This window comes from Heteronotia binoei, chromosome 21, assembly GCF_032191835.1.
Source record: "Heteronotia binoei isolate CCM8104 ecotype False Entrance Well chromosome 21, APGP_CSIRO_Hbin_v1, whole genome shotgun sequence".
Taxonomy (NCBI): domain Eukaryota; kingdom Metazoa; phylum Chordata; class Lepidosauria; order Squamata; family Gekkonidae; genus Heteronotia; species Heteronotia binoei.
The window spans coordinates 38148011-38436368 of NC_083243.1; the positions used below are offsets into that span (position 1 = coordinate 38148011).

General features: G+C 43.3%; 2 protein-coding genes across 4 annotated transcripts in view; both read right to left on the reverse strand.

The window, feature by feature from the left end:
- Positions 1–11801: 11801 nt before the first annotated feature.
- RIN3 (Ras and Rab interactor 3) lies at positions 11802–132614 on the reverse strand. The gene is made up of 10 exons (XM_060262391.1): positions 132224–132614; positions 88644–88821; positions 85945–86059; positions 63284–63356; positions 55801–55892; positions 45292–46716; positions 34408–34716; positions 25363–25494; positions 17402–17565; positions 11802–12449 (listed from the first exon to the last, which is right to left on the reverse strand). The coding sequence occupies exons 1-10, from the start codon at positions 132256–132258 to the stop codon at positions 12141–12143; spliced, it is 2832 nt and encodes a 943-aa protein (XP_060118374.1). The 5' UTR covers positions 132259–132614; the 3' UTR covers positions 11802–12140.
- Positions 132615–148590: 15976 nt separating this feature from the next.
- The window catches only part of SLC24A4 (solute carrier family 24 member 4), a 175935-nt gene continuing 36167 nt past the window's right edge, over positions 148591–288358 (reverse strand). For 2 of the 3 annotated variants that reach the window (XM_060262702.1, XM_060262701.1), the window contains exons 3-17: positions 195041–195117; positions 183442–183516; positions 182501–182585; positions 181205–181308; positions 177921–177995; positions 175373–175398; positions 173347–173400; positions 169475–169560; positions 162207–162376; positions 158926–159064; positions 157422–157588; positions 154666–154780; positions 153060–153172; positions 152435–152500; positions 148591–149622 (exon numbers count right to left, since the gene is read on the reverse strand). In XM_060262702.1, the coding sequence (XP_060118685.1) occupies positions 149470–149622; positions 152435–152500; positions 153060–153172; positions 154666–154780; positions 157422–157588; positions 158926–159064; positions 162207–162376; positions 169475–169560; positions 173347–173400; positions 175373–175398; positions 177921–177995; positions 181205–181308; positions 182501–182585; positions 183442–183516; positions 195041–195117 (1505 nt within the window). In that variant the 3' untranslated portion in view covers positions 148591–149469. Of the gene's footprint in view, positions 149623–152434; positions 152501–153059; positions 153173–154665; positions 154781–157421; positions 157589–158925; positions 159065–162206; positions 162377–169417; positions 169561–173346; positions 173401–175372; positions 175399–177920; positions 177996–181204; positions 181309–182500; positions 182586–183441; positions 183517–195040; positions 195118–288358 lie in introns of all 3 variants that reach the window. The other variant, XM_060262700.1, reaches the window with a different exon arrangement.

Below are 288358 nucleotides of genomic sequence, written 5' to 3' on the forward strand. Positions count from 1 at the left end.
AATAGGCCTTGATATAGCCAAATTCATGTCCCCAAGTGATGATATCAGGTGACCCATGACATCGCTGTAAGATGACTTATGACACCACTACATGTGATCCCTGACATCACCAAAGGGATGGCTCCCAGGATGTTTGGAAAAGGGATTAGTGGGCACTGATGGGTTTATCTATTGTAAACCTTACCTAAACAAAGAAACATGATGGGATAATATGGGGCCAAATTGCTCTCTATTGTGACACCGGAGCTAACACAATGGGGAAGATCTCTGTAGCTGGAGCTAGTCTGTGCACAACAATTCTTCTGGCTGGAGTTGTATTGTGTAAGCAACTGCCTTGGCTGTCTGGCAGGAGAAGTCCTTTGACCAGATGTGAAGATGCGACAGCAAGCCTTTTGTTGATGGTTGATCTTCCATTTGCATCTCCATGGCACGTCCAGGAGACATGATGCTCTCTCTTTGCCTTTGAAGAGGACTCAGAGTTGCTATTTCAGGACACTGCAAAACATGGCTTCTGGGGAGCTTGCTCTTCAGTGCTGTTCTTTGAAAGGAATGCATTAGCGGTGTGCGATGCTAGGCAGCTCTTAATAGAAGCACGATTCAGGGTCCTTATTGCAAGTGGAGTACAACCAGTTCATTCCTTGATGGGGGGGGGGGGAAACATGGAAATCTTTATGACCTGGCTGGAGAGCTTGCTGCTTAGGGTCACACTGGGTGGAGTATCCATATTGGGGTCAGTTTACAAGTCCCAATACCTTGTGCTTAACACTTGGATGGTGGTTGAGGCAGTGTTGTTGGTGCTCCACAAATAGAAATCCATAACATGAGCAATGTTCCCTCTAAGCTGCAGAGTCTTGTGAGCAAAAATTCTACTTTGTGAGCTACTGGCATTAAAGTTGTGAGCTACTGCATAAATTAGTGTGCTCTGGGGTCATCCTTCCTGAGCTAAGACAAAAATGTGTGAGCTGGAGGCTAAAAATCTGTGAGCTAGCTCACTCTAACTCAGCTTAAAGGGAACACTGAACATGAACTCTAATAACTAAGAGTCCCATATGCCTGGCATTGGGCCAGGGTTTATACAGTCCATAATGGTGGTAGAGGGGGTCCAGGGCTAACAGAGTGCTTTCTCCCTTGCCTTTAAGTATGCTGCTAGATCTCGTTCGCGAAGTCAAGCCAAGAGAGAGAGAGAGAGAGATCTGAGTGGGCTTTCAGGGTAAATTGGAGCATTTGGATGGATTTAAAAAGGGATTTTATATATGGCGGCCCCATAGAGCTCTCAAGGCTAGAGACATTCAGAGGTGCTTTGCCATTGACTGCAGTCTTCCATCCAACTACTGACCTGGGCTGACCTTCTTGGCTTCCAAGATCTGATAAGATCAGGCTCGCCTGGGCTATCCAGGTCAGGGCAAAAAGGACCAGACAGATTCAATTGAGAATAGATCCACTGATGTCTACTAGACTGAGATGATTAAAAAGGAACCTTCACATCCAAAGGAAGTAAACATCTGCATACCAGTTCTAGGAACCACCATTCAAGTGAGGCCTTGCTTGTTTGGCCCTCCAGGGCAGCTGGTTGGCAGTTGTGTGAAATAGGATGCTGGATCAGACGAACTACCAGTCTAGGGTTGCCCGGGCAGCTGGTAGGAGATGGGCAGTGGGTTTATCAGGAGCAGGGAGTCTCACCTGATATTTCAGTGATGCCCCTGACGTGACCTCAATGTGGCCCAAAGTAATGTAGACACGCTGGAGATGCCAGGGTGATGCCCTGGTTTTGGGGCAAAACCTCTATAATAGAATTAGCTTCTACCATAAAGTTTTGCCCCAAAAACAGAGCATCACCCTGACATCCCCAAGTCACTTCCAGGTCACACTGAAGTCACATCAGAGACATTGCTGAAGCATCAAGTGAGACTCCTTTTTTTTTTTGGTAGTAACCCCCCTCCAGCTGATCAGTGGCAGAGAGGTGGGGCCTGGCAACAGGGGACCCCCCCCAAGGGGTCTGGCATCCCTACACCAGTCTGATCCAGCAGAAGCACCTCTTATTCTTCCTCCTCTGCCTTTAACAACAGCCTGGCGCACACAAATATTTAACCTTAGGCCACACAAACTTCCATCACTTAATTTCTGTCTGCCATTAAAAGGTCCAAGAACAGAACCAGTAAAAGACAGGAGATGCTGCTTCATTTCTACATACCAGCTTGATGTTAAAGGCCCCAGAGCAGGGCCAGTTAAAGAAGAAGTTGTCAACTTTGCTGGAAAGGGACATTGACTAAGAAGGATTTGTGTTGATGTTCAAGGTCTGACTCATTCTCATGTTGGGACTGAGACAGGATTTCCCTCAAAGCCACATTGGCTAATAGATCATTCCCTTTTCCCCCTCCCTCCACACTGAGTTTTGCATTTTGCAAGAGAGGTCGTTTTTGTGCCAGCAGAAGAGATTTGCAAGAAAACAGATGTTTGACTGGATTGCACAAGGTGCCTAGTTCACAGGGCAAAGTTCCCAGAAGGCTATGTTAGCATCTGCTGACCAGTCATCATGTGATTGTATTGAATCAACAGGCTAGCAAGGGCTGGCATGTGATTGCAATTGGTCATCCCCAGGAAAGCGCCTGCTTAAGTGAAAAAAATACAGGCAGGTCTTTGGGAAATGGAAAGGGAAACTGCTGAGCCTCCAGCATTTCATGGGTAGTCATAGGAACACTCTTGGATGCTCCCAATTTGGGCCACAGTTTCCCACTGTAGATTGGCTGTTCTGTATGGCAGTCAATTTTCCTTTGCAATACCCAGTTGTACACTGATTTAAAAGCAAAGAGGTTGTCCTTGAGGCAGAAAGTCTCTAATACCTTATCAGGATTTTCAGTCCTTTGAGAGATCCAGAATTGTACAGTGAACATAAGAACATAAGAGAAGCCATGTTGGATCAGGCCAACGGCCCATCCAGTCCAACACTCTGTGTCACACAGTGGCAAAAAAAATTATATATACACACACACTGTGGCTAATAGCCACTGATGGACCTGTGCTCCATATTTTTATCTAAACCCCTCTTGAAGGTGGCTATACTTGTGGCCGCCACCACCTCCTGTGGCAGTGAATTCCACATGTTAATCACCCTTTGGGTGAAGAAGTACTTCCTTTTATCCGTTTTAACCTGTCTGCTCAGCAATTTCATCGAATGCCCACGAGTTCTTGTATTGTGAGAAAGGGAGAAAAGTACTTCTTTCTCTACTTTCTCCATCCCATGCATTATCTTGTAAACCTCTATCATGTCACCCCGCAGTCGATGTTTCTCCAAGCTAAAGAGTCCCAACCGTTTCAACCTTTCTTCATAGGGAAAGTGCTCCAGCCCTTTAATCATTCTAGTTGCCCTTCTCTGGACTTTCTCCAATGCTAGTCCAGATAAGGGCAACTAGAATTTATATATATACACACACTGTGGCTAATAGCCACTGATGGACCTGTGCTCCATATTTTTATCTAAACCCCTCTTGAAGGTGGCTATAATACAGACAAGGAGTGGGGAGACATGGGTTCAAACTTCTCACTTTGCTATCTAGGGTTGCCAGCTTCCCGGTGTTTATACCACAGAAGAAGGGGTTTCAGCGTGAAGACAAGCAGCCAGAATACCTCTGAAAAACAATACGAACCCACTGATTCTGCTCTAAGCTGTGAACCTTGTGTCTGTGTAAGAAGTTATTGAAATCAGGTTCCATTTTAACAGCCTGATAACTAGAGAAGACCAGTATTGAAACATCTTGAAATCTAGAGGGGACATCTTATGAAGGCTGTAAGGATTTCCTGGTCCTTTCATTGGAAAGAATTTCACATGTTTTGGATTGCATTATGATATTTTTTTTTATTGGAAGGATTTCTGAAGACTATTCATCCCTGTATTGGAAATTTTGAAAATGAACTGTTGTTTGTAATGATTTGTGCTTTTTCTGAAGGGAAGAAATTATAAATTGATGTTGATTTTGTATACACTGGTTTAAAATCGTATATATACAAAAATCATACATAAGGATTTAAGAGAACGCAGCCTTGCTTTACACCTGTGCCTATTGGGAAGGGCTCCGAGAGGTCGTTGCAGTGTCTGACTTGGCCTCGCTGGTCTTCGTGTAGCTGGATGATCATGCTGAGGAACCTTGGGGGACATCCTAAACGTTCCAAGATTTGCCACAGGCCTTTCCTGCTAACGGTATCGAAAGCTTTGGTAAGGTCGACAAAAGTCACATACAGAGCCTTGTTCTGTTCCCTGCATTTCTCTTGGAGCTGCCTGAGAACAAATACCATGTCGGTGGTGCTCCTGTTAGCTCTGAAGCCGCACTGGCTCTCTGGGAGGAGTTCTTCTGCAATGGTGGGCACCAGTCTGTTCAGGAGTATTCTGGCAAGGATTTTGCCTGCGATGGAGAGCAGGGTTATCCCCCGGTAGTTGGAGCAGTCTGACTTTTCCCCTTTGTTCTTGTATAGGGTGATGATGATTGCATCGCGAAAGTCCTGTGGTAATTTGCCTTGTTCCCAGCAGGTGACAAGTACTTTGTGAAGTGAGCTATGTAGTACTGTGCCCCCATGCTTCCAGATCTCTGGTGGAATTCCATCAACTCCCGCTGTCTTGCCACTTTTCAGTTGCTTGATGGCTTTAACAGTCTCTTCTAGGGTGGGGATCTCATCCAACTCTGTTTTCACCAGTTGAAGTGGGGTGAGGTGGATTGCTGAATCTTGAACTACGCGGTTGGCACTGAAGAGAACCTGAAAATACTCCGACCACCGGTTCAGTATGGATGCCTTGTCTGTGAGGAGCACTTGGCCGTCTGCACTATGCAAGGGACTCCACCAGCCTGCACCCCAGGAAGATTATCACCCTCCCTGCATCACTGTGGGTGAATCAGTTCTGAAGACAGTCCAGCAGTTCAGCTACCTGGGGTGCATCATCTCCTCAGATGCCAAGATCGACAAGGAGATTGACAACAGGCTGGCAAAGGCAAACCGTGCATTTGGCCAACTGCACAAAAGAGTGTGGAGCAACAAGCATCTGAAAAAAGGCACAAAAATCAATGTTTACAAAGCGGTTGTGATGACAACCCTCATCTACGGCTCCGAATCGTGGGTTTTATACCGTCATCACCTGCGACTCCTTGAGCGCTTTCATCAGCGCTGCCTTCGCACCATCCTCAACATCCACTGGAGTGACTTTGTGACCAACACTGAAGTCCTCAAGAGGGCGGAGGTTACCAGCATCGAGGCACTGCTGTTGAAGACGCAGCTGCGCTGGGCAGGGCATATTTTTAGGATGGAAAACCACTGCCTTCCCAAGATTGCCCTGTATGGCGAACTCTCCACCGGCCATCGAAATAGAGGGGCACCAAAGAAGAGGTACAAGGACTCCTTGAAGAAATCCCTTAGCACCTGTCACATCAACCATCACCAGTGGTCTGACCTAGCCTCAGATCGCAAAGCATGGAGGCACACCATCCACCAGGCTGTCTCTTCCTTTGAGAACGCACGCATAGCTGGTCTTGAGGACAAAAGGAGATTGAGGAAGAATCGCACTGCTACAGGACCAACCCTAAATCAGACTTTTCCCTGCAGCCGCTGTGGCCGGACCTGCCTGTCCCACATTGGTCTTGTCAGCCACCAGCGAGCCTGCAGCAAACGTGGACTATTGCACCCTTCTTAAATCTTCGTTCGCGAAGCCAAGCCGAGAGACATAAGGATTTAAGAGTACTTATTGTTTTTCAGTAGTATTCTACCTGCTAACCTGCAAGTGATACTGTGATACAATAACAAAATAAGTAACACCAATTTGTATCAAATATATACATTTAAATAAGGTGAAATCAACACCCAATTAATACATAAATTCAACAATGGGTAAGCATATCTAGTAACACCTTAACCTATGCATCTAAGCACACAGAACAACTCGCAAGAATATTACTTCCAAATAAAGTGCAAAGTGCAAAAGAGTGCTTGTATCCAGAGAGGTTTTTGTCTCAAAATTCATTCCATTGATGTTAAATCTGATGACTCCACCAAAACCACCTCTGACTGAGCCCGATGCCGGCTGGTTGCTTGCCGCGCCATTTCAAGTCTCTTTGTCAAAGAGGGGGTGTCTGAAGTTCTTCCAAACCTTTTTACATCATGTAAGTATACAGCAACTCATACAAGCTCAAATAGAAGCCTTCACGGGGCGTATTCTCCCTTTTTGTTTCATCAACCTCCAGGTGGCTGGGGAACTCTTGGGATTACAACTGATCTCCAGGTGACAGTGAACAGTTCTCCTGGAGAATATGGCCACTTTGGAAGGTGGACTCTGTCGCATTATACCCCATTGAAGTCCCTCCCTTCCTCAAACCCTGCCCTCCTCAGCCTCCACCCCAAAATCTCCAGGTATTTTGGAACCCAGAGCTGGCAGCCCTCCTTACTGAGCAAGCCTGGACTAGCCACTGTCTTTTTCTCTCAGCTTAACCTGCCAGGCAGGGTTGTTGAAAAGGTAAAGGTAGCCCCCTGTGCAAGCACCAGTCGTTTCCAATGGAAGGCTGAGTCAACCTTGAGCCGGTTACCTGAACCCAGCTTCTGCCGGGTTGTTAGGACAGGACAAAACAGGATTCCCACTTATGCATGTGCACCACTGTGCACTCGTTGGAGAAAGGATGAGGAGCGGATCAATGAAATAAGCTGCAACCTATGAAGCAATAGGTTGTATACTACAACACCATGTGGTTTATGCATGCAGATTTAAGTGCATTTAAGAAACAAGATGCATGTGCTCCATTCTTAGAGGTTGAATTTCCAGGGACTCCGTGAAGCAGCTGAAAGATTGCGATTTGCATCTCTGTCAAATGACATGTTTTTGAAAAAAGATCCAAACTGCTCCAAAGGTCAAAAAGGGACAGTCACTGAGCAGGAACAGAGCTGTCCTTGAATAGAGTGACTTGAAGAATAATGACTGTGATTGGTATATGCACACGCCTTAGGAGACAATTCCTCTGGAATGCAACACATTCCTCAAAGGGAAATTGCTCCACAATTGCAGGGAGCATTTTCTTGTGGAAATAAAGGTTGAGAGAGAATGCAGGGCCATTCTACAGGCTTCATATGTAACAGTGAGAGGGTCAGGGCAGGAGGATATTTTGCATACTGGAGGTCCCAGGTTCAGTCCCTGGCATCTCCAGTTAGCAGGATCCAATTGTAGTGATAAGAAAGTCCTCCACCTTGGAGAGAGAGTGCCAGTCATCTTGGACTACACTGACCTTCATGGTCGAGTCAGTATAATGTAGTTTCATGTGTTCAAATGTCTGCTGTGTTTGTTTAGCCATCCTTTATTGCATTTTAGTACATTTGGATGCAACTGTAAGGTGGAGATAGATTTAGAAACCTTGTTGAATGAGGATGGGGTGAAGTGGAATATTCCCAGATGGTCAAAGCAGCAGTCCAGTGGATTGGAGTCAGTTTCCCAATGATGGTGGTGGTGGAGGGGTAAATAGTGTGCTAAATAACACAGCAGAGGGCAGAGTGGGGAAATCTCCTATCCCTCATCTATAATGAGATGCAAAGTAGATTACCCAATTTTCTCTTCCATTCTGCAGTGACAAAATAACATCTCCCATATTATGCTGCATGCATTTGAGCAAGGCCTTCCGCAGGTGCCAATCTGCAAATGGGCAAAAATCTCCTCTGTTGTGGCCCCCGCCTTGTGGGATGGCCTGACTGAAGGCTCCCAGTCTCCTGGCTTTCCACAAACTCTGCAGATTTCAATTGTTCAAGAAGTTTTTTCTACACAGGCAATAGGGTACCACTGTTACAAAAGATTCCACAAAGTTACTTAGATAAATTACTGGGGACCAGTTTTTCCTCTAAGTTGAGTTACTGTGAGTTAGCTCATAGTTTTTTAGCCTCTGGTTCACACATTTTTGCCTTAGCTCAGGAAGAATGGCCTCAGAGCAAACTAATTCATGCAGTAGCTCACAACTTTAATGCAAGCAGCTCACTAAATAGAATTTTTGCTCACAAGACTCCACAGCTTCGAGGAAGTATTGACAGTGGTCTGTGTTTGCTATGCGTTGGCATCTACTGTGTAATTTTGCATCATTTAAGCAGTGGCTATTAGAGGGTTTTTTTACAGTCAAGAGTTGTTCAACACTGGAATCAGCTACCGAGAGAGGTCCTGAGCTCCCCCTCACTGGCATTCTTTAAGCAGTGGCTGAACAAACACTTGTCAGGGATGCTCTGTTGCAGCTCTCAAACATCTGACTTTTTTCTTTGTGGCTCTTACGTTAAGCAAGTTTGGCCACCTCTGCTCTAGGCTGATCCTGCACTGAGCAAGGGGTTGGACTAGATGTATGGCCCCTTCCAACTCTGTGATTCTGTGATCTCTGGTTAAACCTATAACCCCAATCTTATCTCATTGTTTATCAAATCATGCTGACTGCACGAACTTGCTCTGTGAAATCCGCCTTGTGTCCCACTGAGAAGGGCAGACTATAAATAATGCAAACAAATAAAGCAAACATATATCTGACAAAGGCAGCACTGATTCTTGAAAGCTTATACCTCGGAAATCTGAAAAGCTTGAATCTAGCTCTATTGTAGACCAATATGGCCACCCTCTGAAACATCCTCAGTCAACTTGTTTTTAGTGAGAAACGGATTGCTTTTATGGAACACTAAAGACAAGTACATGAAATTTTAACACCAATGTTGAAAACCAAAGCAGATTCACTGGAATGAACGTAAACCTGAGCAACCACGTGGCTTCCTGTTATAACAGTAAAAATAACACAGAATCATGAGAAAGTGTCTCTATACAATAAACGTTGTTGTTGTTACAACAGACACAGCGTGAAGGATCATTTCCAAAGGCTGGCACAAAAAGAAAGGCTATAGTTCAAAGGTCACCCTGTGACCCTGAGTTCTTTTATTTAAGCTACAGGTCTCCACAGAAGCTGTGGCACTGAGTATGCGTTCATTTGCGCTTTCTTCATGAACAATACATATCCAAATACATAATACAGCACATTGAAATAAATACATTTAAAGAGCTGCTTTTGCAACACAGATCTGATAAAATTGGAGATGGAAATAACATTTTTAAAGCTTCCAATGGGGGAAAAATACATTACTGGGGAAATGTTTATCATCTCCAGTGAAAGAAAAACTTTTACTTAAGACGTCATCAAAGTGGTACAGATTAGGTACCATTATTCTAAACCATGGGCAGAATTCAAGCTCTCTAAAAATCTGCATACCTTGACTAAGGTAGAATATCCACCAGATCGGTTATGGCCATGTGTTTTGGGGTAGACAACCAAGCTAGACGGAATGGCCACCATGTTTTGATGGGTAGATTTAACTTCTTCAGGTATTTATACCCTGCTTTCCTCTCTGGTGGGAGACCCAAAATTTCTTTCTTCTCCATTTCATCCTCAACCTCCATTCCATCCTTACATTCCATCCATCACTCAATGCACAGCAGCCAAGGTCAGAGTGCCTGCTCCGGCTGCAACGCCACTGAGGATGTTCTCTGCAGCCAAGAACGAAACGTCTGGAAGAAAAACTTTCTCCAGTAGAACACGGCACTTGAGCCCGAAAGATTCTACAAACCTAATTTTTTGTCTTCCTTTACTTTCCCCCTCCTCCCTCCTTACAGTAGAATGGGGTGCCCCGTGTTGTTGAACCCATGAGTGCTTTCAGAATTTTAAGGACAGACAGTGGTTGTGCCAAAACAAAATGGCTGCCATGGTGGGATGGGACTAATCTAAGGGGGTCAACAGAGTACTGACAACTGGTGGGAGTTGTGGGGGATGAGGAGATGCAAACTAGGCACCACAATAACATGACTTTTCAGCACAAAACTGAAAGTGACATCACAGGGTTGTCACGACACATAATCCTCCTCCCATTTCCCTGCTGCTCCTCTGCAGAGCAGCAGGAGACACCTGGGCTCTAGGGCCTAGACTAATCACAAAAAGGCTGCCACAGGGGCTGGGTCCAATTACATTCCACAGAATATGAGGAGGTTCCAAGCCAATTGTCCTCCTGTGATGGAGGCAGCTGTTTTCAACCGGACACAAAGCTGGTGCCTTCTGAAGCCCCTCCTGCTGCACCGAATTGCAGCAAAGCCAGGATTGGATCTTTCCTTTGGGGAAGAAGCATGGGGGCACCAGGAAACAAACTGGTGGGTTCTCATGGGCACCATGCTGGAGAATCACTGCAGTAGAAGACCACTGCAAAACAACCTTCTTCCATTAAACGGACAAGTATTACTCTTGCGAAGAAGAAGAAACAGGAGGCAATGTTTGCCCTTAGAATTAAAACATTTTATGGCACATAATATGACCTGGCTCTGAGACATGGCTTGAAGAATTCACAATCTGTTGCTGAGGTCACAGCAAAGTGCAGAAAAATGAAGCGGCATGTTGCCTTCAACCAGATCATGGGTAGGCAACTTGTTGGGGCTCAAATGCTGAACCAAAAAAGTACAACGGCTATCATGAAAAAATGGGGAGGGGGGAGAGAGAGAATACGAGGGTTGTTGTTGCCCAGACATCAGTGGTGCTTGCTTTCAGGAAGAGATACTGGACATGCCTGTTTCCTTTGCAGCCTGGTGGTTCTGCAAGTGTCTCGAGAGCTTACCTCAGTCCCTGCGTACTGTGCAAAATGGCCTGGCGTGTTTCTGTTTGGCTCAAGCACCGCATCTTGTCCACCCAAGAAGCAAAGGAGACACAGAACAAGTGTTGTGTATCCCTTTCTATAGATTTCTGCTGCATCTAATGATATAACAATGTAAGACAACGACCCCCCCGTGGTTTGTTCTGCCACTTCTGGCTAACAATGAGAGAAAGGGCTGGGGCAATGCAGAGAACAACAATGTCATGTCACACCCTGAGTTGAATTCAACTTTGCAAAGGTAACCAGGAAAGAAGCATGAAGCAGCATCAGAAGTCTGGCTGGGAATTTTCTCTTCTGTAGTATCCGGGCTCAACCTTACTGCTAAGACAAGGGCAATATGGACTGCCCCAGATGCCCAATTTTCATGCATAGTGAAAACCAGGCAGAACATTGCTCTTGATTCCATTATATTTTTACCACCACAAAGAGTGCTGTTTGGATCGTTTGTCTCCAAACAGTGAGATCCTATGTAGAGTTAGTCCAGTGCAAGTCCTCTGAAAATGCTGGACTTAAGATTGCATAGAAAAGCACTGCAAATTTCTTGGGCCACTTCTGAGGAAACTGTGGATTTATTGTTCTGTGGTTTGAGATGCTGCTGCCTTGCTTATAACCCCTGAACACCCCCTTACTTCATCCCAGCATAAACTGGAACAATACTGAACTATCAGCATAACATCACAACCAATGTTCCCTCTAAGCTGCGGAGTCTTGTGAGCAAAAATTCTACTTTGTGAGCTACTGGCATTAAAGTTCTGAGTGAGCAATTTGGCGACTGCATAAATTAGTTTGCTCTGGGGCCATTGTTCCTGAGCAAAGACAAAAATGTGTGAGCCGGAGGCTAAAAAAATGTGAGCTATCTCACACAAGCTCATCTTAAGAGGGAACACTGATCACAACTACAGAATTGAGTCGGGCTGGACACTATTAGGTTATGAGGCTCTAGCGGTGCCATTTTAAGCACCCACACCCTTCTAAACTCGATGGACTTAGAAGGCTGTAACCCTGCTTAGGGGGTACAAAGTGCCCTCTAGTTGTGGCCCACTGAGTTTTCAAGGCAAGACAGAGGTGGTGTGCCATTGACCGCCTCTGCATAGCAACCCTGGACTTTCTTGGGGGTCTCCAGGCCAAGTACTAATCAGGGTCAACCCTGCTTCGCTTCCAAGATCTGATGAGATCAGGCTATCCTGGCCCATCCAGGTCAGGGCAACTCTGACTAGAACTGCACTGTAAATGATTCAAGTTTTCCCCCAAGAGTAACAGTTGCTTGGAATATTCCATTTCCCGCAGCAAAAGAATTCTGCCAACAGAAAATGTTCTTGCAGAAGATGGCTTACGCTGTCCCTTCTCAATGCATGGATCAGAAGCTGTGTTTTGACACGCTTCGGAAACCTGGAGAGAGCAGAATGTTCTGTAAGAAAAAAACGTCACCAACATCTTTCAAGCAGGACTGCTATAGCCACACAGTTTTCCTGTTATAAATCGTCCGGTTCCTTGATAACGGGAATGGGTGTCTCTTGGCTGCTTATCTGCTTATAAATAAAGTGGAAAGTTGCCTTGGGGTCTTTGTTCAGGAGATGAGATTTGATACGGTGAGGGAGGGCGTCTTCGGCAAGCCATAGGCTCTTATCGTCCACCTGGACAAACAAGCCATAGTCCTGAGGCTCTAGGACCTCATACTTCACAGCACATTGTTCAGTCAGCTGCTGAGTCGTTGCATCAGTTCGATAGGCCAGCGTTCGTGTCATGGCGTCTGCTTCCAAAAAGGAGATTGTGATGAAGTCCTGGAAACCAGGCAAGCAAAGAGTATCAGTGGGAATGCTAGAAGACTGCTCTTTCCTTCTTCCTCTGCAGTACTTTTAGCCCACCAGCTATGGACTCAAGACAGGTTACAATGGTTATAGTAAAATAATATCCATAGAGTCTTTGCCACACAGATGACACAGTAAAAGACACAGTCAACAGAAGTCCATCAGTGGCTATTAGCCACAAGGTATAGATGGAACTCTCTGTCTGGGGCAAGTGATGCTCTTTATTCTTGGTGCTTGGGGGGCAGCAGTGGGAGGGCTTCTAGTGTCCTAGCCCCACTGGTGGACCTCCTGATGGCACCTGGGGGTTTTTTTGGCTACTAAGTGACAGTGTGTTGGACTGGATGGGTCACTGGCCTGATCCAACATGGTTTCTCCTATGTTCTCTTATGTTCAGACCATAAGGATTGGAAGGCCTAGCCTGAATTCAGCCAAAAAAGATATTTTGGAAAAAATAAAAACAAGTCTAATGTTCACCTTAAAAGACCAACCAGATTTTATCCCTCCATAAACTTTTGTAAGCGAGACTCACAAAAATCTTTATGCTGGAATAAAACCCGTTTAGTTCTTAAACTGGCCACAAAACTCCTCTTTATTTTTATTGCAACAGACGCAGCCCACCCCACCTTGGAGAGTTTATGGAATTTCAGAAATGTGTGTGTCTTCAATATCACAATCGGCACATCATTCTATGATGTGAGAGCTGCAACTAAAAATTGGCTATGGTTGTTCTTTCCTATTTACTTATTTACTTCATTTATAGTCTGCCTATCTAGCTGAAACTCAACAGAATAAATTCAAGGTATAAAAATGAATGCAAGGTACACAGTTGCCACACGGGTACATACCAGGATATAACATTGTACTATCGGTGTATTTCACTATTCTTTTAAGGAACTGAGCTGGAATCCTATGAATAAGTTCCACGCTCTCTATATTCTACCACAGAGCATTGTTCTCTTCTACTAAAACTTGCTTGTGAAAGGGCCCCCTGAAAACCACTGATTCTGTGCAAATGGAAATTTTAGAAGACGAGAAGAAGAAGACCGCAGATTTATATCCCACCCTTCTCTCTGAATCAGAGTGGCTTACAATCTCCTTTATCTCCTTCCCCCACAACAGACACCCTGTGAGGTGGGTGGGGCTGAGAGAGCTCTCCCAGAAGCTGCCCTTTCAACGACAACTCCTATGAGAGTTATGGCTGACCCACGTTACTCCAGCAGTTTCATGTGGAGGAGTGGGGAATCAAACCCGGTTCTCCCAGATAAGAGTCCATGTAGTTAACCACTACACCAAACTGGCTCAAATTGGGGAACTCATTCATAGGAGCCAAGACCGTTGTTGTTCCTTTTTCCTCCCTCTGTTGCTATTTGTTTATATTTATTTTCAACTTGCATCTCTTTCCAATTGGGACCCAAAGTGGCTTATAACATCTTCGTCTCCTCTAGCCTCACAAAAACAATCCTGTAAATGGCCCAAGGTCACTCATGAAGCTTCCACAGCAAGCATGGATTCAAATCTGGGTCTCCCAGCTACTAGTCTAACTATTCCACCATCACATGTTTTCTCTCCTCCCCTGCTCTTTTAGACAGGGGCCTATTCTCTTGCTTATGCTACCTTATAAAGTAACACATGCTGATGGTGTTATGCATAATAAAGCACTTCAAGTGTTGCATGTACAGTAGCTAAGCAATCCTGGCAACTACCTTGCTACCCTTCATTCCTCATCTGAAGAAGTGTGCATGCACACAAAAGCTTACATTCTGAATAAAAGTTTGTTGTTCTTAAAGGTACTACTGGACTCTTGCTCCTTGCTAATTGCAACAGCACTATTGCCTACTGCAAGGGGAGCAGGGTGGGGTAAGGCTGAGAGAGATAGTAGCCTCTTCAGTGCAACTGGGTGAGTTTGTACTTGAGGTCACAATTCCACTGGGGACTTGCCTCTCACAAGGCATCACATTTATCTGCTTTGGCCACAGGTATTCTGTATGAACACAAGGGAACCTCATCTGACCCTTGGTCTCTGTGGCACAGACCCACATGCTATACATACAGTCTAAAGAAGAGAAGCCACTCTCGTTTGTTCTGGGGAACACGTGCCTTACAGACACGGACCTGTTAATTCCTGTAACTTGCAAAGCCACCCTCGTGATCAGTTTATTTGCACTTATGTAAACGAAGAGGGGGAAGGGGGAAGAGACTGGAATGGCAGCTAATGCTAGGTACAACCAGGCAATGAATTGGGAGAGCATCTGCATCTTCTCTGTCACTGCTTCTTTGTTTACAAAGTCCAAAGACCTCCCCCCTTAAAGAAGAGTGCCCTACTGAACTTCCTAAGGTTATTTGCCTTGGTTGAAAACACCCTTCTTTTAGAATGGAAGGGAAGCAGTCTTTGCTGCCATCTTGTGGCTGAATATAAGCATGGTTTTAATTTAGTTTTCAGCACCAAGCTGACACAATCAGTTGTGGGAGGGGGATTTAACTAAGAATACCCCCTTGCTAGCTGAACGCATAGCACCTAACTTTACCCCATCCTTACTAGGAATACAAGCAGTGGGGAGGGGAGAATGGGACCACTTTTGACTGGAAAATAGCATTGCCTTCGATCCACTTCACGTCTGATCCATATCACTTAACATGTAACCCCTCCCATGGCTTCCTCCATGCTGCAAGTTTTAGAGTAAAAATGCAGGGATAGGGAAAGCTGAATCTGGTGAACCTGGCCTGTTGGGCAACTGCTAGCTACAAGGAGGGGAGAGAAGGAAGCACAGTAAAGCCAGATATTGGAAGCCAAGCAGGGCCAGTATTCAAATGGGAGACCATCGAGGAAGACTCTGAAGAGGACAACAATGGCAAACCACCTCTCCTTTTCAGTTTGGTGTAGTGGTTAAGTGCACGGACTCTTATATGGGAGAACCAGGTTCGATTCCCCACTCCTCCACTTGCAGCTGCTGGAATGGCCTCAGGTCTCGTAGGAGTTGTCCTTGAAAGGGCAGTTGCTGTAAGAGCTCTCTCAGCCCCACCTACCTGACAGGTTGCCTGTTGGGGGGGGGGCGGAAAAGGTAAAGGAGATTGTGACCACTCTGAGATTCAGAGGATAGGGCGGGATATAAATCCAATATCATCATCATCTTCTTCTAGTCTGTAGCTGAGATTGCTGTAAATTGGCTGCTGCTAGATGGAACTTATGTACATAAATACAGAGTGTGTGTCTCTATCCAAGTAACATCCCCAAGGTTTATGCTACAGGATGAAGCCCCTGCAGAGATCTGAAGCTGGGTCTCCCAGGCCTTAGTCTGGCACTCTAACCTTTACACTACATGGGCTCTCTGGTTCCAAAAGCAAGAAGTGGATGGTGGCTGCTGCTTGTCTTCACCACCTGAGCCACTGACAAAGTTTGCTAAGAGCAGCAGCAGCCTCTGATGCCCAACTGCCTACAGCCAGGCTGAGCAAACAAGTGGCGCTGGCATCAATAGTTAGGTGCAGCAGTCGCTACCCTTTAACTCGGCTGTCTTCTCTTTCTCTCCTCCGTATCTGCACCTAGGGCTCTTATCTCATAGCATTTGCAGCTCAGGCAGGTAAGCCAGGGAATGGTCACTGGCCAGTCCCATTGCCACCACTAGATAGAGGAAGAGAGATTAAATGGCAGAGACTTCTCTTCTGAAGTCAGCCATGGGCCTCTCTGCAGCCCTGCAGCTACTAATGATGCTTTGGAACAGGAATAGGGAGCAGGGGAGTACCACAGTTTCAAGATTGTCTGGATGAATTCCAGGAACCAATGTCAGCCAGGAGACGGTCCCAAGAGGGGAGGGATCCAATTTAGAAATTTATAAGCCTAGGATGTGACTAGGGCTCCCAGGTGCTCCCTGGACGTTGGAGGGGGATGGAGGGGAAGGGTTGCCAAATCCAGGTTGGGAAACTCCTATAAATTTAGGGATGGAGCTTGGGAAGGACAGGGACCTGAGAGGGGTACAATGCCATAGAGTCCACCATCCAAAGCATCCGTTTTTTTCCAAGGGAACTGATCTCTGTAGTCTGGAGATGAGGATTCTGTAATTCTGAGGATTCCTGGGTCCCACATCATCCCTAGATGTGACACCTCCAGAATAAGGTGGTGAGAGGTGGAGAGTTCAGATTTGTCTGTGGTTTGGAAACTCTGAAGAGGAAACAGGTAAGGCTGTGAGATCCCAGAGTAAACCTGTAATGTCAGGGGGTTGGGAGTAAAGGCAGTAGAAGGAATCTGTTTATTTTGCTTGTACTTAAGAGACCACAACTCATACTGAACACACACACACTAAAAAATAAGTGTGCCTGAGGCAGGGGGCGGGGTGGGAGAATAACACCAGGGGGGGGGGGAGGGTTGGAGACTTGTCTGTGCAACCGGTAGTGCAATCCTAATAAGCAGAGTTAAATCCTTCTAAGTCCACTGAAGTCAATGGGCTTAGGTCGGTGTTAACCCTGCTTAAGGCTGCACTGTATGACTGCCAGCACCAGCTGACCTGGAGGATAGATCCTTCCCTTGCAGAGATCTTGTTCACAGAGAGCACTAGCAGGCCTGGCTGGATAGCCCAGGCCAGTGCTGGATTAAACCCTGTGGAGGCCCCTAGGCATTCGAAACCTTGGGGGTCCCCTAATTATAGAGTCTGAGTGCCTGCCCCACCGCCCATGGCCCCCACTGCAGCCTGCAGGCACCTTCTTAAAAGCCCCTTTTACTAAGCTGTGGGGGAGAGGCAGAGAGAGGCAAAATTGGCGACAATGCCAGCAGCAGCTGCACCAGGCAAGTAGGGCAAAGAGCAGCTCAGCTGCTGGCTACTTGTGCAAGCTGGGAGGGCCTAATTGTTAATCCGGCTCTGGCCCAGGCCGCAGTCCCTATTTTATGGCACATCCCACTAAGAACAAGAGAAGCCAGAGTGACTGCAACGTCTCACCTGCACAGACGACCGGGAGGCCCGGGCCTTGTTCAGTGTTCTCCGCCTCTCCCAGCGGTGAATGGAGTCTTGAACTTCGGTGCTCAGCTGCCGGGTGACTGTGATCTTATCATAACTTTTGATCAGCTCCACTGCCCCATAAGTAGTGATTAAATAATAAGAACCTGTGGGAAAATTAAGAAACATCCATTAACTGTCCTTGGGTCTACATGCCCTTCATGCAGTGCTCTGATGAGGATGCCAATTGTAACATAGATACACCACAGAAAAAAGGCCTAATACACTGCATAAGCTACTTAGGGATCATTTGGACCCAGTTTCCATGATGGATATGACAAGATCCTGGGATCTGTGAAGGCCACTGCTTGCACCCTAGATTCTTTCCTATCCTGGATGTGAAAACCCTATAACAGAAGAAAAGAAGAAGATATTGGATTTATACCCTGCCCTTCACTCAGAGTGGCTTACAATCTCCTTTCCTTTCCCTTCCCCTCCCCACAACAGATTCCCTGAGAGGAAGGTGGGCTGAGAGAGCTCTTTTGAGAACTGTTCTTGAGAGAACAGCTCTGAGGAAGCTTGTGACTGATCCAAGGTTACACCAGCAGCTGCATGTGGAGGAGTGGGAAATCAAACTTTGTTCTCCCAGATTAGAGTTCATGCTCTTAACCACTGCACCAAACTGGCTCTCTGATGTGTAAGGACCACATCAACAAACCCTTGGTACCTGTTTCAGTCACTAACTCAGGGCAACATCTCTTGGCCACTCAAAGAGGTGGTTAGCCATCCATTATTTTAAGAAACATTCTCTAAAAGAAAAATGATGTGGTCAATTATCACTTGGTTTCTAATCTATACTTTCTGCCCTTCTCTCAGAGAGAGCAGTAGTGTACCAACGCCACCTCTTCTTGGATAACTCATTTGCTCTCTAGACTCTTTTAAGTCTGGCTATGAGACAGAGATGGCTCTGGTAGCTTTAGCTGATGACCTCTGAGTGTAGACCAGGGGTGGCCAAACTGTGGCTCAGGAGCTACATGTGGCTCTTTCACACATATTGCGTAGCTTGGAGAATGCATTGAAAGTTAAAGTTGCTTTCTTTCCTCCTCCCTCTCCTCCCATCTATTTTCCTTCCTTCCTTCTTTCCCTTCCTTCCCTTTCCTTCCTTCCTAATATCTGACATTCATGTCTTGCAGCTCTTGAACATCTGATATTTATTCTATGTGGCTCTTACATTAAGCAAGTTTGACCACTCCCAGTGTAGACAAAGGCCAAGCCTCTCTGTGGATCTAACTGGGTTTATCAGTAGCAGAACCACATCATGCCATCTTGCTGAGGCAGATGTAGGAATCAGGGGATGTGTGTTCAAGTCATTCCTCATGGATCGGATTCAAAGAGTTGCTATTGGAAACCAGTTGTCATTGGTGTGGAAACAACCTTGTGGTATCTTTTTGAAACTTGGGTTTTGTTTTTTTGTTGTTTTTTTTTTAAAAAGAGGCACCAGATGCTATGCTGAAGTTTTGGCACCTCCACCAACAAAAACAGTCCCCTAGAGCCCCCCGATACCCATGGATTGATTCTCCATTATGCCCTGTGGAAACTGGTCTCCATAGGGAATAATGGAGTTCTCAGCGGACATCCCCCCCACCATTTTCTTATGAACCTGAAGTGGGGGGAAAGCCTGTAAAATAGTGGATCCCCTGCCCCCAACTGGGGATTATTTTATAATATATTTCTTATTAGCAAAACCCCATCTCTATACAATATTGCTTGTCTAACATGTAGAAGAAGATATTGGATTTCTATCCCGCCCTCCACTCCGAAGAGTCTCAGAGCGGCTCACAATCTCCTTTACCTTCCTCCCCCACAACAGACACCCTGTGAGGTGGGTGGGGCTGGTGAGAGCTCTCACAGCAGCTGCCCTTTCAAGGACAACCTCTGCCAGAGCTATGGCTGACCCAAGGCCATTCCAGCAGGTGCAAGTGGAGGAGTGGGGAATCAAACCAGGTTCTCCCAGATAAGAGTCCACATACTTAACCACTACACCAAACTGGCTCTCCCAGTTTGTAGGCTTTCAAACACTTCAGTTTGGTGTAGTGGTTAAGTGTGCGGACTCCTATCTGGGAGAACCAGGTTTGATTCCCCACTCCTCCACTTACAGCTGCTGGAATGGCCTTGGTTAGCCATAACTATCAGAGATCTTGTCCTTGAAAGGGCAGCTGTTGTGAGAGCCCTCTCAGCTCCTCCAACCTCACAGGGTGTCTGTTGTGGGGGGAGAAGATATAGGAGATTGTAAGCCTCTCTGAGTCCGCTCTGAGTCTCTGATTCAGGGAGAAGGGCGGGGTATAAAGCTGCAATTCTTCTTCTTCTCCTTTTTCTTCTTCTCCTCCTCCCCCTCCCCTCTTCCCCTTCTTCAGCTCTGCCTGCCCCAGGATCCACCCCACAAATCTACAAGAATTTTCAGCCCCAGATTTGGCAGCGCTAAACCAGCACCGCAAACAGGAATAAAACTATAAGAATGGGATGGGCAGCAAAAGCACAAAAAGAAAAGTTTAATGCTGAGATAATGTCAGCTTCTGCAGACAGACATTATAAGGATTGTTTTGAAAAGCGAAAATCTAAGCATTGCAGTTAAGGAGAAAGGCTCATAGGTGGCGCCTATGTATCTTGTAACAATATCAGTGCTGCAGTGATGGAAGAGAGGTTGTTTCTGCACCAGCTTCTTGGTCTGGAATAGTTATTACAAAAAATAACCTTATCAACCTGTTATTTTTTATAAAGAAGGAGACTCGACTTATGGCAATTTTTTCCCCATTTAAAATAATTTTGCAGTTGTCTACATAGGGGCTAAAAACCTTTCCCACCCAGGCTACTTAAGAATCCTGTCCCTTTAAATCAACCTTGCCTCCACTTGTTTTAAAGTAGATTCCACTTGGTACCTAATTAATGACTTCTTGTTAAGTCATGGTTCCAGGTAGACCAGAGAAAGGATCCAACGCTGTTTACTTTTTTCCTCTGTGGAGGCTTTATAATGACTCTTTTTCTCCTTCGTAACAAAACATGAATTTTCTTTAAAAAAAAATTTATCTTAGCTGCACAGTTACAAAAGTAGATGTGAGAAAATTAATGAGCAGACTTTGCATCCAGGGAGAAAAAGAAGAAGAGAAAAAGAGATTGGATTTATACCTTGCCCTTCACTTAGAGTCTCAGAGCGGTTTACAATCTCCTTTCCCTTCCTCACAACAGGCACCCTGTGAGGTAGGTGGGACTGAGAGAGCTCTTTCCTAAACTGCTCTTGAGAGAACAGCTGTAAGGAAACTGTGACTGACCCAAGGTCACCCAGCAGCTGCATGTGGAGGAGTGGGGAATCAAATCCAGTTCTCCCAGATTGGAGGCCACAAACTTAACCACTACACCAAACTGGCTCCCTTTAAAAAAAGAAAATATCCTTTAAACAACAAACCACAAAGCCCTCAACTGTAAATGGCAAAAGTGAGGCAGAAAGAACCACTTTGAAACCCCACTACATTCCAAAGTATATGCTTAATCCTTCCACTGAAGTAAAACATAACTAATTTTGCCTACATTGGGAGCCCCCAGCTTTTTCTTTAATGAGAGTTACTTATGAGTAATAATGTAGGCGTAAGATTGTGTCCAAATTTACTCAATCTCTTACTTTCTACTGAACCTTTCTCCCCAAAGGGGATCCAGTGGCTTACACCATCTATTTCCCTCCATTTTACCTAAACAACATTTCTCTGAGGTAAGTTGGGATGACAAAGAATGACTGGCCCAAGGTCACCCAGCAAGCTTCCATGCCAGAGTGAGGGATTGAACCTCCCTATTCTGAAACTCCAACCACTACACCATCCACAAAAAGGCTGAACTGGGAGGACAGGATGCCTTCTGCCACAGAACACACAAAGGCACACACTCCCATGTTTCACTCACACGAAAAGATCCACTCCTGCCCTGACCTGGATAGCCCAGGCAAACCCAATCTTGTCAGATCTCCGAAGCTATGCAGGGTCAACTCTGGGTAGTACTTGGATGGGGAGACTGCCTTGAAATACCAAGTCAGAGGACAGAGGCAGGCTGTATTCAGCCACCTCTCTGAATATCCTCCAGGCCCCCAGTAGGGGTCTGTTACCAGAGATCGCCATGACTTCCAAGGGAAGGAAGGAAGGAAGGAAGGAAGGAAGGAAGGAAGGAAGGAAGGAAGGAAGGAAGGAAGGAAGGAAGGAAGGAAGGAAGGAAGGAAGGAAGGAAGGAAGGAAGGAAGGAGATCCACTCCCTTTTCCACCACCAGGGCTTTTTTTTTTGTAGAAAAAGCCCAGCAGGGACTCATTTGCATATTAGGCCACATCTTCTGATGTCACCATCATTTCATACAGCATGGATTCATTTACATATTAGGCCACACCCCCTGATGCTAAGCCATCCAGAACAGCATTCCTGTGTGTTCCTGTTAAAAAAAAGCCCTGTCCACCACTGATGTGAAATTAATTCCTTTGGCTCACTGTGCTCAACAATTCTCCTATGCTTGTGTGTGAAGAGAAGTTCTGCTGACTCCCAGTGTCTCCCGCAATACAAACTCCCTGTCCCCTCAGATTTTGCTTACTCATTAAGAACATAAGAGAAGCCATGCTGGATCAAGCCAATAGCCCATCCAGTGCAACACTCTGTGTCATGCAGTGGCCGAAACCCAGGTGCCATCAGGAGGTCCACCAGCGGGGCCAGGACACCAAAAGTCCTCACACTGTTGCCCCTCCCAAGCATATCACTTCCCCAGACATAGTCTGTACATTGTGGAAAATAGCCATTCATGGACTTCTATTCTGTATGTTTATTCAATCCCCTCTTAAAGCTGTCTATGCTTGTAGCCACCACCACTTCCTGCAGCAGTGAATTCTACACGTTAATTACTCTTTGGGTGAAGAAGCACTTACTTTTCTCTGTTCTAAGCCTACTTCTAATTAATTTAATTGAGTGCCCATGAGTTCTTGTATTGTGAGAAAGGGAGAAAAGTACTTCTTTCTCTATCTCATAGACAGTTTTGTAGACCTCTATCATGTAACCCCTCAATCATCATTTTTCTAAGCTAAAAAGCTCTAACTTCTTTAATCTTTCTTCATAGGGAAGAGGTTCTGTTCCCTTAACCACTTTAGTTGCCCTTTCCTGCACCTTTTCCAATGCTATAATATCTATTTTGAGGTACAGTGACCAGAACTGTACATAGTATTCCAAATGAGGTTGTACCATATACAGGGGTATTATGATACCGGCTGATTTGTTTTCTATCCACTTCCTAATAATCCCCAGCATAGTATTTGCCTTTTTAAACTGGCGTTACATGCTGAGTTGACAACTTCAATGAGTTACCTACTATGACTACAAGATTTCTCTCCAGCTAAGTTACTGCCAGTTCAGACCTCATCAATATATATTTATAGATAGGATTTTTGGATCCAATGTGCAATACTTTGTATTTGTCCACACTGAACCTCATTTGCCATGTAGCAGTGCATCAGCTTCGACAGATCCCTCTGGAATGCCTCACAGCCCTCCCTGGTTCTTACTGCCCTGAACAACTCAGTGAAAAAGGAAATGGGGTATCACACCCATAAAGCAATAACAAATTAAGAAGAAACTGCGATATAAACACAATAAAGGTCATGCAAAATACGTGTCTGTATTCCTTATTTTAAAAGTTACCACTCAATCACAACATCCAATATTTAATCATTATATTTTAAATGCAGCAGTCTCTCATTCAATAAATCCAGTACAAAAACACAGCCTGATGGTGTACTTCTGCAAGTGTTCTCAAAGCCTACGTTGCAACAATTCACAAGCGTCATCTGCAAACTTAGCCATTTCACTGTGTACCGCCAACTCCAAATCATTAATGAACAAGAGTGGTAAAGCTGCAGTACTGCGGTCTGAGCTCTCTGCTCACAACCTGAGTTCGATTCTGGCAGAAGCTGGATTCAGGTAGCCGGCTCAAGGTTCCTTCCATCCTTCCGAGGTCGGTAAAATGAGTACCCAGCTTGTTGGGAGGAAAGGGTAGATGACTGGGGAAGGCAATGGCAAACCACGCCGTAAAAAAGTCTGCTGTGCAAACGTCGTGATGCAACATCACCCCAGAGTTGAAAACAACTGGAGCTTCCACAGGGTACCAGATCTAATACTGACCTCTGCGGTGCCCCACTGCTTACCATCTACCACTGTGAACACTGCCTGTTTATACTCACTGTCTGTTTCCTGTTAGTTGATCACATTTTAATCCACAAGAGGACTTGTGCTCTTATCCCATGATTACTGAGTTTACTTAGCCTTTGATGAGGAACTTTATCAAAAGCTTTCTGGAAGTCAAGGTAAATAACCTCTACTGTGTCACCCTTGTCCACAAGTTAGTGAGACAAGATCTTCCCTCACACAATCCACACCGATTCTTCCTCAATAGCTTTCATTCATCAACGTGACTACTAATTCTATCTTTAAGAACTGATCCCTCCAACTTATCCAGTATCAATGTTAGACTGACCAGCCTGTAATTTCCAAGATCTCTTCTGGAACCTTTTCAAAAGATGGGGGTTACTTAGCTACCTTCTAGTTCTCAGGAATGGAAACATGTTTTAGTGATAGACTGCATATTTTGTCAGAAGATCCACAAGTTCACTTTTGAGTTCTTGGATGAATGTTTTGGATCTTGAATGAATGCCCACTCGGCCTAGTGATTTGACATTTTTCAATTTGTCCATCAGTTGCAGAACCTCCAGCAACTCATAACGGTTAGCTAATAAATATGTTAAGCTGTCATTTGGACTGAGAGTGAGACATTCTGAAGAATGTTCTGCTTTCCAACACAGCAGCTGGGGGCATTAGGGAGAGCCACTTAATTTCTCTGCTCCTTATGGACAGGGATCTCTTCCTTTTCAAGTGCACATGACATTCTGTTCCCTTTAGGCCATCGCTAGGTATCTATTGCCTAGGCAGCCACAGTATCAGAGGGGCCAATTTGTTTGCACCAACTCCACAGTGGATTCCTACGACACGTGGCCCCAATGGCAAGACACAAAAGAAGCTGAATGCTTTATCAGCATAAGAGTTAACAGCACTGTTGGAATCCTTTCCTCTACAAAGATCTCTAAATGTCTTGAAGAACATACAGCAGAAAAAACAAACACCTAGACTGCAGGAGTGGCCAAACTTGCTTAACTTCAGATGTTTGAGAGCTGTGAGACATGAATGTCAGATTTTTGAGACCTGGAAAGAAGGAAGGAAGAAAGAAAGGAAGGAAAATCTTCTGCAAGCAAAGCAGAAGTTCTACCACTGAGCAGGAACAGACTGGTTATTCAAATTACAGGGAAATTTCCCAGTGGGCCACCGGTCTTGAGGGCCATTGGTGGCCAGGAGCAAGTATAACCAAGCTCTAGCAGCTCTGCCTGAGCGTTAGGGTCCACCTGGAGCAGATCTTTCTTTGGCAATGGTAACTGGTGTCAATCAAGCAACAATCTTGTCCTATACTGCTGCCAATGTTCAGGAAGGAACTGTGGGTAAGCACAGCCTTTTTTTGTAGAAAAAGCCCAGCAGGAACTCATTTGCATATTAGGCCACACCCCTGGCATCATCATTGTTTCACACAGGGCTTTTTTGTAGAAAAAGTCCAGAAGGAACTCATTTGCATTAGCAGGCCACACCCCCTGACACCAAGCCAGCCAGAACTGCATTCCTGCTCACAAAAAGCCCTGGGTAAGCAAATACCCACTGTTGGCACTGCTGAGCTGAGTGACCTTTGAAGCACCGACGTAGCTACCATTTGCGGGGGCGGGGGGAGACACTCGGCTTGCTTGAGGGCCACTTTCACTTCCCAGCCTGCTCCTGCCCCTGAGCCATGTCCCCACTCCAGCCCTAACCTCCAAAAAAGATTACAGCATCAGAGCAGAACTTGATATCTCTTGTACCTTCACCCAGCTGCAGAGCAGGATCCATGAGTTCCATCATATACTCCACATTCAGAAGCATCTCTGTCAAGTCACTGCGGGCCAGAACATACATGAGCACTGGAAGGAAGTCATCTGCCCCATACGGCTTCCCTGAAAACAAAAAGAGGCTTATTCAGGTACCAGCTGGCAAGCCAAGGGCTCCTCATCCAGACATGCAAACATCTATGTGTGGCAGAAGAAGGAAAAATACACACATTCAAGGGCCCCTGTGAGTGTGCAACCGACATACAGGCCCTTGTGTACTACCCCTAGCAGAGTAATTGTGAAGCAGCTGGTTTGCATAGCAGCCAAAACGCAGATTGAAAAATGGACCGATCAGGGAAATGTACAAATTAATGCAGCAGTAAAACAAGTTTCAAGATTCTTTGCTTGGATTTGCAATTGCATACAAAAACACCTTTTGGAAAACAATCTTACAGAACCAATTATTTGTAAATGAAGAAGAATGTTTGCAGCTGTGCATTCTCAGACAATGGTAATTAAGGATATTTTATGTAGGTACCATGAGAAAAAAAAAATATCCCGCATTTCCTGGAAAAAGAGACAGAATTACAAGATGTTATGTCCATATGGTGGAATTAAAGAAAACAGATATTTCATTTAATGATTCCAATACAGATCTCTCTCTCTCTCTCTGTATACATATACTGAATACCTATTTTGGATGAAATCTCTGACCATTATTTACAACGCAGCCATGTTTGTAATCATGTAGCTCAGACTTTTTAAAAACAAAAAAGAAAACGTATGTTATTTATTTCAGACACTCCTGAACTTTTCTGCCTGTACTTATATAATCCTTATTTATTGAACTTTTATAAGGTGCAACTGGATTTTTTTAATACTGTCTATTGAAATGTTTATTGTGTAATGTTTGTTTTATGGTTTTAAGCGGAACCAGGTTGTTAGAAGGGGATGGATGCACAGTGGACTTCCAACAATCACCATTGTAATGTCTTGTTCCAATATACTTTTGTCAGATCCTTCCTAGACTGTTTCCACACCAAGGCTTTTCTCTTTGATGTTATCACAGTTGAATGACTTTTGGGGAAGCGGGGGGGGGGGGGGGGTCATTCACCTGACATCATACTGCAATTGCGCATCAACGGCCCTTTCTCTGTCCTCATTACCCTGTTTTGCAAACCTCTCATTGGTATTGTTCTTACTGGTGCTGTGAATGTAAATGCATTTGCAGTGGCAGCAGAGAATCCACACAGAAGTTTCCCTCTCACTCTCCTTGCCTCAGCCCTCTGCCATATTTCATCAGAAGACTGTTTTGAGCCATCAAAAAAATAGTAATAGCTATTACTATAGCATTATAATGCTGTAAAATCCATTATAATGCTGAATAATCCATTATAATGCTGTATATTGCAACAATGTACTAGTTACCAGTTTTCATTGTTTTAAATATAACTCTCTAGCCCAGGGGTGTCAAACATGTGGCCCGAGGGCCAAATCAGGCCCCTGGAGGGCTTTTAACAGGTCCCTGAGCAACTGGCTGTCATTTGCTTCCTTCTGCATCTCAACTTGCTTTGCAAAGCTTACTCAATTGCACTGGAGCCAAAGAGCAAAACCTCAACTGTCTCAATTGGTAGAGGTTCCTCCCCCTCCTGGTCCCCTGGGGAGGGAGAGAAAGAGCCAGAGCTTCCTTTGCCCAGTTCCCTGGATCCCATGGGAGAAATACAAAGAAAGAACCTTTAAAACCAACAAGTGCTAATATTTTAAGCATGTTTTATTTTATGTGCTTTTAAAAAAAAAATCTTTAGTCGTGTTTGTCTGTGTTCTTTAAAAAGTTTATATCTCTTCTACCTAATCTAAAGTAGGTACACACGTGGCCCAGCCCAACATGGTCTTTATGTTATCTCTAAATTATAAATCTTATCACTATACTGAGTACAAGATTTATGCATAAACCACACTAAGAGCAAATCACCATAAACCGTGCCTCAAATTTATGCTTAGCAGAACAAAAAGATGCTCTTTGATGAACCTTAGAAGAGAACAGAAAGACAGCACCAGTCCTTTTCACTTCCTCGATTTTATCTGGAAACATTATTCTCAAGGAGAAGAGAACAGTTAGAGTTTCCTAATTGCTTCAATGGTCTTAGAAAGTATAACTCTGCTTAGAACTGTACTGCACATGTCCTAAAGTGGATCTGAAGCAGAAGGAAAAGAACTCCCTATGCTACATATAGTCACCAATTTAATGCCAGTATGGAGCTAAGGCTTCCAAGTTCCTGGCCATCACTTCTGGGAAAACCCAGAGAAGATGTCATGTCCCTCTACAAATCACCTGAAAAATAAGTTTCTGGCGATTTCTAGAGAGGCATGATGTCACTTCCATTTTTTCCCTCTGGAAGTGACATCACACCATTGCCAGCGTCTCTCCATGACTCTCCCCTGTGGTTTCCCACTGGTTGCTAGGCCAGAGACGGCAATCCTATATGGAATGAATGAGATTCACACTGGGAAATTAATATCAACACCTGCAGTCATCTACCCATTTAATTACACAAAGATTCCCCCTCCCCCAAAAAAGTTTGACATGAGGGCTGCCTTTGGAGACCTCCCAAAACTTCACGTTTTTGACAGGGACATGCCAAAGTATAAGTATAGTATATGTAAAGTTTCATCTATGAAAAGGGCACAACTGTTAAGATAGAGAAACGGAAAAGAAATGATGACTTAGGCTGATTCCCCATGGGGGAGAGGGGGTGTTCCCTGCCCCAGAAGCAGCAGCGAGGGGAGTGGGGATGGGCAGAGATGGTGTCTGCATACCTCATTCCAGTGTTATCTCTGCTGTTCCTACCCTCACTTGCCTCCCATTCTTCCACTGCATTGGGACAGAAACACCAATGTAGAGGAGAATCTGAGCTGATGATTTCACATACACAGTTGATTGAAAATATCAAATGACCAATTATGGGACCATAGGCATTTCAGCCACAAGGGCCTTCCTCAGTGGTCAATACTACTATTGTAAAGAAACACATATCCAGAAGTAAATATACATAAATTAAAGCCAGGTGTTGCTTTCTGGTACAAAATTTCCTAGGTCTCTGGATGTGTGTGTGTCATCAACTGAGAGTTGAAATAAAGTGGCCATGTATGTAAATGATTATAGTTTATGCCAAGCTCATCTTGATGTTCTAGATAGTCTGATCTTCAGACTGTTTTTAATTTTTTTAATCTTTGTCATTGTGTACCCCATAGGAAAAATATATATATATATATATATTGATAATATTTATTTTTAGGTTAGCTTGACCTTTTTAACATTGTCTGAATGCATAACTAAATACAGTCAGGAGGAGAGGGGCCATTGATCAGAGACAGAGCATCTGCTTGGAATGCAGAAGGTCTCAGGTTCAATCCCCAGCATCTCTAGTGGAAAGGATCAAGTGGGAAGTGATGTGAATAAACTCTGACTGAGATCCTGGAGAGCTGCTGCTGGTCTGATTCAACAAAACGCAGCTTCATGTGTTCAAATGCAGGATGGAAATGAAACACTGCTCCCGTTTATTAACAGGCCACAATCTGGGCCTTAGACTCCAAGAATGGGGCCCCTAAACGGCTTATAATCTTGGCAAGGCATCCCTTTCTTTTATTGATTTCAAGCATTTCCATGGTGCCTTTTCTGCCAAGTCAGGGCCCCCAAGGTAGGAAACAGACTAACCAGGTTTTATTCAAGGTATATGCTTTCATATGTAAGCACACTTCCTCAGATACAGTGCATGCACACAAAAGCTTATACCTTAAATAAAACTCAGTTGATCTTAAAGGTGCCACTGAATTTGAATTTTGACCAATTCCATATTAGCCTTTGTCCCAGTCTTGTTCTTGGCTCTTGAGTTTGTGCAGTGCAGGGGGCAAGCAGGAAACACACAGCCCCGCTCCAGAGATGCCAATGCAGAACCCAGGAAAAAGAGCTGCTGTGAGGAGGTCTGCACAGAAGGGAGGCAAGAACTAAATGCGGAATTGGTCTTTGTTCTACTGCTTCAGACCAACCTAGCTGCCCATCTGGATCTATTTTTCACCTGTGCAAACCTACAGTACCAGAAAATTAATTAATGGGTTCATTTCTGGTACATATTTTTAAAATATAATCAATTAAAAAACCCTACTGAATGTTTATCATGAATAATGAGTATTTTAAGTTCTTGCATATTATTTAGAGAGAGAGAAAAAATAATTTGATGCCTTCTTTGTTGGAACCTCTGTATTTATCCCCCAGTTCTCCCAAAACACCTCATTACCAGCTGTAAGCCCTTCAAGCAGCTGCTTCAATGACAATGAAAATGGTTTCACTTGTTGAAGGTGGAATTGCCTTATTCCAAATCCAGTTTGCCTCCTTTCTGTTTTTCAATGACATGAAACATTTGTTTCATAAATATCGATAAGAGGCTTAAAATAAGCCCTCTCCTCCGTTACAAACCCCAACGCGATTACATTCTAGGTAAACTATCTGCAGCATCGGCTACCGGTTGGACTACAGCACTTGAATGAAATTGGTATTTAATAATTGAATGCAGAATTTAAAGGTATTGGAGTCCTGCCCAGACGTCCATAAAGAAATGAAGGTTCTGCCCTTACACACGCAGGGAGATGCCACTCCTCTGGGTCTGAGGCACAACAGGGCAAATCATCGCTTGCCAATGAAGCAGCAAGGATCTTAAAATTCATTACTAGTCTCTCACAAAGCATTAGCACATAGCACTATCAAGGAAGAGTGCTATTTTCCACTCCTTTATTTTATCCTCACAACAACCCCATGAGCAGGTTAGGCTTCAAGAGAGTGACTGTCCCAAGACCACCCCCTTAAGTTTAATGGATGGATGGGAATTTGAATCCTGGATCTTTCAAGCACTTTTCTGCCACTCTAACCATGATACTATTTGCTTTAGAGAAATTCAGTATTTTGCTGTTTTTAGATCTAGCAGCAGCCAGAAAGAGTCAGAAGCACTGCTTGCTAGATGTAGTCTTCAGACATGAAACCGAGGCATTTTAGAGAGAATCAGTCTATCTTAATAAGTGATTCAGTACTTGTTCTCCCTTTAAGGTATACCTGTTTCGGAACCTGGTCTACTTATTCCCTTAGCTCAACAAATATCTTAACCTAATAAACAAGAAAATCTGTCTAATCAAATGAGCTCCAGAGACCAAATTCAGTAACACTGCCTTTGTCGTCTGGTTTCATTGTTTAAAAAATCAAGGATATCTCTTTGATCCCAAGGCCTCTGCCTATAATTGCACAAGGGCATTCTAAAATTCCCACTTAATTGACTGACACTTGTGATTTCTGGAGTATAGAAAGCTTGGACTGATATACTTTTGAAGTGCAATAAACCAGCATTTTAAATGTCTGTGCAGTAAGAAGGTGGCCACTCCTATATCCCTGACATGTAGCACCATCTGGGAGTCCTCTTCTCTTCTCTCTAGAGTTTATTTTGAATAACATTCCAAGAATAATTCAAATCAGCCAGAGTGTATTAGTGCTTATAGTGTCAGACTAGGATCTGGGAGGTGATGGAAGTCATAGCCAGCTTATGGAGAACCTGCAGGCTTTCAAAGCAAGAGCCCTCACCTGGAGTTTTGTGTTCAGTTTTGGGCACCACTTATATAGACTATAGACAAGCTGGAACAGGTTCAAAGGAGGGTGACAAAGTCAGTGAGGGGTCTGGAGACCAGGTCCTATGAGGAAAGGTAAAGAAGCTGGGCATGTTTACCTGGAGAGGCAGCAGCTGAGAGGTGATATGATCACCATCTTCAAGTACTTGAAGGGCTGTCATATGGAGATGGTGTGGAATTGCTTTCTGTTGCCCCAGAAAGTAGGACCAGAACCAATGGATTGAAATTAAATCAGACAAGTTTCCAGCTCAACATTAGGAAGAACTTCCTGACAGTAAGAGCGGTTCCTCAGTGGAACAGTCTTCCTCAGGAGGTGGTGGGCTCTCCTTCCTTGGAGGTTTTTAAACAGAAGCTAGATGGCCATCTGACAGCAATGCTGATCCTGTGAATTTAGGGGGAGGTGTTTGTGAATTTCCTGCAACATGCAGGGGGTTGGACTAGTGGGGTTGGACTTTTTGTCATGAGGGACCGGTTTGGTGGAAGACAATTTTTCCATGGACTGGGTGGGGGGGATGGTTTCAGGATGATACAATTGTTCACTTTATTTCTATTACATTGTAATATACAATGAAATAATTATACAACTCACAGCCCAGTTGCTAACAGGCCACGGACTGATACCGATCCATGCCCAGGGGTTGGGGACCCCTGGACTAGAGGACCCTGGAGGTCCCTTCCAACTCTATGATTTTATGAACAGAAGTGATTTGCCACTGTCTGCCTCTATGTGGAAACCTAGACTAATGCAGATCCTGCTTAGCATCTGAGATCTGATGAGCCTGAGCCATCAGGATATCTGGGAGACCCAGATTCATATTCCCTCTCTGCCTTGAAAGCTTGCTGAGTAACCTGTGCTTGTTATTCCCTCTCATTCTAACCTACTTAACAGGATTGTTGTTGAGGTTAATGTTGTAAGCCGCTTTGGGTTCCTGCTGGGGACAAAAGCAGAGTACAAATGTCTCAATAAATAAGTACAGATAAGGGATACTCCAACAGATGCAGGATCTGCTTTTATGAAACTCAACAGAGACCACAACACATTTGGACAAAATGTCTTCCTCAGGAACAGTAGTTCAGAACTCTTCTTCTGGTTGGTCCCAAAAGAGCTAGTATTACCCTTGTTCCTATTGTAGGTGCAACCTAAGGCTCCAGAACAGAGGGTGCAAAAGAATAAAGATATTGCAAGAAGTAAGCCAATGTTTGTAAATCTTTTTAGAGCAAGAACATAAGAGAAGCCATGTTGGATCAGGCCAATAGCCCATCCAGTCCAACGCTCAGTCACACAGTGGCCAATATATATATATATATATATATACACACACACACTGTGGCTAATAGCCACTGATGGACCTCTGCTCCATATTTTTATCTAACCCCCTCTTGAAGGTGGCTATGCTTGTAGCCGCCACCACCTCCTATGGCAGTGAATTCTACATGTTAATCACCCTTTGGGTGAAGAAGTACTTCCTTCTATCCATTTTAACCTGACTGCTCAGCAATTTTATTGAATGCCCACGAGTTCTTGTATTGTGAGAAAGGAAGAAAAGGACTTCTTTCTCTGCTTTCTCCATCCCATGCATAATCTTGTAAACCTCTATCATGTCACCCCGCAGTCGACGTTTCTCCAAGCTAAAGAGCCCCAAGCGTTTTAACCTTTCTTCATAGGGAAAGTGTTCCAAACCTTTCATCATTCTAGTTGCCCTTTTCTCCACTTTTTCCAATGCTATAATATCATTTTTGAGGTGCGGTGACCAGAATTGCACACAGTATACCAAATGAAACCACACCATCGATTTATACAGGGGCATTATGATACTGGCTGATTTGTTTTCAATTCCCTTCCTAATTATTCCCAGCATGGCGTTGGCCTTTTTTATTGCAATCGCACACTGTCTTGACATTTTCAGTGAGTTATCTACCACGACCCCAAGATCTCTCTCTTGGTCAGTCTCTGCCAGTTCACACCCCATCAACTTGTATTTGTAGCTGGGATTCTTGGCCCCAATGTGCATTACTTTGCACTTGGCCACACTGAACCTCATCTGCCACGTTGACGCCCACTCACCCAGCCTCAACAGATCCCTTTGGAGTGCCTCACAATCCTCTCTGGTTCTCACCACCCTGAACAATTTAGTGTCATCTGCAAACTTGGCCACTTCACTGCTTACTCCCAACTCCAAATCATTTATGAACAAGTTAAAGAGCATGGGACCCAGTACTGAACCCTGCGGTACCCCACTGCTTACCGTCCTCCACTGCGAAGACTGCCCATTTATACTCACTCTCTGCTTCCTATTAATTAGCCAGTTTTTGATCCACAAGAGGACCTGTCCTTTTACTCTATGACTCTCAAGCTTACTAAGGAGCCTTTGATGAGGAACTTTTATCAAAAGCTTTCTGGAAGTCAAGGTAAACAACACTTATTGGGACTCCTTTATCCACATGTTTGTTCACCCCCTCAAAGAAACGTAACAGGTTAGTGAGGCAAGATCTTCCCTTACAGAACCCATGCTGAGTCTTCCTCAATAACTTGTGTTCATCAATGTGCCTACTCATTCTGTCCTTGATAATGGTTTCTACCAACTTTCCCAGTATTGAAGTCGGACTGACTGGCCTGTAATTTCCTGGATCTCCTCTGGAACCCTTTTTAAAGATGGGGGTGACATCTGCTACCTTCCAGTCCTCAGGAACGGAGGCAGATATCAATGAAAGATTACATATTTTTGTCAGGAGATCCACAAGTTTGAGTTCTTTCAGAACTCTTGGATGTATGCCATCCGGACCTGGGGACTTATTGGATTTTAATTCATCTATCAGTTGTATGACCTCCTCTCTTTTCACCTCAATCTGACTCAGGTCTTTCAACACCCCTTCCAAAATAAGCGATTCTGGAGCGGGCAAACACTTCTCATCTTCCACAGTGAAGGAGGCAAAAAAAGGATTCAGCTTCTCAGCTATTTCCCTATCCTCCTTCAGTAATCCTTTTACCCCTTGGTCATCCAAGGGCCCCACTGCCTCACCGGCTGGTTTCCTGCTTCTAATATATTTGAAGAAATTTTTATTGTTGGTCTTTATGTTTTTTGCAAAACAGGAGTTCTAAAATATTGTACCAAGAAAGACTTGTATTTTTCTATGTGTACAACTGATTCAATGTGTGCCTGCAATCACTGGAATCTCTCCTTTTCTACTTCTGCCTCCATGAATAACCATCAGAAGGTCTAAAAGCAGTATCATGTTGGCTGAAACTGACTTGATGTGATGCATACTTTGGGTAATTCTCAGTGAATCACTACAGCAATAGCCAGTCAGATACTCAGAAATCCAAAAGGCTTTTAAAAACTCAACTACAGGTGCTGGATTGTCCCACAGTACCTGGATTTCCCTGGGCCATGGAATCATAGATGAGCTTGCAGGACTTCAAGAGGATGGAAATCTTTTTCTCTGGTGAGTAAGCCTTGTGCATGTTGGTGAATTTTTGCTGGATTTTCTCCAGCAACGTGGTTTCAGGCACACTAGTGGTGATTCCCAGGTCAGTAGTCGTCGTGTTCTGTATGATCTGCTGGTTCTCCTTCAGGAACTGAAAGGATCCATCTTTGTTGTGAATTTCCCTTAAGTAGGTATAGACGGCCTCTTTTAAAGGCTTCAAGACACACTTGTGCAAAGCTGATTCGACAATCACCTCTGGATGAGGGGAATGAGATATAAAAGGAATAAATGAGAAACAAGATGCAGGAAACGAGAAGAACTAGTTCAAATACTGATATTGCTTAAAATACCAATTCGTGTCTCTTGACTTACCTGTTCCTTTCCCTTTCAAAAGGTATGTAAATATTCCCAGACACTGGACCAATCATGTGAATGATTCCAGCTTGGTTCTTTCTCTCCCATCCTTCTCTGCGCCCAACGGCCTATTTATTAAAATTTCTCATGGGATTGATACAGACTGCATGATCAAATGGTCCTTTTTGCATTTAAGAGTGGTGTTCTCACTGGGAAGAGGCTTTGTCACAGCAACAGACAATGCTAGAGGGACTTGATTTTGATGAAGACAGATAAGAGTCAAATGAACAACTCAAGCGAAGTATCTAACAAAGGGCACTTTTGACTCTCAAAAGCTTATAACCTGTAAATCTAGAGTGCGACTGGACTTGAATCTGGCTAAACAACTCTTAAGGGTTGGATCCAGCAGAAAAGCTTGTGGAAGTGATTGGTGGAGTGGATCTTTCCCTGTCTTCCCATCTTGTTTGTCCCCAAACATATTTTCTGAGGTTTGGGAAGTGGATCAAGACTGGAAGAAAGTATTTTGTCAAAGTCCTGCACCTTCCAATTGTCGGCAATGTCCCCAGAGAGCTGCAAGCCTGATGGTGGTTGCAACATATCCATGCTGAACAAGCACTACTTACAGAGGCCACCTCATTTGCTCCAGGTGGGGCTTGCACAACTCCTAATTCTCAAAATAAGTTGGAGTCGAAGCCACCACCTGCCTCAATCTCTACTTCTGACACTATGTAATGTTTCTGGGTTCCAGTATAGAGGACAGAACAAGGAGAAGTTCAAACAGTTTTAATCTAAGGAGCAACCCCAGCACTTTCATGCAAGCACTCTCAACCAGCTGAACTGGCTACTTGCACACATGCCCTATGGGAAAGTCTTCAAATCAACACACCAGACTAATATAAGGGAATATCTTGAAATTATAAATTCTATCACAACAGCTACAGCCCCTACTCTAAAAATGTGGTGCATTTTGTTTATTGGGATCCCCTGATCCTCTTAGAGGATTTTCAGGCTGCTGGAAGAAGGTGAGAAACATTCTCACCAATGACCTTCCACAAGCTTCAACACAGGATGTTCATATTTCTCATCACCAAACAGGGTTGCCAGGTCTGACTCAGGAAATATCTGGTGACTTTGGGGATGGATCCAGGAGACTCTCAGGGTGGAGCAGGAGCAAGGTTGTAACTGGAATCCAAAGGGAGCTCTGGCTACCACATTTAAAGGGACCACACCTTTTAAATGCCTTCCCTTCACTGGAAATTATGGGGGATGGGTGCACCTTCTTTTGAAGTTCATAGACTTGGACCCCCTGGTCCAATCTTTTTGAAACCTGGGGGTTTTTTAAGGAGAGGAACTAGATGCTATGCTATAAATGTGGTGCCTCTGCGTCAAAAATCAGGCCCCACGGAGCCCCAGATACCCATGGATCGATTCTCCATTATACCCTATGAGGACCAGTCTCCATAGGATAAAATGGAGTGCCCAGCAGACATTCCTATCTGCTTTCTGATAACCCTGAAGTGGGGGGAGTGCCTCCAAACCAGGGGATCCCCTGCCCCCAAATGGAGATTTGCAACCCTATAAAATCAAACTTAGGATAGGATTTGAGTCCAGTGACACCTTTAAAGGACCAACAAAGTTTACTTCTGGATATAAGCTTTTGTGTGCAAATAAGACAAGATAGTAGCCTAAATGCATTGAATGTTTCTTTTATATGCCTGCATTTATTTTTTTTGAACAAACCCATTTCCTTATTTAAGAACATTCTTCTGGTTTATCCCTTGCATTGACTCTCATTAGCCTCAACATACTTGATTCTGTGCTACTTGGATAATATTTGTCAGGAAGTCTCACCTAGTAACTGAAGACAAATACAAGTTTAGTAGAGGCTGAGTGAATTAACAGAAAATGAGAACAATGACAGGAAAGAAGGCCAGCTAGGAGCAGTTTCCATAATTTAGGTGAGATATTTTCACAGTGTGGACAAATAGATAGCAGAAAAGAGAAATAAATTCTAGGATGTTAGGAAACAAAATGCAGCAGAGCCTGGCTTGGATGTAAAAGGGAATGTGAGGGTGAAGATAATCCTTAAAGATGGTATGTGTGGGAGAGAAAAGGGAAATAATTTAAATTCCCATGAAGTTGCCTTATATTGCTTCAGACTTGGGGTCGCCAAACTGTGATTCAGGAGTCACATGGGGTTCTTTCACACATACTGTGTGCAGCCCTGTAGCTAGGGACCACGGGGGGAGGGGGCCCTTTAAATCATGCAGGAGGCTGGTGACTGCTCCTACATGATTTGGACTCCACCAATCAGCTGATTTGTGGACCCTTTGAATGGCATGGGAGGGGCAGCGCCTGCTCCTGGGTGCTCCTCCCATGCGATTAAAATCATGCAGAAGGGAGAGGGGCCCAACAAAACTGTCAGGGGGTCAGGCCCTGTGGGCCCCTGGTTAGCTAAGGGCCTGACTGTATGGCTCTTGAAACCCCCACTTCCCAGTTGGCTGGCTTGGAGAAGGCATTTCTCTCTTTAAATCACTTCGCCAAGCCAACCAGCAGCTTGGAGAATGCATTCAAAGTTAAAGTTGCTTTCTCTTTCCACCTCTCCCTCCCTCCTACCATCTACCTACCTACCTTCCTCCCCTTCTTCTGATCTTGTGGCTCTGAAACATCTGCCGGTTATCTATGTGGCTCTTATCCTAAGCAAGTTTGGCCACCCCTGCCTCAGACCATTGGTCTTTCCAGTTCAGTATTTCCTACTCTCTCTCTGGCAGAGATTCTCCACCTCCAGGCGGAGGTGTTTCATATTACCTCTTACCTGACCCTTTAACTAGAATTTCCAGGGATTGAACCAAGGGCCTTCTGCATGCCAAGCAGATGCTCCATTATTGAGGCACTGACACATTATAGGCAATGTGGCTCTGGGTATAAAGATGAGCAGCTCCATCTCTGCCATGTTGGCTTTGAGAAGAACATCTAGGACAGGGGTATAGATCTCATTTGTTATGAGGGCCGGATCTGACATAAATGAGACCTTGTTGGGCTGGGCCACATTGGGCCGGGCCATGTGTGTACTTATTTAAGATTAGGTAGCAGAGATATAAACTTTATAAAGGACACAGACAAACACAATTAAAGATTTCTTTTTTTAAAAAAAATAACAACTTTAAAACACGCTGAAAACAGTAGCACTCATTGGTCTTAAAGGTGCTTTCTTTGTATTTCTCCCATGGGAACTGGACAAAGGAAGATCTGACTCTTTCCTTCCTTTCCCAGGAAAGGGAGGAGCCTCAGCAGGGGTGAAATTCTAGCAGGAACTCCTTTGCATATTAGGCCACACATCTCTGATGTAGCCAATCCTCCAAGAGTTTACAAGGCTTTTTGTAAGCTCTTGGAGGATTGGCTACATCAAGGGTGTGTGGCCTAATATGCAAAGGAGCTCCTTGTGAGAATTCCATCCCTGAGCCTCAGTCAACAGAAGGAAGAGAGGCTTGGCTCAGTAGTTCTGCTTTGCGATTGAGCTCTGCCTCCCTCCCCAAGGGAGGAGCCTCAGCTAATGGAGAAAATAGAGGTTTTGCTCTGTAGCTCCTGTGTGACTGAGCAAGCACTGAAAGCAAGCAGTTATCCTGAAGGAAGTAAAAGAGAGGGAGAAGGAAGGAGACGACAGCCAGTTGCTCGGGGGCCTGACAGCAGCCCTCCGAGGGCCTGATTCGCCCCCTGGGCCACATGTTTGACACCCCTGATCTAGGAGGAAATGCTGACAACACGACTGTGTAGGAAGACAACATGTCTGGGTGGAGATAAGGTGAAGCAATCCTTAACTTTCATTTTCCTCCTGTGACTGTTAGCTGCTTTGCATCTTACAGTTCTACTGAATGCAACCTTCTGCACTACTGGCAGATATTCTTGGACATATCGGTGGGGTAGGGTGGGATATAAATCGAATAAAATAAAATAAAAATAAATTGGACATTCAGTAGCACACAGCTCCTTATTCTGCAGTTCAAGCCCCCTCTGTTTCTTACTTACTGAGGCTATTGCTTAATGCTTGCTTAACTTCCAGCAAAAAAACACCCGTAAAACCTTCCGTCAGATTTGCAAAAGGTACAGTGGATTGCATCACGTCTGTCCTGTTGACAACTCTAAAGGGGCACCAACCCAAGCTTAATTCTGTGTTGCACTGTGACAAGGCTGGCTCCCAATACTATGTGGCAACAGAACTGCAGCATCTGCAATGAGCCTGTATCAAAGGATCTTTTCTGCAAGAGTAGTGGGACCAGCATATCTGCAGGACTGTCTCTCCCAATACGTCCTCAAAGGGCTCTACTCTTATCAGATCAACACCTGCTGGTGATCCTTGACCCAAAAGAAGTCCAGCTGGCCTCAACCACAGCCAGAGCTTTTCCAGCTCTGGTGCCAGCCTGGAAGCAAGATCTGGGCCTTGCAGGACTTAATACAATTCCACAGGGCCTGTAAAATTGAGATGTTCCACCAGGACTATGGCTGAGGCAGCAGTGAACCATCTAACACTGGCCTCGCCTGCCCTGTTGCATCTACTGAGGCTGACTGTCTTGTATATGTTATTCCATAGGGCTGGGCCTGCGGATCCTGTGAATTTAGGGGGAGGTATTTGTGAATTTCCTGCATTGTGCAGGGGGCTGATGACCCTGGAGGTCCCTTTTAACTCTATGATCCTATGACTCAACATTTGTGCTATAGATCGCCATCTATTGGTAGTATCAATCAAGTATCTGATGCTGTAGGTTTTAACTATTGTATAAATGTTTTTATGTTTACTCTTGCTAATTTAATTGTTTATGGCTGTGCAGGGAGAGCGGGCTTGAAACTGAATAAAGTAATAAATAATAAAAATAAATAATAATAAAAAGTGCTGGCTTGAGATCACTTGAAGACATTTTTGCCTCCCTCAGAAATCAATCTTTCCTTGCTGACTCTTGGGCAATTATGTTCTCTATGAGAACAATCAACTACCACACGCATATAGTCTGGCTACAGCACAGAAGGAAACAGTCTCTTTTGGCACTGTTTGGACACTTAACAACACATGAAGCTGCCTTATAGTAAGGCAGCTAATTCAACTCTCAAGGTCTGTATTGTCCGCAGTGGCTCCTCAGGGACTGAGGTCTTTCACATCACCTGAGCATTTTGACTGGAGATGCTGAGGACTGTACCCGAGAACTTATGTATGCAAAGCTGCTGCTCTCCCACTGAGCCATTGCCTCATTCCTCACTGCGAGTCTATCATTCAGTTATTATCCTCTCTGCGAGTCTATCATTCAGTTATTATTACAGTCTATTCAATAATCAGCAGGGTCAATGGAAGTGAGAATTTGCTGGAATTGTTATGAAGGTAAATAAGGAGTTGTTTTGCCAAAGCAATGCAATATGACCTAAAAGTCTATCCCTAGTACCTCCATGGATCTTCAGTTGAGACTTATTCAGCAAATACACATGGTTAGGATATACTGGATACCAAAGAGACTCTTCAGCAAAGGACTGAGTAAAGTGTCTAATTGCTGGCATTGGAATTCACAGGATGCATCCCTTAAACATATGTTTTGGGTGTGTCAAGGAAGAAGCTATTACTACTCATATTGATTTTGTATTGGGATGTTCATTGATTTTTGAGGATTCTTATGGACTGTCTCTTGGAGGCTAACTGATGATCAACAACAATGCCATTGCTACAGCTAAAAGACTCCTATTACAGCACTGGAATGATAAAAGCCCACTTCTGGTACAGTTGTAAGAGCCAGTTTGGTGCAGTGGTTAAGTGCACAGACTCTTATCTGAGAGAACCAAGTTTGATTCCCCACTCCTCCACTCATAGCTGCTGGAATGGCCTTGGGTCAGCCATAGCTCTTGCAAAGCTGTTTTTGAAAAGGCAGCTTCTGTGAGAGATCTCTCAGCCCCACCTACCTCACAGGGTGTCTGTTGTGCAGGAGGAAGGTAAGCCGCTCTGACACTCTGAGATTCAGAGTGAAGGGTGTGGTATAAATCCAATATCTCCACCATCACCACCATCATCATCATCACCATCACTGGATTGAGGACCTCAGAACTGCCAGCATTTGAATGCATGTCATATAGATGGCAATTGCATATGGACTTATTTTCAGATATTTGGAAACTTTATAGAAACTTATGAGAAGATTCGCCATCACTGTTGTTCTATTTTTGTCTTTCCTTTATGTATAACTTTTAAAAAATCTTATTAAGTGGCTGGACTTTAAGTTTGTTCTCCTCTTGATCTTTTTGTTTTTGTTTTTAAAGAAAGGGAGAGAAAAAGATAAAAAGCTCTAAACACAAACAGAGATCAACCAGCTTGTTTTAACAACCTTTGTCCTGTGCTTTTTACAGCCACATGTAGAAACTGTCATAATACATGGAAATTCTGTCATGGGAAACTTTCACCATCACTTTAGACTAATGCCTGGAGAAGCTCTGCCTTCCAGACTTCTGCATGTCATGTTGCAAAGGGCAGGGCCATTAATTAGAAGAAGATGACATTGGATTTATATCTCGCCCTATACTCTGAATCTCAGAGTGGTCACAATCTCCTTTACCTTCCCCCCTCCACAACAGACACCCTGTGAAGTAGGTGGAGTTGAGAGAGCTCTCCCAGAAGCTGCCCTTTCAAGGGCAACTCCTACGAGAGCTATGGCTGACCCAAGGCCATTCTAGCAGCTGCAAGTGGAGGAGTGGGGAATCAAACCCGGTTCTCCCAGGTAAGAGTCCATGCACTTAACCACTACACCAAACTGGTTAGCAATACAATTATGTTCTCCATGAGAACAATAAACTACCACTTTGCACCTGCGACACCATGTTTGGCCTCAATTTCTGGGATGTCAGGATGAAGGGCTGGGAAAGATCTCTGTTTCAGAGATCCTCCACCAGTTAGAGACTGTTAGGCTGACTCAGTGAAGACAATTTGTGCATTTCTCATGACACAAGATGTTGTGAGTGCTCTTCAGATGACCAGTTTCAGGTGAAAAGAAGCACCTAGAGGGGGAGCAGGATACAGAATATACACATTTCATAGAATCATAGAGTTGGAAGGGACCTCCAGGGTCATCTAGTCCAACCCCTGCACAATGCAGGAAACTCTCCCTAAATTCACAGGATCTTCATTGCTGTCAGATGGCCACCTAGCCTCTGTTTAAAAACCTCCAAGGAAGGAGAGCCCACCACCTCTTGAGGAAGCCTGTTCCACTGAGGAACCGCTCTAATGGTCAGGAAGTTCTTCCTAATGTTGAGCCGGAAACTCTTTTGATTTAATTTCAACCCATTGGTTCTGGTCCTACCTTCCAGGGCCACAGAAAACAATTCCACACCATCCTCTATATGACAGCCCTTAAAGTACTTGAAGATGGTGATCATATCACCTCTCAGCCGCCTCCTCTCCAGGCTAAACATGTCCAGCTTCTTCAACTTTTCCTCATAGGACTTGGTCTCCAGACACCTCACCATCTTCGTCGCCCTCCTCTGGACCCATTCTATCTTGTCTATATCCTTCTTAAAATGTGGTGCCCAAAACTGAACACAATACTCTAGGTGAGGTCTTACCAGAGCAGAGTAAAGCGATATCATCAGATTACATGATCTGGGCATTATACTTTAGTTGATACAGCCCAAAACTGCATTTGCCTTTTTAGCCACTGCATCACACTGTTGACTCATGTTCAGCATATGATCCACTAAGACCCCTAGATCCTTTTTGCACATACTGCTGCTAAGACAAGTCTCCCCCATCCTTTAACCATGCATTGGATTTTCCCTACCTAAATGCAGAATTTTACATTTATCCCTGTTAAAATTCATTTTATTGATTTTAGCCCAGTTTTCCAGCCTGTCAAGGTCATCCTGTATCCTGTTTCTGTCTTCTGTGTTTGCAATCCCTCCCAATTTCATATCATCTGCAAATTTAGTAAGCATTCCCTCTATTCCTTCATCCAAATCATTGATAAAGATGTTGAACAAAACAGGTCCCAGGACAGATCCTTGAGGCACTCCACTTGTCATTCCTCTCCAAGAAGATGAGGAACCAAAGGATTCTTTGGGTGCGATCTGTCAACCAGTTACAGATCTACCTAACGGTAACAGGATCCAAACCACATTTTATCAACTTGTCTACAAGGATACTATGTGGAACCTTATCAAAAGCCTTAATGAAATCAAGATAAATGATGTCTAGAGCATTCCCCTGATCCAACAAGGTGGTCACTTTCTCAAAAAAAGAGATCAGGTTAGTCTGACATGACTTGTTCTTGAGAAAGCCATGCTGGCTCTTAGCAATCACATCCATTCTTTCTAAATGTTCCTGGACCAACTGTTTGATGATTTGTTCTAAAACTTTTCCAGGTATAGACATCAAGCTGACGGGTCGGTAATTACCCAGATCGTCTTTTTTCCCCTTCTTGAAGATGGGGACAACATTCGCCTGCCTCCAATCTTCCGGCATCTCTCCTGTTCTCCAAGAATTCTCAAAAATAATAGCCAGAGGCTCAGAAATTACATCCGCAAGCTCTTTTAGAACCCTTGGATGCAATTCATCTGGCCCTGAGTTCCATTTAAAGAAACTAGGTGTTTATGTACTACATTTAGGCTCCATCTGTGGAATACTCAAAAGAGCAACATTCTCGATCCTGGGGGCACAGCCCAAATACAATACACTTATACTCATGCACCACTGATCCTACAGGGATGGGGCCAGTGCATTCATTTCCACGCCCCTTCGTACATATGTTCTTTCCTCCTAGAAGTGGGCTTCTCAGTACATGATCAGCAAGGATTTTGAACACAATGGGGAAGAAAAAGAATGACTCAGTTCTTCAGATAGGCAGGTTTCATTCCTGCTTCTTACCCAATTGAACATGCTTTCTGCACTTACACTATGATCATACCATCATGCAGTATCACAGTGAAACAAGAAGCGAAAGCCCTATGAGGAAGAGAACCGTAACTGAAAAATGGAGGTACCCTTGATTAGCATCTTAACCTGACCTCTCTCAGTGTTCTTCCTTGTATACAATCTGAGACCTCAAAATAATATTCAGTTGATTTCTAAACACTGAATTTGGTTAGCAGTGGGGGAAGTCTGGGGGTCATTTAGAATTCTTGTTTCTAAAGAAACTCACTTGGTGGCCTTAGACAGTTCATCTCTCATTCTGGCTCACTTTATAACACTGTGATATCAAAAATAAAATAACATCACATAGGCCAATCTGAACGCCTTGAGAAATACAAATGCATTTGGTCAGTTTTTATGAAAGAATGGTGCCAGATCAGCACACCCCTGACCTGTTTTCTCTACATCCAGACTCAATGACATTTTGTTTAAAAGCTGAAATTATCAGTTTCAAACTCAACAAAGGACTATGGCTCAGTGGTACAGCATTTGCTTTGCATGCAGAAGGTCCCAGGTTCAGTCCTTGGCAGCTCCAGTTAAAAGGATGGGATAGTAGGAGATGTGAAGGACCTCTACCTGAGACCCTGGAGTGCTGCTGCTAGTCTGAACAGACAATACTGACCTTGATGGACCAACGGTCTCACACATTTTAAGGCAGCTTCATGTGATGATGGCTTTCTGTAGGCAAGCAAGTACTCCTACTTTACAGGCATAAATTATCTAGTTTTAGCTGCTGGCACCAAGCAGGAGGAAGAAGAGGAAGAGGAGGAAGAGAAGAAGAAGAAGAAGAAGAAGAAGAAGAAGAAGAAGAAGAAGAAGAAGAAGAAGAAGCAGCAGCAGCAGCATTTGAATACCATGCTTCACACACATTATAGGTCATTATTATTACCATTCTGCAGATTGTGGGGTGCAGCCAAGACTGAGAGGAAATCTCTTCACTTTGTGCTTAAACAGATGAAACAAAGATCACACATCTCATTCTGTCCATAAAAAGCAATCTGCGGACTCATACTGCCTCAGTTTGCCTCTGGGCCACATAGAAAGAAATAGAATTTTTAACTCTTCAACCACCATTTGTTTTCGCTGTTCAGAACTGAGCTATCTGCTTTATTGTGAGCATTATAAAAGGGGGAAAGTGCACATTTTAAAAAGATACACCTTTTCTCCTTTAAAATGCTAAACACCGAGCAGCGAACCCAGTTTTAACTAGAGAAATCAACTGGAATTTAAATGGTTAAACCCTGTCTCCTTTCCCTATGTGGCCCTGAGGCAACCTGAAGCTGTACAGGTCAGCAATATGCTTTTTATGAACAAGACAACATGAACTTTATCTCTTTGAGCCCTAGGGCCACAGGATGGACTTGGGGCAGATGTTCAGTACAGTGACTTAGTCATTGTTCCATATCTTAACCACCAGCCTTCATCGTAACTTAGTTTTATGATTCCCCTAAGTATTTTATTAACTTGCTCCTTTCTCAAGTTTCCACCTGGTCTTGCCACTCTAAGAACTAATGGGGTCCAAGGAGGAGCAGAACAGAATCACTTACCCAACTGGTCATCGGTGTAAACCACTTGGTCCATCAGAGATTTCAGCTCTCTGCTTTGTATTAAGTAGCTTTTCAGCTGTGTCATCATTAAGCGGATCTCTTGCAGCATCTCTGTGCTGGAGCTTTGCCTTGCCATCATCTCCAAACTGTACACTTTGTAATCCTGCACCAAATTGCCAAAGTACGAGTCCTTGTCCTGGGCCAACTCCACAATCTTCTTCTGCAGCTTTCTGTCAGCAGACAGGAAAGCTGTGAAGACATTACTCAAGCTGACCATGGACAGGCGGTGCCTGGCTCGGCCTAGGAGCAAGGAGCGGGTCTTCTTCACAGAGGGACTGGTGACTTGCTCTGTCTCATCCTCTGTGCTGCTGGTGGAATAGGAGTCTTGCTCAGAGGCAGAAGTCTGAGCCGAAGTGTTGCTAACTGGGCAGTTTAGAGAGTCACGGGAGCCTTCCTGATCTGATAAACTGACATGCTTACAGTCAAGTCTCGATTTCCTTTTTGCATCCAAGCAAGATTTTTTAACTGGCTGCTTGTCTTCTTGTGGCATGGCTGCTTTTGTCTCATCAAGGCTCATTTGTTTGGAAAGGCAAGAACTGGCTGACGATACCTGTCTAGACAGCCTCTTCTTTCTTGGGGGAGGGATGGGTGGCCCCACTGGCTTCTCTGAAGGTTTCCTCAGCATCTCATCCTGTGTTGACTCAGTGTCCGTATCAGGTGTAGCCTCTTGACTCTGTGAGGGGTCTTTCTCTATAGTCTCCTGTGGAGCCTCAGTGCCCTGAATGTCATTAACATGTCCTTTAGTCCCATCACTCTGTTTTCCTGCTGGTTCCTTTCCTGGCATTGTGCATTTTCCAGATTTATCAACACAACTTTTCCCCAAAGGTCTTTCAGACGTGCACCTTCTTGGTGGAACGAATGGAGGGGAACCACTTGTCTTTGCAGGTAAATGGCTACTAGGAGAAAAGGGTCCTTCCCCATCGTTTTCTTTACTGACCTCTGTTTTCATGTCGTTTTCCTCCTGAAGCTGAAGGTGGTCCTCTTCAAAAGTTGCCTCAGGAGACTTCACGGGTTGCTTCAGAGCAGGTGGAGGAGGTGGAGGCGGAGGGCGACGGCTGGGAGTTCTTTTGATGGGTTGTGTCACAACGTCTGGAGCTGAAGGAAGAGTCTCCCTACAGCTCTTTTGATGAGGCACATTCAGGGGAAATGGATTGCTTCTCTCTTCTATAAAAATAGGATTCACAAACCACAGCCTGTCACTTCCGACTGACAGCTCAATTTCACATGAACAATTGTTCCTGCCACTTGCAAAACACTGAGTGGGTTTTTTATTTTTTGTTGCATGGGCCGTAGCAAAAGCAGAACCTTTCACGGGATTGGAAAGCCTTCGTCTTTGCTTCTGATTTAAAGTGGAATCCCAGAAACCTGTCCAAAATAATAACATAACTTCAGCTCAAAAACAAAAAAAAAAAGACAGCAGAGATTTAATCCCAGTTATTTTGGGAGGTTCAGAAATGCCAAAACCACCAATAGCCTCAACCATTTTATTTGGGCAGAACATTAAGATTATAAGTCTGTTGGCAAAAACAACAACACACATATATATTTAAGTGTCTTGAAGAAAGCTCTGGGGAAAACTGTATTGCAAGCTTCCACTACATGGAGGAAAAGCTGCATTTGCAGGTATCTGTTGGCTAGCAACACCAACTTTGCAACATCACCGACTCACCCTCTCCCAATCCGCAAAGTAATGTTCCTTCTTTAAGAACAAAACTTTCATGAGGGTTTTGTTTTCCTGCTTTTTTTCTTTTTGTAAAGTGAAGGAGAAACAAATGTCACACCTAAAATATTTTTTAAGGCAGACTACCTGCTTGAATCAGGGGCAAAACAGAACTGAATCAGTAGAAGAAACTTAAACACTGGTTCAATATGTGTGTAATGCAAGGTGAGAGGTCAGGATGACAGTGTGAATAAAGAAGAGCCAGGAGCCAGTGGAACTGCTGCTGGGGACTTCAGGACCTGGATAAATTTGCACAGAAGCATCGAAGGTATGAAATGACGATGCCGTGGTAGTAGGGTTGCCAATCCCCAGGTGGGGGCAGGGGATCCCCCGGTTTGGAGACCCTCCCCCCGCTTCAGGGTCATTAGAAAGTGGGGGGAGGGGAGGGAAATGTCTGCTGGGAACTCTATTATTCTCTATAGAGATTTATTCCCATAGAAAATAATGGAGAATTGATCTGCAGGTATTTAGGGCTCGGGGGGGGGCTGTTTTTTGAGGTAGAGGCACCAAATTTTCAGTACAGCATTGAGTGCCTCTTCCCAAAATATTCCGCAAGTTTCAAAACGATTGGACCAGAGGGTCCAATTCTATGAGCCCCAAAAGAAGGTGCCCCTATCCTTCATTATTTCCTATGGAAGGAAGGCACTGAAAAGGTGTGCTGTCCCTTTAAATGTGATGGCCAGAACTCCCTTTGGAGTTCAATTATGCTTGTCACAGCCTTGATCTTGGCTCCACCCCAATGTCTCCTGGCTCCACCCCCAAAGTCCCCAGATATTTCTTAAATTGGACTTGGCAACCCTGCGTGGTGGGTGGAGCCATGGGACTGCTGTGGTTTGTGCAAATGCAGCAGCTTGAAAAATGCACACTGTGAATGCTCAAACTGAACGTTTGGTTCTTGCAATCTATCTATGGAGCAGCCAACTCATAAAATCAATGCCTCTTCCTGATCCCAGTTGGGCCACATGGGGAATACCGGTTGTATGATCCTCCTCTACATTAACACCGAGCAGTGACCAGCCCACAGCAGTTTAGATAGCCCAGATTAATTTGCATTCATCATATACGTATTTAATACCAGCCAGTTCTATTAAAATACAACATAAAGTTGATCTATTGCCAATATAGTCTCCGTTTAATACAACTGGTAGCTGACTTTAGGTCACTGAAAAGCAGGTTCTTGATAGGAATCAAGGAATACTGAATTCAGGAATTTAGGGTTACAATCACTGGGTCCATATATTGACAAGGCTGCCTATGGGAAAACAGGTGTTGTTACAGATAAAAACGTAGATGCTTCACATTTTAAGACCTATGAAGAAAACCACAATGGAAACTGGAAAACTGGCTCATGATACCATGTCTATGATCTTTATTTCAAGTTTTATTTATATATCTGGAAGGCAATGGCAAACTACCCCATAAAAAGACTGCTGTGAAAATGTTGTGAAAACGTCACCCCAGAGTCAGAAATGACTGGAGCTTGCACAGGGGACTACCTTTACCTTTTTAATGTAACCTGGTCCTTACCTGAATGGCCCAGGCTAGCCCCAATCTCATCAGATCTCAGAAGCTAAACAGAGTAGATTATCTCAGCCTTTTAAGGAGTCAGCTATAATCCCAGGCAAGCATATTTGGCTGTGAGTCCTTCTTTTGTCCTCAGCAGGAAAAATGTGAGGAGCTCTTGTGGCATAATTTAGTGTTATCCCAGCATAAATCAATGCTGGAATAAAATTGTTAAGTCTTTAAGGTGCAACAAGACCCCTGGTTATTTGGGACTTTAGTTCAAGAAAGAATATAAGAATAAAGAATGATTTTTAAAAAACTGTGTTAGCCTTTTGGGTGCCACAAGACTTTCATCACTACCAATGGAGACCCTGATAGGGCTGTGATTCTGAAACATTACCTGAAGCACAGTACCTTTCTCAGGGTGCCCTGAGAAAGTTCAGACAGAACCAGGACTAGTCATTTTCCTCAGGGGGCAAGAAAGCCTGCTATCTCTTCTCCTGAATCCACCTTTCAGGAAGAGGGTGGGGCATCTTAATTTTTTTCTCTCCAGGGGTGAGACAGAAAGAAATGGCTAAAGTCTACCTCTGCATGGTCCATCCTTGCAAGTGATCATTCCCCCCTTCCTGATCAGGGAGTTACTGGCCACCCTATTTACCTACCATCTTGTGGTGGGCATTCACGGTTCCAAGACAAGGGAGGAATCAATGGTTGTGGCTTCCCCCCTTGGGGAGCGGAGAAGGCCTTGTCCCAGGAAGAGTAAAGCCAGGCTGGGTTGGGTGGCTTTAAGGCATTGCATACATCTCCAAAAGGCTTTCCTCCACCAATGCATTGCAATGTTGAGGATGGGGGAGATCCCCTAAATGCAGCACAGCCTGTGCAATTAGTAAACTTTTACTTATGGGTAGTTGAGATTCGCCCTGCTTCACTTCCAACTTCTTTGCATTTTTTGCTTCTTTAGATCCATGCTGCATTCAGCCATGGCCCTCAAACCTTCCCTTGTGCACATGCAATAGGGAAACAAAAGTCATGTGCTGCTGTTGGTGTGGGATTTCTGCAGGATTTGCTTGGGATAGCTTTTTCATACTCAGTGAGTGGTAGGAGAAGAAGCAGCTGTACTAAATGCAGAGTGAGCTGCAAGCTAAGCCCTTGTGGCCATGCTCTTTGGAGTCTAGGGAGAGTCTTCCCTCAGGGACGGTGGCAACACACACACCTAGGGCTGACCACCCCCTAGTGCCCCACCCTTAGTACATCACTGTGGGTAGCCTATATAGAGTAGGCTCCCTCAGTTACTCCTGTCTTTTTAGGGCTTTAAAAATCAAACTTGGAAATGAGTTACATAGGAAAAGGATTGGGTGGTACTCCATATATATTGGGTGGTACTCCAACAGAATTCTTTTTAAATAATGGAAACTTCCACTGTAAATTTAGTGTGGACAGAATTACAGACAGTAGATGTCATAATAAAAGATCCTTGGAGAGCTGTAAGCAGAAGATAAATTCTTTAATTTTACTTCCCTTGAAGTACTTGCATCTGGCATTATAGAGGCATGTGCTGAAGCCATTTTCTAGTCACCTTTAGACACAGATCTCTAAAAACATGACTGAAGCAGTCCTGAATCAGGAGGATATGGGCCAAAGTCAAAGGAAGTTGTTACATACCTAAAGAACTTCCTAACTGTAAGAAATAAGTTGCATAATAACAAGCTGGTGCTGAACCCTTTTCACATCAGCTTTAACACAGCTCGGTAATGGGGCTACACTGTGGGATTTCAGACTCCAGCACAACTGGAACACTCAATCATGCATTTCTGAAATTGGCTGTGACTGCCTGCAAAGAGAACTAGGATCTAGCTTACGATCTGACTGTTGAAAATGTTCCTGAAGAGTCGCCACAGCTGCACAGTGGTGCTGGAGAATTTAGAGGATACATCCAGAAGAACCTACATCCCAAGTTGCAGCACAGTATGTTTTATGTGCATCTGAATTTTTTTATAGGTAAAGGAATACGCTTGAGCTTAAAATAGATTTGTTATGTACCCTGTGAAACAGCATCACAAAATATGCCAATGAATTTGACTGAACTCAACCACTTTTCCTATTACATTTAAATTCCAATCAATGTGCTATCTGGAGCAAACAGCATACTTTCTGAGGAACAAAATATTGTGCTTTAAGTGCTTATTAAAAGAAACGCTCAAAAATGTCACCTGGAAGAAAAACACGGGAAATGAGCACAACAAACAGACTTTTGAGTTCACATGGAGGAGTGATTCCCTCATGTGTTCAATACTCCCTCTAAACTGTGGAGTCTTGTGAGCAAAAATTCTACTTTGTGATCTACTGGCATTAAAGTTGTGAGCTACAGCATAAATGAGTTTGTTCTGGGGCCATTTTTCCTGAGCTAAGACAAAAATCCGTGAGCTGTGTGGCCTAACATGCAAATAAGTTCCTGCTGTGCTTTTTCTACAAAAAAGCCCTGTGTGAAACATTGGTGACATCAGGGGGTGAGGCCTAATATGCCAATGAGTTCCTGCTGGGCTCTTTCTACAAAAAAAAAGACCTGGCCAGGCATAATGACTAAGGGAACTTTCACATCCAGAGGCAATACCAGTATTAGGAGGCAACCTCAAGTGGGGAGGTCTTGGCCTCTATGCTCTAATTTGCTGATCTTCCAGGGCAACTGGTTGGTCACTGTGTGAAACAAGATACTGGACTAGGTGGACCTCTGGTCTCATACAGCAGGGCACCTCAAGTATTTAGTTGTGGAGCAGCCAGCAAGAACACCTCTTTATGTGTCCTCAGTTTATAGAAATGGTACAAAAACAAGGATGTACTCCTATACCCTCCTCATCTTCCTGGTATTACCTTGGCATTCCCTTTCCAGGAACAGACACAAGCCAGCAGGAACTTTGAAAAACAGAAGCTGGTCAAGACAGACATCACAATATTTCCCTTCTTGACCCCCAGTCCTTGCTTGTGCACTTCTGACAGGGTGTCCAAACCTTTTAACTCTTCCTAACCCAGCTGGGAAAGCTTTACTTTAACCTATCAGTAAATTGGAAATTAGTTCCACATGTATCGCTTTGTACCTTTTCTCCAATCATTAAGGTGTGAGTCCCAAAACCTTTACAACCCAATGGAATACTGAAATAGCCATGTATCTTGCTTCTTCCTGGAAGGTGGGTCAATGCGCATCTCTATACTGCTTGCCTCTATAAAGGAAACTCATTTCTTCTCAGCCTGTAATCTGAGGTGTTTATGGCTTTGTTCTCCAGAAAAGAATGTTTTCTATGAAATTAGAGCCTCCTTCAGTGTTAATCATGGTATCCTGCATTCCTTTAACACAGTCTCCACATCAGAGTAGGAAACCACTATTAGTTAGTGCAATCATTCTGGAAACCATTATTTCCTTGATTTAAACATAATGGCAAACCATCGTTCCCACATTTCAGAGCAACAATTTCAAAATTATAGCAATTATGTCAAAATGCCATCGGGGACAAAGGGTGACGATTGGGGGTGAACTGTCCCGGAGGCACCTGCTTAATTGTGGAGTGCCACAGCGGGCGGTGCTCTCCCCGATGTTATTTAACATCTATATGCGCCTCCTTGCTCAGATTGTCCGGAGGTATGGGTTGGACTGTCACCAATATGCTGATGACACCCAACTCTATCTACTCATGGACAGCCAGCCTGACTGTGTCCCAGAAAATCTGGACCTGGTGTTGCAAGCTGTGGCAGAATGGCTTAGGCTGAGTAGGTTGAAGTTGAATCCAGCGAAGACAGAGGTCCTTTGCCTGAGTTGGGGCGGTCTGGGAGGGGAAATCCCCCTACCAGCATTTGACGGTGTGTCATTAAAAGTGGCACGCAAGGTCAAGAGCTTGGGGGTGCTACTGGAGCCCGCCTTGTCAATGGAGGCCCGGATAGCAGCCACTGCTAAATCCGCCTTTTTTCATCTTAGGCAGGCGAAGCAGTTGGTCCCCTTCCTGGATAGTGGCAACCTGGCAACAGTGATCCACACAACAGTCACCTCGAGGTTGAACTACTATAATGCCCTCTACATGGGGCTGCCCCTGTGCCGAACCCGGAAACTACAGCTAGTGCAGAATGCAGCGGCCAGGCTGTTATTGGGGCTCCCTAGGCGGGAGCACATACAGTTGGGGCTGCGGGAACTGCACTGGCTGCCAATAGTGTACTGGATTCGTTACAAGGTGCTGGTTATTACCTTTAAAGCCCCATATGGCCGAGGACCTGCCTACCTTAGGGACCGTCTCTCCCCATATATTCCCCAGAGGGTATTACGATCTGCCTCTCAAAACCTATTGGTAATCCCTGGGCCGAAGGAGGTCAAACTGAAAGTCACCAGAGAAAGGGCCTTCTCAATTACAGCTCCCCTCTGGTGGAACCAATTACCAGAAGAGGTGCGGGCCTTGTGGAACCTTGCCCAGTTCCACAGGGCCTGCAAGACTACCATCTTCCAGCTGGCTTTTACTTAATGTGGACTCTACTGTAGAAGAATATTGCCGCCATGGAAAAAAATATTGAAAGATGCGTAACATCAAGATTTTAGCATCAAAATGAAGCTGATGGTTTTAATGTTTATGGTTTTAAATGTATGATTTGTAATATATATGTATGATTTATGAGGTTGTTTTAACTGCTGATGTGTTTTATACTATGTTATGCTATGTGAGCTGCCCTGAGCCTGCCTCAACGGGGAGGGCAGGATACAAATTAAATATTATTATTATATTATTATTATTATTATTATTATTATTATTATTATTATTATTATTATTATTATTATTATATTATTATATTATTATTATTATTAAAATTCTCTGGGAGATCTAATAATAAACAGGGTACAATAGCTCCAATCAAAGCCTGGGCATAGCTTATCAAATGTAAATTCAACATTCCCAGACCCTTTACTTAAGCAGAGATCTAGAAAAGAGACATTACGGAAGTGTCATTCAGATATTTTAGAATCATGGATAATCAATGCAGGAAGTAGGAAGTAGAACCACACCTTCTGTCCTTACTTCCCAAACTCCATGCGGAAATCTTAGATGAGTATACAAATGTATTTTAAGACTGACTCTATACAAACGTACCCCAAGCTGTTAATTCCAGAATATTAGAAAAGGTGTGTTTTAAAAAAAAATTACACTTACACAACCAAAACAGACATAAGAAAACACAGCAAGTAATCATGCTAAAATAACTGCTCCATCCAATTTGTAATACCCTTCCAAGTCATGCCCACGAAAAATCCCTCTCTTTCTCTTTGAAATGTCAACGGTTTCACATTCAAATAAAACATTAACCTTATCCAGGAACACTCTACATGATGAAAGTTCTTTTTGTTCAGTATTCCAGCTAGTTCCAGTCTGGCAGCTGTAATAATATATATAGTGTTGGAGACCAAAATTTCTTGAGTAAAGGTTCAAGTGAGAAGATGGAAAAGAAAATAAATTGAAAAGACAATAATGCTAGGAAGATGAAACCATATACTGCTGAGCCTTTAATATCATGATTGCAACCATTCTCCAATAACTTCCATATTTTTAGGCAGCTCTACCACACATGAATATAGCCTGCATTTGATTCACCACAGTACCAGCAATTGCTTATAAATTCACACAAGCCCAGCCAAAGAAAACTGCCACTGATGTAGCATCTTAATTGTATTTTCTTTCAGATCAAGGCTTACTACTGAGAAAGATAAACTGATTGAAAGAAAGAATCTCAATATATTTAATTAATGTCCCTAAGCGACCCTGCATTTTCTAAGATAGGCTGGCCAGAACCCCACATATTAGTGCATAATAATTTATGAGAGTTAGAAAGTGAGTACTTGTTCTCAGAGGTAAGGAACGGTTTGAAAGGAATTCAATCCCTTCTGAGCTCCCATTTACATTGTCCAGTAGTAATTAAGCTTTTTTTTATCTGAAGCAACTGAAATATCAGAACACCTCAGTTACTACACACAGATACCTGTTCTACACTGTATTATTTCTCTGTTTTTAATCAAGCCATAGTATCAACTCACAACATCTGAAACGAGTCTTGGTACAAAACAGAACAGTCGAAAATACTAACAGTAAGATAGAAACAGGATTTTAGGACCCTGTATATATTCTTGGAAAATTTAGTTTCAAACAGGGGAATTCCTCTTCCTAAGGTCTGCATGATTTTGGAGGAAGTGGAAATTGACAATAAATAAGCATAGGTTATGAAATGTTTCCTTATAGAAAAGGAAACTTGAATGCACTGCCTGCCACCCCCAGCCTCCCATACCTTCTCTGTATTGATTAAATTCTGTCAAGGTTAGAAACAATTCAGCAGATTTTAGTCTTTAACTGACTTTTTTTTAAAGGAAGGCACTACACAAATGAGAAAGAATTTCCAAGTGCTCAAAGACTTTTGTGGATGTTACGTCAGCAATCAAGTATGGTAAAACAGTTTTATTAATCCCAAAATTACAGAGGAAGGGCTATGAAATCTTTGTACCTAAAGTAAAATCTGAATCAGAGACTTCTGGCTCACGCTATCTGTTCTTAGCCTGACAATAGCTCTTTTGTTTAAACAAACAGAAATAGATAAGGAAGACAAAAAGACCCAGCACACATCTTTACACATACACAAACATTACAAGTATTTATTTCTCTTGAAATATGCTTCATACTTGTGGAGAACACTGTAGCAGAATACAAGGAAAGGCCTAACTTGCAGACTGGGCTGTGCAAGTTCCTCCTGAATGTAAACTGAAGCAATCTTGGATTGGGAAAAAGCAGACTGCTATAGGCAGTGTTATGTATTATACACAGTTCATAGCAGCAATGAAGCAAGTGTTTTGCCCTACAGGATATTGACGCCTATGCTATGATTGGCTGCTCCTGCAAACTGGCCAATCGGGGCTCCGGGCATTTGAAGGTCATATGCAAATAACAGGATCCTGGAGTGTCCAGTGTTTGAGTTTCCTGCCGATTGAAGGAGCATGTAATGGGGTGGGATCTGTGTGTATATATTCCTTGGTGTTTGTTTGTTTTCCCAGTCCTAGTTTGAAACCAAATTGAATTGCATTTACCCACGGCTGAACTCACTATTTAACAGGCAGCCGGGAACATGTTTATGCTTTGAGGCAATATGTGTAAATTATAAACCTGCCGAGTAGTTATGTTCTGAGTCTGCGAGACAATCTTCTTAATATAACTTACCGGTCCCCAGACTGGAGATGGCTTCCAGGTCTGTCAAACTTCTGGCTTCCAATATTGCTCGAGGCAGTCTTAGCGTGAAGGGAAGCAAATCTCTGGCAGAAAAAACAACAACACAGCAGTGTGTGGTTTGGCAGAAAAGAATTGCACAGTTTGTCGTCCATAATTTTCTGGCTTGCTGACACAGAGCGCATCAAGGTATGGGCCAAACTACATATTACACTGGCGATACACAGAGTACTGAAAGTGCAAAAAACAAATGACAAAAGATCCAAACAATCAGGTCAGCATCAGCATGCTCTGTCACTGGCTTCAGCATGGTCTGTCACTGGCTTCTGAATGCTGCCATTTAAAAATGTCAAATCATGCCAGCATTGACAGATAATTGGAAAGACAGGGGTAGCCTTATAGTCACAATGATTTCAGTGAATGTGCCCTGATTAATTGATTTATTTATTGAATTATATCCTGCCCTCCCCACCAAGGTGGGCTTGGTGATCACCTTGAAAGATCACCTTCATTTGTGATTGAGTAAACAGAATATTATATTTGGAATAGAGGGAGACCTGAATTTGAATTCCTGCTCAGCGGTGGAGCAAGATGGGTGACCTCAGGCTCATCACATAGCTCATCACACTGACTCCACCTACCTCATAAGCAGGTATTGCTGAAAGCCAATTAAGTTTAACATTTTATGAATTTGAAGAAGCCTGCTTCAGCTTAGTAAACCTGATCAACAGTATTTAAAATGCCACAAGACACTGTGTTGTTTTGGCTATCTCACAAGGTTGCTAAATTAGGGTTGCCAATCCCCAATTGGGGGCGGGGGATCCCCTGGTTTGGAGGCCCTCTCCTGCTTCAGAGTTATCAGAAAGTGGTGGGGGGAGGGATATGTGTACTGGGCATTATACCCTATGGAGATGGATTCCCACAGGATATAATGGAGAATTGATCGGTGGGTATCTGGAGTTCTGAGAGGCTGGGGTTGTTTTTTTTTTAGGTAGAGGCACCAAATTTTCAGCATAGCATGCGGTGCCTCTCCCCAAAACACTCCCCAAGTTTCAAAACAATTGGACCAGGGGGTCCAATTCTATGAGCCTCAAAGGAAGGTGCTCCTATCCCTCATTATTTCCAAATGGAGGGAGGGGGTTTTAAAAGGCATGCAGTCCCTTTAAATATGATGGCCAGAACTCCCTCTGGAGTTCAATCATGTTTGTCACACCCTTGTTCCCAACTCCACTCCCCAAGTCCCTAGATATTTCTTCAGTCGGACCTGGCAACCTTATTTTAAAGATTAAATGAAAGAAAAACACATTCGTACGTACACACAGTGCACCATCTTGAACTCTTTAAAATAAGGCCAGAATATAAATAAAACAACTGTGAACTTCCTTGATTCTAGTTTTAATCTGAGCTAGATCTTATGAGTTCTCAGCAAATGTCTTCAGTATTACAGCCAATCTCTGGAACAGTAACTCTTCCGGAACAGCGGCAAACAGAAGGAAAGAAATGGGATCATGGGCGGCTTGATATGAGTATTCACATATCCTCAAGAGGTTGGGAGCATATGCTCTAAGCTAGACTATTTGCTGAAAGATAACACCACCAAAATGTTTTGAGGGCCAACACTGTACACTTGCTGTTTCTCCTTATCCCCTACAAAAAGCTTTTTAGCAGGCCAGCCAGGAACCAGCAGGTTTCAGTTAGCATTCCAGGTTCAGAGAAATTTGGCAGTAGCTTCCCTACACTGTAGGAAGTCATTCTTTCACATGACTAGCATGAGTGCTGAGGCAAACTGCCTGCCTTGGCAGATCTCAGAATGGCTAACAGATGAACTCACTGTGGCCTCCCCGCCCCCAACCTTAGCTAGTGCTTTGCTTTATGGAAGCCAAAAATGTTCACATAGTCTCTTCCTTAGCCAATGTTCTCCTTCAAATTCTCCTTCAAAGGCAGTTTTCGTTACCTCAGGCTCCCCAGAGCCAGTCAGAATGTTTGATTTCAGTAGACACATAATTATTCACAGGACTTCTTTTAAAACCTATTAAAGAACCCTTTTTTTGCTGTGTATGGAAATTAAATGTGCCAGATATCCATAAGTTCTATTTTTTTCCTGCTAAATATAGACCATCTATTACACAGAAGGAGAAACACACATGGAACCTCTTGTCATTTGGCCCTGAAATAAAAAGTATTGCTTTATATTCTGGAATAATGCACAATCTTTAAAATCTGACAACCATACTGGAAAACCTGTAATGAGAATTCATAAGTATGAGGACCAAGGAATGCCTGACTGCTGAGGCTGCAACTGTTGAAGAGTTTGGAAAGCACAGTCAGCGCAACATGTGGTGAATGGATTGCTGTCTACAGAGAACATATTTGATCACTCTTAACACAGTTGCACTGGCTGCCACTAGGTTTCTGCATGAAATTCAAGGTATTAGTTTTTACCTTTAAAGGCTTTACAGACCAGGATATCTGAAGGACTGCCAGCAACCAGGGATTCTTGCCTATCAGGCACGACTCTGCATCACAAGCCTTGTTCTGTTTGCTGCCACTACCAGAGACCATTACAGCCAGGGCCTTTTCAGTGGTGGCACTCCGGTTATGGAATGCCCTCCCATAGTCAGCTGTTCACCTGATGCTGGACTTTATGAACTTGGGGAGGGACAGTGGCTCAGTGGTAGAGCATCTGCTTGGTAAGCAGAAGGTCCCAGATTCAATCCCCAGCATCTCCAACTAAAAAGGGTCCAGGCAAACAGGCATCAAAAACCTCAGCTTGAGACCCTGGAGAGCCTCTGCCAGTCTGAGTAGACAATACTGACTTTGATGGACTGAGGGTCTGATTCAGTATAAGGCAGTTTCATAAGTTCATATGTTCAACTTCTAGCACTAAGTGAAGCTATATCTGTTCACCTGAGCTTTTTTTGTTAAACATTCTTGCTTTGTTGTTAGTTTGGGGTATATCACTCTGCAGTTTAATTTACTTAACATATTTACTATTCTACTTTTTTGTCAGGCCAAGAAAGGAGAAATCCTGTAAGGTCTCCCTTCTGGGATCAGTGCAGTTCAGGACCATGGTGGGCTTAAGACTTCCCCATACCATTTTCCCAACCTAAAATGAGCCCAGGGAACACCCAGCTTTGTAGGATCAGACCATGATTTACCTAAGTGCCGTTTGAGAACCAGTTTGGTGTAGTGGTTAAGTGTGCAGACTCTAATCTGGGAGGACCAAGTCTGAGTCCCCACTCTTCCACATGCAGCTGTTGGGTGACCTTGGGTCATCCACTGTTCCCTCAGAGCTGTTATCTCAAGAGCAGTTCTCAGAGCTCTCTCAGCCCCACCTACCTCACAGGATGTCTGTTGTGGGGAGAGGAAAGGAAGGAGATTGTAAGTGACTCTTGAGACTCCTTCAGGTACTGAAGGCAGGATATAAATTCAATCTCCTCCTCTTCTTCAAACCCTGGAAACTAGCAAGCACTTGGTAGCCCAGTACAACCTGGCCAGGGGTCTGCCAGTGCACATATCCTCTTAACGTAATATTACCAGGGTTCTACAAAGGTCATTTCTGACACAGAATGTAGCATTTTAATATTGACAAATCTGATTTCAAAGGAAAAAGACCTACACATTTCAAAAAGAAGTTACTTGTTCTTATGGTACTAAAGTATATGAATACCTGGAGACTCAGAAGTCTATTGTCGCTTTGAACAGTATTTCCAGAAGTCAAGGAGAGGTCTAGTCCCACAAATAGCTCCTTGGAATTATTAATAAAATATAGTAAATACTAGGGATGGGCACAGACTGGACAACAGACCTCATTTTCCCATGGCCCAGGAGGTTCATGGTCTGTGAGCTCGGCTCGTGCCATCCTGCCAATACAGACCTCCTACAACCCTCCCAGGAGGTTCGTAAGGTCCATGTTGGTGGGGTTTGCAAAAACCATTTGAAGGGAACGTGTTTAAGTGGGTGAAGTTGCTGCTCAGCCTTCACTTGTGCACCGTGCAACTGTGCAAAAGCCATTTAAAGGGTACTCATTCCTTTGAAATGGCTTTGTAAGCTGAGCAGCAACCTGGTTGGTTAAACATGGAGATTCATGGTCCGGGGGTCCATAAACCCCGTGGATCTTGAACCTCCATGAACTGCCATTTTTCTGAACCATGCCCATTGCTAATATATACATCAAGGAGGAGAATAAACTGAGTACAGGTTCAAATGGTGAAAGGAGGACACCTAAGAAAATTTTATAACTGCACAGATATTCTGGAGAAATTTTGAGGTCATCGGGCTGTAGTAGGAAGTGCACGTATATTAAAATCATTGCATTTTTCTTGGGTTTTTTGGATACCCCCCAGCCATACCAATGCCCAGTTGTTGCATTAACATTCTCTGGAACTTTTCAGGCAGGCATGTGCCCTGAACATCTATGCAAGGTGCATTTTCCTCCTCACCATAGTCATGTTCTGATGACAAAGGTCACCAGGAACTTCAAGATGAAGATGAAGGTCAAGAGACTTTGCAGGTTACAGGAGCACATGACAATATAGTATAAAGACATTTTTTCCTATGTGTCTTGAGGTATTTTTACTACTCATTCCAAATGTGACAGATTTCTCCTTAAAGCTACACTCAACTAATTGAGAAATATATGTTCTGTGCAGAATAATAGCTATGAACCATTGTGCTTTAAAGGGGGGGATGTGGAAGGGACCTTTAAAATGCAATCCTAAAAACTCTTTCCTGGGAGTAAGCCAGACTGAATAAACCAGAGTAGGATTCTGAGTAGATCTGTTTAGGATTATTCTCTTAAACATGCTTATGGGTGGTCCTGTTATTCCTCTCCTAATGTCTCCTATTCTTTATCTTCCAGTCCTATGAGAACATGTATTCAGTCCTCACATCCCTTCTAAAATCCCAGTCCTGTGCAAATGTGCTTTTTTGATTTAAATGTATTCTTATCTGGACCCAAAGAGCAAGATAGCTTAATTTTCATTTATTAGCCAAAAGCCATCACTTTCTTAGTTAATGATTCAGAATTACAAAAACTGGACAATAGCCAGGCACACAAGCAGTATTAAAAACAGAGATTAAGCCATCTATATTTTACAGAGCAAGTGTGTACGTTTAAAAATTTTAGTAGATAAATCTATCCTAAAAAGGCATTGTTATTCAGTCAGCCAACCTCAGTATACACACTAAAACAGGGCATTATTTCTGCTGGAGCCCACCGGAGTGGAGCTCCACTTGGGCTGGCCAGGGGTCCGGCTGGCCTGACCCACCATGTGGCTGCCACGTGCTCCCAGGCCAGGCACTGTGGCCTAATATGCAAATGAGCTCCTGCTGGGCTTTTTCTACAAAAAACCCACTGCTTTAAAGTATATCTAAACCATCAGTAAAATTATAGGTCCCTACAGGTTACATAAAACACACAAAATTCAAATATTATATATTGTTATGGGATACTACTTATCTAGGGTAGCCAGCCATATCTAACCAGATTTCCCTCCTATTAATAGCCATCCAGCTATATTTTTGCCACTTTAAAGGTAATTTCTCTGTTCCTATAGGCTAACATTATTAAAAGATAATCCCTTTTATCTTTGCCCGACAGGCTATCAGTTTTGCTTTTTTTTAATGGGATCAGACACACAATTTCCTTGGGGGCAAACAAGAGACTTATTTGGAGCAGAGTACACAAATAATGTTAAAATCTATTTCAATGAAGACGAGGAAGTGTCTATTTTGCTTCAAGAAGGACTGGTATTGCAATACTTTTCTTAGGAACTGCAATACTTTTCTTTAAAAATGTTTAGTTCTCAATAGTGAACATTGCTCCTAAAGGGTTTTTTGGCCAATTAACTATAGTACTGAGCAAGGCAGGCACTTCAGGGCTCATATCTTCTTTTCAGACTTTATAAAATGTCATTGTGGGAAGCAGGCCAGCGCTAGGAGTTCTGCCGCTCCCAGCAGACCCCTGCACTGTGCCCCCCCACCTCCCTTTCAGATTTTTTTTTGCGCACACAGCACAATGACATCACTAGTGACATCATCATGCAGGGTGGCGTGGGGGGACAGAGCAACGGGCAGTGTACAATGCTGCTGCTGCACCGCCGCTTTCCCCCTGCACTGACTGGCTGCTTTCAAGCTGAAAATAGCCACTGCACTCTTTGGAGGTTTTGTTGGAAGCCTCCAAATAGCACAGTGTTTTAGCAGTTCCTGGCCACTTTCAGGTTGAGCCGGGAAGCCTCCAATGAGCGCAGCAGCCAAGCGGTGCCTTCCAGCCAGGGAAGGGGCAAGGGGAGTAAGAGGGTGCCTGGTGGTGTCCCCAGCCAGGGTAGCGCCCTAGGCAGCCGCCTACTCTGCCTACTCCCACACGCCAGCCCTGGTAGAAAGGAAATTAAGATATACAATTCAGATTCTACCCAACTTTTGCAGCTGCAGAAGTGAAAGCAGTGGCTTGTGTTGCTGCTGCTACCTCAAACTTTTTGGCAAAAGAGAGAGATAAAGTTGTCCTCACTGTCAGGGAAAACCTCTGTACAAGATTTGTGCATCACCAAACCAAATTTCCCCAGCCTGAGAAGAAGCTGCCCGTCGGGTCTCTGTGTCCAGTCAAGTGGCATGCTCAGAGCAGTGACTCAAACAGAAATTAAGTCCTTCAGGAGCAGGTCACTTACACTCTTACACTCATACTCAGAAGAAGAAGAAGACTGCAGATTTATACCCTGCCCTTCTCTCTGAATCAGAGACTCCGAGCAGCTTACAATCTCCTATATCTTCTCCCCCCACAACAGACACCCTGTGAGGTAGGTGGGGCTGAGAGAGCTCTCTTAGCAACTGCCCTTTCAAGGACAACTCCTGAGATAGTTACGGCTAACCCAAGGCCATTCCAGCAGCTGTAAGTGGAGGAGTGGGGAATCAAACCCGGTTCTTCCAAATAAGAGTCCGCACACTTAACCACTACATCAAACTGGCTCTCTCTGTCTCCGATTTTAAATCAGAAAGAGTTCTCAAAAATATACCAGGAAGTACTAAAATGACCATTCAGAATTCACTGGGAATGTAATATTCCAGATTAGGTTACTGAACCAGAATACAGAGGATACACTGGTATTGGAAAGCACTCATGCAAATAACTGCAATTATGTAAGTGTGCAGAATGGTTCCCTTCTACAACCTGTTTCTGCTTAATGTATAATGAGGAATGCCTCTGGACAAAAGTACCTAGAATGACTTCCAAGTGAAAGCCGGCTATAAAGAAACCTTGGGATCCATTTTAGTGAACCACATCAAAAAAATGCATAGACCACTAATGTCCTCAGTAAATTATGAGTTAGGAAGCATTAGCATCACTTTATAACTAACCATGTTAATGGAGTCAGTTTATAATTCTCCCATCTAAGAATCATATACCCTGGATCAATGCCTTTTCTTACCCTACACATGTATTTAAATCACCACCAGTACTGAAAACATGAGTTCAACTTACCTACTGACACAGTAGAATGCAACCAGTTTGAAGATGTCTCCAAACACAAGAAGAGATCCTTCCAGGTAGAGTACTGATAAGAAACAAGGAAAGTATTCAGCAACTGCAGTCATGAGAGTCATGTTGGCTCTTGTTCATTTTAGTATGCTCACTTTTGGAGGGAAATTGCTAAACAATAAGTTTTTTCCCTTGGTCATGTCAAAAATAAGAAACAATAAATACATAATTCTTGATAGGCTCCAAAAGCTGTTTTTTTTTCTATATTTCCAAGATGCCAGGAAATTAAAAACAAGAAGACATTTATTAATTAAAAAGAACATTAGAGCCTAATCATTTGCTTTTTCTGTTTTCTATGGCTCAAGGAAGAATCCTTAGTAATCAAAGAAAGCCTAAAGTGCATTTTACAACACCCACACACCCAGATCACAGCCCAATATATTAAAAAGTGTACAGTGTTGTGACCTGGAAGGAACACTGTGACCCCCCCCCCCCCATGGAATTCAACCTCTTTGCCTTGGTCTCTGGACACAGCCTCAATTCATCACTCTACTTATGCCTCTATATACCTGACTCTAAATGACTATAGCTATCTATTGAGGTTGCCACCTCTGGCTTGGGAAATTCCTAGAGATGTGAGTGCACTGCTGAAGGAAAGGAGGGACCTCAGCTGCATATAATGCCACAGAGTTCATCCTCCAAAGCAGCATTTTCTCCAGCATAACTGATTTATGTAGTCTGAAGAGCAGTTATAATTCTAGGAGAACTCTAGGCCCCACCCTGAGGTTGGTAACTCTAATTTCCCTATAAAACGGGAGGAGTATTTGAAGGTAAGTGCAGAAGGTGCTTCTTGAGGGAGAGCATAAGAAAATACAGATTATACGGAACTGCCCCATTATGTGGATCAGTCTTCCATGGCTCTCTGGGCACATGTGAAGATTCTGATAGATTCTGATCCGTAAGATGCTTGGTGTCTCAATTCCTATCTTTAAACTCTCCTGGCTGTAGGATGCAGATTCAGATTTGCATTAGAGCATGGACAGAGTGCCAAATAGAATTGCACTACGTCAGATCACAGAACTCATTTGCTCTAACCTACCTTGCACTACCATTGAACCATCTGAGCTGTTACCTTCAAAGTATTATATTTGCAGGGCTTGCTTTAAAAGTACATAGTGCTTTATCTCTCTCTATCCCAGGCCTGAAGTGGTCTGGAACAATGGACAATAGGCCTCTATTAAAGTCCTTGCTAAGCATAATATATATATGAAAGGAAACACATTTCCCTAGCAAGAGAACGTTATCAGAGGTCTCTTAGCACCCTTTGATAAGGGAAGCATTCTTCCCTGCCTCAAGGAAGGACCTCCTAGTCTGAAAGGGGCCATCTCACCCATGCAGTAGAGATTGTACTTACTGACACATCCTCTGGAAGGAAACCAGAAACCGGGATGCCAGGAAGACAGGAGATTGGGAGTAGAGAACTCCCTAAGGAATTACCTCACCCCGGTAGAGACGGGTTTCTTTAAGCCAATGAGACACCACAAAAGGCTAAGAGCAAGGATTCGTAACCAATCAACGAGATCTGCTTTGTTATCAGAAATTGTATAAATATGCTATGTTTGTAAAGATGGGTTTGAGGGAAACGCAGGAAGAATCGTGGTATAGCGAGATGCAGATTTTTCTCCTGCCACTAGTGGTAATAAAGGAATCTCTGGATCAACTCACTTGGAACTCTGGCTGTTGAGTCTCTTAATTTGGGCTGGAAGGACTCAACTGTCGGCACAGATGGTGTGTGCAACATGACTGCATCCTGGATCCAGGAGTCTGGGCTTGAAGCAAAGAGAGAGAGAGCATCCATCTCAGCCTGGGTTGAGATGGGCTTCATTCCTCCAGGCAACATCTCCTACCCACAGTTATTTTCTTTCACATATTCACACACAGTACATTGCATATCATCCTATCCAGCTGTTTGTTCAAAACAACACTGTGAATCAGTATGAATATATACAAAAGTTGACTTTTGCACTTTATACGCAGATGACCACCCTATACACTGGTTTTGTCCTGTTACATAAAACCAGGGCTTTTTGGGTAGAAAAAGCTGGCAAGGGAGCTGAACAAGGCTGGGTGGGCAGAGTGGCCAGCCATGTACTCGGCATGCTCCAGCAGGGCTGGGCGGGTAGCACTGCACTGCCCCCACCTCCACCCATGTTGTCACGAGTCACTTGGGGGCACCCAATTTGGTGCCTCCAAGGGCTGCCACCCTCGGTGACAGCCTAAGGTCACCTAGCGGGTGCGCCAACCCTGCCTAGACCACTCAAGGCCTTAAAAGTCAGTACCAAAACCTTGATCCTGACCTGTACTCCCCTGGAAGCTAGTGCAGCTGGTGCAACACAAGCTGAATGTGTGCTGTGCATGGCATTCCCATCAGGACCCATGCCACCACATCAGTATCAAGGATGGATCAGTATCAAGGGCAGACTGGCATAAATCAAGTTACAGTGATCCAATCTAGAGGTGGCCAATGTATGGATTACGGTGGACCATTGCATGGCCATTGGCCTGATCCAACATGGCTTCTCTTATGTTCTTATGGACTTCCCTGTTATGAGAAACAACTGCCTCAGTTTCAAGCATGACTGCTAGAAGCAAGAGCAAAACAAATTGGAATAGGGTGGCACCTGACTACAGCCATTGCGTTTGAGCAAAAAGTAGAAGACTCCTTGGGAAAGAAATGCAATTAAAAAGTCAAACCAACTATCAGGAAAAAGTACTCTGCATTCTCATTCTCTCTCTCTCTTTAAAAGGAGCTCAGTAGAAGAAGCCAAACTAAACACACTGTATTATTCACAACTGATGATGCCAATTTATCTTTCCCCTTTGGAAGTGGATATTTTTATACTTGAGTTTAGAAAGAAAAATGAATCTATTTAAGTCTCTCTTAAAGAAGTATTAATAAGCTAAACTACCTGGACTTCTTTCTCCTACAATTTCCCCTTATATTCATCCATTTAAGTTCTCACTAGGGTTTGATGCATTATTTCAATTCCCCCCTCTCTCTTGTTTATGTTAATTTATTCAAATTTTAAATGTCACTTTTTCATGAGCACAGTGGGAGCTTCAAAAGAAAAAAGCACCCAGAGTGATCTAAAAGCAGCTACATTGATATCCCTGCGCTAAGTGCATTTTTCTCACATTAGGCTAGAGGTATGTTTTACATTTCCAAGGCCGCTAATGTTCCAACAAGATGTATACTGACTAGAATGTAAATTTAATTTAAAGAAGTTCACCCTGAAACAGTCAATGCATGTCTAGTGTCCCCATGCTGTAGCTACCCTCTTGTAGCAAAGGGGTGCAGGGCAAGTGGCCGACTAAATTCCAGACTAGCCACATATGAGGCCTAGAATGTGATGATATTACCTTTGACAGTTGTTCAAGATTGAACCCAGCTACTCTCATGCCTATAGGACCAGAGGCCAAAAATCATGAATGCCTCCAGTTCATTGATAAAGTCACCCATGTTAGACCTCACCGATGTCCCTCTTCAGTCTTGCTATTTCCCTGATATTAACTGAACCATCTCACCAATCTCAGTGCAGTTATGGGGCTCAGTCTTCCATTTTCTGATGCCCCTTTAGATCCCACCTTTCCTTTTGGTTCAAGGCAACTTAAAATAATAGTTTATTTATTGATTTGCTTTTTACCTAACTCCTTTCCCCACCAAGCAGGGCTCAGATAAAACCAAAGATAAAATAGCAAGCCCCAAACTTCTCCCCACACACCCTTATAAGAGCCAGTTTGGTGTAGTGGTTATGTGTGCGAACTCTTATCTGGGAGAACCTGGTTTGATTCCCCACTCCTCCACTTGCACCTGCTGGAATGGCCTTGGGTCAGCCATAGCTCTGGCAGAGGTTGTCCTTGAAAGGGCAGCTGCTGTGAGAGTCCTCTCAGCCCCACCCACCTCACAGGGTGTCTGTTGTGGGGGAGGGAGATAAAGGAGATTGTGAGCCGCTCTGAGACTCTTGAGTGGAGGGCGGAATATAAATCCAATGTCGTCGTCTTCTTCTCAGCAAAAAGAGGAACAGTCTGACTTTCAAACCTTGAATCCTCATCACCACACAGGGATTCCCAGCAATTTATAGGGTTTAAGAACACCACATATCTTCTCATAAAGACATTAATTCTGCAAAACTCCCACAAAGAGATGTTTAAAAGGTGGTTTGTTTACAGAAAATGGGAAATTGTGGCTACGTGCTACAGGCAGACTTTTTCAGGAAGTAAAACCTTAGGTTAAGGATTCCTCTTTAATGAAGAAATTCTTTGTTCAAGGAATCACAAATTAAATTTAATAATTAATTTCAAAAAAATGTCCTGGCCTTATCCAAAGCTCAAGGTGGTGTATAATAGGAATATTAAAATAGAATGAAACGGTTCAGTAAGATAAAGAAAAGTTCTCCAATTCTCCCCAGAGTGACCCATATTAATCAGAAAAGGTCCTGTTGATCATGAAGAACAAGGACTTAAAACCAGCACTTTGAATTGATCCCAGATGCAAATTTGGTAGGCAGTGAAATTGTTTCAGACTATACGTTTTTATGCCATTAAAGGTTCTTGAACTTGAACCTGACTATACGTTAAAGGAAAAGTAGGTTAATTTCCACTTATGCCCACAAGAAAAGGAGGGGCCTCCTTTAAATTTGTATAGAAGTTACAATTATATACAGCAGTAAAAAACTATTTTTGTGCATACACTTTTTAAGGGGATTAATTCCCCTTACATTTATGGTAAACTGCTGCAGTTAGGAATACAATGAGGGTCTTACATTGGATCATGTTATTCTAATTCAATCTTCATGAACTGGAATAGAACAACTGGCATGTAAAGTAGAGCTTTATTCAGAACAAACATTAGAACAAAGAAAGGAGAGCAACACCTACCTAAATCCTTCATAGAAGCTTGCCACATCCAGCCTGTCTACAGCTATAAGTGAAACCTAGAATGAGACTATGGCTACCAGGACATTCCCACCCTTAGTCTCAGGCTTCAGGAAGTGCAGTCATGGTGATATCACTTCCAGCTGCATAATTGGAAGTGACATCATGTTTTGCCATGATGTTCTAGCAAACCCCCACAACTCTAGGGTAAAATCTTGGTTTCCACCACTGTGTGACAGAGTGTTGGTTATCATGATGAGTGATGTTGTAGTACATAAGAACATAAGAGAAGCCATGTTGGATCAGGCCAATGGCCCATCCAGTCCAACACTCTGTGTCACACAGTGGCCAACAAATTTATATATATAAATTTTATATATATACACATATATATATACACACTGTGGCTAATAGCCACTGATGGACCTCTGCTCCATATTTTTATCTAACCCCCTCTTGAAGCTGGCTATGCTTGTAGCTGCTACCACCTCCTGTGGCAGTGAATTCCACATGTTAATCACCCTTTGGGTGAAGAAGTACCTCCTTTTATCTGTTCTAACCCGACTGCTCAGCAATTTCATCGAATGCCCACGAGTTCTTGTATTGTGAGAAAGAGAGAAAAGGACTTCTTTCTCTACCTTCTCCATCCAATGCATAATCTTGTAAAGCTCTATCATGTCACCACGCAGTCGACGTTTCTCCAAGCTAAAGAGCCCCAAGCGTTTTAACCTTTCTTCATAGGGAAAATGTTCCAAACCTTTAATCGTTCTAGTTGCCCTTTTCTGCACTTTTTCCAATGCTATAATATCCTTTTTGAGGTGCGGTGACCAGAATTGCACACAGTATTTTATTTTATTTTTATTTTTTTTATTTTATTTTATTAATTTCATTTATATCCCGCCCTCCCCCACCTTGGCAGGCTCAGGGCGGCTAACAGCAATCCATAAAAACACACCATAATAAATAAAACATTAGAATTACAATATAGAACAATAAAACATTAAAACATTAAATTAACAACCAGTCTAGTAGATACAATTATACTGCGGTATAGATCTTTGGACCGCATTGGCGGATCTTTAATTACCATTTTTCTTAGCAGTCCGAATATGCTGATTTAAAAAGGATGGTCTTGCAGGCCCTGCGGAACTGTTCAAGGCTCCGCAGGGCCCGCACCTCCTCCGGGGAGTCGGTTCCATAGGGTAGGGGCCGCGATCGAAAAGGCCCGTATTCTGGTGCTCTGATATTTAACTTCCTTCGGCCCAGGGATAGTCATTAGGTTTTTCCCCGTTGACCTCAGTGCTCTCTGGGGTTCATATGGGGAAAGACGGTCCCTCAGGTAGGCAGGTCCTCGGCCATATAAGGCTTTAAAGGTAACGACCAACACTTTGTACTGGACCCGGTATATAATCGGCAGCCAGTGCAGTTCACGTAGTCCCGGCCATATATGCTCCCGTTTCGGGAGTCCCAACAACAGCCTGGCCGCCGCGTTCTGCACTAGCTGCAACTTCCGGGTCCGGCACAGAGGTAGCCCCAAGTAGAGGGCGTTACAGTAGTCTAGTCTTGAGGTGACCGTTGCGTGGATCACTGTTGCGAGGTCCCGGCGCTCAAGGAAAGGGGCCAACTGCCTTGCCCGCCTCAGATGGAAGAATGCTGACTTGGCAGTGGCTGCTATCTGGGCCTCCATCGATAATGAAGGCTCCAGTAAAACACCCAGACTCTTTACCTGGCGTGCTGCTTTCAATGGCGCACCATCGAAGGCCGGGAGAGCTATTTCCCTTCCCAGAGCGCCGCGACCCACGCATAGGACCTCTGTCTTCGCTGGGTTCAACTTCAGCCCACTCAGCCTGAGCCATGTCGCAACAGCCTGTAATGCCCGGTCGAGATTCCCTGGAGCGGGGTCGGGCCAGCCATCCATTAGTAGATAGAGCTGGGTGTCATCTGCATATTGATGACAACCCAGCCCAAACCGCCGGGCAATCTGGGCAAGGGGGCGCATATAGATGTTAAACAGCATCGGGGAGAGAACTGCTCCCTGGGGCACCCCACAATCCAGTGTGCGCCTCCGGGACCGCTCGCTCCCGATAGCCACCCTCTGTCCCCGACCTAGGAGAAAGGAGGAAAGCCATTGCAAGGCCAACCCCTCGACCCCAATGTCGGCGAGGCGGCACGTCAGTAGCCGATGGTCGACTGTATCAAATGCAGCCGACAGATCTAACAGCATCAGTACCGCAACGCCGCCCCGATCCAGTTGCCGTTGGAGGTCATCCACTAAGGTGACCAGCACCGTCTCCGTCCCATGGCCCGGCCGGAAACCAGACTGACATGGGTCTAAGACAGAAGCGTCATCCAGAAACCCCTGTAGCTGCAACGCCACGGCCCTCTCAATAATTTTACCTAAGAACGGTAAGTTGGACACCGGCCGGTAGTTCGCCAATTCGGCCGGGTCTGCTGTAGCTTTTTTCAGGAGAGGGCGGACCAAAGCCTCTTTCAGAGGTGTTGGAAAATGCCCCTCTAAAAGGGATCTATTTATGATGTCCCGTAAAGGGCATCTAAGCTCCCCTTGGCAAGATTTAATCAGCCAGGAGGGGCAAGGGTCCAGATCACATGTTGTCGGGCGAGCAGCAGAGAGGATTCTGTCGACTTCCTCCAGGCTGAGTGGGTCGAAGTGGTCCAGCACTAAACCTGAAGACAGGCACGGAGCCTCAATTTCACTCACTGTATCTAATGTGGTAGGCAGGTCTTGGCGGAGCAGCGAGATTTTATCTGCAAAATATTTCGCAAATGCCTCACAGCCTATTCCTAATTCTCTAACATTTGGTTTGCCTTGTGGCAACGTTGTAAGATCCCCAATTATTCTAAATAATTGTGCTGGGCGCGAATTTGCAGATGCAATCTTGGTTGCAAAGTAATCTTTCTTTGCAGCCTTGACTGCCACCTCATAAGACTTCATAAACGTTCTATAGGATGTTCTCGTTGCTTCGTCCCGAGTATGCCTCCACTGCCTCTCTAGTCGTCTGAGCCCTTGTTTCAGCTGGCGTAACTCCAAGGTATACCATGGAGCCAGCTTCGTGCGAGGGCGCAGAGGGCGCCGGGGTGCAATTTCGTCGATAGCCCTGGACAGCTGGCCCTGCCAGATTTCCACCAGGTCATCGAGGGAATTGCCAGTGGGCCAGGGATCCCTTAGGGCCGTTTGGAACCGTTCCGGGTCCATCAAGCCCCGAGGGCGAGCCAAAATAGGCTCTCCGCCCATACAGGGTTGGGGCGGCATCCCCACACGGGCCTTAAGGGCTAGGTGATCCGACCATGGTACCGCTTCTACGGCGATATCGTTCACCAAAATCCCGGCTGCAAAGATCAGGTCTAATGTATGCCCGGCCTGATGCGTGGGAGTCGTGACAAATTGAGAGAGTCCCAGTGTCGCCATGGACGACACTAGGTCCATCGCCTGAGTGGAGGCCGTGTCGTCGGCATGGACGTTGAAGTCACCCAGGACCATAAGCCTCGGGTACTCCAACGCCCAGCCCGCCACTGCCTCCAATAGTGATGGTAAGGCGTTAGCTGGTGCGTTGGGCGGACGGTACACCAGCCAAACCGCCAACCCCTCTCCAACATCCCATGCCAGACCGGTGCATTCAATCCCATCAATCTTTGGATCCGGGAGAGCCCGAAAGGAGTAATCCTCCCGTATGAGTAGTGCTACCCCTCCCCCCCGCCCGCTCATCCGTGATTGGTGAAAGACCGAGTATCCCGGGGGGGACATCTGGGAGAGAGCTACTGTCTCCCCGTCCCTCACCCAGGTCTCGGTCACGCAAGCCAGGTCCATGTTCTGCCGTAGCAGAAACTCCCTAAGGGTTGCGGTCTTATTATTTATGGACCTGGCATTACATAACACCAATGACAGAGGCGAGCATTTCCTCTTGGTCCCACTACCTGCTACCATTGGGATGGGAAGTAGACTGGAAGGTGGCCGAGCACCATTTCGTCTCTGTCTCCTTCCCTTATATTTTTGTCTATTCCCACCGTCATATCTTCCCCTCCCCAGGAGCACTGGGATCCCCTGGCCAAACATCTGCACCAAACCAAGATGAACCCAAGATAAACCCACCGGTGTCACTCCCCCGATTTGTTTGCACCTGCCGTTTCAATTTACCCTCCTCACCACAACCCCTCCGGTTCCCGGCTAATAGACCCACTACTTATGTCTTAAATTAATTAATTTAGTTAGCCCTCCCAATCCATCTTACAACCAATTAGTTTAAATTCATATAAATTCATTAGTTCCTAAACTTATTAATAAATAATCCCTCCCACCCCCCATCCTAATTAATAAGTTAAGAAAAAAAAAATTTTTTTTTAATATATATATATATATATCTAAATATTAAGTCAGTCGCTAATTGATTGGTAAAATAATCAATAATTAATTAACAATAATAAAATTGGTTCTATTAGTGAGATAGCCGTCATTCATCCGTGGGGTGTGAGTCCAGATAGTCTGTTGGGTAGGATGACAAATTGCACACTGCCCATAGATGTTCTTCATTAATAACATTTACAGTTTCAGTCCCAGTGGTGGTCTTGGTGATGTTAAAGTGCAGGTGCTGGTAATGGCAAGATGTTAAGTTAGTCCCAATGATGTTAAAGTGCAGATGCAGATGGTACCAACTTCGGGTTTGATTCAGCCGCTCGGGCATCTAAGCCTGGTGATCTGAAGAGAGGGGTGGGGGGGCAAAGTCCGTCTTGCGATCTCTTGATTAGTCCGGCCAGGGAGCACAGCTTCTATCTGTGTCGCCTCTGATCTTCTTTGACTCAGCACGCAACTTGGGCTCCCCTGAGCCCCGTATAGGGCTTCTCTAATTGGGGATACCCAGGCTATTGAGCCAAGTGTGTTATTTGGCGCTTGCAGACAGAAGGATGGATGGATGGGTGGTTGAGCGTAGGATGACAAAAAAGGAGGGGGGAGCAGGAGGCGGTGCCTAAAGGTGCCCGCCAAACCTTCGTCCTGGGGTTCACTCGCCGCTCGTTTCTCCTCGGCCCCTCTACTCCCCAGGGGCTTGTCACTACTCCCAGCCCTTCCAACTGACGCCCGCAACTCATCCACGGCGCCCTCGGCTGGCTCCCGCTCCGCGCCTGTTCATTCACGGCGCCCTCGACCAGCTCCCACTCCGGACTCACCGGCCGTCTTCTCGGGCTGCGTTTCACGACGGGCCGCGGCCGCGCCTTGCCTCCGTTGGTGCACCAGGCCAGGCAAGTCTCCGGCTGCTGCCTCCGCGTTTGCCGGTGAGGTTTCCTCGTTTCTCACTCCGTTGATGTTTCTATTGCTGTTTCTTCGATTGCTGCTATTGTCAGGTCAATTGTCAGTTGTTGTTATTTTAGTCTTATTGTGTTGTTATTGACTGCCCGGCGGGAGCTCCAGCGTCTTAAGCTTCAACCGCCGCCGCCGCCATTTTATTCCAAATGAGACCGCACCATCGATTTATACAGGGGCATTATGATACTGGCTGATTTGTTTTCAATTCTCTTCCTAATAATTCCCAGCATGGCGTTGGCCTTTTTATTGCAATCGCACACTGTCTTGACATTTTCAGTGAGTTAGCTACCACGACCACCAAATCTCTCTCTTGGTCAGTCTCTGCCAGTTCACACCCCATCAACTTGTATTTGTAGCTGGGATTCTTGGCCCCAATGTGCATTACTTTGCACTTGGCCACATTGAACCGCATCTGCCACGTTGACGCCCACTCACCCAGCCTCAACAGATCCCTTTGGAGTGCCTCACAATCCTCTCTGGTTCTCACCTCCCTGAACAATTTAGTGTCATCTGCAAACTTGGCCACTTCACTGCTTACTCTCAACTCCAAATGACTTATGAACAAGTCAAAGAGCATGGGACCCAGTACTGAGCCTTGCGGCACTCCACTGCGTACCGTCCTCCACTGCGAAGACTGCCCATTTATACTCACTCTCTGCTTCCTATTAATTAGCCAGTTTTTGATCCACAAGAGGACCTGTCCTTTTACTCCATGACTCGCGAGCTTACTAAGGAGCCTTTAATAAGGAACTATCAAAAGGTTTCTGGAAGTCAAGGTAAACAATATCTATCAGGTCTCCTTTGTCCACATGTTTGTTCACCCCTTCAAAGAAATGTAACAGGTTAGTGAGGCAAAATCTTCCCTTACAGAACCCATGCTGAGTCTTCTTCAATAGCTTGTGTTCATCAATGTGCCTACTCATTCTGTCCTTGATAATGGTTTCTACCAACTTTCCCGGTATTGAAGTCGGACTGACTGGCCTGTAGTTTCCCGGATCTCCTCTGGTACCCTTTAAAGATGGGGGTGACATTTGCTACCTTCCAGTCCTCAGGAACGGAGGCAGATTTCAATGAAAGATTACATATTTTTGTCAGAAGATCCACAAGTTCAACTTTGAGTCCTTTCAGAACTCTTGGATGTATGCCATCTGGACCTGGTGACTTATTAGTTTTTAATTCGTCTATCAGTTGTAGGACCTCCTCTCTTGTCACCTCAATCTGACTCAGGTCTTTCAATACCCCTTCCAATCTAAGTGGTTCTGGAGCAGGCAAACACTTCTCATCTTCCACAGTGAGGATGGAGGCAAAAAATGCATTCAGCTTCTCAGACATTTCCCTATCCTCCTTTAGTAATCCTTTGACCCCTTGGTTAAAAGTGTTGCAGAATGTTAGCAACCCCCCCCCCCCCCGCCCAGTACTACTCTAGATTCTGGTATTCTGTAATGCAAATAAAGCATGGAATATTACAATGACATACAGGTCTAACCAGTAAACAGCCCAACCATCAAGTTAAAGATTCCAAGGTATTCCAGAATGTCCCCACACAAAGCTCATTACAGAAGTCTACATTACAGAAGTTACAAAAGTACAGGGAGCAGGGGATCCCCTGGTTTGAAGGCCCTTTTCCACTTCTGGGTTATCAGAAAATGGGGGGTGGGGCACTCCATTATACCCTATGGAGACTGGTCCCCATAGGATATAATGGAGAATTGTTCTATGGGTATCTGGGGCTTGGAGTGGTTGCTTTTTGAGGGAGAGGCTCCAAATTTTCAGGATGGCATCTGTTTCCTCTCCTAAAAAACCCCCCAAGTTTCAAAAAAGATTAGACCAGGGGGTCCAATTCTATGAGCCCCAATCGAAGATGTCCCCATCCTCCATTTCCAATGAAGGTAAAGCATTTAAAAGGAGTGCAGTCCCTTTAAATGTGATGGCAAGAACTCCTTTCAGAGTTCAGTCATGCTTGTCACAAGCTTGCTCCTGGCTCTACCCCCAAAGTCCCTAGATACTTCCTGAGTGTGACCTGGCAACCCTAGATATGCATGATTAACAGTGCAATCCTAGGCAAAATTACTCCAGTTGATGCTTATTTGTTTCAATGTTCTTAGATGGAAGCTTACAGTAGACTGTACTAAGAGCCCTGTAAGCTTTTGGAGGATTGGCTACATCAGGGGTGTGTAGCCTAATATGCAAAGGAGTTCCTGCTACAAAAAAAACCCACCAAAACCCTGACTGCGACAGACTATAGCAGGAACATGCCAGCTAGTGTGTAGAATGCTGTATATGCATATTCGGTCATGCCAATTTTACCCCCTCCCCTTAAGATATTTTCATGAGTTAAAGGGGTTTGCCTCTTCAATAGAGAGAGGCAGGTGCATGGGGGAACTGTGCTGGCAGAGGCTAACAAAGTGTATCAAGAGTCCCCACAAAGAAGCAGCCACGTCTTGAGTTTCAGGATGGGGCTGCTGCCTGGGACCTTCACACCACTTTCCTTTTGCTATTCCACAGAGCTGCTGGTCAGAAGAAGGATCAATCAGACAGCTACACACACCCTAAGTTTCAAGGGATTGGCTGCCCTCTGGGTCTGCTTGCTGGCCAGCTCCAGCAGCTGAGTCCAGGAAGACCCACTGCTCACGCCTGTGTTGATCAGCAAAGAAGTGCTCCTTTAAGCTGTTTCCAGGAAGCCTGAAAATATGACCTATGGGTGAAGAGTAGGATTACCAGGTGTCTACTAATGGCAGGGAAACTTCCAGTAATTCTTTCTGCTGCCTGCCAACAATCATCTGATCAATGGACAGAAGCAGGTCAGCAAAATGGATAAGCATCATTTTTTGTTGCCATGGACTGTGTGACTGAACAACAATAATCAATGTCACTTCTGGCACAACCTGGAAACAGCAGCATTGCACTGGGGTGACACTCTAGCACTCACTGGGAAACTATGGAAATCATAGCATTTGGGAACAAGTGCTAGAGCACTGCCTGTTAAATGCTGGCAATTCCAAGTCAAGTTGAAAGTGATGTCATCACCCAGTGCCAAAGATGGCTCCCCCCACCCAGTAAGTACCTGCCTCCTCATCTCCTGCCAGTTGCTGGGCTGTGCTTGGCAATCCTAGAGAAGAGGGAGGGTCAAAGAAAGATATCATCTTTTTATCTGTCTCTACCCACCTTTCATGAAAATTTTCTCCAGAAATATGTTTCTATGTCATTACTAACCTATGCTCAGTTGCAGAAAGCTCAGGGCAAAACAATCTTGGGGGACTTCATCATATAGCACTCCACCCCACAAATGTCAGTGAATAACGTATTTCACTACATGAATTGCAATGCATCTCCAGTTACAACGATAAGGTGATGGGAAAGACCTCCACTAGGGACAAAGATACTCCCCAGGATTACTCGAATGTAATAAATGTGTTAGTGGTTAAGTGCGTGGACTCTTATCTGGGAGAACCGGGTTTGATTCCCCACTCCTCCACTTGCAGCTGCTGGAATGGCCTTGGGTCAGCCACAGCTTTCACAGAGCTGTCCTTCTGGGAGAGCTCTCTCAGCCCCATTCACCTCACAGGGCGTCTGTTGTGGGGGAGGAAGGTAAAGGAGATTGTAAGCTGCTCGGAGACTCTGACATTCAGAGTGAAGGGCAGGGTATAAATCCAATGTCGTCATCATCATCATCAACAATTATCAATGAATACTAATTAACTCAATAAGCAATAGATTTCCTATTTAACTTTGTGACCCACTGTTCTGAAGGTCAAAGGTAGGTTATTGTTATCACCTTGTAAGCATTGCCAACAAACTAGAGAAAAAAATGTCTTCCCTCTTTGATTTAGGCTTAATGTGTAGAAATGTACAGTTCAAGATTTTCATGGTACAGAGGTAAACAAATTCACTTGGTAAATAATATCCAATCAAGCCTTTATTAAAGGGGCAGGCCATTTTCCCCCACCCCCCTTCAGATTGTTGGCAACCCTACGGCCTTGTTTGTCTCTCACTTTAGGCAGTATGAACCAATAGGTCAAGCACACAGCCTTCTGGGCTCTTCCCTCTTCCCTCCTCCTTATCTAACTTTCCCCTAGGGAGCTGAGAGATGTACACAAGGCTTTCCCACCAATTCTACTCTTACAAGTAACTCTGGACTGAGGAAAAATGATACTCTTGAGCAGGGCTTTTTTGTAGGAAACCCCACCCAGCAGGAACTCATTTCCATATTAGGCCACACCCCCTGATGTCAAGCCAGCCAGAACTGCATTCCTGTGTGAAAAAACTGCATTCCTGCTCAAAAAGAGTCCTGCTGTTGAGTCACCTAATGAGCTTTATCAGGGAGCAGGGTGTTGAACACACGTACCCCTTGTCAAAATTAAACATGCTATGCACTTCCACTTCTGCGGTTTACTTTCTTGCTTCTCACAGCACAAAAGAATGCTTTCTCTTGAAATATAATTCAGTGTCAAATGCAAATGTGTATCCCTGCTAATGTCAGTTGCTTCTTCTTGTTTCTCTCAATAAGTAGTTCTAGTCCTCCTGTTTACTTTTGTCAGAGAAAACAAAGGTCTGCCAAAATATACTAAAGAAGGAAATCTTTGGCATAATGAAATCCTTTGTCCTCCACATTTAATCCATATATACAACAATCTTAGCTAAGTAAACCTATGCTTAAAAAAAAATTACTTCAACTACAAAAAAAAAAATCAGTTCAGCTGGTCTGGCAGACAGCAGGGTTTTTTTTAGCTCCTGAAGAAAAGAGATTTCAAAAAATAAACCTGTATAGATCACTAACTAGCTGATTCAACAAGGTAGGTGGGCAACTTACCCTAATTGAGGATGGGAACCAAAACACGACCCTTAGCTTGCTCTGGTGTGCTGCGGTCAGAGTTACTAAATATGGAGAGCCGAGAAAGCTATCTCTCTGGCACATTACTTGGAGCTAAAAATAAAATGAGTCACCATGATTGGAATGCAACATCTCCCAGGCTCCCAAACTCATTCTGCATGTCCACAGTGCCATTTCGTATGCATTGAATGGGATCAAATGTTGAAACCTATTACTCTCCTTGTGTCACTTTTATACATTGCTTAGCTCCTTCCTGTCACTGGCAGAAGGTGACATTTCTGTGTCTTCATCTACATTTGGAATCCATTAAACTGTAAAGAAGAAACTGATGAGAAGGTCATCCAGGACAACCTACTGCCCTGAGATAGCTTTCCCTTATGTAAGCCAGCATAACAGCTTTGAGCCATGTGTCATTTCCCATCCTGGGCTGCTTCCATACCAGGGTGCTTTTCCTTGCTGGTCACATTGTTGATGTGACCCTGAGCATCTCTTGCAGTGAGGATGCTCGACACAAAGCCATGGTTTCCCTTTTAGACCTGATGCATTGAAGCCACCCCCCCCACACACACACACTGTGTTCTCACATTAGCATGGGGATTCTCCCTACATCCTGTTTTTTTAATTTTCAGGAACATGGATAACCTGCAGAGGAGATTTAAAAGCTTTTTTAAAAAATCCACATCTTTGCAGAGGCATCTTCCCCTCTCCAATCTAAACTTCCCCCTTTTGTCTAAACTTCACAAGCATTTAACACTGCATAGGAATAACACAATAGCTAATAAAAATTCTTAAAACCCTACACGTACTCACAGAGAAACCTCTGATGATCCCCTCCCTGTCCTTAAAAGGCAGGCTGAGCTGTGGGTGGTTTTAAAAAAAAAGAAGAAAAAACAGCCTCCACAAGCTGATAGCCACTTTGGTGTAGTGATTAAGTGCATGGACTCTTATCTGGGAGAACCGCGTTTGATTCCCCACTTCTCTGCTTGCAGCTGATGGAATAGCCTTGGGTCAGTCATAGCTTTCTTAGGAGGTCCTTGAAAAGGCAGCTGCTGTAAGAGCTCTCTCAGTCCCTACCTCACAGCGTGTCTGTTGTGAGAGGGGGGGAAGGTAAAGGAGATTGTGACTGCTCTGAGACTCTGAGATTCAGAGTATGGGGGTGAGATATAAATCCAATATCTTCTCCTCCTCCTTCTCGAGTAAAGGAGGATAGAAATGACATAATACCTTTTAACAACTTTTGAAGAAACTTCTCTCATATTTTACACAGTCCCCTCCCCAGTTATCCTCTTCTCCTTCACCAAAATCCTGCAATTATGCCATTTCCCCTTCAAGCACAAGGAACTGCTCCTGTGACAGCATCCTGCCCAGGAAACACCCTTTGTTACCGGTATAAAATAAAGCAGATTTTTTTTGTGTGGAAGGCATTGTTAATAGCCTGTGCATAAATATAGCATGACATCATGGGGAAACATAAAAAAAAAAAGCACACATCAGTTGAGAGGGTGAAGTGTGAGAAATCTTCGGTGTGAAAGATGCCCTGGTTAGAAAGACAAGCTATAAATAGTCTAGCTTATTCAGCCCCTCTGGACATGTGCTTCTGCCCTTGTAATTAGTCACTCCCAGGTTCCCATTTCTTATAAGTCCCTCAGATATTATCCAAATTTTGCAAACTAGTGTCTGAGACAGCCAGAGCTATTTTTGTAGCAGGAACTCCTTTGCATATTAGATCACACACCCTGATGTAGCCAATCCTCCAAGAGCTTACAGGGCTCTTCTTACAGGGCCTATTGTAAGCTCTTGGAGTATTGGCTACATCAGGGCAGTGTGGCCTAATATGCAAAGGAGTTCCTGCTACAAAAAAGCCTTGGATATGGCTATGAAGTTCTTCTTGATTACTTGTTTTGTGACCTCCTGGAGTTTGCTTGTCAAGCAGTTTCTGCCACATCTCACCTGGTTCTGATGTTACAGTGCTCCTACCAAAAACGTCCTAATAATAATTCTGGCTCCATATATCCAAATACCGTGGATTGGCTCCAGTCAGTCAAGGATCACATGACTCCAAAATAAAAATGTTAAAAACTCCTGAAACTTTGAAGCCACAAAAAATGGGAGGTGAAGGAGGATTAAATAATTGCAGAACTTACTTTCATCCCAAGTCTAAACTTATTTTATTGCTTCAACAACGTAAAATGCATGATTCAGAACTAAGCAGATAATATTATGTGATACTGCATATTTACAAACTTTAGAAAGCTATCTATATAGCAGGAGTTTGAAGAGGCACCATAGAAATATCCTTAGTAAATTAATTATTTAAATTAAAAGTATAAATTTCTTAGCTTTCTACAAGAAACTGTGAGTATACCTAGTACTAAAAAAATTTAATACTGAAAACTGCTGCCCTCCATTCTATCTTAGTATGTGGATCTTATTTTTTGCTACCTGAAAGGTAGAGAAGCTGAAAACAAAGGGGGGGGGTGTGTGACAAAGAAAATAAAGTATTATTTGGACAGAAATAGTTTCATATTCACAACAGCACTAGCAACAGATTTGAATAGCAAGTTAAACTTCATAAGATTGAAAATAGTGAATGTTCCAATAGTATATTACCATAATACATATTAATTAATTAGTATATTAATTGTGGACAAAATTAGTCACATTTAAACAATGAGCATATATTTGAAAGCCATCTGACAGAACTGCAGTTCTAAGCTCTGCTCATGACCTGAGTTCCATCCCCAGTGGAAGCTGGGTTTTCAGGTAGCCAGCTTGAGGTTGACTCAGCCTTCCATCCTTCCGTGGTCGGTAAAATGAGTATCCAGCTTGCTGGGGGGAAAGTGTTGATGACTGGGGAAGGCAATGGCAAACCACCCCGTAAAAAGTCTGCTGTGAAAACGTTATGAAAGCAACATCACCCCAGAGTCGGAAACAACTGGTGCTTGCACAGGGGATCTTTCCTTTTTTTCTATGTATGTCTACAGTATGCACAGGGTATGCTGGGATCGATACAACTATCCTCCAAGTAGCTTTCTGCCAATCTAAGAAGCCTTCCTTCAACTTAAGTGGCTCCTCTGTTGAAGGAAAAGCCCCATTTATGCAAGCAGAAGGCTGTTTAGATGGGAGGAAGGCTTCAGACTTGGCCCAAAATGAAAGGGGAGAAATAAAACAGCTGAACAAATAAATATATAAACTTTGCTCAGTGGAGTGGGCAGGATAGGAATATGTTCTACCTCATCACTATCACGTGCTATAGATTGTCTTATGTACAAATTTTAACAATATTAATTCTGAATGATTAACAAGAGAGTCTTAAGCAGAATCACAGCTTCATAAGAAGAAGATGATATTGGATTTATATCCTGCCCTATACTCTGAATCTCAGATTCTCAGAACGGTCACAATCTCCTTTACCTCCCCCCCCCCCCAACAGACACCTTGTGAGGTAGGTGGGACTGAGAGAGCTTTCCCAGAAGCTGTCCTTTCAAGGACAACTCCTATGAGAACTATAGCTGACCCAAGGCCATTACAGCAGCTGAAAGAGGAGTGGGGAATCAAACCCAATTCTCCCAGATAAGAGTCCACGCACTTAACCACTACACCAAACTGCCCCACGAACTTCAACAGATTTAGAAGACAATACTGAATTAGAAGGGCCAGTGGTCTGGCTTGGTACCAGATGGTTCCATATAACTGACTGAGGTAATCCCATCTCAGAAGCTAGGATGGCCTGCAGGAGTTAGAATCATAGGAGTTGGAGGGTCCCCTGAGGGTCATCAAGTTCAACCCCTTGCACCTTCAAGGAAGGAGAGTCCACCACCTCCCAAGGAAGCCTGTTCCACTGAGGAACTGTTCCAACTGTCTGGAAGTTCTTCCTAATGTTGAGCCAGAAACTCTTCTGATTTAATCTTAACCCATTGGTTCTAGTCCTACCTTCTGGGGCAATAGAAAACAATTCTGCACCATCCCCAATATGACAGCCCTTCAAGTACTTGAAGATGCTTGTTGTGGTTTCCTGCCCTGATGCTTCCTACAGTTCCTTGTCCACCCACCTTCCCTGCCTACATGAGCAGTGGAGCTCCAGAGCAAAAGACACAAGTGGATGCACCCTCTTGTGCTGACTATATCTCCACATGAGATCTAGCAGTTTTTGACCAGCCACTAGAAGGGAGACTACCTGAGAAACCCCCTGAATATTGTACCAAACTCCTCAGAAGAAGGATGGAATACAAATGAAACGTAGTCCCAGTCAGGAGGGGGCAATTCTATTACAAGTGCCCCATTGCAATTAGTCTGAGCAACATTTCATTAAACTGTTATTCAGAGAATGACTTTAAAGTGCGTGTACGCGGTTATCTGTGAGCTGAACGATGCAGTTGAGAGTAATGCTGAATAAATCTAGAGTTTCCAAGCCTGTAATGAAGAAAGCTGAAGATAAATGGTCTGTTCCCTCGAAAGAATAAAGCTGCCTATTGTCAACCTCTGCCTAGTTATCCCCCTTCAATTTCCTCATTAGCTTCCTTATGAATAATACATAGATGCTACTACAGATAGTTTCATAACTCCTCAATTGTTCATGCTAATTTAACAATCTCTGAATCACAATATGCCAGGGAGCCCATGAATATTCCTAAGCACTTACACCCTTCTGCGCTCTAGCAGTCTGCAGTGCCAGATTATTATTATTTTTTTTAAATGCAACATTTTTTTTAACCTTTCCAAAAGCAGCAGTGAGTGAAACACAACTGCTCGCAAGGACAGTTATCAGAAAATGATATCGAGCACTTCAGGGTGCATGACAGCAAAATGTAACCATCATTTTGTTTTATTTTATCTGGGGCGGGGGGCTTGTGAAGTTCTGATTATTAACCGCTGCGAAAAAGTGTGTGTAATATATCTGTGTGTGTGTGTGACTTCTCTTTAGAATAACCCATTACCCCTGCTAATGGAGTTGCTGCAGAGAATATAAGAGAAATATTATCTGCAAGAGGTCTTTTGTGCAGCAGGCTGCACAGAGAATTGTGCAGTTAATGCTGGTGGTGCTCTTGGTATCCATTAGCATTCAAATTCACTTCATCTTCTTACCAGCAGGAATTGTGTGAAGATCGGCATGAAGCAACGTCTTACAGAACAAACAGCTACATGGAAAGTTGCCAGACATGTAATTAAGGAGGGCCACATCCCATTTCAAAAAATGCAGTGGGGAAAATGGCTTCTACCAAAATAAGCACGTCAATCAAGGGACTGTAGGGTACAAAGTCCCCGCTTCAAATCCTGGCTCTTCTGCAAGCTTTTAAAAACATTTTTGGACCTGAGCCGGATACAGTCAGGAAGTTATCATATGGGATTCACTACCACCAGATCTGCAGGTGGTTGCAGCTTTTGAAAGAGGATCAGAGAGCCTCATGGAGATGTCATTGTTAACTACAACAGGAAAACAATCTTTAGTCTAGGTAGTAAGAGAGTATATCTCTGAATATATGATGCTGGCAACTTCTTTATGAGGTTTCCATTCTTCCAAGATGTTCATATGTGGCCCTTCTCCTTTATTTTATAGTAAGCTAGGCTGGCAGAAAAAGATTGGCCACCAGCAGGCTCCATGTATGTAGAAGTTATGTTGCATGGAATGAGTAGACCAGATTTGGACTGGAGATTGTGTGGGAAGGGAGAGGACATTTAATCCTTCAGCTCCTGCAAATTGGTGTGGAGTTGATGCTCTTGTATTAGCATTTGATTTTTAACCTCTCCCCCATCCCCCCCACCCCCAAGTGGGACAAAGGAACCCAGTTTCAGTTTGCAAGGACTGAAATACTAAACCTCCTCCCTACATAGCCTCAATCTGCATCTTGGCTTCAGATACACAGTGAACTTTCACTAATGGAAGAGGGACAATTATTGCAAATTCCCCTCCTCTCTGTGCAGACCTCTAATTTGCTCTTCATGCTGTTCTTTGTGTGTGTGTGTGGGGGGGTGCAATTTCCCTGTCACTGAGTAGTATCACTGAGGGGAAGCTTTTTGAGCTGCAGAAGTTAGGGGGAGCCATGGAAGCCCAGTTCCAACTTATGGAAATGCCTTCTATTAGCAAAAATTTACTACAGGGTGGACTTTATGTTTCACAGACAGATAAGTATCCAGGATCTTCATGGTTCATGTTTGTGTCCTTAGAGCAGGACTGGAACCTGGATCTTTCCAGCTGTAGCCTAACACTCTAACCACCGCACACATGTATGGACCACTTACAAATGCCAAGAGATGTCTATTTGACTGATACTGGAAATCAAATACAGGACTAGATGGGCTGTATTCTTAAAATGCCAGTGTTCATTTGGGTCTGTATTCCGAGTTCAAGGAGCTCAGCCAACCCAAGCTCCAAAGTTACTCTTCTGCGCACTCCTCTGCAAAGAAAAGGCAGCCTCGGAATGACTATTATATGGACATTGAGTAGAGTCTTGATGGGGCCTTGTTGCCATGATCTGTCACCCTAATTTGTTTAGGTACTATTTCTTTCTTATTATTTGCCATACACTTCTCCGTAGGCAAAGGGATCATCCAAAGGACACTGAGGCAACAGGTGAGGTGGTAAACAAGGAAATTCAATCAAGATGGGTAGCCATGTTAGTCTGGCTGTAGCAGCAGAAAAGAGTCCAGTAGCACCTTAAAGACTAACAAAATTTGTGATAGGGTATAAGCTTTTAGAAGTCACTGCTCACTTCTTCAGAACAACTAGAATATGTGAGTCCATCTGTTCTATATATTGGAAAGCAGAGTGATTTCAGATGCCAAACGACATTGGCAAGCAAATGACAATAGCAGGTGTGATTGGAGTAGGTGCAATAAGCAGAGAGGTAGTAGGTGTAAAGAAATCAGCACTGGTAATAAAACCTAGGTCTCGATTCGGTCCAGGTGGATGCACTGAGTTTCACTATCAGCTGCAGTTCAGCAGTCTCTTTTTCTAATCTCCCTTAGATTTCTGAAAGCTGATTTCTCCATTGTACTTTATACAATGTACCTTACATACAATGAAGATTTGAACAGCCAATGTGGCATAGTGGTTACAACTTTGACCTATGACTGTGAAGACATGTGTTCAAATCCCTACAAAGATCACTGGGTAACCTCAGGCAGTTACATCACAGGGTAGTTATGAAGATAAAATGGAGGAGATAAGTATTCTAATCTTCTTCCCAGGAGCTCAGGGCTTTTCCACTTGTATTGCATCCCTCCCCTTTTTTGCATGTGTTTTGTTCCCTTTAGTGGTCACTTCAATGTGTCATCACTGTATCTCTGATACTGTGCTTGTAAAAAAGCCAGAGATATAGCTATGATATACTGAGGTGACCACTAGAGTGAGAAAAACTTTAGCAGAAAAGGGAAAAAATCCTAGTACAGGTACACAAACAACCAAAATAAGACATGCAGAAAACCCCTGAGTTCCTGGGAAGAATCTTAGAATGATAATAAATAAATCCCTGCTGGCATTCAAACTATTGGTGCTGGAAAGTAGAAGATACTGCTGCAGATATTTCTTTGAAAAAGAAAACAGTCTGATTCAGTTACACATTTATCAACTGGGGAACAACTTACACGATTTTTCTTCTTTAATCTTGTACTCCACCACTTCAGAAGCCTCTGCCTGGGCTGGGAAATGAACCGAGAGAAAGAGGTTTTTCAGGGTCTCATCTTTCCTAACAATGAATATCTAAACAGAGAAAAAAGGATGTGTGAAATGATATGGTAATTATTTAAAAAGGGCCACTTATAATATGTTGAACAATAACTGTAAGAACTGAGTCAAAATTTATATATGTAATTACACTTTTATCAAAAATACTGCATCAGAAAATTTTTGTTCGTCTTATAAACTTCAACAATTTGGGGGCAAGCAGGGCAAAACTGATATATTTTCCCACACACCCAGAGTCCCTCCTAGAACTGCTTTTTGTCCCTCAGTTTTAACCATACAAGTTGCCTTATGCTGCTTGCATGTTTTCCCCAACAGGTCAAATAACAGCTCCCGGAGGGGCCATTTGAGGTCCAGAAAATAGCAGGAGGAAGAAAGTTAAAAACCTCCTCTACGCCATGTGTTTGATTTGAATCCCACCCCCCAGCTGCCATTTAACAATAAAAGGAGTATCAAAATAGCAAAATTTCTTGATAACAGGAAGTGAAATACCATGTCTGGTAGCTGATTCATATGAGGGGTCTGAGAGAGAAACCTGAGATAGTTTCACATGTTTGTGGTTTAGTGTGGGTTAAATTGGCTCAGGCATGCCAGATAAGCTGGAACAGGTCCAGAGGAGGGCAACGAAGATTGTGAGGGGTCTGGAGACCAAGCCTATGAAGAAAGGTTGAAGGAGCTGGGCATGTTTAGCCTGGAGAGGAGGCGGCTGAGAGGTGATATGATCACCATCTTCAAGTACTTGAAGGGCTGTCATATAGATGATGGTGTGGAATTGTTTTCTGTGGCCCCAGAAGGTAGGACCAGAACCAATGGGTTGAAATTAAAAGAGTTTCCGGCTCAGCATTAGGATGAACTTCCTGACCATTACAGCGGTTCCTCAGTGGAACAGGCTCCCTCAGGAGGTGGTGGGTTCTCCTTCCTTAGAGGTTTTTAAACAGAGTCTAGGTGGCCATCTGACAGCAATGAAGATCCTGTGAATTTAGGGGGTGGTATTTGTGAGTTTCTTGCATTGTGCAGGGGGTTGGACTAGATGACCCTGGAGGTTCCTTCCAACTCTATGATTCTATGATAATAAGGACATAATAATTTAAGAAGAGTCCTGCTAGATGGATCTGAGGGCCCAAGTGTCTCTGAGAAGCCAAGAAACAGGACATGAAAAAAATAGCCTTGTCCATTCTGTCTCATATTATGAGGCGCGCTGCCTTTGAGCTTAGCCCTCTCAAGTCTAACAGGCACTGATGCGTCTATTCTTCACAAATTTCTCTATCCCCTCCTTTAAAGATATCTAAGGGGCAAAATAGATGTGGCACTGGAAATCCATGTTAAGGTCCCCAGATGTGAAAATGGACTGCCAAAAGTAGCTGTGTGGTCTTCAAAGCTAGATCAGGGCTGCAGCACTGGAGAGGGAGGGGGGTTAACTCCTCCACATACCATTTCCCTGTTTGGAAATGCTTCCCCTGACTTCTCGAAGTGTTGGGAGGGGGGAAAGTTCATAGACCTGTCCTTTTTTTCTATCTGCAGCTTAATGCACTTGGGGAGGGATTTCCAAAGGGGCTAATGACATGAGGGGGATGGTCACCATGGCTACTCAGTTTCATATGAGGATCTGAAAATGGATTCCCAGCAACATGTCCATTTTGAATATAAGCTAGAGGCCATCAACATGTCCTATGGCAAGGAATTCTGTAAGTTAACTCTCCAGTGTGTGAAATAATGCTTCCTTTTCTCTGTTCTGAACCTACCAGTGATTACGTATTTTCATTGCATTACCCTCAGTTTCTAGAATTGTGAGAGATGGAGAAAAATCTCTCTTTGCTACCTCCATTCCATTTATAATTTTATGTTATTTCCTGACTCAACTAGTCCTTCTCCAAATAAAAGTCTCTCCCCCACCATTCTCATAGGAAAATTGCCCCACTGCCTTGATTGTAGAAATTACAGTTGACTATCACAACATTCTACCCATTAGTATATGTATCTTGAACCCTAGAAGTTGCCTTATACTGTGTCAGACCACTATTCTATCCATGTCAGTATTGGGTAATCTAACTGGCAGCAGTTCTCCTGGGTTTCAGGCAGAGGTCTTTCACAACCCCTACTACCTGATAAACCGGAGATTTTTAAACCACTGTTGCATTCTGATATGGCAGAACAATTGCTGGGGAATGTGAGGGAAAGAAATCAAAGTTGAATTTATCTTGTCATCCATCTGTTTTTGAAGCCCTCCTCACACTGAAACATGAATGTACCTTATACTGAATCAGACCATTGTGACTGGCAATGGCTCCCCAGGGTCTTAAGCAGAGACTTCCACATTACCTCCTACTACTTGATCCCTTTAATGGGAGATGCCAGGGACTGATTCTTTATCTTTAAATTATCTTTCCCTCCTTCTATAGCTATGCTAACACTCTCATAAAAGCTTAAGGAAGTGACAGTAATAGGAGGCGGGAGGAAAACAAAAATAAAAGTCAACTATTACTCACTTTAAGAGTTTGATTCAATATCAAGCCTTTAAGGGGGGAAAACATTCTAGACCAACAAATTACCTTCCTTCTAAGGAGCAAGAAATAGTATTACTTGAGAGGTGCAGCAGACATACCCCTTCTGGTTCTTTGCAGAGTAGCTCAGCAGCCTTTTCCCAAGTGATGTTCAGATGAAGCCAAGCTGGGCATGTTTTGATGAGCTTCTCAAGGAGGCTGATGCCTGGAGGGGAACTGCAATTCCACTCACCTAGCAGGGTTTTAGTCTCTTCTTCTTCACCAGCATCTGTGATAGGCCTGCCAAACATACCCATAAATCCTTAAGAAACAGCCATGACAGTTGATATTGAGCAGAGGAACATCAATTGAGGCAATAACACTGTTGTTATTTAGCTAGAACTCAGTTCAGATGTGCCCACTTCACATCCTTCAATAGTTGAGCTTGATTTGTCAAGGAACAAACAGGAACAGGCTGCTTTCTCATTCTGTGCCTGTTCTTAGCCAAGAGGCTTCAGTCTACAAGGAACTCCTGCAGGCCATCTGTAATTCTCCTTCCTACCTTGGTGACAAAGGAAGAACAGAGTACAGGAAAGGTCAAACTGAGAGGAATAACAAAGTGCTTCTTCAAAATCATGTTCAGCTGCCAGAATCAACTTGAGACCTAAGCAATTCTCTCTCTGTGTATGTTTGTCTATCAGAAGGAAGAGGAAGTGATGCAATGGTATTCTCCATTACCTCATATGTTTTGTACTGCAAGATGGTTTGGGGATACATTGTGAGAGGTACAAAGAGGGTCTGAGCAAATGTAGCTGAGTTATGAGAAGGCTGTGCTTAGCCACAAAACCCATTTCCAGTACTGGTCAGTGCACTGTGCATATTAGAGGTGAGCATTTGATTCCGCTGAACCGAATACAAGTTCATATTCAGGAAAATTCCTGTGCTACTTTTGCAGGGAATTGCCTGAGGCAACTTTTAACTAAAGATGCTAAGGACTGAACCTGCAATTTTTTGCATGTAAACCAGATGCTGTACCCCAAAGGCAAACAGTATTACAAGGCATGGACAGGAAGGTATTCCAATACTACCATCTATCTATACTACCCATACTGTCCCCATCTCTAGTTAAGGATATATGTCTTTCTTTTTTGGAAATTAAATTTTCATTTCACTATTCCATTGCTTATTTTTGTTTCCCATTAGTTTAATCAATGGCTACAACCTTTTTTGTTTTGTTCTCTATACAATTTAGATGAAAATCTCTGTATCCCACTGAACTTTCCTTGCCTATAGAGGAAATAGTCTTGGTTGTAGTAGCAATTAAAGACATCATAAATTAAGGGCAGTGTTTTCCAAATTTCTAAATGAGATTTTCTCCCCCCACACACAATTGTACCCTTCACTGAAGAGGTTGTCTCTGCTATATTTCAAGGAAACAGAAAAAAGGGGTTCCAGTTGGGGTTACCAGGTCTTCCCACCTCTGCCAGTTATATAGTCAATTAAAATGTTAACTTGTAGAACAGGCAGAGGCAGATGCTTGGTGTCATCGGTATTAGACTGCTTGAACAGAAAGGTATTTGGCATCCCAAGGCAGGCAGACAGGCAGGCAAAATGGCAGATGGGACAAAGAAGGGCACCCAGCAGGACAGAAAAGACATACAAGCTTGTATTGGTCATCTCAAAAAAGACAGGTTACAGAGCAGACAACAGAGGCTTGCATGTGGTACCACTACACAGGCAGGCAGCAGAGAGAGTACAGCTGGCACTTAAGTGCCACAAGAAAGGCGGTCAGGGTAGGCTTTTAAATATATATAAAGCTGTTCACTTAATGGGTTGGGGAATGAGGAGCAGACAAACATCTGAGGGAGAAATGGGTGATTCACTGCATTCCAAAAAAGAGCTACTGATAACTTAGGTGACCATAGCTTACTAAAAGGTAGAAGGAAAGGAAATAGAATCAAGGTCAATTGAAGGACAATGAAGAATAGTCTCCCTGAATGAGAACTTCCAGAAGGAGAGACAACCCCCCTCATTTATCAGCATCACTCTGACCGGCTAAAGGATGAGACTTAATTTTCTCTACTGTCTGAAATCCATACATAAATCCATTATTCCCTCAAACAACAACAACAAAAAAGGTACTCTGAATGAGTTCCATGCTGGTATCTAACTGCATTTTCCAAATACATCACGGAGGACAGGTTACAGCAAGCCGGAACTTAATCAAACAAATGTGTTGTTGAGTCCCTATAGAGGCTCTGTGTGAAGATCATTAACGCTTTAAAAATAAACACAAATTGTTTTCTGTCTAAAGTTAGACTTATTTGCAGATGCAAGGAGCAGGTGGAAAGCCATTTGAAATGACTGACATTTTGGGACTTCTGGGGTTGGAAAATACCGAGCTGAATTGCTTCTCAGAAGGGGAGCAGGCTGGGGCTTCTGTTTGGGGTAGTGGAGGGTAATTTAATGCCTACTGCCTCCTTTTCTCAGTCAGAGATCAGTCCAAGATATGCACAGGAAACTCTGAGGAGATTTACCTTGGCTAAAAGGGAGTCCCAGGGGGTGCTCCTTTGAGGCTTTGAGGGGTCTCCGGAGACGAGTTGCATATTCATCATCTGCAGAAGTTTCCAGAGTCATTTATTTGACATAACCTCGACAGGATCCTAACCTTCTTTGAGACTGCTAAACATCTAAAGCTATACAACCGATGTTGGATCTGGATAACTGCAGGAAAAGTTATTGATGACTATCTTCATTCTGGGACTATTTAAAGTTAAACAAAGTAAAATCAGAAGGTGGGAAATAGAGATTCAGAAAGCTTGGAAGAAGAAGGGGAGAAGGGGCAAAATTTGAACTTTGTAAATTTAAAGGACAGTGCTAAAAAAGTAGAAAGGAATTTATTGTTTTGTCTACTTGCGGTTTTGGTGAAAAAGCCCCATCATCACAGATTTGCAGCTCTCACAGTCAACACAGGAAATACGTCAAACATCGCGAGATCTTTTTACCAGTGAAAACGGGATTTGGTGGCAAGAAAAGCAGGAAGTGTCGGATGGAAAAGGGAAATTATTGAAGCAGCTAGCCTACTCTAGGACTATAATATCATAGAAAAACATCGGCGGCCATTGCTAGGAGGTCAAAATTTAAACAAAGTTTTTAAAGTGTTCGGGACATTAAAAATTGGTGAAGCTGACAGAGGTGACAATTATAAGGTAAATACTATTGGACATTACTGCTGATAATTATTTTAGATGCCTTTTGAAGGAAAAATTTTTTAAAAGGGAAGCAGAAAGTCGCGACTGCCATTTTGGAAGAAATAAAAACTTCAAAAATTAATATCTGAGCCCAGGAGGCTCTGAGAACGGCAAAATTAGGCTTATTGAAAAGGGCAAGCCTTACTCTATCAACCTGATAGTTTAAATTTATTTTGGAGAGGTAAAAATTTTCAGTGTTTTTTTAAATGTCAGAGAATAAGTTAACCTGTGCAAGGATTGCCTCAATGGAGAAAATGCAAGAGCAATTAGAAGCAATGGAAGCCAGGATGATGAAAGGGGTGAGAGACATGATAACTGCTTCTAAAAAAAATTTAGAAAAGGCATTGAAGAGCTAAGGAAAGATATAGAAGATCTCAGAAATGAGACTGTGGTAACATCAAAGAAAGTGCAAGAGGTGGAAGAAAGAGTGAAAGTACATGATTCCACCTTGCTAAAAATGCAAGAAAAGGTGGCAATTCATGACTGCAAATTGATGGAAACCCAGATACATCTGAGAGGAGTACCTGAGGATGAAGAGACTGATTTGAAAGGATAAAGAAAAATTTCAGAGTTTGTGTGGGTGGGAAAGAAACCATTAAAAAAATGAAAATTTTAACAGATGCAAAAGAGAGAGGCGGATTTCAATTACCAGACTTAAAATTATATCATGAAGCAGTTTGCTTAGTATGGATAAAAGAATGGATAATGTTGTTAAACAAAAAACTCTTAGCATTGGAAGGTCATGGAAATAAATTTGGCTGGCACGCTTATATGTATTATGGGGGAAAAAAGATAGACGACTTTTTCTCTCACCATTATATAAGAAACAGCTTGCTAAATACATGGATGAAATATAAGAAATATGGAGATGAGAGAAAACTGTTATGGATAGTGCCAGCTGAAGTGATAAAAATGACAGTTGAGATGGGTGAAGAAAGGTGGTTGTCATATAATCAACTATTAAAAATACAAAGTGGCAAAAAAGAACTGAAAACTGCTGAAGAGCTGAATAATAAATATGATTGGTTTCAAATGCAACAAATAAAGAGCTTGGTGGAGAATGACATTAAAACTGAAGGAATAAGAAAAGAGCAAACAGAAATGGAAAAAGTTCTGCTTGGAGACAACGAAAAATTAATTTCAAAATTATATAAATTACTTTTAAAATGGTCTACAGAAGATGAAGTAGTGAAATCTCAAATGATTAAGTGGGCAATTAATGTAAATAAAGAAATACAGATGGAAACTTGGGAATATTTGTGGAAAAACTCTATGAAGCTTTCGACGTGTCATAGTATTAAAGAGAACTGTTTTAAAATGATGTATAGATGGTATATGACTCCTAAGAAATTGGTAAAGATGAATAATAAGATGCCAGACAGATGGTGGAAATGTAAAAAACATGAAGGTTCTTTCTACCATACGTGGTGGACTTGTGAAAGAGCAAAAAAGTATTGGCAGATGATTCAAGAAGAAATTTCTAGGATCTTGGGATATGAATTTAAGAAAGCTGCAGAGACTTTTCTGTTGGGATTAGAAATGGAAAAAATTCCAAAAGAAGATAGAACTATAATGTGCTACTTGCTTTCAGCTGCTAGGACATTATATGCGCAGTTGTGGAAGCAAGAAAAAATACCAGAGAAATGGAATTGGATTGTAAAAGTTATGACATGGAGTGAAATGGACAAATTAACAAGAATTTTAAGAGACTATGATTTAGAAGTTAAGATGGAGTGGGAAAAGTTCAGAAGATATGTAGAAAAAGAGTGGAAAATAAAAGGACATTGGACAATTTTTGATAATGATTAAGTCTTAGAAAAAAGAAGAATATTAATTTTTGTTTTTATTAGTTAAGGGTACTTTTAAACACTAGTACTTTAAGTAAACAACACCGGTGGGGGTCAAGTAATGGGGGGAGGGGTGGGTAGAAAGTAATATATGGGATAGATAAAAGAAGTTATTAGTGATGCAAGAAATATAATTTGTTACCACATGTTACCAAATAAAATTGTTTTAACTGTGGAATGACTAACATTTTAAATCCCATCCCTGCCTGCTAAAGCAGAAGAAACAGCTTACCAGATGGATGGCTAACTGTGCACAGTGTGTGAAAATACACACACGACAGCCCCAGTCAAGAGGATATCAGTTAGATCAGAGGAGAGTGGATGATGAGCCCTTTCCTACTATTTCCCTCCTCAGCTACTGGTCCATTCATGGGAATCAAAAGTAGACATCCATTTTGAAATTGGTCAAGGTAGTAAGATGGGATTCTATCTGGAGCAGAGTAACAGAAGTTGGCTGGGAAAATAGCCCATCTCCCTCCCCTATGTCTTTACTCCAAATTTCCCCTTTTGAAGCTGCTTTATAAAAGTGGCACTGAAACTGTAATTTGCATAGGGTTGCCAAGTTCCCTCACCCTTGGAGGGCATTTCCAGGGTGGGTGGGGACCAAAATGATGTCACCTGGAAGTGACATCATAGTATCAGGGATGCTCTGTTATTTGAGCAAAACTCTATGGGTTTTTTACCCTCAAAACCATAGAGTTTGCCCAAATACCACAGCATCCCCAACATGATAGCATCACTTCTGGGTGACATCATCTTTGTTTAGGAAAGGGGTTTCCCGTCACTGACCAGCTGGTCTGTTTTCCATTTCAATGTATCTGAGGAAGTGTGCGCGCACAGGAAAGCTCATATCTTAAATAAACTTTGTTGGTCTTAAAGGTGCCACTGGACTCAAACTTTGTTCTACACTTCAGACCAACACGGCCACCCACCTGGATTTATTCTAGCAAGTTTGTAAACCATTCTGTACAGTGCAATTCTATTACCTCTGCAGAAAAGTCCTCTTAAATAGGTCAGTTTTGCATAGTTTGCAGAAAGTCTGGGAGAGTAGGACCTCTCCTGATCTCCTAGAGCAGGCCATTCCACAATGTGAGAGCCACAACGGAGAAAGCATGTGCATGGGCAGTCGTCGATTTTGCCCATTTGCAAGTTGGCCTCTGCAGAAGCCCCCGCAACCCTTCCATGGATGTAACTATAAAAATCGATGTGTGGTTGCTGGCTGTGCTACCAGGATACATTGTATGTGTAGAGCACCTAGGGTTGCCAAGTCCAATTCAAGAAATATCTGGGGACTTTGGAGGTGGAGCCAGGAGCAAGGGTGTGACAAGTACAATTGAACTCCAAAGGGAGTTCTGGCCATCACATTTAAAGGGACCGCACACTTTTAAATGCCCTCCTTCCATAGGAACTCATGAAGGATAGGGGCACCTTCTTTTGGGGCTCGTAGAATTGGACCCCTTGGTCCAATCTTTTTGAAACTTGGGGGGTATTTGGGGGAGAGACACTGGATACTATGCTGCAAATTTGGTGCCTCTACCTCAAAAAACAGTCCCCCCAGAGCCCCAGATACCCACGGATCAATTCTCCATTATTTCCTATGGGGAGAAGTCTCCCATAGGGAATAATGGAGTGCCTTGCAGACATTCCCCTCCCCCCCACTTTCTGATGACCCTGAAGCGGGGGGAGGGCCTCCAAACCGGGGGATCCCCTGCCCCCACCTGGGGATTGACAATCCTAAGAGCAGCATACAAGGGCTTCAGCTGTCAGGGTGTAGTCCTCCAATGGGGCCAGACAGGAACCATGAAACTGAACTGCTTGTTTCTCAGATTGTTTGCAAATTATTAGTAATGGTTCCACTCTATTACTTGCTAATCAGACCTGGGGTTACAACCTGCTGCAAAAACAATCTTGCCTGTTTAACAAGGATTTAATGTGTGGAAACGGGCAGCTGCAGTTTCACAGCCTAGAGGTAAATAACATCCCTTTAAGTCTCTGACCAATTTCCCATTTTCCTTACACCACTCTCATGCTCCTCTTCTCAGCGAGGCTTCCCTCTGATTTCACACTATCTGCCCTGGGAGCTGCAACTAGTTTCGGCTTTTTCGTGCAGCAAACGGAAACCTCTAAAAACCAGTGTCTGTTTGCCATGCAAAAAAGGAGAAGCTAGTTGCAGCCATGGGGCAGATAGTGTGAAATCAGACGGAAACCCCGCTGAGAAAAGGAGCGTGAGAGAGGCATAAGGTGACTGGGAAATCGGTCTCTGTTAAAGGGGCAGGACTTTTTTCCTCAAGGTTGCTGGCAACCCTAGACCCAGACTTTGCCTGCAGTACCATGTCCAGTTCTGTGTGTCACATAGGGTTGCCAGTTCCCAGTTTGGAGGTCTTCTCCCCACTTCAAAGACATCAGAAAATAGTGGTGGGGAAGAAAAATATCTGCTGGGCATTCCATTATGCCCTATTGAGATGGATTTCCATAGAGTATAATGGAGAATTGATCCATGGTATCTGGGGCCCTGCTTTCTGAGGTAGAAGCACCAAAGTTTCAACATAGTATCTGATGCCTCTCCTCAAAACACCCATAAGTTTCAAAAAGACTGGACCAAATGGAGGGAAGGCATTTAAAAGGCACAGTCCCTTTAAACCTGATTGCCAAAACTCCCATAGGAGCTAACTCATGTTTATCACACCCTTGCGCCTGGCTTCACCCCCAAAGTCTCTTGGTTCCACCCTCAAAGTCCGCAGATACTTGAGTCAGACCTGGCAACCCTGGTGTTGCAGTTATTGAAAAGTTTAGACAGCGGTTTAAAAATGAACTATTGAATTGGTCGTCACTACAAACAACTTGATTTGGCAAGGTAGCCAGTTTAAAACATGTCACCCAAATGTTACTTTTTTTTTTTTGAAAATGTACCAACAACACCCACTCAAATCTTAATGTTTGGCAAAAGGCATACTGAGCATTTATTTGATTCAATAAGATATCAAGAATTGTTTTAAGTATTATGCCAAATTGGCACAAGAAAAGAGGATTGCTTTGTCCAAATCTTTAAGAGATTACCAAGCAGCTGAATTACCGAATTTCTACTAATGGTTTCAAACTGATAAGAATATCCCTTAAAGACCATTAGATTGTGTGTATAACATTTGCCTTGTCCTGGGTGGCCCAAGCTAGCTGGATCTTGTCAGATCTTGAAAGCTGAGAAGGGCTGAGCCAGGTTAATATTTGGATGGAAGTCCAGGGTTGTGACGCAAAGGAAGACAAGCTCTGTATATGTCTCTTGCCTTGAAAACTCCATGCAATTTGACTGCACTTTCCACCAACACACACAATTTGGCAAATATTCAAACTGTCTAAATTAACAGAACTGGTATGTTTAAGAGTCAGCAGACAATTTAAATCTATTTTTTTACAAATGCTGGAAACCTTTTAATAGATTGCATGGAACAAAAAAGATGGATTAACCACTGACCTTTACAACTGCTCTGCGTGGTTATAAATAATGGTAATGATCAAGTTAATATCTTGTTAAACATATATCACAGCAGGGCACTCTGTGTGTGCCTATTTCTTGCAGGGTTTACATTGATTTTACAGAACACAATAGTCTGCAATTTTTGTAAAAATCAAAATTGAACAGACTGAAATGGTTTCAGAAATGGGAAAGGGAAAAGATTGTGATCAAGTTTTCTATGGGAAAAGGCTGAAAGGACTGGATATGTTTAGACTGGGGAAGAGATGGCTGAGTTGGAGGTAAAATTACACTATTCAACTTCAGAAAAGACCATCGCTTGGAAGATGACAAGGACTTGTTCTCTGCAGCATTCAGAGTGCAAGACTAAATCTAACAGATTTATGTAAAACGTAAAGGTAATCCCCTCTGCACCAGTTGTTTCCGACTCTGGGGTGACGTTGCATCATGACGCTTTCGTGGCAGACTTTTGACGGGGTGAAACAAAGCAAGAGTCAAGTTGCACCTTTAAGACCAACAAAGTTTTATTCAGAATGTAAACTTTCATGTGTTAAAAGCACACTTCATCAGATAAAAGTATGGAATGGCAAACAGTCCTAAATACAGAGAAAGTGGGCTGTGAGTTAGTATGCAGAGTCATGGAATCTGCTATTAGAGTCACAAATTGGGGTCTGATGTTTGTTAGTTTATGTTAACTGGGCTGAAACAACAACAATTAAGTTGGAATAGCAGATTGATGTCCATGTACTAAACCCATTAAGTATCCTGGGGGTGTGAATTGCATTAAATGAGAGTCTCTTATAATGTGTTATTACCTCCACCTCAGCCTTCTCTTCCCCAGTCTAAACATACCCAGTCCTTTCAGCCTCTACACTTTCCCCTCAGCAAGCTGGGTACTCATTTTACCAACCTCAGAAGAATGGAAGGCTGAGTCAACCTTGAGCTGGCTACCTGAACCCAGTTTTAAGTTACAGGAGGGTAAATTTAAGTACAACATTAGAATGAGCTTCCTAATGTTAATAGCAATTCAACAACGGAACAAGTGGAAATCTTTAAGGAGGTGCTGAACAGATAACTGTTGGGAACAGGGCTGTCTACTGCAGGTTGGGAAATTCCTGAAGGTTTGGGAATAGAGCCTGAGGAAAGCAAGGGTTTTGGGACTGGGAACCTCAGCGGGATATAATGCCATAGAGTCCAAAGCAGCTATTTTCTCCAAAGGAAACTGATCTCTCTCATCTGGAAATCAGTTGTAATCCTAGGAGATCTTCAGGTCCTACCTGGAGGATGGCAACCCTAGCTGGGAATGCTATAGTTTTGGAATTGCTGCACGGGCGGGGTGTGTGTGTGGTTTGCACTAAGTCCAGCCCTGCTGGATCCGACCAATGTTCCATCTAGTCCAGCTTTCTGTTTCACAAAATGTTCAACCAGTTCCTCTGGACAGCCAACAACATGGCATAGAGGCTGAGGCCTATACCTCTGATGCTGTCTCCTGGTTCTGGGATTCAGAGGTTTGGTACCGCTGAATTTTGAGGTTCCCCTCGGTCACCATGCCAAGTAGCCACTGATACTTATCCTTCATGAGTCTATCTAATCACTTTTTAAAGCTGTTTATTCCTGTGGCTATCACTACATCCTCTGGCAGTAAATCCCACATTCTAATCACTCTTTGTGTAAAGCAGTATTTCCTTTTGTCCATCCTGTCACAGAGAAGGTGTTCCAACCCCCTAATCATCTTGGTTGCCCTTCTCTGTATTTTTCCCAGCTCTGAAATGTCCTTTTTGAGATGTGGGGACCAGAACTATATACAGTATTCCAAATGAGGCCGCATCATAGAGCTATACAAGAGCATTACAATATTGGCCATTTTATTCTCAATTCCTGTCCTAATCATTTATGAAAGAATAATTTATTTAAGAAAATAGGAAGATAGTAATGAATTGTCAACTCATTGTTGAATGAAGTTGTTTAACAGCTGTGGCTGTCCAAAAGTTTAAAAAGAAAACTATATAATACCTTTTACTAGGACTAAACAAATGGCACATAAAAATGTAGAAGCTTTCAAGTTCCCAAGAACTCTTCTTCAAGCTGAAACATTTAAGAGAATTTGCAATGGCAGGAACTGCCTGATCAATAAAAATGTTAAATCAGAGCATATAAATTAATTCCAGTTAACACCAGATTATTAATATTATCTATTGCAAAGCAACTGCAGAACAGGATATAAAGTTTTGACCTGTACAATTTGTTTATTTAATTGACGTGTATTAATAAATTAATTAAAAGAACTGAATGAAATACTTTTAATTATTAATTTGATGTCATGTTCTCAGAGCACAGGCAGGCGGGAGTCCGAAGCCAGTCCAAGGTCAAAGTCCAGGAAGTCAAGCAGGAGCCAAGTCACCAAAGCCAAAATCACAAACCGGAATCAGAAGTCAGTGTCCAAAAGCCAACGGGTCAAGGTGCCAAGGAATTCAAGTAGGTCAGGATCAGGAAGGAGCATGGATGCAAGCCAGAGAATAGACTTGTTGCTTTCACAAGGTTACCAGATCTTGGTGGGAGTTTTATGGGAGCCTTAATCAGCCTGCTCCCTGGGTGGCAGCGACTCTGCTAGAACTCAGGGCTGAGAGATCTGAAGCATCCGCGTGCCTCATGCCTTCACTCTGAAAGTTCTTTCCGGAGCCTGCTTCAAACTCTTGAGATGGGAGGGGGAGAGCTTTGAGGAGATTGATTATCAACAGCTGACACTGGCAGCTGGAATTTATTTATTTATTTATTTAATGGACTTATATCCCGCCCTTCTCACCGAAGTGTCTCAGGGCGGCTTACAACATAATGGTTCATACAATTCAATTTAAAACGTTTACAAATACAATTAAAACCATAATCAATAAAACAAGATAAAATAAAACCAGCGGTCTATAAAAGCATTTTGTTCCATCCAGGGATGTTCTCATTATCAGTTAGGTGTTATAGGCCTGCTGGAAGAGGGCTGTCTTACAGGCCCTGCGGAACTGCCCTAGGTCCTGCAGGGCCTGCACCTCCTCCGGCAGCTGGTTCCACCAATAAGGTGCCGCTGTTGAGAAGGCCCGATCCCTGGTGGATTTTAGACGGGCCTCCTTTGGCCCGGGGACTACCAGCAGATTTTGTGAACCGGAACGTAGTACTCTCTGGGGAACGTGTGGGGAGAGACGGTCCCTAAGGTAGGCAGGTCCTAGGCCATATAGGGCTTTAAAGGTAATGACCAACACCTTGTACTGGACTCGGAATATTACTGGCAGCCAGTGCAGATCCCGGAGCCCCGGCCGAATGTGCTCCCATCTTGGGAGCCCTAGTAGCAGCCGGGCAGCAGCGTTCTGCACTAACTGCAGTTTCCGGGTCCGGCACAAGGGTAGCCCCATGTAGAGGGCATTACAGTAGTCCAACCTCGAGGTGACCGTAGCATGGATCACTGTTGCTAGGTCGTCGCGCTCCAGGAAGGGGGCCAACTGCCTCACCCGCCTGAGGTGAAAAAAAGCGGACTTGGCAGTGGCTGCTATCTGAGCCTCTATCGTCAGAGAAGGCTCCAATAGCACCCCCAGGCTCTTGACCCTGCCCGACGCTGTCAGCGGCGCGCCGTCAAAAACTGGCAGGGGGATTTCCCTTCCCGGGCCGCAGCGACCCAAGCAAAGGACCTCTGTCTTCGCTGGATTCAGCCTCAGCCCGCTCAGCCTAAGCCACCTAGCCACTGCCTGTAACGCCCGGTCCAGATTTTCTGGGACGCAGGCGGGCCGGCCGTCCATAAGCAGATAGAGCTGGGTGTCATCAGCATATTGATGACAACCCAGCCCATACCTTCGGGCAATCTGGGCAAGGGGGCGCATATAGATGTTGAATAACATCGGGGAAAGTACCGCCCCTTGAGGCACCCCGCAGTCAAGCGTGTGTCTCTGGGACAGTTCCTCCCCAATCGCCACCCTTTGTCCCCGACCATCAAGGAAAGAGGAAAGCCATTGCAAGGCCAGCCCCTGAATCCCAGCGTCAGCAAGGCGGCACGCCAGAAGCCGATGGTCGACCGTATCGAACGCTGCCGATAGGTCCAACAACATCAGCACCGCCGAGCCGCCTTGATCCAGATGCCGGTGAAGGTCATCCACCAGGGCGACCAGCACCGTCTCCGTCCCATGGCCCGGGCGGAAACCAGACTGGTAGGGGTCAAGGACAGAAGCATCCTCCAGGAAACTCTGTAGCTGCAACGCCACTGCCCTCTCAATAAGTTTGCCCAAAAAGGGCAAATTCGAGACCGGCCGATAGTGTGCCAATTCGGCCGGATCTAACGTTGTTTTCTTCAAGAGGGGAGGGACCACCGCCTCCTTGAGCGCTGATGGAAAACGCCCCTCCAGTAGGGATCTATTTATGATATCCTGTATAGGATATCTCAGCTCCCTCTGGCAGGTCTTAATAAGCCAAGAAGGGCATGGGTCCAATTTACAAGTTGTTGGGCGTGCAGATAGGAGGATCCTGTCAACTTCTTCCAGGCTGAGCACACCGAAGCCGTCCAGTACACAGTCCGAAGACAGGCACGGAGCCTCAGGTTCGCTAGCTGTATCTAATATGACAGGGGAGTCGGAACGGAGCGATGCGATTTTATCCGCAAAAAAATTCGCAAAAGCCTCACAGCCAATTTCCAATTCATTAGAGTTTGGTCTGCCCTGTGGCAGTGTTGTAAGAGTCCGAATTGTATTGAACAGTTGTGCCGGGTGCGAAGTTGCGGACGCAATCTCCGCCGCAAAGTATGTTTTCTTTGCGGCCTTGACTGCCATCTCATAGGACTTCATAAACTCTCTATAAGATGTTCGAGTCGCTTCGTCTCGAGTACGCCGCCATTGCCTCTCTAGTCGTCTGAGTCCCCGTTTCAACCGCCGCAACTCCTGGTTATACCAGGGTGTTGGCCTTGAACGAGGGCGCAGAGGACGCCTAGGTGCGATCTCGTCGATGGCCCCGGCGAGCCTATTATTCCAAGACTCCACCAGGTCATCGAGGGAATCGCCTCGATGTGGGGAGAGTGGAATGTGGGGCTGGAATGTGGGGAGATGTGATTGATGGGCCAGCTGCTGGTTGTTCGGCTGAGGAATTGGCTGGTAACTCTTCCAGTATTGCACAGTACATTTAAGGAATATCTGCATAATAGACAATACTAGGAGAACTGAAAGGAAACTACACGGATTTTGCCATCTCTAGAGAGTACCAAGGAGATTTTTTGTGACAGTTTTCAAAGCTTCTGGGAACAAAAAATAGTTGGAAGAAATATAAATAGACTGTCCTAAACTAACTGTAACAATGGAGATCTGTGACTATCTGTTTTGTATAATATGAAAAAGCAGTTGCAAGGCAGGGGGATGATCTGGACTGTAGACAGACACATTCAACCATCTGTCAGTTCAATTCTTGTCTTCTTCATATGAAATCATCATGGAAGAAGAATGTTTTGATACAGACAAATGGCACATCTGAAGAGCTGAAATCTATCTAGTTGCAGAAAAAAGATGACTGCACATGCATGATTATATGCTGCTTTGTTATAGCTGCTGCCCCTCCCATGCCTGCCATGTCCTCTCCCTGGCATTTGCCATCTCCACTTCCAACTTAAAGGCACATTGTTAAAGGCAAAACAAAGTTTGCCATTTTTGTGTTGAAACTTACTTGGATGTCTTGATACTCCTCACTTGGTAAACCCTCTCCCAACCTACAAACCTAATCCAAATCAGACCCCTGCACAGCTGCTATTTATGAAGGACAAATGTGGAAGCTCTGAACAGAGAACCCATCGTATATTGTTTAGTTTGTTACTTTGAATCTTGATACAAAATGAACTCTCTGTAGATGAGGCTTCTTCTTCAAGCTGATACAAATGCAGAGAGATGGTTATTAGAAGTTGAAAAAAAAAAGCAGAGGAATTTCTGCATCGTTTTGATGCTAGGGACGGAAATAGGAATAAGAACTAGAGTACAGGAACTGCAGGTGCAAGCTCAGGTAGAAGAAAGAATGAACAGAAGCTCTGCAGGAGAATTTATGTAATTAATGTTACAATGGCAAATATAAGCAGCAAGCGATGTAGGTGTTATGTGCTATTAGAAGAAAGGCTGAATGAGAACATAATTAACTGGATGCTTATTCTTAGGCAAATTTGACAGTTGGGGGAAGTGCATTTATGGGATGATGGGTGTAATACACTTATCTCCAACCATCAGTGGATTATTGTTAAAAGGAGGAGAATCCAAAAGAAGATGCATATATTATTATATTGTGTTATTTATATTATAACACAAGAAGCATATATTAAGTTTTGGATGCTGACATCACTTGCTGCTCAGAGAGCACTAAGTAAATGCTCCTTCAAATGATAGGCCTGCCAAGGGACACTCCAAAGCCTTGTGAAAAAGGAAACATGAAATTCCTCATCTTGCCTTGTCTTTTTCTATATTTTCAGCAGAAGAACATCTGATGAAGTATGCATGCATATGAAAGCTTATATTATTTATTTATTACTTCAGTCTTATATCCCACCCTCTCTGCAAGCGGACTCAGGGCAGCTGAGAGTCAATTATAAAAAACATTTACAATTGTAATTTAAAACGATAAAATAACAATTTTAAATACATTTTAAGGTGCTGAATAAAGCTTTGTGGGTCTTAAAAGTGCTACTGGACTCCTACTTTGTTCTATTGCTTCAGACTGACACAACTGCCCACCTGGATCTATATTTTCAGCAGTCGCTTTGTGGCAATCCTGTGAGCCAGCTGAAGCAAATGACCTTTTAATGGCAGCTGGTTTGCCTCTATCTCTTTGCATCTTCCTATCAATTAGGAGTGTGACTTAGGTGGACTTAGGTGTTTACTTTTCTTTACATATTCTACATTCTGGTAGGGTCTTGTTGATACTATGGATAGTATACACTGTCTGCCTAGGACCCCTTCCCCCCTCCCCCCAATTCTGGAACAGGCTCTGTGCATAACTGCTTTCAATATTCCAATACACCTACAGTGCAGGCCTGTAGCTACGGGGTTGGGGGGCAGGGGGGGCATGCCCCTTCAATCAACCCCCCCCACTCGACCCTTAGGGCCCCTCCAATCTGAGCCCATCAAGCACGGGGGCCAGGAAATGAGGCCCCAGCTCTCTCCCCTGCATTCTCTCTTGTTCTCCTGCGCTTGCTCTCTCGCTCTTCCCCTCCCTTACTCCAGATCGAGAGCCCATGCCGCCCCGCCCTTCCGTCCCAACTTGTGCGCCAAGTGTGTGTTTCCCACCACCCTGGGCTACCGGCATGGAGAACGAAAGGAGGCAGCGACAGAGAGAGAGAGAGTGGGAGTGCAAGAGGAGGCAGCGAAAGTGACAGAGAGAGAGCAGGGGAGGGGGGAGAGGAGAGAGAGAGAGAGAGAGAAAGCAGGAGAACAAGAGAGCGAGTGCAGGAAAGAGAGCTGGGGCCTGGCAGCTGGCCGCTGGAAGCAGCAGCCGAGCCCTATGGCCCCCCCTCCCAAAATGTGATCCCATGGCCCCCCCACCCAAAAATTTCTGGCTATGGGGCTGCTGCAGTGCAATCCTATGCAGAATATTGTCACAATTAAACCTGGAATAATTCTGTATAGGATTGCTTAGTTCTCATTGGGAGGAGGGGCTGTTTTCTTCCTTTATTCAATATACATGAAGTAATATTTGTCTGCACAGATGAGGATTGCCTTGTGTATGCAAAAACCCTTATAATCTGTTTTTATCTGTTTATAATCTGTTTTTAGCTTAAATGGTTTGGTTTTATTGGTTTTAAATGTATGTATCCACTATATTATTGATGTACATCACCCAGAGCCAGTTGGGATGGGACAATTCATTAAGTCAAATAAATAATAATTTTTATCTAAATTGTCAGTACCTTAGGGCTGCTATATCCAACTTAGTAAATATCTGGGGGGACTTTGGGAATGGAGCCTGGAGACTTTGGGGGTGGAGCCAGGAGACTTTCCCATTCCGTGAAATAAATAAGAATACAGCAGTGTAGTTCCCCTGAATACAGTTTTTATTTCCTCATCCCCCAGCTGCAGCATTCTCACTAAATGAAAATGAACACACACACACACAAAGCAGCCAAAATAAACAGTTTGCAACTACACACTTTTGTGATCTCACTGGGGCAATTTACTCACAGGAGTTGCTGAATGTAACCACCTGCTGTATTTCAACCAACTTCTTCAGACTAACAGGAAAATGAAAGGAGAGCACCCTAGGGGGTAGAGTTTTCCTCCATTCCATAATCAGGTTCTGGTTAACTCCATTTTACTATACACAAAACAAACAGAGGGACTATACTGACTTCTCTTCCTTTCTCACATCTCCACACACTCACCAAGAAGAGCCAAGTGGCTCTGGTTGCTCGCCTTGCCCATGCAGCTTTCCATGCAGTTTTCCTCCAGCTATTTAAAGGCACACACAGAGTCCAAAACACAAGGCGTTTGCAAGCTTCTTTTAAGTCTACCAAGGTTTAAAGGCATTTTGGGCTGCTGAGGCAGGCTGGTAGCAGCAAGGAGCCTGCGAAACTGTGGGATCCCCCACTGGGGGCTGGCAAGCCTAGGGTACCTGTTTTGCTGTCCTGCTGACAGGTATTTAACCACTACCTTCACTCTTACATGGAGTTTCCTTCTGTAAAATAAGTATTTGGTAAATACTTTGGCCCCCAAATGAAAAGGGAGCACTCACTGGAGAAGATCCTGATGCTGGGAAAGACAGAAGGCAAAAGAAGAAGGGGCGGCAAAAGATGAGATGGCTGGACAGTGTTACTGATGTAACTATCATGAATTTGAGCAGACTTCAGAAGATGGTGGAAGACAGGAGGGCCTGGCGTGACTTGGTTCATGGGGTCGCAAAGAGTCGAACTCGACTGTGTGACTGAACAACAATAACAAACTGCACATGAAATAAAATAACAAAAATGAGTACATTTATTTATATTTATATATATATATACATTTATAGCCTGTCTTTCTCACTGAGACAGAGGCAGATTAACATAGTGTAAGCCAAATACATCAACAGGATGAGACATTCTGAGTGACACATAAAATGTCACCGCTTGACTCTGGAATGCTGTAACTGAAGTTTTATCCCCCTCTCTTTTTGGACTCATTGAGGTGCTCTACTATGACAAGCTACATGGTTATACAAAGTTCTTTAGGATGCAGTGTTTCCCAGCATAGGGATGTAGCAATGTCAAAAAGCATCACATGTCTGCTAATGGCAATTCATTACAAAGTAGCAATTCTCTTTGCAATCAAAGGTTTGTTTTTAAGTTTGTTATTCGGGGGAGAGAAGCCAGCTGACCTTTAACAGCAGGTAGATTGGCAGAGGCCGGCAAGTGAAGCACAAGCCCCTGCTAATGTCTGCAAAAGCAGCACACTTGGGACCTGTGATGTGAAGCATTCCCCGCCAGCACTTCCTTCAATTATCAACTGGTACTTCCCAGAAAAATCATTAAATTTGCCCAGGTTTTGTATAGCAATGATGTTTTGCTTGGAAACAATGGCAACTCTTATTCCCTCCAAGACAACATTTACAGAAAAGCACCTTAAGAAAAGCAAACATCGCACAAACATCAACTGTAAAGCTGGCTTCTCCTTTTTCTTTTCATAAAGAGCCTTTCTTTAAACATGAAAGAAGTTGGTTTCCAATGGAACGGGCCTCATGAAATTCAACCTTTATTTTCTATGAATGTGATTATTTTCCCTCCAACTGGTCAAAGTGTTTTGCTAACAACTATTTTCTCCACAGATACAAACAGGTTTTCTTTTTAAAGATACATGTTTTTTGTCCCATGTTATAAAGATCAGCAGAGGGGCAGCCGCTTCCAAGTTTCCATTGGATGTTTTTTCCCTTAAAAAAAACACAAGTAGGCTTAACTACACAATGGCCCAAACTAATCTATGAGCTCCACTGGTAAAATGTTTATAACTGTTCTGAGAAGCTATTAATATATCCACAATATAAAAAGAACTTACATCTCTTCAGAGTTTATCACACATAATGCTCAGATGTTTTTCATCTGAAAGGCATCCTTTATGCAAGTGAGTCATGCACTATAGAAAATGGGGAAAAACCATTTTAAAATAGAGCATGTGTGTTCTGTCCATCATAGCTTCTGAATTTGAATTGCAAACACAGAAAATGCAAAAAGAAACAGCCTCAGACCTTTCCATATCTTTATTATTAGTATTTCTTGGTTTTCAGTCCTTCAGAATTCTACCACGAACATGGTCTTTTGTTCCACAGTCAGACAATAGTTGTTTTTAATGTGTTTTGTGTCTGGAAAGCTAGGAGGAGAAAGTTTTTACAAATAAATATGCATTCATGTTTATTCTGAATGTACAGCATCTGCATGTACGCTAACTGTGCTCCATTGCTGTATAATCAACTAATAGGGATGAAGAGGTGGTTCTTGTGGTACTTAATCTTAATTTAATAAATTAATTTAAAATTAGTCTTTATTTTCTGCTGTGATTTCACTGATCAGTTTGGTGCTAATTAGAGACTCAGTGTTAGCCAGCTGTAAAATGGAATTTTTTAAAATATGCTGTATGCTTTGAACAAATCTAGCTTGTTTTGGTCTGTTAAATGAAACAAAATGTTTATTCAACCATACATGAGCTTTGTAGATCAGGACTTTCCCCTCCTATAACACACTGAGCCCTCCCTCCATTTTATTCCTAGGGGGCACAAACAGCATAGGGGGCTGTGAGGAAATGCATTTTGTCCTGGGAGGTTTAAAATGAATCAGACCTCTACTTTGCATTTTAAAAGGTTTTTTTCCTCTCTGAGCAGAAAACAAGCAGGGCAAGGGGAAAGTCTGTTCATGTGTTTCCCAGAAGTACCTCAGCTCACCATAAAAATGCTAATAGATCTAGCAGGAGAGATAATGGGTGGGTCAACCTCTTCCCCTTCTCCTATCAGGGAACAGAGACTTGGAAGAATGAAATGCTAGAGGGACTCCAGGAAGGAAATGTCCTGGAGACCTCCAGGAAAAGCCTCTTTGACCTGGCATGACCTGGCCAGGGGATGGAGAAAAGAAAGGAGATTAAAAAAAAAACCTCTTTGCAACAGGATGCAGGTATCCTTTCTTAGGATGCTGAGGCCATGACAGGACCAAGGACTTCTAACTGAGGCAGCAGCCACTGACCATGTGTGACAATGCCTTCTACAATTGTTTCCTTAAGTGAACCTTAAGTGAATCAAGAGCAAAGGTGGTCAAACTTGCTTAACGTAAGAGCCACATAGAATAAATCCCAGATGTCTGAGAGCTGCAAGACATGAAATGTCAGATGTTCAAGAGAAGGAAGGAAGGAGATGGAGGATAGAGAGATAGAAAGAAAGCAACTTTAGGTTTAAATGCATTCTCCAAGCCACCAGCTGGCTTGGTGCGGTGATTTAAAGAGACAAATGCCTTCTCCAAGCCAGCCAATGGGACAACGGAAGTTTTGAGAGCCACACAATTTGTGTGAAAGAGCCACAGGTGGTGGCCACCCCTGATCAAGAGGTTTTTGTTATTGGCTCCCCTTTCCTAACCTTCCTCATTGTGCCTTCCTCAATGGAACATGAGAGTTACTCATGAGGCAGTGGCCCTCTTTAGATTTGTTAGAAGCATATTCAATCCTTTGGAAACATGTAACAGGAAAACAACTGTGAGCGAACTGATGATGGAAATGGAAAGAACGTTTTAGATGCGACTGCTGTCCCCAACAGCTATTTCTTCCCTTGGCATGTCCAAGACCTGAATCATACTGGGAAATGGAGCCAGTGGAAGCAACATCCAGCTGCATATCAGCAGGCAGGCCATCCAGAGGGCAAGCTGTGTGCATGGGGGAAGAAGCTTAATCAGCTATTCAGACTGACTCCGAAGCAGGTAGCTGCGCAGAGAAAAGAAAAGGAATAACTGCTGAGCTCTGCCAAGTTTCTGGATTCACATGGTTATTCCACATGCATCTATCCACACTCTGTCTTGAATTAGCACCCCAGGCTGACCGTTCCAACTGGTGGTGAGCAGATAGTCCCCCTCCCAATGAGGAGAGGGGGGGAACCCTCTTTTTGTTATAGTGTTCCCAGCTCTAGGTTGGGAAATACCTGGAGATTTTTTTTTGGGGGGGGGGAGCCTGAGGAGGGTGAGATTTGGGGAGGGGAGAGACCTCAGCAGGTTCAGTGCCATAAAGCCCACCCTTTTAAGAGCCATTTTTTCCAGGGAATCTCTGTAGTCTGGAGATCAACTGTAAAATCAGATCTCCAGGTCCTGCCTTGAGGCTGGCAACCTTACTTTACGATGAATAAGGCAGTCCTAAAGCCGAGGCTGTTCCAACTGGGCAAGAAGCCTGCTAGAGTCCCTGAAAATATACTACAAATTGTCCTCCAAACTGCAAACAGCTTTCTTCTTTAATTAAAAAGGTAAAGGTAGTCAGTCCCCTGTGCAAGCATCAAGTTGTTACCAATGTCACATCATGAAGTTTTCTTGGCATATTTTTTGTTTATGGAGTGGTTTGCCATTGCCTTCTCCAGTCATCTGCACTTTACCCCCAGCAAGCTGGGTACTCATTTTACCAACCTTGGAAGGATGGAAGGCTGAGTCAACCCTGAGCCGGCTACCTGGACCCAGCTTCTGCCAGGATTGAACTCAGGTCGCAAGCAGAACTTGGACTGCAGTACTGCAGCTTACCACTCTGCACCACGGGGCTCCTTCTTTAATTACCAGATTAAAAATATAGGAGAGGGGCCGGGCCTTGGTAGATTTTTTTTTTGCATGCAAAAAGGTTCCAAAGGCTTCAATCCCTGGCATTCCCACTTTGAAAAAGCATCAGGTAAGGCAGGTAAGTAGGTGGTGTGAACAACCCCCTGCTTGTTAGCAATATTCTCCCCAGCTGCTCAGTATAGAAGTAAACCCCGTCCCTCACTTTTGAGTATTCTGCTCCCTGAGTGAAAAGGTGAAATTCATCTGGATTCTTAGCTCATATATATACAGGGGTTTTTTTTTAGCAGGAACACAGGAATGCAGTTCTGGCTGGCGTGGTATCAGGAGTGTGGCCTAATATGCAAATGAGTTCCTGCCTTGCTTTTTCCACAAAAAACCCACGTGAAACAATGAAGTCAGAGGGTGTGAGCTAATATGCAAATAAGTTCCTGCCGGGCTTTTTCTACAAAAAAGCTCTGTGTCTGTCTGTTTGATTTAATAAAGTGACAGTGCAATCCCATTCAGTTTCTGCTCCATTCAAGTGTAGTGACACCCTTCTAAGACTTAAATGGATTTGGAAAGTGGCAATTCTGCTTAGGATGGCACTGTAATTTTTTTTTTTGCAAAGCAGCCTGCGGGCGGGGGATATGGCTTAATTAATTACATAGTAATTACACCAAAGCACTGTACTTTGTTTGACAAGAGTCGGCGGACTAGCTCAGCTGGAAGCAAGAAGAAATAGCAGGGATAATTTGCCTTCAGGGTCTCGTGGTAGCGAGGCAATTAGTTGCATCAGTGCTGTGACATATTTCCCTAGGAACAGGCAGCCAAATTACATGCTGATTTACAACACTGCTAAGTCCAATGGGTGCCATGAGGTGAGAGCCAGCAAAGGCAAGCCCCCTCCCCTCCTTCTCGCTGAGCTCACAACAACAGCCTGTGGAAAGTGATCCAGTAGTCAAACTCCACTGTGGGGATCAGATGTGAGCCAATCACTGGCTGTGCTTGGTTCAAGGGACAATGACTTGAACCCCCGCTGAACACTGTTGTTGTTTTTTTCAAAATGCTGTCGATTCAAACAGATTAGCATTTATTAATGTTGCTAAGGATATTGCAAAAATGTAAACAGCAGGGTATTTTTAAAATGCAGTGTTTATTTAGCAGAACAAAGTTTGATCCAGTGGCACCTTTAAGAGCAACGAAGTTTGATTCTCAGTATAAGCTTTCATGTGCATGCACACTTAAGACTGATCTATGTGATTTATGCCTAGTTTAACTGCAGCTGCCTGCCAAGCAGAGCAGTGGCACAGCAGGGGGGATGGAATAAATTGGGCTGTGTAAGAATAAATAAAAGCTGACTGCAATGGACTGCCTGGTTAGGAAGGAACAGGGTGAAGTAGAATTGCCAGCTCTGTGCTGGGAAAAACCTGGAGATCTGCGGGGTGGAGCCAGAGAAAAGCAGGGTTTGGGGAGGGAGTATAAAGCCATGGAGTCCATCTCCCAAAGCTGACCCTAAAAGCAACCTGAACAGTCATCAAAGGGCTGAGATGATAGCCTCCAGGTGAGGACTTAGGAATCCCCTGGCATTACAGCTCATCTTCAGACTACAGAGATCAGAAGCCCTGGAGAAAATGGAAGGTGGACCCTCTGGCATTTTACCCCCTGTGATCCCCTCTCTCTTCAGGCTCCACCCCCAAATCTCCAGGAGTTACTCAGCCTGGAGCTGGCAGCCTTACATCACAAAACCTTTATTGGCATAGCAAGACAACACCATATGGATAACAATAGAGTCCAGGATCAAAGAGAACATCTCCTGGAAGAATTTTGCTACAGATTTAATGGTTTCACTCTTGTTTGAAATACTGAAAAGATCTCACGGTCCTCTGATCGACCCCCTCAACAGCTGCAAAAAAGGCTTTAAAAATACAGCATGAAGATTGTAATAGAATTTACAATACAGGAGAACATGGTGATTATCCTCAATCTCATTCATCCCACATGGGCAGGCAACCTTACTCCCCATCCTCCAACAGTGGTCAGGGGGGACCTCGCAAACCCTACTGTCGGGATGACAAACAGAAAATCAAATCCCTGCTTGCGACTGACAAACAGGACAGGAGCCCAAGTGGTAGTTTTCTGAGCGTTCCTAGATCTAATATGAAGTTCACTGTGTGAACCTGGGCCAGTCATTAATTCTTGGCTACCTAACTTTTACCTCGCAGGGTTGTTGAGAGAATGAAACGCTCCTTAGAGAAAGTGTTGCATAAAAATGTGATTAAGAGATAGCAGTGGTACAAAAAAAGATCACATGCTTGTGGATATATCCTTTACAAAATGATATCATAGTCAATGCATAGTGATTTCATGGGCTGTTCAAGCTTCCAACAGAGAAAACGATGCTCTGCATCCTGCTCTCCAGACTGCTTTACAGGCCTGTAGCTACAATACCCCTCATAGACCCCGATGCTGGGAAAGACAGAAGGCAAAAGAAGAAGGGGTTGGCAAAAGATGAGATGGCTGGACAGCGTTACTGATGTAACTAACATGAATTTGGGTGGACCTCAGAGGATGGTGGAAGACAGGAGGTCCTGGCGTGACTTGGTCCATGGGGTCGCAAAGAGTTGGACTTGCCTGTTCGATTTGAACAACAACAAAAGCTACGAGAGGGCTCTCACCAGGCAATGCCTGCTTCCCAATTTGTCCAGCCCAGCCAGAATATTGATTGAGCCCATATCTGCTCTGGTAGGAGAGACAGAGAGACTGAGGAGAAAAAAACCTTTTGTAGGTAAAAGCTATTTTCATTTCCCTGCTAGTTGACAGCTTCTAGCTGGAGGTGTGAAAAGTGACAATTGTCAGGGAGGTCATTAGCATTTCTAAAGTATTGCTGAACTAAGCAGGGCTGGGTAGTAATAGACTTGCTGAAGGTGTCTCTGGCCAGGAGGTTATTAGCATTTCCAAAGGGTTCACCCTGACCTGGAAAAAGTTGGCTGCTCAGTCAAAACAAAACAAGAGCAGCTTCTCCATTCCTTCGCACAGTCCAATCTGTTTAGCAGGTTTCCTCAGAAGCAAGCTCCATTGTACTAAGCTGCCCCCTGCCAGCCCTACCAAGAAAAAATTCCTGGCTACAGTGCTGCTGGTGGATATAAGATCAAATAAGTCAGTCTTAAGGGAAATCAACCCTGACTGTTCCTTGGAAGGTCAGATGAAGCTGAAGCTCAAATACTTTGGCCACCAAATGAGAAGGGAGCATTCACTGGAGAAGATCCTGATGCTGGGAAAGACAGAAGGCAAAAGAAGGGGATGGCAAAAGATGAGATGGCTGGACAGCATTACTGATGTAACTAATACGAATTTGAGCAGACTTCAGAGGATGATGGAAGACAGGAGGGCCTGGCGTTACTTGGCCCATGGGGTCGCAAAGAGTTGAACTCGACTATGTGACTGAACAACAACAAAAGACAGGCTTGTAGACCATCGTAAGTCCAGCCCACTAGCTGTGTATGGGTGGAGTTGCCACTTTAGGGCATATACCTTTTGTCCTCCTCATGCCGGCAGAAAATAGGGGGACTGTGGCATAATCTATACCACCTTTGGAGAAAAGGCAGAAGAAAAGTATACTAGATCAAGAAGTATTTATTTATTTAGTTCCATTTACGTATATCCCACCCTCCCTACCAAAGTAGGCGCAGCTTGCCCTCTCTCTTCCCTGCTGATGGAAGTCTAGAAACAAGCTAGGAAGTTGATAATCTGATCCTCTATATTCTTCCATCTCTAATAATAATAATAATAAACTTTTATTTATATCCCGCCCTCCCCGCCGAGGCAGGCTCAACAGCTCTTTTCTCTGAAACACAACAGCTCTTTTCAGAGCTGTTTTGGCACCAGTGGAAAGCAGAATGGTTAGTGTCACTCTTATTGGTCTTGTATCCAATTTCCATGCCTCGAAGTTCCATTCACATAGAACCTACATGTGTATATAGAAATGTATGTGACAAGCATAATCTGGAACCATGCATTTTCTCAGGTATCAAACTATGCCAACAAGAGCCTGTGCATGTTTGGGTTTATGTATGGAGATTCTATTCACATGGTACCTAAAGTGGATAGCATTGTATCTAGCAGGAGCAATTACAATCATGTTTGCCATGCATTCATTTACTCACAAGTGAACATGTGAAAAGGGCAAATGTCTTTGCTCTGAGTATCCAATTAGCTCCTGAAAGGATAGAGGAAAATGCCTTGGTGTATGGAAGGAAGAAGGAGAAGAGATTGGATTTATGCCCTGTCCTTCACTCAGAGTCTCACAGCTGCTTACAATATCCTTCCCTGTATATATATATATATATGAGCAAGCTCTTTTGAGAACTGATCTTGAGAGAACAGCTCTGAAAGAACTTATGACTGACTCAAGGTTACCCAGCTGCTGCATGTAGAGGAATGGGGAATCAAACCCAGTTCTCCAGATTAGAGTCCATGTTCTTAACCACTATACCAAACTGGCTCTCAGAGAGGTAAGTGGTTATCCATACTGATCAAAAGCTGCACTCTGGAGAGGAACTGCCATGAAAGGATTTTTGAAATCCGTTGCATTATTTTTACTTGCTTGCTACTATCATAGAACCAAATTCCTGCATTTGATATGACAGAAGGAAATGAGGCTGACGTCCCAGAGAAAATAAAACTTAAGAGACAAGGTTCAGCAGTGTCTGTCTAAGGCCTGCTGCAACTGCCAATCTGCATGCTTTAAAAAGGCAACACCAGCTGTTACCAGCTTCCCCCTCCCCCTGTAAGGACAAGATGACAGATTATCCTTCAGACTTAAAACACTGAGTACCCAGCAGACATAATCTAGGACGTGGGAGCTGCTGCCAAGAGCACATGTGTCAGCGTGGAATCTCGGATGGCCCTAATACCCTCTATCATAAAGACTGTCTGATCTAAGCAAGAGATAACAACACCTTACGGGACCTGCATTTAGAGCTTTTTTGGAATTAGGTGGAAAATACTAGTAAGTACAACAGAAAGTTCTCTCATGAGCATATGGCAACTAAATGTGCAGAAAAGGAAAGTGGTAAAGTAAGTAAGAAGGAAGTAAATAACCGATGCGGTCAGTTAAAGAGGTATGCAGCAACTGGAGACTGTCACACAGAATATCTGTTGGAGCTTTTGCATCTCAAAGATTTCAGTTTTAAGCCCATTCTTAATTATCCCACTGAAATCAAAAGTGCTTAACAATAGCTGGATTGTGCTCCAAATCGGAAGACATTGCTCCTTCTCCCCCAGTTCCATAACTCTGCCTTTTTGTGGTATTTTGTGTGTGTTTGCACCTGGAAGTCATGTCAACCTTTGGTGACTGACACCTGCTGGAGGCCTAGAGGATATTCAGAGAGGGGGCTTAATAAAGCCTGCCCCTGTCCTCTCAACTGGCTATTTCAAAGAAGTCTTCCATCTAAGTACAAACCACAGTCGACCTTGCTTAGGTTCGGAGATCTGATGAGATTAGGCTTGCCTGGGCTATCCAGGGCAAGGCCATAAATCTGACTTTTTGACAGTGTCTCCCAATCATCACAAAATACCTGCAAACTTTCCAAACTATCCTATTAACATTACTTGTGGGCTGTATTTTATTTATATACTTACTTAATTTTATTTATTTATATATTCATTTTAATGAATCGCCCCATCCCAGCTATTGCCAGGCTCTGGGCAATTTACAACAATGACTAACAAATACAATCCTATAAAACCAATTAAATTGGTTAAAATAGGCCCAAAACCCCAATGGCATCCTATCAATATTCTTCTGATCCAGATTTCTGGATGCAGCATTGCGGGGGGGAGACCTTGTTGATGGGGGGGAGGGAGGTGCTAGCTTGGCAACCGTCACTGTCCTAATTAAAAGCCTGGTGGAACATCTCTGCCTTACAGGCCATGTGGAACTGTAAAACATCTCGCAGGGCCCTGATGTTCTGTGGCAGAGAGTTCCACCAGTTGGGGCCAGAAATGAAAAGGTCCTGGCCTTTGTGGAGGACAGCCAGACCTCTCTTAGGGCCAGGGATCACCAGTAAATTATGACTAGTAGAGCATAACAGTCTTCCAGGAACATAGCGGAGGAGGTGGTCCCATAGATACATGGGTCCCAGACCACTCAAGGACTTAAAGGTCATAAGCAAAACCTTGAATCTGACTCCATATGCAACCAGGAGCTAGTGCAGCTGGCGCAGCACAGGTTGAACATGTGCCATCTGTGGTGTTCCTGTCAGGATTTGCAACGCCACATTCTGGACCCAATGGAGCTTCTGGGTTAGACCCAAGGGTAGGCCATTGTAGAGTGAGTTACAGTAGTCCAGTCTGGAGGTGACCGTCACTTGGATTACTGTGGCTAGGTTCGAGTGAGACAGGAAGCGAGCCAGTTGCCAGGCTTAGCAAAGATGAAAAAATGTCACTTTGGCAATATATGTAACTTGGGGCTCCACTGAGGAGGTATCCAGTGTCACTCCCAAATTCTTGTTAGTTTGCACCGGTGTTAAGAGCGCCTGTCAAGGCTGGCAATCTATGCTCCAACTCCTGTCCTGCTCTCCCCAGCCACAGAACCTCCATCTTTGATGGGTTCAGTAAAGTATATAAAGTATATTTATTTATATACTTTATTTCTATCCCACCTTTCTCCTCAATGGGGGCCTAAAGAGGCTAATGTTGCTCTCCTCTCCTCTGTTTCAACCCCATGAGACTGGTCAGGCTGAGAGTGCACAACTGGGCCAAGGTCATCCACCATACTTCCGTGGCAGAGGGGATTCAAACCTGGGTTTTCCAGGTCTCAGTCTGACACTTTAACCACTGCACCATGCTGGCTCTCACGACTTTGGAAAGCTGCCTGAATATTATCTTTGTGGCAATGACTGATTGACACATCATTAAAAAGTCATATTATTTTTTGCTCAGTCCGATCATAGAGCATGAAACAAGTAAAGTTGGTGGTTCAGAAAAGGTTGTTATCACTAAAGTGGCAGGAATTGGGAATATGCTCCCCCCCACCAGTACTTTTGGTAATGTGTTTCATAAAAGAAGAGCTTAAAGGCAAAGTGAAGCTGGTCTGTAGGGTTTGGTGTAGTGGTTATGTGTGCGGACTCTTATCTGGGAGAACCGGGTTTGATTCCCCACTCCTCCACTTGCACCTGCTGGGATGGCCTTGGGTCAGCCATAGCTCTGGCAGAGGTTGTCCTTGAAAGGGCAGCTGCTGTGAGAGCCCTCTAAGCCCCACCCACCTCACAGGGTGTCTGTTGTGGGGAAGGAAGGTAAAGGAGATTGTGAGCCGCTCTGAGACTCTTCGGAGTGGAGGGCGGGATATAAATCCAATATCTTCTTCTTCTATCTTCTTCTACAAACTGAGTTCTCTGCACACATCACTACCTTTAAAGAAGCCAGACTCTAACCACTTTCCTCATCTGTTAAGTAAATCCAATACAGCAAACTGTCTCTGTTTTCCTTGAGTGTGAGGGGCGCATTTTTTGGAAATGACTACTGTAGAGTCATCCTTAAAGAACGTGTCCCCTGCAATCAAGGAAAACAGAAACTGCTCACCGCCTAAACAGATGGGAAATGGGTTTGGATTTATTGCCAGCCAGTACTGTGTAAAGCTGGGCCAGCTCCCAGACTTGGAGTTAGCCAAATGGGTGTGGTTTGATGCTGAAGACAGAATGACTGAAACCCCAAACAGCTGGAGATTTGACAACCAACGTTTTGCTGAGACCGCAGCCCTGGGACTCAATTCAAGCACCTGATATACCTACAAGGAAGCTGTACAGGGATGAAGATGATGAGGGAAGGGGAATTTCTTGGCTTATGATTCGCTAGAACAGGGGTGGCCAAATTGTGGCTCTTTAGCACATATTGTGTGGCTCTCAAAGTTGCCACTGCCCCATCAACCTACTTGGAGAAGGCATTTGTCTCTTTAAATCATTTTTCCATGCCAAGCCAGCCAGCGGCTTGGAAAATACATTTAAAGTTTAAGTTGCTTTCTTTTCACCTCTCCTTCCCCACTCCCCCATATAGTTGCTTTCCTTCCTTCCTCTGCCCCATCAGCTCACTTGGAGAAGGTATTTGTCTCTTTAAATCACTTATCCACATCAAGCCAGCCAGGGGCTTGGAGAGCCAGTTTGGTGTAGTTGTTAAGTGTGCAAACTCTTATCTGGGAAAACTGGTTTTGATTCCACACTCCTCCTGCTGGAATAGCCTTGGGTCAGCCACCTGCTGGAATAGCCTTGGGTCAGCCATAGCTTTCACAGGAGTTGTCCTTGAAAGGGCAGCTGCTGCAAGAGCTCTTTCAGCCCCACCCTCCTCACAGGGTGTCTGTTGAGGGGGGGGGGAGGTAAAGGAGATTGTGACTGCTCTGAGACTCTGAGATTCAGAGTGGGGGGCAGGATATAAATCCGATATCTTCTTCTTCCTTCCCTCCTTCCACTCTCAAAGAGCTGATGTTTATTCTATGTGGCTCTTACATTAAGCAAGTTTGGCCACCCCTGCTCTAGAGTTTTGATGACTAGAGACTCCTAGAAAATTATGCATACAAAAGACTTGTTACACCCGCAGGATTAGCATCAGGTCATATGCGAGGACCAGCAAAGTTGGGATTCAGCTGCCAAGAGAGGCGGTGGGTCAGAAAAGGATGGGTATCCAGAGAGAATTGCAGTCTCCTTCCAGGGGCTGTCAAATTGCAAGCCTCTAGGTCTGCAAAATGTCATGCCACCAGCCTTCCTTGGAGTTCAAAATGGCTCCCTCTGGCCCTTCTATAACTCTGCCTTCCATCCTTCAAGGGTCAAACATCTGCCTCTGCGCAGTCTGCAAATAAATTTATAGTGGAACCGTAAGCAGAGTTACACCCTTCGGAGCCCATCAACTTCAATGTTAGTGCTGGACGAGAGTTAACTCTGTTTAGGATTGTACCGGCAAACATCTATAAACCTGGTTTCTTTTCTCCTATCTGTTTGAAATTTAGCAGGGGTTAGGACTGCCCTGGCCACTGGAGGAGTAGGGTTGCCAATTCCAGGTTGGAAAATTCCTAGAGATTTGAGGATCATAATATAGTGGGTTCAATGCAATTAAGAGGAGAGGTGGTGATGATCATAGTTCTTTTATTAGGCACAACATAGTATAGGGCTGCACGGAAAAGACTCAAGACTGGGCCAACGGGGCCAACTATATATACATTCAGGCTCCTGCGCAAGCATGCCATTGGATCATTCAAACCAGCAGAGGGCCCGTGATTGGAGCAGGGCAGCAAGGATTTGGATCCTACTGCCCTTTGTTCCTGAGTCCCCAAGCTCAGGCCTAAAGGCTCTAATGAGCCAGGCAGGAACACCCTTACAACATAACAACATTAGTTCCTATACACAACAGGGATGGAGCCCAGGGAGCATTTGGACCTCAGTGGGGTACAATGTCACAGAGTCCAACTGGTCTCTCCAGTCTGGAGATGATGTATAATTCCAGGGGATCCCCAGGTCCAACCTGGAGGCTGGCATCCTTAACAGGGGTGTGTAATACAGTCCCTGAGAATTTCATTCTAACTGTACAGATAATAAAAAAGATCCAGCCTTCTGCATATATTTCCCATGAAACATTTCCCATTGAAATCAATGAAAGACTGGAATAAGGAAGAACTGAGTGAAAACAAATAACATTTTTGAAAATGAAGAAGCTTGCATGTTTCTCATCTTTGGGCTGGATATCAGGAACTGTGAGCAGAGCTCTCATGAGTGATTTTTTTTTCTGCCTTCCTTACTCCCCTCCTCTCCAGAAGCTCCCTTTGAGCCCAAAAAGATGGTGCTGGGAGTGGGGAAATTTACCAATGCCTTATTGCTAAGTATGTTAACCATTATTTTTAAAATATTTATGGTGTATTCATTTTTTTGTTGTTACAAAACCTTGGTCCCAGTTTTCTGGAAGAAAGGTTTATAAATACTTTCAATATTTATTTATATTATAGTCTGCTTTGCTGAGAATCCAAGCGGATTACACAGTGTAAACTGATGCAATCAATATGATCAGACATCTAATAAGCAATGTCCTAGGACTAGGATAAAAGATATCTGAAAATGAGCACAGGATATCCCTGGACAAACACATGGTACAGAATGCAGATACAATGCAGAGAAATTGTATTACATCAGGAGAAAGTAACACAATGCCAGCAAGATAATATCTGCAACAAACAGGTAATATGTCCTATACACAGTGGTCTGCCCTCACCTACGTGGTCCAGGCTAGTCTGATTTTATCAGATCTCCGATGCTAAGCAGGGTTGGCCCCAGATACTACTAGGATGGGAGGCCAGCAAGGAAGTCCTGGGTTGCTACACAGAGGCAGGCAATGGCAAACCACCTCCACTAGTCTCTTGCCTTAAAGCCATAAATTGGCTGAAACTTGACATTACTTTCCATCGCCACCACCACCCACAATGCTATAGTTCACTGCCCCTTTCCCTTAATAAACTGCCTTCCTAAACCATTCCATTATAGTACAGTTTTATTACCTTTATAGAAATGCCCTCCTGAACGATTCTATTTTATGCAGTTCAGGGATGACCAAACTTCAGCTCAGGAGCCACATGTGGCTCTTTCACACAAATTGTGTCTCTCTCAAAGTCCCCAATGCCTTGTCGACTGGCTTGGAGAAGGCATTTATCTCTTTAAATAACTTCTCCAAACCAAGCCAGCTTGGAGAATGATTTAAAATTGCTTGCTTTCTACCTCTCCCTCCCTCCCACCATCTATTTGCCTTCCTTCCTTCCCTTGCAGCTCTCAAACATCTAATGTTCATGTCTTGCAGTTCTCCAAACATCTGACACTTATTCCATGTAGCTGTTATGTTAAGCAAGTTTGGCCACCCTGATATAGTTTGTGGAATGAGAGAAGTAAGCATGGTACATAAAATGCCATACACCACACAGAAAGGAGGAGAAATGGGGGCATAAATTGGTCCCTCCTCTTTTTTCCAGGAAGGAAATGGCAGAGAAAGTTGCATGCAGCAGGGAGAGGGAGGTGTACTTTGGACCTATATTCTTTAGTGCTCTAGAGGTCAAAGCCCAGTCAGGTTTTAACCTGGCTGCATCCCAAAAGTCTTGTAGCTTTGAAATTAAAAGTTAGCTACTCCAATGATACAACAAGAGGCATCAATGTCCATGTTATGCACACTCATCTCACTACCATATCTTCCTGTTCACTGGTTTTGAAGGGTTTTTGTAATCTTTCACACACACACATATACACAAAAACTAACAAACCTGTTTAACCAGAAGGGACAATAACATGAGGTAGCTTAAAAATTCTAGCCACCCAGCATGATGGCTATTTTAGAAACAATGAAGGAATCTTATTTATCATGCTTGATAGCACAAAGTGCTTACCCTTTTTACAGAAGATGGACAAAGGAAATGTGCTTGCAGCTGTGGTAATCATTACCACAGCACAGGAGGGAGGGAGGGAGGGGGAAGAGTTTGCAGCTACGTCCAGAATGTATGCCGTGCATGACCACAGTAGCTTCCCTTGCTGTTGTGTCAGAAACATACAAGCCACATTTGATTTCAGAGCAGAAAAGAGGTAGCAAAGGTAGCATGTTTTACTTTGAAAAACCATCTTGGATGATGGCCCTGGTGCTGATCTTGCCTGATGAGAGATCAGTAGGATTGTTCCTCTTGCGTTATACTCACATAAAATTCCAGTTGATAATGTTGAACAAGCACAGAAAGAAAAGTTTCCAGAAAACTAGATCTCGGTCTCTTGGCTTCAGCAGGGACAACAACCCCTTTATTTAAATCAACAGGAGACTTAGCAAGTTTTTATTCTGCTGTGAGCTTTTCTGGCCTACAAAGCGTGCTCTAGTCCCCAAAAGTTTATGGCAGAATAAAAACTCAATCACTTGTGGAGAATTATTTCTCCAGTTTTGCTGCTCCATGTGGAGTATTCCTGTGCACAAGGAGTGGCAAAAGCAGGGAAATGGCTCCCCCCACAGCACTATTTCAGCACAGGAAAATATGTGGTATGGGGGGAAAGGAGCCCTTCCGTCTCTCTGCAACAGCATTCTGAGCATCTAGGCTCTCCTTCATTTTTTAACAGTCATCCCACAGCTGCTGTGTGTTTTCAGACTTCTTTAAAAGCCAGCATGTCTAGTTTTGACCTTCTTCTATGGATAATACTTGCATAACTGAGTTCTCTTGTGAAACTAAGATGCCGCTATGAAGGGTTTTTTGTTTTTAATTCTTACTTTGTGGTTAGCAATCTCTGTTAATTTTTCCTTTTTAAGCAAAGTAATTACTGCATAGTTATAGTGTATAATATATTCAGGGTGCATGGTTCTGGGTGCTGAATTTGCTTATGAACTGTGTCCAAATGCAAGTAGTTGAGCCAATTTTTGTTTTAATGTTGACAAAAACTAAAAGAAAAAGAATGAAGGACCAGCCTTTTAATAGCAAAGCGCTAAGCCTTTAGTATAACAGTTTATTCAAGTTGTTTCTTTTGATAGGATTATGACTGCCAGGGGACGGGAGGGATCCCAGCACGGTATAATGGAGTCCACCCTCCAAAACAGCCATTTTCTCCAGGGCAACTGATCTCTGTACTCTGGAGAGCAGTTGTAATTTCAGGAGATTTCCAAGCCCCACCTGAAGTTTAACAACTCTAGATAGTACCTTGAAATGGATTAGAGGTCAGCCATGTTTCTTATGATATGATCCTATTTCATCTAGCAAGTGGATTAATTGAGCAGGGAATTAAATCAAGAGCCTGAGCGATTAATCTGGTCTTTTGGAAGACCTACTGGAAGATAACACCCACCCACCCCACTTTACAGGTCAAACATCTGCTTTGCATGTGGAAGCTCCCAGGTTCAATCCCTGGCATGTCCTGTTAAAAGGATCAGGTAGAGTAGATGATGTGAAAAATCTCTGTTTGACAACATAGTGAGCTGCCACCCATCAGACCAGACAACACTGACCGATAGTCTGACTCAGCATAAGGCAGCTTCATATGTGTTTCTACAAGAACAGAGGCATGCAATTGCTGCTCCAGGCTATGATGGTCTCAGATTTCCCCTAGGAAAGCTCACTACTTAGGCTTTCATCTCCTGTGAAGAGAACAGGCAGCAAAAGCCTTAAATGGATTCTCTTGAAGACTGGTCAAAAGTTCCAGGCATGCCTAAATATGGGCAGGGCTTGAAGCACGCATATTAGCTAGGAAAGGAAGATAAGGTTGCCAGCCTCCAGGTGGGGCCCGGATATCCCCTGGAGAAAATGGCTGCTTTGAAGGGCGGACTCTATGACATTGTACCATGCTGAGGCCCCTCCCCAAACCCTACCCTCTCTTGGATCCACCCCCAAAGTCTCCAGGTATTTTCCAACGGAGACCTGCAATCCTAAAGATGCTTATGGCACACACCATAAGAAGTATGTGCTTTGAACAAGTCTACAGACTTAAGAGTTACAGATCAGTCCTTGCCTTTCCCACAATCACTGCAACAAGTTCCTTCGGCAGGTTTTCCCCTCCCCCAAAGCATCTTACTGCCTTTGATGCACTGAACAATTTAGCAGTAAAATCAACAGTTTCCCCCAGTATCTGATGCAATGGTCATCTGCTTATTTTGTTGTTTCCAGACACAGAATTAAACTTGCATGACAATCTGTGAAACAGGACTTTTTAATATTTGTGGATTATTCATGGCCTTCAGCCTGCTATTCTGTCTATGTTGCAAGGAAATATAGAGCTCCTGTACATTTCAAATTGGGAGGAAGTTTGGAAGACAAAACATGTCCTGCAATAATGAGAATAGCTTTTTCTGCTAAAGAGTCCTTTTTCTATGCAACTATTAATGTGTCTTCCTTTGTATTGTCTAGTCCCCTTTATCTTTCTCTTGAAGAAAATCCCTAAATAAAACCACACTGCAACATTACCATTGCTATGACCCAACCCACTAAATTGGATTCTGTATATAACCCTTCTTTTTGTCAGTAGAGCTAACGCCACATTTTTCTTTCTGTTTGGCTCAAGGCTAATTAACACGTGTCTGTTCATCACTTGTACAACACAGCACAGCTGAGTTTGTTTGCTCTATGATGCCCCATTCACACATACAAGTTATCACTTGATGAATGCGTACATGTGAAGGAGCTCCAAGTGCAATTAAATTCAGGGTGACTGAAAAACCATGATATCCCTTTGCCAAAGACTGCATCACCTTTTCCATCTTGTATCTACCACTGTGAGAGCTACAAAAAGGCTGCTCTTGTTCAGATCCTTCTATCTTGTGGGCACATTTATATACCTCAGGACAGCTAATTTAATTACAGGTGGTTCTTGTCACTTTGGACCTTTCCTTGTCTCTAACAACCATGAATTCCTAGCTGTCCTTCCCTATTAATGTCAAAAGACAGATGGGAGGGAAGCTGTTGTTAATTCCTAAAAGTAAAGATGCTGGGCATGAAATCAGCCTAGAAGTCATAACTCTGTCCTATTGGCCTGCTGGTGGGTTGGAAAAGTAACTTACTGGCCAGAGAAGTCACTCTGCACATATGGATCTTTATTGCTACTTTAGGCAGTTCTGGAATTGACAAGCCTCATAGAGAGGTGTGGGGAAAAAAGCTCCACTGTACATTTTTAAGGCTGGTGTGGGCTACATTAGACAAGCATACGTGGCAGAATTCCTGAAATGATAGCTGTTTCTGTCAAAACAAATACCCTCCCAATGTTTGTACAGTTCAGAAAGAAAACTGCAAATGGAAAACAGAAACGTCATTTGCTGATATGTGGCTTTCCCCCCCTAGACCATAGAAAGCCAAAGAACAAACTGCAACTTGTATTGCAGTGCTTGGGAGATTGGGTGACGGAAAGTGCTGTCAAGTCACAGCTGACTTACAGTAACCTTGTAGGGTTTTCAGTGCAAGAGTCTTTCAGAGGTGGTTTGCCATTGCCGGCCTCTGCATCATGACCCTGATTTTCCTTTGAGGTCTCCTATCCAAATGCTAGCCAGGGCCAACTCTGCTTTGCTTTGGAGATCTGATGAGACTGGGCTAGCCTGGGCCACCCAAGTCAGAGTGCCTGAATAAAACGGATGCATACTCTAAGAGTTACAGGGTTAATTTGAATTAAGGAAACACCTTAAAGGCAAGATTTAGGTCTTGAGAAAATGGCCTGTCTCTCCAGCATACAAGTGTTCTGGATAACACTGAATGAAAATTATTCATGTTTTTGCAATTTCCTTTTGTTTAATATGGACAACGTTGGTCTTCTGCAATACAACCCAGCTCTTTTTTTCAAACTTATCCCATTTGTCAAACTTGCCAGTTTTTAAAAACACAGTAGAAAGCCTGTGAATAACAATGGGATGAACACACACACCACAAACAACAGTGCATTTTTATTAGGGTTTGTAGAATTTGTGCATTTGTCACACTGCTTTCTATTCTTTGAAAAAGTTAATGTCTGTCTCCAACACATAATGACTGTGCCTGTAGCAGTCCTATGTGAAAATGTCTCTCATCTCTTACATTTGTGCACAAATCAACTAAAATAGTTCTATCTCATGACAATGTGCTGAACATTATATACCCAGATTCCTATCCTGAGCACAGTTGGGCTGTTTAGTGCTCACCAAAACCCGAAGGAATTTCAACCTAGTGAAGAATCAAGAACAGAATCAAGAGCCCTGCTGCTGGATCAGTCACTGGTTCCTCTAGTCCAGCATCCTCTCTCACACAGTGGCCAACCAGTTCCTCTGGAGGGCCAACAACAGGGGATAGAGGCTTGATGTTGTCTGGAATTCAGAGGTTGACTGCCTCTGAACTATGGCTAGTAGCCACTGATAAACGTATCTTCCATGAATCTGTCTAATCCCCTTTAAAGATATCTCTGCCTGTGGCCATCACTGATAGTGATTCACTACACTCTCTGGCAGCAAATTCCACATTTTAATCATTCAGTTACAGCCTATGTCACTTCATTTATAAATTATTAACAGTATTACATTTGGCACAGAGTGGTAAAGCAGCAGTACTGCAATACTGTGGTCTGAACTCTCTGCTCACGACTGAGTTCGATTCCAGCGGAAGCTGGATTCAAGTAGCCGGCCCAAGGTTGGCTCAGCCTTCCATCTTTCTGAGGTTGGTAAAATGAGTACCCAGCTTGCTGGGGGGAAAGTGTAAAAGACTGGGGAAGGCAATGGCAAACCATCCCGTAAAAAGTCTGCCGTGAAAACGTTGTGAAAGCAACCTCACCCCAGAGTGGGAAACAATTGGTGCTTGCACAGGGGACCTTTCCTTTCCCTTTCTTATATTTCTTACATTTACCTAGAAGCAAGTCCCTCTACAGTTCCAAATAACTACATACAGAACTGTGGCCTAAACAATCCAATTTAAAAAGTGTTACTTTACCTGTGTTGATGAATACTGCAATGGCTTATTATAAGAATTTTCCACACCTTTTCATATCCTAGACTTGTCTGGTTGGCCCTGGCTGGTCTGAACTCATCGGATCTGGGAAACTAAAGAGGACTGGATCTGGTTAATACTTGGATGGGAGACCACCAAGGAAGCCCAAAGTTGCTACACAGAGACAGGCAATGATGAACTACCTTTGTTCACTTCTTGCCTTGAAACCCTAGAGAGTTTCCATAAGTCAACTGCAACTTGATGGCACTTTCCACTACCATATCATGCACTTAAAATGCTTATGTTCCACTCATTGAAAATATTCTCAAAGTAGATATACTCTACAGTCTAATACTAAACAGAGTTACACCTTTAGAATCTGAATGAAGTCACTTGGCTTAAAAAGGTGTAACTTTACTAGTTGCCAGCTGCAGTTTTGGAATTTCCTGAAAATTTGGGAAGGGGGTAAAGCTGGGAGGCAGATTTTGGGGCGTGGAGGCAACTCAGTGGGATACAATGCCATATAGTTTTCTGAGGCTGCAGTTTTCTCCAGGGGACTGGTTTATGTAGTCTGGAGATGAGCTGTAATTTCTGGAGCTCTCCAGACCCCACCTGAAGGTTGGCATTTCTAAACTCTGCTTATGACCACAATGTTAATACATCATACTAAAACATACAGAAACTAGCAGCATGAACACACCTCAAAGCAAAAACGATTAAAAGGAGCATCAAGCAGATAAAATGCAAAGATTCAAAAGCCTAACTATAAAAATAGGAATTTATTGTGGTGGGGCAGACAGTTATATAAAAATATTTCTTTTTCTGCTTTTAACACTGTTTATGCTTTTCAATGTTTGAATCAGATGTATGTTCCCCTCCCTCCAGTTGCTACTGTTGTGATGATAGTGTGTGATTTTTAAGAAAGCTGGGACCTGTCTTAAGCATTTTTTTTCTGGAAAGGTAACCAACCTAAAACTTTCAGTAACTAAAGAAATACACACATGTGACTTCTATTTTTTAAATTTAATCTTGAATTTATTGGAAAGCAGTCTTGGAACTAGCTGTCGATTTCTTCCCCTTTCTGCTGAAATTTCTCACTTCGTCCTACACCCTTTTCTGAAAGGCGTTCTATCCAGTTCTATTGTTCACAATAAACTGGATTGGGAGTTGCAATATGAGTCTGGATGAAACAGCATAAGAAGTTTTCTCTAGCATGTGTTCAGTTCCATTCCTTCTGAGTCATCTCTCACCACAGGTTTTTCTACTGTATACTGTACTGTGATATCCAGATACCTTCAGCCTAAGAAATGGTGTTCCCAGAGTGTGGAAGACAGATAAGAAACCCTTCCACTGCCTGGCATGCTATGTTTTTTCCCCACTTGGTTAACAAAGGTTTTACATGATGATGTCATCTTCCTTTGATTGTTTTAGTAGGAAACAGGAACTTCTTTTAGTGTTTTCTTGGTGAGGGGGGGGGGGTTGATAAACCTAAAGTCGGCCTGTCATATAGTAAGACCCCTCCCCAAAGCCCCAGGAGTGGGTTTTCACGATTTCACAATTTCCTCCCACCAGCTTCTTTTAGGAACCAGCCTACAATTTTTTGTCTAGCTACGCCCAACAGTAAAGCATCTTCAAACTATCAACTCATTAAAATCATATAGTTCCAAAATCTCAAGATCCCTTTTTTAAAGCACAAGATCTGCTTTAAAAATCTTGTCATTTTTATAAGCGATTCCAATATTTCTTTTCAAAAAGTCTGAATGCACTTGATGGGTCTTTGGTTTCCTTAACTCATTTTGACCCCAGTTTAGCAAACCACATTGTGGTTACTGAGTACTTGCATTTTTAATTCCTTAAGAATTCCTGGTTTTCATGTGGATCTCACACTGCTATGCTTACAAACAAATCTCTATGCTGCCAGAAATCCTATCACCTGCATCCATTTTGAATGACTCCTTGGAGGGACAGAACAAAACCATCTCCCCATTAGTTTAAAGAAGGAGCTGGTTTTATACCTTGTCCTTCACTTCCCGATGTCAGAGTGGCTTCCAATCTCTCACCCTTCCTCTCCCCACAACAAACATCCTGTGAGGTAGGTGGGGCTGAGAGAGTTCTGAGAGAACCATGACTGGCCCAAGGTCACTCAGCTGGCTTCATGTGGAGGAGTGCGGAATCAAACACAGTTCTCAAGATTAGAGTCTGCCACTCTTAACCACTACACCAAGCTGGCTCTTTATACCAAGCTAGCTTTAGCCATCTCCCTCCACAGATCTACCATATTTCCTTTTCTTGGGGGGGGGGGAGCTCCATTCAACTCCTTGGAAGCACTTTGGGAACAAGTAGTGTTGCATTTGGCTAGTAATACCTTACCATTGCTGCTGCCTGAAGTTTTATGGCCAGAATATTTATATGCCACCTTTTCCATTCAAAATGTTTAAGGCAACTTACCCATCGTATCATGTACCTTTTAAAAAATCCCAGTAGACATTTCCCTCCCCTCCCCCCGCTTCAGGGTCATCAGAAAGCGGGGGGAGGGGAGGGAAATGTCTACTGGGAACCCCATTATTTCCTATGGAGATTTATTCCCATAGAAAATCATGGAGAACTGATCTGCGGGTATCTGGGGCTCTGAGGGGGCTGTTTTTTGGGGTAGAGGCACCAAATTTTCAGTATAGCATCTAGTGCCTCTCCCCCAAATACCCCCCAAGTTTCAAAAAGATTGGACCAGGGGGTCCAATTCTATGAGCCCCAAAAGAAGGTGCCCCTATCCTTCATTATTTCCTATGGAAGGAATTGAAAAGGTGTGCCGTCCCTTTAAATGTGATGGCCAGAACTCCCTTTGGAGTTCAATTATGCTTGTCACAGCCTTGATCTTGGCTCCACCCCTAATGTCTCCTGGCTCCACCTCCAAAGTCTCCTGGCTCCACCCCCAAAGTCCCCAGATATTTCTTGAATTGGACTTGGCAACCCTAGCCCACCAGGTTCTCAACCAGATGGAATTTCCAAGTAGTCTTCTAAAGCACCTCCATGTGAACTGTAACCGATTCCTCACTAGCAGTCATTCTGCTCCTGGGCTTCTGCTTTCCCCAGCTCAAGCAACTGATTTCCCACCAGTTGCTGTACAGGCGCATTTTGATCCACAATTCCCTCCAATTTCCCTCACGGTTTCTTGCTCTCCAAAAAACAACAAAAAGAAACTGCAATGGAAATTGGAGAGAGATGCGGATCAAAATGCACAAAATGCAGCAACTGGTGGGAAATTGATCACTTGAGCCTGGGAAAGCAGAAGTCAGGGGGCAGAGTAGCCCAAAGTTCCAAGACACAAGTGACTATGGTTAGGTCCACCTTCTCCAGAAATAGACACAAGTAGTGCACCATTATAAGTTGGCCAGATGCATTATAACAGCACAATCCGAAGTAGAAGTACACTCTTGTCAACCCACTGTCTTTGCTGGACAAAGAAGGGTGCAACTTGGCGTAGGATTGCATTGCAACAACCTCCACCACCTGAAAGGAGGGGGAAGGCAAAGATGTCCAAAGTTCCCCTGCCTATTAAGATGCACCTCCCTTCCTATTCACTTAACGACTGGGCGCCCACCTGCCTATGTCTCCATCTGCCACCCATGAGTTCCTTCCAGTACTTCCACTCAGAGATGTCTATACTGCCTGCATGCCCCTTTAACAAGGGCACTGAATGGGAGGGACTCTACTGTGGTCTGCAGGAGTGTTGCTGCAATGCACCACCCACACACCCTTCCTCTGCAATGCTGGGGCAGTGGATGCAGCTGGGACAGCATGGGGGAGAGAGCTTGCAGGTGAGTGGGTGGTAGGACACACACTCAGATTTAAGGGGTGCTGGTGGCAATGAGTGCTGCCATGGGCTTCAACAGATGCCCCCCCACCTCAGGTTATGTTGTTGCCATCATGCAGAGGTGGCCAATGGTAGCTCTCCAGATGTTTTTTGCCTATAACTCCCATCAGCCACAGCCAGCATGGCCAATGGTTAGGGCTGATGGGAGTTGTAGGCAAAAAACAGCTACTGTTGGCCACCCCTGATACAGTCAGCAAGAAGTCTAGGAACACACCCAAACTACAAGCATGCTCTTTCAGCTGGAGTAAAACTCCATCCAGGCTGGACACTTACTCGCCATCAATTAACACAACTTCTGTTTATATTTCAGACAGCTTACCTTCATCTAGTACCTCACAGTGTCCAGATACCAGTTATATATACTGAGTTTGTAGCACCGTTAAGTTTTTACTGGATTTTAGACTATGTAATTTAATTAATGCATGAACAGTTTTATATTGTTATTGTTTGATTTTATTGTTGTTGTATCATGGTACGTACCATGTCCTGTAAGCCGCCCTGAGCCTGCCTCGGCAGGGAGGGCGGGGTATAAATAAAAATTTATTAATTATTATTAGTAACGGCACTGTGAGGGGATGTTGTTAATTTTGACTGTGGATACAAACAGGCCGTGATACAGCCCTTTCTCCAAAACTAGGAGGTCTGGAATTGTTCATAAAAGGTGAATTATTTACAATATTGAGACTCTTTAATAGACTTCTGTAGACAGTAACTTCCGGTTCTGCCACTTAGGAGCAAAGAGCCACATGAGAAGGGGTTTTGGCAGGGTTGAAGGTAAGATTAGGTCAATGGGAGCACTACCCTACCCAACTGGAATATCTACTCACCCCAGCTGGAAAAACTTTTGTTTTAACAGGCATTTAAATGTGTGATGTTTCCATTTAAAAGAATGAAAGTTTAAAAAAAAAAACTACCAGGAGAAATTGTGGTTTAAAATACAAGTCAGAGGGAGCTGATGATCTTTTCTTGCTCCCAAGTACTACTTATTCAAAATCCACCAATCTGACCCACCCAAGATTCTTCCTAGTGGATTTTCAATGTAACTATCATTTGTATAGTTATTTAGGAAAATTGTATGCCATCTCTCTGGAGTCTTGCTCAAGGCAGCTAAAATTAAGAAACTGTCAATATAAGAGCAACAAGCCATTAAAACAACCCCAGCAACATTAAAAACATATATATATGGACCCACACCAGAAATAGGAAGTGTGGAGATGACAGGAATTAAAGGGCAGTCAGTCTCTTTCTTCTCCCATGGCAAACTATAAAATATGGTGTTGCAACTTGCATTACATCCATACATTCACCAGGTTAAAAATGAGTCTGCCGTTTTCTTTTCCAGTTGAGCATCAAAGTGACATGTGCACATATGTTCATTTAAACCAACTTAAAATACTATTCTGAGGATCGCATTCATGTGGATTAGTGGTACACTGGCACTAGCCAATACTTCCCCCCATCCAATTCAACCTTAATGGCTGCAGGAACCTGCAGAGCCTGTTTTCCTTGAATCCACCTCATGAGGAGAAAATGTACATTTGCTTAGAGAACTGCACAAACATTACACTTGCTTTCCCGCCCCGATATCTCAAGGTTCCGCATCCATCCTGCATTAATGATCGACTGCCGGTACTTTCTTACAGGCCCTGCTCTCCGGCCTTACCAGCAGCCCAGATGCAGGTAAAGCCGCAGCTCTAAAATGCCAGAGAAAGCCTCACCTGCTTAATGTATGGATGGCAAGCGGCTATTCAAAAGCAGAGGCATGAAAGGGGCGGGAGTGGGAATCCTACCCTTGCAACCACATCCATATTAGCAAGCAAAACCAAAAAGCCAGTCTTCCCTTTGGGTTGCATGGGAAAACTCCGCTGTGTTTCCAGATACACAAGTTGCAATTTGGAAACAGAACGCTTTCTGCCCAACTTAGCTGGCCAGGAGTTTTCCGCCTTTCAAAAAAAAAACTTTGAAAGAGGCATTTATTAGCACTGAAGGAAAGGCAGTGAATTATAAGAGTTGCGGTTACTCAACTTTCCCCCAGTGAGCAAATAGAGGCGAGGAGGGGAGGGGGCACCTTTTACTTCAGGGAAGCAGGGAAAGGAGAGAGCTGCTATCGTTGGAGGACTCACCCATCTCCTTGCTTGCTCTCTGCTGTTTTCCTCATTCCAGCGAGATTGCGGAGGCGCCTTTCCCTTCAGACTCTTTTTAGGTCTCCCTCGTGGAGAAACTCATCCCTTGGCATTTCCTGGCAAAAGCTTCCACACCCTTCCGCGCTTTTCTTTCCAAACGTAGCAGTTCCGCGCGACCCAAACCCGAGCGCTTTTCTTCCCCCACTTCTTCCCCCTGTCCCCGCAAGAGCCTCGCGGTGAGAATAAACTTTCCAAGTATATGTGCTTTCAAGCCTCTCTCTTTTTCTACTTCCTGTATTTATGTGAACAGGGGCTTTCAGGAAGAGGCAGTCCTTGGTGGTCAAGGGTGGTTGGGTTTTCTTTTTATTTTTTTTAATCAACCCATTTTTAGTCATGAACCTTCCCTCAGATTGTTAGAAAAAAAAGGCCTGGGGCTGTGAATCGCTGCCTTTTGTACCCGGCATACCCTTGGAGCCCAGAACAAAATGAGGGAAGGAGGGATTTCTTTCGCCGGCCCTACAGGTACATCTTGGAGCTGAGGCAGCTGGAGCACACAGGGAACTTGGGAAGGCGCTTTCGACAGCCGCACACTGACCGCCTGCGAATTCCAGAGGTATGTGTATTTGGGTTGGGAGGGAGTAACTGGAACCAGATGGAGGCTGGAAACCTTCAGGCAGCTTTACGGCAGGACCTGCAAGAATGAAGCGTGTAATGCCAAAGAGGAGCACACATGCCTAACAACATTCCCTTAGAGCTGCCAACCTCCAGGGGGCGGCTGGAGATCTCCGGGGGTGACGTGATATGATCTCATTCATCTGCCAGCTGGAAAGTTGGTGAACTGTTTCTGTCTCCTGTTCGTGGCTATGAGGCTAACTTTTAACGATTGTTTTATTGATTTTATTGGCTTTTAATTGTTTAATGATGTTGTAATCTGCCCTGAGCCCGCTTGTGGGGTAGGGTGGAATATAAGTCTTCTAAACAAGGCGCTTTTTTTTTTTGTATACACACATACACACACACCTTTAACACAGCATTCCTGGATGTGTAAAATGTGTGCATGTTGATTGCCAAATTGCTTCTGGGTCTTATGGCAATTCTATGAATTAGTGGCCTCCAACACCTCCTTGCTCAGGTTTTGCTAACTGAGGAACATGGCTTCCCACAGAGTCCATCCATCTCATGTTAATTTAGTCTTCCTTTTTCCCTGCTGCCATTCTTTCCCTTAACGGTCATCCTGGAGCCTCCCATCCTGGCCCATTGCTACCTGGAAGTCCAATCAGGTAACCAGGGCCCAAGCTTGTTCATTGGTCAGTTATGGGCACCCAATTAGGTGCCACCAATTAACTTGCTATTGGCTACTGCAGAAGTCAGGCCCTTATGGTCACTGCAGAGCCTCCCCTTTTTTTGAGGTCATTTACCAGCTGACCACTGTCATCCACCCCTGTACCTCCCATCCCTAAGGGCTCAAGGGAATCCTTATAACCTGTGACCCAGCTCCCCACAGGTGTGCATCTAGCAGTACCCCAGTTCCGCTGTCTAGATCCATCCCTGATTCTGGCCACAGTTGAGGGTCCTATTTCCTGGTCAAAATGAATAATCTTGGACAGAAGGCCCTGTACATTTGAGCATTCTGATTGTTGCATGCTTTGCATGTTCTGATTTGAGCATGTTTCAGATTGTTGGGCTGGATCCGCCAAAATGTGGTGGAAAATGGAGGGAGGGCCTTTTTTGAGCAGGAACACACAGGAACACAGTTCTAGCTGGCTTGGCATCGAGGGTGTGGTCTAATATGTAATGAGTTCCTGCTGGGCTTTTCCTACAAAAAATCCCTGTGTGAAACAATAGTGGTATCAGGGGGTGTGGCCTAATAAGCAAATCGCATCTGCCACGTTGACGCCCACTCACCCAGCCTCAACAGATCCCTTTGGAGTTACTCACAATCCTCTCTGGTTCTCACCACCCTGAACAATTTAGTGTCATCCGCAAATTTGGCCACTTCACTGCTCACTCCCAACTCCCAACTCTAAATCATTTATGAACAAGTTAAAGAGCATGGGACCCAGTACCGAGCCCTGCGGCACCCCACTGCTTACCGTCCTCCACTGCGAAGACTGCCCATTTATACTCACTCTCTGCTTCCTATTACTCAGCCAAATAAGTTCCTGCTGGGCTTTTTCTACAAAAGAGCCCTGTGTGAAACAATGGTGATATCAGGGGGTGTGCCTAATATGCAAATGTGTTCCTGCTGGGCTTTTTCTACAAAAAACCCCCCCTGGAGAGGTCCACTTTGGCCACTCAAAAGGCTATTCTGGGGATCATGGGATCTGCATAGACAAAAGCCATGTGGGACTGAGAGTGTAGTAAGAAAAGGAATTGGCCAAGACTGCATGAAAAAACTGGATGCCTCCACCCCCTTATGTGAATGTGTTCAATTCCGGGTGTTTATGCACACTGAAATCACATTAACTGCCAGCTGTACATAAAAAGGAAAGTGCTGGGAATCATACCAAATTCTTCACTGGTGCAGGGTGATGGTGGGCACATTCCCAGCAGTGGAAAAATTACACATGGTCTTTTTCCAGAACAGAATTGCAGTAGTGTTGATGAACTTTAATAGTTGCCAGTAGGAAATGATCAGAAGCGCTTTTACTGAGCTAATATGCCGATTGCATAACAATAAGGCTCTCCCCCGCCCTGTGTGAGTTGCTATATCATCTACGCGCTACACAAGGACGTTGAATGAGCTGCTGGGGGCTCCTGTACTGCTAATCCGTGGATTACAAACCCTTTATAGCACAATCTCTTATTACATAACTGGCCATCAAAGCCTGCTGAGTCAAACCATTGGCTGATACTGCATATTGGACTGGGGCTGGTTCCTAACACTGAGCCTTTTTATGAACTGTGTATATATAAATGCTAATCTCACACACCACCACCACCCCGGCAGCAGCAAAATAGAACCACAAAAAATGCTGCTCTACTGAGAGGGGTTGACAGTATAAGATTTCAAAAGGCTATCTTGAAGGGGCCACCTCAACCAAGTAGAATCATAGAGTTGGAAGGGACCTCCAGGGTCATCTAGTCCAACCCCCTGCACAATGCAGGAAACTCACAAACACCTCCCCCTAAATTCACAGGATCTTCATTGCTGTCAGATGGCCATCTTGCCTCTGTTTAAAAACCTCCAAGGCTGTCAGATGGCCATCTAGCCCACCACCTCCTGAGGAAGCCTGTTCCACTGAGGAATCACTCTAATGGTCAGGAAGTTCTTCTTAATGTTGAGCCGGAAACTCTTTTGATTTAATTTCAACCCATTGGTAGTACAGGTAGGACATTTTGTGGGCATGGGGCAGATGTTACTGGGTGTGGGGGGTAGGTATTTGTGAATTTTCTGCATTGTGCAGGGGATTGGACTAGATGGTCCTGGAGGTCCCTTCCAACTCTATGATTCTATGACACACTTAGGTCCTTGTCTCAGAGGGCCAAACCACATGTGATGCTACAGGGGGAAAGGCCTCTATTATCAAAGAATTCAGGTTTTCACGGCTGGTAACATCATTAGGGTTTGTAGAATCTTTCGGGATCAAGTGCCGTGTTCTACTGGAGAAAGTTTTCCTTCCAGACGTTTCATTCTCAGCTGCGGAGAACATCCTCAGTGGCGTTGCAGCCGGAGCAGGCGCTCAGACTTTCTTGGCTGCTGTGCATTGAGGGGGGGACTGCCCCACTCAATGCACAGCAGCCAAGAAGGTCTTAGCGCCTGCTCCGGCTGCAACGCCACTGAGGATGTTCTCCGCAGCTGAGAACAAAACGTCTGGAAGGAAAACTTTCTCCAGTAGAACACGGCACTTGATCCCGAAAGATTCTACAAACCCTAATGGCCTCTAGTATGTTTGTTCATTATTTTTCCTTTGGGGGCTTAAAGCAGTCTGAGAAGGCCATTTACAATCAGATGAACAGTGCAAGGGGGCAGAATTAAACTATTCTATTGTGGTACTTTGACAAAGTGCTTTGATGTGGATACAAATTCATAATAGCACTGAAGCTCATCTATGTGATTTTTCTGTGATGATGTCAATCGCCAGTCTGGGAGAGACTGGCTATCCAAGTTGTGTCACTTTGTGCTCTGCCAATCTGTGTGTGGTGGTTTTCCACACAGAGAAAGCAGTGGATCTCTTATTTCCATGCACAATGGTCTCCCATGGGGTTTTGTAAATCTGTAAATCAGTGTTCCTAGTATTCTGCTAGAATGAACACTTCTAAGACATGAAAAATAAGTTTGCTGGGTTGGGTGGATTGATTTTCCTTGTCTGCCTAGAATTCTGGTAACTAACTACTCCCATCTTCTTGAAGGGAGCGTTGACTCTTGAAAACGTATACCCTGGAACTATTGTCACTCTCTCAGGTGCCACTGAACTTGAACATAGATGTTCTTCTGCAGACCAACACAGCAACCCTCTGAAACCATTTTCTGTCTGCCATTCTTATAAATGCACTGACACTGGCTGTTGATCCCATCTATTTTAGTCTATATTATACCCACCCACTTCCTTCCTCTTTTCCTTATATAAAGTGCCCTTACTTAGGTGCAGGAGGGCTTGCACTCTGCAGACATCTATGAGGTGTGAAGCCATATTGCATTACCATTAGAAGCATTTGTGGGATCCCTGCCAGAGAAGACACAGACTACTAGATTTCATAGGTGAAGGGCAGGCTTTGGCCTCAACATAACTACATCCTTTAGTTCAAGCATTCTATTTTCTACCTTAAAAGCAATTACAACCAGCCACTTAAATGGGAGCACATCTCTGGACTGGAAGTTAAACCTGCCCCTTGACTTTTGAGACCTCCTGGTCGTTAAGAATCAAACTTTCTCCAATCTGCATAGCCCTGCCCTCTGTGTACATTCTTTGGTTACACTGCAGTGCAAAGGAACATTGGGGAAAGATTGGATGGAATGCTGGAGGCTTTTTATAAAAGGGCTGTACAGAGTCGCCCCTGCCACTAGGCGAGCTAGGTGATTGCCTAGCGCACTGGCCTTCTGGGGATGCCAAACTGGGCACCCACATGTGACTTGGTGAAGTTATCAGTGCAGGGGGGGAGCGCCATAAGATAGTCAGCCCTGGGGCTGTGCCAGTGTTCCAAGTATGTACAGCACATGTGCAGAGCGGGAGGCAGGACTGTGCCTGCAGGCCCTGACCCCACCCCCCCTCCCCCAACACTTGCACTCAAGAGTTTGTAGAAAGCCCGACACACATACAAATCCATCCCCCTGGGAGTGACTGGCTCTTTTGGATTTTCTTATTGCCCTCTTTTAGTGAATATTGATTTTATGGTTTTAAATTGTATTATATGTCTATTGTATTAATTTTATCACCACTTGGCAGGGGAGGGTGGTCTAAAATAGAATATTAAAATAAATAAAAATTAAATAAAATGTATGGATGTAAGTTTTGTATATATGATCAGAGCCCTTCTTTTTTTCAGCATTTGATTATGTGAAGAAGCCTATGCATATATACTTCTACATCAGGGGTGGGGGACGTCTGTCCTGAAGGCCATATATGGCCCTTGAGGTCACTTGGTGTGGCCCTCGGGGATTGGTGGACCAAACCAAGCCTTGTGGCAGTTACTGCCACAGTTCAGTTTGCACTTGATTATCCCAGATGGGGTGGCCTAATATGCTAATGAGTGTATGATCTAATATGCTAATATTAGGGGATGTGGTCTAATATGCTACTGAGTTCCTGCTTGGCTTTTTCTACAAAAAAGCCCTGGACCTAGACATTTGCCTAGGGTGGTGGGCTCTGTGTGTGTGTGCACGCCAGATTAGATTAGGCTCTCCCCACATGACTTCAAATAGAAAAACAATTATTTGCATTAATTTTGCTGACCTGAATCATTCACCCTCAGTGGAGCACTGTTTTTTAAGTTGATAATTTGTTGTGGCCCGTGAATGATGTTATAAATAACCATATGACCCTTGGCTGAAAAAAGGTTCCCACCCCTGTTCTACATAGTCAGGGCATGCTGCAAGTGGCTGGCTCAATGCAGGTGGAGCAGCGGGTATCCTACGTGCAGACTGCAGACTCTTTCTATATGTATACACTGCGTGCATTTTTTAACCCTAAAAATGGAAGATTTTGTTTCTAATTCTGTATTGTTTTTCTGTGAACCAATTCTAGTTTGGGAACAAGTTTGTGAAGCACAATACTTATTTATTTTTTAAAAAAAATATTAAAATGCAAATGCTGGTCTCACTCCAAACATCACAAGCCTTTTCCAAACTTGTGGATATGTTTTCCACAAGAAAGACTTAATCACTGCATTGTCTGGTTGTCCCTATATATTTTATTAAGAGTGTACATGTTGGAATATAGTGCTTTACAATACTGACTGCTAGGTTTATTTTAAATATAAATCTTCAGTTCATAGTAACTATTTTTCTTTTTTTCCACATTAAAAATAATCAAAAATCATGCCATTATCATGTAACAAATTATCACATTTGGATTTTTTTTTAATGACATACAGATCTGTACAAAGAACCCCATATCACAAAAGCATTCACAGTGCATAAGGTCACAGTCATTGAAAAAATAAATAACATGATAAATAGATTTGTGTCAATGTACATTTTACAAAGTTCTCACTTTCCAATCTCTGAGCAGCACTATAAAAAAGTGTATCATCATTTTTCAGAAGAGGTACCACCACATCCCATTGTGCAGGATACATATCACATGGACTAGGGGGAGTGCGGATATAAAGGAAACCAACATAAACCAGCAGTAAGTTCTGTGCTTAGAATGTCCCTGAATCACCTCACCCAACAAAGTCTTCGCTGGAGAATTGTGGCCACTGGGAACGTAACTGCTGGTTTTTGAAGAGTTACAGTTTTTTTGCCCATGGCTGATGAACAAAAGGCTATAATCTTGCTGCAATGAAACAGTTCCCAATGGGCATTGGTCTCCTCTCACTGGGAGACCTTGCCTATCCAGTTATGTCAGCTTCTGATTGCTTTCAGCTATCACCTAAATTCAAAGTTACCAAACATCAAAAGCTCAACACCTTTCAAGCATATTGCACTGACAGACCTAAATTCTTTCAGTGGAAATAAAGAGAAGGAAAAATAGTGTGCCTTTAAGCAGGCAGAAAACTATCACTGGTTTTCCATTACAATAATTTTCTTTCAGAAAGTGCTTTGTATTTGACAAGGGCAGCAGCACAGAGAATGTGCCATATACAACAGTAGTTAAGTGCATCAAACTGTTAACACCAGTAACCCAAATATACAAGACCCTGGTGCTTCCTGGAATCAATCAGACTTCCATTCATTGGTGCTTTCGCTGCAGTGAATCAGATTTCCATTAACTGAAACCAGGGCAGCGGTTTCAAACAAAAGAAGCCCTTGGTGTTCCCCAAAAGTCTATTAGGGATTCCTTAGTGAGAAGACCAATAATGGCCCCCAATAAACAGAACTTGTCTGCTACTATCCATCTTCCGCTTGTACAGCCACAGGAGAGCATTGGCTGCATTTAAGATGTGGCTTTCAATCTTTCATGATCTGGAACCCACTTTTAGACCCAGGGAGCAGCATGGGACATGCTAAGCTACAAGCACATGTCAGGAAGTCACATGGTATTGCAATCATGTGACTAGGAAGGAGCCAGAGAGATAGCGCCATGAAGTTACATCCTTCAAAATCTATTGATGTTAATGGATTTAGAAGGCTGTTAACTGTTTAGGATGGCACTGCCAATCTACCAGTGCTAGAAAGAAACCCTCCCTGCTGCTTACTGGCCTTATCTCACTATTCTGATATGTGCATGCATACAGAGGGCAGAGGAATGGAGGCCTTGCTCTGTACTCATCCATACTAGCAGCAGGCTGTTCCCAAAAGCAGCAAAAAAAATAGCAGTCTTGAAGGGTCTTATGCTTCCTCAGCTTTTGGGGCTGTACAGCCACCTGAGAGGCCTCACCTAGGAAGACCACTGTTTTAGATCATGCTCTTTGTTGGAAGTGTGGCCACAAGGAAGCTTAGCAGGGGTCTGGCCGATATCCTCCAAATCACCTTACCACACTCTCATCCCCAGAACCCTCTGGAGTGTGTTAAGAGTTCCATGGCAGACAAATTAATGGAGAAAGAAAAGGAGAAACTGTTGTTAGAAACAATCATTGCTTTAGGGAAGTGTACATTCAAAGAAGTCAGGAGGGAGATGTAGAGCTGACGTGCATCTAATCCGAAGCATGGCCTGGATCAATGGCTTTTAAAGTGAGTAGCAAGTGAGGCCTGCTTGCTTTGCTGAAGATAAACTATACATATAGCCAACCTGCAGAGTACCTTGGGTATAGGGCACTGAGATAATAGGTTTCTAAATCCTACCAAAAACCATATATATGGAGCGCAGATGAAAAACAGAGGCCTACACTCTCTACCAAGCAGCAAGGAAAGTCTGCCTCTGCAGAATTAGGGGCTTCAAGGTGCTGTGATATTAACTAGAAAAAGTCTTTGGCTTCATATGGGTACAAACATTATTAATTGTTTGAAAATGACCTTGGGTTTGACTTTTTCTTTCCTGCATTAGCACAAACGTGCAGGTAGTATTTACAATAAACACAGTCAAAACTCCATCAAGCAGCCTAATCTTTAATATCTGACGTCTGGTTTCAATCAATCAAGGAAGAATTTCTGAACGGAAAATGACAAAAAGTCTGGGAGAACTAAAGTCTGAAAAAAGAGAAGAGTGCTGATTGCTACAGTCATTCACAACAGAATCTGGAGAGACAAATGCAACTTTCTATCCAACTGGCCATGTAAAAATGACTACATTTTAAGAGTGATCGAACGATAATAAGCAAAAAACCAATAGTTGAGCAAAGATTTACTGGTCACAACTGTGTTGAATATCAGAAAACATACAAAAAAGAAAATAACCTTGGCACAATGATGATGAGTGAGCATGGGAGGTGGGGGGGGGGGGGATGAACAAAAGGGAAGATGTAGCCAGGCAATCTTTCAGACTGGCTCTCCAGGGCTCAGATTATCAGTCACAGAAAGAAAAACCAAACCAGCTGCTGCATACTGATTTCCAAACCCCAACAGCTGGTCCAGTAGCATTTACGCAGTGACTACTCCCTGTGCGTTAGATACGAAGCACACATTCCCACCGTAGGATCAGGATCTACAATTGCTAAAGCAGTTTTGAGGGAAGGCTGCAGAAGGCTGGAAACAATAACTTTTTAAGAGACTGGCTTGAGAACAAGATTGCTTCTCAGAGCCTAACTACATATTAAAAGCAGATTATGGGCTCAGCCTGGGTCCTGTCAAGGAGATATGTTGTGGAGGTTTCCTGTTGAAAGATTTCCAGGTAGATGGGGTCCCAAGTCAGATAATATATTATTATTTAGAATATTTCTCCACCACCCAGGGCTTTTTTTGTAGCAGGAACTCCTTTGCATATTAGGCCACACACACCCTGATGTAGCCAATCCTCCAAGAACTTACAGGGCTCTTAGTAAAGGAGCTACTGTAAGCTCCAGGAGGATAGAGGATGGTGTGGAATTGTTTTCTGTGGCCCCGGAAGGTAGGACCAGAACCAATGGGTTGAAATTAAAAGAGTTTCCGGCTCAACATTAGGAAGAACTTCCTGACCGTTAAGAGTGATTCCTTGGAGGAACAGGTTTCCTCTGGAAGTTGTGGGCTTTCCTTTCTTGGAGGTTTTTAAACAGAGGCTAGATGGCCATCTGACAGCAATGAAGATCCTGTGAATTTAGGGGGAAGTGTTTGTGAGTTTTCTGCATTGTGCAGGGGGTTGGACTAGATGACCCTAGAGGTCCCTTCTAACTCTATGATTGGCTACATCAGGGGAGTGTGGCCTAATATGCAAAGGAGTTCCTGTTTCAAAAAAAAGCCCTGCTGCCACCTCTTCAGAGTCCTGCTCGAGGCTACTTACAACAGATGTCACTGGTATACAGGAAGCGGAGTCTTAAACCTTGCACCATTTTCCCAACTTAAAATGGCCTCATGTGGCTGCTGTTTGCCTTACTGGGGAAACGTCTGTGTACTAATGGGCTAGAGAGGGCAACAGAAATAGTATAACATGTTGTTAGGCCCTCAGAATGTATATATGTATTTCTTATGTCCCATTGTTGGTTTGCTGTTTTTTTTTTAAAAAGCGTGTGCAGCCAGGCTGTGAGCTGCACAGAATGTTTGTATCAGGGGTCCTCAAACTTTTTGAACCTGCAGGCAGTTTTTGAAATTTTGACATGATGTGCTGGGCTGGAGACAACCACAAAATGGCTAGCGTGGGACAAAGAGGCAACCACAAAATGGCTGCTGCAAGAGATGGAACAATCCACATATCTCAAGGTGTGAAGTTATAAATATTTTTGATGGTGGTTCTTCAATGTTTCAAGCAGAAGTTCTGTCTTTTAAAACTAACATATTGTTCAAAAGTATTTTCTTGAACACAAAAAATACATATTGAACTAGTTAAGAAACCCTCATCTGGCATTAAATGCCTTCATTTTGCAGGCATCTAACAAACATATGCAAAAGGAAAAAAAGGTGTCTTTTTGTAGCTATCCCCCTTTACACAAGCCCTTCTCTGATAAACTGTGCCATCTTTAACCTGCATTCTTAGTTATAACTATTACCGTTTTTGCACACAGCTTACCTCACAGTCACAATCCTGTTCCCTCTGCAGCATCCGGTCGGATTTCCCACCATCTGTGCCGGAGTTACAGGAAGTGCCGCAGCTTCTGCGTAGCAAACGTAAACTGGGTTTTAGCGGTTTACGTTTGCTACGCAAAAGCTGCGGCACTTCCTGTAACTCCGGCGCAGATGGTGCGAAATCTGACCGGACGCTGCGGAGGGAACAGGATTGTGACTGCGAGGTTAGCTGTGTGCGAAAACGGTATATATGGTAGTTGGAGCTGAAAGGCCTGATGAAAGCTTCTTGCATGTGTTTATAGTGACAGAGAGATTTTGACTAGATTTTGATAGGAACGTATTTTTGAAAAGTGAACAAAATCTGATCTAAGTTTGAGTCCAGTGACATCTTTAAGGCCAACGAAGTTTAATTCCAAATATAATCTTTCATGTGCATGCACACTTCTTAATAAACATTGTTATTGCCAACTCTCACCTAAATTATAAAAATACATAAAACTTGAGAAGATCTGATGACTGCATTAGAAGTTAGAGCATTTAGCTATACCACATAATGGTACTTTGTCAGAATCAAATCCCACTGTAGTTTTAGAGTATTGTTCCGCTATTTGTACATGTAAATAAAGCCAATGTAAGCATTATACAAGGGTGGCCAAATTTGCTTAATGTAAGTGCCACACGGAATAAATATCAGATGCTTGAGACCAGGAAGGAAAGAAAATAGATGGGGAGGGAGAAGTGAAAAGAAAGCAACTTTAACTTCAAATGCATTCTCCAAGCCACCAGCTGGCTTGGACTGGAGAAGTGATTTAAATGCTTCTTCCAAGTCAGCCAACAGGGTGGGCATGGGGGGCTCCGAGAGTCACACAATAGCTGCAAAAGAGCCACAAATGGCTCCCGAGCCACATTTGGGCTACCTCTTCATTATACCATAAATATAACACTCAAAAAGCTCTACCTCACCCTCCCACTTTCTAAAAATTCTTGATGACTCCCAGGAAAGATGTTGATAGGTGCAATAGACCCATGGGCCACATGTCCAGGACCCTTGGTTTACATTTTGAAAACAAAAAAGAGATCCTGTGTGTGAGAACTTGAGACCACCAAAACGTTCCTCAAATGTTTTCTTGCTCACCTTGTTTACAGCCTTGCCATTCACTTCCCAACCTGACTGCTTTGATATCCTTTTGTCTTCCCATTAACAAGGGATGATATTATGAAAATGAGGGTATTAAGATGCAACCTAGCCGATTACATTTGGCTATGTTTATGAAGTTACATTTATTTGCTAGTTCAGAGCCTTGCGGGTTTGGTCCTTAAATCGCCTTAAATGCAAAGTACTGCAGGTTTATTAGTTTGTGAATCTTTCTTTTGAGGATTGCAGCTCCTTATGTCCAAAGTCATCCATCTTACACACACACACAAAATATATACACCTGCAATAATGCAAATTTCAATGTTTATTCTATTGGCCACTTTGGTATCTTGGTAGAAAGCCTTCTGTCTCATTCTATTCAAAATCTATGCAGTACCTATACAATAAACATAACTGACTTGGCTAATGTTCCCTAAGAAACATACAGTTTACATACATGGATTTAATGGATATGAACATCTTACCAGTTTGTAAGGAAAAGTGCACATAAGTCCCTGGAAGTGAAATTTCATTGGACCCCCTCTCCCCAGTTATACCCCCCCCCACTCCGGATAACAGGAACAAGCTTTTCATGAGTAAAGACAAGGCACAAGTTTGATATCAACTTAGAGAATTTTCTCAAAAAATTGCAAAATTATAGGAACTTCTGGAACAATGTGGCAACCAGTTAAATTCTAAGGGGATTTTTGTTTGGTAGTTCAACTTGTCTACATGGCTTGGATATTGTGGGCTTTTGCATATGGATTAAGTATTATGGGAATTTTCAGTATAGATTGCTCTATATGATTGCTCATCACTGTCCCCTTATAAAGTGTATACATTCTTTGGCAAGTCATTTATTTCTCTCTGTACGTGCAAGACAGACAGACACACCTATTTATCAGACCATTTGTTTTGGCATCAGCCAAAAAGTAACCAGCAATAAAACAAACTTAGGAACAAAGTCCTGATGGTTTCAGTTTTTGGTGTCTCAATCCAGACTCCTTTAAAGTGCAGGCAATTTCCATTCTATTTTGTCATGAGAATGACGACAAAATAACTATTGTGTTGATAGAGTTTTGGTTCGGGTCCTGAATTAGACCCTGAAGCACACAACGAGCAGGGTAAGGAGTTCTGATACAATCATATGCATTTCCCTCCTCTGGAAGGATAAGAGAATGGTGCACAGTGCCTTTTCTTACAATTGGAATCTTTGCAGCCCAGTCAGTCTGTGCTGTTCTCGGAATATTAGGAAAGTGGTTTTCAATCCCCCCCCACCCTGGGGTATAGGTCATCCAGAAATTCTCTCTCATGTCATCCTTACAAAGATACCTATATTCTACAAGGTCATATACATAGCTAACAAATAAGCAAACCCTCCCTGGTATGCTCATTGTGGCCACAAGGACCCTGTCACAACTAGCTTGGCCCTAATTGGTTGGTATGAGCCTCACAGAGCCAGTTTGTGGGAACAGTATGTCCTGGTGAAGGAACACAATCCCAGCCCAAGTGCTGCCACAGTGGCAGTGATCTCCACTGCTTCACCTTAAGTCTTCTACTTCCTCTTTACAAGGGCAGGATTGGTCCAGAGCATGCAGAAAGGGCCAAAACCCATCTTGAGCTGCCAAGCCCAGAGGGAAACAAGCTATCACTATCTCTCAGAAAGAACATGATGCCTCTGCCCACCCCTCCCCATGTGCCAAGTGTAAGATGAAGGCGGTTTCAACTTTTATGACACTATGCGCGATATGGCAGCTAAAGCTAATTTGTGGGATTAGGCTGCCTGCTTCATTAATACTGATACTGGTTACAAGGAGCAAAAGGAGATAAACAGATGTGTTTCTCCCTTTGTCTAAAACTTTGTTGAAATTGAGCTGAATTCCTCACACTAACAAACAGCAAAGCAAACTGTGAGGGGGGGAAGGTGTTCTCATTTACAGTACACTGTCCAATATAATGAATTGTCTGTGTACAATTTTGCTTTTAAAAGGATCAGCAGTTCTGTGCGATTCAAATGAATAATGCATTGCTAGAACATAGGCTGCAAGAATGTTTACACAAGCAGTTCTAAAAGTTTCCCCACTCCCTGCATGGGATGCCTGTAACTGAATTACTCAACAATGGATCCCTTGTATTTAAATATAAGCCAATTTTTACATGACATTTGTAGGTACATGTCTAACATTGTAAAAAAGTGAATGCAACTGCTGTGCAGAGGCACGCATCCAATACTCATCAGGGAGCAATTGTGAGCTGCAGCTTCCCTTAAGACTATACCTACGTTCTGGGCTTTTTTTGCAGCAGGAACTCCTTTGCATATTTTGCTTTTAAAGGCCCTTACAGTAGGTCCTGTAAGAAGAGCCCTGTAAGCTCTTGGAGGATTGGCTACATCAGGGGTGTGTGGTCTAAAATGCAAAAGAGTTCTTGCTACAAAAAAAAAGCCCTGTTTACATTCATTAGCAAACCTTGGTTTGCCACGATGTAAAGTGTGAATAGTCACCCTAGACTTTAAACCTGATAGGATTCCCTTGCAAAGTCATGGCTGAGGTGAGGTCAGTGATATGAAAGTTCTGTCTGAGATGGCTCATTGGGATCTGATGGTGCAAAGTGATGGAAGGTGTATGTGTGAACCAGTCATTACACAGCTTTTTATGTTCAGGCATCCCCAGAGGCAATACAGGCAGGAGGGCTTAAATTTGCATCTCAATCCAGGAGTCCTTTATCCGTCCCCTGTGAGCAGAAGAGCTCTATCAGAAGCAAGCTATCAGCTCTCCACCTAGAATTTTAATCATAGGGATAGATACCGAGGCAGGTTCTTTTCATATTATTGCCTCTCCTCCCTTTCCAGGACATCTCTATAGTGAGCATAACCAGGCACTTCTGTGGATGTGGTGAACAGGACATGATAGCCTAAAAGAGACTTAGCAAAGGGCTGGAAAGCTGTATTCTGCACTAACTCAAGTGTGTGTGTGGGGGGTAACTCTTCGATTGAGAGAAAAGAGAATTTGTGAGAAGTGCTGCTAAATAGTTGGAATACGAACACTGGCATAAAAGATGTGCGGGTGATAATTAAAGTGATTTTTGAGTGGCTTGGGAAAAGGCCTGTTGGCGTTTGTATTCTGCTGTTGACGTGTTTATCTGCCAAATAGTTCTGTGTGCAAAAATATATTTAACAACTTTTAACATCCACCCAATATATATTTTTCTTTGTATACATGTTAAAAAAATAAAGCGTAACTTGTGTGCTTTCATTAAAAAACTCTATGTTCATAAGGAACTTTACGTTATTTTGGAATTAAGGGGAAACTATTTAAATGTGCTTAATGCACATGGCAAATTTTGTTAGGATCGCCATTGGAGCCTGTCATGTGACAGGAACCGCTCTGGAGGTTACAGGGTGCTGAAGGACAGGAAGGACTAGTGACTTGTGCTCCCTGATTCTGACCACCTTACTAAAAGAGAGTCTCTTGTGCTTCCCTTATGTGAGAGGCACATGTGGGTATAACTTGAACATCTCCGAGCATGGGAGATGCACAAGTCCTTGCTTTAGAAATGAAACAAGAGAAGCAAACACAGGTGAGGCACTCACACTTCCCTTTCTGTTGTAACATCCAAAGTCACCCACAAACTGTTTTATAGCTCAGGTTCTCTTCTCAGTGGCCTATCTATAAAAATCCAGATCTATTTCACTCATGACATATGCTGGTGAAATGGAAACCAGATTGTGGCACTAGGAAGGTTAAGAGTTTTGGGGCTACAAACCTCAGCATATTTGCAAGAGTCAGCCCCACTGAGCTCAGGGGGCCTTACTTCCGAGTAAACAAGCTTAGGACTGCTCTGTAACTCAGCTGCAAAGTCACCAAAATATCTTGCATGTCAATCAAGCTAACGACAATTCTCTGTGTACACCTGAAACATAAAAATCTGTCCTGCAAAACGCTAAGATACCTAGGATGGCAAAGACCTTGTTAACTGCCCATATGCTCCTCAACAGCTTTACTGGATCAAAGATGAAGTACTTTGGGGTCTTAGAGATCTCTGTGGATAATGATCTTCACAGTGTTGACTGGGCAGACCTAGCTTTTGGCCAGAAAGCAGGCTCAGATGTGTTACGTAGTAACAAATGTGCATCTGCATACACCATGCAGTGTGATAAAATTAATGTGACATATGTAGAGGTTCCAGTTTTGCAAAACAGGTTAAAACTGTGCTATTACCGATCAGCTCACAGAAACCTTTCCTAAAATGTGAGCCTGCTCTGAAAAGTGAGACTAGGGCACACGGCGAAACAATCACACAACAGTTTCACCATCCTCTTAAGGTCAGCGCACATTCTCTTTCTAGACTGGCCCTCAAGCTGGAAACAATAACCAATTTGGGATTGTGCAGCATTTTTTTGAAGTAGATATATCAGTTATGAAAATTAAAGTTTCCCCAAATTCATAGTGTATCTACTAAGACCCGGAAGGTGACTGGATTGAAGACTCACATTTGTTTCAGATGATAACTCACACTTAGTTACTGAGTACTCAGGATTTCAGTCTTTCAGTTTTCCTCTAAAATTATAAAGTATGCTTTATGGGTGCTGGCACAAGTTTTGACTTGCAAGCTTAATATTTCATATATAATCATGCTCGATATTTGCGATTGTTCCTCATCAGTGGTAAAACAATGTTTTTTTTCTTCAAGTATGGATATCCAGTTTACAATATTTCAGGTTCCATAATGTACATGATAGTGTACATCATCTGAAGTGCTGTGTTATCCATCTTCCTTGTTCTTGGTGCAATTGTACTTGTGTCATTCATATTTTCTTTTCTTTAAATAAAAAAGAGTTAACAAAGTACTATCAAGCACCACCAAAGAGCCCTCAGTGTCACTGGAAGTTGTCTATAAACAGAGCACTTGAAAGGGGGAAAGGAAAGTCCTCAGTAGTGCATGTCAAAGTTCCTTGTAGCTCATGGCTAAGATGCTTTAAATGAGACAAGAAAAAAAAAAAAAGCTGCGCCCACTTGCTTTTCCTAGTATTTGGAAAGGTAAATGTCAAAAAGCAGAGGATGCTTTTTTCTCCTTCCAGTCTTCATATTAAACCTGATGCTGATGAATGATTGTCTGCCTTAAAAAAGAGAGACTTGAAAACCACAGCCGGAGATATCGCTGAAACTGCACTTTTACAAGTTCTGCAAGAGATCCAAAGAGCTGCACGACAGAGCAATAATATCTCAAAAGGAAGATGAAGAAAAAGCTTTGGTTGCCTTGAGCTTGTGTGTCGTCTGAAGAACTGTTGGTTTTCCTTGCCAGCTGAGGAAATGTGCTTGCAAGGTGATGGAGCAGGAAAGACACTCAGATTTTGGATAAGAAGCAGGCAGATATGCAAATGGCTCCTGTCATTTGTAGCGCAAATGGATCCAGATGACATCCAACCAGTGCTATGTTTCAGTCATCTTCTCGGCACATTGGAATGTTCACAAAAGTGAAAACATTAAACTCAATCATTATCGAGAAACATAGGAAGATGGCGTAAAGAAAGAGGACACAGAAGCCCAGTTTCTTGTCAAGTTTCCATTTATTTAAGTGGATCCCAGCCACCTGTAAGAACAGAAGATATGAATCAATTAGCATATAAGCTAAAAGAAGACTTCTAATTTTAATAACTGCATCAGGAAACAAGCTTCTGTGGTATAGTTCTGTCATATGGGCCACTCCCACCATCCCCTGGTAGCAGACCAAAATTTGGAAAAATGTGGAGGGGTGTGAATTGATGATGGACTGACAAGCTTGTGAGAATGTGAAGTGAAGCATTAGATAAACTCCGCTGCAGTTTATCAAATTGCCTTACACCAGATCAGGCAACTGACTCAACTAGCCCAATACTGATTATTCTGCCTTTCCCAACACCTTCTACTGAAATCTTTTAGCAGAGATGTCAGCGTTTGTGCCTGGGACCTTTTGCATGCAAAGCAAGTGAGTTACAGTGGCCTCTCTAAAATATGGCATCCCTAGTTTCATGGTTGCCCTCGAAAACAACTGCGAAACTTTAGCTGGTGCAAAATGCAACAGGCCATTTCTTATCAGGCTCTGGCCATTGTGCCTGTTACACTGGTCCTAAAGCCAATGTCTGTCTAGATCAATGGGTCCAATTTAAGGTGCTAGTGCTCACCTCTAAAGCTCACCTGCTGCCACATACTTGAAAGATGAAGCTTTGCAGTTATTGCATTCCTCAAAACCAGGGTTTTTTTTCCCCTGGAGGAATGCAACAGAATGGAGTTCTGGAACCTCTTAATGGAAACAAAATTCTCAAGGAATGTTTACAAATTCATGAGGGGTACCCGTGTGTTTCTCCATATCCCTTTTCAGAGTTCTGGCACCTCTTTTTCCAGAAAAAAAAGTCCACGCAACAAGGTCTTCTAACAGCCCCCTTGCTCTAGAGCAGTGTTTCCCAAAGTGGGCGATATTGCCCCCTGGGGGGCACTGGGGGATGGTAGTAGCTTTGGGTGCAATTGGAGGGCGGTGAATAAAAATAAGAGGGCAGTGGAAGCATAAAGAGAGAAGAGAAGAGAAGAGAAGAGAAGAGAAGAGAAGAGAAGAGAAGAGAAGAGAAGAGAAGAGAAGAGAAGAGAAGAGAAGAGAAGAGAAGAGGGAGGTGTCAAAACATCACGTTTCTGGGAGAAGTCCAGAATTTCTAATCAGTGTCTTCTTTAGGACCAGCACATGGGAGTAGGTGGGGTAAGCAACTGCCAAGGGTGCCACCCTGCCAGGAAGTAATGCTGGACGCTCCCTTACTCCCCCCTTCCCATGTGACATGATTGCACCAGTCAGCAGGCAAGCCAAGAGCCCTGGACAGCTTGCTTTGCAGGGCAAACGTTGCCTGTGCTGAGGCATCTGCCAAGGAAGCCTCCAAAGAGCACCCCATTTTACTGCTATCTGCTGCTTTGGGGTTGAAAGAGGCTGGACGGCAGCACCTTCCTATTGCACTAGTTGGAGCTGAAGATTTCCAGGGGGGAGCTAAGGGTTTTTTTTTCTGAAAAGGGGGCATCAGGCCAAATAAGTTTGGGAACCTCTGCTTTAGAGGATAGAGAGTGTTATGCCCAGATCTTTTTCTGTTGCTGCCTGGCTGCTATGAAACAGCCTGCCAGAAGGGGTGAGACAGGCACCTACCATCAGGACTTCGGGGACTTTTTGGTGTGACTATGAGGCAGAAGAAGAAAATGATGATGTTGGATTTATATCCTGCCCTCCACTCCAAATTTTAGAGTCTCCGAACAGCTCACTATCTCCTTTATCTTCCTCCCCCACAACAGACACCCTGTGAGGTAGGTGGGGATGAGGGAGCTCTCACAGAAGCTGCTCTTTCAGGGACAACTCCTACGAGAGCTATGGCTAACCCAAGGCCATTCCAGCAGGTGCAAGTGGAGGAGTGAGGAATCAAACCTGGTTCTCCCAGATAAGAGTCTGCACACTTAATCAATACGCAAAACTGGCTCTCTTAAAACAGTATGAACGGAATATGTCTTACCTATTTCTTTTTAATTACCTATTTAAATGATATATTGTAATTATTTTAATAGATTTTAATAGTTCTTTTTAATAGATGCTAATGCATTGGTTGTTGTCACCTGCCTTGGATCCTGACTGTGTCAGAAAAAAGGCAAGGTATTTAAATATTCTAAGCAAACCAGGGTGTATCCTAAACAACAAACCATTCTGACCTGGATAAGCCAGGTTAGCCTGATCTTGTCACATCTTGGAAACTAAGCAGGGTCAACACTGGTCACTATCTGGATGGGAGACCTTCAAGGAATACCAGGGTCATGATGCAAAGGCAGTAAATGGCAAACCACCTCTGAACATGTCTTGCTTTGAAAACCCCTCTAGGTGTTGCCACAAGTCAGCTGTAAGCTCCTGGAGGATTGGCTACACCAGGGGTGTGTGGTCTAATATGCAAAGGAGCTCCTGCTAGAATTCCACCTCCGGTAATGCTTGTCTGCAGATCTGTGTCCCCTACTTTGTGATGCACATTGGACTGTGAGAGTGTGACTGGCCACAAAGTTGGTGGGAAAGAATGTTAATATTACATTAAAGGAAGCCTTGAGGGGGAAAAAAAATGAGGATCATCCTCCAGTGATAGTAAAGCACATATAGACCTGAGATGTTCACTCCCAAAAACTATTCAGCTAAAATTAACTGCCCTGTATGTTCTAATAATGGAAAGTTTGACTGTTGGTTTCAGAGCCGCCTAATATGTCAAGGAAAGACATTTCTTGAGATATTTCACATATTTCAACAAAGCATCAGCACCTAAAAATAGCTGAACTGCTAACAGAGGAACACACCTTGAAATAGCATCATGATTAACTCGATTGGATGCAGATATCTGCTAACACAATAGAAATGCACTTACAGTGAGAGCTACTGATCCTAAGAGGAGCACAACAGAATAGACTAGTCCTTTGCTGTTGATCTTAACCTGTGAAAAATCAAAATGAAAAACTATCTTTTAAATCAAATCAAGGATGCATTAGCTAGCACATTGCTATTTGCCATGTAATATTTCTACACTTACAAATAATTAACATTCACTTCTCCACTAACTAAGTAAAGTGTATGGGAAACTCACAACTTATTTAGTACCATTTATGTGCTTAAATACCAGGTTTTGGGGGGAAATTATTTAGAAACAAATAAACTCATTAGGGTTTGTAGAATCTTTCGGGATCAAGTGCCGTGTAGAACACGGCACTTGATCCCGAAAGATTCTACAAACCCTAATGATGTTACCAGCCGTGAAAACCTGAAATCTTTGATAATTAAACTCATGCTTTAGGGGACTGTCCCAGTAACAGTGACTAGGGTATATTGCTGGTGACCGCAGATACTCTGGCCCAAGAAGATCTAATCCCCCAAGTTTATTTTGAGAGGATTCATGTGCGGACTGTGCACATAAGCATTTGAACACCCAGGAAATTCAGACTTTCTACTGTAACAGAGAGGTCTAAAGAGAAATTTCTAAGTATATCTATACATACTTCTGTCCCGTAATTGACAACCATAGTCTGCAAGCCCCATGGTACTCCAAGGCCCACCAGAATGTCAAACACATTGCTGCCAATGGTATTGGACACAGCCATATCACCAAGTCCTGAAACATAAAGATTTCATAAATAAAACCCAGCATTTGCCATTAATATAATGCTTGCCTTCACAACAAGCAAGAAACATAAAGCACAAATGAGGGGCACGTCAGGACAACCACCTTACATGGGCTTTAACGGTTGTGATCCGAGGCACTGTAGGCTTGTGAACTGACTAGAGATGCCTAGCAAGAAATCTTTGCACCCTCTCAAAATGACACACTTAAGTGTTTTCCAAGGAGAGCAGGAGACCCAAACCATCAGAATTAGTTTAAAAACTAGAATATATCTATTGATGCTGAACCTTTGCATCAACAGTGTCTGGAGCTTCCGGAATGTAGAAAGACACATCAAGTCATGAATAAAGATGTATCTGTGTACGGGACCAATGTGTGGGCCCTGCCTCCAGGCATCACTGACCCTGCCTCTATTATGCATGAAATGGTCCAGCGTCTGACACCACATAAAATATCTGCCACTAGCAGAATAAGCTCCTCAAACATCACTTCAGAAATCAGGGGACCATAAAGCAGGGTTAAAATTTCTGTGCACTGCTTTATTTGTCCTGACCCGCATAGACCAGGATAGCCTGATCTTGTCAGATCTCAGAAGCTAAGCAGAGCCAGTTCTGGCTAGTATTTGGATGGGACACCTCCAAGGAATAACCAAGGTTGTGAGGTGGAGGAAGGCAGTGGTAAACCATCTTGGAATATCTCTAGCCTTGAAAACCCAATAGAGTCACCATAAGTCAGCTGTGACTTGATGGCACATTCCACCACCACCACCACCACAGTTTTATCTGTCAAGCCACTGATTCAGTAACTCTCTGTTTTGGAAACATACAGGGCTTTTTTTTGTAGCAGGATCTCTTTTGCATATTAGGTCACACCTCCCTGATGTAGCCAATCCTCCTGAAGCTTACAGTAGGCCCTGTACAAAGAGCCCTGTAAGCCCTTGGAGGATTGGCTACATCAGGGGTGTGTAGCCTAATATGTGGTTGTATGTTTTAGACAAGTGGAAGAATCTTGCTGAAGTAATTCACTAAGATATGCACTGGGACCTGGGAATTACAGTAGCATGCCATCATAATTCCCATTTATTTTAGAGGGTTTTCAAGTAGGAAATGCTCTAGTTCTTTTTTATGTAGTCGTATTATGTCTCAAGAGGTTGAGAGATTCAATACTGCATGAGGAAGAAAGAGTAAGTCTACCCTGGGACCCAATTAACCACACTAGTTGAGCATACCCCAAATGGGGATCTTTGGGCTTGCCTCTCAAGAACAATAGCCCTCTCCTCAAATTGAAAACTGTTCCTGAAATGGAGATGACTTTCCAAACAGTTTGTGACACCTCTTGGGAGAGGAAATCTCTTATTCAAAGCCAAAAGGCCAGCTTTTTAGCCCTTGACCCAACTAGTTTGGGAAAAAAGTTGTACACACCCATAATAAATATTAATGGTTAAGACCACCACCACATCAACCTGAATGCAATGAAGATGATACCTTGTCTTGCTACTATTAAACTGGCCATGCAGTCTGGTACGCTGGTTCCTGCAGCGAGGAAGGTAATACCCATGATAACATCGGGGATCCCCAGAGTGTATCCAATTATCGTAACCTATGCAACAGCAGAAAACACAGTAAGGTGAAAACAATAGAGGAGCCGCTTCTTGCTACTGTATTCAAGCTTCAAATTGTGATTCTTGATTTACTTTTAACTTCTTCAGCTTGTGGGTGTTAACACGAATCAAGAGCATAAACACCAACATTTCAGTAAAGAAACTAAATTGCAGTTTCAATCTGACTCACTGCAAGCGAGAAACCAAAAGCAGTTGCAGATAACAATGGTAATTGCAGAGACGAGAGTGGTGCAGTACAAAGTTCTTGCCTGTTTCCTATTCATTTAAGAGAAATTGCATAGGAATTTCCCACTGGATTGTACCTGTGTGAGATGCCAAACAATGTATGAGGCACCAGCATGTACTAAGGCTATGTCTGGCTCACTTTCATCACACTATTCTTTTCCTGACCATGTACACATTTCTCCTTCAATTCACACACTTTCCTTCTGCTGACCAGAGAGAACTGAGAGCACAAAGCAGGAATTAAGAAAAGGGCTGGATTGCTCACATCACTGGATACTGTGCTATCATAGTTCCATTACATCCACACCAGAAAATCTAGAAGGTGATATCACAACAGTGAAATACACAACGTGCAAATCTTGCCAAGGTGCATAAAGGGAGCACAACAAAAGCTTCATAGCCCATAGTGTGCATATTCTCATATTTTGTATCACTGTTCCCTTTAGTCAAGCAAATTTTATTTGTGTGCAAAGGAAAGAATAGGTGTGCACCATGCCACCTTTAGCACCCTGAGAGAACACTTATTTGTGTCCTGACCAGGTAAGAGAGATTCTTTCACCACTTGTATTCCTAGATATCCTCTAGTACAGAGGTCCCCAATCCCCGGGCTGCGGACTGATACTGGCCCATGGCCTGTTAGCAACTGGCTGTGCAGCCTGGCCACCCCCACCCCCGCAGTGCCATGCAGCCTCACTGCCCCCCCCCCTTGCAGTGCCTCCTCCTCTCTCCGTTTTTACAATTTTAAGGCTGGGAAAGGGGCGGTGAAACACTGCCTTCCCCAGTTCTTTAAAGGCCGACACCTCCCCCCCGCCGATCAGTGGGGGGAACTGCGACAGCAGCAGCAGGTGATCCACTGAAGAAGTGCCGCCACCCTTGCCTCCTCCCCACTTCCTTCCCATGCCCAGGAAAGAAGTGGAGAGGAGGCAAGGGCAGTGGCCTGGGGATTGGGGACCTCTGTACTAGAGAATATCTAGGAAAACAAGTGGTGAAAGAATCTCTCTCCTGGTCAGAATTGTGAGAAAGAGCCAATTCTTCCTTAATCACATTTCTCTAGCCAAAGCAGAAATGCCAGGGCAAGTCCATTAAGACATCAGGTGGATCACCTTCACACATGTACACACCTGCCCACCCTCTTCTGTTTTCTAATAGCTGGGAAAATCTGTGTATTTCAAGCTGGTATATCTAGAGAGTTACTGGCATAAAATGCATCAAAGGAAACTTTAAGAAGACAGCGTTTTAGCTGAAGCTAATTTAGAAACAAACAAGGTAATTAAAAGATACTGAAAAGGGGGCTGTGGCTCAGAACAGGCATGAAACGCCTGTTGCCATTTCCTTACACACCAGGTTCAGTGACCCAAGAGGTAATCTCTTCTGAACATTAAGGCATATACGGTACAACATTTAGAAAAGGAAGTTACAGGTGTTAGTTCTCTCTCCCCCCCCCAAGGTACTTCTTGGCTTCTGTTGAAAACAGAATGCTGGCTCAGCCAAGAGATCACAGATTCAGTACAGCCAGAATCATGTTTGGAGTGGTTAGTGTGTCAGTCTAGGATCTAGAAAATCCAGGTTCAAGCTCTCACACTTCTCTGAAGTTCACTGGGTGATTTTGGGCCAGTGACTTTCTGTCAACCTAATGCACCCCAGGGGTTGTTAATAGGATAATACAGGAAGGAGATCCATATTCACTGCCTTCAGCTCCCAGGAGGAAGAGTGGAATTGAATCATACATAGATAACTAGAACACACTTTTAATTCCCAGCTGAGTGAGGCCTTCTGTGAGAATCCTTTCATATTCTTTTGGCAGTGTTTAAATGCAAACCAGAAGTGTATGTATTTCTTACATATTTCTCAATCAGTGTATGTATTTCTTACATATTTCTTACATATTTCTCTGGTACGCCATCATATGTCCTGCACAGCCAACTGGATGTCTCCCTGAAGACCAGAATCAGGAAATGAGAAAGAATCACTACTTTCACTGTTGCCTTCCCCCAGCAACTCAATGAACTTTTCCAGGTTTTTTTTTTAGCAGGAACTCCTTTGCATATTAGGCCACACACCCCTGATATAGCCAATCCTCCTGGAGCTTACAGTAGGCCTGTACGAAAAGCCCTGTAAACTCTTGGAGGATTGGCTACATCAGGGGTGTGTGGCCTAATATGCAAAGGAGTTCCTGCTACAAAAAAAGCCCTGAACTTTTCATTTAGTAAGACAAATATCTTTGGACCTTAATATAGATTAATGTTGCTAGTTTGATTATTATGTTTTATGCTCTTTTAAAGCAGATTATTCTGCTCATTTTATATTGTGTCTCTTTTACTAGAAACTGCCTTGAACGAAATTGGGGAGGTGGCATATAAATATTTTAAAAAATACATAAATGAATTCACTCACCAACCACACCATGACATAAGAAAACAAAGCAATCCAAAAAGTAGATAAAATGAAGGTCAGCATGAAGCATTTCTCCCACCGTGGTTTGCTGCAGTTTGGGATGGTGAAGAAAAGGAGGACTATCAATGGCCATGTCAGAACCCATTTGACCTTGTTAATTCTTCCTTCTGGAGAAAGTGAAAGAGAAAGGAGTAATTCTGCCATTGAGTTTTACTATGCAAAGTCATATTTATACTGAGGCACAATGAGATAAAACTTAGAAGAAAATGAAGTCAAAGTTGGTTATGGTTGTACATTTTAAAGGAGAGCGACTGAGGAGGATGGGGTTGAAACCCAAGTCCAAAAGTAATATTAATCCAACCAGCCACTTTCCAGGTTATGTTTTAGCTTTTGACAACACTGATTGGATTGTCTCCCATTTGGCAACTGCTAAAAAACATCCCTTTTTTGACAGACAGATATTCCTTCCTCAACCCATTTGTTTTTAGTAATTAACATATCCAGTCAACAGAAACGTTCACTTGAAGCTGACCATTCCTAGTGTTAAGGGCCAGATTCAAAGTAAAATTCCTTATTTCTAAGTGCCATATTTTCCAGCGACATGACACACTAGGGAATAATTAACCGAGAGTACTAAAGCAAAATTCCACTTTCAAAAGAATCCCTTTGAAAGAGAGGGACTTTTCCTACAAGGATATATTTTTGTGTGCCAGAAATTGCCCATCTGGGGTAACTGAAATGACCTCTCTGTCCTGTCACAATTCTAAATGAATGCCAACTTTTGCTTAGCAATTAAGCAGCATTCCAATATCATATGCAAGCCTCAGTTTGTTTGCAATGAGAACAAACCAAAGTCTTTAAACTAGCAATCTCTCTTTCTCCTCCTCTTTCTTGTAGAATTACAAACCACAGAGTCTTTCATAAACTGCAGCTTGGTACCACACTCCAGTTGGATGTTTTCACCAATTATATGGTTTCTTTCTAGCTCACAAGATAGGATTCTACCTCAGAATACAACTGAGTTGAAGATGTGTTTGTATCATCTAAATGTGGGCTTATATTTGGTTCAGGAAACTTAAATGGGTTCAAATACAAAGCACGGAAGTTTCTTTTTGACTTTTTAAAATTTGCACCTAAATGCTTTTATCTATATTTAGATGTCGTAAAGTGATACAGCTCTGCACACCCGGTAATAACCCACATGGCCTTAGATGCTTTCGTAGCATTTTTGGCCTGATTGAGCTGAGACTAGAAAGATCTCGCATACATAGTGTTAGGATTTCAGATCTACACTTAGCTTGTACCCTTTCAAATGGGAGAGAAGCCCTAACTTTGCTCTGGAAGTGAGGGTGATACTGATAGAATATACTGCATTTGTCCTCAAGAAAGACCTCTGGGGAAGAACAGATAGCAGAAGTTCACTCTACTATCTACTTTGCCTAGCTGGTAGACTCAGGAAGGATGCTGCTCTGATTCATTCTCTAAAATAACCTTCTAAGTTTACCTGGTGGTGAAAATGGAGACAGATTGTTATGTTCATTTGCCTCTTCTTGGTTATCAACATGTATGGCCCCATTTTCAATATTTTCATGTTTTCCATTCTGGAGCACTTTGCCATTGGTGGAGTGGATCAGTCGCTGGCGCTAGAAGACATGTAAACCAATAAGCACTGTGGTAATTTTAGGAAAGACTTCCAGTCTTTCTAAAACTTTTCATAGCAGAACATCACCTGGTAAATAAAACAAAGTTGCACTTACCTGTATCTGCTGTCCAAGTGTCGTCTGCGTGGGCACACATGGGGACTGTGCAGGCCTGTCACTGGGTAGGTCTTTACAGCTAAAAGCCTCCAGGGGGTGCTGCACGCTGGAGCAAAAAGCTTGTTCCCACCCAGGGACCACACACTGCAGCACTTCCCCTACCTTCAGTACCTCTAGCACTGCCAAAGCCAGAGCATGCAGTGGGGCAGGAGGGAGGGTATGCGTGCCTGCACAGAAGACACCTGCGCAACAGCTGCAAGTAAGTGCAACTTTGTTTTCATCATCGATCTTCTGTGAAGTCCCACATGGGAATTCCAGCAAGCTACCCACCAAGTGGTGGGGCATGCTTTTCTCACTTGAGCAGCAAATGAAGAACTGCCTTGCCTACTTCAACCTCATGTTTTGCCTGCAGATCCAAAGCATGGTGCATACAATGACCTTGTCTCCCAATGACCAGGTGGTAGCTCTACAACAAAGACAATCCATCCAGGAAAGCTGTGGAAGAAGCCACTGCCTACTGGAATGGGCATGAATGTTCAACGAACATTGTAATCTGGCCCTATCATAACATTTCCTAATGGCCCTGACAATCCATTGGGACAGGGTCTGACATGATGCTCTACTACCTCTCATAGGTCCATTAAAACAAACAGGGCTCTATCCCTGCAAAACTCCAGGGTGCTCTTGAGATAAAATAATAGCACCCTCCTAACATCTATTGAATGCCACAAGTGCTCATTCTCAAGAAGATGAAGAAGAAGATATTGGATTTCTATCCCGCCCTCCACTCCGAAGAGTCTCAGAGCGGCTCACAATCTCCTTTACCTTCCTCCCCCACAACAGACACCCTGTGAGGTGGGTGGGGCTGGAGAGGACTCTCACAGCAGCTGCCCTTTCAAGGACAACCTCTGGCTGAGCTATGGCTGACCCAAGGCCATGCTAGCAGGTGCAAGTGGAGGAGCGGGGAATCAAACCCGGTTCTCCCAGATAAGAGTCCGCACACTTAACCACTACACCAAACTGGCTCTCCAGAGCTCTATTCTCAGAGCTCTAAGCAGGAAAAAATAAAGGTAAAACAATACCTTGGGATAACTGTAACCTAGAAACTACTTTAGGAAGAAACCTAAGACTAGCAAGAAGGATTACACTTTCAGGAAAGAACTTCAAAAATGGGAGATCCACCTGAAGAGCTGTTAACTCACTCTCCTGGCTGAGGGAATAGCTACTAAGAAACACACCTCCATAGAAAGCTCTGCCAAAGAACAGCTAGGAAAAGGTTCAAAAGGCTTGAGCATTAACTGTGTTAGCACAACAGATAGAGACCACCTGGCCACCAAAGGAACCTGGGGCATGCAAACATTACCTAACCCATTAAGAAACCCATTCAACAAATGATCGGAAAAAACTGACTCTCCCTCAATTCCTCTGTGATATCCAGAGATAGCAGCCAGAGCCAGGTGAACCTTCAAAGACAAAAATGCCATGCCCTTAGTTTTCAGGTGTAATAAATAATTAAGTATAACCTGCAATGGGGCACCCCCTGGTGACATGTCCTCACTACACCAGAGGGGAAATTGCCTCCACTTATACATTTGGGTTTCCTAGTGTTAGGCTGGTGTAACTGAAAGAGAACATCATTAAACTTCTTTGGGAAAAAAATTAGGTCTTCGTCTGAAAACTCCAAGTCATAAGGCTGAGGTGGTTCAGATCATGATGAAGCACCTGGTTGTGTGCTAAGGCTGCAGTTGGTTGGTTATGTAGGCCCCTTCCTATCTGTGGGAGCAGAGTGGTAGGCCCTTCAGTTGCATCTTCTCTGCAATCAAGGAAAATGGTGGAGATAAATAGTTAAATTGCTTCTTCTTGATCTTATAAAAATGTTTTGCGCTTCTGGAGGTAGGCAGGAGAGATGCTGGGTTTTGCCACAGTTCCTGTGTGAGGTCCTCAAGGCCCTCCAACATCGGGAAAGCAATAATCCTAGGAGATCCTGAATAGAGGTGACTCAGTATCTTATCTTCGGGCTTGTTCTCCAAGGTAATGACTTCTGTCTCAAGAGCCATAAGAATCATCTGTTCTCCAAACATTTGGAGATCCTCCAAGGAGACGCCAGAGGTGCCTCACCTACCCTCTCATCTGGGATTGGATCTGATGTTGCACTGGATCTGTCAGATTCAATCAACATTTCTTCTCCTCTCACTGTAGCTGGAGACTCCAAAACCTTTGGTGGCAAAAGAGGAACTGAGGGTGGCGGTGGGGGTCATTGCTGTGCGGAAGCATGTGGTCCCTGGGCAGGAACAAATTGCTGGTTCTGGTGTGCAGCACCCCCTGGAGGCCTTTAGTTGTAAAGACCTATCCAACGTGAGACTGCACAGAAGATCAATGACAAACATCCTATTAAACTTCTGTTAAAGCAACAGGATATTTTTCTCCAGGCCTGTTGGCAACCCTAGTGCTGAATGAAAAGCCTAAAACAAAACAACCCTCCCCACATTCTCTATAGGAAACAGGGCTAACTGCCTATGCTAAAAAAGAAAGACCATTTTGACATCTGAACACCCCGTCAGCCTCTTCTGACATGACTCCAGTTCTGTTTGCAAGGGTTTCATGTCAAGCCATGTAAGATTAGCATCCCACCCAAAGCATAATCCAAAAAAAATGATAGAGCTGGCACATTTGTTTGGCTGATAAATACAGGGAATCAGATTCTGATCTAATATGCTTATGATAACACGTGAACTCTTGGCTGTTTTCTTAAGCCTCCCCCCCACAAAAGGCCAAGTATTCCTTCTTTTTATCCTTATCTCTTCCATCCTTCATCTTTTCTGTTCTTGATGTTAAACACTGGCCTGCAAGTTCCTTCAGGCAACAGCCTGTTTGGTTTTGATTTTTTTCCCTTGATGGTGCTGTAAAGCACCAGACAGATTCGTGGGCACAGTGCAAACAGTACATAATAATAATCACAATTGAAACACTGCAAAAATAAAAAAAAGATCCTGAATAAGTTGTTCAGTTCTCTCTCTTGCAGGCTCACCTCATTAATAATCAGCCGACTCGCCATCCGTAGCCTGGTCCTTGGTCCAAATTTATTTGTTATCATTACTCGCAAGCCAGCTTCAGGAAAACGGAATTTCGGAGGACTGGAACAAATTATCTCATCGACCATCACCACGGAGTTTTGGCCATATGGTTGCGTTCCCTTTACTATTGACCACAATGCCAATGGTTAGGTACAAAGCATGCTTCTTCCTCTATGACTCTCTTTGCCCATATTTACCCTGGAATGGCTCCTCCCATTAGCTTAAGGGCAATCTTACATTGTAAGAAACTTTTCCGGATTTCTATCTATAACTGGATTGCATGCAAACTAAATTGAGGAGGGAGGTCTATTCCTTAATACTAATAATGAGCCAAAAACGTATCCTAGGAAACTCCTTAACAATTAGAGCTATTTAACAAAAGCACTCACAAGGGTGTAGTTCTCTCATTATTCTGGCCCGTTTAAACTTCCCTACAATTTCAGAAGAATGCTATCACAGCATTTATTATTAAATTCCAAGATACTGCACAATTTAGTAAAAACAGTTTTTGTGACAACTTATATAAATGGGAGTATTTTCCTGTTCTAAATTCTGTTATTAAACCAAGACAGACAAAACATGCAGCCCTAATAATTAATAAAAGGGAGACACAATAAATGCATGCAAGTATTTTTTTTAAAAAAAAACAAATGCTACCATCTATGTAGCATATAGTAAGGCTTAGCAGACAGGAGACATTTGTTGTTAGAATACACACTGCAACAAAGTAAATATTAACCCCAGAGAAAAAGAGAGGTGAGTGGTGGGAGATAGAGGGAATGAGGGACAATACCATTCTTTATTGCCTCAGTTATTAGCCAGGATATATATGTATATATTTACAACAGATTACATACATTAAGAGAAACAGAAATGTTTAGTGGGGTGGAAGAAAAAAACCACCAATTAGTTCATCATTTCAGTCTGAAATAGTCTGAAAACTGGGGAAATGTTTAGCTTAATCAGAGGAGATCCCCCTCACACCTGATGACAACATGCCTGTTATTTAAACAGATAGAAGAAACAGAATAGGAAGAGATTGAAAACAGTATTTCGTTACAGACTGGATCATGGATAGCAGCTTTGTCAACAGCAACATCTTCAAAGGCTGAGTCCAAATGGCAGGTTTCGGTTTCTGCTAGTTGTACAATTCAGTGCTAAACTGGACATGCAGGAAGCAATACCAGAAGGGGGAAAAAAAGGCAATGCAAGGTTGTGCTGTGCTTTGCACAATCATCTATCTGGTCTAACCTTGTTCAAGAATGAGATGGTAGTCTCCAACCTCAGACTATAGGTTCTAACCTCAGACTATAGGTTCTATAGATTTTAGTATTCTAAAAAAATTCTTCTTTGCTAATAGAAAGTTAGTCTAACTGGGAGTTGGCTAGACTAGAACCTTCCTTCCCGGTGTGCTCATTTTCTACTTGCAAGTGTTTTTTACCATATAGAAAATTCAAAAGTTCAGCCCTCACCTTCACCCTCATAGTCCATAAGATTGTCAAGATTCTGCTATCCCATTCTGACGCATCTAGACACATGGCCATCCCTCATTTGAACTGTATTGATCCACACACTTGCTGTATGTCATGTGTTCTAGGATATTTTGAGGATCAGTGTTATCAGTGTAGCTTGCTACATTGAATTATCAATTTCTGCCATCTAAAAAAAATTATTTAAAAGCAGCCTATTATTTCTGAAGTATCTGAAGAAGTGAGCAATGAAAGCTTGCACCCTGCCATAGATTTTGTTAGAATTTAAGGTGCTACTGAATTTTTACTCTTTTGTACTAGTACAGATGGACCAACACAGGTACCAATCACGATCTATTAGCCTAATATATGTTTGAGAATAGATTTCAGGAGATCTCTGGCTGCAACTGAACTCTGAAGGTCCTCCAGTCCCTAAAATGCCAACAGGTATTCTGAATATTTCCCGCTCCTCTTGAAGGAATAAAATAAAACACACAAGTTCACTAGCTAGATTTTCCCCTCCCCATCTTCAGAGGACATTGTCTGCACCAGACAATGCCTGTTCTCCGCTTGGCAATACTTATTACCAGGGGTCATTTTGTAGAAAAATAGGTGGTGGAGCTCATTAGCAGAGCTCATTAGCATATGCTGCCCCCTACCAGCCAAAAGCAACCTGATGCAAGGAGAGCCCAGGGCGAGCAAGGCCTGCTTGGGCTGGCTAGAGATCCAGTCAGCCCAAGCAGGCCTCACTCACCTGGGGCTCTCCTTGGCTACCCCCTCTCCAGTCAAAAGGCCAGCAAGCCACCTGCCACTCAAAATCACATAGAAAGCGGAGAAAGGGTGGTGCAGGCTTCTCCAGGGGTTAGTGAGGGCTGCTGGGGGTGTGGCAAAACTCCTGGTGGCTGGCCAGCTGCCCACTCTCTTAATCCAGGGATTGTTACGCAGCTGCACTTAATATTCAATGGACAAGGTAGGTAGGTGGGAAGGAGGAGGGAGGGCCATCAGAAAGATTCTGGAGCTAAGCTCTTGTGAGCTCCTGCTGAATTCAAGGCCTGCTTATTACATATAATACTGGTGACAGTCCAGTAAATTTGGGTCATGATGCCATAAACATAAATGGGAAACTGTTTCAAGCACCAGCTGAGTCAACAAAATCTCTTGAATGGCCTTAAGTATGCCAAAACAGAAGAAATAATAATAGTCTCTAGTCTTAGAAGGCTGTTGAAGGCATTGCTGAAATTATCTGTGTGAAACCACTTTGGCAAAAGCTCTAAAATACGAAATGTCGTTAAATATTATGATGATGATGACTAACAGGGCCTTAACATGGAGCTTCAGCAGGAGAAATTGGGAGCTAAACTTCTCTCTGGTGAAATTACTTCTGAGAAAACTCTAAAGTGCAGCATGTCAGTGAAAACAAAAGGAAGTTGCTGTGGAACATACCCTGGGAGCCCTAATGAGAGTGAGGAGTGGGAACCGAAGAGCCTGGGAAGATATAGGAAGGCAGAAATAGCATCTTAACAACTGCATAAAGGGTCCTGGGTTAGAGGCAATAAAATCTAACTGCAGGTTTGCTGCAAAGTACAGCTCACTGACACACTGTTTTTAGCAAGTTGCCTTCTTTCATTGTGCTGCTTCAGTTGGTTTCTCTGAGCCTTGAGGGTTATCTGTCTGGGGTGTGGGTAGCATGGAACAGAGGGTGCTGAAGGTACAATAAACAGGATCAGAATCAGAAAGCTCGGGGATGGAATACGGCACAGTGGTGGAGCACCTGCTTTGAATGCAGAAGGTCCTAAACAACCCCCACCACCTCCAGTTGAAGGATAAATAAATAAAACAGCTTCACGTGGTGAACATGCAGTCAAGCTGGGAAATGCACTGATTTGGAAAGCATCTGGAGAGCTTTACAAACAATGCTAGAAATCATCTGGTACCCATGACGCAAAAACCAGGGCTGGTGCAACTGCAGAATCATTTTCAGCCAATCCAGGTCACAGGAAACAACACTGTCTTGCCTGAGTAATTCGCGCTATGGTGGAACCTGGGAGGACAAGCAAACTATTTCAGGCTTCTCTCTCCAGCCACAAGTAGTCTGCCCCAGGACAGATCAGGAGGTCCCAGATTACAGTCCTTCTTGACTTTATCCCCCCAAGTCCAGTTTTACAAACTTCATGAGTTTGAGAAAGAAAAAAAGTAAGAAGTTTCTTCTTTCTGCCTCCTATTCAAAGTTTTAATGCACACATTTTAAAAACGCATTTTTAATGCAGACATTTTAAAAGAGCCGCCCTGAGCCCACCTTGGTGGGGAGGATGGGATATAAATGGAATAAAATAAATAAAGTAAGGTTTGATGCACAAGTGACAAGAACTACCTTAATATAAATGCTACAGAAATGAACTTGGGATACATGCATTAAAGGCAGATGTCTGATACAGGATATCCTGGCTGCTTTGAAATTTTCTGACAAAAAGTAGGCTAGAGATCTGTCAAAATTTAATCAGTTTTAAGAGACAGAACAAGTTAGTGGTGTCCTACAAAGTATGCAAAAGTTCAGATCCCAGAACCAACGATGAAAAGGTCTGTTAGATTTCAGTTGGGATTTAGAGCTTCTATACCTTGCATATTTGTGTAGCAGAAGGGATTTCAGCAGATGAGCCTTTTCTCCTCATTGCATGTCAGCCAGCATGACGTAGTGGTTAGGTGGTCAGACCAGAATCTGGTAGACCCAGATATGAATCTCTGTTCTGCCATGGAAGCTTCCTGGGTGACCTTGGGCCACTCACACACTCTTAGCCTAACTCGCTCCACAGGATTGCCATGAGAATAAAATGGAGGAGAGGGTAACCATTGTAAGCTGCTTTGGGTTCCCACTGGGAAGAAACTAAAATCCCTTCATTTGCATAGTTGTTAAAGATACAGGAACCGCACTTCCTTTTTCTTCTAGTTGCGTAGCTTCCTTGGGGCTTGCTGCATCTGATGAATCAGACTCTAATCCCGGGGTGGCCAAACTGTGGCTAGGAGATATGAATCTCTGTTCATGTGGCTCTTTTACACATATTGGCCCTTTTCACACTTACCAGTGGAAACCAGAAGGGAGTCGGTATTGTGCCGCTTGCAGTAATCCGAGACAGGGATGGGAGTTTTCAGACACATGTTTTTTTTTCCGGTAGGGTTCCGTGATTGAAGCGAGCCATTTCACACTGTTCCGCTCTTATCTTGCTTCCACCAGCGCCAGCCGTTTTTGCCTGCCGGCTCGCGATCTCCAGCTTTTTTTTTTTTTTTTTGGAACGTCGGGCTAAGATCGCTATAGCGCTATAGCGACGTATCACAACAGCAACACCATAGAGATGGCTAGGCTCTATTGAGATAAGTTACCAGGTTTCAGCGGTGGCAATATCTGGCATCTTAATGGAGCCCAGGCATCCCTATGGTGATGCTGTTGTGATACATCGCTATAGCGCTATAGCGATCTTAGCCCGACGTTCCCCCCCAAAAAAGCCGGAGATCGCGCGCGCCGGCGGGCGAAAAAGGGCGCAAAAACTGCTCCCGGGTTAGATACTGGACATTTCACACAGCACCCCATAGCGATTTCAACCCGGCAGGAGGGGTTGAAAAGTGGAAGAAGCTGCTCTTTGTTTGTAATGACTCAGGCACGCCTCACTACCGGGACAGCCGCGGGAGTGTGTGAAAAGGTGAGAGTATTCCGGTAGCAGCCAGTTACTGAATCGGGTCTGTCTGAAATGCCAGCAGAAACCCGTTACTGTTCAGTAACTGACCAGCTTCCATACTGGAATACATAGACTGTGTGAAAAAGCCCATTGTGTGGCTCTTGAAGCCCTCACCACCCCACTGGCTAGCTTGGAAAAGGCATTTGTCTTTTTAAATCATTTGTCTAAGCCAAGTCAGCCAGAGGCTTGGAGAATGCATTTAAAGTTGCTTTCTTTCAACTTTTCCCTCCCCCATCTATTTTCCTTCCTTCCCTTCCTTCCTCTGATGTTTGTGTCTTGCAGCTCTCAAACATCTGACACTTATTCTATGTGGCTCTTATGTTAAGCAAGTTTGTCCATCCCTGCTCTAGTCCATTAAAGTTCATGCCACAATATATGTATTTTGGGTTCTTCATTGTTTTTGCTGCAACACAACTATTCTTTTGGGATCTGGAGAAACTGTTAGAGCAACCAGCTTAGTCTACCCTGCCTAGGCACATTTTATATATTGAGCTTCTAATGGCTACACGGTTACTACAGCCAAAAGGCATGTGGGGTCAGTACAATAAAAGCCAGAGGTGTCCAGTCAATGTACTTTTACTGTCAAAACATGAACATGAGCTGTAGAAGTACAAATCTTCACTTTAGCTTGTAGGACTTGTTTTTGAAATTGGATTTTCCTCCGTGTGAAAAGCTGTGTATGTGTATACATATATGAGAATGCAGTAATAGAGGCTTTTATGTTTTGCCAGTTGAAGCTCTTGAAAGCAATAAAAGTTACAAGCTTCAAAGGCAACTTGGCAGTCTGTGAACCTCCCTTTTATCTGCACCCATGGTAATGGCATTCTTGCTATGGCGCTATAGAATGCAATAGGGAAAGCGCAGGTGTTCTGTCTCCAAAAATAATCAGGCTTGGCAGTCATACACCAGAGAGGATTAACGGTGAGATCTAAGCCCCACTGACCCAAGCAAGGTGTTAACTGAGAAGCCAGGTATCTTTGGCCTCAACTTAAGAGGCAGGCTGAAAGCAGATTTGAGAAAAGCTAAATTCTGCTCCAAAAATCTGTAAACAGACCAACCAGGCCAACCGAAAGAGGAAGCATAATCTGGCTATTGGAGAAAAAAAATAAATCCACAGAATAAAATAAAAAGAATAAATTTGTCGTCCTGCTTTAAAAGTGAGGAGATTTTTATATATATATATATATATATATATATATATATATATATATATATACATTTCAGATTAAAAGAAATCTGTCAGTATTAAAGAATCAGACAGAGAGAGAGAGAGAGAGACATATAGATTCTTCCATGCAGAGTTAGTAAAAAGAAGACTATTCTATCCCTGTTCTTATTGGAGAACTTCAGGGCCCTCCGAAATACAGTTTGGAAAAACAATACCTTAGTATGTCCTATAACGATGCTACACACTAGAATGCAATATTTCAAAAATGTATGACAATTGAGAGCACCTGGTTGCATGGATGACCCAAATGGCCACAGGGGTCTGAAAATCAATGGGGGGAAAAATACTGTGCCTGCTACTGACTTTATCCAACACACACAAAATCCAAGATTCCAAGAGAAACACAGATCAAATGGGAACACTGAAGTACATCACTGCAAGTGTGATTCTCCCCAAATGCACTCAAAAGTCAACAATTCATGTTACAGGCACAGACGTTATTAACATGCTAATACAGTTTAGTAATGCCCCAAAGGCATTGAATTTGTCTGGAAGTAGCTGACCAGTTGGGGGAAAATACAGTTATGCTAGTCATCAATGTTTGAGTCACCATTAGAGCAATGGTAAAGGTAAAGGTAGTCCCCTGTGCAAGCACAGAGTCATTACTGACCCATGGGGTGAGGTCACATCATGATGTTTTCTTGACAGACTTTGTACAGGGGTGGTTTGCCATTTCCTCCCCCAGGAGTAATGGTATTTCAGGTCAACTTTTGGTTCAGCTCCTGTCTGCTTAGCCTTACCTTTCCACAGCAATGGCTTTGACGGGTCATCACAGCTAATGTCATAAGATTCATTACCATCTTCCAGTTCACTGGTGACAGTGTTGCCATTCCCAACATTCATGCTTTTGATTGTGAAGAACTTCTGCATTTTCACATTGTACCTAGAAGCATAAAGGAGAAAAAAAATGCAAGTTGCTTAAAGCATAAAATTAAAAATTTACTGTGAGTTATTTGTCTTCTCTGTGTGTATGCATATATGTACATTCTCATTGCACTGATCCTCACAACCTCAATGAAGTTGACTAGATTGAGAGACAAAGACTGGCCAAACACCACTGAAACACTGCCATGGTTGACAGCCAGTTCCATCATTATGGTCATGATGGAGCCATTATGGTCATGACGATTTCAATGGGAAAGTTAAGAGTGTGCTCTTTCCTGTTATACACAATGGAAAACTAAAGATACTTAGACTTCTGTTATGTCCAAGTGCTTCATGGTTTTTACATGTATGTGTAAAAACATGTGGCTGGCTGAGTCTAACCAGCTTTTCCACTTAATAATACAATCACAGAATAACTAATGGATGCAACCTCCTAATGCAGAAAGACCCAAGAACCTTATTCACTCAGAAATGAACCATGAAACCCAGATAAACCATGAAACTCCCAGTTAAAGACCACTGCTATTCTGAATAGCCTACAATTTCCAATGGGCCATGTGCACAAGTACAAGAAGAAGATGATGATATTGGATTTATATCTCGGCCTATACTCTGAATCTCAAAGTCTCAGACTGGTCACAATCTCCTTTACCTCCCCCCACCCTCCCACAACAGACACCCTGTGAGGTAGGTGGGGCTGAGAGCTCTTACAGCAGCTGCCCTTTCAAGGACAAGTCCTATGAGAGCTATGGCTGACCCAAGGCCATTCCAGCAGCTGCAAGTGGACATACAACCACCTCTATGTCCAGGTTTCACAACAATGCAACAAGGATCCTGCTGTTATGCCCAAGAATCCTTTTTATTTTATTTCTTCTTGTGATTATTTTAGATCCCTAAAGTTCTAGAACTTTGTTATCAAGTGTACAATTATGTAACCTAAAAGAGAATGCCACAAAACCTACCAATCAGAACCAGTCAGAAGACCAAGGTTGGTCCATGAGGCTACTGAGAATCTCACTAACTCATCAAATTCTGCAGACTATAAACAAAGGAAAGGAAGGAAAGGTCCCCTGTGCAAGCACCAGTCGTTTCCGACTCTGGGGTGACGTTGCTTTCACAATGTTTTCACGGCAGTCTTTTTTTTTTACAGGGTGGTTTGCCATTGTCTTCCTCGGTCATCTACACTTTCCCCCCAGCAAGCTGGATATTCATTTTACCGACCTCGGAAGGATGGAAGGCTGAGTCAACCTCGAGCCGGCTACCTGAAAACCCAGTTTCTGCCAGGGATCGAACTCAGGTCGTGAGCATAGCTTAGGACTGCAGCACTGCAGCTTTAATACTGTAATAAATGTTTCATCTGCAGGTTATTCTGCATATCTTTAAAAAAACACAATCAAATTCCAACATTTTGCATTCCATATCTGTAATTCGGGGATGGGTGGAGGTGGAATTGTTAATTCAAATGAATGCCAGTTTAGGATGCTGTTCAGAGAGAAAGAGAGAGAGATTATCCTGTACTGTAAATTCACCAAGCAATGAAGGTTTTTATTTTCTGCAAATGCAGCTAAGTGCTAGCTATTATAAAAACCATATCAAAAGATTTTTAAAACCGATTGTGTGAATCTGCAGATTTCATGTGTACTTTCTTTTAAATTAGAAAGTTTTTAATACAATCTGAAATTTTTCAATTAATGCTCTACGCACTGATTATATAATTAATACCACAATAAATTACTGTTACATGATTAATTATATTAATTATAATGGTGTGACTGTTGTAGCATCAGACTAAGATCTGGGACACCAAGATTCAAATCTCTTTTCAGCCATGATGTTTACTGCCTGTCACTCTCTCTTAGTCCAACCCACCTTACAAGATACTTGCTGTTAGGATAAAATGGAGGAAGGGAGAATAAGTTTAGGTTCTCAGTGGGGAGAAAAGAAGAGTAAAAACATTGAAATAAATAAAACAGATTTTGAGGATTCTGACAGTGTATAGTGTTTGTTTGGGGCCTTTCCTGGATGAAAGGTATGATAAACCACTAGCGATTAATGGAAAAGTCCTTAAATTGGAAGAGGAAGAAAGAAGAGAGAGAGAATATGGAGGTTCCCCCTCCATCTCTTAGGGGCTGATATCATGGCTGCCACTTTAAATTTTTCCATGTGGTAGCTGTAATTATGCAGCAACCCTTCTGTTCATAGATACTTAGCCAACAAGGCAGATTTTCATGAGCAAGCATCTCAAATCAACATTTAGTGGTGCTTCAGTAAAAACTGCCCACCCCACATAGTAAGCCGCTATATAGCATGCAACATAGTTACTTAACTTTCTTCCAGTCATTCATTGTTCTAGTAACTTGTCAGAGACTCAAATCTTATTTTAATTCTCATCCTTTCTCTGCCCATTAACTTTAGCCTTAAACCCTATTTGTTGCCTACCTTATCTAGATTGTTGAACCAGGGATCACAATGCCCTCATCTTGACAGACAACCAAGAAAATTGTGCATTTTTGTCAAGCCATAAAATCGACACAAATTTCCTAAATACAGGAAGGAAGCAGGCTGGTGAATTGTGGAATTCACTGCCACAAGGTGTAGTGATGGCCACCAATTAAGTTTGCTTTAAATAGGGACAATTCATGGAAGACAGCGACAGTAACAGGTTAAATACCAGTACTGGGATTAGGGAAGCAGATCCCTACAATACTCCTTTTAATGGACAAATTATATTTATTTTCTTAGGTGTTTTAAAAACATTGTTTCTTCTAAGTCCTACTACTTTTAACATAGTAAGAAGAAAACAGGAAGAGAAAATGTAAGAGAAGGGAGAGCCAGTTTGGTGTAGTGGTTAAGTGTGCAGACTCTTATCTGGGAGAACCGGGTTTGATTCCCCACTCCTCCACTTGCACCTGCTGGAATGGCCTTGGGTCAGCCATAGCTCTGGCAGAGGTTGTCCTTGAAAGGGCAGCTGCTGTTAGAGCCCTCTCCAGCCCCACCCACCTCACAGGGTGTCTGTTGTGGGGGAGGAAGGTAAAGGAGATTGTGAGCCGCTCTGAGACTCTTCGGAGTGGAGGGCGGGATATAAATCCAATATCTTCTTCTTCTTCTTCTTATCCATATCTGCTCTCTGGTCTTTCTCAGAGGAAAAGATTCTCTCTACTAGTCCCGCAGAGCAAAAGCTGTATATTTGTTGGCACTGCAAAAAAATTCAGCTTCTATAAAGGTTATTAATAGATCAACCACACGAATTTCAGGATAGCCATCAATTAAATCTGTTCATGTTCATACATGAAAAAGAGTTCTGAATGAAAAAGCATTTTTTTGTTTGCTTTCAAATGATACACATAAGTCAAAAGGTTATTTTTTGCTTCTTTCTTGGACAAGAGGGAATGCCTCTTCTATAATATTTGGCATCCACTATTTTTCAGTAACTGTATCAAAAAGAATTTAATTTTCTAAAACAAAAAATGCTGATCAATTAAGCAGACTGTCTAGTCTATCAAAACATTTTAAATAAATTCACCAATTAATTGACAATGTTGAAACCTCAGTTTCCAAGGACAATATTTTCCATTAGCACAACTATCCTTATGGCAGATTCCACAGACACTGAAATAGTCAAATGTCTCTCTACTGGCTATTGTGCACATCCAGAGAGGAAAATGAACAATAGTGATAAAACAGGAATGCAGAATGTTATGAGTTATGGGCTGTCAGAGCAATACTGAAGGAAGGATAGTCAAACATAATTAAATAACAGGAGGATAAGGAAAAAAGCACTTACTTCATTATAAGTATATAGAACAAGTACATAATGATGAGGACAAGGCTCTCCCACCTCAAAAGAAGAAAAGGCATGAAGTTAGTCATGTGCTGAGCATATTTAAAGATGCTTTTACAAAGCCCAAACTTATATTTTCTGCAGAAAATTATCACTGGCTCTACCATGAGCAGTATTTGCTACCTTTTCTTTGATCAACACAGGGAGGAGAAAAATAGGCATTTTATTTAACGTCAATATCATAAGTTTCTCTCCTTTAAAAAAAACCCAGCATGAATAAAATTAAATCTCTTAAATTTAGCCAATGTTTATAAAGAGCAGAGACTGCTTCTCTATTTTAATAAAGCCCAGTAAGACAAAATATCTTCTTGGAAAACAAACAGTATAAACACAGCACACAAATACTGTTGTTTTGGACCTGATACTGGGGGTCAGGCACTCGCAAGTTACCATAGGGACTGAAATCCAGCCCTTGGTTCCAAAAGATGATAGATGAGACAGCACATGTATATCCATATTGCTGCATTCTTTAACTACCAAAGTTCCGCATCTGGTTCAGTTTTCAACTTAGGAACATTTACTGTCAACAAATAAATAAGCACATTTTCTTTGCTCCTTATGAAAACTGCCAGCTCCTATTTGCATCCACTATAATTAGCATGGTTCTCCTTTAAATAAGCAGTATAAACACATTTTAAATTTATTTAATTTAATTACACATAAGCATGTTTTAGTGGGTAACTAATCAGTTGGTAGGTATAGTCGTTATATGGCTTGAGACCTATCTACCTTCGGGACCGCCTTTCCCCATACGTACCCCAGAAAACACTACGTTCAGGATCTCAAACTCGCCTTAAGATCCCTGGACCGAAAGAAGCTCGATTGTCCAGCACTAGAGCCAGAGCATTCTCGGTAACAGCCCCCACTTTGTGGAATGCCCTCCATGAAAACATCAGGGCCCTGTGGGACCTGCCACAGTTCTGCAGGGCCTGTAAGACCGAATTATTCAAACTCGCCTTCAATGGTTAGGGGGAGGTGGCCATTACCTTGCGGCACCAACAGTCTCACTGAATTAATATAATGGAAATCAGAAACATGCCTTCTTGGACTTTTAATATGTATGGAAATGTTTTATTATATATTTTATTTTTAAAATGATATGTTTGTCAATTGCTAATGTTTTTAAACTGTTGTTAGCCGCCCCGAGCCTGTCAGGGGAGGGTGGGATATAAATTTGATAAATAAATAAAAACATATAAAGTATGAAGGGAAAAGTCTTTCTTTAAATTATTACTTTAAATCTAGCCTTTTGTTTTACAGATTTAATTTGTAATTCAAAAATCTCTGACATAATGTCTTCATGAAGCTCTATTTTTAATACAAATAATATTATGCTGACCTTCTCTTTTCTGCCTGTGCACTTCTTTTCAGTCCCTCCTTCCTGTTGTTAGCCCCCTTTTGTCTTCTCCCCATTGTTACCTCCTCTAAAGGTAATGTCTAGGACTGGAATGCCTTGCCATCTCTCTTTGATAACCATTTCTTCATTGCCCAGGTCCTCCTCAATAGCCATTTCTTTCAGTAAGTCTTTCCACCTTCTCCTTTCCCTCCAGTGCTGCTTGCCCTTCCCCTATACCAGGGTGGCCAATGGCAGCTCTCCAGATTTTTTTTTTTTGCCTACAACTCCCATCAGCCCCAGCCAGCATGGCCAATGGCTGGGGCTGATGGGAGTTGTAGGCAAAAACATCTGGAGAGCTACCGTTGGCCACCCCTGCCCTATACCACACCTACTGTTCATCGCTACTCACTTGTTTTTCCACAGTCAGTGTCACAAATGCAGACTGCCAAATTCAGAGCTCTCTTGTGAGACTTGGATCAAAGCCCTTACAGCCCAAACCTACATATGCTTACTCAGAAGAAATCCCCTTCCTCCATGCTCCGCAGGGTCAACAAGAAAGCATGCATAGCCTTGAAGTCTAAATCAAAACTGGATTCTAATAATTATGTGGAAAAAATAACAAGCAGAGCTTACCATACGATTTTCTCATCATATATAAACTAAAAGGGAGGAAAGAGAGAGAAAGAAGAAATGATATTTCTCTTTTTTCATTTTCTTTTTTAAATTAAATTTAAAAAATATATACAACAAGTGCAGTCAAATATTCACAAATGATATTTCTCAATGCCAATCGAAGAACTTCAGTTACATTACACCAAGCAGGGCATCATAAGGATTCAAACCCAGAACTTGAAGTTAGTGCTCTGGAACCTTGCTCAGTGTGCTGGCTGTGAAGCGTGCTTTTAGGGAGAGCTGCCAGCCCAATCCCTGTAGTACCACAGCATTTTCTTCAAGATAGCCTGCAGAGGAAGCACATCCTGACTGAGGGATTCCAATGACAGTTAACGGAAGAGTTCAGTAAGACCTATGTATGTGCCATCATGTCGTAGCTGACTTATGACGACCCCAACATGGAGCTTTCAAGGCAAGTGAGAAGCTGAGATGGCTTGCCATTGCCCTCCTCTGAAGCCTTCCTTGGTGGTCTCCCATCCAACTACCAACCCAACTTTGCTTTTGAAATCTGACAAAATCAGGCTATGCCTTCCCTCCCAGTTAAGACCTAGCCTGAAAGTATAAAGCTGCATCTTCCAGACTGGGTCCTTCAATATGGGAAACTTGCAAAGAACCTGAGTGTGTTTGACCTTCTCTTTAGTTGGCCTTACTAGCTGTGGTTTTTCTGCTTGATCTTACCAATGATGCCTGCTTTAATGAGATACTGACTTTTAGCCTGACTTCATATTAGTCCTATCATATCTACAGACTGTCATCTGCATCTAATGCTTGGTTTGTTGGACTTTTGGCCTGACTTGAACTTCTCTTCTGTGTCTGAGACACATCAGCATTTGATAGAATGGCACACGCAAGTGTCTGAAACTGAATTATTTGACACATTTAAAGACTTTCATTCTTAGCTAGGATAACTGCTTGGCATTGACTCATTGTTTCTGTTGTCCTAGCTGCATGCATTGCCACACTGAAGTTGTGTTTTTTTAATGGCAGAATATATACATGGTATTGGTTGCAGCATTACTTCCTTAATGTGCAGGCTAACAAAGTTTCTTTGGTTCAAGACATTCTGGGACACTGAGTCACAGACTACACATTACTCACAGAAGAATGTAGCAAAGCCCTAATATTTGTATTATATATAAAGCAGTCCTGGGACACCACAATTATGTGCAGAGAAACAGCATTTTGGGGAGGGGAGTATTTAACCCTCTTTCCACTGGCCATTTTTATGCTCAAATCATGTCACCACTCCCTGGCAGGTTTCCAGATTTGTATTTATATCCATTAAAAAGTTAGGGATTCATTACAGGCATTAGCATATAACTTCAATGAAGAAAAAGAAGATATTGGATTTATCCTCCACCTTTCACTTTGAAGTAGGTGGGACTGAGAGAACAGATCTGAGAGAACTGTGACTGGCCCAAGATCAGCAGTTGGATGAATGGGGAATTAAACCCAGTTCTCCCAGATTAGAGTCCGTGCTCCTAACCACTACACCAGTTTGGTGTAATGGTTAAGTGTGCGGACTCTTATCTGGGAGAACCGGGTTTGATTCCCCACTCCTCCACTTGCACCTGCTAGCATGGCCTTGGGTCCGCCATAGCTCTGGCAGAGGTTGTCCTTGAAAGGGCAGCTGCTGTGAGAGCCCTCTCCAGCCCCACCCACCTCACAGGGTGTCTGTTGTGGGGGAGGAAGGTAAAGGAGATTGTGAGCCGCTCTGAGACTCTTCGGAGTGGAGGGCGGGATATAAATCCAATATCATCATCATTATCATCATCATCATTGCTTCAGATTATATGCATGAAATAACTAATGCAGTGGCATGTCTATCTAGACATGCTTTTGATTTTTTTTTTTTGCATCTTCTGGGCATGGAGCAGTGGTCACAGGGGGTGTGGGGGGAGGTATTTGTGAATTTCCTGCACTGTGCAGGGGGTTGGACTAGATGACCCTGGAGGTTCCTTCCAACTCTATGATTCTATGAGTCTAGATGTAAGTAACATTTTATTCAATGGCGCCTACTTCCAGGAAAGTGATCTTACAGTTGCAGCCATGGTCACATTTATGTAAATGATGCATAGTAATTATTTCAAATGAACCCACATTTTTGGTCAGCATATTGTAAGCTTAGAAAGAAATGAAAGCTGATATCTAGTATTCATTAGTAGGCAACATAAAATCTTGAATAAAAGTGATTGGGAACAAACTGAGAAATCAGTCCTTCTGGTGAGAATTTGCCCAGCAGTCACAAAAAGCATGCAGAGACTCAAGGTTTATAGGTCCTCCCATGCATGCATCACTTTTCAGCTTTGTTTAAAGACTCTGTTATCTGGGCGTGCGGTTAATTGCAGTGTTACATAGTTCTTTGGGAATACGGTATTATGGGATTCACTTTTTCCATCCTGATGAAAGGGCTCTAGTGATTTTTCAGAACTCCTCCTAAGCATGAACAATCATAAACTAGGTACTTCCAATTAACTAGGATAAAGGACACAACAAACAAGAAACTTACCACAATAAGTATAATCACAGACAGAGTGTAATAGACTGAATCCCTGCACACGGACCACCAGGTTAGACGGACCACCTGAAAAGAAAACACAATTGCTTTATGCGGAGGTCTCAGCTTCAGCGGAGGGTTTACGCTTGTGAATGGTTAATACTGCAAAAGAAAAAAGCTCATTCCACACATGGATGTTAATCACTTTACTTTCTCATCACTTGAAATATGTCATCTCACTAAGACATATACACCCAATTCCTTCCTTGAAAAAGGTTCTCTTTGGATCAGATGAGACAAAACCGCCTCTCCTGGCATACCCCTCAAAGAGCACTATGATCCTCAAGTGACAGCATACTAGGAATCCTGGGACCCAAGACCATTTGCCTGGCCTCAGATAGAGCTATAACAGGGGTGGGGAACAGTGGCTCTCCAGGTGTTTTTTTGCCTACAACTCCCATCAGCCCCAGCCATTGGCCATGCTGGCTGGGGCTGATGTGAGTTGTAGGCAAAAAAACATCTGGAGAGCTACTGTTCCCCATCCCTGAGCTAGAGTCTTCTCAGTAATATCTCCAGCTCTATGGAATGTACTTCTGAATGAGATCCAGGCCCTGTGGGATTTAGCTCAATTTTGCAGGGCCTGCAAAATGGAGTTATATCACCAGGCCTATGGATAAGATCAGAAAGCCTATCATACAATACCCCCATTTCTTCCTTTCCTCTCTCTCCCTGGGAACAGTGACATAGTATATGCCATCTGATTAAGTGCTTGAAATGTATGTAACAGATTTTAACTGTTTTTTAACTGCTTATTTATGATGTTATCCACTGTGAGCCCTACTTCTGTGTGAGAGAGAATTAAAATCAAATAAATCAATCAGTAAATAATGGAATAAGATCAGAATGGCAACATTTTTAGAGAGTATTTTTAATCCCTTCGTTGTTTTTAAAATGAATAACTACATGAGAGAAACCAAAAAGGAGTAACAACATGGACTTTCCTGGGGACATTTGCCCAGCAGATAGAACATGGCATAGTACAAAGAATTCCAGGACTTTAATAGAAAAAAGAACTGCCCAAAAGTGCAGCAAGGATTTTTTTTAAAACTACTAGTTTAATTCTAAACACAAACCTACAACAGATAAAACATATTAAAGGCTAACTTATGAACTCCTGTTGGCTAAAGTGCAGTCTCATTCATCACATCCATTAAACAAATAGGATTTTGATTGTGTAAATTCATAGCAATTGTGTTCTCTCTCTCTCCCTCTCCATCTATCTATCTAATTTGTATCCTGACCTCCCAGCAAGCTGGCTCAGGGCATTAATACATTAATAAACCATTAATAAATAAAATGCATTTAAACTAATCAGAGCATCAGCATTAAAACTAAGCAGTGCCTCAACAGATAGCCACTCACTTTGGCCCAAGTGGTCACTAGGACCTGAGATTACTGGAGGGGGGGCCAGATATAAAGTGAATTCTCACTGTCTCAACTAATCTAGAAACAGAGTTTTCAGAAGTGAATTCTTGTAAACTGAGGAAAGAAGAAGAATTCCAGATTTATACCCCGTCCTTCTCTCTGAATCAGAGACTCAGAGCGGCTTACAATCTCCTATATCTTCTCCCCCCACAACAGACACCCTGTGAGGTGGGTGGAGCTGAGAGGGCTATCACAGCAGCTGCCCTTTCAAGGACAACTCCTACAAGAGCTATGGCTGACCCAAGGCCATTCCAGCAGGTGCAAGTGGAGGAGTGGGGAATCAAACCCCACTCCTCCACTTGCACACTTAACCACTACACCAAACTGACTCTCTGGAGGAAGGGAAAAATACATTAACATACCTACAAGCCTATGTAAAAGAGTTCACTATGGTGAAATTATGAGAATTCAAGAGCATATTAAAATGCAAATGTGTATCTCATCTGCCACATCATTTGGAAACAGAAAAATAGCAGAAATAATCTATTTCTGGACTGTGGTCAAATGGAAACCAGAACTAAATTCTCACTGGGCTCAGTGCAGTCAACATGAAGCACTTTTATGTTCCACTGACTAAAGTGGGAGAATTCAGCACATTCCCACTGACAGCACCAGGATTGCTGTGCTCAGCTTTTATCCATTATTTATTAGTCTCTCAGCCTCCCCAAATGAAAGGGGGTTATGTTCAAGCTGAGTATTCGGCAAACAGCTTCAGAGTCTGTTATTCAGAAGGATCTGCCTTGGTCCCCTGATGTCTGTATTGGATTTAAGAACATTATTTTTCCCCAAGGAGGGTCAGGGTTAGTAAAGACACAAGGGAATGTACCAGAGTTCCTACAGTTCAAATAATCACATTGTCTGTGATGGGCTGAGGCATCCTGGAAAGGGATATAGTATTTCCTACTCCTGTAATGTTCAAATAAACATAAATATCAGGAGGAAGGGACACTGGTTCTCTCCTTCTCCTGAGAGTAATTGAGGAGCTCAATAAATCACTCTGATTAATGAGGCTGAAGAACACCAAGTGATATCCAACCAGATTTCCCACTTAATTTTGCCTGGTTCCCTTCCTCACCAAAATCTCTGCTCCTGTTTATATCTGCATGGGTCCCACAATCCTGGTACAGCCTTTTTGGGTGACCACAAGAAACCTCCTCAAGGACAACTCCTGCGATAGCTATGGCTAACCCAAGGCCATACCAGCAGGTGCAAGTGGAGGAGAGGGGAATCAAACCCAGAGTCCGCGCACTTAACCATTACACCAAACTGGCTTTTCTTGATGTAGATAACCCTCCAAGCTTGCAGGCTCTTAGTACAGGGCCTACTGTAAGCTCTTGGAGGATTGGCTACATCAGCAGGGTGTGGCCTAATATGCAAAGGAGTTCCTGCTACAAAAAAAGTGCTGTGTAACACCATCACACTAATAGGTATTTTTCGCTTTATTTTTCTCCTGTTGGCCTGTAGAATGGTGGCACCAGGAGTTGAAGGAGGAGGTCTCCTGCCCTCATTTGCAAATGGCAAGCCTGGTGGAAAGGCTGGTAAGGATATAAGGATATAATTGTGGCTTAGCATTGCGGGAAGAGCATGTTTTCTCAGGTCAACATTTATATTAATAAGTGCAGCTTTGCACATACTCTGCAATTGCATTTTGCATTCATTCAAAAATTGGACCTTCACCAGACAACTAACACATTATGTCCACAATACATTGGTGACCTTTGCATCCAGACAAAATTTATTCTTGATTACCATTTCTTACTTGTCTCCTGTTGCTGTAACTGGAAGGCAAGACTGTGAGAAACCCAACTAACCTGTCCAGCAAAGATGCCGCAGACTCCAATTATGCAGAGGATATTGAAAACTGCCGAACCAACAATGGTTCCAACTCCTACATCACCATGAGTGATGAACACACCTGAAGGGAGAGCAAGAGAAAGGTCTGTGTGCATGTCTGTAAGAGTGATTTAAAAAACAAAAATTAATTGTGCAATATAATTTTTGGCTGGAGAAAGGATCCCTCAGGACTCAGAGTTGTACCAAATGAAGACCTGAGCTGTGCAGCATCAACAGCCACCAGCTTCTTAAAGAAAAGGAAGGAAGGATATTTCCCTGGGGAAATATCATACAAGCAGCTTAGAGTAAGCAAAGGCTGCTCAGAGCACTGTGGAAACCAGCGACCATAACTGTGCAGTATGGAACAAAAGAGGAAATTGGGGAAGGAATGAAGGGGAAGAGGAAAAGGAAGTAGAACAGGAGCATGAGAAGCAAGAATAACCACTACACGCAGACTGGCCAGTGGAACTAGTAAAGAGGGCAGAAACACAAGGAGGCAAAGAGGAGATTAAGAATCCAGCACAGCTCCGCTATCTCATGTACTTGTGTTCTTTTGCAGCCAAATGGTAGCAGCTTTGCAGCAAGTCTGCTTGCAAAAGGATAAGAAGTTATCTTTATTTCCATGTTAACCTTATATAATAAGGTAATAGCATCAGAGCAGGAACCTTTTCCTCCAGGTTATTTATTATTTACTGAAAACATTTGTATCCTGCCTTTCTACCCAATTTAGTCCTCAAGTTGGTGAACATTAAAAATCAGTATTTAGCTGTAAAATAGCAGCTATAACATAAACAGGGAAGAGTAAGGAACAAAAAGGCTAAAAGCCCTCAGGCAGCAGGGAATTCAACAGTTTTGGTTTGGTGTCACAACCCATAAAGTCCCTTCTCAGGTCACCGCATATTTAACCTCAGATGACAAAGAGCCCCCAAAGATGACTGCAATAGTTGGGTAGTTTGTATTTTTGCCACCAGATATAGTTGCACAGTCTGTACTGTTATCATAGTCCCCCTCATTGCCCATAGTCATGGACGGGGAACCATAACGGGTTGGATTATCATGAGATTATCGTACATGAGCATCTCTGATCTCTTAAATAAGTCCTATGCAAAAATACCCTTAGTGGAAGGTCACTGATAACAACTGATGACATTCATGGGAATATTTATTTTGAACATCAGTGGCATGTGCAGATTCAACTTTATAGTAGCGGTCCTTGCACTCCAATCTTTAGAAACCAATTTCACATTTTCCACTTTTGCTGGTAGATTTCTTACCTATGACTGAAGCAAACAATTCTGGGGTTGAGCTTCCTGCAGCCATAAATGTGGCTCCTGCAACATCTTCACTCAAATGTAGTTTCTGAAAGAGAAAAAACAGGATTGGTTATGTCCATTCTCTGTACTAGTTTAAGATGTGAGTGGAACAAGGAGAACAAGCTTTCAATGTTCCCTTTGGCTGACATTATCTTCAGAACTAGGGTTGAGGCAGACCTCAAGCAGGAACACAACCTGAGAAAAGTTACAAAAGATGCATTTACAGAGGTCTGGTTAGGGACTGTATCTCACAGAAAATGTGTTCTAACAGAAGGGGGTTTTCACCATCTGCATTTTCCTGCATTAGAGCTCTGACTTCCTCAGGTTCGATCCCAGGCAATTCCAGTTACAAACAAGCAAGGCTTTTTTCCTGTAGAAAAAGCCTAGCAGGAACTCATTTGCATGTTAGGCCACACTCCTGATATCACCATTGTTTCACACAGGGCTTTTTTGTAGAAAAGGTCCAGCAGGAACTCATTTGCATATTAGGCCACACACCCCTGACACCAAGCCAGCCAGAACTGCGTTCCTGCTAAAAAAAAAAAAGCCCTGTGGGCAAGTGATTTGAAAGACTTCTACTTGGGGCCCTGGAGAGCTGCTGGCAGCCTGAGTAGACAATACTGACTGTGATGGACCAAGGCAGCCTCATGTGTTCATGTTATATAAGGCAGGGTTCACACGTTCATGTTTCTAGTGGTTCGCGGTCTTCCAGGAACACCATTGACGGGATAATTTTTGGCTCTGGCAGGAGCATTCTCTAATCCTTTCTGTCAGTAGAGATTTACCTCCAGATCCAAGCATTTGACTGGTACACCTGATGTTCCTTCTCTCTTACTATACAGATTACAATTTCATATAGTGAACATATTTGTAAAAGTAAGCAAAAATTATTTTGCACATACCTCACAAATTTTCTCTAAAGATGGAACAAAGAAGTCATCACATACAATGGCCAAGGCATAGAACATATACAGAGCCTGTGCAGGGGGGAAACAAAAGGGGGGGGGGGAAACAAGTATTACAAATTTGGGCACACTTGAGATATAAAAGGAAAGTCTTGCTCCTGACACATTCAAGTGTGTATTGACTCTTCCTGTGGAGAATTTGTGTGAAGCTCTTTCAAGTCTGGCATGTCTTCATACTTAACTGGGGGTAGAGACTGATATATGTTCTAAAATGTGACAAAAGTGATTGGAACTATGTTCACTTCATTCCACATATTTGCTATGAGAGGTTTGGGGAAACTCCTGGTGACAATGGGGTGGAACTTAAGTAGCCCTACTGGAAAGTGGCTGCAGAGGTGGAACATTCCTTAATAGGTATAAAATATTCAAACACTTCTTTTACCTGTCAGTTCTTTCCTGCCCTCAGTACAGAGGTAAAGAGTTTTAACTCAGCTTCTCTCTCCATCCCTCCTGTCAGCAACAGAACAGCACAGTTCTTAGGTCCTGTTAGTTTTTTCACAGAGAACTCCTACTGCCCCATTAGATTTCCTTTGTCTCAAACCTGTCTATTCTTTCCTCCTATTCTTCAGACATTTACTTCATAAAACCATAATCCTGTTTCTCTGGTCTATTGCCTTCTATGTCTTTTTTTCTTCACCAACCGTATCACTGAGATCCCTGTACTTACTTTCCTACCTCCAGAAGCTTACAACATTGTTCTCCCCTTCTTCACTTTACCCTCACAACAACAATCTTATGGCAAAGTTAATCTGTGACTCGTGGAACTGGTCACCTGTGACAGAGTGGAGGTTTGAACCTGAATCTCCAAATCCGACGCTCTGACCACGGCAACATGCTGGATTTCCCATTCCCCATCTCACCTCACCCACGCATCTCCTTGTATCTCAAAGTATGTGTGAGCAACAACTGATCTTTTCACTTCAACTCACAAAGCTAAAATGTTTCAGATTTTTGAAGCTGACAGTTTGTCTTGGTTCACTGAGTTGTGTTTTAATAACACTTCATTACAGTACAGTACTCAAGTATTCAAGTGTTCAGTGGGCCTCTTTCCCAGATGCTTTCACCTCATACAAACTCACACTGATTAGCAATTTAATTAGGAGCTATTATGCCATACAATTATTCAAAAGCAAACAAGAAATACATTTTGAATTCTTAAAAACACAGTGCAAAAAGCATAATTTGCATTTAAAATGTGAAAAGGTGAAATTAAATTAGATGTTCAAATATGTCTAAGCCTCATTATTTCAAGGCTGGATATTGAATTATTTCAGTAATCTGCAGAGTCACTGAAGAGGAGCAGTAGTTGTATTGTACACAAGGCATTATACTTTTCTAAAACAGAGTGGGGGTTTTAATTTGTGACATCATACAGATAGGAGCCTGGATCCTATGAAAAAGTCCTGTGCACACTAGACAGTCTCTGCTGCAGCACTCGCTTCCTCTTCCTCTAAAACTTTCATTTGTGCAAGGTCTATTGGAAACCATTGATCTTAAACAAACCAGTTGTAGCAGAAGAGGAAGTGTACTCCACTGCAAAGGCTATCCCAGAGTGCATGAAACTCAGCCATGTGTCCCAAGCCAATGTTATGATTACTATTATTGTTATCTATAAAGCACCAATAAGGTGCTGTACAGTAAGTGAAACAGATATGTCCCTGTCACAGATTTGTTTGCCTTATGATTGCCTTTCTGATTATAATTTTGAGTATGCCCTGTGGTTCAGTGGTAAAGCAGTTGCTTAGCATACAGAAGGCCTCAAGTTCAATCTTAGGCATCTCCAGTTAAAAGTATCAGGCAGCAGGCAATGTGAAAGACATTGACCTGGAGAGTCACTGCCAGTCTGAGTACAATACTGGCTTTGATGGACCAGTGGTCTGATTCAGTATAAGGCGGCTTCATGTGTACCCTGATATATATCTTGACTCTCCCATGGAAGCTTATTGGGTGGTCTTGAGCCTGTCTCACACTCTCAATCTAACCTATGTCTTAAGGTTATTGTGACGATAAACTAGGGAAGATGAAACAGTCTAAGTCATTTTGGGTTCCCTGGAGAGAAAGTTGGAACGTAAAGGATTTACAACTCTTGGTGGGACCCATCCCACAACCTTGGACAATGTGTCTGCATGGTCTTCTACCTTTCATCTCAATTCTTTATCATATACTCATGATACTCATATATCATATACTCACTGCATTCTCCTGTGAAACCTAAAAGATGGCCTGCATGTTCAGGAGCTCTGTGTCAAATTGAGGCTGTTCATATGTTGCACAAAGCAACATTAAGTTGCAGTCCTATACACACTTTCCTGGGAGCAAGTTCCACTGAGCAGAGTGGAACGTTTCTGGAAAACAGACTATTATGTGTTCAGCATCCATTTACAAAGAAAACAGGATTAATTAGGGCTTATGTTAGGGCAAGCCAGCTCCAGGTTGGTAATAATAAGTTTTTATTTATACCCCGCCCTCCCCGCCAAAGCAGGTAAATACTTGGAGAAATTTTTTTGTGGGGGGGAGATGGAGCCTGAGGAGGGCAGGGTTTGGGGAGAGGAGGAACTTCAGTGGGGTATAATGCCACAGAGACTACCTTCCAAAGCAGCCATTTTCTCCAGGTGAACTGATCTCTATCGCCTGGTGATCATTTGTAATCTCAGATTTCCAGCCACCATCTGGAGGTTGGCAACCCTAGCTCATGTGCTTGTCCTTATCAAGTTTACAATGAACCGTATAGCTTGAGATCATATCTTAGTAGCTTGAAAGGGAGAGTTGCTATTATTTGTCTCAGATAATTTTGTCATTTGTCTTAATGGAACACAACTATTTACAATGTACAGCTATATTTAGCTGTATCAGCAGGTGCAAGTGGGCACACTGCATTTTTTCTTTCAAATATAGGAAAAGTTTGCAACTGAAACCTGTTTTTATGGAAATAGACTTAAGGAATTATAAAAATATACTTGTGGGGAGGCTGTTATTCTTACTTCTGTGGTCTAAACTATGCATTATGTGCAAGCATCTGCAAGCATACATTTTTGTTAGGGGAATTTTCAAAACTCCAGTACCCTTTTTTCCCCAAGTTCAACCTGGGAAAGAAAACATCAACTCAGAGCTTTTTCCACTAACAGTTTTACTTAAGAATGATCATTCTGATGCAAGCTCATCAGAGTGTTCAAGACTCACAAACAAGCTGGCATACTGAACAAGATTGAAAGTTCTTCCTTTATAGGATAAAACAGGCAAAAGATCAGGGCCCAGTATTTGGGAAAAAAGGTTCAACCATTCTGTTCTTAAACATAATTTACTCTCACCTCTGTTTAGAGTACATTTCACATTCCTAAGAGGGGTGTAAGGAAAACAAACCTTATATACTTTCCATGAAAGATATGATTGGCACCATTCTTGACTGAGATGTAGTTGCTTAAAGAGCAGGAGGTCAAAGACAATATTTTGGGTAAGGGTGGAAATAAGTGCAAGAACATCCTAAAATACAGCAAAACAATCCACAAGGTAACAGACCAATCTTCAGGCTTCACTAATCAGGCTTCACTAATCTTCAGGCTTCACTAATCACTTCACTAATCTTTGTTAAATTCTTAATGGTGAAATAACATTTTGTAACTGTGGAGAAACGCCATTTTAGTCAGTGGTGGTGCTTCATTTGGCAGGGGTCAGTAAATCCCTCAGCAAGCGTTGTAGCCTTCCCCTCACTCCCCCCCTCCCTTCCAGAGCCAAACCAACAACGCTAGGGGGAAAATCTCCTAGAGAGGCAGGAAGTGCTGTTGTTCCTTGCATGTGTTAGGCAGGAAGAGAAGCCAGATTTGAACTGGGGCTCGAGCGAGCATGTGGTGAGCAATGGAGGCTCCTGCCTGTGGGGGAGGCCTGCTCAGGAAAATGAGGCCTCCAGGCAGTAAGACAAAGTAAGTCATTCAAAAAGGGCAGGGCATGTCTAGATCAGGGCCAACCGGATGCGTTTATAATCAACTTTTCTTTGTTATGCTGTTTGCTGGGCTGTGCTGTGCTGTGCTAATTTTGTAGATGCAACTGTTTTTGTTTTTCTTTCCCTATATTTTTCTCTTTTAAATAAATATGTTTTTTTTGTTTAAAATGCTGGCAGTCAAACTCTGTACCACATAGATCCCCAAACCGCTTTAGACCACGCTGTTTTTGAGAAGGGGGCCCCGGGGAAGGGGGAAGGCATGCAGTTGGATACGGTGCCAATCCTCCAGGGGTGCCCCAAAGAAGCGCTGAGGTCTCTGTGAAACCCAAGTGCAGGGTGGCAGAGGACCTGGAGGCCCAGCCTCATAGCTGGAGAGGGGGATTGGGAGTCCTGTTCCTCTCAATCTGAACCCCGGGACTGAGCAGGTGGTGGCAGCGAGCCCAAGGGGCAGGAGGAGAAATAGCTCCCTCCAGGAGTTGGCGACTCAATAGGGAGCTGACGGGACCGGGCCTGAAGGCAGAATCGGGCCGGTTCCGCCACACTTGGCGGCAGCGGTGGGATAAGAACAAACAGAGAACTTGATTGGCCAAGCATTTTTGGTTTTTGATACGTGCAAGCACCCAGAAGAAGCAACAGCGGTTTTGTTTTATTTTCGGGTCAACTGGAGTAGGGAAAGTTTAGCTAGTTAGGATGGAGCGTGCTAAGATGCGGGAAATCCTGAAGATGACAAAGCCACAGCTCCAGGAAGAGTGTGCAAAGCACAAGCTGGAGTGTGACAACATGACTGTAGTAGATATGAAAGACCTCCTTTTGGAGTATCATCAGCATGCAGGGGCACTTGCAAAAGTGGCCCCCACCCAGTCAGAAGTAATCTTGCAGCTACAGTTGGAACTGGCAAGAATACGTACCGAGGCGTACCAAATCCGCAGACGGGAGGAAAGAGAGAAAGCTGAGATCCTCAGACAGTAGGAACGAGAGAGAGAGGAAAGACAAAGAGAGAGGGAGCTGAGACGAGCTGAGATCCGCAGACAGGAAGAAAGAGAGAAAGCTGAAATCTACAGACGGGAGCAGGAAGAGCAACGTCGCCATGAGCTTGAGGTGCTACGTCTGGAAGCTGAACTAAGCAAAGAGATCAAAGTCACCCCCAAGGACTTTGCAGTGTACCAAGAGGGAGAAGACCCCTCCATATACCTCAACTTTGAGAGGGCAGCCAAACTGTGGGGGATTGCAGAGGAGGACTATATGTCTCACCTCTGTAGCGTCCTGACTGGAGAACTCTCAGCCATCTATCACAGCATGCCTATGGAAGATGGGGGGATAACTTTTGCGGCCTATAAAGCCACTGTATTTAAAAGGTTTAAACTGGGGCCAGACCACTCCCGAAAGCAGTTCAGGGGTTTGGCTCCACAAGAAGGTAAATCCTATTCTGAATGTGGGGTAATGAAGGAACAAACAGTTCCAGTGTTATTGGGCCAGGATTTGTTGGTTGGCCAGTACTCTATCAATGCTGTACCCCGCAGCCAAACCCCCAGGGGAAAGTGGGAGGAGGAAGGCAACTTTAAGGAAGCCACCTCACCACCAACCAGGGAGGGGGAAATAGCCCAGGTTACTGAGGATGAAGAGAGGGCAGTCACCCGGGAGGGGGAGGACCAGCCTATCTCAAGCCCTGGAGGAGGGTGTTCTCAAGGGGAAGAGGGGTGTAGCTTTCCCCAAGTGCAGCAAGAGGCTGTGGATGTTCCTAGCAAGGAAAGGAACCTGTCTAGCATAAAGGATGTGCATGCTGAAGAGACCAAGGTGGAGAGTGGAGATTTCACAGGAGGTTCTGAGAGCAGCAAGGCTAATGTGGGCTCAGAGGAGCACATAGCTGAAGGCTTGGGGGAACGGAAGCGGTTCCAGAAGGGGGTCCGGAGCGGCCTTAGGTTGGAACCGGTTCACCAAGTAGCTGTGGATCAGGAAGTGGGATCGTCCGAGACGCTCTCAAAACAGGTCGTCTTGAAGCAGGGCAGACAGGGGTCCTGGGAAGCTGTGGGACCTTCCAGGCAGGAAGGGGGTCAGTTTGGTAGTGCTGAAAAACCAACCGAGGGGACTGAGAACCCAAGCCAAACCCTCAGGGGAAGGTGGGGGGAGGAAGGCAACTTTAGGGAAGCCACCTCACCACCAACCAGGGAGGGGGAGGACCAGTCTGTCTCAAACCCTGCAGGAGGGTGTGCCCAATGGGAAGAGGGGTGCCAATTTCCACAAGGGCAGCAGGATGCTGTGGAGTCTTCCAGGCAGGAAGGAGCTCAGTTGGCTGACACTGAAAAACCAACTGAGGGGGCGGAGAACCCAGATCAAACTTTGGCTGGGTGTTCTGGAAACAGTGGGACTAGGGGTGGCTTGAAGGAACAGATGATAGGAAGTCTGGGGGAGCCAGAAATGTTCCTGTCTGAGGTTCAAAGTGACCCTAGGCTGCAACCACTGTGTGAGGTGGCAAGGGACCAGAAAGTGGAGTTCGCAGAAGCTGAGACAGGGGATAGGGTGATGGATGTCCTGCCACTTCATACTGGTGAATGGAAAGTGGAATGGGAGGGACCCCATATGATTGTGGATGACCTGGACGAGGCTACTTATGTGGTGGCTATGGAGAAAACGGGAAAGGCAGTTAAAGTGGTGCAGGTGAATATGCCACAGCCATTCTCTGCGAGGTCCATGGTGGTGCATATAGGTAGGAAGGAAGGAGACAAAAAGAAGCTGGGACAGCAATTGTTTGCAGCACCGGAGGTAGTTTTCTGGGAGGACAGAGTGGACAGAGGGAATATTCCACCAATGAGGGATAAAGAAGAAGCAACTGTGTGGGAACTGGGCAGTTTCCAACCCCATATGTGGGGCCAGGGATTTCCTCCTGTGATGGACCACTCACCCCAGCAACAGCAGCAACGGAGGGAGAGCACCAAACTCCAGAGGTGGTCCTGGGAGATGGAGGAGTACATCTTAACGACTGGACATTCCTTCTGCATGCAGCAATGCAACGTTTTGTCCAGAAAGGACATGGACACCTAGGTTGTGGGACTTTGTGTTTTATTGGAGAAATACCTGAATGTTTGTGTAATATTTTGGTTAATGGGTTTCTCCTTGTTTGATTGGATTCTGCTACGGGGTCACCTCTGTAGGAGGCAACCCCTCCGGCTCAGAATTTAAGGAGGGGGAAGTGTGGAGAAACGCCATTTTAGTCAGTGGTGGTGCTTCATTTGGCAGGGGTCTGTAAATCCCTCAGCAAGCGTTGTAGCCTTCCCCTCACTCCCCCCCTCCCTTCCAGAGCCAAACCAACAACACTAGGGGGAAAATCTCCTAGAGAGGCAGGAAGTGCTGTTGTTCCTTGCATGTGTTAGGCAGGAAGAGAAGCCAGATTTGAACTGGGACTCGAGCGAGCATGTGGTGAGCAATGGAGGCTCCTGCCTGTGGGGGAGGCCTGCTCAGGAAAATGAGGCCTCCAGGCAGTAAGACAAAGTAAGTCATTCAAAAAGGGCAGGGCATGTCTAGATCAGGGCCAACCGGATGCGTTTATAATCAACTTTTCTTTGTTATGCTGTTTGCTGGGCTGTGCTGTGCTGTGCTAATTTTGTAGATGCAACTGTTTTTGTTTTTCTTTCCCTATATTTTTCTCTTTTAAATAAATATGTTTTTTTTGTTTAAAATGCTGGCAGTCAAACTCTGTACCACATAGATCCCCAAACCGCTTTAGACCACGCTGTTTTTGAGAAGGGAGCCCCGGGGAAGGGGGAAGGCATGCAGTTGGATACGGTGCCAATCCTCCAGGGGTGCCCCAAAGAAGCGCTGAGGTCTCTGTGAAACCCAAGTGCAGGGTGGCAGAGGACCTGGAGGCCCAGCCTCATAGCTGGAGAGGGGGATTGGGAGTCCTGTTCCTCTCAATCTGAACCCCGGGACTGAGCAGGTGGTGGCAGCGAGCCCAAGGGGCAGGAGGAGAAATAGCTCCCTCCAGGAGTTGGCAACTCAATAGGGAGCTGACGGGACCGGGCCTGAAGGCAGAATCGGGCCAGTTCCGCCACAGTAACAATTTAAAACCCTGTGGTGACAAAAGCTAATGGGGTTCATGTGTTTTCAGTTTCAGGGAGGAAGGTAATAGCCAGAGAAAAGGTTAAGCATCCCCTCCCCTTGGGATGGGGAGTGATAGAACAAATGCTAAGACAGGAGGTTGGTTTCACGTTGTACGATGTCTGAGCAGTCTTCCTGCCCCTGCTCCATTTCACTGTCTGTTGCCTCTGGGATTGGGGTAAAATGGTGTCATGTTACATGATTTATATTACCAGCCATCATCTAAGATCAGGGAGAACATACAGTATGTCACAGAAGTGAGTACACCCCCTCACATTTTGTAAATATTTAAGTATATCTTTTCATGTGGCAACACTGAAGAAATGACACTTGGCTATAATGTAAAGTAGTGAGTCTACAGCTTGTATAACAGTGTAAATGTGCTGTCCCCTCAAAATTACGCAACACACAGCCATTAATGTCTAAACTGTGGCAACAACAGTGAGAACACCCCTAAGTGATAATGTCCAAATGGGGCCCAAAGTGTCAATATTTTGTGTGGCCACCATTATTTTCCAGCACTGCCTTAACCCTCTTGGGCATAGAGTTCATCAGAGCTTCACAGGTTGCCACTGGAGTCCTCTTCAACTCCTCCATGATAACATCACGTAGCTGGTGGATGTTAGAGACCTTGCACACCTCCATCTTCTGTTTCAGGATGCCCCATAGATGCTCAATAGGGTTTAGGTCCGGAGACCTGCTTAGCCAGTCCATCACCTTTACCCTCAGCTTCTTTAGCAAGGCAGTGGTCATTTTGGAGGTTTGTTTGGGGTCGTTATGTTGGAATACTGCCCTGCGGCCCAGTCTCCGAAGGGAGGGGATCATGCTCTGCTTCAATATGTTACAGTACATGTTGGCATTCATGATTCCCTCAATGAACTGTAGCTCCCCAGTGCCGGCAGCACTCATGCTGTCCCAGCCCATGACATTTCCACCACCAGACTTGACTGTAGGCAAGACACACTTGTCTTTGTACTCCTTACCTGGTTGCCGCCACACATGCTTGACACCATCTGAACTAAATAAGTTTATCTTGGTCTCATCGGACCACAGGACATGGTTCCAGAAATCCATGTCCTTCGTTTGCTTGTCTGCAGCAAACCATTTGCGGGCTTTCTTGTGCATCATCTTTAGAAGAGGCTTCCTTCTGGGACGACAGCCCTGCAGACCAATTTGATGCAGTGTGTGGCGTATGGTCTGAGCACAGACAGGCTGACCCCCCCACCCCTTCAACCTCTGTAGCAATGCTGGCAGCACTCATACATCTATTTCCCAAAGCCAACCTCTGGATATGACGCTGAGTATGGGCACTCAACTTCTTTGGTCGATCATGGTGAGGCCTGTTCTGAGTGCAACCTGTCCTGTTAAACTGCTGTATGGTCTTGGCCACTGTGCTGCAGCTCAGTTTCAGGGTCTTGGCAATCTTCTTATAGCCTAGGCCATCTTTATGTAAAGCAACAATTCATTTTTTCAGATCCTCAGAGAGTTCATTGCCATGAGGTGCCATGTGGAACTTCCAGTGACCAGTATGAGGGAGTGAGAGCGATAACCTGCTCCCCTTCACACCTGATACCTTGTACCACTAATGAGTCACATGACACCAGGGAGGGAAAATGGCTACTTGGGCCCCATTTGGACATTATCACTTAGGGGTGTACTCATTTTTGTTGCCAGCAGTTAAGACATTAATGGCTGTGTGTTGCATAATTCTGAGGGGACAGCACATTTACACTGTTATACAAGCTGTAGACTCACCACTTTATATTGTAGCCAAGTGTCATTCCTTCAGTGTTGTCACATGAAAAAATATACTTAAATATTTACAAAGTGTGAGGGGATGTACTCACTTCTGTGACATACTGTATGTAGTAACTGCTCTTATTAGCAAATGTCAAGTTTTCTGCATAATGCCCAATTATGGCCTGAAATCTGGCTAATTAGGCACCAGGCAGCTCTGTCAACTCAAGCTGAGTTCCATTCAGAAACTGTTATTCACTCCCAAGCTTTAGGACAGGGGTGTCAAACCTCTGAGGAGTGCTTTTTGTCCTCCCTCAACTCCGTTTCCTTCATGGGAACAGGTGAGGGAAGAAGGGAGGTCTCTTGGGGGCTGGAACCAGTCTGTGAGCACCTGGTACAAGGGAGAGAAGGCAGGAGGATGATCTGGGAGGGGGGGAAGTGTGTGTATGCTTTGAGGTGTGTGTGATCAAAGCTGTGCAGAAACAGAAAGGAAATTGCTAGGGGACAGGACTGTGAGGGTGAGGTAAAATTGTGTGTGTGGGGGGGGGGATGGCAGCAAATGCAGAGAAAGAAGAGATGGTGTTTTCCCCTCCTCTTACTGCAGTTTAGTGGGGGTGGAGTTGAGTAGCCACTGCTGCTAGACCAAACAGCGACCATGAGGAAGGATGGCGAATGCAGGCACACAGAATGGTGATTTGCCAATGAAGGGGCTGGCAGGGGAGAGAGGAGAAGGAGGAGGGCACATAGATTAGAAGTCAACTGAGCTGTCTTGCATGTGCCACTCTGAGGGGAAAGATGTCCTGGCCTTGGAAGTGAGTGAAGGAGCAAAGGAGAAAGGGGCATCACTGTTTTGAGCCGAGAGGTAGAGTGAGTGTCAGGGAGGGTGGGGGCAGCAACCTCCCTTCTTCCCTCACCTGTTCCCATGAAGGGAAAGGAGTTGAGGGAAGACAAAAAGTACCCCTCAGAGGTTTTGGAAACAGCCTTTCCATCGGGCCTTCCCCTCAGCCCCACCACTTATGTGAGAAATGTAGGTGGGATGATAACTGGGGATGATCTAGGAAAGCCTGGTTCAGGCTCCTTTCTCCTCCTCAGCCAGTACCCTGCCATCTGGGTCACCTGAGGCCGGCTGCTCAGCCTGGACCACCTCACAGGGTTGGTGGGAATGGAGTGGTGGAAGGAGAAGACTGGTGTCCTCAAGATTTTCAGAGGTAGGATGGGGGAAGAGAGGAAACAAAGAACAAGAGACAGATCATAGCCATGCTTGGTGCTGAGGCTGGGCAAATGGGTGGGGGGAGGAAGATGACTTGCCACCTAAAAGTGCTTCATAAACAAAAAGTAAATAATTTGTATGGAAATGGAAATCACACACCCCTTTTATTGTATTCCTTGGAAAAAAATGCCCTTGCATATGGTTAAAAACATTTACTTTGACTTTTGTGGGTTCCCCAGTAAATTAATTGCTTTCATTCCTAAGAATCAACTGCTTTTGTTTGTATTTTGAGCAAAAATAATATCATTGATTGGGTTTCCTTGTGTTATTTGTAAAGTTTATATCTGAGGTACCTGGCATTACAATTCATGGCATACATGGCCCAGCTGACAAAGTAACATTTATGTCAGATCCAGCCCTCATAACAAATTAGTTCAACACCTCTGCTTTAGGATATATTAGCTGAAAATATGTAAGTTACATAATAAGTCTGGCCCGTGCTTTGTATGCAACAACAGCAACACATTCTATAGAAATGTGAGCATATTCACATGACTTACACCAATGATATGAAGCAGCACGGCTCCTTGCTGTCTCTGCTTGTTTATGAATATATCCTCAGGAAATTCATGAATGGCTGAAAGACAAATGATGAACAGGAAAGGTTGGCTGAGGTAGACCAAAACAGTAAAACTGAAATGGAGGAAAACAGCTTAAATAGTCAAAGAAGACCAGGGTCAATTGAGGGCACTACAGAGAGCTCCGTGTCCCTGTTTCTCGATTGGGGGGGGGGGGCCTAGTAAACTCAAATAAATAAGGCTCAATCCAATTAATATTCCTGAGGTAGAGGCTGTAGCCTCAATACTCCAAGGAGCAGCATGCATGCAGAAACTTGTTTCTGAGTAGATATCTAACTGAATAATGCATAAGAGGCCTCAGGAGCAAGGGGAAACCCTTCCACAAAAACACATGATTGAAGGGGCCAGTGCAGACCTCAGCAAATATCTCAGGATACATGGTGGGGAGGCAGGGAGTAAATGACAGCTCTTGCTGGAAGATGTGCCCTTAAGAGATGAAGAATGGCAAGGAACTTACAGAGCTGGAACAAATCAAAATGACAACTGCCATCCTGGGATTCTGCATGAGGGACAACTGATCAAGAGCCTGTGGTGGACTTCCAGGTACAGGCAGACACACACACACACACACACACACACACAGGGGGGCGGGGAGCTAGTGGTGGCTTGATTCACTTCCATTTCAGATTGGGGATTCCTTGATAAAATCAACAGGCTCCAATAATTTGTGTCTCTCCAGTGTCTAAAAAATTTAGCTGTTCCTCCATCTCCTGTAATTCAAGCCCAGACATCATTACAAATATAAGCACATCTGAGAATACCACAATTTTATTTTCAGATCACTCCTCTGTAGCTGACACAGGATTGAACATTCTAGTAATAGGTGACAGGGGATGACTTCCAAATGTAGCCACAAAACAGCACCAGGCAAATAAGCGCACTCAAATTACTGTCCCACAAAAAAGTTATTAGCTTTTCTGACTACTACTTATGTCAGATATCCCTGGCTTGAAATAAGATATATTTGATTACCTTACATCGAAAACACACACACACAATGCACACACAAAGTCCTGCATCACGATAAATCTTCCCTATATGGTCATCTGGTCACCACATTTATTCACCACAAGTAGTTCCTGTCTGACGTGTTGCCCCATAGACATCTGACTCCATTCACCAAGGTCAGTGAGAACACAGAAGTGCTTATTTCTTTTATTTTTCAGGGTTTTCAGAAACAGATTGTCATCAGATGACACAATTCATCACACAAAGCATGATAAAAATGCCAGAACAAACCTAAAACTTATTCCACGATGACAGAAATTTTATATAGGTGTGGGGGTGAGATTTTCGGTGGCATACAGTTGAAGCTGAAGGATTTTCAAAGCAATAGACGTTCAGAGGTGGTTTGCCGTTGCCTGCCTCTGCATCACGACCCTGGACCCCCTTGGTGGTCTCCCATCCACATACTAACCAAGGCTGACTCTGTTTAGCTTCTGCGATCTGATGAAATCAGACCAGATTGGCCATCCAGGTCAGGGCAGATTTTTACTGTTTGAGAGATCCTGCTTGTGTTCACAGGATGTTTGCAAAGCTCTACAATGATAGTTTATTTTGCCTGAGATATGAGAAGGCAATATTAAACCATGCAGAGAGCTCCACACCCAAAATTTGAGATCGAAAGTGAAATAACATTGCTACAGAGCACTTCTAGGCTGACTGGTTCAATTCAAACACAGTGAAGTGGGAGACACAGCATTCCAGGAGAAAAACTACAAAGAAAAATAAGTCTCCTCTACTTACAGGAGGTTTTGAACACAAGAGTTCCTGGCAACTCCTAGAGCTACCTAGGACGGTCAGTTCCTAGGTGGAAGCAGGGCAAGGAGGTAAGACCTGGCAATTCTAGAGCTACCTGAAGTGACAAGAGTAACTCTAGGAATTGCCAGAAATTCTGTGGTTGAAAAAGGGTTGCCATTGAATTTCTGGTGACTCTCAGAGCTAACTGTGTCACATATGACTCAGGGCTAACTGTGTCATTATCAGGAACTCTATGGCCAGAACTTCCTGTAATAGACAAATACTTATTTTTCTTTTTAATTTTTCTCCCCAGGACAATCACCCCTCTGTGTTTGGTCCCAATTTCTCCCTGCCAGTCAGGTGAGCATCAGTGCATATGGGCTGCAATTACCTGGAGGTCTCCTGTCATAAGCAGGCAAATAGAAACTCTATATACATATGCATGTGCTGTCAAGTTGCAACTGATTTATGAGAAGATAGAAGAAGAAGAAGAAGATATTGGATTTATATCCCGCCCTCCACTCCGAAGAGTCTCAGAGCGGCTCACAATCTCCTTTACCTTCCTCCCCCACAACAGACACCCTGTGAGGTGGGTGGGGCTGGAGAGGGCTCTCCCAGCAGCTTCCCTTTCAAGGACAACCTCTGCCAGAGCTATGGCTGACCCAAGGCCATTCTAGCAGGTGCAAGTGGAGGAGTGGGGAATCAAACCCGGTTCTTCCAGATAAGAGCCCACACACTTAACCACTACACCAAACTGGCTCTCCTATGGTGACTCCATTCAGGGGCTTACAAGGCAAGTTAGGAGCAGACGTGGTTTGCCATTGCCTTTCTGTGTGGCCTTCCATTCAAGGCAGAATTACCCAGGCTGACTACAGAACTGAGAAAGCAATGGCAAATAACATGACACATAACATTATACCCCCTTCTTCTCTCCAAAACAGTTGCAGTTAATATCCTTAGACTTGCCTAATGGTACTAACTGGTTTCATCCTGATTTTTTATGAGATATTCCCCATTCCTCAACATTAAGATCTCCCTTCAATAAGACAAAATTGTGAATTTTGACATTCAGTCATAACATTTATTAGGCAAAAGAGATGTGCCGTCCACCTCTGCCGGACAACAGGATGCTACGGATTAATACTGACAAGGCCATTGCAAGGTTAAAACACTTTGAGTAACATTTGTGATAAGCTGCAAAGTGCTAAATCTTGGATCCTAAGCTTTCTTTTCAAATGTAGCCTTCATTTATTGAGGAGGTTATCTTCCACTGTGGACCACATTCCTCTACTGCTATGCACTTTTCAGCTCATTGAAAGTCTTATATGAACAGAACTGCATTGCCTAAAGTTGGAAGAATGTCATCTGCCATGGAAGACAGCCTCCACAATGAAAAAGGCATTGTATAAATAGAAACAAGGCTCAGGATTCAAGCCATGACATTTTTTATAGCCATTCCAAGCTGCAAGGGAAGATTATTTGTTACCCCTTGAAAGGAAGGAAAGGTCCCTGTGCAAGCACCAGTCATTTCCGACTCTGGGGTGACATTGCTTTCACATTTTCACAGCAGACTTTTTATGGGGTGGTTTGCCATTGCCTTCCCCAGTCATCTACACCTTCCCCCCCTGCAAGCTGGGTACTCATTTTACCGACCTCAGAAGGATGGAAGGCTGAGTCAATCTCGAGCCGGCTACCTGAAAACCCAGCTTCTGCCGAGGATCGAACTCAGGTTGTGAGCAGAGCTTAGGACTGCAGTACCGCAGCTTTAACACTCTGCGCCACGGGGCTCTTGAAGGGAGATGCAAAAGGTTGGTTTTGGAGGCTGTGGAGGAAACAGAAAGTAAAAGGCAGGTCCTCCTTGTTTCTCCTGCATACCTTGTCACCTCTGAAGCTGCTTCAAAAGGTATCCAAGAGAGGGATGGTGAAAGTAACAAGCAAGCCACCAGTACTTTGCTCACACCTCCCCTGCTGTTATGGAAAGAGTGTCTGTGGCATTGGGACAGTTAGGACATGCTATATATTTATACTGGAGCGAAAGCAATGCTATTAATCTTCCAGGATGCAAAGGAGGATAATCTATAAAATGGCTGTTAAGCATGCAGTAATCTTTCATGGCTGTTGTCAATTTTTCCAGAGGCCAGAATGGCTTTGCATTATAGAAAACTGATGTTACAAAGTCAAACTTGCTACCTACAATCACTTGCATCCACACAAGCATCATTTCTGTGATGCAGTTGTTCTCCGTGGTGCAGGAGCCATTCCGTTGCCTCAGAGTAGGCAGAATATACCCATCTCCACTTATTGTTAACTAATGAGGGCACCTGTTGTGTTGTTTGGCAATAAACAAAGGGATATGGGGTAGCAGGGTTACCGACACCAGGTTGGGAAATTCCTGGAGATTTGGTGGTACAGCCTGGGAACGGTAGGATTTGGGGGGAGAGTTCCGTTGGGTGGGTGGGTAGATGATAGATAGATAGATAGATAGATAGATAGATAGATAGATAGATAGATAGATAGATAGATAGATAGATAGACAGACAGACAGACAGACAGATAGATTGTCATTGTTCTCAAAAAAAGAAAATGAGAGCAACGAAATGAGGTGCTCTTCCACAAACATACCAACACATCAACACCCAAAAAAGGACATATACATAGACCATTTAAATGCATCTAAAAACAAATAACCATTCATAACCCTGCATTTAGCCTAACCACGGCACTTGGATAGAAGCTGCCCTTGAATCTATTTGTCTTAGCCTTCAACACTCTATATCGCCTACCTGACGGTAAGATCTCAAATAGCAAGTGGCCCGGATGTGAAGGGTCCCTTAAGATCATTTGTATCTTCCTTTTACATCCCATATTATACAGATCCGCCAATGAGGGGAGAGAACATCCACAAATCTTCTGTGCTCTTACCATCACTCTTTGGAGCACCCTTCTCTCTGCTTCCGTGCAGCTCCCAAACCACACGCAGAGGCAATAAGATAAAATGCTCTCAATGGAACTATGATAAAAGGCAACCAGCAGACTCCCTGACAGTTGTAGTGATCTTAAGAGTCTTAAATAGTATAGTCGTTGCTGGGCCTTTTTCTCTAGAGCTAAAGTATTTGCCCCCCATGTTAGATCCTGTTTCATAGTAATTCCCAAAAACTTCCATTCTGTCACCTGTTCTACCATAACACCATCAATAAACAACGGCTGAATGTCCAGACTACTCTTCCTATAATCCACTATAATTTCCTTCGTCTTATTTACATTAAAAATGAGATTATTTACTTTACTCCAGAGGGACAGCTGATGAACTTCCCTCCTATACGCAGACTCATCATTCTCAGAGATGAGCCCCACTAACGTTGTATCATCTGCATACTTAATGATTTTGTTACTCAGACTACTAGAAACACAATCAGACGTGTAAATAGTGAAAAGAAGTGGACTCAAGACACATCCCTGTGGAGTGCCAGTATTTAAGATCTTCACGGAAGAAGTATATCCGTCCATTTTAACCCTTTGTGAACAACCTGATAAAAAGTTCAAAATCCACTCACATATAGAGTCCGACAGCTTCAAATCCTTAAGCTTAAACAACAATCTATGGGGTGATATTGTATTAAAAGCAGAGCTAAAATCCACAAACAACATTCTAACATACGTCTCCCTTTTATCCAAATGCGATAAGGCAGTATAAAGGACAGTATTAACAGCATCCTCAATAGATCTATTTTTCCTGTAAGCAAACTGATGTTCATCAAAAGTAACAGGAAGGCAGGAAATAATATATTTTCGAACTAATTGCTCAAAACACTTCATTATCACAGAAGTCAAGGCCACTGGCCTATAGTCATTTAAAACTTTTGCTGGCGTCCTCTTTGGTATTGGGACAATAAGAGAAGCCTTCAAACAAGTGGGAACAATAGATTGTGACAAAGAACGATTGAAATGCCAGAGTAGAATGCCAGAGTCCACCCTCCAGAGCAGCCACCCTCCAGAGAGCCAGTTTGATGTAGTGGTTAAGTGTGCGGACTCTTATCTGAGAGAACCAGGTTTGATTCCCCACTGCTCCACTTGCACCTGCTGGAATGACCTTGGGTTAGCCATTGCTCTCGTAGGAGTTGTCCTTGAAAGGGTGGCTGCTGTGAGAGCCCTCTCAGCCCCACCCACCTCACAGGGTGTCTGTTGTAGGGGGAGAAGAGATAGGAGATTGTAAGCCGCTCTGAGACTCTGATTCAGAGAGAAGGACTGGGTATAAATCTGCAGTCTTCTTCTTCTATATAATCTCTATAATCTGAAGAGCAGTTATAATTCTGAGAGCTCTCCAGGCCTCTCCTGGATGTTGGCAATTCTGTGGTGGAGGAGAAAACTGCTTATGTTGTGAGAAGCCAGTTAGGCAAGGGAAATAGCCACTGTCTATTTCTCCACAGGAGGCCCTTAGCAGAGGAAGAGTAGGGCCCAGGCTGAGTGAGCTCTGTAAATAAATTATTCAAATAAAGTTGTTAACTTTGTTAAAAGATCAAGAATGTTTTTATAAAGACAGAAAGAACACACTTTGAAACAACAAATGATACCAAAGACAGGAAGCCTCAACAAGACAGTGTTTATTGCCACAGAAGGAGAGAGAGAAAACATCGATCCACACACTTTATTAACTGGCTCCCGGCCCTTCATAATGAAAGTCTGTGTTCCCTCCATTCCAATATATTGGTACTTTGTAGGGTCTGAACTCAAAGCTATATATATATACACTCACTTGTCATTATGGCTGATGATATTTGGGGAGGGGGGCTAGGAGCTTTGCAGAGACTGTATACTCCTCCCCCCAGCCAGGACACTCAGTATGGAGGAAGAGGGCTGATTTCTATAGTGAAGTCTTTGCATGACCATCTGCCAGCAGCAGGGAGGTTTATAGACTGAATTTAAACACTCCGCCCCCCCCCCCCCCCAACCTGGCTCCATATTCTGCTGCTCCAAACCTCTGACTCCGAGGCAGACGAAGAAAACACCCCTCCCTCTTTTCCTAGCAGGGAGAAGGGGAATTGTCAGGAGGGCTCCTATTACAGCTAGAGACCTGCCCCCCTTCCTGAGACCCAGGTTTCAAATCCCCACTGGGTCATGGAAGCTGCTGTGTGACCTTGGGCCTGTCATACACTCTCCTATCTTACTTCACAGGACTGTTGTGAGGATAAAACTGAGGAGATGAGAACAATGTAGATAATTTTGAGGGGAAAGGTGAACATATGAAGCTGCCTTATACTGAATCAGACCCTTGGTCCATCAAAGTCAGTATTGTCTTCTCAAACTGGCAGCGGCTCTCTAGGGTCTCAAGCTGAGGTTTTCCACACCTATTTGCCTGGACCCTTTTTTGGAGATGCCAGGGATTGAATCTGGGACCTTCTCCTTCCCAAGCAGATGCTCTACCACTGAGTCACCATCCCTGGGATAGAAATAGAGTGAATAAATAATTATGATAGCATAGCAAGAATGAACTTCTGAACATGGTTTGCCACTCTAGAACTGAAATGGCACCCCGTTTGTTTCGCCCCCTTCCTTGCTGCAAAGTATGGATGTAGTAGCATTTTCTGATTCCCCCTGCTTCAGTGACCCATGTGTGGGGAGGGGGGTTGTTATCAAGTTGCAACTGACTTATGGTGACCCTGAGGGTATTCAAGGCAAGAAATGAACAGAGGTGGTCTGCCATTGCCTATGCATAGTGACCCCAGTGGTCTCTCATCCAAGTACTGACCAGGACCGACCCTGCTTAGTTTCCAAGTTAGCTTTCCAAACAGCTACCCTTTTCTTTTGCCTTTCTTAATGGAAGGCAGATCACATATCAACAGCTTTCTGTCTCTAATCACCAATGAATGTTTCAAGAAATGAATTACGGGCCAATTAATTCAAAGCAACACACGACCAGCATTGGCAATAAAAGGAGAGTACTAAAACCAGCTCCTCTGGAAGCCATTCACCACCCAGATCTAATTGACTAGCCTGCTAAGATAACCAAAACTGATTGCAAAGGAGCCTGGGATGAAACAGCATTAACATATGAAGCTGCCTTATACTGAGAGAGGCCTTGGTCTGCCCCCTCCTGAAAAAATGTACAGCAGACCCGGCCGAATTGGCAAATTACCGACCGGTGTCTAATTTACCGTTTTTAGGTAAAATTATTGAGAGGGCAGTGGCGTTGCAGCTACAGAGGTTTCTGGATGACGCTTCCGTCCTGGACCCGTGCCAGTCTGGTTTCCGGCCGGGCCATGGGACGGAGACGGTGCTGGTCACCTTGGTAGATGACCTCCAGCGGCAACTGGATCGAGGCGGCGTTGCGGTGCTGATGCTGTTAGACCTGTCGGCGGCATTTGATACAGTCGACGATCAGCTACTGACCCACCGCCTCGCCGACATAGGGGTTAGGGGGTTGGCCTTACAATGGCTTTCCTCCTTCCTCTTGGGCCGGGGACAAAGGGTGGCGATTGGGGGCGAGCGGTCCCAGAGGTGCACACTAGATTGTGGGGTGCCTCAGGGAGCAGTTCTCTCTCCGATGTTATTCAACATCTATATGCGCCCCCTTGCCCAGATTGCCCGGAGGTTTGGGCTGGGTTGCCATCAATATGCAGATGACACCCAGCTCTATCTGCTAATGGACGGCCGGCCCGACTCCGCCCCAGGGAATCTGGATCAGGCTTTGCAGGCTGTTGCAACGTGGCTTAGGCTGAGTGGGCTGAACCCGAACCCGATGAAGACAGAGGTCCTTTGTGTAGGTCGCGGTGCTCTGGGGAAGGAAATATCTCTCCCAGCCTTCAACGGTGCGCCATTGAAAGCAGCGCACCAGGTAAAGAGCTTGGGTGTCTTACTGGAGCCTTCATTATCAATGGAGGCCCAGATAGCAGCCACTGCCAAGTCAGCATTCTTCCATCTGAGGCGGGCGAGGCAGTTGGCCCCTTTCCTAGAGCGTTGGGACCTTGCAACAGTGATCCACGCAACAGTCACCTCAAGATTGGACTACTGTAATGCCCTCTACATGGGGCTGCCTTTGTGCCGAACCCGGAGGCTGCAGCTAGTGCAGAACGCGGCGACCAGGCTGTTGCTAGGACTCCGGAGGTGGGAGCATATACAGCCGGGGCTACGCGAACTGCACTGGCTGCCGATTACATACCGGGTCCAGTACAAAGTGCTGGTCATTACCTTTAAGGCCCTATATGGCCGAGGACCGGCTTACCTGAGGGACCGTCTTTCCCCATATGAGCCCCAGAGAGCACTGAGGTCAGCAAGGAAAAATAAACTGACCATCCCTGGGCCGAAAGAGGCTAAACTTCAGAACACTTGTGCACGGGCCTTTTCAATCGCGGCCCCATTCCTATGGAATCAGCTCCCGGAGGAAGTGCGGGCCCTGCGGAGTCTGCAGGGCCTGCAAGACCACCCTCTTCAAGCTGGCGTACACGGACTGCTGAGTTATGGTTGTTTAACAAAGGGACCCGCCAATATGGTTCTGTTTAAGGACCTGTGTTACTATGTATACTGACAGAAATAGCGTCGGAAATACCATTGCCACTGTCAGATTAAGTTAAATTTATTTATATACTGACTGGTTTTTAAATAATGTTAATTTTAAAGTTTTATATTTATTGTATTGTATGTTTATGAATGTTGTTAGCCGCCCTGAGCCTGCCTAGGCGGGGAGGGTGGGATATAAATAAAAATAATAATAATAATTATTATTATTATTATTATTATTATTATTATTATTATTACATGTGTTTTTTTGGGGGGGGGTGAGTTATCAATTTTATTTGATGAGAAGCCAGAATTCAAAATTTCTTTCACGAGCAGAGCACTATATGGCAGGACAGAATGTTAAAGTGTCTTGTTCATAGAAGCCTCCTTGCTACAAATTGCTAAAACATTTAATCTCTGCAGTTATATTAATTCAATTTGCTTGGTTCAACCAAGAGAAGGCTGCCAAATATGATTATCTTTGTTATGGCAAGTAGCAGTTTATAAAGCAAACAGACTAGGCTATTAAATCCATTTAAATATCTGCATGTGAAAGGAAGGTGTCTCAATGAAACACATTCCAACAGAGCTCACTGACGATGAAATTACCATGAAAACTTATTTTGTAAAAAGTCAGAATTAGTCTAAAATAAAATGCAGCACTAATTCCTGGTTTAAAATGTGGGCTTACAGGTAATTACTTTATAGAAACTGTTAAAGCAATTGTAGAGATAGTCATACATTAATATATTTAAAGGTAAATGCATGACTGTGAAGCCTCCGATCCCAGGGGTCTCATCTCCAGGAAGAGAGCCCACCTTTTATCAGCGCTGTCACAGACAACATATTAGAACTGTGAAGTCTGCATTTTAATTGCTGGGTTGCGGATGACACTAAATTGTTCAGGGTGGTGAGAACCAGAGAGGATTGTGAGGAACTCCAAAGGGACCTGTTGAGGCTGGGTGAGTGGGCGTCAACGTAGCAGATGCGGTTCAATGTGGCCAAGTGCAAAGTAATGCACATTGGGGCCAAGAATCCCAGCTACAAATACAAGTTGATGGGGTGTGAACTGGCAGAGACTGACCAAGAGAGAGATGTTAGGGTCGTGGTAGATAACTCACTGAAAATGTCAAGACAGTGTGCGTTTGCAATAAAAAAGGCCAACGCCATGCTGGGAATTATAAGGAAGGGAATTGAAAACAAATCAGCCAGTATCATAATGCCCCTGTATAAATCGATGGTGCGGTCTCATTTGGAGTACTGTGTGCAGTTCTGGTCGCCGCACCTCAAAAAGGATATTATAGCATTGGAGAAAGTCCAGAGAAGGACAACTAGAATGATTAAGGGGCTGGAGCACTTTCCCTATGAAGAAAGGTTGAAACGCTTGGGACTCTTTAGCTTGGAGAAACGTCGACTGCGGGGTGACATGATAGAGGTTTACAAGATAATGCATGGGATGGAGAAAGTAGAGAAAGAGGTACTTTTCTCCCTTTCTCACAATACAAGAACTCGTGGGCATTCGATGAAATTGCTGAGCAGACAGGTTAAAACAGATAAAAGGAAGTACTTCTTCACCCAAAGGGTGATTAACATGTGGAATTCACTGCCACAGTATAGCCACCTTCAAGAGGGGTTTAGATAAAAATTTGGAGCACAGGTCCATCAGTGGCTATTAGCCACAGTGTGTGTGTGTGTATATATAAAAATTTTTGCCACTGTGTGACACAGAGTGTTGGACTGGATGGGCCGTTGGCCTGATCCAACATGGCTTCTCTTAATTTCTGTTTCCCCCCGGAAAGTGACATCACAATGCATCTGATGCTGTGCATGTCCCAGAAATTGACAACATGGTGCATCTGATGCTGTGCATGTGATGCTGTGTGCATACACACACCCTGGCCATGTCCTTGACTCCCCAGTTCCCACTGGTTGCCATGCATGGCCCAGCAACCCTAGAACAGGTCCTTTCTCTCAAGGAGGACTCTACTCTCAATGAGGCTTTTGCTCCATAACCTCCTTCCAGGGCTGTGGAACAACCACTATGTCTTAAATGGTGTTGCGGGGGATGGGGGGGTGCTGCTCTTCCCACAAATGTGGCAGTCCAGTGAAGGTCAGTGCACATGGCAGCAACATGCACAGAAGAGGAGGATTTGATGATATGCTGGATCATGCTGTTAGCATTTATATAGCACTGTCTTCTTTATAAATATTTATAATTAATTATTTCAGAACCATTCAAAGGAATCATAGGTTAGCAAAAGAAAAACTGGCTAGTGTTTCCATTTCCACCCACAGAATGTTCACTTGTCAATCCCCACCTGCACACCGCCCGTCCCCCCCCCAGCAGTAGCTCAAAATGGGACATGGGATCCCAGGAATATGATTTGGGGCTGCTTGGAGAGGAGAGAAGGTGGCAATCCACAAGTAGAAATCCTTGCATCCACAGAAACATAAGTCTGGATATAAACTTAAATATTTCAAAATAATCTGAAATATGCTTAATTTTAACTCTTCTAGCATCATAAAAGCAATTTTCTGAGCTTTAAAGACACATTATTACCTCTGAAAGTCTAACAATTACTCATCTCTGGAGAGACACACTGAAGCTGTGGTCCCGCACCCCAGTGGGACAGAGTGGTACACTCCTGACAGGTGAGCAGGGACTAGGGTTGCCAGGTCTATGTTGGAAAAAACCTGGAGGCTTTGGGAGTAGATCAAGGAGAGAGTGGGGTTTGGAGAGAGGAGGGGCCTCAGCATGGTACAATGGCATAGAGTTCACGCTTCAAAGCAGCCATTTTCTCCAGGGGAACTGATCTTTGCCATCTGGAGATCAGTTGTAAAAGCAGGAGATCTCCAGGCCCCACCTGGAGGCTGGCAAACCTAGCAGGGACCAGGATCTGGCAGCCTCAGACTGAGTCTGCAACCCCCTCTTCCCTCCCACTTGCACCTGTTGGGGATCAGAGAGCCATCTGTCTCAGGAAAATATACCCTTCTCTGTGATCTCAGTGATAAAATCTTTATACTGTGTTCAGAACAGGAAACCCACAGGTTTATGGTGACAAAAAAGGAGGCAGATTGAGCAGCCCATCTGGAGACACTGTTAGGAAGAGGGAAGATGAGTTTCTTTTAGCATGCCAGTCTGAAGTCCTAAAAACTAGGAGAACACAATATGGCATAAGTGGCCAAAGGCGTCTTGGCAGCAAGTGGTGAAATTCAGTCCCCCAATACAGGACTGGTCCCAAAGAATCCTTCCCAGATGGTGAGAACAAGTTAAACCTTCAGCTCTCTCAAAAGAAGCTAAGTCCAAAGAACAAGAAGGAACAGAAGTGAAATTTGCACAACTGCCGAGACCATACTTTGTTTAACATTCTTGCTTTGCTTGCATTCCCCAAAGTTTCCATTTTTCTAATAGAAAATGGGAGGGGAAGTCTTCAGGGGCAAAAAAGAAAGAATTGTTTTCCCCAACTTTTTCTTTTCTAGGGCTTCGAATCTCCCAGTTATACACCATAAATGCAATGATTAGATTTGAATTCCAAATGTTTTGAGTTCACGGCTCAGTATTTAACCACTGCAATACACTGGCTCCCTTACCTCCAAATGCTTCATGTTACCTGTAGGAAAACAGACATTTGGAAAAAGATAGTTCTTTCTTGAAACACTGTAACACCAGGTGAAACATCAGTGGCGGTCCAAATATTGCAGCTGGTTGCTCAAAAACATTCAGAAGGACACAGTTTATCAGAGAGACAACTTTGTGTGAACTGGGCTTTGTGCACAACTCAATGGGTATGTGTCAGTCCAAACAATAACACAATGAAATTTGGGCTGTTTCCATCTCTTTGTTTTTATCACAACTGTTCCAGCACTTCAATGAATTTATCTATCTCTGGACTGCTTCCTTTCTTTTAGAAGACAGATGGTTCATTCATGTAGCGTCGCATAGCAATTCCATCCATGGGGTATGCCAATCTCAGCACAATAAATTAGTATCTGCTTAGTAACAAATTAGTGTGAAACTAACAGAGGCCACTTTTGGAGGTTCTTCTCAGCTCACCGAGAAACTTCAAAAATCACACTTTACAAAAGAATGGTAAATGGGAATTTATTGCATGTAAATTTTTCAAAGACAAAGTATTTTAGACATTTTTGACTGGTTAAAGACTTCTCTGTGCAGACTAGGATAGCCCAGGATAGCCCAAAGCTAAGCAGGGTCAGCCCTGGTTAGTACTTGGATGGAAGACCACCAAAGAAGTCCAGGGTTGTTACAAAGGCAAGCAATGGAAAACAATTTCTGAACATCTGTAGCCTTGAAAACACCATTTGTTGACTGCAATTTTACATGTTAGTTGCAATTTGACGGGGAAAAACACCCAAAACACCTTCTCAAAAAGAAATGAAATGGCCGCTGTTTCTGAGAGTGCTTTTGTGACAATTCCTCCCTTGTTCACTTCCAAGCTGAAGATAATTCAAAAGCATAGGTTAGATTTACTGTATTAGTATTACTCATGTATTATTTTACAGTTCTGATGGTTTTATTAAATGATGTATATCACCCAGAACCCTGCAGTAGCAGGGATTGGGCAATCCATAAATAGAAGGAGAAGGAGAAGGAGGAGGAGGAGGAGGAGAAGGAGAAGAAGAAGGAGAAGGAGAAGGAGATATTCCCTAGGATTCTTCCCTGCTCTTTTGCCACCTCTTGAAGGTCACTCCCCACTCACACTGAGGTCATTCCGCCCACTCTGCACTTTCTGCCATCTTCCCCCTTCATCAATGTAGAAGCTCCATTTCCCCAAAATTAAAAAAAAAATTAACAAGCAGAATGAGTCTAGCAATATAAGACTTTTACTAGATCACTGAATAAAAAATTTAAAAGACAGAGGAAAGTTTAAAAGGAGCTCTGTGAGGTTTAGTTCCCTGCTGGTAGTGACTTGAAAGGGGAGTCAGAGAGGATGCAAATGGCAGCATCTAGCACCATAAAAGCATTTTCTTGAGTTTTAAAGGATTTCATGACCAAACTTTTTATTTTGCAATATATTGAGATAAATTCATCTCTACAAATTCAAATATATTTCTCCAATACATTACATATTTTCCTCCCCCCCCCCACTCTTATTCATGACCTCCGCCGGTACTTAAAACAAATTAAAAGCATATTAAAGGTAAATTCACACTTGTAAAATCTTTAAAAAGAAAAAAAAATTATCATTCACTAACCTATTCTCTAATAATCACTTAGCACTTATTAAACACAACGCTCATAGTTATTGATTCAGTTCCAGAGTTCCCCCTATCTTAGTCTTATCTTAACTCTCATATATATATGTTTACCAAATAACCATGTTCTACTAATGCTTTTATCACAATATCGCAATTCCTCTTTATCATTAAAAGTTCAATTAATGTTATCAAACACTACTAAATATCTTTTCACCATTATAAAATTTTTATACAAAAAGTAATTTTTCAATAACCTTTTCTCTATAATTCGCTTGGTATTCATTACACACAAAACTCATAGTTATAAAATCAACTCCGGAATTCCCGCTATCTTATTCTTATCTTAACTCATATATGTATAATTACCATGTAACTATATCTTACTAACTAAATAATCACAATTCCTCTTTATCATTTAAAGTTCAGTTAATGTTGTCATAAAAGACTAAATGACTCTTCACCCTCCATTATATTTCCACGTAACTTTGGGATTTACTCCAGTCTTCTTTAAACTTCTCCAAATTATGTCATTTAAGATTCTGGTATGTTTGTCCATTTCACTCCAGTTAAGAACCTTTAAAGCCCAGTCCCATTTTTCAGGTATTCTATCTTACTTCCACATTTGCGCATACAGTGTTCTCGCAGCTGAAAGCAAATACCACAACAATGTTCTGTCTTGCTTCGGAAAGCTTTCCATTTGTAATCCCACCAGAAAGACATCTGGTGCTCTCCTAATGTTATAACCCAAGATTTTCGAGATCTCCTGTTGAATCATTATCCAAAATTGTTTCACAATATCCCTGGGTAGTTTACGCTTTCTGGCAAGCTCTGAATTGACTCTGTATGCATCATCACATAAACGCTCCATCTCCTCCGGATCTTCTTCCAAAAATTCAGCTGTAATTGTGACAATATGAGTCTTCACATCCTCTTGTTCATTCTCAGACACTCCCCTTAGCCGAATCATATTCTCCATCAACTTACAGTCTTGTAGTATTGCTTTTTCTTGCATTTTCTTAATGGTGGCATCTTGATCTCTAATTTTCACTTCTGTGTCAGCAGTCTTTTTAGCTATTGCTTGAGACTCTTTCCTTAGGTCATCAATTTCCTTCTTAAATTCTTTCTTTACCTCTTCAGCACTGGAGTTTATTTCCTTAGTTAATTTCTTCTCACTTCCAGTTATTAAATCACTCATTGCCTTCAATATTCTTCCTTCCATAGCGTACAATTAATCATAAACTTTTTTAGACATTTTACCCTCTCTCACTAAGGCAGCTCTTAACCTTGTGATTCTTGATTCCAACTTTTACTCAGACATTACTGATTGTCCATTACAAATAATGGGTTTTTAATTGGTGTCTTCACTCCCCAATCTGATAGTTGCATTTAACAGAACAGACCATGCCCTTTTCAACAAGCCTAAAAACACCGTCCTCGAAGCTTCCTAGTTCAAGATATTAATTTTTAAAGTTCCAAGCCTCTCTTTTTAAAAAGTTTTCCTTTTACCCTCTAGGGCTTATTTTCCAATTTCAAGCACATAGTCCATGTTATTTAGCCCTTAGGGGATTGTTTATATAAATTTTGGATCCTTTTATAGTCCACTTTCAAGTTATTTAGTGAAAATATTTTGGCCTTTCTGTAATTAGCCTCCAATGTTTCTCTATGGTTACTGACTCTTGCAAGTATCCGGATACTTGGATGCTCCTCTTCACTCCACACTTACTTCCTGACTCTCTAGCATTGAAGTCTCATAATGATTACAGAAAACGTCACTTCCTGTTTTGAGGAGAGAGACTGCAGCTTTGTTATGACTGGGGTTTTTTTTCCAAAGCCACAGGAATTCATAACAGCAAGTATTTTTCTGCACTTTTCTGCTTTCTTTTGAGTCCAAAAAACCCACTTCTACCCCCTTCCACTTCTCCTTGATTTTCCACTTTGAAAAATAGTTCTGGGTCCCAGATCTTCCCTTTTAACAAGCTTAAATTGAACCCGGAGTAGCAGATAAAGATCGTTACCTTATTTAACGACGTCTATTCTCTCATTATCCCGTCCACTTTATCTCAGATGTTGTTATAGTCCATAGGAAGTTGAAGCCTTAGTGAGTTTATGTCAATTTAATGACTCCAGGGATTCTTTGTAGGCGATAGAATGCAATTCTTCATTGGGGGAATCTTCAAAGCCGAAAAAAAAACCCTCCTGGGATCTTTCGTCAGCCAAAGTGAATCCCCCTCGAAATAAACATGCATGCCGTAGACAATTTCCTTTACTGGAAAAAGTAGACAGTAGGCTTTAAAAAGCCTTTTCTGTCCAAAAACAAAGATCCTGGTCTGCTCCACACAGGGAAACAGGACAGCTCACCAAGCTTCAACCCCAGAAGCCCGAGTTTTAAAGGATTTCAGTGCTGCATGCAAACAAAATGAAGGGGGGGTGATCATCAGTGTGGAATGAAACTGACATGAGATGTAAAGCGACAGAAGAGATGCTGGGACTAGAAGCCTAAAACTTTGAAAACATTTTTCCCTTTAATGCTTTAGTGAACAAAGTTGGGGGGACCATTTTGGCAGTCTCTGGAACATTAAAATAGTGGCCGAGCCTCATAGTCTCTGCAGATTGCCAAATTTAATAATCTCTTGGGATTGATCAATTTGGAGGAAGAATGCAATCCACACAGGACAGACTTTAAAAAACTGCAAACCAGTGTGCAGGATCAAATTAGAGAATCACAAAGAGAAAACCACACAAATTTGCAAGGAAGGGCAGAACATTAGCATTACTGTGCAGCTGTGCTAGGGCATAGTGAAAATATCCCCCATTTTTTTTTTCAATTTAGTGGTCAAGCCTAAAAAAGTTCTCCAGAGCTTCTACCAGAGGACTCCTTCCTCATAAAAATTGCAGCCCTCTGCAAAGCGTGGTAAGTTGCAGCTGACTTTGCACAGGCGCATGTGTTCACACACAGCTTGCAATGAGTTAACAGTGGATTCTACTATGCATTCTGAACACTCAACATGTTCCCCCACATTATGAGATTGTGTGATTCCCATTTTTCATAGTGGTTGATAACACAGCAGAGAATCCCCTAGTGCTCTGCAATATGGAAAATGGGCTTCAGCTGCTTGTCAGTTTCAAAAAAAAGTCTTGTCAATTTCAACATCAGTTTTCCCCCCCCTCCCCACACACACACACCTTTGTCTGCATCCCTTTCTGTTCCCTTTCATTCAACTTCCACTAAAATGCATGCACAAAACCTGAACAATGAGGATCTATATGGAAGACACTTGCCAGACACTACTATGCAGCTGCAATAGTGCAACTACATTAAACACACACACACACTCTGGATACCACCACCCACAGGTCACAACTGACAGTCCATCCTGATTTAGAAAAGTGTTTTTTTAAATTGTAGCTGCAGAATAAAGACACCAGAGGAAAAAGAATGGTGCATAAGGCAAGAAAAGAATTCGAAGTCAAGATTAAAGGCTTACTGCTCTGAAAATCTGCAGTAAGATGTGTGTGCATAATGGGCCTAGCACACAGAAAGTAGGGTTTAATACTGTTCAAATGTTCTAGTTTTCTATGCCCAAAAAGGTTTTTGGTTGCTGCAGCTGTTGTTACATGGGATATTTATGTGACATCCCACATGATTACCCTGACCAGTGTTCCCTCTAAGCTGAGTTAGCGTGAGCTAGCTCACAGATTTTTAGCCTCCAGCTCTCACATTTTTGTTTTAGCTCAGGAGGGATGACTCCAGAGCACACTAATTTATGCAGTAGCTCACAACTTTAATGCCAGTAGCTCACAAAGTAGAATTTTTGCTCACAAGACTCTGCAGCTTAGAGGGAACATTGATCTTGACCCATTCAAAAATGGTAGGATCCCAGAATTTTTCACTTTATGTTCTGTTATATATTCTTTTTCTGGGACAGAACAAGAATAAACCTAATCTGAGGCGGGCAGCCTGCTTGAAAGATAGTAATTCCACTGTCACGAAATGTCTAAATTGTCAGATGTTTTCTTCTGCACTGTCAAAAGTGCTGGTAGAAGACCAACAAACCTCCTTCCAGTCCTATGCATGTTTACATGAAAGTAAGCTTGAAAGAGCAGGTTTACCAACCTCCAGGTAGTGGCTGGAGATCTTCCACTATTACAACTGATCTTCAGGCAACAGAGATCAGTTCATCTGGAGACAATGGCTCCTTTGGAAGATGGATTGTAAAGCATTACAGTCCCTCCTTTCCTCAAATACCACCCTCCTCAGGAATCTGCAGATTTCCCAACCTGGAGCTGGCAACCTATTGAAACAGCATATCTGCACAGGACTGCAGATTTAGAAGAATACTAGGGAGATCCAAAGCAGATATATATGGTGTTTGGCTCTCATTCCTCCCATTTCTGACATTTACATGATTAGTGAGTCTGAAATACCTGGATAATATTGTTTTGGTTTGTTTTTCATTTTAGGCTTTTGCAGATCAGTTTTGTGTCCCTTATGGAACTTGTAATTAAAGCCATTGTAAGACATTTTATGACTCAGCACTGAAAATGATCCCCAAATATATACTGGAAGTTCCGTGAAAAAAACAACCACCACCAACAACCCTATTATCCATATTAATTCTTAAAATTCTGCAACAGATTTAAAAGAAGATGATGATACTGGATTTATATCCAGTCCTTCACTCTGAATCTCAGTGTCTCAGAGCAGCTCACAATCTCCTTTACCTTCCTCCCCCACAACAGACACCCTGTTGGTAAAGTGGAGCTGAAAGAGCTCTCACAGAAACTGCCCTTTCAAGGACAACTCCTATGAGAGCTATGGCTGACCCAAGGCCATTCCAGCAGCTGCAAGTGGAGGAGTGGGGAATCAAACCCAGTTCTCTCAGATAAGACTCTGCACACTTAACCACTATGCCAAACTGGCTCCCCAAAAGGGAGTGAATCTCCTTCAAATTTGATGGCTAGCATTTTATATTTATTTCTAGAGAAAGAGGAAAAATATCTACACACTAAATGGCAGTTAGACTATTTCCTCACCAACTCTGGCAATAAACACAATTAAAATGGTGTTAATAGGTTTAAGGATTGCTATTTTAATTGTATTACCAGAAAATAGTTACAAAGCAACTGCTTTATGCTTCAGCTCTGCAAGAGATTCTACTTTGTCTGTTGTTTTAACTGCATTGCTATGATACGGCATAGATGAAGGCCTGGGAAGTTTCCCTGTGGAAATTCCCAACTGGCAACTGAGAAGGAAATGTTGTTTCCAAGCTATAAGTGCACTCACTTCCATGGGATTATATTGTTCCTGAGAGACTGAAAGGGGACAAATTTGTGTACTCTAGGCCAGGGGGATATAGGCACATTTCTAAATATTTTCTAGGTAACCATACAGATGAAAACAGGGAATTGTTGAGGAAGTCTCAGAAGCCTGCTTTTCCAAAACAGGGCGAGTGGTGGGTGGATTTTAGTGCTGAGGAAAACTCCTAAAACAAGGAAGAAATGGCAACAGTATGAATCCCACCAGGGAAGCTAAAGAACAAACATTACACAGATTCCATGTCAGGTGGGTTCTGTATATATATTATTGAGAATGTGCTAGGCTTTATAAAAACCCTAGGAGACTACATTTTTAAAAAAAGGAATTTGTCTGTGAAATAACAAGCTGCTGAAATGGTAAAAACAAGTGAAGATATTTTTACTAGTCTTACAACAATGATTTGCAAGCACACCGATAACAGAAGCTTTCTGAAATTATTCATCTGGGCATGTATAAATGTGCCATCTCCACAAGTTGCAAGATTTAACAAGGATTCAGGATCTACCCTCATGAGATCATCCTTGAAGAAGTAGTAGGACATATTATAACAAAGGGTAAATGTTTTGGGGGTGGGGGTGGCATGGTTTGTATCTACCAATGTACAAGTCATGAGGAATTGCTGCAAAGGCATACTATGGGTATGTTATGTTTCAGCAGGCATTCAAAATGCAACTGTGAATCTGCCCTGCAGTTCAAATGGGATTGCTGATATTTACTAATTTTTAAAAAGCAAATGTATTTAAAATATTTTAATACTCCCTCACTGCGTAATGTATGAAATGACTGACTGACAATAAAAATATTTATTTATCTCACTTTTCTCCCTGTTTCTCTAGTATATTGTCTTCTGTGCCTTCAGCCACCATATATCCAGGCTCCCTGTCCTTACTTGCCAACCTCTCAGGACTTCTTCCCAACAAACTTTTTTTAGATACTTCGAAGCACAAGTACTTGCAGGAGAAGGGGGGATTTCACCCCACCATGATCCCCTCTTTCTCTCCCATGAAAGCCCACACCGTTTCTCCCCTTTCCTGTTTTCATCTCTCCTTTCCGCCCACCAGTCTACCTACGGTACCTTTATTTACCTGTCTTCAGTTTCCCTTCCTGCCCTCCCCTTTGCACCTTCTCCCTGGAAAATGCTGGCTGAGTTGTGTGCTGCTGGCTGCTGGTCTGGGCCAGCCCAGTTGTATGATGGGGAGATCACAGGGACTTTTGACAGGCACCTCACTTTCCTCTGTATTCCCCTATCCATACGATGTCCTCTTTCTCTCCTCCTGACAGCCCCCACAGCTTCACCCTTCCTTCTCTCCTTCCCATCCACAAAGCAACCTACCTTTTTATATGCTCCCCATTATGCATTTACTTCATTTACACCTCACCTTTCTCCACAATAGAGTCCCAAAGCAGCACATATTCTTCCTCTTTCCTCCATTTGAGCCTCATAACAAACTTGTGAGGCAGGCTCAGGCTGAGAGTGTATGACTAGCTCAAGGTCATTAAATAAGCTTCCATAGTAGAGTTGGGATTCGATCCTGGGTCACCCAGATTGTAGTCTGAAACTAGGATTGCCAGTCTCCAGGTGGAGACTGGAGATCTCCCACTTTTACAACTGATCTCCAGCAGGTAAAGATCAGCTTCCCTGGAGAAAATGGCTGCTTTATGGCATTGTACTGATGTAACTAACATGAATTTGAGTATACTTTGGAGGATGTTGGAAGACAGGAGGGCCTGGCGTAACTTGGTCCATGGGGTCGCAAAGAGTCGGACTCGACTCTGCAACTGAACAACAACAACAACACCATGATGAGGCTCCTCCACGTCCCAAACCCTGCCATCTCCTGGATCCACCCCCAAAGTCTCCAGGTATTTTCCAAAACAGACCTGGCAGTGGCAACCCTATCTGAAACTCTAACCATTATGCCACATTGGAGGCTCCCTTCTGTTCACATGTCCGCTTCCGACACAGCAGCCTCACTGTCTGATGGGGGGAGAAGAGGCTGCTGTGCCATTCCTCCTCTCCTGGCTACAGATGGCATGGGTTCCAGAGCAACTGACGGCACAAACACAGCCAACTGTTTTCTGTTTGGGATATTTTAACCCACCCCATTTTAACTCCCCACTGACATTCTTGATGGCTGGGCAGGTGCTTATGGAAAAAGGCAGGACTGCAGGTATTTATTTAAAATGTTTGTATCTTGCTTTTCTCCTGATAATGAGACTCAATGGAATAAAATAATCCAGCACTCACACTGCTTGGGGGTGGAAATTATGACCAGAAGTAAACTGGAAGACATTGTCGGGGTTTTTTTTCAATACTGGCTAGATACAGAGATATGTTCGCAGTATCCTATTCCAATCTGCAATCTACACAGTTGCATTCTGAACCAAGTGAAGTTTCCAAACAGTTCTTAAAGGCAGGTCCACCTACATGAAGCTATCAGGATATGATCAACACAAGGATAATTGCGGCCAAAACATGCTCTTCCAGCTGGTCAACAGCTGAGGATGGTTAAAGGTGCTATATGCCACAGATGAGATCTGAGCATAAGTTGCCAGAAACAATTACATCAGCTCGACTGCAAATCTTCTTTTTCAGGGTAAGTGCTACTGCAGAAAGATTGACACTTCACTCTCTGATTGGCTATATATCTATCAAAACACTTCAGTCTTGTCTGGGTAGAGATTCAATTTATTGGCCCTCTTCTGTTCTAATACCACTTCTAAATATGTTATCAGCTGCAGTTAGTTGAAAAGGAGAAATACTTGCTATCTAACTGAGTAAGCTGAAAAGGAGAAACAGAGTTCAATGTCAGCCTGTTATTTATGACACTTCAATCTCAATACCTGGACAATCCTTCTAAAGAATTTCATGCCGAGGTTAAAAGACATGAGAGACATGGTGAAATACTGCAAGAAACAACAGAACAAGTGTCAAGGGAACAAGCAGTTTTATCCCTGCATCACCTCTTGATCAGTTAGGCAGCAACAGAAGCACGGAGGACAGTGCTCCCAATACCCATACCCAGGCAAACAGTCCATAAAGACAGCATGGTCAATGGCTCTAAAGCCAGGAGAATCAAAAGGGTTGTACTTTCCTCTCACACACCAATCCAAAAAGTTTTGGTTCCAAAGTGAGCTTTAAAAAACGGGATTGAAATTGGTCCAGAAAATACATCTTAGTCAACAAAGTCTGAAACTGCACGTCTGCCACCTGCTCAAACATCTTGATCACACTGTGGATAAATGCAACAGGCCAGACCTTAAGACCTTCTGGATCGAGGCACAGCCTCTTCAGGATTTTTATTAACATCTTTTAATACTTTGTTGTTGTTGTTTTATTTTCATAAGGTGCATTGGGGCAGGTTCCTGGAGAGGCTACATTCAAGTGTTCTAAATACATAAATAAATCTCACAACTGCCTCCTTCATATCAGAACATGTTCTCTTTCAAAGGAACATTTTCTCACTTGCTGCCAAGACTAATATGCCTCCATTTTGTTGGCATCACTCCCAATCATTTTGACTAATACTTGGCCCAACTACCTCTGCCGCATCCAGATGGTCTACTAAATTTTGCAGAAAACACTAGGCAAGATTGGAGGTGAGCTGGCAAAAGGAATGCGATACTGAGACTAACCACTCCGGCTCACCAAATTTGAGCCAATGCCTTGCTGGCTCATCAGTGAACGAGGTAAGAGACGGAGACCCAGACCTGCAAGACCAAGGCACAATAAGGACCTGTTGACCCAATCAAGTACTCAGAGCCACAGTCTAGGCAAAGACTGCCTTTTATATTAATTCCTTTGCAGACAGTTCTCCTTCAAATGGATTAATCAAGCCTCTTTTTCTATTACCAATTGTATATATCTCCTTCTCCTATTAGAGGAATGGCAGGCATCTGATCTTCTTAACACTTTTATATCAGTCAGAAGCACTAATTCTAACTCTCTCAGGCTTCCCCCCTCCTCCTAGTAAGCCTGTTAAAGTCAATTTTTGTTTTCAGTTAAAGTCCCTTCCCAGAGCCAAGTTTCCTATCCTTGTGCTCTGGGTTGTGACATGTCAATCATACACTGGCTGACTCTGGATTTAATGACTGGAATTACTTTGAAGCTTTTGCTTGGCTCCTCCCATTTTTATGCCAAGTGCCATTCCCTGGCCCTCCTTCCAAACCACAACAAGTTATATCTGTCTGAGGATCAACGGAACAAACCACTCCAAATTATTCCCCAGCAAAGAGAATGATAGGTAATATTCCTCCCTCCTCTGACCCTCCTCCCTCCTCCGTCTATTACTCACCCTCCCTCCCAAATTCTCTAAAGGTACTCACTGTTTCATTGTGGTAACTACTGGATGGGTTCCTGAATCAGATACTAGTATTGATGGGCTGTGTGATACTTTGTGCTGAGACATACGAAAGTACTGCTCTGATTGGTTGCCTGAAAACCTGAAATCCTCAATAAACTTATCTCTGATTATTCCAATTTATTACAGTCTCCATTTTCCTTTCTAGGCCAGCTTTGGAACTGTATCATGTCTTCATTTTGATCCCAAATTTCTGGGCATGCACTATTCATTCCCATCTGAAAGCCTGGATCTGTATCATATTCACAAGTTGACAAATGCCTTGAGAACATCTCGTAATGCAGTTAGACGTAATGCCAATGAAATCAGAATGCAACTTATAGACACTCACATCCTGGTTTGCCTAAAAAAAAATGCTGGTTGCATCATTCTGGCCAAGCATCTCTGCATTTGTGCAGTGTATGAGACAGGGTCAGATAAAGACACTGTGAAGTGCTAAATTACATCAAGATTAAGACACCCCATGATGACATTATGTAACACTTAATTTATTTATTTCATTTAGAGATTATGAGGCCCTAAACTTAACCTACATAGTTGGGGGTCAGTCTGGCTGTGCCATGAAGGTGTTGATTGGGAATGCCAGGAGGTCAGCATTTGCGTATTACCCAAAACCACAGAAGCACCTGATGGAGCAGACTCTAGTCCATGCAAGCCTATGATAGGATAAGAACATAAGTCCTCCAAGGTGCCACAAAACTACTGCTTGTTTCTGTTGTAACAGATTAATGCAGCCACTCCTCTGGAATTCTTTCTATTAAGGGAACATCTACGGCTACTAAAGAGCTCTCACTTTCTTTTATCCAAAGTCTTGATTCTATCTCCATTGTGATACGTTTGTTCATTACAATCAGCTGACAAATTCACACTTATAATTAAGAAGCTGCTTGGAGAAATACAACCCGCCATGCCCTTGGCAGAGCCTTATAATCTAGGTTGCCTTCTTATACCTGGTTTAGGGAGGAATGACAAGTTAGCTCCAACAGTTAATGGCTCAGTTCAGACACAATGCAAAAGCCAAGAGGTTTTGTTACTCTAGTGGCCTGTCAGCAATGATGAAGGTGAAGAGCTGGAGGAACAGCTTCAGGTTTGAGAAGCATCCTGGGGAAAAGAACGAGAGGAAGTTGAAAGAAAGTATAGAATATACCATGAGTGCCACGGAGACAAATGAGCTACAGCCTATAGCCACAGGAAAGGACCTTCTAACAGGTTTCTTCACCCCATGCACAGCCAAACAACAGAAAGAGCACAAGGGGGGAACTCTGGGTGGTGGTAATGGAATGATCAATGGCAGCCTGAAGTTAGAGGTGAGGAATAATCCTTCACACATGCCTTTTGCTATCATTTATCTCTACCTTTTGACTACTAATCCACGTGGAGTAACATGTATACCACCAGCATGCCTGAGGCTACCTTGCAATTGTCTGTGGAGACCCAGCAACTGGAAGCAAATCCCTAGATTCTTGATTTCAGCATTCCTGTCCAGCAGCCACAATTGATCAGCCTAAGACAATGTCAGCAATAGGTCAACTTTATGTTGTTATTCTCCATCAACGATTAGAGCCAGATATAGAAGATTAATTAATTCATTCAATATTCTTTCCAATACTGCTTAGACATTTTTACTGAACAGTCTACCATGGCAAATGGCTCACACCCAAGTACCCCCCCCCCTCAGTCAAGTGTGAAGCCTTCCTCGGATCCAAGGAGATTTCCTCTGGAATAGACTCTTTTCAGCCTCTGTTGGAGGAAGGCTCAACTAAGACATCAAATGTAGCTGAGCACAGTGCTAGGATGCGCTACTCCTCATATCTTAAGCAACTCTGGAGCTGGAAGGCTAGATAGATTCCAGCATTCAGCATAAGCCATTCTAGAAGCTGTAGTCATATTTATAAAGAAATCCTTGGTACTTTAATGGTAAATAATTCTGAGATTGTTGGAGCTGGCCCCAGAGCTCCCCCTCCCTTCCTCTCCTGTGTGATTTAAATCATGCAGGGGAGGCTCCCAGGAGCAGCCACTACCCCACCCCACCCCGTGCCATTTAAAGGGCCTATAAATCAGCTGATCAGTGGGCTCTAAATTATGATGGGGGTGGCAGAAGCCGTTACCTGTCTCTTGCACAATATATAGGACCCCTTCCCCTGTGCCCCCCCACAGCCCCCCCCCGCAGCCCCTAGCTAAGGGGCTGCTGGACTTAACCATTCCAGGTCATTGCAGGGCATTCATATTGGCTAGATTAAACGTGTTCCCTTCCAAAGTCTTACAGGGGAAATATCACCGTGGAGACTCTGTACCTGTGGAGCGAATATTTCCGACTCAATTCAGCATATATTGCTTGTTCCATATATCATAATCTTTGTAAGGAACTATCTTGCAAGCTTTGTCCCCAGATCCATCTACTCTGCCACCCTGTCATTATTTGCTAAATAACACTGAGTGGGAGGTTACTGAGGCTGTGGCAAAATTTTTGGCTGACATTCTTAAATGTAAATCTGATCTTGTATAAATACACATATAATCTGTTTCTTTTTTATTTTATCTCCTATGTTTAACTTTTTACATTCTGTGTACTCTTATTTGCAATTGTTATGCCATTAAAGGTTTGGAATTTGCAGTAAATAATTCTTTACATCAGGGTTGGCCAACGGTAGCTCTCCAGATGTTTTTGCCTACAACTCCCATCAGCCCCAGCCATTGGCCATGCTGGCTGAGGCTGATGGGAGTTGTAGGTAAAAAACATCTGGAGAGCTACTGTTGGCCACCCCTGCTTTACATAATGGAGAAGATTTTCGATGGCACAGCTGAGAAGGGCCTCTCCTGGGCTGAGACACCCAAAACAGGGCTTCAGACCATAGTGGTTGGATACGTTTATAATGGAGCAGTTGTTCCTTCAGGTATGCTCCTCCAAAGGCATATAGGGCTTTAAAGTTCAACACTAGCACTTTGAATTGGGCCCAGAAACAGACTGAGAGCCAGCCTAGATGGAATGACATTGGAGTGATGTGGTCCTTCCCTATGATCCATTCCAGTCAACATCCTAGCTTAAGCATTCTACGATCAGTTGAAGTTTCTGAACACCTCTCAAGGGCAGGCCCACACAGATGGTGCATTCACACTACACTAAATTCTACTATTCTTACAAAGTAAAAATCCGGATGTAAAATGCATTATTTAGTGTAGTGTGAATGCACTGAGAGTGCATTACAGTGATCTAAATCTCGATGTAACAGTGGCCAGATCTGCCTTGAGTCCCAGTGGGGAAAGTATACTTTAAATAATGTAAATAAAAATCTTTCGTGCCCAGGAGAGGTTGCAATTGGCTAACCAGTCAAAGATGACAAAAGGCACTCCCGGCCACAGCTGCTACCTGCTTATCCAGCAACAGACCCGGGTCCAGAGGTACTTCAAAATTATGAACCTGTTCCTTTAAGGGAAGTGTAATGCCATCCAGACACTGTAAGTCAGACCTTCCACTCACCAGTAGCATTTCCTTCTTGTCAGAATTAAGCTCCAAGCACTTGCTTAGGATCAGCCAGAAGAACAAGATAGAGTTGAGTGTCATCCACGTATCAGTGACAATTCAGCTCAAATCTCTGGTTTCATGTAGATGTTGAGAAACACAGGGGAACATACACATGGAATACTCTTCTGTCTGAATCTCCATGAAACAGAAATAACAGGGCAAAATATGAGTGCAGGTCTGCAATGTGGAGTGGGCTGGAGCAGGAGTCAGCAACCTTTTAAACTAATGTTCAGAGCAAGAAATCAACAAAGAACCAGGCTAAGAAAGCTCATCTGCAGAGCTGAAAATATCTATTTAACATTACTGATAACTGATATGTTGGTAGGTAGACAGACAGACAGACAGACAGATGAAGTGTCCTGACTGACTCATCAACACCCAGCCCAAACGCCTGGACCTAGAAACCCAAAATTTGGGAAGCGCACTCCTTCCATAACATAAGCACCCATTAAGAAGGGATTTTTAGAAATTCTACCCCTAAGAAGGTGGAAGAGGGTAAAATGCGTTTTCACAAAAAAATAACATGGCAGGCTGCTTACTGCTTGCACACCCCTCTCTCTGGTCAACTGTGGAGCTCTGTGTTCTGAGGTTAAAATCAGTTAACGGAGACCACAGATAGTTGAACAGGTGTCCTGACTGACTCATCAACATCTAGCTCAAACCCCTGGACCTAGAAACCCAAAATTCAGGGAGTTCCATGGTTGGCTGGTTGATGGTTGGCTGGGAAGGCAATAGGGTTGCCAACTCCAAGTTATGAAATTTCTGAAGATTGGAGGGATGCAGCCTGGAAATTGTGGGGTTTGAGGAGGGGTGGGACCTCAGATAGGTACAATGCCATTGACTCCACTCTCCAAACCAGCCACTTCCTTCTGGGGAACCTCTGTTGTCACTCTGCAGGTGAGGACTGGAGATCACTCAGAATTACAACTGCTCTCCAAAACATTGTTACTGCTACTGGGAAGCAGATATGGTTGCCAACTCCAGGTTGGGATATTCCTGTGTGATTGTTTTAGAGGATTAACATAAATCTGTGCACAGTTCACATTTGAATTACTGGCAACCTGGGCTGGGTCCAGGAGGTAATAGAAGAAGTGTAGTTTTTATACCCTGCTTTTCTCTACCTTAAGGAATTTTAAAGTGGCCTAGAATCATCAACTATACTATCCTTCTGGATAGCCTGGGTAGGCTGAAAGTGAAGAAGCCATGCTTTGGTGGTTCCACTCTTCCTTGACCTACTGATTCCAGAAGATGGTGCTGGAGGACTGCTGATTGGCTCTGTGCCATTTTATGGAGATCTGCATGGTTCCAACTTGTCTCCCACGTTATTTAGCATCTCCATGAAATCACTATGGGAGATCATCAGGGGACTATGTAGATGGCACATAGCTGAGTCAGGTGGGTCTGTGGAAGCTGCTGGAAGGTACTGAACCCACAGCATGACAGGCTGAAGTGCTCTTCTTCACCTTTTAAAGTGCCAAAATGGCTGTATCCCCACTCCCCATGGCTGTTTCAGCACTTGAAAAGGTGTGGAGGGAAAGGACCAGATGCTTCAGTCTACGGTGCTGTGGGCTTCATAAGGCTGAGGCCCTCAAAGCATTTTAAATAATAGAAAGGCTATGGTTGCTTCTGTGTGCACATCCTGATCACAAGGAGAAAAGAATAAGAAGAATGTAAATTTACACCCTGCCCTTCTCTCTGAATCAGAGTCTCAGAGCAGCTTAATCTCCTTTACCTCCCCCCCCCCACAGACAGCCTGTAAAGTGGGTGGAGCTGAGAGAGCTTTTACAGCAGCTGCCCTTTCAAGGACAACTCCTATGACAGCTATGGTTGACCCAAGGCCATTCCAGCAGGTGCAAGTGGAGGAGTGGAGAATCAAACCTGGTTCTCCCAGATAAGAGTCAGTGCACTTAACCACTACACCAAAGTGCCTCTTAAAAGAAAACAAACATGCGGGAAGATGCATTCACAGAACTCCCAGTGTCACAAGTTTCGCCCTGTGTGTGTAGAGGGGGGGGGGCACAGAAACGTTTGGGGCAGAAGATTATGCCCGTTGCAGATTACAGAATTGAGGGTTTTATCCTTTACAATAATCCATTTGAGAATGAAGACTGTTACTAGAAACACTTAGTACATACAGGCTTGCAATAACAACTGTGGCAGGGATCTTTTCATATAAAAGCCTGCGGCTTTCAGTAATTAGCTATGTATGTTTTTGCAGTGTTGATTTTTTGAACAGTATTAGGTCAGAAACATTTAGCTTTATGTCTGGTTCTGCCTTGAAGGCTACTGGGTAGAAAAACTGGGTAAAGGTAGGACAATGTTTGAGTCCAGTGGCACCTTTAAGACTAACAACATTTAATTCTGGGTATAAGCTTTTGAGTGCATGCATGCTTTTTCAAGTACATTGAAACAGACTTTCTCAAACCTTATATATAGACGGGGGCTTAGTTACCAGGAAGGGCTAGAGTCAAGATGCATAGGTAACTGAGCGATAAGGTAACGATCCACCCATCCATCCCTGAATACAGTTGGACATGTTGGTTGGTTTTCTTAAATGAATGCAGAAGTGCTGTGATGCAGATGATTGTGTTTGGTTTCATAACGCTCCCTGAGCACTGTCATCCCACCTCAAGTTATTGACTTGTTCTGCTGCTACGATCCTGGAATATGTTGGTTCTGCCTATCCTTCCCCAAACACTACTGCAGCATTGTGTCCGTACTTCTTTATTTACGTACTTATAGCACATGGAGAACTCTTACCACTTAGTCAAGACTCCTATGATCCCAGTCTTGAGTCAACATTTTCTTCCGAATGGTTGATACTAGGCAGTCTGAATATATTGTAATGCCCATACTGCAAATTGCACTTAGCAACTGTACAGCTGCCTATCACAATATAGCAGCAATCTATGTGGCTGGGTTAAAGACTTCAGCACAAGAATAACTAGGGTTACCAATTTCAAGGTGGAGCCTAGAATTTTCCCAGAATTACAATGGAACTCCACTAGAGAGGTCAATTCCCCTGGAAGTAGTGGCAGTTTCAGTGGGTGGGCCATATGGTATACCATAGTGCATGGGTCCCACCTTTTCAGGTGGCCGTCAAGTGTTTTCAGAAATGGTGGGGCAAGTGAGTCCTTTGCTCAGCAGATCTTCTGATTGGCCACTGGAGATACGATTGGTTGTGCTAGTTTTTAAAAATGTTGCATGGGTGGTAGCTGCTACAACAGCACAAAGATCTTCACTGTGTGACTGAAGGTAAACTGCAGCAGCCATTTTGTGAGTGGCTCCGTCTCCTGTAGCAGCTATTTTTTACTGCATCCACCACACTGTCAAAATGCCAAAAGTATCTGAAGACTCAAAAAGGTTGGGGACTCCTCCCACTGAGTCTAGGAGAAATGAAAGTCATAGAGTATCATTACATCCCCCACTGACAATCACACACCAGTCTCCAAGAATTTCCCAAGCCAAAGTTGGCAACCTAGGAACAATAATAAGAACAGCACTGGCTATGTTGCTAACACAATATCTAACAGAGGATGGTGGTTCTAAATCTAAACCTCATTAAAGCAAAAGTCAGGCACTTGTCCAACCATGTCAGTTTTAAATAATAAACTCGTGTCTGTTATAGAGCTTTGAATATTTACTTAGCTATGGCAGAATAGACTAATATAAAAGGCTGATATGACATGCTGAACATGTTCTCAATATTTAATTTATATTCACAAAGGTACTTATCTACACACTTTAAGTACTGCATTTACTTTATTTTTTTAAAGAAAACTCATCACTTCATTTCAAACATTTCATTTCAAACACCAGGAATTAATCACTTTGTCAAACCTCAATCCTTGCTAAAGGCAGCTGTATTAAAATAACGGCCAAGTGAGAACACCTTTCTTGGAACAATGACAATTATATTTATTTTTATTATTCTCACTGTACTGAAATTGTGCAAACTTGTTATTAGTACATCAGGTTTCTTGTACTTTATGGCCCTGCATAGTCATATCAGAGTTTGAAAAAGCATTGTTAAAGGACAACTTTTTTCCCCCCAGAAGGCCACAGGTGCATTCCTTGCCTCCTCTTCCACCCAAAAGCTATTCTTGGGGATACACTATCTCTCAAGAGCAGTATTTCCAATGTGCCATTTTGTGCTGGGGTGGTGGTGGGGGTGGTTATTGTATATGGAGAAGAGGAAATTGTGTTTCCATAGACAGATATTAGGGTTGCCAATCCCCAGTTGGAGGCAGAGGGTGCCCATGGGTATCTGGGGGGGGGGGGCTGTTTTTTGAGGTAGAGACACCAAACCTTTAGCATAGCATCTGGTGCCTCTCCTCAAACCTCCCCCCTTGTTTCAAAAAGACTGAACCAGGGGGTACGATTCCATGAGCCCCAAAGAAGGTGTCCCTATCCTCCATTATTTCCAATGAAGGGAAATCATTTTAAAGGAGCACAGTCCCCTTAAATGTGATGGCTAAAACTCCCTTCAGAGTTCAATTGTGCTTTTCACAACCTTGCTCCTAGTTCCACCCCAAAATCTCCTAGTTCCACCCCCAAAGTCCCCAAATATTTCCTGAGACAGACTTGGCAGTCCTAACAGCTGAAACAGCTGATCCTTCTATCAGCCGACACAGTTCCTGTGCTTTAGGCTACTCTTACACCACATTGTAGCTTTCTGGACATCTTGGAAAAACAAATGCTCAATTTTTCAGGTTTTTTCCACCCCTTACTAATGGGCTACATGAGTATCAAACTTAAGGGCCTTGTTCCTCTTCATAAAATACACACACAGACACACTGCAGTCAAGTCTAACTGTCAAACTGAAACACTGCTTTAAACTACTTCAGCTCTCATGACAAACAAACGAATGCTTTCAGGCTTCTGCTTCGCCCTTAACTAAATTGTAACACAAGGAGAAAGTCATCAACTGTAATATGAAGGCAAGCTGTGCCCAGAAACATAACAGCCATTCTGGACTTGGGGACAATAGAAAATGGACTGAAATGAGGCTGGATATTTTGAGCTTCCAGGAGAGTTATATGAGCTTTGAGAGCATCGTCTCATCTTGTTAATGTCTGAGGGGGAAAATATTCTTTGCTGCTAGCACAGCAGGGATGGTTCCCTTGTGCATAGCCATACACCAACAGAACTGCTCGCTTCTGAAATGTACAAAAACTTACAAAATATCTGTACAGACATAACATTACAGGAGTTTAACAGACCCCTCTGCACCAGCTTATCAGGACAGCACTGCAACATCTAAAGAAGATTTCTCTCATTACCTTTTTTAAGAAGTTACCAGTTTGTTAGTGCTGCCTCTGGTAATAAGGTCTATAGACAACACATTTGCCATCAGACACAGCTTTAACTTGTGTGAGACAGCCCATGTCTTTAAAGTTGTGATATATGCATTGGCTCTGAGCAACTTGCAGTGAAATTGTAAGCAAAGTTATACCCTTTTAAGACCACTGAAATCCAAATGATGCATTTGAGGGAAATGTGCCAGTTCCCAACTGTCATTTCTTTCTTTTTTCTAGTCCTGTCTCACTTACACTGTTTCTGCCATTTCTTTTATTTTTTTATTTAACATTCTATACATTATACAAATTACAAAATTTACAAAAATTCACCAAACAATGAATCAAATCACACAAAATAAACCAACTAACAGAAGACTATACTCAAAGTATCATTCTTAGGGTGCCACAGTGAAAACATAGGTGCATTTTAACATTTCCAGGTAGTGACCATGTTTTTGCTGCTACTTGAAGGTCTGAAAAGTCTTTTCATCTATGCAAAACTATGGCTGCGATCACACACACACACACACACACACTAAACAATGCTATCCTGACCAAATGTCCTTTCAATTTGTTAATTTCACTATTTTGCCCTTGGATTCTAACTTTGTACCACTTTGTATTCTTAACCACTGTCCACCAGCTATATGTAGCTCTGCTCACTGTAGCCCTTTCCATTGTCTGATGAAGTATGCATGCATACGGAAACTTACATTCTGAATAAAACTTTTTTGGTCTTAAAGGTGCTACTAGATTCCTACTTTGTACTAAATAATGCACTTTCAATCCACTTTTAATGCTTTCCAACTAGGTTTTACTGTGTGAACTGGCAAAATCAAGTTGGAAAATGCACTGAAAGTGGGTTGACAGTGTATTATTCAGTGAGCGTGATTGCAGCCAAAGCATGTCCCAGGATCTATCTAAGAATTTTTATCCCGCCCTTTCTCCAAGAGCACAGAATTGGATACAAGAGTATCCCTTCATCTTTTTATCTTCACAACAAGGCAGGCTAGGCTGAGAAAAAGCAACTGACCCAAGGTCACGCACAGTGCTATCCTATGCTAATTTACACCCTTCCATGTGTTTAGAAGGGTATAACTGTGTAGGATGGCACTGCTACTGAATTTCTTAGAAGAGGGGAAATTTGAACTCGAGTCCCCAGATCCTTGTTGGACACTCTAATCTCTGCATTACGCTGGTTCTCAGAAAGAGTTCTTCTACACTGAAGAGACATTTTTGAAATATTTTTTAAAACCTCAAGGCCATTCTGGCTCTAACGCAGAAAAAAAGGCATTTATAAAAGAGCAGCAGTGCACAATTACTTTTACCTACAACTGATACAGACAGCAAGCAAGCATACACTTCTATCTGCACAGTCAGAAGGACTGGAAGATGTCTTTTCTTTTGAACTGCAGATCTTCAGCTGCCCTCAAGAGGGACTATATTGGCTGGATCCTATGTGTATTTGCATTACAATTCACATATCCAGTCCCTGTTAATTTGTTCTCCTTTCTGCCTATCTGTATGCCAACGAACACATATGTGCATAACGGTATGCCATAACTGTATATCAACCAACACGTAGAAAAAGGAGACTGAACCACTGATTTTTTTTCTTTGCTATCCAGCAGTGTTCCCTCTAAGCTCACAACTTTCATGCCAGTAGCTCACAAAGTGGAATTTTTGTACACCAGACACTGTCTATTCCAACACTGCCTTACTGTTTCTCCTCCCTCTACCATCCTTTCTTATCTCTCTTTTTAGAAAGTGTTCCTATTCTAGGCTGGGTGCTCTTTTCTTTAGCATTGGAACAGAAGTCAAATCTGTGAATCCGTGGAAGCAGAGGGGTGATCTTGAGCCAGCCACTGCCTCTCAGCCTAATCTACCTCACAGGATTGTTGTTGTGAGGATACAATGGAAGAGGGAAGGAACATGTTATAAACCATTTTGGGTCTCCATCGAGGAGAAAAGCAGGGTATAAATGTCTAAATTCATAAGACCATAAATCAGCCCATTGCTTTATATGTACATGGTCCTAAAAATTAGGGTTGCCAGCAACACACCCTCTAAACCGTGGAGTCTCATGAGCAAAAATTCTACTCCATAAGCTACTGGCATTAAAATTGTGAGCTACTGCATAAATTTGTTTGCTCTGAGGCCATTTTTCCTGATCTAAAACAAAAATGTGTGAGCTGGAGGCTAAAAAACTGTGAGCTAGCTCACATTAACTCAGCTTAGAGGGAACACTGGTTGCCAGCCTCTAGGTGAGGCCTGGATATCTCCTGCTTTTACAACTGATCTCCAGCTGGCAAAGATCAACTCTCCTGGAGAAAATGGCCGCTTTTAAGGGTGGACTCTATGGCACTATGCCATGTTGAGGCCCCTCCCCTCCCCAAAACCTGCCCTCTCCCAGATCCACCCCCAGTCTCTAGATATTTTCCAACACAGTCCTGGCAGCTCTATCCCAGATTCAGTTATCAGGCTCTCCAGGAAAAATAAAACAACACCAAAACATTATGGCAACTTCATATTACATTCTTATTTTTCTCCCTGTCCCATAATCCTAGAATTCGGAACTGATATTCAATAGAATCAGGACAGACAAAAAGAAAGGATCTCTTTACACAAACCATAATTAGTTTACGGGATACATGAGGTCAAGCTTTGATGGCTTTAAGCATGGGACCAGACCACTTCATGGCTCTTTAGCTGTGATGAATAAATAGAACGGAGAGGTCAAGTGCTGCCCCCAGATGAGCAGCGGGGGCGGGGAAGGCTGTGCAAATTGAGAGCAGCAATCAGCAGTGTCTGTGTTGCCTGCAAGGACTTCCTTCATGTAAATATGCCTGCCAGTTTCAGGCTGGCAATCCTAAAATGGACTTCCATGTTCAGAGGCAGAGGGCCAATATAGATGTTACAAAGTCCTCATGTTTGTTGAGTGACAACCTCAGAACTTTAAAGCAGATGTTCAAATAGGATTTTGTCCCCCTCTCAGACACACATCCTTTGGTGCAGTGGTTAAGTGTGCAGACTCTTATCTGGGAGAATCGGGTTTGATTCCTCACTCCTCCACTTGCAGCTGCTGGAATGGCCTTGGGTCAGCCATAGTTCTTGCAAGAGTTGTCCTTGAAAGGGCAGCTGCTGTAAAAGCTCTCTCAGTCCCACCCACTTTACAGGGTGTCTGTTGAGGGAGGGAGGTAAAGGAGATTGTAAGCTGCTCTGAAACTCTGATTCAGAGAGGAGGGCAGGGTATAAATCTACGGTCTTCTTTTCTCCTTGCGACCAGGGTATGCACACAGAAGCAGCCATAGCCTTTCTTTTCACAAGTTTTTTCTTCCTTAAAATGTCCCATGGAGCTGCTATTTACTCCACTGCAAAACAAAATGCTGTCATAGAAGTAATGAGATTTCACAAACAGAGCCAACAGTGGCTCCACAGGATGGTTTAAGGAGAAGAAAACAGCACACGGGGGGGGGGGGATTACTGCTTCCTCCTGCATGCCCTGGTCATGAGGAGAAAATGGCCTCTGTGAGAATGGACACCACAAAACTCCCATTGGTGTAGTGCTTAAAAGTGGCAGACTCTAATCTGGTACCAGGGTTTGATTCCCCACTCCTCTACATGCAGCTGCTGGTGTGACCTTGGGTCAGTCAGAGTTCTCACAGAGCTGTTCTCTCAAGAGCAGTTTCTGTTAGAGCTCTCTCAGCCCTACCTACCTCAGGGTGTCTGTTGTGGGGAGAGGAAGGGAAGAAGATTGTAGACCATTTTGAGCCTCCGTAAGGTACAGGAAAGTGTGGTATAAAACCTACTCTTCTTCTTTCATTGAACATCTGATTCAAAGTCTTCATGTCATCACCCAACAAAAATGAAAACTTGCAGGTAGATAGGCACAAAGTTCCTTGCTGATGTGAAGAAACAGCAGTAAAAGACTATTATTTTCTTTCCCTGTTTATGGTCTTCCAAGAGGCATCTCTTTGGCTACTGATAAAAACAGGGTGCTGCTGGACTAGATGGACCTTTGCAGAGCAATCTTAAGAATCCTTCCCTGGGACTAAACCTCATTGAATAGACCCAGGTCAGATTTTATACAGAATTGCTTAGGATCCACCAGAACACTCCCTACCTTCTGATGTATGTTGTGCAAATACCTGTTGTCATAGTATAAGCTCTGCCTCTGTGGGCTCTAAGGGGCAAAATTAGAGGTAAAAACTGCAAGAGATATTAATTTCTTTTAAACAAATCTCTTTAACTCATACCTTCTTGTGGTGGAAAGTACCATCAAACTGCTGCTGCCTGATGGTCACCCCAAATGGTTTCCAGGGCAAGAACTGAACAGAGCAAGCCCAGATTTCCTTGATGGTCTCCTACCCAAGGACTAACCGGTGCTAGGGTTGCCAGCCTCCAGGTAGCTCCTGGAGATTTCCCACTATTACAATGGATCTAGATGATCAAGAGCAGTTCCCTGAAAAACATGGCTGCTTTGAAGGGTGAACTCAATGGGATTATACCCTGCTGAGGTCCCTCCCTTCCTCAAACTCTACCCTCCCCAGGCTCCACCCCCAAAATTTCCAGGTATTTCTGAGCCCAGAACTGGCAACCAATGCTCCCTCTAAGCTGTGGAGTCTTGTCAGTAAAAATTCTTCTTCATGAGTTACTGGCATTGAAGTTGTGAGCAAGCAATTTGGTGATTGTATAAATTAGTTTGTTCTGGGGCCACCTTTCCTGAGCTAAGACAAGAATGTGAGAGCGGGAGGCTAAAAACTGTGAGCTAGCTCACACTAACTCAGTTTAGAAGGAACACTGCTGGCAACCCTAACCAATGCCAACCTTGCTTAGCTTCCAAAATCTGATAAGAGTGGGCAAGCCTGGGCCATCTAAGTCAGGGCTGAACCCTGTACCATGAATTTAAAAAATAGCAAAGATTCTGACAGTTTAACGTATGGGTATAACAACCCAAACATGCAACTGACAGTCTCTCTAAGTTCAATTAAACAACTGATTCTTGCACATAAGAGGCTATAGTGTCCAAGGCTAATTCTCTTCCAATCCCTGGATTCTTCCAATACAATATTGCAAAACAGAATTCAATTTCAATACACTGGACAACACAGTAACCAAACTACAACCTGCAGCAAGAAAGATGTAGCCCTGAAAAAAATCATATAATCATATAATTGACAACTGAAAAAAATCATATAATCATATAATTGACAACTACAATACCAGTTACACTAAAGTTAACTTCCCTCTTTACTAATTAACTTTTAATATACCAATACCCTTATAATAAGTACTGAGAGCTGGGAAAATCTTACCCAGCTCCTCAATAAAACAGCCTCAGTGGGGCAAAATGCCATAGAGTTCACCATCTAAGCAGCCATTTCCTGCAGATAAATTTCTCTCTCTAGTCTGGAGATCAGTTGTAATGCCCGGAAATCTCCAGCCTTCACCTGGAGGTTGGCATTCAGCAACCTTGTCATCACCCTAGAAATTAAGTAAACTTAGCTATTGATCCTGCTGTATAATACAGCTTCCCCATCATCCACTTACTGCATGAGGACATGAGAATGCACTACTGAGAGTGGGGAAGAATTGGGAGAGTTCTTCCTGTGGTCTGGAGAAGCCCTGCTTCTCTTCCCCACGTGCTCACTTTGCACTCTTCCTGCTGATGGCATTACTCATTGCTGCCACTTTGTGCATCTGGTTGAGACTCCACTTTCACCTCACTTAGTGCTTTCTGCTTTCATTATGTTGTTGAAGTCTTGATTCTGCAAGGCACTTCAAGGTCATGTTTTGCCACACACACACACAAAAGAGGACTTAAGCCACACTGGCATTAATAAATGCTGAATAAGTCCATTCTTAAAAGGTCACAATGGCATTTTGAATCCTAGCTTCTGCTGGAATTCAATCAAAGGGAGGCACCCAAGTGTGAACCTAACCTTTGAAAAAGCTAACCTTAATGCTACTTTCAGCTCAAGATTTGCATGCATCTGCCTTGTTAAACAGAAGAACTCCCTTCATCTAGTACCACTGTGGATACTTCACCCCAGAATCTAAGAACTAGGGGAGGTGGAAGATAAACAGAAGACTAAAAACTCTATCTAAAATGGAACAATGCCATCCATTCCCCAGTTCCTCTGGCCTATGCAGAGAGGGAAAGCGTGATTTGCTCTGCAGGAAGCACAGCCCAAAAGAACTCGGGAGTAACCTGGAACTCTGCTGTATTCTCACCAATACATCCTCTTTATTTTCGTATAGTTCTTGTTTGGAATAGCATATTAGAACAGTGGTTGTAATGTAATGTAATGAATATTAAGACGGTATATTGGAATGCATTTCTCTGGTCTGGTAACAGAGGAGACATGATACCACGCTATAAATCACCCCAACTCAAAGAAAAGGATGCTGTTAGTTACCTCCATGCTTGAGAGGAAACAGATGGAGCATAACATCAAGGTCTCAGTCAATTACTCTTAACACTCCACTATTAAGAAGGACATATCTACGCGTCTATCTCCAATTTTGACGTATTTATTCACTTCACTGTTTTTTCCCTGGAATCCAATCCAAAAAATGGTGACCTTTAAATTTAGCTTGCTATTCCTGTTTGCATCTGTTAAAACATCTTCATTATGTTGTATGCTAATCTGCTGTTCAACCTCTGCTTTATATGTATGGACTAGTAAATGCCATTTCAATGTATCTAAGGAAGTGTGTGTCCACACAAAAGCTCATACCTTGAATAAAACTTCGTTGGTCTCAAAGGTGCCACTGGACTCAAATTTCATTTTAGAATACTCTCATTTAATTTCATAACAAGCAACCCTCAAGAGAGTAGAGATGCCAGATCACAGAAGGAACCCTGGCAAGAGCACGTCTCTGGCAACCATCTGTCCTGGGACAGGGCTGAGTCCAAGGACTGCCCACCACATGCCTGCTAAAAAAACTGAAGCTGAAGAAGAGGAAGGATGCTGGAAAGGCTAAGCAAGGGCAGAAGGCTTTTTAAAAAAACCTTTTTTAAAAATAATTTTTAATCCAACAGTATTACATTTAAAAATCAAACAGAAAACCAATGGAAACATAAATAGATACCTTGCTATATCTAATCTAATACAATCCTTCAAAGTCCAACCTTCATTGCGTGTTACATAAAACTAACTGAAGTTTAACAATTGGTTGCATAAAACACATAAGCAACAGGACTGCCAAAAATAAATTAATTTTCTATAATATTGATTCTGTGGAATTATGTCATTTTCAGAAAGAAAAGTAAGTAAGCGGTACCAAACAGACACCACATGTCTTTCATATTGGTTGTAAGATATATCATATGAATTATAAGCAATTTTGCATAACAGGAATGTTTCCCACAGCCTTTGATACCAGGCTTCTAATGTGGGTGGTGTTTATCTACCCAGTGTGAGGCTATGACTAGCCATGCCGTGGCTATTAAAATATGAATTAATTCTGATGTACTGGAACTTAACCTTTGGTCTTGCCAATTATGAAGTAAAAAAATATCAGGTTCCAGTGCTGTTGTCTGGGTAATTTTCCTTATTTGTCTATTTGTTGCCAAAATGCATAAATATATCTGCATTACCACCAACAATGGATTAAATCTGCTTTTTTGCCACAAGACTTTTTGCAGAGAGGTTCAATGGTGGGATCAATTTTGTTTAGTTTGGATGGAGACTAATACCAGCGTAGTAATGTTTTATGAAATTGAAATTTGATATTTGTAATTTGATTTCTTCCCATAAGAGTTCCAAATAAGTTCCCAGTGATGTTCGTCTAGATTTTTTTTTTGCAGTCTTTATTCCATTGTTCTTGATATTGGTAAGTATGAACTTCCATTTGAAAAATTAAGAATTTATATATTTTTGACAGAAGGCCTTTTGTATTGTTTTTGAGAGCTTTTACAAAATTTTCATAACTAGTCTGAGGATGGGAGAATACTTCCTTTATCATAGGGGAATAAAACATATTTTTGATTTGTAAGTATTGAAACCAATTAATCTTATGCCCCAATTTCTTTTCTAATAAGTTTTGTCTATGAATTTATTATTGTGTCTTAAATCTAGTAACTGATAGCAACCTTTCTGCCTCCAACTTAGATTTTTGCGTTCTGATGACTTGGGAGATACCATTGTTGGTTTATAATTGAGGAATATCTGGAGATATCTGGAACAAATTTAGAGCGTTTTCGTTGCCAAAAGGTAAGTAACGGATGCAAAAAGAGATTTTGGGAAAACTTGGTCTTTGGTAAGAGACAAAAGTTCCACATCAGGCGGAAGGCTTTTAAAAGCCCATCTACATGATACCCTCCCCATTTTCAGCTTTCATAACCTGAACAACCCAAATTATTTTGGGCAAGATTACCCAGATTCATCCAAGTCATTCTGTTCAGGAGGAAAACAATAAATAAATAATTGAGAATTAATTAGAAAGCAGTCTTTCTGCTATCCCTTCCCCACCATAAGAAAAGCTCCCATCTGACAACTAACTAGAAGAAAAGGGTAAACCTGTTGAGTGGGAGAAGCTACAGTTTCCTACCCCCATTCTTTCTAAGGTTAGCTACTCCAACCTGTATATTTCCTGTTTAAGCACCAAACTCTGTTCACCTGCATTTGTGTGAATGAATGCCTGCTGAACTCTAGACTTAACTCTGCGCTTAAGCTTCACTGATATTACGGGGATGCAGGGTTAGTTAACACTGCTAAACTGTACACTCAACTACGTGGAGAACATCTTGTATGAATGAGGCTGTACACAAGGGGATCCAAGAACTATTTCATGATAGTGGCTGCTGTGAAAACCTCAATAGTTAATCACCGGAATGAATGCCAGCTGCCTCCATATAACTTCACACTAGTCTTTTCCCATGTGACTACCAAGAAATTTCATTGTGCAAATCAACCCCTGAGCAGAGCTTGACATTCTGGTTTAGGCCTCATTTACCCAAGGCTACAATAATGTTTCCCTAGTGGTTGTTTTAAGTTTCTTAGACAGCGGTCTTCACCCCATGGGGCAAGACCCTGGAGGATGAGGAGGAAGAGGAGGAGATTGGATTTATACCCTGCCCTTCATTCAGAGTCTCACAGTGGTTTATAATCTCCTTTCCTTCTTCTCCCCACAACAGATACCCTGTGAGATAGGTAGGGCTGAGAGAGCTCTTTCCAGAACTGCTCTTGAGAGAACAGTGACTGACCTAAGATCACACCAGTAGCTGCATGTGAAGGCATGGGGAATCAAACCCGGTTTTCCAGATTAGCGTCCACCGCTCTTAACAGCTTCAGCAAACTGGCTCTCTCTTAACCGCTTCAGCAAACTGGCTCTACTGGATCATGAGCCCCTGTAAAGCTCTCTCCTGTTTGCTGCCATTTGGAATGTCAGGACTGGCTGCAGAGAGAGCAAGAATGCTACACCTCCTGTCTCTGCCTGAGTGCCAAAAAGTGCAGCAGGAAGGTGAGGTTAAGTCATGCAGAAGGAGAAAAGATTCCTTCATGGCTCTCACTCTTGGCTTGTTTCTCACCATGGTGGTATACCTCCTGATGCTTGGCTTGTGTTTCCTGTTCCCAGCTCTTTGGGGTCTGCTGCACATGGTTCTGGTCTTGACAATGGTGAGAACATAACTCTAACTTCTCTACTTCCTGTCATGTCACATGGGGTTGCCAGCCCTTTGCCAGAAACCCACAGGAGTTCTGAAGGGGCATGGCGGGGAAGGGGGGGCAGCATTGCTGACCTGGAAATGTCACTTCCAAATGTTTACCCAAAAGTGCCATCACCATGTTAATAGTGATGCTCTAGGAATTTGCCCAATTTGTGTGGTAAAAATTACAAAGATTGAGAAAACTGTCTATGTCTGAGAGGGAAGAATTGTTTCTCTTACAATAAAGTAACCAACGTCTTATTGCCTACTTGTTGAGGAACTCTTATACTTCAGGTTGGTCAGTGGCCCTTCTGTCTAAACTTAATTAATTAATAAGGTTGACTATTGATGATCTGTCTACTTCTGATGAATCATATCTTCAGTTGTATTAAGAAAAAAATTGCTCAATTCAGAGAAACTTAAATTATGCCCTGCTAACCCTAATGTCTGCTCTCCAGCTAACTTAGGTCTGGACATCTGTTGCAGTAAGATGCACAGATACTACCTAATTTAGTGATTCCTACATATTGCAGGGCTTTTATGTTGGTTAGATTGAATGAATTTCCTTCCAAGGAGCATATTGCAAAAAAACATAAAGACCAACAATAAAAATTTCTTCAAATATATTAGAAGCAGGAAACCAGCCAGGGAGGCAGTGGGGCCCTTGGATGACCAAGGGGTAAAAGGATTACTGAAGGACAATAGGGAAATGGCTGAGAAGCTGAATGCATTTTTTGCCTCTGTCTTCACTATGGAAGACGAGAAGCGTTTGCCCGCTCCAGAACCACTTATTTTGGAAGGGGTGTTGAAAGACCTGAGTCAGATTGAGGTGACAAGAGAGGAGATCCTACAACTGATAGACGAATTAAAAACTAATAAGTCACTAGGTCCAGATGGCATACATCCAAGAGTTCTGAAAGAACTCAAAGGTGAACTTGTGGATCTCCTGACAAAAATATGTAATCTTCCATTGAAATCTGCCTCTGTTCCTGAGGACTGGAAGGTAGCAAAACACCCCCATCTTTAAAAAGAGTTCCAGAGGAGATCCAGGAAATTACAGGCCAGTCAGTCTGACTTCAATACCAAGAAAGTTGGTAGAAATCATTATCAAGGACAGAATGAGTAGGCACATTGATGAACACGGGTTATTGAGGAAGACTCAGCATGGGTTCTGTAAGAAAAGATCTTGCCTCACTAACCTGTTACAATTCTTTGAGAGGGTGAACAAACATGTGGACAAAGGAGACCCAATAGATGTTGTTTACCTTGACTTCCAGAAAGCTTTTGATAAAGTTCCTCATCAAAGGCTCCTTAGAAAGCTCGAGAGTCATGGAGTAAAAGGACAGGTCCTCTTTTGGATCAAAAACTGGCTAATTAATAGGAAGCAGAAAGTGAGTATAAATGGGCAGTCTTTGCAGTGGAGAACGGTAAGCAGTGGGGTGCGACAGGGATCGGTACTGGGTCCCATGCTCTTTGACTTGTTCATAAATGATTTGGAGTTGGGAGTGAGCAGTGAAGTGGCCAAGTTTGCAGGTGACACTAAATTGTTCAGGGTGGTGAGAACCAGAGAGGATTGTGAGGCACTCCAAAGGGATCTGTTGAGGCTGGGTGAGTGGGCATCAACGTGGCAGATGAGGTTCAATATGGCCAAGTGCAAAGTAATGCACATTGGGGCCAAGAATCCCAGCTACAAATACAAGTTGGTGGGGTGTGAACTGGCAGAGAGAGATCTTGGGGTTGTAGTAGATAACTCACTGAAAATGTCAAGACAGTGTGCGATTGCAATAAAAAAGGCCAGCGCCATGCTGGGAATTATTAGGAAGGGAATTGAAAACAAATCAGCCAGTATCATAATGCCCCTGTATAAATCGATGGTGCGGTCTCATTTGGAATACTGTGTGCAATTCTGGTCACCGCACCTCAAAAAGGATATTATAGTATTGGAAAAAGTCCAGAAAAGGGCAACTAGAATGATTAAAGGGTTGGAACACTTTCCCTATGAAGATAGGTTAAAACGCTTGGGGCTCTTTAGCTTGGAGAAACGTCGACTGCGGGGTGAAATGATAGAGGTTTACAAGATAATGCATGGGATGGAGAAAGTAGAGAAAGAAGTACAGTACTTTTCTCCCTTTCTCACCATATAAGAACTCATGGGCATTCGATGAAATTGCTGAGCAGTCAGGTTAAAACAGATAAAAGTACTTCTTAACCCAAAGGGTGATTAACATGTGGAATTCACTGCCACAGGAGGTGGTGGCGGCTACAATCATAGACAGCTTCAAGAGGGGGTTAGATAAAAATATGGAGCAGAGGTCCATCAGTGGCTATTAGCCACAGTGTGTATATATATGTGTGTGTGTATACATACATACATATATATATATATATATATATATATATATATATATATATATATATATATATATATATATATATATATATATATATATATATAACATTTTGGGGGGCTACTGTGTGACACAGAGTGTTGGACTGGATGGCCCATTGGCCTGATCCAACATGGCTTCTCTTATGTTCTTAAGGTCTTGCAGGGGAGATATCTCCAAATTCCTTTTCATGAAAGACTCTGCAGTGCAAACTCCCCTGATACAATTTTTCACTTATTGAATAATTGTCATCTATATGAAAAACCCCATCAGGAATTGTTTCGCAGATTCTCCCCTCCTACCATCAATCAGAACGATTCATCTTTCTGACGATTTTTCCTGAACAACTCTAATTCAGAAATAACCTGTGCTGTTGCAAAATTTTTGGCCACCGTTCTACAACACAACTCTGGCTATGCTTGATTTTTTTTGTCTAACCTAAGTTCAATCCTGACCTACCTTGTCTATCTGAATCTTTTTCTGTATTTTATGTGATGCCATTAAAGGTTTGAAATTAAAATTGAACATCAGAATCTGTTTAAAATGTTAGTTTTGCCATTAGACGTGTGATATAATGATAAAACACTTTGACAGTGTTTTTATCTCAACATCTGATTATGAAATTATCTGGGGGAAAAGAAACAGAAATTGCTGCCTTGATAGCATAATGTAGTCACACAAATATTTGTTTGCTTTATTTAAAACATTTACATGCCTTTTCTTTGAAAACATGTACCTTTGACAGTTCACAATATAACAAAATAGCTCATGAAAATAAAACAACCCCATTATCACGTAAAATCAGTAACCATAAAACCTAAACAACTCCCTCTTCTCCTCCCATTTACCCCATATAGATCAGATACAGTAAATTAATGAATGGCGGCTACAGTCAGATCACTGAGTTCAAAATCCTGTGCAAACTTATTTTGGATAAAGCTGTGCATAAACATGTATAACAGGGATCAGCCACCTTTTATAATTAAACCACATCAACAAAAGCTGAATACAAGAAGGCCTAGGGCATAATTTTAAATATACAATTCAATATTACAGATAAATCATTGGCATAAAGTTCACATAGCCGCTGGTTATCTATCAGTCATCGGATACAATCCAAGGGCCTTGTTATCCCATACAAAGCCTTACATGGCCTTGGACTCTCATACTGGCAGCACCGCCTCTCCTGCTATGCTTGATATGTCATATCTTTGCTCATTTGAGCAAATCCTTCCCAAAATGCCACCCTGCAGAAGGGTGAAAATGAATGCTGCCCATTCACATGCATTCTCTTTTACAGCCCCAGTCTTGTGGAGAAAGTAGAACAGCGGCAATAAGAACCAGACCCATTCTGTTATACTATAGTTATACTATACTATAGTCCTGTTACCTTTGTAAAAAAAAATGCCCCAATAGTTAGCCGAATGACAGAAGTGCAGGAGCCTCCCTGCCGTCTCTTCAGGCTGGCCATTCCACCATAAGATTTGGGCAATAAGAACCAGAGGAGAATAAAACTTGGGTTAAGCATCTGCATAACATTTCAGTGGGAGGCCATTTTGTCAGTTTCCTCCTACACAAACCTCCAACTCATCCATCAAGCTGTCCCTAGAAGGTCCTCCATACAGAATCAGTGCTACCCACCGCTGCATTACCTTCTGCCACTGGGGGCCAAGGAGGGGACAGCCCTTGCTCCACGCGAGGCGGGCAGAAGCTGCCACCAGAAGCTGGCTGCCTGAATCCCAAGCAAGACAGGTGTGAGTGATCACTGCTGCCAAACCAACTGCCTTCCTATGTCAGAGATTGAAGCAATGGGCAGTTGACGCCCAACATGGGCCCTTGTTGCCCATTGGTTAGCAACTGAGTGGGCAGGAGGAGGTCAGAAAAGTGTGTTTCTATGGAAATCCAATCCACTGTCCTTTGAAGTATCAACATTTATTTCATACCTGAACAAGAGAAACAACTACACACTGCCACTAGGGATGTGCAGCAGAAGAAAGTCAGTATTTTTAGGATAGATAGGGGATGGTATAATTATTGGTATTCCAGATTATTTGGGTCTCCAATACTGATTCAGTATTTAGATTAAGGTCTCCCCCCCCCCACAAGAATTCTGAAATTATTTGAGACCATTATTTCCTATGGGAAACCTTTTGAGGTCTGGAGTGACTGTTTTACAAGCAAACACCACCAAAATTGCAGGGAAACTGCCTGTCCACTAAAGACCTCCCCGCTCCAAGGGGTCCTATTCTACAGCCCCCTGAACAAGGTACTCCAGCCACCCTCCATTGTTTCCTATGGGGGGGAAAAATTCCACGCTTTCTCCAAGGCAAAAAGTAGCCAGACACACAAGAGCAAGCAAAGATTGGCAAAAACACTCCCAATGCACCACCAACAAGCCCAACAGAAGCAACATCAACCCAGAGAATCCCAGCAAAGTCGCAGGCCAATGTGGCAAACTCAATACATCCAATGTTAAACCAGAGAATCCACCAGCTGAAGGAAAGGGATCAATAGTATTTCCAACCCAACAAAACCAACATCAAATCACAGAAGCCAATGTGGGAGCATGAGCATGACAGAACCAACTTCAAACCAAAGAATCTCAGTAGAACCAATGTGGAAAGCTACCCAAAGTGTGATCCCATTTGTCAGTGAGAGCTGCTTCTCCCCCTATCCCTTCAAGTGGCCCAGGAACCCCCCCCCCCAAGTTTATAGCTTAAACACATCAGCCCCAGGTATTTCTGGAAATATTTGGGGATCAAGATACCAATATTGCCAATATTCCTGGATACTGATCCAGATTCCGAACATAGATGAAAAATACTAATAAGGAACTTTTCAGGTATATATCCAGACCACAAGATTAAATTGAACATGCATGATTGATAGTGTCTAATTCATCTCTGATTTTCTGACTTCAGAAACCACTACAGTTAATATCTGAGTCAAAGGACATTTTCTAACTCCCTTTGTACTTTTTTGAAGACAGACAATACACACAGTCAAAATATCATTATCCTTTTACAGCCAAATGAATGAACTACATTAAGTGTTTCTAAAAAGTCCTTTAGAAACTACACCCTCAATAATAAATTAAACCTGCACAACAATTCTAACCCTTTGTACAGAATTGTGGAAAAAATAATTGGTTTTAGGCCTTTGATACAGAAAGCTGACTAGCACCTTTAACCTCCCCTGTAAGATCCGATTTGCTTTGGAAGATTGTTCATGGAGTGTCAGCTGAGATTCAGCTAAATGCAAGGCAGGAAAATATATTTTAAAAATCCCTAAAGCACTAGAGATAATAAATAATGTATTTTCAGAATTCCTTCTTCACTGTAAGTCGTTTCAGCCCAAACATTCTGCATAAGTAATTCATTTCCACCCCAAGTCACATAAGGATAATGGAACAGAGTTCAGTTTTTTTAAAAATGCTTGCTTCTTAAAATGTTTTGACTACCAAAAATATCAATAAATCCAGATTACAAAAAAAAAAAAATGCTTGTAACCCTTAATAGTGAAACTAATTTGTCAGATAACATTTTCCAAAACTCATCAACTATGTTATTAAAGTGATATAAGCTGAGACTATTCTCTATACACATCCACATCTCAAGCCTGGCACTCACATTATTATTTCTAGCCATCTCTTTTTGTGGAGCTCTTCCCACCACTGAAATCTCAAACAACTTCTAAAAATCTCACTCCAATTTAAAAAGCAATCCCAGCACAAGAGGTCACTGAAGTACTGCTTGGGTGGGGGGAAAGTTGACCTAGTTACACATATTGCAAAATCTTAGGTTAGTTTGCACACTTGACACTAATCCAGTATACATGGAGAACAGTAGGCTCACGCTCTGAGAATACATGAACATGCCTACCACTGTGCATATGACATATGACGAAGTGTTTATGCAAGTAATGTATGTGCCTGATTCTCACAATTTATAATATTTTGAGGAAACTCAAAAGTTTCAGTTGCACTTGCCTTTATCTATCTATTTATTGTGAGTCCACTGAGTGGTGTTACGATATAAAAACTGTACGATTACTTGCACATTCAGAAGTCCTGTTTACATGTTACAGTGAATATTCAAATGCATATATCTGCATCATGTAAATAGAATGTATTTTGGAGCTCTTCCCACCACTGAATATACATTCATACATATACAATGTATGAATATACATTCTATTCATAAGAAAGAATCAACATGCATTCACTTTACAAACCAGGGACCAGTAGCTGGTTAAACATGGTATTTAAATCACAGGTTGAATTGTGATTTAAACATGGTGTTTAAATCACAGGCTGAACTGTGCTTTGGATATAATATGCAAGTTACTCACTTAACACGCTTATAAAGAAAAACCAAGTGTACACAGATTGTGAGTTCACTGTAACTTGTGAACAGGGCTAAAGATGCTCAGTGCAGAACATGAAGTCACCTTAAACTGAGAAGAACTATTCATCCATCTAGCTCAACATAAACCCAAAGGAATAAAAATGTGTTAGTCTTTAACGTTAACAAGACTGTTTTTGCTGTAACAGACTAACATGGCTACCCCTTGGGTACAAGGTCAGTATTTCTACTCTGGCAACAGCTCTCCAGAATCTAGAAAAGAGTCTTGCCCAATACCTATCATTGAAGAACCTTCAACTGGAGAACCACAGATAGAGCTGAGAGCCTTCTGCATTCAAAGCAGGGGTTCTCTCACTAAGCCACTGCCCTTCCTCTACAGGATGTTCACGCCCCAGACAGGGCTGGCCCTAGACTGTCTGGCATTCTAGGCAAGGCTCTGGTGCCCCTCCCCGTGCACTGACAATGTCACCAAGTAACATGGGGGACATCCAATTCAGCACCCCCAGAAGGCCATCATCCTAGGCAATTGCCTAGTTTGCCTAGTGGCAGGGCCAGCCCTGGCCCCAGAATGGCTCACACTTCAGGGGCGACTCATGGGCCCAGATTCGTTTGCACTTAAGTAGGATTGGTGGCACAGGAGTACAATTGGTGGCGCTTTCTACTTTCCCTTACTCCCTCCTCAGGAACACAGTCCTTGTGATCTCCTGCAGTCACCTTCTACAGCACAACACTTTTCATGTGGGTAGGTGTTTACAATATGTGCTTATGTGAACCAGCTCTTGTGCCAGCTTATCTGTCATTGCTTCCCCCATTCCCCCGAGAATCCTGGGAATTACAGTTTGGTAGGAGTGCTAAAAATTCTCTGTTCAATCTCACACAAAGTGAACTACAATTGTCAGGATTCCCTGAGGAGCAAGGGAATGGCTATGAAACCAGTTGAAGTCTGCAGGGAAGAGATGTCCTCAGTCCAGGTAAACAGTCTTTCTATGGCATCAAACAAGATTAAAGCCACAGGGCTTTTTCCATGAAAAAGAATGAGTTTGTTTACCACCCCAAATCCCTGGCAGAATGAAGATTTAATGGCAAACAGCCACCGAAACTCCCACGCACGACAATGCTAAGCAACTTGTCCTACTGCGAATCCCTAAAGAATAACAACGGAGAAAGCAGCCAGTATCCACTGAGCATCTCAACAGGGCCTCCACATTGCTTAGGGTTCCATTATGCCAGAAGCACTTAAGATCTGTTTGTGTTTTCAAAAGAGGTCCGCTCTAGCTGTCAAACATATGCACATTATTCCTGCTGGGAACGAAATTTAATTTGGCTGTAAGAACAGAAAATAAGTGACAAAGAACCTGCTCTGGATTATGCCATTAACAGCTTCATTTTATTTGACAAGAATTTTTTTTTTTTTAAACCTGTGTACTTGAAAGGTTTAGAAAAACACTGGGAAAACTTCATAGTTTACAGAGAGGATTTTGCCTATTTTAAATATATCCCTTCTGTATTTTTAATCCCTTTCTGCATTCTTCAGGTACCTCAACCAATGCTTAGTTTACTTTTTTTGCAAAATTGGAATGGCAGAAGAATGAACTCCAAGTCCCCCCTTTTAATTCACAGCACTCAGCTGTCTCCTGTTTAAGGAGAGGAAAAGGAAAACACACTGAGAGATTACACAGAGAAGTATGCAAAGCTGTACAGCTCCTGGAAGACTTACTGCTCAGCTTAACATTCTTGAAATTTTTACTTTTCATAGCCTGACCCTTGTATACCGACAATATGCACAGTAAGTCCATTCATTATGCTAACCAAATGCAGCGCTTGAAAGACTTGGGCTGCAGCCGCACTTTGCTAGATATTGTACTGCTGTTGCTCGGCAACAATCATTTACTTCCTGGAGTGCTTTGCCTGCACAAGAAAACCCAGTTGCAAATGAATACCCAATGGTATATTGATGTGACCTCAATTTGTCACAAGAAAAGGCATAAGAACATAAGAGCATAAGAGAAGCCATGTTGGATCAGTCCAACACTCTGTGTCACATAGTGGCCAAAAAAACAGGTGCACCAGTGGGGCCAGGTCACTAGAAGCCCTCCCACTGTGCCGCCTCCCCACAAACACCAAGGTATTATGGTCAGGATAACTCCATCTTCTCCATTTGCCCTAATGACTCCTTAAGTATCTAAGATTAGCTTTAGCAATGTTAATTGTTGCCTTGTGATGTTGAAACCATGGTATTGTGGATTGAAAGTGGAGGCCTAGTTACTTGAACTGCTTGTTCAAGTTCACGTTCTCCCACCTTCCAAGCAAAGGACTTCCTAGTTTTGGAGAAAATGAGCACTTTAGATTTCCCATAATTAAGTTGTAAGTGATTCATCGAACAATAAGCTTGGCAACAGTTCAGTAGGCGAAGCAAGCCTACATGAGAATAAGAAAGCAAGGCCATATCGTCTGCATAAAGCAAAGTTGAGATGTTAATGGAGCCAAGTTTAGGACAATGACCGTCCTACCTGGGACAGGAAAGTTAAAAAGGAGGGGCACTAATACACAACCCTGCTTGCCTCCTTTATTAATAGGAATTTCTGGAGTCAGGCTCCCTCAAAAAGAACATTTCACTTGGCAAAAGGTGTCCCTACAGAGTCTGCTGAACAAGAAAAATAGCTGTTCCTTAAGTATCTAATGCTCATGGTGAGAGATACCAGCTTGTTGTACGCTGGAAACCCCATACACACAAGACGTTCACTGTATATGACTTTGGGTGCATCACTATCTCTTGTCTCCACCTCAGCTACCTCATGTGGTTAATAAATGCCGCTATTAGTTTCTTTGGGGAATAAAGATGTAATAAATAATGTACCAGGCATCCTACAAAGACACTTAGCATGACTTCTTTTCACCACTTACATGACAATTTCACTAATACTTCAAATTAAGAGTTGGCTTGCGTTCAGTTCCCTATGAACCCGCCTAGTAGTTCTGCTTTTAGAGGCTCTGCTCTTCAGAGCTCTGAAGGCAGGCTATGACCAACCCGTTAATTCCCTCTGTTCAGGAAGGATTTCCTGTCACTTTCCCTAGGAATAGCAGAAATGGCACTGGAGACAATAATTAGAAAATTAAATAAAAGAACAAAATTTATTGGACATAACTGGGTGGGAATAAGCAGATGCTTTTAGGACATTCAGGTTGATGTTGTGTTGGTAACTGTAAAGCAGGACTACTGTATTCAGAAAAGGAACTCAATCTATATAGTCTTTTTAGATGTGCCTGTGAATCAAGCCTTCAGGTGTTTATTACTGGAAACAGCCATTAGAACATACTTTCCTTTGACCCAGTAAAATGTGAGGCAATTTCTCCCCCCCCCCCATCTTCCAATTTGTGTATCTTCTTCAGATACCTCCACATACAGGTTTCATTAGACTGTGGTGTTTAAACAGAAACCCACTTTTATTTGGACCAGGTTGTGTCCACACCAACCCCTTTCTCTGGCCAGACCGTGATTCCTCTAAAACTCTGTTTCTGTCTTCCAGATATCCCTGTCCATATACAGCTGTTAGTTATGCCCCCAGGCTGAGATCCCTTTTTCATCTATCACTGGCATATGTAACTGTACAATGTGTGTTTCTTTTCCATGGATGTGTTTTGTACCACACACTCTCTTAGAGAGTCAGTTTGGTGTAGTGGTTAAGTATGTGGACTCTTATCTGGGAGAACTGGGTTTGATTCCCCACTGCTCTACTTGCACCTGCTGGAATGGCCTTGGGTTAGCCATAGCTCTGGCAGAGGTTGTCCTTGAAAGGCCAGCTGCTGGGAGAGCCCTCTCAGCCCCACCCACCTCACAGGGTGTCTGTTGTGGGGGAAGAAGATATAGGAGATTGTAAGCCGCTCTGAGTCTCTGATTCAGAGAGAAGGGCAGGGTATAAATCTGCAATTCTTCTTCTTCGGCACTCTCCTAGAGACCATCTCAGTGACATCTTCCAAGTGTCACTCCCCAGGAATATTTTTTTCCCAACCACCAAAACTGTCAAAAACCCAACTTCCCCTTTAGAACTCTGTGGGCTTGTTCCAACCAATGGGAGAGCTAGAAAAAGAGCTGTCAATCATAGCCACTCTTCCCTCTCTGCCTCTCTTCAAACAATTCTGAAGTTTTGCAAAATCACCTTTTTGTTCTAGTCCGTCACACAGGCCTTTTTAATTTTTGCTGTAGCACCTTAATTGTGGGACTCTGTCTCCATGGCAATTTACTTGGTGTCATGCAAAAACAGTTTAGTTTTCCTGAGGTATTGGTATACTTGATTGGTTTTTCCCCCACCCCCTTCTTTTCTCTTACTCTCTTAGGTTTTCTTTTAATTCTCGAACTAGCCCAAGATTTTATTGCTGATTTTTTGCATCCTTATTGCTTGTACTGCATTTATGTTTATTTATAGTCTGCCTTCCTTGTGAGACTCAAGGCAAACAAAGAGTACAATCAGGCAGTGTAAGACAACCAATGAACAATGCAACAGGGCTAGGATTACTGAGCTGGAAAACAATGCAAATGCAAAACATCGAAGGTGTGACATTCCATAATGCAGAAACTGAGTTAAACGGCAGAATACAATGCAGCTCAAGCAAGGTGATACATACAGTAAGCACTGCAAGAGACTACACTCCTACTCCTTTATAAAAGGAACTTCCTGAGCTGTTCCTTTATGCTACAGTTCTAATTCCTTGATAAAAATGCCCTCCAGAATATTTCTGTGCTGCACATTCTGTGAGATGTCAGACGTATGGGAGTGGCCTTGAGAGCCATGCCATGCTGGTGAGTATAAGGTATAAATGTTTTAAATAAATTAATTAAAAAACTAAGTTACCTTGGATGAGGTGAGGTAGGCTGGGGAACATTTTTGTCCATCCCAGCAGCATCATTTTCAAAAATGGCAATGCCCACAGCAACTCTAATGCAATCTTCAGGGTAAAAAAGGCTTGAAGAATTGACTAAAGCATAATCCATACACTCAGAATGTAAAAGGCAAAAAATGAAACATTGATTAGCTGAAACTTCTAAAGTGGTTCTGATGTATAGCCCAGCTTTAATCTAATGGATTCATCTGATCATGAAAGGCCAGCAGAAGCCTAACCATTGAGGCACATGCTCAATTGTCAAGCCACCACTAGGCAGCCAAACAAGGCAGAAGGAGGCTTCAGGGACTTTCTATCAGCCACCACCAAAGTGGCAACAATAACATACACTTATATCAGATAGTAAGATTGTAAATATTTCAGCAGTTATGTCTTGTTTCATGTCAGAGCAAACACACAAACTTCTAGGACACAAGAGAGTCCATCATGCAGTCTCTTCAAGAAACTTAAGAACATAAGAGCCTTGCTGGATCAGGCCAATGGCCCATCCAATCTCACACAGAGGCCAACCAGTTCCTTCGGAGGTCCAACAACAGAGCTTAGAGGCCAAGGCCTTACCCAGAGGTTTACTGCCTCTGAACGTGGGGGGCCCAGGAAGTTGCCTATATTGACTCAGACTATTGGTTCATCAATACTCTGACAGGCAGAGGCTCTCTAGGATCCCAGGTTCTTCACATCACATCATAAGATCCCCAGCATAGAATCATAGAATCACATAGTTGGAAGGGACCTCCAGGGTCATCTAGTCCAACCCCCTGCACAATGCAGGAAACTCACAAATACCTCCTCCTAAATTCACAGAATCTTCATTGTTGTCAGATGGCCATTTAGCCTTTGTTTAAAAATTTCCAAGGAAGGAGAATCTACCACCTCCCAAGGAAGCCTGTTCCACTGAGGAATCACTCTAACAGTCAGGAAGTTCTTCCTAATCTTGAGCCGGAAACTCTTTTGATTTAATTTCAACCCAATGGTTCTGGTCCCATCTTCTGGGGCCACAAAAAACAATTCCACACCATCCTCTACATGACAGCCCTTCAAGTGCCATCTGACATGTTTTCTAGTGCCTCCCAAGTGCTTTTAGGAAGTAGGTGGGGCCATATAGGGTAGAATTGCCAGCTCTGGGTTGGGAAATCCATGGAAATTTGGAGGTGCAGCCTGATGAGGGTGGAGTCTAGTGAAGGGAAGAATTTCAGAGGGGCATAATGCCATAAAGTCCACCTTCCAAAGTGGCCATTTTCTCCAGGTGAACTGATCTCTGTCACCTGAGATCAGTTGGAGTAGCAGGAGATCTCCAGCCACCACCTGGAGGTTTTATTAAAACAGACAGGAAACATTGTGTTACAAAACTGTATTAGTCTTCAATAAATTCCAATTGTACAAAAAATTATTTCAGTCTCTTTCGTTTTTAAATTTCAAAATGCTCTCTTTCTATGATATCACAAGTCCACCATCAATATTGTCCTTTACTAGAATATAAATTACAATGGTCACCAGCCTGCTCAGGTACACTGTGTTGATTGCAGCAAACGCTCTCAGTTTCAAGTCATGTAGGTGATGAAGACAATGGTTGTCAATGTCATTCATTTGCTTTAATAAGCAACATGTGTCCCAGATTCAAAAGCATGTTTCTATTAAATAATCTTCTTCTGGTCCACACTTAGTAGAGGAATCAGTGCTCTTGGCTAATGCTCTCAAAATACAGTCTGTTCTTGTGTTTCACACAGCACCCAAGGTTCTCATCAAACTGATTTTGTTCAGAAATTCCAGCAGTGATAGCTTACATCCAGCAGACATGAAGCCACATAACTTAACAGGGACAGGAGAGGAAGAAAGCCCTCTAACAAGAGCAGCAAAACAGGAGGTGTCTGCATCTGTGGGAACAAGGGACCCTTACTCCTGCCTCTACTATCATATGACCTCATAATCCAGTTTTAAAAGGATGCTCGTCACTTACATTAAGGCATTCTTGTTTTCATTGAATGTTTGATAGCAGTCAGGTGACAGTCACTTAACAATATAGAATATAGGACTGGTCAACTGATCTATCCAAGCATCCAAAATCTTTCTCATTAAGCCAAACAAAGCTCCAGAGCTATTAATTCACCGTAAATGCATGCTTGTGTGTTGCACTGACCTGACACTAAAAACATTTATAAAAGCATTCAAAATCTAGCATCTCTATGATGTTGTTTTTAAAAGGTACACAATGGCTTGAGCACTAGAAACATTTCTAAAAAGCATGCAAAGTCTAGCATCTCTAGGTTGTTGTTTTTAAAAGGTAATTAAAAAAAAAAACAACCAAACCCAAACATAATTGAGAAGGCTTTTGCATCTGGTAAGAGAAGAGGCTCAGGATTCAAGAATAGTTTGCTCCTAATATAAATGTAAACACTGAAGTGGTATTGAGAGGATGAGAGATTTAAAGAAAATAAAGAGGTTGCAGAGAGCATTTTTCCAGCCAAATTCAAAAGGCTTTTGCATCTGTTTAGAGAACAGGTTAAGGCTTGGCTTGCTCCCAATATTAACACTGAATCATAACTAGAGGCTGGTAACTTTGAAGGAAATACTCCTGAGGAAGACTTTTTGCAAAATAAGCCTATATCCAGGTGCTCATTGGGTGGACCTTTCTTTGTAATATTGTGAAGTTGTACTTCTTTATAATGTGTACAAAAGATTTACATGACTTTTTAAAAAGTGTTACTAAATGCTGTTAGCCAGTATTTGTTTGGGGTATTTGTATTACTTTTAAAAAGCAGATAATGATCTGGGACCTGCCAAAGGATTTCCCTGCACTGAAGGGTTTCTGCCCATGGAGTGTGACTTTATTGCCATCCTGCTCTCACAGCAACTCCAAAAGCTGCTACCACCACTCCCAAAAAATGTTGCTCCTGGGTGACAGGACCATCTTTCCCCAGACGTCCCCATGCTTCAACTACTGGCTTCTGGTTGCCAACCTGTAGCCATTCCCCTTCTTAAGGGATCTGTCGGAGCCTATTCCTTCTCTACAGCGATTCCCACTTTATAGAATGAGATCCATACAGAGGTGAAGGGAGCACCGTCTTTAGAAATTTTTAGGAGGTGCTGTAAGGCCATTTAAGATGTGAGGGTATAAACAGAGCATAAACAGAAGTCATCTTCTTGGGGAAAGTTGGATAAGAGGTCTTTATTGTGTTTTGTATGCTTTTAATCTTGGAAACTGTATGCTGCCTTGAGTCAAAAAGGAAAACAGGGTATAACATGGTGGGGGGGGGGACTCAGAAGTCTGTTGCAAGGAGGAGGAACATCAGCAAAAAGTTTTCCCCCTTCTATCAGCTCTAAAGATTGGTAGGATCCAACTAGGGTTGTCAGATCCTCCACCAGGGGATGGGAAGGTAAGGTTACCAGATCCAGTTTAAGAAACTCCTGGAGATCTGGTGATGGAGCCAGGAGGGGACAAGGATCTCAGTGGGGTATACCATAGAGTCCACCCTCCAGATCAGCCATTTTTGTCTGAGGAACGAATCTCTGTAGTCTGGAGATGAGGTGTAATTCCAGGGGATCCCCAGGTCCCACCTGAAGGCTGGCATCCCTATCCAACCCTACATCTCTCTCAAATCAATTTAAAAATAAGGTAGGATTTAAAAAATCTAGAAAGCCTGTAATATGCCTGCAATGCACAAAAGGGTCTCAACAAAGAGCCTTGAGCATCTCTGTATGTGACCAGCTACTACCACTTCTTACTCAGGATTCACCTGGTTTGTAGCAAATAGGCTGTCATGTGTTACAAGCTGAAAGTGCAATTTGCACAGAAGTGCTTGAACCCATGTTTTGGACTATCTGTGGCAATGATAGACTGAGGCAGCAGAAAACAAAGTGGTCAGAAAAGCCAACTGACCTTAAGCCTACCAAGATGGTATCAACAAGGTGCTGGATCTTGCAAAGGAGTCATTTCTTCCCCTTCTCGGGGTGTTACACTGTTATCCCACCTTTCTGCTCAGAGTGGCATACATGGCACTGCCATTTTATCTTCGCAACAACCCTGTGAGATAGGTTAAGCTGAGAGAGTGTGTGATTGACCCAAGGTCACTTTTAGTGAGCTTTCACAACATAGGGATTTCAAACCATTTAACCGCACGGGGTTCTGTGGAGCTCTTGTGGAAGCAAAATGGAAACACTCCACAATGAATTGTAGTTAGCTTGCCTCCTGCTATTTTCTGAGAGAGACTGAACAGGTTGTGATTAGATATCTAAAAGTCTTTAGCTTTCTTCAAAAACAGGAACTGCGGGGGAGGTTTTACTGCCTTTCCTCCCTTTCTTTAGGGCTAAATCGCAACCTGATTGTTTCTCCACAATAGTTAATAGCTACTGTGGCAGAGCTGATTCTCTCAGGGAAGTAGAGAAAGAGTTAAATCCCCGCTACATCACAGCTGAGGCCCCAGTTCAAGCCCCCTCCAATGAAAAGAAAGTTTAAAAGGAAGGAAGATTGCTGAATGACCTGGGACTTAATCCAGGCAATGTTGCATGTGTGTGTGTGTGTGGAAGGGTTAAAGTTCATTTGGCTCTTTCTATCAGCCTCCTAACCATCCACAATCTGTCCTCTTTCTTCTTGCTCTTTATCCACAGCCAATGGGGTGTGGTGGTTAAGAGCAGTAGACACTAATCTGAATAAATTGGGTTTGATTCCCCACTCATCCTCCACATGAAACCTGCTGGGTGACCTTGGGCCAGTCACAGTTCTCTCAGAACTCTCTCAGCCCCATCTACCTCACAAGGTGCCTGTTGTGGGGAGAGGAAGAGTGATTGTAAGCCACTTTGAGATTCCTAAAGGTAGAGAAAAGTGGGGCATAAAAATAACTTCTTCTATTTGATTTGAGAGAGCCAGTTTGGTGTAGTGGTTAAGTGTGCGGACTCTTATCTGAGAGAACCGGGTTTGATTCCCCACTCCTTCACTTGCACCTGCTAGCATGGCCTTGGGTCAGCCATAGCTCTGCCAGAGGTTGTCCTTGAAAGGGCAGCTGCTGTGAGAGCCCTCTCCAGCCCCACCCACCTCACAGGGTGTCTGTTGTGGGGGAGGAAGGTAAAGGAGATTGTGAGCCACTCTGAGACTCTTCGGAATGGCAGGCGGGCTATAAATCCAATATCTTCTTCATCTATTCCGCCAAGGAGAGGAAAGGGACACCAAGGTCGCTCCCACACAATGGTTTTGCTGAGTATTTCTGGAGCATATACTAGGGTTATTGCAACTTGAAAAAGGAGATAAACTTTTTTTAAAAATCAATTTATATCCCATCTCTCAAAAAAAGGTAGCTTGCACCAGCTAAATATTAAAAAAATAGAATTTTAACCCACCTAGAAATTCAGAAGAGCTTGCATTTGGTAGAATGCCTGCTCATATTGCTGCTACTACTGATTAGGTAAGGTAACTACTAATTCTATGTAAGATGGTAGGAGCATTCTGACCTATTGTGGAGAAAATTAATCTCCAAAAAGATGCTCATTCACAGTGTTAAGGGCAACAGCCCTGTTATGTCAATGACACTCAATTTTAAAGCAACAAATGGCATTTCATGTAGCCCATTTTCATTTCCAAAAGAGCCAGTTTTTCTGTCTGCCGGTTCAAGAATATATTTTTAAAATCTATATTACACAACATGGGAAATGCTTTCATGCACATACAGTTTGTTTTTCCAGCCTAACAATGAGGGATGACGAATTCCCCCAAAGAATACTCAAGTTATAGTCCAATTATAGGAAATGGTTTGCTTTTGATAGGCACTAGTGGAATATATCACATCACCCTCTCAGACTAACAAAATTTTACCAATATCTGACAATGCCTACAAAATGCAAGAAATGTCAGTCCATGCAGAGCAAATACAGAAATGATTATTCCTGCTGTTCCAATAATGGTTCTCTTTCTTTATATATTGTTGCATAATGACAATTCAAAAGAAGTGAAGAAAGCTGTCTTGCCTCTTAATTTCCAGTACTTTTCCCTTTACAAAAATAACTACAAAAATAGAGTGTGACTGCTCTAATCACAGAGCTCAGCCAATTTTCTAATGTAGTGGTAGACAATACAGCAATCTGTGGGTCAGATTCTCTTAAGTGGTTTTGTACGTCCTGGGTTAAAATATCAACATTTGTGTGGTGGAAAGTGCCGTCGAGTCGCACTAGGGCTTGTTCTGAGTGCAGAGCCCTTTTGATCCCAGTGCTTCTCTCCATTTTTGCATAAGTTGCCCCAGAGCTGTGAGTTGGCACGCCGTTCTTCTGCGGCAAGCAGAAACCGCTTGGAAGAGGATCCTGCTTGCTGCGGAAGAGCACCGCGCCAACTTGCAGCTCCGGGGCAACTTGTGCGAAAACGCAGAGAAGCCCCCAAGAGCAAAAGGGCTCTCCAGCCGGAACAAGCATCGTGTGAAATCGGTCAGGGTTTTCAAGGTAAGAGATATTCAGAAGTATTTTGGCACTGCCAGTCTCTGCATAGCAGCCTTGGACTTCCTTGGTAGTTATCCATCCAAATACTAGCAGGGCTGACTCTGCATAGCTTCCAAAATCTGATGAGATCAGGCTAGCTTGGGCCATCTTGGGCATGGTCACGTCAAGATTTCTATATATGTGTTTTAAAAATCAAGTTTCTAGACCTCAATGAAATGCCACAACAAATACTCAAAGACCTGGGACAAGGCAGATGGATAAGGGGCGGGTAGACAAACTCAAGCCTGCTCCCCTTCCACAATCCAGAGCAGGTTGATCCACAGACTGCGCAGTGGGAGGCAGTGTTGACAGGTTGGGGCTACATCCTCAGGGTCATTGAGGCTGGCAGTGGGGGAGAAGTGGCTGAGGAGTCAATGTGGGTGCATGGGGCTGGGTTGGACGCAGCAGGGCTTGTGAGGAAATGGTGCTGTGAGAAGCAGCATTGGTGAGCCTGGGCCACATCAATGGAGCCATCAGCAGTGGGGGAGAGGCCAAAGAGGCTGACTGGGGTGGGGCTGAGACCCTTACATTAGTGCAAAAATGGTGGGGCCAGGACCCACATGGCCCCACCATAGCTACAGGCCAGTGCATCCTTCTTTTAGCTTATAAAATCTTGGTTAAAAGGAAAACGGAATGTCTTCATTAATTCTTCAGAAGATTTACAATGGCGATTCTAAATACACCTACTCAGGAGTAAGTCATCTGGTTTTGAAATCCCACTGAAAGCAATTACAGACCAAATCATCCTGATCTTGATTTTTAAATGAGGTGAGTTCCTCCTTTTTAAATTCCACTTGGGACAGCAACGCTCCAGACCAAATTGGCAGTAAACTGGCTCAGCGGTGCCCTTCTTCCTTAATTGTCAGCATCCCAGGTGACTGCACGAAACACAAAAGGACTGCAGCGTGACCATAAACACTGTAAACAAGCTTCACTGTCCATCCAGATCCAAATAATTGCTCCACTCGCTCCACATATAAACAGACACCAGCAATTTACAGAGAAAAAAACTTCACACACACACACACAAGATAAGGGTAAATCTTAACCAAGATCACAAAGGCTTTAAAGGTTGTTGGCTAAATCCTTCTGCACAGACCACATTTTAAAGATCTGTTCATGTTGTTTGTGTGGGGTAAAGTGCTGTCAAGTTGCAGCTGACTTGATATAGTGGCTAAATGCATGGACTCTTATCTGGGAGAACCGGATCTCATTCCCCACTCCTCCACTTGCAGCTGGTTGAACGGCCTTAGGTCATCCATAGCTCTCCTAGGAGTTGCCCTTGAAAGGGCAGCTGCCATAAGAGCTCTCTCAGACCCACCTACCTCACAGGGTGTCTGCTGTGGGGGTGGAAGGTAAAGGAGATAAGATGAACAGAGGTGATCTGCCACTGCCTTCCTCTGCATCACAACCTGGGATTTCCTTGGTGGTCTCCCATCCGAGCACTAAACACAGCTGACCCTCCTTAGCTTGAGATCTGACCAGATCAGGCTAGCCTGGGCCATCCAGGTCAAGGCAGGTCACTAGGGCTAGAAATGCATGATGTCCTTTTACAGGTATTTGAAGTGCTGGAGGCACAGGAATTATATCTGAAGGGGTATGACGAAGGCTCATCCTATTGGCTTGATTCCATAAAAGAAACATTGGCCCTCAAAGTTGGCTGAGTTAATCCAGTCCATTGAAACACTTCCTGGAGCGGAGTTCATGGGTGGGATACAGTTAGCTTTTCCGCTGATGAAAAAGGGAGAAAGGGGTCCCTTCTGAGCACCGAAAATGCTGTGCTGGAGGTCATGGGACACCCATGGACAAAAGGAATGTAGGACAGAGGCCACAGGAAGGAGTGGAAACAAGTTTGGAAAAGCAGGTTTACAGAGCAATCCCATGCACAGTTACTCTAGTCGCAGGCCACTGAAATAAATGGTCTTAGACTATAGTAGCTCTGTTCAGGGTTGCACTGTTAGAGCACCATCCTTTCACAGTCTAAATATCCAGTCATGGTGTTCTCAAATATGTATTGTCTAAAATACAATTTTATACTGTCTAAAATAACGACTTAGCAATCTTTTCAGAAACCAAGCATCATCATGTTGATCATGTCTGGTATCCTATGCTACAATTTCTGTCAGAAAAAGATATTCTGCCTTTTGAATCCTGGTATAGAGACATGGTTATATTTTAAATGGTATAAACTATGTTTATAGGCATTGGAAGAATGTCAAGATTACAAAGATTTTGTGATTTCATGATTTTTTTTAGTATCTATTGTATATGCTTATCTGATTTTAAGCTATTTTATGTTCTTTGGGTTTCCTGTCTTTATAATATGTCATTAATATTTTTTTTAAAAAATCCTTTGACAGCATAACAGTATCTGTGGTTGCTACTTTTTCCCCACCAGGGCTCCTGTGCCTGTAACAGTTTCCTGTTTGGGGGAAGATAGGGAAAACTTCCTTTCTAATTTTAGCAGTTGCCTGATATGTGGAAAATGAAAAGGAATACGAAATCTGCTGGAAAAAGAAGTTGATGCCCTGTAATTACTCCCTGAAGAATATTTCCACTATATAAAGTGAAATCTCAGAACACCTGTATTTATTTTGCTGTATTCCTGAAGGGGTATGACATCAGAAAGTTGCTATTAAAAGACAGAAGCTTGGATTCTATGTTCTGAGCACTCTGGATAGTCTCTACTGTGAGGTGTGGTTCCTCTGAAACTTCTGCAGGCACAAGTTCAATGTTTTTCAATGGGCCTTTGCACAAACAAATGTTTCAGAGGAAGAGGAAGCAGGCTCCACCGTAGTGACTCTCTGGCACACAGGGAACTCATTCATAGGATTCAAGCAACAGAAATCTTGAGGTGTACTGTACCACATTGGGCACAGAACCATGTGCAATGTACCCTGTGATCTAAAGCCCATAAAAGCTACTTCAGAATTAGGCCAGGCTCCAGTGAGAAGAGAAAGCAACAAGAGAGAAGGAAAAGCCAGTGTGAAGATTATTAAAATATTTATACCTCTTTTCTCTCTCCAATGAAGACCCAAAGCAGCTTGCTTATAGCTCATCTCCAGATTACAGAGATCAGTTCCTCTGGAGAAAATGGATGCTGTGGAGGGTGGTCTCTAAGGCATTGTACGCCACTGAGGTCTCTGTTCTCCCCAGGCTCCATCCCCAAAGGAGTTCCCCAACCTGGTTTTGGCACCCATATCCCCTCATTCTGCATCACTGGCCGGGGGGACTGGCGATCTTAAACATTATTCTCCTTTTCATTTTTTAATCACAACAACCACCCAGTGAAGTTGGTTAGATGGTGACAATGTACTTGACCCAAGGTTGCCTGGTGAGCATCCGTGGGAGAATAGGAATTTGAACCTCGGTCTCCTAGACCTTAGGTTGACACTTTAACCACTACACCATGGCGGCTTTATGGTTCAAGGGCTCTAGCAACAGATTCCAGAAATTAAGCAGGCCCAGGGACAGCACTGCAAATTTTATTTCTTCTGCCATCAAGAGTCAGCAGTGGGGTCACTTCCTCTGACCAGGCCAGTTCCCTCACCTTGAAATGAAGGCACATTCCAGAAGTACCTCCCACCTGCCACAGACTCTAATAAGGATGGTTTTGGCTACCCCATAAGCAGCACATTTTGCCTCTTCCCCGGCCAGGACCAAGCAAGAGAAGAGCATGAGCCAAGCCTGTCTGACTTTCTAGTCCTTTGGCAAAGAGCTGTCTTCAGCAAGAGCTGATGTACAGCAGCCAAGACTGTGAGCTATTAATCAGGAAGGCCGGCCGTAGTTGTTTTTCTGAGGCACCTCTGCCATAAACTTAGTAGTCAAACTGAGGCAAGCCTCTCTCTTAAACCCTCATCTGCAAAATGGAAGCCACTTACATGCTGGATGTCTCTTGCCTGGCTGCACCCTTCCACCTTTGTTCCCTGGAGAGGTGGAAGGACTGCCCAGGGTAAGATGACATCCCATACCATATGACATCACATCTAGGTGAAAACCCAAACGTAATGTGTCAGACAACATTCATTGAGCCCCTCAAAGCTACTCCCAGAGCCTTGTCTGATGCACTGACATCACATCCAGGTTTTTACCCAAACGTGATGCCATATGATGTCATATCTGCCCCTTGCCCTATCCACAAAGTTCCTGCCAATGCCAACCAATGGCCTGGGATCCCTAGTGTAACAACACCATTCACGATTAAGATTACAAAAACAATAAAAGAGAGGTGGGAAAGATCCACCCAGAGGCATAGTAAAGGCGGCTCCAGGCCTGTCCTTACCCCACCCAATGCAGTGAAAGATGTCCCCAGCCTATCCTTAGTTGTGCCCAGCTTAGCCTCACCACTCCCAATGATGGATGTGTCTGGCTTCATCTTTCCTGATAAGGAATGTGATGGCTTGTCCTTCACAGCACCCAGCTTACTCTTGCCTGGTGCAGTAAGGAGCAGCCCACCTTCAATGTACCTAGCTTGCTGCAGCAAAGGATGCATCCAGATCCAAAGTTCCCTCTAAGCTGTGGAGGCTTGTGAGCAAAAATTCTTCTTCAAGAGCTACTAGCATTAAAGTTGTAAGCAAGTCTATATTTGACTACTGTGTAAATAATGTTTTAAAGAAGATTATTATAATATTAATCATATTATTATTACCAGAATATTGTAAAATATCAGAATAAATTCTTTAAACTATATTTAAAAATGATTTTTATACTTTTAAATCAAGGACTGTCCTTAATATCTGCAATAATTGTCCTCTGTATTATTTACTTATTATTTTATTTTTCTTTCTTTTCCCCCTTACCATCTTTCTTTATTCTATATCCCTATGAAAAGTTAAAAATCTTTTTTTAAAAAAAAGAATTAGTTAAACATTATACATGAAAACAGAATCAAAACTAAGGCTTTTTTTGAGCAGGAACACAGTTCTGGCTGCCTTGGCATCAGGAGAGTGATCTAATATGCAAATGAGCTCCAGCTGTTAAACAATGGCGAGTCAGGGTGTGGCCTAATATGCAAATGAGTTCCTGATGGGCTTTTTCTACAAAAGAAACTTATGTGAAACAATGGTGATGTCAGATCCAAATAGGCAGCCGTGTTGGTCTGATGTAGTAAAACAAAATAGGAGTCAATTGCACCTTTAAGACCAACTAACTTTTATTCAGAACATAAGCTTTCGTGTGCATGCACACTTCTTCAGATGAGGAATGAGCCTGCTTCGGCAGGGAGGGCGAGATATAAATTAAAAATTATTATTATTATTATTATTATTATTATTATTATTATTATTATTATTATTATTATGAGGTACAGTAAGCAGAGCCACATATAGCTGGTGGGGTTTGGAATGCCAAGTGGTACAAAGTTAAAAACCAATAGCAGAAGAGTAAAATTAACAAATTCAGAAAACCTTTGATCTGGGTTGAATTAGCTTGGAAACCATAAAACAGTAACGTGTCAGAAAGTGAGAATGCCTGTTAATTATTTTATTGCTAATAAACCGGGTCAAAAAGAAGGCATTTCTTTCCCAGAAGTTTTTCCTGTCCAACTAATTTACCTTTTAACATGTAACATAAATTTATATATCATTCTAGTTTGCCATTAAGAAAAAATACATTAAAATATTTAGTAGAAAATGGGTTTAATATATGTAATGAGATAAACAGCCAATATCCCTAGTTTGAGTATGTCAATAAAAAAGCATTATTCTGATACACTATCCTAAAAAAGAAATACATTGGAATACTGTGGATATATCGCCCTACTTGGTGAAAGTGGGTTTAGCATATGTAATCAGATAAAAAAACAAAACAACATCTCTGTTCAGTCGTGGGGAGGTGTTTGTTCCAAGTTTCACAATAGTTTGAAATTCAGCAATTCCCCTCTCCATTCTGTTCTTGAAGTTCTGAGAGAGGGGGTGTGCAAATGAGTTCCCGCTGGCGTTTTCCTACCAATAAAGCCCTGATCAAGACAAATTTCATTACAGAAAAGTTTTATAGTTAAATTTGCTTACTGATGATTCATGCTGGGATCCTTTTAATACAGTGTCCCTTGCCTCCTCACTGCCCCTCTCCAGGCTCCAGTCCAAATCTCCACGAATTTCCCAACCCAAAGTTGGCAACCCCAGTATCTGCCATTGCTGATCAACCAACATATACCTGTACAACTCCTGGTTTCTCTGTACAGGATGATCAGCAACCAAATGCATGAACTGACTCCCTTGAAAAGACTTTTGTTGTAATACGAAAGTTGTGCCTGCAGTTATTTGGTCTGTGGCCCTTTGACATATGTATGCCATCATTGCCATATTGCAATGATCAAACAATGAACCAACTTGGATGAACCAGCCCCAGATTTCCATATCATGGCAAACACAATTATCTCCAGTGGAGGAAATTCATACCTGCAGCTGCAAACCATCCAATTATATTATGTATCTCTACAAATCAGCCCACAGAATTCCTAGAGTTGACAGGAACCAAAAAGGCAATCATGCACAATTTTTCCTCCTGCTACAGGGCAGGACTGTTTACTCATTACCCCTTTCTCCCTATAAAAACTTTTATTTTACTTGCACTGCTTTCTATCTTGAAGTATAGTGAAGTCCCCCTGTTGCTCTTAAACTGGTACAGATCAAAAGATGAGCTTGACAGAAATTGAGGCTCCTCTTTCAGCGTTTATCTCTCCCACATTGTTAGTTTACTAGATTCAGGGGTGTAGCTGTGTTGGTCTGACGCAGCAGAACAAGGAGTCCAGTGACACCTTTAAGACCAACAAAGCTTTATTCTGGGTATAAACTTCCATGTGCACATGGACTTCTTAAGATACATTCTCCAGTGGAGAATGACTTTTTCTGATGGAGAAATACTTTCTTCCAAATGAGAAAAAAAGTTTTGTTGACAGAAGGCTTTCTCTATTGGAGGGAAACCTGGTGGAAAGGTGCTTCTGTGTTCACTGCAGAAAGTGTGGGGCATGTACCCATGTCACAGCTATTATTTTTAGAAAGAAAGACTGAAGAACTGAGCCAAATTGAGGTGGCCAGAGATGAAGTTCTAGACCTACTGGAGAAATTAAAAACTGATAAGTCTCCATGTAGATAGATCCAAATAGGCAGCTGCGTTGGTCTGAAGTAGTACAACAAAATAGGAGTCAATTCCTTGTCTGAAGAAGTGTGCATGCACACGAAAGCTTACATTCTGAATAAAACTAAGTTGGTCTTAAAGGTGCAATCGACTCTATTTTGCTAAGTTTCCAGGTCCTAATGGAGTTCTTAGGGAACAAAAATGCAAGAGAGTTGATCTATTAACCCAGGGGTGGCCAACGATAGCTCTCCAGATGTTTTTGCCTACAACTCCCAACAGCCCCAGCCATTGGCCATGCTGGTTGGGGCTGATGGGAGTTGTAGGCAAAAAACAGCTGGAGAGCTACCGTTGGCCACCCCTGTACTAACCCACATAAACACTGCTAAATTCAGCTGTTTCACCAGAAGACTGGAGAGTAGCAAATATTACACCAATTTTTTGAAAGGGATCCAGAGGGGGACCAGAAAATTACAAGCCAGTTAGCCTAACATTTGTTTCAAGCAAATTAGGAGAAACTGTAATCAAAGAAAGAATTATTAGGCACAAATCTGGTTTATTGCCATCCTGTTTTATTGTCTGCTTTATTTTATCACAATTTTATTGCCGTTTAACTTGTTTTTAACACATGGTATTGTTATTGTCTATATCTGATCATTGCAAGCCACCCTGAGCCCGTCTCAGGATAGGGCAGGATATGAACCCAATAAATAAATAAATATGTTCAGCATGGCTTCTGCAAAGAGAAGTTCTTTTGGAGTTCTTTGAGAAAGTGAACAAGCATGTAGACAATGCTTTCAAAAGGCTTTTGAAAAGGTACCTCACCCCTAAATCAATTTAGCAGTCATGGGATAAGAGGATGGGTTCTCTTATGGATTAAAAACTGGTCAAATGTGTCACGGGCTGGGGCCGGGTCAGGCAAAGTCCAGGGGCAGTCCAAGGTCTGTAGCCGGTGAGCAAAGAGGGTCCAAGGTGCCAAAACCAAATCACAGTCCAGGTATCGCAGGTCAGAGGTTCAGAAGCCAAAGTCAGGGGGTCCAGAAATCAAAGCCAAAGTCAGGGGGTCCAGAAGCCAAAGTCAAAAGCCGAAGTGGCTGTTAGAACGTCAGGTAAGTGACTAGTTGCTTCCACAAAGCCTCCTCCCAAAGCCCACAGCTATATAGCCCTCTGCTGTCTGTTGCCCATTTGGGCTAATTGCTGGCTCAGAGAGGCAGCCAGGATCCTGCTGAGACTCAAGCATCCTCACTCCTAGAAGGGCCAGAATCCTTTCAAAACTCAGGGCTCAGGGAGCGTCTTGCTCATGAGCGTGCCGCCCTCCTCCGATCCCTGAGGTCCTGACGAAGGCGGTCACGCACACGAGCCACCCGAGAGGGCGAGGCAGGGGGGCTTGGATCTTCTCCAGCAGGAGGCAGGGGCACTGGTGCAGGTGGCAGGGGCACAGTTTCTTCTGCAGGCTCAGCTTCTTCTGCAGGGTCCCCAGTACCCATGGCAAAATGGCAGGAAGCAAACAGCAGGAATAAATGTACAGTTCTCACAATCAAGGGATGTAAGCTGTGGGATCCTACAAGGATAAGTATTGGACCGGTACTATTTAATTTATTCACGAATGATCTGGAATCAGGGATGCGTAGTATAGTGGCCAAATTAGCAGATGACTGTGAAAGGCTCCAAGAGGATCTCCACAAACATGGTAAGTAGGCAACAATGTGGCAAATGAAGTTCAATGTTGATAAATGTAATATGAAGCAAACCGGGGCAAAAAAATCCCAGCTTCAAGTATAAACTAAAGGGGTCTGAACTTGCAGAGATTAAGAAGGTCATCTTGGGGTCATAATGAAAGTGTCAACCCAGTGTGCTGCAGGGGTTAAAAAGGCAACCTCTATGTTAGGAATAATTAGGAAAGGGATTGAAAATAAAAAAATTTGTAGCAGGAACTCCTTTGCATATTAGGCCACACCTCCTTGATGTAGCCAATTCTCCTGGAGCTTACAGGGCTCTTAGTACAGGGCCTACTCTAAGCTCCAAGAGGATTTGCTACATCAGGAAGTGTGCCTAATATGCAAAGGAGTTCCTGCTACAAAAAAAGCCCTGGCCAATATTATAATACCCCTGTACAGAATGAAGTTGAGGCCTCATTTGGGATACTATGTACAGTTCTGGTCACCATATCTCAAAAAAGTCATCACAGAACTGGTAAAAGAACAGATCACGGCGACCAAGACAATTAGGGGATTGAAGCATCTTCCCTATGAGGAAAGGTTGGAGAGTCTGGGACTTTTCAATTTAGAAAAGAGACAACTAAGGGTGGGGGGGGGGGGGAATATGATAGAGGTTTATAAAACTATGGAGTGAAGACAGGTAACAAAGAGAACTTTTTCTCCCTCTCCCAAAAGACTAGGACATCCAATGAAGCTGATAGGCTGTAGATTCAGAACAGACAAAAGAAAATACTTCTTTAAACAGAGTGATTAAAATGCGGAATTTGATGCCAGAGAGTGTAGTGATGACCACAAGAGTAATGGGATTAGATAGATTCATGGAGGGTAGATTCATGGAGTATCAGTGGCTACTAGCCGTAATGACTGAGGGGAATTTCCATATTCAGAGACCCTAAGCCTCTGAATCCCACTGCCTGGCAGCGACATCAGAGAAGGCCTCAGCCTCTATGCCCTGTTGTTGCCCTCCAGAGGAACCAGTTGGCCACTATAGACAGGATGCTGGATTAGATAAGACCAGTGGTTTGATCCAGCAGGGCTCTTCTTATGTTCATAAGCTCCAACCTTAAGTATTAAGTGAAGGGCTGTCATAGAGGGAAAGGATGCGGTTGTTTTTCTGAGGCCAAGAACAATTAAAGAATTCCCATGGCTTTGGATAGAGATCTGATTAAGCAGGCCTTTTAGGTCATCTCTTGAGAGCTTGGCACAATGCCTGCCTGAAATGTATACCCTGGAAAATGGGTGATGTGTGTACTTGTTTCAATTTGCTTACCAAAGAACCCAGGTAATAAAATCTATACTGCCTTTTCTTCTTTTTTTTAAAAGAGTTATGCTGTGATCATCTTCATTTGAAAAGGACTTGGCACAATAGGAGTTAACCAGACACTTTGACTGGGTCGGCCAGTGTGGGGATATGGAGATCTCTGAGCTACAAGCAAGTCAAAGAAGCATCATGCTTTTAATAGAGAACATTGCATTTGCATCTCTAGAGTTCATTTAAGTTTATCACTCAGAATTTTATTGACCTGAGCAGAATTTTATTCTCTTGGTCAGCTGCCAGGATACAAAATGTTTTTAAAGCAATTCTGGCTGTTTGTCATGTGTGTGCTGCAATGACTCAAACTGCAGGTTGGGACCTCAAAATGGACTGCAGATCTCTTGTTGGCAGGTTATGGGAACTAACAGAGAAAGAGGCTGATAACATGCAAAATGGCAATGAACACACAACCTAGCAGTGTACCAGGTTTATTATGTACCAAGCACAGCAAATAAAATATTAACTTGTTTGGTGTTAATGGGCAAGAGGTTTTTGTATTTCATTTAGAGAGCCAGTTTGGTGTAGTGGTTAAGTGCATGGACTCTTATCTGGGAGAACCAGGTTTGATTCCCCACTCCTCCACTTGCAGCTGCTGGAATGGCCTTGGGTCAGCCATGGCTCTCATACAAGTTGTCCTTGAAAGGGCATCTTCCAAGGAGAGCTCTCTCAGCCCCACCTACCTCACAGGGTGTCTGTTGTGGGGGAGGGGGGAAGGTAAAAGGAGATTGTGCCCACTGAGTTCAGAGTATAGGGTGGGATATAAATCCAATATCTTTATCTCAGTGTTGGGAAGAAATGCGAAGTCATCTTCCAAATGGATCCTGAAAAGCAGTCAGTTTAGAAATTTAGAAAGTCAGTTTAGAAATTTAGAAAGATTCGATCCTGGGTCTCCCAGATCCTATCCTAACTACTACAAGGATCTGGGAGACCCAGAATTGAATCCTGATTACACTGCTTACATTGTTTCCCCTCTCCTTTATTTTATCCCCACAACAACACTGTGAGGCAGGTTAGGCTCAGAGTGTGTACCTGGCCTTAGGCACTCACCAAGCTTCCATGACAGAGAAGGAATCTGAACTTCCATCTCCCAGATCCTAGCCAAACACTTTAACCACCCATCACATTGGCAGTCTCTTGCTTTGTGCTGAAAAACCAGGGGCATGTGGACACCAATTATTTGTAGCTATCACTTTGGTAACTGTTTTTGTGAACTCCTGAAGTCCTCTAACTGTAACTGGCTGACATCTGCCAGATTGGGGTTACAGTGTATAAAAGATTATAATTACAGGTAGATAATACACAGAAACAGGAGCAGACAGGGAAGAAAAGATGGCCTTGGAATAAGCCCAGCTGAACAGCCCCTGTGGTGCTACAAACCAACACTTCTGAGACCAATGAACCCAGTGGCAACAACAATGGATATTGGCTACCCTTTGCCTCATCCCACAAAATGGCAAAATCGCCTCCTCCCACAAAAATGGTCTGACCCAAGTGGCCCCTGAAGTGCTGGCAGTCACTACGACTTGGCCACTGGCAACCCTCTAGGGCAATGGGAAGGGTTGACAGGTCCCCCTAGCCACTGACAGGGAATGGGGAGGTTGGCTTGCCAGATCCAGGTTGGGAAATTCCTGGAGATTGGGGAATGGAGCATGGGGAAGACAGGGAGCTCAAAGGGGCACAATGCCATTGAGTCCACCCTCAAAAGCAAGGGCGTTGAACTCATTTGTTATGAGGGCCAAATAAGGCCAGGCCGAACCATTTGTGTACCTATTTAAGATTAGGTAACAGAGATATAAACTTTATAATAGACACAGACAAATACAATTAAAGATTTTTTAAAAAATTAAAATAAAACATGCTTAAAACATTAGCACTCATTGGTCTTAAAGTGCTTTCTTTGTATTTCTCCCATGGGATCCAGGGAACTGGGCAAAAGAAGCTCTGGATCTTTCCCTCCTTCCCCAGGGGACCAGAAGGAGGAGGAGCCTCAATCAATGGAGAAAATAGAGGTTTCACTCTGTAGCTCCTGTGCGATTGAGCAAGCCTTGCGGCAACAGGTGTTATTGAAAATAAAGGATACAATTAAACGTCAACTACCATGGCAAGATAGTCACTTAATACTAAACTTTTTTCCGAAAGAATGGAAATTAAAGAAGGGGCAAAAATTATGGTTAGGAAGGGCTCTGTTGATAGCAAAACGCCAAATTCTTATACACTGGAAACAAAATGATGTAATTCCAATTCTTCTTTGGGAAGATGACTTATTGAAACTTGCAGCTTTTGAAAAAATATCGTTTTCTGGTCGTAGACAAATGTGTCGTTTTAATGAGATTTGGAGTCCATTTATGCAAATGATGAATGTTTAGCTGATTTGATTTGATATCGTTGTAAACTGTATCGCTTTACTTTTCTTGTATTCACTATATGAAAGTTAGGTTGATGTTCTTCTTTCTGATATCTATTAATGTTCTAACTTGAGTAACTATTGTAATTTTATGCACTGGGGTTTCACAATAAAAAATTAAAAAAAAAAAAAAGATTGAGCAAGCCTTGCAAAGCAAGCAATGAACGAAGCAAGAGAGAGGGAGAAGGAAGCAGACAAGAGCCAGTTGCTCGGGGGCCTGATAGGAGCCCTCCGGGGGCCCGATTTGGCCCCTGGGCTGCATGTTTGACACCCCGGCTCCAAAGCATCCATTTTTCTCCAGGGGAACCTATGTATTCTGGAAATTAGCTGTAATTCCTGGGGATCTCCAAGTCCTACCTGGAGGCTGGCATTTCTAGCAGTGGCCCACCAGGAAATTTCCCTCTTAGTTAAAAGGCCATTCCACTCCTGCATACAAATCAGTGGTTCTGTAATTTATGAAATATATGTTTCATGTGGCACTCCTGAATGAGCACACTGCCAGCACTGAACCATTCATCGTTTCCTCCAAGCAAAGACTGCACATGGCTGTATCTATTTTTCCCGTCAGCAATGAAACTGGTTGTAAACAGTACAACCACCCTAAATCTTAAGCCTTCCAAACAATCTCAAAATCTTTTGACTAATGGCAGTTTCCTGTCCAAAAGAGATCAGCGCATGCTTTCAGTCAAAGAGCACATGTATTAACAAACCCGGGGACTTAAGGCGGAATGAAAACACAGTGTAACTCTGGCTAATCTTTTAATGACAAGAAGCTTTTGTCCAAAGCTGTTGAATAATAATAAGATTCAACAACTCAGTTTGAACATATGAAGTCACCATGCAACCAAAATAGCACAAGGGGAAAGAGACTGGCTGTGCTACATGCTACATACCATTTACATAAATAATACACAGATACATAAGCAAGCCTGTAGAAATCATTCACTGAAAGAAGAAAAAGGCAATGAGCATTGCTCATATCTTGTATGAAGACATTACTTCACCAATTATAGCATCAAACTGTACTAAAACAGTAATCTTCAGCCATTTCAAACCAGAAACCTGACTTTTACTCCATCCTGCAACATGGGAACCCATTTTGACTCTGGCTTTTTACCAGGTATCATTCTCAAGGCTGAGCTACACATTCCACCTAAAAAGTATCTTCAAAGTTTGATACAGCCAGCACTTAATTTCGCAAACCCAGCCCAGAGAGATTCAGTGTCCAGTGAAGACTCTTCACTAATAATCTTTTAATGACAAGCTTTTGTCCAAAGCAGCTGAATAATAATAATCTTTTAACTACAAGAAGCTTTTGTCCAAAGCTGTTGAATAATAAGACGATTCAGCAACTCAGTTTGAACATATGAAGTCAGCAACCAAAATAGTGCAAGTGCCATGTTTGTGGCTAGGCTTGTGGTAAAAGCAGACAAGAAGGCCCTGCCCTATCGTTTCTCCTCTCCTTTTGTCCCTCCTTTCTTCATGAACATACAAAGTATTTTTGAACCTAACTCCTTAGACAGTATGGTATATTGCTTAGTATGCTGTAATATTTAAAGTGCTGTGCTAGAACCAGGGAGATCCACATTCAAGTCCCTGCTTGCCATGGAATGTACTGAGTGGCCATGGGCCAGGTGCTCTCTCTGTCTAGCCTACTACATTGGGTTGCTGCAAGACAGGAGAACCATATATGCCTCCTTGTGTGACAGGTGGAATAAAAATGCAATAAAGAAAAATATTTATATGCCTTCAAGATGCATCCATTAGAATATGCCCGTGAAGTTTATTCGTTACATTTTTGTTCCATCTTTCTTTCTAAAAGATCAGGGAAAGTCTTCTTGGTCCTCTCTCCCTTCCAAAGAACCCAATAACTCTCTGCAGTTCAGTGGTGATTTGAACACAGTTCTTTTTGGTATGATGCTCTAGCCACTACTAGAGTTGCCAGGCCCTCTCTAAAACCAGTAGGAAACCAGGGGCAGCAGAGACATGGGAGAGCCACTGGTGACAGCATGGTATCACTTCCAAGAAAAATTGGCAAATAATGTCATCACTCTTGAGGAAACTCTATGGTAAAACCGGTTGTCCCCATAAAGTTCTCTCTAGGAATCTTTGGAAATGCTATGGTTTTATCACTGAGTTTCTGGCAATTCCCAGAGAGATGTGGAATCACTTCTGTTTTTTTCCCCCCAGAAATGGCATCACACTATCAGCCTGATGGTCTTTTTTTATTTTTTTCCCAAGTGGTGGCAGGAATCAGGAAGCGGGAGGGAGGATCCCCTGCCCCCACTAGGGGACTGGCAACCCTAATGACTAGACAACATGAATTTGAACTGGGCTGTGTTTTTTTTTATTGCATTCAGTCAAGGCAATACTAGAAAGACCTGTTGCAGAACTGTGCAGAACCTTGATGGTAGAACTAAGACCAGTTCATTAAGACCTTATAGGCAAGGCTATTTAGACAGTAACTGCAGTAATATTATTAGCATATCACCATGCACTGTTTGAGGTTACAGAACTAAAGACCCAACAGTTATTGGCAAGAATGACACTGAAGCACAAAAGCCACTGTTTGGAGGGGGAAAGCTCACTGCAAGAAATTGGCAAATAAAAGAATGGCAGGGAGCTATAGTATTAAAATATGTAACTGTTACTGATCAAAGCTAAGCATATGTAACAAATTTGACAAGATCTACTTTTGCAAACAATGCCACAGTGTTCTATAGAAGAAATCTACAGAAGAGAGTGAAAGAACTCATTAAAAAACAAGAATCAAGATTTCTTCACAAGAGCTCATTGCTCATTTGCAGGGCTTTATTTGTAGAAAAAGCCCAGCAGGAACTCATTTGCATATTAGGCCACATCCCCTGGTGTCAAGCCAGCCAGAACACCATTCATTTGTCTTTCTTCCCACAAGTCTCCTCTCTTTAACTCTCTCCCCATCATATAACCATGCACTGGATTTTTCCTACCTAAATGTAGAACTTGACATTTATCCCTTTCAAAATTCACTGTATTGGTTTCAGTTTTCCAGCCTGTCAAGATCATCTTGTATCCTGTTTCTGTCTTCTACTGTATTTGCAACCCTCCCCCCCCTCCGCAACAATTTAGTATTACCTGCAAATTTAATAAGCATTCCCTCTTTTCCTTCATCAAATTGCAAACCAGTGCAACAACCCATTTCAACAGTGTAATTTATTGGAAGAATGAACTTGAAGGAAATCCAGCTAACTTCCAAAAGGCCATTTGAGGGTAAGTGTGGATCGAGGAAAGCTGTTTGGTGTCCCTTCAGTCCTGCTGGCCAAATCGATAAGAAGTGGGAAGCCAACACAGATAATTCTCTCAAGCATGAGCATTTCCTCGATGCAGGGCAAATCTGTTTCTCTCTTCTTATAGAAGAACATTGTCTCAAAATTAAATCCCCCAGATTCATGCAATCTTTACAGATGATTCTGGTGCAAGCTATAGCTTTTAATGTAGCAAGGCACAGCAACTAAGCAACAGGACTTACTTGGAGAATTAATAAGCACTGACCATAGACTGCATGGAACTCAACGTGCAAGGGGAAAAACAGAACAAATACAGTAAAAGGGGGTCTAAAAAGTAGGGCCCATCACAATCTTGGCTGCTCAAGCAGAGTCATTCCTGCTCACAGCTCCCTCAGAACACGATGCTGAAGTTACCTCTGATCGAGCAGCTGTGCAAATCAGAGCAAAACTCCTATCTTGGAAAGCCATTGCATCACTCCTCTCTTCCTTCTGTCTCATGCATTAAATGGGAGAATGGAAACAGTTAATAGATTTTAATTGTCCTGAGAAACAGATATTTCTGCCTATCTTCATCTACAGTCTGAATTTCCCGCCCTAATGCTGTTCAGTCAAAAACACAAGCCACTTACGTTGTAACAGAACTAATATTCCTAAATTTGTTTGGTGGCCTCTCTGGTGCAGTTGAGATCCCAAAATATACTTTCTTTCCCACTACAAAATCCATCACTACCATCTTCCTGGCCTTAGCTCAGCCTACTATGACAGATTTAGAGCCACTTCCTTTCTGTGTTGGCTTCCCACTTCTTATCGATTTGGCCAGCAGGACTGAAGGGACACCAAACAGCTTTCCTCAATCCACGCTTACCCTCAAATGGCCTCTTGAACCATTTTCCCTCTGGGGTCATTTGCTCTGCTTTGGGGAAATTTATAACAGCATATCAGAAAATACAGCTGGTGACAAGCACTGACAGCAGAAGCGAGAACATTCCCAAAGGAACTTCCAATATTCTCAGTCTGACACTTTAATGCAAATGCAGAACTGTGGGAAGCAGCTACTGAAAAAAGAAGGTGCAGTGTAGTGAAGAGTTTTGTTCATCAGCAGTGCAACCTTTTTCATGGGTAATATAAATTATGGGTAGTATAAAATTGGAGAGGATGAGACACAGCAAACACTGTAGTTCTACAAAGGCTGTGTATAGTTGCCCATGAGGCTTGCAGGCAGTGTTCCCTCTAAGCTGAGTTAGTGTGAGTTAGCTCACAGTTTTTTAGCCTCTAGCTCACACGCTTTTGTCTTAGTTCAGGAAAAATGGCCCCAGAGCAAACTAATTTATGCAGTAGCTTACAACTTCAATGCCAGTATCTCACAAAGTAGAATTTTTACTCATAACACTCCACAGCTTAGAGGGAACATTGCTTGCAGGGTTCAGAACTGCAGAAAATGCACATCTTGTAAATGGCTTCAAGGGGGGATTGGATAAAGATATGGAGCAGAGGTCCATCAGTGCCTATTAGCCACAGGGTATAAATGGAACTCTCTCTCTCTGCGGCAGTGATGCTCTATATTCTTGGTGCTTGGGGGAGGGGGAACAGTGGGAGAGCTTCGAGTGTCCTGGCCCCACTGGTGGACCTCCTGATGGCACCTGGGTCTTCTGGCCACTGTGTGACAGGGTGTTGGATTGGATGGGCCATTTGTCTGATCCAATATTGCTTCTCTTATGTTCTTACATCACTGCCACGATCCAGTGCAGACATTTCCAGGTGCTACATTTCTGGTTTTTGAGGGATGTCACACTTTGCTTGAAAAGATGCACCAGTATATGTGAGTTGACACCTAAGGAATTACGTGGTTCTAGTCATACAGAATATTTTATTTAAGCCATATCCTATACCAAGACTTGACAAATCTTGTTTGGCTCTAGGAGCCAGCCCAAGCATATAGGAGCCAGAAGTGTTTTTCAGTTTCTAGAGTTTCATATATTAATTACCATATCTTTCAAGTTCAACCTCTTTACAGTTTCTTGTAACTTTATTATATCTACGGCAAAAGTGCTGTATGTAAATAAATACAGGAATAGCCCAGGTTGTCATCACTACAACAAACAGCTGACCCCCTAACCCTAGCCTAACCTCACTATTTCTGATAATTCCATTTTTGCTTTAAAAGCTCCATTAAAATGAATACTGGAGCCAGTTTAGAAAACAACTGGTTAAGAAGTGAATTCATCCACCACTGAATGGCGTAAAGTGGACATATCAACAAGCAATGAACTTCAAGTACTTGCTGCACAATAAAGCACATTCTGATAGGAAATGATAAATAAGCCATGGGTTCATCACTGGCAGAAGTTACAATAAAATCCCTGCTAAAAATAAAAAGTGCCACCATGAAATTTCTAGGCGCTATGGTTGACTGGAGCCTGGGATAGTCAAGCCCTGTCCTATTGTGAAATTAAAGGATGGGTAGGGACAATGAGACTGCTGACTTTCCTTATGCTGTAAGTGGCCTCCCCCACGCCTGCTAAATTGTGAGGAAAAACCCCCTTTCAGAACATCGTGATTACCAGCGTGGTTGCCAGAGCACCTGGAGAAGTGACTCACACACGTCTGGCCAGAGAGTGTGGGTAAACCTATCCAGGGGCAAAAGGGACTTATGCAGTACAAGCAGCCATAACGCTACAAAGGCACTGTAGACCGGTACAAGAGTGCCCACCAGGAGAACGGAGGACTTCCCGTCGTTCCGCATGATCTCCATCTCAGCCATGGAGCGGAAGAGACTGAGCTGCCAGGAGCTATCCAGGCGAACAGTTTTGAAGTTCTGACCATGGAATCCACTGTGGAGGGCTAACACCACATGCAGCCATCTTCCTACCAGGCTTGACTCCATTCCAGCAAAGCGGACAGCTCACGTACACACCAGATGTCACCTATACCTGCAAGCAACCTACCCACTCCAGGAGTGGTTAATTGTCCAACCGCCACTTTCTTTGTTTGATGGAACTCAAGACAAAGACTGGTGCCCAGAAGAAGACAGAAGAAGAGGAAAACCATCTTCAGCCAGAGCCAAGTTCCTTTGTACAAACTGGGTGTTACCTAGGCCATGATTTGACTCTCTATTGTCACCCTTTTAGATAAGTCCAATAGTCCTAAGCATCTCCCCACCCAAGTAATCTTTCTATTCTTCTCCCCAACTATCATTTTGGAGCCCCCCCTGGCCCATTTCGACCTGAAAGTTCACTCAGGTATCCAGGACCCAGGCAAGTCCATTGGTCAAGAGCAAGCACCCAATTAAGTGCCACCAATGAACTTTCTATTGCTTGTCCCAGTAGTCCAGCCCTTATGGTCACTGCGAAACCTCCCCTTTTCGTGAGGACACGCACCAGCTGATCACCTTCCTCCTCCCTCGTACCTCCCATTCCCTAAGGGCTCAAGAGAGTTCTTATAATCTGTGGACTAGATACCCACAGGTGTGCTTCTATCAGTATCCCAACTTCCGCTGCATAGATCCATCCCCGATTCCTGATCAGTTTCGGGTCCCTTCTCCCACTTCCTCGCTTGTCGCCATTGGAACCTTCCTTGAAGACTACGATAGGTAAATATCACCCTGTTTGTCTACCCATGTGTTCCCCTATCTCTCTATCTATGTTTCCTAGGACTGAATGTGTGTTTTGATGAGTATTTTGTCTTGTATGGAAGCCTATATTTTTCTTAATAAATTTTAACTAATTTACTTAATTAGAGTCCCTAATATTTTAAGCATTACTTTTCTGGACGTGGAATCCTGTATACACAGGTAAAAAGATCCTGAGTGAGCCAGGTGCCCACCTGACAATTCCCCAACCTCGTTTTGAGGGCATTTTGGCTTACAAAATATCATTAGCTACTTGCATAGGATATGTTAACTTTCCTCTGGCTGCTACAGGATAGGAAAGAAGTGTGAACACTATAAGACAAACTAAGAAACTGTTACATCTCTGCTTCTCTAAACTTTTTCCTCTTGCCTCTTGGTTCTGGACCAATTCTTGGCTCGTGATTTTGGCTTACCAACTGCTCTCTTAAGTATCTTGACCTGTCTGTTTACCTTCTTATGGCTCTGTGAGCTTTACACTGGATATCTGCCTTTAGCCTCAGAGTTCAGTCTCATGCTTGCCTTGAGTCATATTTGGGATCTTGCCAAGGCTTATCTATAACAAGGTACCCTTGGCAGAATCTCCAAAGCACTGGAATGTCACAAATAGCGACAGCAGCAGGAAAAAGGGCATGCTATAACAGGTATGTGATTTTATAGGTTGTGAGCCGCCTTGGCAGGGAGAGCAGGATATAAATCAAATAAATAAATAAATAATAATGTCTGCCCTCGATTCACTCTTGAAAATAGATATGTGAGGGGGAAAGAGGAAGATGGAAAGAGGAAAAGATGTTCTGAGTCTTTGTACACAAACACAAAAAGGGGTTGAACTATAGCAGGGGAAGGATATCCTTAATAATTGTATAGAAAAGTGAACTTTAGTAGATACCAGTTTAGTAGAGCCAGTTTGGTGTAGTGGTTAAGTGTGCGGACTCTTACCTGGGAGAACCGGGTTTGATTCCCCACTCCTCCACTGGCACCTGCTAGCATGGCCTTGGGTCAGCCATAGCTCTGGCAGAGGTTGTCCTTGAAAGGGCAGATGCTGTGAGAGTCCTCTTCAGCTCCACCCACCTCACAGGGTGATTGTTGTGGGGGAGAAAGGTAAAGAAGATTGTGAGCTGCTCTGAGACTCTTTGGAGTGGAAATATCTTCTTCTTCTACTACTGTGGAACAAGGGGGTAAAATGTTGCCTCTAGTGACACAAGACACTGCCTTACACTGAAGCAGAGCATTGGTCTATCGAGATCAAGTACTTTCTACTCCAGGGTGTCAAACACCTGGCCCACGGGCCATACCCAGCCCCAGGGCTCTAATGAGGCTTACAGGGCTCTTTTCTCCCCCTCCTCCCCCTCCTTTCCTCACCCTTTGAAGCTCTGACACTGCAGATGACATTTTCAGTTTCTTCTACCTTGTCTTTGCTGGCTTCTAGGCTTGCAAAGCTGCAAGGAAAACAGGGAATTGATTTCCCATGGAGGTCTATGTACCCACAGATTTTAAAAGGAAATCCATTCTGTGTTTTCCTTGCAACGTTGTGCTGCAGTGTATTTCAATGGACTGGAGCTAAGTCTGTGTTTTGCAGCTGTTTGCAGCATATATGGCCAGTTGAAGCTCCCTGAAAATAAAGGGTTGCTCCTTTGAGCCGGCTTGTCTCTAATGAATGTACTGGTGCCTAGTGAGTACTCTAACCTGGGAACCCTCATCCAAAGAGGAATATTATGCTAGAGAGAGCCATTGCCAATCTATATTTTTATTTTCTGCTGTGATCTTTGCACTTTTTCTTCATGTTTTATTTTTAAAATTGCATTGCCAAATACCAGTATTCCCCCACCTTTCCATTTTTAAAAAAATATCACAAGAGTTTTAAGCTTGTTTCTATTTTAAGTTAAAAATAATGTCTTTGTGTTTATCTGTATCCCTTATAAAGTTTATATCTCCACCACCTGGCAATAGATTTTATGACACTCATGGCTTGGCCCCACAAAGTCCCATTTGTGTCAAATCTGGCCCTCCTAACAAATAAATTTGACACACCTGGTCTACTCTGACTGGCAGTGACTCTCTAGGGTTTCAAATGGAGGTCTTTCATATCACCTACTGCCTGATCCTTTTAGATTAGAGATGCCAGAGTCTGACCTTGGGACATTCTGCATACAAAATAGATGCTGTACAACTGATCCCATGTTTCCTCTTCAGCAAAGGTATTTAAATGTACAGGATTCTGGCCAGCTTACCACTACTGGACTCTTATCTGGGAGAACCAGGTTTGATTCCCCACTCCTCCACTTGCACCTGCTGGAACGGCCTTGGGTCAGCCATAGCTTTCGTAGGAGTTGTCCTTGGAAGGACAGATTCTGTGAGAGCTCTTTTAGCCCCACCTACTTCACAGGGTGTCTATTGTGGGGGGGGGGGGGGAAGGTAAAGGAGATTGTGACCACTCTGAGATTCAGCGTATAGGGCAGGATATACATCCAATATCATCATCATCTACCAACAGGGATGTAAAGGGTGGCCAACTGGCAAAAAACAAAATCCTTCCTTGGGACCGATCTTGTGCCTTTAAACAGACATCTGCTATACAGAAATCATCCGATGATGCTTTTCATAGATCCCCTGCTAACTGCTGGCAGACTGAAGTGCTTCTGAAGAGACAGTTAATGGAGCTGGTTCGAATGTTAAGAACCCAAAGCCACTGGGGTCAGTGGAAAAGGCAGCACAGAATTGTTTTAATAAATAAATAATATGGGGAGGAGACTCTGCTCTTTTGAAATGGAATGTTGCTGCCTCTGGATTTTACCCCAAATTATTTATGAAAAGCAAGCTAAAAATATCACAGCTGTCTCTGACCAGCTCACTGGGCATCGTCACTGTTAGGTTATTGACAGCAGCTTGATCCTACAAATGCCTGCATGGAAATAAATCCCTTAAAAATAAAATCTGGTCTGAAACACTGGATTAGAAATCAGCTGGGTTAGTATACTCAACCAAAGGGAAGGGTCTGATTAAACCAGAGGGAATTCTGGTTGCCAATCCAGCCAAGCAGGAGTAGGGAAGTACAGTTGACCAGGAAACCAAGCCTAGCCTGCTCACTTACATTTAACAGTAATTTGATTTGCAGAAATTAGCAAGTTGAAGCCACATGACCCCAGGGATCAGCAAAAATAAAAAATGGTAAGCCTAACAGGCGAATAACTTTGGCTAGGGCCGTCCTCTCTGTTCTGAGGAACATTATCACCATTCATTTTAACCATCATACTTTGACTCTATTTTATTTTGTTTAGTTTATTCTATTTATATCCCGCCCGCCCAGCCAAAGCAGGCTCAGGGTGGCTCACAGTACATAGTAAATCACAATAAAACAATTTAGATAAACATCGTTAAAACAATTTAAACAATTTGGTGCTAATTTCCATTTAGTTACAGATGACATTCGATGTTCTTAGACATCCAATTAGATCTTATATCTCGGCAGGTTCAGTTAAAAGCTAGCTGGAATAATATCGTCTTGCAGGCCTTGCAGAACTGGGCAAGGTCCCACAAGGCTCTGACCTCCTCAGGCAGTTGGTTCCACCAATGGCAGGCAGCAATCGAGAAGGCTCTTTCTCTGGTTGATTTCAGTCTTGCCTCCCTCGGCCTGGGGATCGATAGATCCAAGTAGGCAGTCATGTTGGTCTGAAGTAGTAGAACAAAATAGGGGTCAATTGCACCTTTAAGATCAACTTAGTTTTATTCAGAACGTAAGCTTTCGTGTGCATGCACACTTCTTCAGACGAGGAATGAGGTACAGTAAGCAGAGCTACATATAGCTGGTGGGGTTTGGAATTGTTTGTACCACTTTGCATTCCAAACCCCACCAGCTATGTGTGGCTCTGCTTACTGTACCTCATTCCTCATCTGAAGAAGTCTGCCTGCATGCACACGAAAGCTTACGTTCTGAATAAAACTAACCTGGGGATCGATAGTAAGTTTTGCATTCCAGATCTAAGTACCCTCTGGGGAACATGTGGAGAGAGATGGTCCCTAAGGTAGGCAGGTCCTCAGCCATATAGGGCTTTAAAGGTAATAACCAGCACCTTGTAGCAAATCTGGTATACCACCAGCAGCCAGTGCAGTTTCCTCAGCCCCGGCTGTATGTGCTTCTGCATAGGGAGCTCCAATAACAGCCTGGCTGCCGCATTCTACACCAACTGTAGTTTCCATGTAGAGGGCATTACAGTACTCCAATCTCAAGGTGACTGTAGCGTGGATTGCAGTTGCCAGGTCGCCATGCTCAAGAACATAAGAGAAGCCATATTGGATCAGGCCAATGGTCCATCCAGTCCAACACTCTGTGTCATACAGTGGCCAAAAAAATTATAGATGATAGAAGGTGGATTTGGCAGTGGCTGCTATCTGGGCCTCCATTGTCAAAGAAGGCTCCAGTAGCGCCCCCAAGCTTCTGACCCTGGGCGCCATTGTAAGTGGCGCACCATCAAAGCCAGTAGGGGGATTTCCCTTCCAGGACCACCGCAACTCGGGCAAAGAACCTCTGTCTTCATCGGATTCAGCTTCAGTCGACTCAGTCTGAGCCTTTAGCCAAAACCCCCTCATGTTTCTGCATCCTATTTCTGGATGCCAGTCATGGATTGCTTTTTTTTTTTTAACTGCACATGTTAAAGAGGTCCCACTAAGGTTTGGTCAGAAGCATAAGCCACTGCAAAACAGAAGGTTGTCAGTGGAAAGATTAACATACACATATGCTACAATACAGCATCGCTATGTAAACAGACAAGGTGCTTCCTCCTTCCTTGATACACAGAAGTTTCTTCCCTCCTTCCTTTTCTGTCTTTGCAGCAAACATTAGTTGGCTGTTGCATCTAAACTGGCAAACTACAGTTCAAGGTGTGCTTGCCCTCAGAAACCAGAACTGGAAACCACAACCAATCTGTGGATTTGTTCATGCAGGGAGGCAGAGCTTATGATGAGCTATACAAAGCAGAATGGCAAACTGTCTCACAGACCTGAAAGAGGGAAATGTTCCCTGTTTAGAATTGCAACAGAATCCATATGTGAAGATTTTAGAATGAAACCATGCAGTTTGAGGGACTGAATGGCAAAAGACGAATGGCAAAAGACGAAAAACAGTTTGTTCACTCATTTTATCTCTTTATCCTCTACACAAACCCTGAGGAAAAAAAAATCATTTTTCACCTTTTAAAAAGCACCATTTGTTTCAACTACACATTCCTTCCAAATGTATCACTGAAACCTGGGAAGCCTTTTTTAAAAATGGGGTGCCGTAAGCAGATTTTTTTCAAATGTTCTTAAGTGAACCAACTCTTTCAGCCTTTTATCACAATGAAAAGATGTTATCAAAAGCAAATCAATAAGTACAGGAAGTATATGCTGATGCCCTTTTAAATGCCCTCCAAAAGAACAGCATTTCTTTCCAGCATGTTGGGGAGTTCAAGGTATTTTATAACTGTTTTATTGTTTAACTAATGAATATGAAATGTTGAATTGGGATGAACTTAGATAATACTTTCTCTAAATGTGTTGTTCATCCATTCATAAAACAATTCATTGTTGAGATAGAAATGTAAACAGAAATTTATTAAAAGCTTTTTGTGAAGATTTATTTTTGTAAAACAGTGCAGAGGAAGGGAAAGCAATGTTGCAGTTTCAATCCCAAAACTGCTGTCATACTGCAATAATTCTTCATGTAGCTTCCTTGCAAAGGATCATCCTGTACAGCAGTTTTCCCCTTGACTTTGCCTGCCTCAGCCACCAACAGCCTCCATTCCCTCCATACACACACCACTGGAGGACTTGTGGGGCTCTTTTTAAAAAATAAGCATCCATTGACATATCGCTGTAGTACTATATCATTATAATGATCTATCTTTTAGGTCCTCTGACTTCCCAGCTTTTCTCTTATCTCTACACCCTTTTGTTGAACATACACAAACTCCCTGACATCCATCAAGATCATCCTGGTCTACTTAGACTGGCAGCAGCTTTCCAGGATCTTAGGTGGAAGGTCTTCCACCACCTCACCTGCCACCTGATCCTTTTAACTGGAGATGCCGGGAATTGAACTAGGGACCTTCTGAATCCAAAGCAGAGACTCTTCCACCTGAGCCACAGTCCCTCCCCAATATTTGTTGCAATACCTGTAGACAAGAGGAAAGGCATAGCTCTGCAATGAAAAGAGCTAAAATGCTTTCTAAATAAAGATAGCTGGTAATTGAGAGGACCTAGTAGATATTTATGCCAGTCATATGTCAATTGCCATTTTGTTGTAAGTCTGAAAAAGTCCTTTGGTGGCTTCGTGGAAGGAAAACAGTGCTGATGTGGGCAGGACCATGAAAAAGAGCACCTTCTCCTCCACACAGTGTGAAAACATGCTTTGAGTGCCTTTAAAAAAAAAAAAGGTATACCAATGGGAAAGGTCAGAACAAAGCAGGGGGAAACACAAAAAGGAAATGATTAGGAAGAGTCATCACGTAGATGCTCCATAAAAACTCCACTCCTATGTGTGGAAGCAGTCCAAATTATACTCTTCCATACATATGCAATTGTATTACAATATTAAAGAAAATATGTATGTGTAAAGTGCTGTCAAGTCACAGATAACATAAGGATACCTCAGCAAGGGGCTTTCAAGGCAAGTGAGAAGCAGTGGTGGTTTGCCACTGCCTTCCTCTGCAAAGTCTTCCTTGGTGGTCTCCCTTCCAAGTACTGACCCTGCTTAGATTCTAACATCAGGCTACTTTCTCTCCAAATAAAACATTAGGAGACCAGTAACAGATCTCCCACATAACATGCAGTCTGACCTTCAGAGATTTTCTGGTTGGAAGTATCAATAGGCAATTAATAAAACGCAGACCTTTCAAGTTCCAATGCAAAGAACAATGTACCTGTCCCCAACCCCCCTTTTCAGCTAATTCTAAATGAAAAGCCATCGCACCAAAATTATCCATTGCTTGAAGCAGCTTTTCCGGGGAAAGATTTTCACAGCTTCCTAGAACTGCTCAGAAACTGATCTAAAAGATAGCATTGCTTCTCCCTCTCTACACCTGCTGCTGAGCAAGGATAAAGAAGATCTAAGAGAAATCTACAAGATGAGATGAGAAAATTTCAGCACTAAAGAGCTCCAGACAGGAAAGCAAGAAGGTCAAAAAGATTGAAAACCATACCAGACAAATGGCATCTTTCATCTACTTATTCCCATCTCAATAGTCAGTGCAGAAGACAAATGGTTGCAATGTGCTAAAGCCTCCCAGACTGTGCCTCCCGGAGGCTTTATCCTAGACTGGCCTTTGAATTGACACAGGGATTGATGAGCAGACAACTGGATTGACAATGCTTCTTCAGCTCCGGTTTCCCAGAACAGTTGAGTGAAGCTGTGCATGGTACAGAAAAAGAGAAGCACCTCCCCTTCTGACTCAAGGAACAATAGCCAGTTCCACACTGGTGTGTGGAACTGTGTCCCAACTGTGGAAGCTGCAGCAAGTGGGGCAGAGGCATGCTGCTCATAGCGGGTGCTGCCCCTTCCCTCAAGCACATTGGTGCACAAGTGCTAGGCTTGCCACTGGCAGGAGATGGGGTGGGCAGGGTTGCCAGCTCCAGGTTGGGGAACTCCTTAGGGCTGCAAATCCCCAGGTGGGGCCAGGGGATCCCCCGTTTTGGAGGCCCTCTCCCCACTTCGGGATAATCAGAAAGTGGGGGGAGGAGGGAAATGTCTGCTGGTATATATACCCCATAGGGTATAATGGAGAATTAATCCATGGGCATCTAGGGCTTGGGGGGGCTGTTTTTTGAGGTAGAGGCACCACATTTGCAGCAGAGCATCCTTTGCCTGTCCTCAAAAAACCCTCCACATTTCAAAAGGATTGGACCAGGGGGTTCAATTCTATCAGCCCCAAAATAGGTGCCCCTATCCTTCATTATTTCCAATGGAGGGAAGTCATTTAAAAGGCGTGTGGTCCCTTCAAATGTGATGTCCAGAAGTCCCTTTGGAGTTCAATTATGCTTGTCACACCCTTGCTCCTGGCCCCACCCCCAAAGTCTCCTTGCTCCACCCCCAAAGTCTCCAGATATTTCTTGAATTGGTAACTCTAGAACTCCTGGAGATTTGGGGAGGGAAGCAACTGAGGATGGGGACCTCAGTGGGGTACAACGCCAAAGAGTCCACCTTCCAGATCAGCCATTTTCTCCTGGGGAACTGATCACTGTAGTCTGGAGATGAGTTGTAATTCTGGAGGCTGGCATCTCTGGCAAGTGCACTGACTTGAAGAATCTTGCAGCCCTCTCTCAGGCCCAGCAATGCCCCTTTCCCCCTTCACAACTCAACCACATATTTGTTGTTGAAGGGGGAAAGCCATGTTGAAATGCCAAAAGCTGTATAGAAGAGCAGATTGCCAGTGGGCAGAGCCTCTACACAGATGCTCCACTTGCAGCCATGAGATTGTTTCCCCTTTAGGTCAGAGCAAAGGAGTTTTTTGGGGAGGGGTTGCTCCAATTTAGTGGGGAAAGCCCTGTGAACCCAACATCATCTTCAGAAGGAGGCTATTCAGTGGCAGCTCATACAAAAAGCAGGGGCATGCTGTGTTCCACGGGGGGAGGGGGGGAAGGGATCCCCACATGAAAGCAACCTATGTTCTTATATCAGTAAGCATGGCCAAGATGGGCATTAAAGGGACAAAACAGGGAATTGTAAGGCAGCCTGTTGAAGGAAAGGGACCTTTGTGGGGATTGTCTATTTCAGTTTTCTTGTAAGGCAATGGCTGGAAAGTAAGAGATTCAGATACAACCCTTAGACCAATCTGTAGCTATTTAGGACAGTCAGACTGCGAGGGGGATGGCAACAACATCCACTCTCTGCACAGAGGGAGAGGCCTGTTCCCTCTGGCATCTTGCAAGCTATGCAGTCTACATGACAGGTGAGTAGCCAAGGACTGGGGGGATGAATAGGAGCAGGTAGCAGCAATGACCCTCCTAAATGCAGCAGATGGATGCCTGCCTATGAAGGTGCCAAACAAAATTACTGGAGGGAATTGGGTTGCCCGTCAACACACTAAAGGTAACCATTGTGGATGGTTGTCTATTTCAGCAGTGTTCAAGCTCTCTTTTAGGGCAATGGCTTTTCTAGGACAGTGCACACTTTCATCAGTTCCTGAGACTCTTTCCAGAATCAAACTATCTGGTACCTGCTTGAACCCCAACCTGACACATGACAGCTCTGCCCTGTATTCTGCTGTTTTTTCCTGACAGGACAGAAATAGCTGGTTTTAACAGCAGTGCCAATGAAGGATTCCAACTGTCCCCTTCCTATATGCCCAGTTGGGTATGAGATTAGAGGAATGCTCAGCAGTATGAAGTGTGAGTTCAAGTCCTCCATCTTCTGTTTTGTTGCTGATCAGCTTACTGCTGGCCAGAAGGTGACCTTCACTTCATTCCCAGTTTTTCCCCAGTAAGCTCTTGGGTATGTAGCAGGAATATCTTCTTTTATATTCTGTTAGAAGAAGAACTGCATATTTATACCCCACCCTTCTCTCTGAATCAGAGCGGCTTACAATCTCCTATCTCCTCCCCCCACAACAGACACCCTGTGAGGTGGGTTGGGCTGAGAGGGCTCTCACAGCAGCTGCCCTTTCAAGGACAACCTGTGTCAGAGCTATGACTGACCCAAGGCCATTCCAGCAGGTGCAAGTGGAGGAGTGGGAATTCAAACCCGATTCTTCCAGATAAGAGTCCGCACACTTAACCACTACACCAAACTGGCTCTCTCTTGTTATATACTCTCCTGTTGTTGTTCTAGCATCTGTGCTCCTCTTGCCCCACCAGAGGCTGTTCTGGAGGCAGGCTGCATGGTGGTGCAGTGGTGTAGTGGGCACAGTGATGACCAGGATCTCGGAGACCCAAGTTTGACTCCCTACTCCATCCTGCCTGCTTGCTGGGTGACCTTGTGCCAGTCACACACTTTCAGACTGTTGTGAGGATAAAACAGAGGATGAGAAGAGAATGGTATAAGATGCTTTCAGTCCTTCATAGGGGAGAAAGGCAGGATATGCATGTAAATAAATACGCACACCTCAAGACCTGAACTTTGGTATAGGAATGCCCCTAGGATTTCTGCATGAGTGAGAATGAGAGCAAGATGTTTGGAGTGGCCCTGTTTTCTTCCTTGTGTCAAACAAGAGTTTGTAGAAGGGGATTCAAACCCTCAGCTTCAGAGCTTCCAGAAGCTTGGAAGTTACAGAATTCTACTAGGCATTCTATAGTCCTTCATGACTACATCTAGCCCTGTGGCCTTCTGACATGTCATTTAACTGCCATGTCATCCTTGCTGAACTTGTATGTTTCCTATATGAACAAAGGCTTTCTCTTCCCACAATTACAGGTGTCCATTTTAAAATGTCCTATCACACCAAACGCTGAGTTTGAGAAACACTTCTGCCCGCATCCCTCCCCTATACAGCCAGCACCCATAGGCAGAGTCATATATTTATGGGAGAGAAAACAATTAAGATAGCAACTTCTGCTAAAGGCAGTGAGTAGACAAGAGGTTTACATGGTAAATGTGTACAAAGATATAACAGCAACAAATTAGCCTTCAGAAAAGCAAAAGGTTTGAAAAGTAAAAGGTGGGGGGAAAGCACTGTGGGGGAAGGGGCATCCCGAGAGCAGGCAGAGCCAAAACAATGAAGTTGGCTCAGAGGCAGGTATGCGGCACCTGCAAATCTCCATTTCCAGACAACAGATTGCCCTCAGCTGTCCTCCACTGGAGCTCCTTGGCAGCACTGCAAAAAGCTGCTTTTATAACCCTTGGCAGCAAATTGGCTTCCCACTCACCCAGGTGTCACCATGTAATGACACTGCCAGTCAGGACAGCTTGATCCAGGGTTGGGAGGGATACCATTCCAAATCCAATGCAGGCTTTATGGGTACTTTGGGTATTGAGAGGACTTGCTGCCACTCCAGTGGTCAACACTAAATATGTTAGGCGTTTGCCACCAAGACAGGGTTACCTTATTTTGAAAAGCAAAAAACCCCACCAAAAAACGACTACTTCAAACAAGTGGTCACTATGACAGATCTCATTTTAAATGCCCCTGCTATTTTAGCTGTGATAATTGCTACTAACTAGGAATATTCCTAACCCAAAAAGAGGATGTTTTAATCAGTTTTTTAAAAGTGCCCAAAAGAAGGTAGACACCAAAAAAGAGGACATGTCCTCCGAAAAGAGAACATCTGATAGCCCTGCACAAACATTCAAGGACTGAATGATTTCCCACTGGTCAAGAAATTCAAGCTGTGGGTTCAGCCTTCATCCATTTCTGTTCAGCCAACTTTCCCAAGGTTACATAGCCCTCCCCCCACTCTTGCACAGAATGCTCTGAGCGATGAGCCCAGCATGCCAAATGTTTTTCTTAGGAATGGCAGGGGGTGCCATCTTACCATATGACAGATGAGAAAACGGCTAAGGAAGGGGATCAATACCGGACTATCATGCACAGATCAGCTGGGTAGAACTGGGGGTGGGAGGAAGTAGCTACAAATTATGTAATGTGGTACAGACTTTCCTTGCATAACTTTCTGTAACACATCTGCCAGCCTGGAATCATACTCACTCTCCTAGTAATTATTTCTGCACTTCTGGAGCTATCTAACATTAAATCCAGAGAAGCATATGAGATATCCACAACTTTGCCATATGATCTAGGCTCTCAGGGGGTGTGAAGAAATGCATTTCTTCTTTGGAGGGTTGAAATGAGCAAAACCTTCACTAACCATTCCAGTAGATTTGAAACTACTTTATTTGATATCTGGCCTGATAAGTTGGCAAGTGAAGATCAGAAATCTCGACAATGTTGGCGATAGCTCTCATGACGATTGCTAAAAATTGGAAACCCCCACATACCTCCAACAATTGAAATGTGGTATGATAAATTATGGGACCAGTATATAATGGTAATGCTGCAGTACTGTAGTTGGAGCCCTCTGCTCATGACCTGAGTTCGATCCCAGTGGAAGCTGGTTCGAGTAGCCGGCTCCAGGTTGACTCAGTCTTCCATCCTTCCGAGGTCAGTAAAATGAGTACCCAGCTTGCTGGGGGGAAAGTGCAGATGACTTGGGAAGGCAATGGCAAACCACCCCATAAAAAAGTCTGCTGTGAAAACATTGTGAAAGGAATGTCACCCCAGAGTTGAAAATGACTGGTGCTTGCACAGGGGACTACCTTTTACCTTTTATATAATGAGAAAGACAACTGATAACCCCTTCTTCGAAAATGATACTGATTTGGCTATAGATTATGGTTTGCTTTGGGCCCTGGTTTTGGAATTCTTTGGGAATATTTCCTTTTTGCCTAACAGAATGAATTGTAGACTATTTCTTAATTCTTAATATGTAGCACATTACGTATTGTTTTTGTAAACTGTTTGTTATATGCATCCAATGATCTAAATTGGATTCTTGTATGTTAGAGTTATATTTTTATTATTTACTTTTCCTATGCTCCCTTTGTATTGGATTAGATTCAATAAAATAAAATCTATTTTTTTAAAAAATTAAATGAGGTCTGGAGGAGACAGTGGTTGCCACATGCCGACCTGGGCAGCTGAAGGAAGCTGCAAGATAAAAGTCCTTCTGTAGAGATCTATAACATTCTAAGCTAAGGAGCCTATCCTATGTTTAACAACAGACAGGGCCATGTATAGAGGGAGGGACAGAGGAATTGCCTTTTACCATTTTCTTTTGAATCCCTCACTTAGTCTGGTGCTCTGCTAAAAAGTATGCTTGTGAACATTTTCTTTTTAATAAATACTTCGCAACTTTTGATCCTGGTAGTGATTTTCTGTGCCTCCACCATCTTGGACACTATTTTTTAAAAAGCACCAGGAGGAAGGGGAAGGCAGGCACTTGGCAAGTGGCTACTCCCTCAGTGCTGCAAAGGCAGTAAGCGGTCCCCATGGTAACCAAATTCTAGGTAGCAGGGGACACAGAGGCAAGGCCTCAGAACCTGGAAGGGAAGCTGGGAGTCCTGACCCTCCCAGTGGGCAATTCCTACAAAGGTCAGGTGGTGGCAGTGTTTGAACTGAGAGACAGAAAAGCCCCTCCAGGTGTTGGGAAGACTCAGGAGGGCAGGG

What these genes read in the sequence shown, in the direction of transcription:
- RIN3 (XM_060262391.1), bottom strand. Translation starts at nt 132,258, where the DNA reads ATGAGGAAAACAGCAGAGAGCAAGCAAGGAGATGG. An exon ending in TTACACCGATGACCAGTTGG is followed by an intron (nt 34,717 to 45,291) that starts GTAAGTGATTCT and finishes CCCCTCATCCAG; the next exon opens with AGGTGATTGTCGAATCAGCT. An exon ending in CATGGCCCAGGGAAATCCAG is followed by an intron (nt 25,495 to 34,407) that starts GTACTGTGGGAC and finishes TTTTGTTTTCAG; the next exon opens with GGAAGCCGTATGGGGCAGAT.